Source organism: Lonchura striata, chromosome 3 (genome assembly GCF_050655825.1).
Source record: "Lonchura striata isolate lonStrDom1 chromosome 3, ASM5065582v1, whole genome shotgun sequence".
NCBI lineage: Eukaryota > Metazoa > Chordata > Aves > Passeriformes > Estrildidae > Lonchura > Lonchura striata.
The window spans coordinates 11,466,890-11,754,753 of record NC_140705.1 but is presented as its reverse complement, the minus strand read 5'-3'; the positions used below and the strand labels follow the sequence as shown (position 1 = coordinate 11,754,753).

Sequence of the window (287,864 nt, the reverse complement as noted above, 5' to 3'; positions counted from 1 at the left end):
ATTTTTGTAGAAGTAAAAAATTATACAAACTTGCTCATAGATTGAAGAGTTAAGTGATTTGAATCATCATATTTAAATACCGATAACTGCAATTTGAACACAGAATTTCCAGCAAGACAACAGATGGTTAGAGATTATTGAATTTTTTCAAAAATTGGTTTTAATATAAATTTTCCTGGACATTTTAATCCAGATGAAGTTGTAGAAAAAAGATCTCCAATGCAGACAGGTTCCTTTGTTTATTTTCATTTCATCTCAGTTCTAACAGACCTGTAAAATTGAGCTCACAGTAATTTGCTGCTGAAAAAACTGTATAAAACATCATACTTTTTTACCTTTAGAATGTTTCAAAGCAGTATGTCTTTCACTTTTCAGCTTCCTAAACAAATTTCAGGTTAATAGAGCTGCACTGTATTTTATGATATAAATAGGTCTGCCCTGTACTGTTACAGACTCAGGCAGCTCATTAGTCTGAATGGAATAAAAGATTTTTTTCTATTTATCCAATACCCATCATATCCAATAAGACCTCAGTCCTCAAATACAAGTAGATTGTTACCATGAACAAATGTTCTTTCCCTTTATTCAACAGGAAAGTTCTTTATTTACTGTAACTATAAGCATAATTAAGATGTAGAACAGATTATTGAGTCAAGTTATAGAATGTTATCATGAGTAAATTTTAAGTAGAGTTTTGATAAATATTCAGTGAAAATATCCTCAGTATTCCTCCACCATGAAGGCTGGACTGGAAGATCTCTTGAGGATCATTATATGCCCTAAAGGGTAGAGCACCCTTAGCTGTAAGTTGTTACTTTAAAAAAAAACAAACCAATAAAAACAAACAAAAAACCCTCACAATAATCATTCTCTGTTTTCATGTTTCTAATGTGCCATTCATAGAACTTCCTATATTCTCAAGGTCATTTATAACACTAAAAAACTTCTCGTGATGTGTGAAGTCTTTTAAACAAGAAAAAGGGAAAAATACGTAGGGATACTTCTAAAATAAGAAATTAATTTTAAAATGTAAAAACAAAAAATCTGTAAATTATTTTCAGGGACTAGAATTATGCTTGCTTGGTTTCACTGTTGGCAAATTCTTAAAGTCACTGTTGACTTCACTTTGAATTTCCTACTACAATGTTTCAAAATGAAAGACAAAATTTTCTAATTAATTATCTTGGGCTGATATTTGTCAGTCCCACTTGCAGATAATGTGGGATTGAAGTGGACTTAGAATGTGGGTTTGTATATCTGGAAAGATAACCCAAGGTTAATGATAATTTCCTATCTGAAAACAAATACTTTCTCAATAAGATCATCTCTATTCATACACTAAAGAAACACATTATTTTCAAAATCAGAACTTTCTAGAATTCTATTATATGCTAAAAGTTCCTGAAAATAAGGTACTTGTTCAAAGTCAAAAAGTGTTTGGTTTCTGGCTATTTTAAATGCCAATTTTACCTGAGGGATAGGAATTCAACCTTTAAATCTAGCTCTGGCAGAGTCTACCAAATGCTTCAAATATTTTATCATGCTCACATATTCTTATATTTTTCAGCCTTATCTTCCTCAATCTCATGTTCAGTACACGGTGCAAGAGAATTCAGCTTTCACTGAGAGAACAGAGCCATATTCTTGGTTTTATATGAAATATAGCATATGCACCTATGTAAAAGGTTAGTTACAATTTGGGACATTGGGGAAAGAGGTTTTATCCTAAATGTAGAAAGAAACAAAAAGAAAAATACAATAAAAATATTTTTAAATGTAAGAGAATAAGTCATATCATGAACATGATAGAAGAAGTGAATATGTTGTATAGCTAAAAATGTGAAGTTTTTATGACCATTTGGCAGGCAAAGCTAAAAAGCAGACTGGAATTTATTTCCTAAACATTAAAATACTCAACCATCTAAAAGATGAAAGTATTCTTTTTTCTTCTTGAATCATTATGAGATCTAAACTGGCATTAAGCTAATGCTGATATTTGCACATGTTCAGCATAATATTAGCTCCTAGTTGTATTTCACAGACAAAAATCTCTAGATATACTATCACAAAAAAAATCACTTTTTTAAATTTTCTGGATATTAAATTAATTTTCTTTTGTGATATTTTTCTTTTATTTAATCTTCTTGAAAAATACTTTCAATTTTCATATGTTCTTTCTCACATTTCCAGACTTTCCTCTGCTCTGACCTCTTGTTTTCAGACTCCTGACTCTGGAAATCAGCTTTTCTCACTCTGCATAGGAAGCTGAGCAGCAGCAGGTCTGCCTGGGGTGCTGTGCTGCATGTGTTAAACACTCAAATTGGCCACAGCCACTTGTGAGCTTTGATGCTTTCAACACTCCCATTTTGTTACCTTTGTGAGAAACAATCTCCAGCAGTGCCCTGTGGGATCGAGGTGCAGAAGGAAAAAACACTGCATGTGTTTTTAGTATCCATGGGTTTGGTGGTTTTGTGCAACATATTGAATTAATGTAAAAAATGTCAATATCATTACCTTTTCATGAGCTTGTCTTCATCCTTAAATGAATTGCCAGCTGACAAACCACTTTTCAACAAATATTGCAAGTGAGAGAAGGTCCAGTATATTATCAAAATGTAATTAGTGAATAAATCAGGACTTACTATCCCCCATCACTCATCATATGCCTGGCTCAAGTGTGCCCCAGACTTGCTTCTTTATTTTAGCATTTGATAGTCACTGCATTAATGCCTGTTGTGCTACCAAAGAGAATCAGTTGTGAGGAATCACTCCTCATTTTTGTTCCATTCCCAGACACCTTTAATCTTGCTATGTGGCAAGTTGTCCAGATGGCCAGGGACTAGGGTCCTTCCAAAAAGCAGGTGGTTTCAAACCCATGGTCTTGGCAGAGATTTATAGGTATAAATAAAATACACCCTAGATGATGATAAATATTCAAACCAACATATTACAAAGGTATCATGAAGTGTTTACCATGTACATGCAGACATGTGTCCTTAAAGTTACTTTTTAAGATGTGTGTTGGGAACAATTATCCGTGCCTAATGCTGAATAGATATCCCAGAAGTAGTGATTCTGCCTCACTATTATGGGAACAGAAAATAGAAGAAAGTAGCAAGTTTGCAATTCCACTGTATCACAAGGAACAACTGCCTAGCAGAGCTTTCTGGACTCGACAGGTAAAGTGTGGATGTGATTTCCTGGGGCTTTACTCTAATCCCAGCCCAACCTGTGACACAGCTGTGACCCTGATGATGCTGTGAAGTCAGGGTTCAGGTCACACAGCCAGGTGTCACTCTGATGCTCACAGATGCTTTCTCAGATGCAAGCTCTTCCAAAAAACTTTGTCCCAGAGTATGAATCAAGAAGGGAGTTCAATGTGCCATCTTTGGAAATATTTTTAGACAGCAGTAGAAACCTCAGAGGTCAGGAGATGAAGAAAACCCAAGGGCAAGGGTTTGATGTTTCTCTCTGCTGGTGATAGAACAGCAAGTACAGCTTAGAGCAAGGGACAGCTTTAAAGCCTTGGGCTTTCAAGCCAGGCATGGATGGGGATCAGACTCTCTGCTTATTTGAAAGTCAGGAAGGTGAGCCATTTAAAATCTATCTTTGGAGGTTACCTCTGGAGTCATCTGTATTATCACTAATGTTGAAGGACTTCATTAGATGCTCAGCAGAGAAGGGTAGCCCAGCAGGTTTCATTTTTAGTCTCCCTTGCACAGTATGAGAAATACAAAATGAATGCACTTTTAAAGGTCTCCTAAAGATTTGTTGCCAAAGAGAACTAGTCTGGTTTTCCAGTGTATTTGCTAGGCTTTAATTTCTGTCAGGCAGGAATGTTTGGTTGAGGTGGAGTACTTTAACCACTGATCTTCTCCTGGAGTTAGGCACCTGAGTTAAACCAGACCCTTCTTACGAAAGTAGGAAGACAAACACTCTAAAGCCAGGGCAGCAGCAGGAGCTTATATAATAAAATTCAAGTCCAAGCACAGAGATATAAAAATCATCTTTCCAAACTCAAAGCCTCATCCCTTAACCCTTCCACTTCCAGTATACACACACCCAAAAAATCTCCAGTCTTATGTCAACCTGTTTGGCTGGCTGACTTGCCAGCTGTGGGCTGAAGATCCCTATTACACAGAGCCCTAGAGGTGGAATCACAAAATACTCTGAGTTAGAAGGGACCCACAAGGATCACAAAGTCCAGTACTTGGTGATTGAACCCACAGGGATTGAGCCCACAACCCTGGCATTATTAGCACCCTGCTCTGACAGCTGAGCTATCTCAGGGACTGAGAGCAAATGGTCTGATCTGAGAAAGAGCTGAGGTTTTAGGTCAAATTCCAGGTGTTTTTTGACATTGACAAGAATAGGAAGAATGGTAACCCCACTGTAAATGTGTTTTAAAGACTACAGTAAGGTTTAAAAGTTCTGCACAGGTGTTTAAAGCAGAAGTTTGGGCTAAATAAGCAAAGGAACTTTTGTTCCATTGATCCCTTATTCCTTGTTTACAGCAAAGAATCCAAAAGCTGCAGATATTAAAGTTCAAAGACCATGGGTTTCCCATTTCCCTTTGAAAAAGTTTGTTTATTCATCTCTATGTGCTTGTATAATTTAGCCAGGCTGCATTAATGAAAAATTGGGATAAATAATGTATTACACTTATCTGTCAATTAATGACTAATTTCCGTTCAAAATAAAGAAATAAGTTATGTTTCACCAGTCTCAAACTAATGTTTCAATTTAATTATAAATAATTCAATACTTATGTAAATCACACCCTTTTTTTGGAAAGCTTCCAGCAAGAAAAGTCAGAAGGCAAAGCAACAGCATTTTCTGATTTCAAAAAGTCAAATATGTGCTTGCAGTGGACATGCCTGTAAACTCTATTCTGCTCCTTTGCTCCTCAGTTCAGTGACAGTACAGAGATTGATAGGGTTGAGACAAAGGCATCACCCACTGTCATATACACTTCATGTGCACATCAGTTGAGTGTAAAAAAAGCCAAGAAAATGAACAAGCTACACAAGCAGAGTGGATAATGTGAGCTTCCCCTTACAGCTGGAAAACTGAATCAGGGAGCAAAATTAAAAGATTGTGCAGAAACCTGATGACAGAACTAGAAACTGAATCCATGTTTCTTGAATCCTACAACAGGATATATAATCATCCAAAAGTGACAACTTTCTGTGCAACTGGGGGCAAACATACACAGTATTTTCTTTAAAATAGAAGTTTTAATAAATTATACACATACATATATACAAATACAAATAACAGTTTATTTATGCATGCTGGCATCCTTTATTATTTACATAAGGAATTAGAAAAAAAAGATAAATTGTAAAAATGGAAAATGGATCTATGCCAAGTATACATAATTATGATGCCTTACATTGGGCCATGAAAGCATTTTGGCAAACATGAGCAAACGGTTCTGTGCTTATGGCTGTGCTTATAATGTTCAAATTAGTATTCAATAATAGAATGAAATCAATTAAAAAGGCATCTTGGGAGGTAGAGTATGGTAGCCAAAACTGTACAAGAGCAACTCCAGCAACAGCTGAGTGGCTGCCAAGCCATATGCCAGTGTGAAGTACAACAGAAATGTGTGAACAACAGATTTAGAAAAAAGGTAGGGAAAAAAAGACACCTGTGATTATCATTCTAGCAAAAAGGTAACAGCTTATGATATATGAAAAGTCCTTGTTTGGCCTATTTCACTAAGTATAGAGCACAGTTTTAATGATACTCACAGACTGTATATAACTATGAAATATTTCCTCTCTGTTCAGAAAAAATATAGCAAGTTTTAGAACTGAGAAATAAACAGGTATACTTTTACTGTCAAGTTTGGCAGAAAATCCTCTCCCTTTCACAGTGAACCAGCACGGATCTCTTTATGTCCCCATTACAACTGGGACTAATAAAACACCTAACAGAAACCACTTGCGAAATAATATTTATTTAGAAATCAAGGGAGAAAGTACCATGGAGGGGGTTTGCTTTACCCATATCCTGTGGGTTCAGCAGACTCCTAGCATATATCCCAATTTTAGCAGCTGTTGACTACAAGAGGCTTGAATCCCTCCAGAATCAACTTGATTGGGAGATCTTACTCTATGAAGATCATATACTTTGAATGCTTAACAAATAATGATTCCTCCCTTAGAACTGTTACTGGCTAGCACCAAGTGGGAAATACATTTGAGTTCTTTCTCATGGGAGCAGTCTTGCTGTGGGTGGCATTAAGCCACAGACTGGCCTCAGGAGAGCATCAAGCAGTGTTAAAATCGATACTGGTGTTTTAAGAGAATCCCTCTTGAGGATTTCAGTGCCATCTGCCAAGGATGGGAACACAGAAACAACCCCACTTGCTTTTGGGACTGCAGAATATTTTCACAGTGCTGGTGATGGCTCAGGTACAGGCAGTAGCATAGCTCAGCATTTACCTGACTCACGGGATGGTATCTGAGGAGCTGGGCTGAAACAAGGTCCAGCACAGCTTCATGACAATGCACTAGCCACAGATACAAACAGCCAGCCTAGAACCTTCTGATGACACACCTGAAGGACAGGATGCCATCCAGGAGGACCTGAAAAGCTCAGGAATTGGACCCATGGGGGTCTCATGAGGCTTAACAAAGTCAAGCACAAGGTGCTGAACCTAATGTGGAGCAGCCTTCAGTACCAACACTGGCTGGGGAATGAACAGATCCAGAGCAGTGCTCCTGAGAAGGACTAAAGGGTTCTGGTGGGTAAGAGGCTGGACATGACCCAGCCATGTGCCCTTGCAGCCCAGAAAGCCAAATATATCCTGGGCTGCCTCCAAAGCACTGAGGGAAGGGATTCTGCTCCTCTGCTCTGCTCTGCTCTGGTGAGACCCCACCTGCAGTGCTGCACCCAGCCCTGGGGTTCCCAAAACAGGAAGGACAGGGACCTGTTGGAGCCAGGCCAAAGGAAGCCACCAAGATGATCAGAGGGATGGAGCACCTCTTCTGTGAGGAAAGGCTGGGAGAATTGCTCAGCCTGGAAGAGAAAAGGCTTAGGGGTGGCCTAAATGTGGCCCTCCAGCACCTGAAGGATGCCTACAAGAAACATGAAGAGGGACTTAATACAAGAACATGTAGTGATAGGATAAGAAGAAATGGTTTTAAATGGAAATAAGGCAAGTTTAGATTAGATATTAGGAAGAAATTTTTTATTCTGGAGGTGGTGAGACTGTTTACTCAGAGAAGTTGTGGATGCTTCATCCCTGCAAGTGTCCAAGACCAGGTCATGAGCAAGGAGGTCTAGTGAAAGGTGTCCCTCTCCATGGCATGGGGCTGGAACAGGATGATCTTTAAAATTCCTTCCAGCCCAAGACATTATATGATTTTATTGCAAGTGATAACAACCAGAAGCATTTGTCCAGCTCAACCCAAATGGTGTTTATTTACACTGACTGTGGGTAACATGTAGAAGGGATTTGGTTATGACCATGAAACAGTTGGAATTCTTTCCTGCTACTTGGTAGTACAGGCAATGGGAAACATCACAGAGCCAGCAATGAGGAAAATGACAAATGTGTATTAATGGCTCTTTAACTATTGAAAGACACAAAAACCATACCTAGGAACTGAAAAGGGGGAAGGCACCAGTACAGTGTATTACAGTTCTTCTGAAAAATGTTATTATTGTTTATAGAAATTTGAGTTTAATTAAATACTTAAGTGAATTTCTTTTTCATAATTTTACAGCTTCTTGCCCAGTTTCTCTTGGCTTAAACATAAGAGGTATCTAAGATCTCCAAATAAGTATGTGAAATGAAAACAGGGAAGAACTGAGGCAGTTGCTGGACTGCTTAAGGTTAAAAAATGTCTATGGAAAAGTTTATTGTCATGTAAATTCCACCCATTTTTCTCTAATAACAATCCCCCATTCAAAGCTCTGCAAAAGCCATGGAATTCTTTTGCAAACTTTGCATATTGCCTGTGTAATTAATACCTCACACTTCAATCAGATCTGTTCAGAAGACAAGTTTTGCCATTCTACTAAAAATTTTGCCCATATTGAATGAGTATGCTCTTATAGTCAGGAAATTGTTTTCCAGTATCTTGGTACTATTGATCTTCTTTCTGAATTAGCTGTTTAAATTATCCTTGATTTCTACTGAGTTTTGAGTACACACAGTCTTAGTTCTCTTTGATCCTTTACCCCAAGCACTTCATCTTCCATCTAGATCACATTAGCAGGTCCCACTATACTCCCACAGCTAAAACTCTCTGCTCTTTCTTCCAAATAGCTGTGAACTCAGATAACTTCCCACTGTGCTCTCTATGCATCCTCCCAGCCCTTCAGTGTAAAGGCCCAGATTCAACAGGACAGATAGTGAACATCCATATTTCATCTTAGCTTAGAGCCCTACAACTTGGACCATTTATAACACTGGTTTTGTTTTCTTGAATAAAAATACATGAGTTTGAGTCCTTTGAATGAAGACTTTAAACTCAGATTCTGTACTTTTTTTGGCTATTGCTTTAGCCCCTATGAACTGCAGGAGAGAAGAGCTTTCAGGAACACTTCTCCCTTTTTTTATTTACAGTTTGTAGGCTTAAATAACCTTGCACTGCAGTTCCTCACCCAGGGAAGCCAGATAAATCTAGTTTCCATACATGGATTTCAGGCATTTAACATGAATGTTTGCATTTCCTGTTTTCTTTCTATAACATTTGTTTAATCATGATGCTCCACTTAGCTGAACCTTTTCCAAGAGCAGATTCTAACTGTGGATATGTTTTGTAGTATATAATGTTGAGGGCATATGACAAATAAAATTTTCCTATGAAATTTTACAACAAGAACAATTGTTTTCCTTTTTGCATTTCAATGCAGCAGATCAAGAGTTGTTATGAGGAACAAACATCATAGTAATTGTGTCTCTGGATACTAGCTGTGAATGTAAAATTCAGTAATGGAGAACATTGATCTTTTAGAGATTTTAATTTTTTACAAATTCCCCATAAAAATTATCTTCAGGGGATATTTCATATACTTTTTATCCTGTCTTTAATGATCTGGTTCAGATCATAGATCCCAGTATCAGTAAATTAGCCATCCATACAAATATTTACCTTTGCTTCAAAGACAAAGGATTGGTGTCTAATGTGAATAAGCATAAGTAAAGGTAATTAATAGCAACAGAAGTGCCACTAATTCACAGCAGGTCTATAAAAGCAGAAGCAGGTAAAAACACCTGCTCTAATCTGCATCTTCCTCTAAAAGCTTCCTTCTGGTACAGTGTCAGAAATATGTATTCACTGTGACCCTGGGGAAACGCAGGAACCTCTGCTTTTGTGGTCCCAGCAGCTGTAAGGACATCTCAGCAGAATGAAGATGCAGCTGATGCAGGGGCTGTTTCTGCACACCCTGAAGCTGCACTGTGGCTGCTGCTGCCACACTATGGGTGTGCTGGGGATGCTGGAGTGCTGGGGTCACTGGGGGTGTGACCCATCTGCAGCTGTTGGTGAAATCCTCAAAAACTTGCAAAAAAGCAGGCATCTTGAGAAATATCCCATGGTTCAGAACCACTGGCATGTGGCTGAGAAAGAGGGCTACTGCACAGCATTGAACCCCCAAGCTGGACGGTTTGTATCAATGGATCTCTCTCTTTCCATACTAGGATGTATGATTTGTGCTCAGTATCATCCACTTCTACTAAATGCACCAATTTTGTAGCAAACAGAAAAGATAAAGGAGAAATACTATGTTTGAGCCTACACATAAAAAATGTGTTTAAGTTTCCCTTTAGAGTGAACAGAAATCTTTTCCACCTCTTTTTTAACAGTTTTTGGAAGATTCTGTGGTTAATGTTATAGATTTTTTTTTTTCCCAGTATTGTACAGCTCTGGTAACATTCAGTGTCCTGTAAATATAAAGTCATTTAAGCAGTCTTCTCTCAGCCCTTCTCTTTTCCTCTCTTCCTCTTTCCTCCAGCATCTTCATTTCCTTGCCTTGCTGCCCACAAGTTGCAAGCTCCCAGAGCCCATTTATTTCCATGTGTACTAAGGCCTGGCCCTTAGTTTCTTCCTTAAGTGTTTGCACTTATACCAAATTTATCATGTTTGACATCTCAAATCCTTGTTTTCAACAGCTGCCATGGACTGTAGGACTGGAGGAGAGTGAAGAGAGCCTGACAGAGGAATGGTTGAACGACAAGGGACATGATACTGTAAAGTTAATTTAAATAGGGAGGGCTACGTGACTGCTGCAAAGTTCGCATGGCCCTGAAGAATAGATGATGTGCAGAAAGCAGGATATTGAAATTGCTTAGTATGTAGAAGTAGATAGAGAAGAACAAAGGGGGTACTAAGCTGTTCTAACTATTCTTTATTTGTGGTGACAGAGCTTGGGCTGGCATACCTTCCAGAATAAAGGGAGGCCCTTGTTCGTTAGGAAGATTGTCATTGCTGACACCCAACACATCAATGATATTAGACATGGCTCGGCGTTATCATGGCAGCAGATTGCGACGCAGTGTACATAACTTTGCCAGTAACTGTCAAGATAATGTTAGATTTTGGTCCCCTGAGGCGATTATTGCTGCCTCTTTCCTAGCGCCTGGTGTTGCCTCAGCAGGAGCATTAGCTCAACTCAACAAGCTGGGGTGCTGGCTAGCTAAACAGACAAATGCTACATCGAAGGCCTTAAGTGACATGCTTTTGGATGTAGACTCAGTAAGACATGCCACACTGCAGAATAGGGCGGCTATAGATTTCCTATTGCTAGCCCAAGGTCATGGTTGTGAGGAATTTGAAGGAATGTGCTGTATGAACTTATCTGATCACTCTACATCCATCCATAAGCAAATACGAAAATTGACCGAGCTAACTCAACAGTTGAAGGTGGAGGACGGATTGGGCTTGGAAGGCTGGCTGAAAGGATTGGGGATTGGACCATGGTTGAGGGACATCATCAAATATGGCATAATAGTTCTAAGCATAATTGTGATACTTTTGCTTGTTTTGCCCTTTGTGTTTACTTGCTTGCAAGGCTTGATGCAGCAGCTTTTGCAGAAAATGTTGAATGCACACCTTCTTGTCCAAAAGGAAAACGGGGGAGATGAAGAGAGCCTGACAGAGGAATGGTTGAACGACAAGGGACATGATACTGTAAAGTTAATCCAAATAGGGAGGGCTACGTGACTGCTGCAAAGTTCGCATGGCCCTGAAGAATAGATGATGTGCAGAAAGCAGGATATTGAAATTGCTTAGTATGTAGAAGTAGATAGAGAAGAACAAAGGGGGTACTAAGCTGTTCTAACTGCAAGGCCAGCCGGACAGGCATGTATCGATCATAACGATACTTTTAAGATAATAGTACAAGTCACATAGCAACCAATCATGAGCTTGGCTTTTGCAATATGTATGAGCTAATTAACGAACATATATAAACTATGTAATCTGTTACAATAAACTGAGACTTGATGATCATGATATCATGAGTCTTGTCTCCCGCGGCATTTTCCTCTAACAACAGAGAGCAAGAAAGAATAGCAAGGGTTGGTCAAGTCCTTTAAAACACTAGTAGGAAGCCTCTGGTTGCTATAGGGCTGAAGGACAATAAAAGACCCCAAAACAAAGCACAGACACCTTTTCAGCAGGAGCAGCAGTGCTGTGAATTTCATTCTCCACGTTCAAGGCCAAGGAGCTCAGCCACAGGGTGCTCATTGATGGTGGTAGTGGGATGGCACACAAAAGTTTCTAAGAGAAGATTTGTGTTTTACTGAAACTACCTTAAATATTTTGAAGCTGGTTAAATCCTTGGGGTAAGCAGTACATATTAAAAAACTCTAATTCCATAATACAATCTTCAATACATTGTAATTTTAAAACAGTCCAGTATTAGCATATTTAAATTATGTACTTTTATGAACTCTAGTAGATAATATAAAATTTAATTAGGTTTTTTTCTATAATGAAAGAGAAAACAATTTTTAAAGTATGTAACTTTTTACTAATTTGTTTTCTTCATTCTGATTTCTCAGCTAAATAATGAACTATATTAGCAAAATACTTTATTACATATTTGCCCAAGAGACCTGATGGTTCAATAGGAACTGCTTGTTCTTTCTGAGAATAGCCAAGCCAAGCTAATTAAATTCCAGGTTAAACTAGCTCATTTAGTTCAACTCCATCTGAATCTCTTTTCTGAATTTCATTAATTATACTGATTCATCAATAATTTCCCATAAGTATAATTATTTAACAAAATGACATGAGGCTGTTCCTTAAAATGCTGTGAAGAACATGAGTGTAGGTCCATCTGAGAGGTCCCACTACTAGACCTGGTCTAACCCAATTGTGAGATTGTGAGAAAAATCCTAGATGGCATCTCATCAGTTGTCTCCATGATACAAGTGGGCAGAGCAGAGAAAAACCTCTGGGAGTCTGACAGGAAACAAGCAGTGAATCAAGGTCTCACCCTAGGTGAGAGCAACACCATTTAGCAAGAAATGCTCTTCCACTGCTTTTGATTCCCTCCTAGGAAATAATTATTATTTCAATTCCTCAATACCCAGTTCCCAAAATATAATATTTCAGAATTAAGTTAAAAAGACAAAATAAAATAGTCTAAGGAATTGTATACCAGCATGAAAGCAGCTCCAAAATTGCTATGCCTAAAATCTGAGATATTTCCAGTCATGCCTGTGCTGGGTAACTCCTGTTTTCCAGCTCCTGTAACATCCTTTCCTTTCTCCTTCTCACACCAGAGATATATCCAGAGATATAATTACTGTGATGTTTGTTCCTCATAACAACTCTTGATCTGCTGTACTGAAAAACAAAAAGGAAAGCAATTATCATTCTTGTTGTGAAATTTAATAAGAAAATTTTATTTGTTATATGTCGTCAACATTATATAGTAAAAAACATAGCCACAGTTAGCAGCAGCTCTTGGAAAAGGTTCAGCTAAGTGGAGCATCATGATTAAGAGCACTCACAGTGTTTGCCAGAGGGAGCTCATCCAGAAGGGATCCAGTTGGCTGAGAGGAAGTCTGGGACTCCCAATAATACCATAATACAACCTCTTAGAACAGTGTAGCCAATTGTGTTTAAGCCAATGTTTAAAGCTGTTCTGAACAAGGCGTCTTAAATTTCTTAAGATGTATTGCTAAAGGGCAAAATTATTCTCTGCCTTCAAACTAACTTACTAAAAGGCAAATTCACAAAAGCACAACTGGGCTGAGGTAATGAAGCATCCATTCCTGCAAGCTCTCACTTCATACAGCAATACTCAGAATGGCAATGAACTTTAAAAAGATAAAAATAGTAAACTTAATGATCAGGGTGGCATCAGAGGTTTTGAAGAATGAGTATTATGAAAGGAACTTCAAAAACACTGTCCCTTGCTTTATGACTTCTGATTTCTGAGCAATATAGTTGCATACTTCTGCATCATTAGTGTGATATAAATATCTCTTCAGTTGACCTGTGAGATTATCTGCTGTGAGGATATATGTTATTTTGCAAAGCAGCTGCAAGTGTGAATGTTTTGACCAGACTTAAGCAAAAAACAAAAAAGAAAAATCATCCTCAAAATGACACTTTGGATTTTGCCTTTACTATTTAAATTTGGGATCTGACACAATATTCTACATCAAGGACAAAGTCCCAATTATCTTCTATCATGAAACATCAAAGTGCTAAATTGTAGCAATTGTGTTAAGAATAGGGTAGAAATATCTCAATGTATTAAGGTATGGGTTATACAAGGCAAGACATTTCTCTAAGTCTGGGGCTGCAGACCTTATATCTTTTCAAAGTGTAAAATTCACAGTAACCAAGTTAAGCAATTTCTGGTTTAACCATTAATTTTGTAGATGATTCATTGTGCTCTGAAAAGACTTTCAAGAGACAAGTAGAGCAGGAAAACACTAAAGATCTGTGTATGAAGACCAAATTTTTAGACCATATTTTTTTTCACCTGTCTAATCTGACACTACTACATGGAGTCTTCATTAGCTAGTTTTTATAGATTTCACTAGATTTTTATCACTATTGTGTCCTGGTTTTTGTTGTCTCAAAGCAGAAAGCAAGCTGGACAGTTCTTGCTGTCTGACAAATGTTGCTTCTTAGATCATAATTACGTCATTATGGGAAGAGTGCTGACCATAATTACCATTTTCTAGTCTGAGTATCTAAATATTTCTAGAGAAAATCTTTGCGTATTCCTACAGTGTTTAGAATCAAGTTAATAACCCTCTTTTTTTGTAACTGAAGTGCGATGAGATGAGAATTAATCATTGATTTATATACAGGCAGAAGGGAGAAGTGAAACTGGATGAAGTTACAGTTCAAGATAAAACATTGCTTTCAAACTATTTGTTTTCCTAAAAGCTTTGTCCTCAGACGTCTACTAATGCATCCAGCTCTCAGAGAGTAAACAGATATTGGCACATGTGGTGGGTTGGCCCTGGCTGGATGGTACCAAAATCACTCTGTCACTGCACACTCATTTGGGCAGGGAAGAGAAAATACAACAAAAGGCTCACAGGTCAAGATAAGAGCAGGGAGAGATCACTCCCCAGTGACTGTCATGGCAAACTGGACTCAATGTCAGAAAATTAGTTTAATTTATAACCAATCAAATCAGAGTAAAGATAAATAAAACCCAAATTGTAAAACAGCTTCCCTCACCCCTCTCCTTTTCCCAGGTTCAGCCTCAGTCCAATTCCTCCTCTCCCCTCGTCCCCCTCAGCAGCACAGGGGGACAGCAGATGGGGCTGTGCTTTGTTCATTGTTTCTCTGCCACTCCTTCCTCCTCGGGTGAGGGCTCCTCACACTCCCCCACTGCCCTAATCTGATCCTCCCAAGGGATGCCGTCCCTCAGGACAGGCTGCTCCAGCATGGGTCCCCCATGGGGTCACAAGTGCTGCCAGCAAACCTCCTCCAGTGTGGGCTCCTCTCTCCATAGGCCACAGGTCCTGCCAGGAGCCTGTTCCAGGGTGGGCTTCCCACAGGGTCACAGCCTCCTTCGGGCACCTACACCTCTGCTCTGGGGTCCTCCACGGGCTGCAGGTGGATCTCTGCTCCCCCATGGTCCTTCATGGGCTCTGGGGGCACAGCTGCCTCACCGTGGGCTGCACCAGGGGCTGCAGGACAATCTCTGCTCCAGCGCCCCTGCCCCTCCTTCTGCAGGGTCTCTTCCTTTACAGCTGCACAGGAGCTTTTTCCCCCCTTCTTAACTCAGTTATCCCAGAGCTGTCACCACCATGGCTGATGGGCTTGGCCTTGGCCAGCAGCAGATCCATCTTGGAGCCATCTGGCACTGCCTTTATTGGACATGGGGAGCTTCTGACAGAGGTTACTGCCACCACTACCAAACCCTTGCCGTGCAAATCCAATTTAAAATAGAAGAAATATAATATATAAGAATATAATATGTAATATATATATATAATATATAATTATATAATATATAATTCTTATATAATATATAAACAAACAGTCTAGACAAGTTACTTGGCCAGTTAGAAAATTCTTTTCCCTCAGCCATGCAATCTTGATTGTAAACTGCTGGAAAACTTCAGTGGTGATAGGACTTTTAATTTCATAAATTACCAGATTCATTCTTAGCGAAACTTGCCATCAGTCTTCTGATTCACTTGTATTGGTAAGCATTCATTTAATGCATCCTCCTCCTGAGCACTGTTTTATTTTTGGCTTGTTCCAAGGTCCTGTGGATTTCTTGCTGAAGCTCTCACAGCAAAATTCAGCAACAAAGATAGCAGAGCCAGGATATCAGAATCCAGCCACAAAAAGAATAAAAGTAAAATTAGCAAAACTATGGATAAAAGCAACTACTCAGAAATTAAAATATTAGAGCTGTGGTCTCAGTCTGTAATGTCTCTACAGAGAGTTGTAAAAAATTCTTTCTACAACTTGGTAGCATGATATGTTATGTCATAGGATGTGTGTTCACCATGTTCCTTGAAGGTACTTTTTTTAGAATCTGGTGGCACATGCTGTACAAGGACCACCCTGAGCAGCAAGAAATAGCTGGCAGCAGGTGAGACTCGTGCTTGAAAAAGCCATCTGTTCCTATAACCTGCCTCAGCACTCCCCAAGCAGCATCCTCCCAGCTCTGCAGGCAAAGGTATGTGTGGTCTAATCCTTCACCACAACACCTCCCCATGGAGAAGTTGCAAATGTCCTACCACCCACCTGATTATGATATCAGATTGCTCTTCCAAGGTCACCAATGATTCGTTGTTCATTTAGTTCTATGAAGGAAGAAAATAGACTAAAATTGCTTTAGTTCAGTAAGGGAAAATCTGTTGGTAAAAACCCAGTTCAACTTCACTGAAATATATTCAAATATTAATAATTATAAATTCTTAAAAAACAACTTTTACTGAGGGTTCTTTTCAAAAAGAAAGGCACAGGATACAAATTAGGTGGTGAGAAAGAATAATGAACACTTGCACCATCTCTGACATCAGAATGATGCAAGAGATCATGCCTAGATGTCATACTTCGGAAAACGTAATCTGCTGAATGGATTTCATCTATTATTCACCAGTAACAAAGATTGTATATGACAGTCACAAGCAACTTAATTGAAACTAATTACTGAAACTCAGGAATGTTTGAAGAATCCATGTTAGTCAATTATCAAGATTGCTGAAGATAAAAGGACTCCTGTACATGATTAATTTTTTAAGAAGGTATTTTTAACTAAATTTTATTCATGGACTAATTAGCAAACATACTTATATAATCTCTAAAATTCTATTCTGTTCAAACAATTAGAGCTGTAATTTGGAGGATGCTACTAAATTGTTTTTGCTTTAAAAAAATCAGAGCAATCCTGTATACAGAGAAGTCACCATAATAGTAAACATCACAGACATTGTATAACGCTTGATCAGATGAATAGATGTGTGTTACCATCTGACAGCATTACAATTACTGGAACACTGCAAACTTGTCACTTCATATTGCTCGATCATTCTGAAGCCCTGGAGCTGGAGTTGTTTTATCCATTCTTTGTCCTTACGGTTCTTTTTCCTGAGGAAACCACATGAAACCCCTATGGATGCATTGTATTCCTGCTTCTGTGCTGTATTACAAATGCCAAGCAGGAAAATTGAAGTTTATTAAGGACACTAGTCAAAGCCAAGATGTAAAATTGGGTTGTCATACAGGCATGAACCACAGAAATCCATGTCACATTGCTTTAGGGAATGCAATATCCACAACTCAGAAAGAGAGATCTTAGAGCCATCAGTGTCAGGCCTCTGAATCTCAGCACATCTGAATCAGCAATAGCTGAAGTGGGACAACAGAGCAGTGAGCAGTGTGAGGATGGCTATTCAGATGGACACAGATATTGAATAAAATTTTGGGATGCCCAAAGTTTTTTTATTAGGATGTGACATTCTGATTATTTCCGTTTTTGTTTCCCCTCAAGAAAGACAAAGTGGAATTATAGAAACTACAGAGAAGGGCATATAAAATGTTTAAGCAGCTGCCTTAGAAAGAGAGACAAAATATTTTGAAACCTTAATTTGCCAATGGAAAGACTAGAGAATGATATGGCTGGGATTTCCAAAAAACATGAATAGTACAGTAAGTTAAAATGAACAATTAACTATATGGTGACCTCAGGAGTTCATCTTCTGACCTCAGAAAGTCATCTGGTCCTACTTTCTACTCAAAAAAGGACAACTTCAAATATGGAAGGTTCTGTAGATTTAGTATGGATCGGGTATTCACCAAGTCCAGCAATATAAGGAGCACTGAAACTGATTGGTAATAAGTTAAAACACATAAAAGAAAGCCCTATTTTCCATAGAGAGTAATGAGAATTTCTGTTATGGAAGGTTTTGTAGACTGATAATTTAACCATGTTCAAAAAGCAAGTTCATGGACAACAGAATCACAGGCGGATTACAAAGGTGTATGCAGGGATGGACCTGTAACATCCCTAATCTACTTTTGGGAAACAGCAAGGGCAGTGGCCTTTAGAGAGTAGGGTTGCTCATTCTCTCTTCCCAAAAAGCATCTCCAACAGTCACTCTTGGGATCAGGAGAGATGAAGCACTGAACATCATAGGTAATTCCTTATGGTCCTGTTCTGTCTTGAACAGCTGAACAGTTCTGTTGAAAAGCTTATGTGCAAAACAAACTGTTTTTTGGTTTTGTTGGTTTGGCTTGTTTTCTTTTTTTCCTGTCATGTCCTATATATGTCTGAATAAATATTTAGCCTGGAGCTTTAGGAACAGAACAGGCTTGCACGAGACTGTAGCATCACAGGTCCATGTCCTTTCCCTGCACTGTTCAGGGCACCAAAAGCCATGAGGCTGGGATGATGTAATGCTGTGTTCTCAGCTGCGGGATGTGCAATGTCTCCCTGTCTTATGTAACATAGAAAGGACAGTGGATTCATCCCAGCTTTGCAATTTCTATAAAATGCTTAAGTACCTGGCAGATTCTAATCCCAAATCAAAAGCAAATGGCTCTCCTGCAAAGATTGTCCTTTCCTGTTATTTTCAAAAGAATATCTTCAAAATTACTTTCCTGGAGGATTCGGTGACTGTTTCTATGGTATGAGATTTGTTTGTTTCAATTTACATACCTAAACCAGATCTGCTTCTTTTGGTACAGCCTAATCCAGACTTGGACTGTCTTTCAGATATGCATTGACTTGCATCTTGATCTATAAGATTAAAGTGCCTGTTTCTTACCTTCTTGCAGGAAAATGCTTTAAAAGCTGTGATAAATGTCCTGTGTTTCAGACTAAAAATGATACCTCTCCTACATGCAGATAAACAATTTCCTAGGCAACTCACAAAAAAAATTACATACAGAGATATTGCTGAAGACTTTTAATCTCTTTAAGATAGTCATACTTTATTTTAAGTAGTCAAAACTTATTTTAATTATATATGGGGTAAAGAACCAATTAAATGACAAATCTTGCAGAAATTCTCAATACTGCCATGCAATTTTTAATGTAGCTTTTTTTCCCAAATTGCTATGATGATGAGTTAAAGGTCATAGTATTTTGTGGGCATCAGAGAGTACTGCTTAATATCATATGAATAGAATAATTAAAATAATCATCTAATTACTAATAACTCTTTTAAGATGAGACGCTAAGCTCAGTTACTGACTTATGAAACACACTTTTATGCTGGCCAGGGGAATTTACAATGACTGTTTAGGGATCTCTTGATACATATCTTCAAAGGACATATATACTCCTCAGAACACAGAATATATGAGCATTCTCTGAACACTGGGATCTCTCACTTTTCTCTCCTATCCTTGTTCCAGAGGAGAGGAGCCCTCCAGTGCTTACAGGAGTTTGGGTTGCTGGTGACCTACTTGAAACAGATGGAGAGAGAACAGCCTATTCTTATCCTCATGGTTAGCGTGCTCCTCTCTGTAATAGGCACTTTGAATTCAAATCCTGCAAGTTCTCTGCCTCAGACAAACCTCAAAAGTGGCCTCACATTCCAGTAAGTGCTTTCAACAGCGGGCTGCACAACGCCCTGCTGGCTGTCACCACCTTACAGGTACCTGTGGAAGTTCAAGCTGTGAGTGCCCCCACTGCCAGGCTGCCAGCCATGTCCGAGCCCAGCAGCCAGCAGGGTCCCTGGCCACAGACCTCAGCAATGCCTGGCAGCTCCTTTAGCTTCAGCAGCTACCTCAGCAGTACAAATTCTGCTCCCAGAGCTTTTAGCTGTCAAGTCTGCAGACTTTGCTACAACAATGCCTACATCTCTGTTTGAATGTAGCCCATGGGCTTTGCTGGCTTAATTTTCCCTCTGGAACATCAGAATAACATCAGGTTCCTATCACTGAGATACAATAAAGACAGTGAGAAATGGAGCCATTCCAGTCCTGCCCTGCACAGTGGTGTACATCCTCAGGACAGCTAGGCTGCTGGTCCATTTGGGCTTTTTGTGCAAAAGCTAACCTACCAAAAAAGCCCTCAGCCCAGCTAAGTGAGGCATCATCAGGTGCCTCAGTGAAAGAATAAGGAGCCCATTTTCTGCAGGAAAGCTTGTCACAGATTCAGCAGGAGGACGTCCTTTCCTCAGTCAGAAGTCAGCCAGCTCCTGTAGGTTTGTAGCAAGCCCTGTGCTGCTGAAGGTGCCCTCTGCAATTATGTCACAAATTAATCATATTTCACATGTTGCTCAGTGTTCATTTTTTGGGTCAGTGTAGTGCTGTGGGGTTGGTGATTTTTTTCCCCTCTGTGATATCTGTATTTTGAGTCCTCTTATTCTTTTTGGCTCAGCCTTACAAAGCCACACTGTGCACTTTTATAGCTCTGCAGATGTTACATGATCCAATCTCCTCTTCTGCCTCCTACACTGCAGTGTCTACTCTGACCAACTGCTCTTGTTCAGTAATGTGTATCCTACAGCCCTATGAACAAAATCAAAGCAGGAACTCTCTGGGGTGTGGCTGTTCAATGAGTGATGCATCTGTGGTGCTGGTGTCCTGACCCTCTTTGCCATCTACCTAGGACTTGGGGAAGAATGATAAGATTTTTCATACCTTGATAAATCAGTGATCTGGGAACCAGTTGTTACTTTGCATTTTTAAGGTTCCGTTGGGAAAAGGTGACATACAGTGGCCAGTTCTGCTTCTGTTCCCCTTTGATTTTTGTTTTTTTTTTTTTTGTTCTCCTTGATCTCTGTCCCAAAACAAAAGGTCACTCATAAAATATCAGAACAAATGAAGCTTTTTCTTCTCTCAAGATAAGTAGAAATATATATATTTGGGGAGCCTGCGTTTTTTTACCATATCACAGATGGTTTTTCACCTAGAAGCTTTGTTTGGACACATGATATTTCTAGTCAGTAACTACTTATTTTGCAAAAATTTATTTGAATTAAGAGGAAACAATTCTGGAGTTTGGTACCATCTAATGAAAGGATAGAGAACACTGATCTCTGTTTTTAAGATGAGCATTCAGGGAAAGTCTTGAGATGGCTTCCTGGACTGCCTGAAAGGAGCCAAGGAAGCTTTGCAGCAGAACTATTACCTTTCTTAGGTTTAATTCCATTCATGTAACCAAAGAAGCACCAACCCAGCCCATGTAAACTCTTCTGTGCACCCCCAGGTACCTGCTCGTCCCACTGAGTAGGGAGGCAGAGAAGATGACAGACTAGAACCTGAAGGCCTTAGAGTCAAGAGAAGGGAAGCCCATGCCTTAAATTTCAGAAATATATTTTAAAATATTTCTCAAACTTAATTTGCAATTTCAGGCTCCATTTTTTTGCAAGTGTATGACTGAAATTTACTTGGTACTAATTCTACTTGAATGCCCAACATTTCATAACAGACCCAAGGAAAGGAAAATGCTTCCTTCAATATCTCTAGAAAAAAAATAATTAACATCTTTTCAGGAGTTTTATAGAAAAGTCTTGGAAATATTAATATTTTGAAGCATGCTTGTTGCATTAGCACAAAAAAGTAATATTAGAAATCATTCTCAAAAGTTAGCCACAGAAGAGAAAATGAAAAAAAAAACCAGGAGTAAAGAGCTAAGCAAGCCCAGTTGCTACTTGTATATTGGTTCCTTACAGCCCAGGCATTAATTAATTCAAGATATGAAACAGTCTCTGCAAAGATATTAATGCAGAATTTTAAAATTAATAATAGCTTCTGCATTGGGGCAGACTGCAAATTCTGCCCATGGAAACTCCAGCTGATTTTAAGGTCTTTCTGATTATTCTGGTGTCCTCTCGCATGAACAATACCATATGTTAAAGAGGTTGAAAACTGTCTATACTGGTCTTTGCCACACTGAGCTCCTGCTGACCTGGACAGGTGGATTGTCCTAAGGATGTCAATGCCCTCCAGCAGCACTTAAAACACACAGCAGCACTGAATTTCTGCAGGGCTCAAAGGGGGCATAGAAACACTTTCACTCAGAAAGACTCATTTTTCTGCAGGAGACAGAGACCCCGTGCTTCTGCCTGCTAAAAACTGAGGCAGGGGTAGGCAAGGAAAGAAAAAAAGGACAGGAAGGTGTTTCCTCAAACTGTCCCTTAGCTTTGCTGCAAAGGATTGCAAGAAAATTCATTGCTGTACAGCAACTGAATAACCAGAGTCTTATTCTTTGTTTAGTCGAGTGAAAATTAGGAGCCCAGAGGCAAATGAGAAAGATAGCATCTGTCTTCTTCAAAAGCTTCAATTTCTGTAACCAGGACAGAACTCTCCACACCTCTTACACAGGGAGCCAGGACATTCAAACCAGCCAGGGTTCTGAAAGGTTTTGTTGTTCTCTTCAACTGAACACGGAGAATACAAAGAGAATTATGAACTGCTAGTTCATGATTTATGACTTTCTAAAGAGAAAAAACAAAGTAGGAGAGAATAAAAGAAAATAAAAGTTTGAAAATAAACCTCTTCCGCTCTGCATCCTTGGAAGTTTCTTCTCCAGTATTGAGTACAGCAAACTTTGGAGGCTTCCTGACCTGCAAAGTATTTGACACAGCCCATTCAGTAGCCTTTGGAAAATCCCTGTGGTCTATCTATGGTCACCCCCAATCTTCTCAGAAATTCCCTGGTCTCTGTGTCTCAGTCTGTTTTGTCCTGTGGGCCATTCCTCCCTCCCACCACATGCTGAACATCAAAAAATTATTTGTTCTTTCTGCTGAACAGAGATCCAAACCTTTGTTCAGCTGGGACAAGCCTGACATTATAAAAGCTGGCAATCTGTTCCCAGTTTTAGTCAGGCTATGTCTCTTCACCTCATGCTTTACAAGCTTTTCCATGTAGATGTCTAGGTATGCTTCACCTCATCAAAACACACATGCAACAAAGAGATTTCTGAAGCACCAGATCTTATGTGGTGTGAAATGCCATCTTGAAGTGACTTTTCCTTTACATTGACTATAGAGGGAGACACAGAAAACCACACTTCTGGCCCAAGTAATACATTGCTTTGTCTAAAATTAGAGGAGATTAATTTGTGCCATATTACTTAAATATTTCATAAAGACACCTCAGCATGAAAATTAGCTACACTTTCTGCCATATCAGCTACCCATCCCTTAACCAGTCATTTTCAAATCTGGGGAGATCCTTCCAGATACATTTATTGTCTCAGAGGTTTCAGTACAAGCCTGGCATAACATATCCAGGAGGATTTTTTGCAGCATATGGCTTTGATTTGCACATCTTGCATATCCTTGAGAAATCCTGCCTAAGCTTGAACACTGAGGTGTGAGGAATGTGGTAATTTGAGGGTACATATACAAGCATAACAAACTTGTGGCACCTGTCAATTCTCCTTTTGACCCATGCTACAAGGGTTGGTCCTCAGAACATGCAGAATGTGGAATGAGGGTTCACTACACAGGTATGGCACCATCAGCAGCACAGGTACTTAATTTGGTCTGATGGTTCCTCCCAGGGATAGAAATTGCATCTAATTCCTCATCAAGTAAATTCACATTTTCTCAGGAGCAAGGTGTCTTTTAAACTTGAGTCTGATGTCATCAGAGTGTCAGATTATGCCCTTTTCTGAATGCTCTATGAATCTACAAATCCATTCCCCACACAGAAGATTGTCCAGACTTTTTAAAGTCAGTAGAATACACCTATAGAATAACCAGGATTAGTCTACAGAGGTTAAGTTCAACAGGAATTTTAGTTTCTGATATGGAAAAAAAGGTACTTCAAAATTTTCACCTCAGTGTAATCTTTCACTTGCAGCTTCCCCAAGTGTTGCTGCTGCCTATGTCTATGCTATAATCACAGACATAATTAATCCTCATTCTGGATTCTCCCTGTCTTCTTCTGCTGAGACACCAGTTCAATTGGATTAAACTCAAACTGAACTCCTCAGATTAAACTTGTTGCAAAAAGTCATGATGATTGATCTTCCAGGACCACAGCTGTGTCCATTTTACCCAGGGGATAGACCTCTTACCTGGCAGATAGGTTTTTATTCCTTTTCTTCCTGGGGGTTTCAAAACAGGGATTTGGCCACACACATCAAAACAGATATCTGATTTTCCAAATTTTTGTTTTTCTGTGAAAATTACCCTGCATCTTCCATTTTTACATTATTTCAGTTAATTTCTTTACTTGCTAAAAGATCCAGAGAGAAAAATTGATTTTTAGGTCTCTTAGTCCAAGTACTGTGAGATCTGAGAAAAAAAGAATAAAATTCAAGTTGCTGTTCCAGGGTTTAGTGAAAAGCAGAGCCATTTCCATAGAGTGAGTGAGTGCTGTGCATCTCTGTGCTTACAGCATTTCAGAAATCAGCTCTTTTTTCCAGCTCTTCAGAAAGTCTCTCCTTAATGTGCAGAGGTTTCTTCCCATCCCCCTTGAGCTCCCTCACCACTAGCTGTGCACAGATTCTGCTTGAGGGAAGATTTGGTTTTGTGTTTTCTGTTGTTTTTGTTTTCCCTGCTTTGAACACTGAGCTCCAGAAGAATCTTAAACAGCAGCATTAAACAATTCTGGCAAATTTTCACTCATTTTGTTGTTTTTATTTTGCCTAGATTTTTCTATGAGGTAGCAGGCATCAGAAGCTCATCAAGGTTTGCAGAGAGCAGAACTCTCAAGGGTTAAGCATTTCAGCACTGAGCTCTGTGGTACAAAAGATTTTGTAGATTTATCTTCAGGCAGAGTGAACTCGAGTTCCCTATAGCCTTTTCTAAAAGGCTATAAAGGACATGCAGTTTGCAAGATTCTGATAAACAAGAAAAGCTAAACTAAAACCTGAGCCATGAAGAAATATGAATGGAATGGGAATACAGTTAAAAAATAAATCTAAGACAAAATCAAACAGTTCTACAATGCTAAGATCATGTTCTTTCAACACAAAGAAAACTTGATTTTCAAAACTCTGGATATATTTTTTTCTTGGTCATGGCCTTCTTTAAGAAACACCTGAGGAATAAATACCCAAAAAATGAGGTAGTCTCTGATGAGCTAGAATACAGAGATATTTGGTCCCCAGTTCTAGACAGTCATGTTGTTAAATACACCTGCTCAAATAATTCTTTAGAAATAAAAGTACAAACAATTTCCAGCAAGCTGTGTGATCAGCCAGAACAGATGGGGCTACACAGAGACTTCAGCTGATGCACACAAAAGCACAGCTCCTGCTTCTCCTGAGCACTGAACCCAGGCTGCTGCACAGCTTTGCTGGTTTGGCTTCCAGGTGGAAGCAAAGCAATGTTTCTTCCTTAGAAGAAACCCCAGCCACCCTCATTTCAAAACAAAACACTCATTAGCAAGCAGCTGCAGAAAATATTTTTGCACTGTGTTTTGGTGACTTTCCAAAAGAAATTCCCAAAACTTTGATCATCGCTATTTTTTTGCCTACTCTGAACAAATAAACCATACATTTTATTTTCAGACAACACTGGACAGACAAAAAATGCACAGGTAAAAGACAAAATAACCTTTCAAAGCCCTTAGTTTCTGTGTTGCTACAGCTTGACATAGAGATCCCTCTGACCCCACTCAATTTTATCAGCTCATGGGAACACACAGAGAAGAGGTAAAAAGAGGGGTCATGTCCTGGATGCTTCCCTCTACCCTGCCTGTGTACCTCATTTATCCCTCTGCAGAACTTTATTCCATCAATAATTTCTTCTATAGAAGAGATGAATCAAACTAAAGTCCTTCCAACTTGCCTCCTTCCTTCCCTTTTTTGTATCCCAGATTTTTTACATTTTTAAAGGACATCAGGAACAATCTTTCATCCAAGCTATACTTCAATTTTTAATGCTTTAAAACCTATGCTTCAGGACTTGAAAGAAAATATTTTGAATTTAAATGGAGAACTCAAAGTGAGTATTCCGGTACTTGCTTCTCCTCCCATTTCTTTTGATGTGATCCAGGAATACCTCAAGGGGAATGGAGCTACATTTTATTAAAGTTAGCCTAAAAAAGGTCAGAGTCAGAAGGTCTGAAACAAATTTATTGGTGCCTAATGTATCTGGGAGAGACTGTCCAGTGGATTCAGGCTATTACATTAGAAAGTCTTGTGATGGCTGTAGATTGTTTGTAATAGAGAATCTCTCAGAATTCTGTGCCATGGTTTCAAAGTGTCAGTCTCCTCTTTAGCCTCTACTTGTGCTCCAGCTGCCTCTCCAATCACACAAGTGTCCTCCTCATCACAACACACTTGGTATCAAATAGATACCATTATGTACTACAAACTCTGGGGCAAACTCTGTGCCAGAAGTGGGATGTTTTTGTAATAACATTGGACATGAGAAAACCCAGCACAGCCAAAAGGCCAGAAGGGCCCTGTGGTTTCAAACCCTTCAGAACAAAACAAACCATTTCATTTCCCTGAGCTCTTAATTGGGGATTTATTTCCACACATCTCCATTTTTAAAGTTGATTATATATTTTCTATAACAAAAGCCTATTTCTTCAGATTTTTACTGTTGTGCATATGCGAGATCAAAGGCAGAAGCTGACCTTTAGATGTTGGTTGAGGTAATTGTAGGAATGGGCTGTGAAGAGATATTAATGAGCGTCTTCATTATTTCTTCTGCTACAAAGGGTAGGACAGGCATGCAGAAATTTTTCTACAAAATGTTGATTACTGGTGACACTGAGCAAGTTAATACACATCCAGGATGATTTTTGTATCCCAGGTGAATCTTTTATTCACAGCTAGTCTCAAGACAGAATGAATCTGAACTAAGAAGTGCCAGTTATCTATCCAGGATTGAATTCTTAATTACTTTTCACCTTGCTTGCAAGAAGTTTGAGATATCATACCTGCCTCGGGTCCCCTTATACAGACTGGGAGATTAAAGGCACCATAGAGTGAATATTAATCTAGTCTTTATTTTTTAATTAGTGCCTTCCTTCTTAGAGAAAAGACATATTTAAGACAACTCAGACACACTTTACTATGCCTGTCTCTCCAAATATGCTAATTTTCCCCTTTTCCTCCGAAGTTCCTAAATGCACTGTGAATACCTGCTGCTTTTTTCTTCCTATTTCATCCCACTGTCTCTCCACTCCATCTTATTCCAAGAACATTTAAATCAAATTATTGTTGTCAATAGAATCTACCTAAATATCTGTTTCTCGGGGGTGGTATGAGGTAGGTGTCTAAGTTCCCATTATACACAATGAATTAAATTGGTACAGTCAATGGAGCCTAGAGAGAAATTCAGCTGACAGGAAGCTTAATTCAGTAGACTAAAACATAGGTACTGAGTGCTATTTCAGGTGCCCTAAGGAACCTGAGACACATTGTCATTAGGCTGTCAGATATGACAAAGTACTTACAAGATACCCCTTTTATCCTTGAGCACAAGAGGGGAAGCAACCCACGTAGCCCTAGATTCCAACATCTAGGCAGCTGTATCCTACCCTCAGTGTCTGTTTCACAGAGGAATATGTTTTTAAGCCATGTGTACAATTGTGGTCCAGCTTTTCTCCTTTCTTTCAGGAAGAAAATATTTCAAGTATTCTAATTGAATTTCTATAATATAATTTGGTAAGGAGGAATCCCTTTATATTAGTGAACAATTGACTGAAGAAGGTGTGAAAAAAATGTTTTGCCAAGATAAAAACTAGAGAAATCTATCTCACATCATTTATTCAGAAGGAGAAAAGCTTAATGTTGGATCTTAAATGTAAACTCTGGGCATATTTATTCCAACACAGGACAGTGAGCAGAGAACCATTTACATCTCTTCTGAAAAACAAAGTTGTGTTCTGGTTCTTTAGCTTACTGGTCCAGCATGATCATCCCAATACAGTATCTTACCATTTATAGCAGGGTAATTCTCTCTAAAATATAGAGAGAATTGTTACTTTCCAAATGGTTCCTGAAACTGTGGAAAGTGCTGACTGTCAAATCAGTCAGACACCAAATGGTTTAAATGTGGTCAAGTTCCTGTGTTTAACTGACTAGTACTGACGTCCAAGGCATAAAAGGAACACTCGGAGATGACAAATCCGTTTCAAAGGATCCCATCATTTTTTGCCACAGAAAGAATTAGGTAGATCCCACCTGGGAAACACGGAGGATGGAGGGACTTAGCAGTGAATTTCTGTGAGATTGAAGGAACAGAGGAAGTGAATATGGTATTAGTAGACCAAATGAATTAAAATAATTCAGCAAAACCACAGAGAATTCATTAAAGTACTTTAAAAGATCTGAAGGATGGAACAGCTGAACTACTGAGATCTGTGTGTTAACTCTTACCTAGTACCTCCTTGAAAACTGAAAATGGAGGTGAGCAAACAAGTGGCCAATCTTTTGAACTTTTGGAGAAGGCTGGGAAAGCTATGGGCCTGTTAGATGAGAACTGAACAACACAGAACAGAAGTAATAATAATAATAATAAATAAATAACAACAGATATGAAAAACCTCTTGCTGTTCTTTGAATGAGTCAGCTGATCTGGCACATGGATAAAGATGAATTATCTGAATTTCTTCAGTCTTTTTGATAAAAGTCTCTCTATTGTAAATGCAGGTGAACCCAGTGGGATAAAATGATGATTTCTGACTCCAGAAGGCTGAATGATTTATTTATTATAACTATACTGCAATACATTAATATACTACTTAAAGGAGATACTAAAACTACATACCTACTTTTTCTAACTACCACGTCTAACTCACAACTCGTGACCTTTTCGCCAGAGTCCAGACACAGGTGGATTGGATTGGCCATCAGGCTCAAACAATCCTCACTAGAATCCAATCAAGCAACCACCCCAGGTAAACAATTCTCCAAATACATTCCACATGAGAAAAACAAGGAGCAGAAATAGAAATTGTTTTCTCTTTCTTTCCTCTGTGCTCCTCTATGAAAAATCCTGAGAGAGAGAAGAATGTGCCTGCCACATCTCTCATCCAAAGCTCTTAGAGAAATTAAGTAGTCACATCAGAAGTGAACAGTTGGTAGGGGAAGAAAAAATGTGCCAGCTATTTAGAATGGTTTAATTAAATGGTTAAATTAATCTGTTAAAATATAAGAAACAATTAAGGTTTCTCAACAGTAGAGAGAGGTCAACAGAAATAGAAGAATGTGCTGTCCACTTGTTTTATTTTTAAAAATGGAAAAGCAAGTGAGCAGAGCCATGAACAAGTTTTGTGAAGCTGCAAAGTTATTCATGCTTGGAAGAACAGGATCTAATTGTGAAGAATTACATAGGCCTTGAAAAATTTGCAAATGAAATTCAGTGTACACATGCATAAAACTCTCAACACAGAGAAATACAATCCTAGATTCTTAGAAAAAAAATAACAAGCTTTGAGCTGAGCATTACTGCTCAGGAGTGAGACCTTGGGATTAGAACAGATAGTTCCATTAAAATATCATCTCAGGACTTAGTGACAGTAAAAAAAAAAAAACAACCCAGAACAAAAAAAATCCCTCCCCCAACTGTTAAGATTTATTACTAGAACAATGAATAACAAGAGAACAAATAACTATACCACTTTATCCATTACTCACTCACTATGCGCATTTCTGTCGTGTTAGTCTGAGAAAGGACATATTGAAAATCGAAAATTTTCAGAAAAGTTTAAAAAAGATGATCAGCAGTATGAAAGAGCATTCATGTGTAGAATAACTGAGTAGTCTGGGGGTCTTCAAACCTGGAAAAGAGATTACCTAGAGGCATATGACACAGATGTACAAACCATACTTGTCATAGAAACAGGAGAGCTGAAATGGCTGTTTAATATCTCTTCATATAGGGATTAATCCCGAAAGGAACTCTATCTTTTGGAATGCAAAATTATACAGTTTAGATCAGCCAAAAGAGTTAATCATTGTAAAATGAGCCTAATATTCTTGATTTATTTCACCTTTTTAGTTCTCAATTTTGCAATACTAGAAGACGTCCATTTTATTTTTGTGGAGAGATAAAATTAATATAGAATCTTTTGCATATTTCTTTTATATAAAGTCAAATATTGAGCACTAGGGATCAAAAAATATGCTACATCAAGCTCATATTGTGCGACTTCCTTTTGTATGATGGAGCCCCACTGAATTATACAGGGAAATGGGAATTAGGAAGCATTATTGCTAAAAGATAATAATATTTCCTCAATTTTTCATATTTCTGAAATAATTCTAAGTGTAGAAATAAGTCACAAAGAAACTTTCTATTTGAGAAAGAAAAATACTGAAAAAATATGCAGTGTAAGAAATGAGGAGATAGTTGTTGGTGAGTGTGCACATCTGCCTGTGTGGGAAGCTACAGCTCTGGTGTAGCTGTGCTGGAGCTGAGCTGTGTCATAGAGGGGCTCTAGACAAGGGCATGCAGTGACAGCACAAGGGAAAACAGCTTTAAACAGAAAGAGGTGAGATTTAAATTAGCTTTTGGGGAGAGACTCTTTGCTGTGAGGGTGATGAGGCACTGGTATAAGTTGCCCAGAGAAGCTGTGGATGCCCCCTTCTTGGAAGTGCCCAAGGCCAGGCTGGATGGGACTTTGAGTAACCTCATCAGTGGAAGGTTGCAAGGGGTTGCAACCAGATTATCTTTAAGGTCCCTTCCAACCCAAACCATTCTCTGATTCTCTTGCTGTATCAGTGATGATCCAGAATAAAATAATTATAGAGAGACCTAATAGATTTTATTAGACCAGCAGTTATGCTCAGGAAAAGGCAGAAAATCTTTCAGGCACGCAAGACCTATGGGTATAAAAGAAGCAGACAGAAGTTGGCTTCCAATGCTTTAATAAGGCTTTGACTTCCTACAAGCTCTGCCTGCTAAAATCCAGACTGCAGCCAGACTTCTGGAGCTCAACAGATGTACAAAAATGCTCTAGGGGACAGATGCTCAGTGTGGTTATTTTCAAAGCCATGAGAAAATATGAAGGTAAAAAACAATGATAATTTCATGGAATGGAAGGAGAATCAGACAAAAACACTTCCTCAAGACCTACCATCCTAAATTCATGTCTTCATACTCTTTTTTTCCCAGCAGAAAGTATCTCTCATTTTGCCATTAATCTCTCCAAGACTGTCTTGAAGACTAGGGACACCCACTCTCTGCTCTTTAAAATATGACTGTGCTGGAGAGGACACAAGAAAGCTGAATGCTCTTTAAACAAATTGCAGGGTGCTGTGGTTTAACTCCAGCCAGCAGCCAAGTACCATGCAGCCACTTGCTCACTCTCCCGGAAGCAGGACTGAGGAAAGAAGCAAAAGAGTAAGAGCTGGAAAACTTGTGGAAAGAGGAAAAACCAGTTTAATAGGGAAAGCAAAAGCCACACATGCAAGTAAAGCAAAACAAGAATTCTTTCATCAATTCTCATGGTCAGGCAGACGTTCAGCCAGGACAGCAGGAACCCATCACACATAATGGTGATTTGGGAGGACAAACACCATTAACCCAAATGTCCCCTCCTTCCTTCTTTACCCCCTCTCCCCACCATTTTATATAGTGATCATAGTGATCATGCTGCCCCATGATCTGGACTATCCCTTTGGTCAGTTTGGGTCACCTGTCCCAGCTGTGTCTCCTCCCACCTTCCCATGCATCTCCAATTTCCTCCCCAGCATGGAAGCATGAAAAGCAGAAAAGGCCTTGGCTCTGTGTGAGCCCTGCTCAGCAATAACAAAAACATCTCTGTGTTATCAACCCTGTCTTCAGCACAAATCCAAAACACAGCCCCATACCAGCTACCATTAAGAAAATGAACTCTATTCCAACCAAAAACAACACACAAGGGATATAAAAAATACAGACAGGGAAAAAAGGAAAAAAAAAATCTATTTGTGCTCAAGAAGAGCTATACAACAGCTTGGGTTTTGTTACAAAAACAGTTGTAGATAAAGATTTTTAAATCACAAATAGTTCATTAAATCTTTTCAAAAACAAGCATCACTTGGTGATTTTAATGTTCAATTTTATATATTTCTGCCACAGAATTAACTTTTGTACTACTACAAGTAGTCATAATTTTCACATTTCTAAAGCTAATCCTTTGATTTAACATCAAATGTATGAATGCATAATGCATACAGGCATGGAACCTTACACAAAAAAATGTTTGTCAAATGCCCTGAGAAATAAACAAGAACATTGTCATTTTTATACTAATTTCCAGCACAATTCTTTCTCATAAGATTGTCAGGTGAGATGATGGTTATGTCACACTGATGGAAAGGGAAAAACATCACCCCTGATCTGAGGAACTCACTGTAGGCATCACATTTTCACTGCAGATAAGTTGTTTCACTTTTCATGGCATTAAACTGTTTAAATTAATCTTTGAAATTTCTTTGCACATATTTGTTCATAAACTGTTTAATCGACTAAAGCTCAATGCTACAATGAAAGGCAGAGCTATAAACACCATATTTACTGTCAGCATTTCCACTCCATCTAGTCCTGTAAGTTTTTGTTACCTTCCATTCATGGGAATAACAAAGATTTAGACCTTTCAGAATTACATTATTATGTTTAACAAAAGCCATGTAATAACACCCAGACAGCAACACTTATTGACTTTTGCTACTTTGATGCTTTCTTTTAAAGTACAAAATTTGCATCATTCCAGATCAAGAAATTCTGGTGCCAAAATGCAAGAAGCCTGAGCAAATCCATTCTTCGTGTTGTGTGCCAGCTTTCCTGACTCTGGCTCTCCAGCCAGATGGTGGAACAGGCTCCCCAGGAAAGTGATCACAGCACCAAGGCTGCCAGAGTTCAAAAATGCTTGGACAAGGCTCCCAGGCACATGGTGTGACTCCTGGGAGTCCTGCATGGGCCAGGAGCTGGACCTGATGATCCTTGTGGGCTTCTTCCAGCTCAGGATGTTCTGATCCTTGGACTCTGTGGCTTATGTAGATGGGACCTTTCCATGATTATCATGTGTAAAGTGCAAATGAAGATGGACTTCAAAAGGAAGTCTGGAAAAGTAAGACTCGGCACACCACATTTGATATAAGTTGAAGCTCAACAGCTTTAAATAACTTGTCTGAGGTCAGAATGAGCTGAATTTGGAAATAAGGCTAGTGAAATGTCAACCCTAATTAGGGGCTGTCATTAAAATAACAGCACCACAGATGAAAATTCATATTGAAGAGTTCAGTGATAAATGTTAACCCAGCAAAACATATATGGATACTGTGATATTTTTATGATACTATTTAGAGATAAATCTTGGAGAACAGATAGATGTCTTGAATATTAAGATTGCTTTATGTGAGTATCGCTAATGCCACAACAAAAGATAACACAGAAGATAAAGGAGCTTCTTGCTATGAGCAGCTTGCATACTCTGTACTAAAATTAATTTCTAAGTTTCCATTTTTTGATTATGAGTAAAACAAATGCAGAAATAGGGAGCAAGGGCACTTCCATATTTGTTTAAATGAATTTTATTTTAACTTGCTTTTTGGAGCAGGCTAAGAAATTAAATCAACAAAACATTTTTTCAAAATCTCAAGTCTCAAGTAGCATTTTGTATTGTTCTGTAAATATATGCTTTCATAGTTAATTTTGTTTTATGGGTATTTCAAAGAAGAATCATTGCTTAGATAATTGAATTACATGCTCTTGAATTCTATGACATGTTCTTATCCTGGTTTTGTAATTTCTGATTTCTGTATATAGCTCAGGAACACTTTTCTGAAAACTGAACCTGAAATATCTAATTTGGTGTCCTGGATTAGCTGATAACCAAACTGTTTCTTCAAGCATCACATCTTCCTGAAAGCTTGTCATGCACTGACAGGTTCTTCCATTCATTTCAACATTAATCTTCTTTCTCAAGATGATTAAAGAGACTGAGATGGTCTTGGCAGTCCTTTGAGTGCTGACAATCTTGCTCATTTCTTACAAGGACAGGTAAGCCCTTGCTCACCAATGTCAGTAATACAAACACATCAACTTAGAGGCTTCCCATGTAAAAAACATTTATTTATTTATTTATTTATTTATTTATTTATTTATTTATATGCATTATTGGATAATAAAGGTGTTAAGTATAAATAAATTTTGGCTCTGGAATGCATCAATATAATGTGTGAGAATAAATTCAGAACAGAGGCTGACAGTCCATCTGAAATTTCATAGGAAGTTCCCATGAAGTTTGAACCTTATATGAAAAAATCCATTCATCTGGTATTCAAGAATTTTATATTCAAGACTATCTCTTTCACCTCTAAATTAAATTAAAGGCATTCAAATAATAGTTAGATGATTTTTGATTGAATTTTCTTATCTCCATTTGAAAAGTGGAACTATACCTTTAGCTGTAGCTTATTTATTTGTTATTTACTTATTGAGGGGCACTTATGCCTATTAGTGTAAAAGCCAGTGCTTAATTTTCATAATGATTACAAAATTGTTCCTCTAGAAATAGGAATTGCATCATTTCAGCAGCCTAATCTTAGCTACATTTCTAAATTAGTAGTATTGAAGAGGGAAGGAGAAAGAGCAAGAGAACAAGAACTGGTATAAAGAGAAATGTCTGAATGAATATAGTATTATTTCTTTCATAACCAAACTGGAGCCAGGTGTGCACATCTTTCCAATTAGCTATAACAAACTAAATCTGGAAGAAATCTGGTTTTCATACTCAGTGAGAAAATTTGGTCACCCAGGCATCCTCAACCACATACTTCGAGACACAGCTACAAACTGTGGGGGCAGCTGGGTGTGAAAAGGCAGTCACATCTCATTGGAGCCTGGGTCACTTTGATATGTCACTCTCTAGCCCAGAGCTGGAGATTGGATTAGTGAGCACTGACAGTTGTTACTTAACAATGAGGATTTTATAATCTGGGGAGGGGCACCAACAAATCAGCCACATGTTGGTGTTAGATGATGTAAATTAAACTCTTTAACCTTCAGTTGCTGTAACATATTCCTCTTCCACTTAATGCAATGGCTTTGCTAAAATGCTTTTAAGGATAAAATTATATAATAGTACAGACATGGGCTATCCTGTGCTGTCCTCCATTGTTTAATTTCCTAATTAATAAATGACATAGCCACAAGAACTCTTTCTCTCACCCTCTCCTACATCTTGCTAGTTAGATGATTATTTTGCTTGAAATTTAATTGCCTCCCCCTCATTCAAAATCTCTTCTGAAATTGTCAAAATATATCTTACCTGTATAGAACAGTCTTAAGACCTGAACTTCTCACACTGTAGTGAGTTTTCTTAAAACAGCAAAACAAGTATGAACCAGAATGCAAGGAAATTAACTCAGTTGTTACTCTCATGAATGGTATTATCTGAGGCACTGAGCAAATTAATCATATTATGGGTAAACCTTATGTAGGACAAGATAAATCTGATAATAGGTTATATTCTTTGTATATTTAATTTGAATAAAATACACTATTACATCCATATGCACTGACATCATTAATAATAGATGTGCTATTAATAAGAGGTGAGATTTTCATTAACATATTAAGTAATCCCTACTACCTTTAATGATTTTTTTCTTATTTGTTGTTTTCTGGATTTAGAAAATACAGCATATGGATAAATCAGCTACAAAAATATTTCAATAGTCTGGAACTATTTAAAAGGCTGTACTAGGGAGTTTCATGGAATAAATATTTCAATGATTTCCAAAAGAGAAGAAGTAGAATTTAATTGATATAAACTCTATTATGCTGTTAAATTGTTTAGAAAAAGACTTATATTTCTGGTGAAAGATGATGTATTACTTAGCTGATGGTTCTAGCTGTGATTTACAGATATCTCTGTTAAAATGCATTTACTTTTCCAAATATAAATTTCTCCACCTAAAATCTCAGTGACAAGAGTTTGTTTTGCTTATTTTGTGTATATTCCACACAATAAGTTTAAAATATTTAAATAATTAGCAGAAAATATGATTATGCCTGTTTTGGTGCCTGAGGTATAAATCCAGATACTAAAAATCTAGCTGTGTCAATTCCTCTTGACACCAAAAAAAACTGCCTCTGCAACTGGGAGAGTTGAGCTGAACCTTTGTGACAAAAGAAAGAACTGTTTTCATATCTATAAGAACTCATAGAATTATGGACTGGTTTGGGTTTGAGTTGGAAGTGACCTTAAAGATCACTTTGTTCCAACATCCCAGCCATGGGCAGGGACACCTTCCACTGATCAGGCTGCTCAGACACATCCAACCTGGCCTCGAACACTTCCAGGCATGGGGAATCCACAATTTCCCTGGGCAACCCGTGCCAATACCTGACCACTATCCAAGCAAAGAACCCCTAATCTAAATCTCTCCTCTTGAAGTCTAAAACCATTCCCTCTTGTCCTATCCCCATCTACCCATGTAAAAATGCCCTGGCATGCAGTCTCTATTCAGTGGAGTAGCAGAAGTTCTCATTTTCTAGTGCCTGTCAAACTTCTGCAAACACAGATAATGCCTTTAAGGATAAAAACACTGAATTATTGAAATCTAAGAAACTGGTTACCAATTATGCACATTAACAGCTCATAGTAATAGTTTCACTTACATAAATTATATTTACAGTGGATATCTGGCAGCTGCCTCCCCCACTGCCAACATCTCCATTAACTCTTGGTGAAGTTTGTTCTGCAATTACTGATTTTCCAGCTGAGCCAGAAAGCAACAGCAAGCTCAACAGCTACTGTGCTATTTCTAAGGTATTCTCTTCTGTTAATAATATCAGAAAACAAGCCACAAGCCTAACAAGTTCTTATAGCCAACCTTGGGGTTTTGCACCATCTTTTACTACAAATTAACAAATTGAATTTTAGGATGTAAAGATTGGAATTAGGTCATTGCTATTGATTGCATTATTCGAAAAAATATATCATAGATAGGAAAAAAAATTTTGATAGCCAGGTACAAATTTTCTCTAGTTTTTTTTTTTTCCTAAAAGTTTGAAAAATTAAAAAATACTAGGTAAAGAGCTTTTCACAATGATCTATTTTAATTAAAAGTTTGCAAAAACTCATAGATTACTTCTGGCAATTTTAAGCACATATTTTCTTTAAAAGGGAAATCTGTAATTTCTCTTGCATTTCTATGTCACTCTTACTTGGTAACATTTTTTGCAATTTCCATGGAGAGAAAAAAAAAGAGGAAAAAATGATCAGGAAAAGCTGAGAGCTTCATAGCTTAGGGCAAACCAATTTCCAAGAAAAAATCAGAATTACAGATAAAGCTGATGGGTTAACCTAGTTCACCTTTTTCCTCTGCTACAGGGCAGGGTAAAGGAGAAGGGGCACGGGGAATGAGAGGGAATAGAAAGGAATGTTGCAAAAGCCAGGCAAAGGACTGTTTATGCTGAGCACCAGGATCTCAGACATGGATGCAAATAGAAAATGTTGTGGGCCTCTTCTCTTCCTGAGAACTAGTTAACAAAATCTTAAAAGCCAACCAAAAAAAGTTTTGACATTCCCAGTGCTTTCCCTGATGTTAAACTGGAAGAGTTCTATGAAGTGGTGCATTTGAGAGGCAGGACCAGAATCATCATCTTTTGGATTCACACCATGGATAAGGAATGAACACGTGGCTTTGTTTTCTGCTTTTTAATATGCAATTATCAACACATCATTTCTACTTTAGTACAAGTGCAAATACATGATGAGAACAAACTGAGGTTTCAGGGAGGAAACTGCTACTTAAAGCAAAACTGAAGTGAGGGCATCATGTAATTCAAAATCCTCAAATGATATCTCTACAGAAGTTAAAAATGGGTATAAAACACAACCTATATAAAATCTGCCTGAGTTCACATCTTTTCATTATGTTTAAGAAGCAGTAAATATTTACATATATCTTCACCAATCTGGATCCCAATATATAGATAACCAGAAAGTATCACCATAATGTATTTATCTGAATCAGTCTTTCTTCTCACATCACTCTTACCAGATCTCAAACCCCTGAGGTGAGGGGCTGTGGTTCCAGATCCTGATTTACTTCTGCAAGACTGTAAGATAAGACAGTCCACATAGACAATTCTACTACATTTCCCTTCAATTTTGTCTTTTCAGAGGACCACCAAGGTTTTCATTTTCACTTGTGCTGCTGTGCATTAGTCTTACTTCCCTGGAGTTTGCTGAGTTTGGGGTTGCAGTGGAGTTAGCCAAAAGCCAAGCCCATTAATTCCAATAAACTGTTTGAGGGAATCATTTCTCATACACTAAGACAGTTTCTTCCATTGTTTTAAGAAATTTTAAATGTCTCATGTAACATTTTTTTGGTTCAAAGTACAAATTTTTAGCAGATTTACAGGACCTAATAAAAACCTGTTCTAACTTAATTCACCAAAATCTCACTAAAAGTTACTTTTTATCTTCAAGTGCTAGAACAGTTCATTACATGAACTCACATAATGTAAAAAAATATGTATTAAATTATATAAGTTAATTACATGCTTATTCTTGCATTTTAACATACATTGAATCAAAAAAGCAGTTTTTAAGATTTTGGTCTTGTTTTCCAGAAAATATTGATTTATTGGAAATAAATTTATTGGATTTTTTTTCTTTTTTTTTTTTTTTTTTTTTTTTTTGCTAGGTTTTATTTAGCTCTTTCTTTGGAATAATTTTCACAAACAAAAAAATGCATTGCACAGCTCATAACATAAAAACCTATGCAACACTTAAATTTTTATTTTTTTGAACACATTTTGCAAATGTTAGAAAATCATAGATTTCCTTAAAGCAGCTGATGTTATATCTATGTGAAAGAGGATTTTGGCATGGTGTCTCTTTTTGCCTTTTAACACGGAATGAAAATAACCTTGATTTAATCACAGTGTGGAGCAGGGCTCTTTTTTGAAAGACCAACATATTGCCAGACTATTTTCCACTGAGACAAATAAACAACATAAAAGGTTTTAAAGAGTAAATTAATAGCACTACAAAAACACACCTATCAATGTGTGTAATATGTTTATTGGGGGAGGAAAAGTTTCTCATTCTCTTCAGCCATGTCATGTGTTTCTTGCCCATGGAGGATAGTAAGCTAACTGGGAACTCACCATTTTACTGACTAGAGATTTTTCCCTTTTAGTGAAAGTTTAAAATGTATCATGGGAACAAAAGCCTTAGAATTGGGAGTCTACATTTTACATAAATTCACAGTAAAATGGAGAGCACTGTATATTTTCAGTTGAGACAGGCAAATACCAATCAGGTTTTTCCTGTATCTTTGAGTTAGAAAACATTTCCACCTGTACAAGGAAGCTACTTGCACCAGGAATGTAACTTCAGAATTTCAGTACACATGACACTGGTATAAATGTTTGCAGAACTTCAACCAAGATTTTTTAATTTCCATTTTCAGGTTCATAAAATCCAAGCAATTACAGTACAGACAACTGAATAATTATTTGACCAACTTTTTGTGCACCTGTGCTGCTTCACTATAGAAATTAAATGTATAGCTAAATCAAATGGGAACATGTGGGTTTAGTTTAGGCTGTTTTCATCCTAACAACACCAGCATGTATCTTTTCTGTGTATTTTATTCACTGAACTGGGCAAAGAATTACCATGTAATGGTTGCTGGGTCTCACAGCCCCATATATACAGACCCACACACACTCTCCCAACACCAGACCCAGGTCACTGTTTGATTTGTCTGCACAGATGCAACTTCTGTGCCCCAGTCATTCTCAGGATCTCTGTTAGTGGTGGAAGTAAAACCCCAGTGGATGACAGCTCCATGCCAATGAATGTTCTTTAACAATCAGCACTGCTTTTGTTCAGAAAGATTCTACTCCAAAACTCTGTAGGGAAACGGGAGAGAAACCATTTTGAGCAGAAGCCAGGAGAGGGAGCAGACTTCTGCCACCTACGCACACATTAACCTTGTTACAACTCTCTCCTGACTCACTGATAATTGACCTGCCTCATCTTACACTCTAGGATTCCTCTATTACATGGAAATGCATGTCAAAGAAGTTCTTGGAAACAGAGGTTCAGCAGAAGTGCTGCTTTTATGGGTCTGTCCCTCTAGGACCTCTCTCGGTGCCCACCTGATTACATTACACAGCACATTAGCATGGCAGCTTCTTTCAGGTGAATTGGGATTTTTGCTGTTTACAAATTATTGCATAAAAACAAGTTGTGCTTAATCTCAAAAGGAAAAGAAAATCCTCTAGCTAGCTAGAATATTTATAACTACTTTGCTACCTCCTTAGAAATTTCCTGATTAAAACCCAGGTTATGATAGAAATGCCTTTCACTTTTTCATCAAAGTGATGTTCATTCATCCCTTCACAATCTTCCAGCAGTCCCAAGAGTAAAGTACTAGAAAATAAAGGATTGCAGCATGAATCACAGTGAATGTAATCTGAAAAAGACAGCAGAGCGTGCTTAGGAATCTTCCTTTTGTTTCAAGCACTCAAACTTCATTTCTCCAAAACATAAGATGATGGACTTGCTGCTTTCTTTCATGGTCTTTTCCAAGGACAAAGGTAAAAGTAAGGGCTTCTTCCTTAATAAAGGTGTTTGAAGTGATACCCCTACCTACTTCTGGTGACATTTTCAGGAAATTTAATATTTAATACTGCCCATCTATGCCTTGAATTCACTGCCTGGGCTTTCTACTTCTTCTTTGCACTCTTCTAGGAAGAGTGAGTTGACACATTACCATTTCTTTCATGATCAGTTGGATGCTTTTCCTTTTCAATTTTAAATTACCTTTCCAGAATATTATTTTAAAAATAAAAACAGGTTTGTGTGCCTGAAACAAGGGCAATCAGAGCTTAGAACTTACTAATTTCTCAGAAGGAAAAATTGTTATTTAAAAAATTATCTAGTCAAGCTTCTGGTTTTGAAGTAATTCTTTTAATACCCATGGTATTTTTTGGTACCAAATTCATGATAGAAATGTATGTTTAGATATCAAGGATATCATGCAAAACAAGAGGACTTAATTGTTGCAGCTTAGTGAAAGTGCATAATGTGAAAGCACAAATTTCATTATTAAAGAGTGAATAACTTTTCATCTCAGATATTTCCCATCCCTAAAAATAATCCTTTGACATATTTGCTGTAATGCTCATCTCTAACTTCATTTAGCATCCAGTTGTGTCCATTGCCTTTCTCTAGAGAAACTCTGGCTCTTTTCTCACAGGCTCTTTGCTTTCTATCTAATGAGAAGATAAATAGCAAATAAAAATGGTAGACTTTATTTTCTTGCTGCCTCTTCTGCCCCTTACTTCCACGCTGTGCTCTGTTCCTGGGAATAGTGATAAGTGGTAGTGAGACAGGCTCTCCATTCAAACCCTGACAATAAGGTTTAGTTTATAGCAACGCTTGCAAAACACTAACTCATATAAATACCACATCATCAATTACAAAGTTTTCAACTAAGCCCTATAGCTCTTCTCCAAGAGCTTTTCTCCTTCTTGATAAAAGCAATTAATTTATATGTGTGCTCATGGTGTTATGCAACTCACTGCCACTGTCTAAGAAACCAAGTAACTGATAGCATGGATAAGTTAAACATTATATCCATCTCAGCCAGCTGGAGGTGCTTGCAGGGGTTTAGTAAAAGTTTGGATGCTTTACATGTCTCCTGAAGTCAGCCAGGAAATCTAGGCATCACTGGAAGCAAATCAACTCTCCAGTTTGAACCGTCCTCTGGAAACACATTTCTGATTCAATGGCTAAATAAGGTAGGATGAATCTGGATTTGTGACATTGTTTGACATCTTAATTGGCAAGTTTATTGGGAAAATAAATAAACTAAAAACTAGAGTCCCTCTCTCTCAGCTCTTGAATCAAATCACTTTTCCTGAATTGGATGAGCAAACCCTCCATGTCCTTGAGACTCAGAGACTCAATGGAAACCTCTCTGACTAACTAAGCAAGAGACAAAATTTTTAAAAAAGCAAAGACAAGTTAGCTGCTAATACTTGTGACAATCTGAAAGGACAAAAAAAATCACTGAACTATTAATTTAAATTATAGAGATACATGATTTCCCTACTGGATTGATGATTTCAAATACAGAAATAGTTTTTATGCCTAGAAAATTAATTGGGGGAATAATATATTGAGCATATTTTTCATTCAAAATAAATTGTATCTAATTGGAATTTGTCACCTGAATTTTTCAACTGCATCTTATCCCAAACTAAACACAAAATAGACTAGATATCCTCATTTTGTTAGAGTTATTTGCAGTTTGCACATAACCAGAACCACAGAAGTCTAAGCAAGTCCTGTTTCCCACCCAGGGTTGATTCAGAATTAGATTTGGTTTTGCTCTGCTGTAGTGCAGCAGACATGACTATGTCTTGTTTAGAGCACATTTAACACATCTGCTCAATATTTAGGGTCTCAAAAATTAATGTATGGCCACTTGGCAAACAAAATCCAAAAAAAAATCTGGAGTCTGACATTTTTCATAAGTATTCCATTGTGTTTGGAGCACTCATGTAAGATAATCTCATTTGCCACCTTATCCTAGAAATCTGAACCTTCCATTCAACTCAGGCTTTGCTCATTTCTGGAATCAAGAATGTGGCACTATGCAGAATACCCTGGACCAAAAAAAGGGCTTGTAAGCATGCCAGCATTCAACACAGTGCGATTTGGCTCTGAGCCCAAATCAGGATACATTTCTCAAGTGAGCTCCTAATTTCTCAGCTGGGAGAACTTTTTCTTTGTTATTATTCCTTCTCTGTTAAAGTGCAACTAGTTTAATTTAAAGTCACAGTGGTTTCAGCAGACAAGCAGCAGCAGTACCTGTCATTCCCAACAGAGCTTGTTCTGAAAATATGTATTAGTTCTCGTGGTGAAAGTCAAATATGTTTCAGCTATAAAAAAGTGAAAAAGGAGAAACCCAGCTATAAAAAAGTGAAAAAGGAGAAACCCAGCTAGCAGGTCTCTCCTGAGAATCAGGAGGACTCTCAGGAAAGCAGACATCTCTGCTGCTGCTGCCATGCCAAAAGTACTGTGCGGCAGCAGGAACACTTTTCTTCCTCAGCTCTATTTCAAGTTAAACAGATTAATATAAACCAGTTATACAAATTATAATGACATAACACTCAAACACAACATTGACTTGATCTGTACCCAGTTATGGTTTCAATACCCCATCTACAAAGGGACACCATTTTACAAGCTTAGAATGCTATCAGTGCAAGGGTATGAAAAGTTTTATCATCCTAATTGGACCTGGGTAAATGTATGGTGTAAGTGTCCCTGGGGTCTGTTGGCTGACTGTAAAGAGCTAGAAGGTTGTGCTGTGTACTCAAAAAATATAAATATGGATTATATATTCATCAAGAGAAAGATAAATTGCCCTGATTCCACAAAACTCTGTGTTAATTCTATCCCAAGCACCACTGAGTGCTTATAAAATCCAATGAGAGTTATGACTGGATTCAATTCAGATTCAAGAGTTTAATGGATGAAGTTGTGGTTTGGAACTGAAAGTTCCTTTATGTCACAGAGCTGAGGACACGTGAGAGCAATTAACTCTTCTGAGCCACCTTTAATATCAGAATGAACACATACCTTGGTATTTACTATGCCAGCACCTAAGTGCATCCCTCGTGGTGAGATAGCATTTACAGGAATCATAAAATGAAGTTTAATCACTACCAACACTTCCAAGTTGATTGGATCAGCTAAAAATAAAAAATTGTTCTTGTATTTTTATGAGCCAAGTATAATAAAGTAGGGTAGAGGGAAGGAATTCAGGGTCTTTCCTTGTTCTCACACCAAGGAAAAGAATGACCAGCAGCTTCTTTGCTCTCCTCACATTTGTAACTTCCTGCAGAGAAGGAAGATATGTTGTTTGGGTGATGGGAAGCTGCTGCCTTTACCATGTTGTTGAATATGAAGTATTGTACTGCAGCCCACAGAACAACCCCAATTCAAAGATTCTCTGTTGGAACTGGTCTGGAGGAGGCCACAAAGTTGATTAAATGGCTGGAACACCTCTCCTGTAAAGACAGGTTGAGAGAGTTGGGTGGTTCAGCATAACAAGATGGCTGCAGGGAGATTTATTGCAGCCTTTTGCTTTACAAAGGAGCTTACAAGAAAGACGGAGAGAGACTTTACTTTTTACCAGAGCCTGTTGTGACAGGACAAGGGGCAATATTTTTAAACTGAAAGTTAGGTTTAGGTTGCACACAAGGAAGACATTTTATTATTATGATGTTGTTGAAGCACTGGAACAGGATGCCCAGCGTTGTGGATGCTCTATTCCCAGGGGCATTCAAGGCCAGATTGGATGGGGCCCTGAGCAATCCTCTCTAATAAAAGATGTCCCATGGCAAGGGTGTTGAACTGGATGATGTTTAAAGGTCCTTTTTTACCCAGTCAATTCTGTGACTCTGTGAAAGGTCATTGATGCTTGTGCAAGTTATACTTCTGGCTTTAGTTCTCCTGGAGCTGAGACTGTTTTTCCACTCTGCATGGCCTGGAAAACTGCCCTCCTGCAGGGACAGGGATGTGCAACACTTCCCCCACACACTGTCCTCTGTACCCCTCACAGGGAGAGCATCACAGCTAACAGGGGGAAGGTGCACTTGAGGGATGGAGCTTGTTCTCTGCTCCTCATGCTAAAACCACACCTTGGAGAGGAAAGATCATGAACAAAGGCAACAAACACTTCCATCAGATCCATGGGTATGGTGCTTCTCTTCTATCCTGGAGAAACTTCTTCTAAGGCTATGAGCAGCATCCATTGAAACATTTTTGATGTTTGCAAAGGGACAAAGCCACTGTTACATGCCAAACAAGACAGTGGTTTGGGGTCTGTGCTACGAGTGTCTTCACTCTTCTGTTCAATTTATTTCTCTAATAAATTCCCACCTATAGCTGCTCCAGCCTTTCTCTGATGACTTACACCTGGTTGGAATTTGACCTGTGCTAACAGCTTCTTTTTGAACCAGGCAGTGAAATATGGAGCTCTCTCAGCCGCTGAGAAGAGAACCCTGCATGTACAGCCTGGCCCCTAATTGGGGTGCAACGAGCCCCTCCCAGACCCAGCATCCCGCCACTAAGTGAGAAGTGCAACAAGAAAGTAAAAAGGACATCCTGTCTCCTTCAGAGGGCTTCTTTCACATTCACCTGGATAAATACTCAAAATACAGGAGCAGCAGTCACTGTCTATACCATTTTTTTTTTTTTTTCATTTACAAAGGTATTTTAGGTACTTTAACTACATTAAAAAGTTTTCCAGCAGTCAGCTGAGGAAAGTGAAGCACTCCTGCTCTGATTTACTTTTCAGACCAGTAAAAAAAAAAAGGAGTAATGTAATTCCACTTATCTTTTTGGCACCAGAAGAGTAGTGATACAATGGCTGAGCCCAATGAAATCAGAAGTGATCCTAGAAGCCATTTGGTCTATTGATTTTAAATGGGCTTAAAATATCATTTTAGAAAGGCCTTCTGGATCATTTACTAAGAAGAGCCAAATTGGAGAGGCCAGCCTCTGCTATTACTTGCAGCAGTCTTGAAGTCTAGTGCCAGGTATTTCAAGTCTAAAAGTTAAATAACATAATATGTGCCTGAAGTATGTCACTGAACTTTTACAGGATGCCAAATAATTTGTGATATTAAGCATTACCACATTACTACACTACTAGTTACTGCACTACTGTTTCTTTGCTACATGGTAGTACTTTCCATAAATGTATCTGAAACTCTGCAAAGTATTTAGCTCAATGAGAATAAAAATTGAAAAATCAATCTGAAGTGTTGCTGAGTAGAATTCCTGAATCTCTGAATTTATGGAAACAATTGCTTAGTAAAATAGGAATAGTTTCCTTTCTGACTTTCAACATTCAATTAATACCTGGGCAGAGGGATTTCTGTATACTTGTTGATGTTCATTAAATAGATTGGTCTGAAATGTCCTGTATTTCATAAAGGCATTTCATTTGTCCTTGACTTGGACTTGAAGTCAGAATCAAACTTCATCTAAATATCTTAACTCCTGGAAAGTTTTGAAATATTCAGTTAAACTTTTTGCACTAACAATTTTTGCTGGGACACATTGGTCTTTTTTTATTATTATCTTTGGGGCTGATCACAATCTGTAAGAATGGCAATAATTTAAGAGAACAAAGTCAAAATAATTCAAGTGCAATCCTATAATCTAAATAAATATGAGAGATTCCAGCGAATGTGCAGTGAAAACATACAGTGACCAGGAATCTGTGGCTGAAGTGTTTTGACATATAAAAAGATGTTTGCCTGGACTGAAGAGTGAGATTTCTGACTAGCTTTGAGGCAATGAAAAAAAAATTATATACTTTAGCCATACCAGAAATAAGGTTAGATTTCTGAAGAATTTTTCTGAATCTAAGTAGCTTCTAGCTTAATCTACAGTTCTCCACTTGTAAGTGCATAACAGAAATCCCCAAAATAAGAACATATAAACTTTTCTCTGAAGAGATAGGAGTGGTCACTCGCATCTCACAATTAAGTCCACAGTGGTGTGGGCCAAAACGTCAGACTGAGATATTTGATTTTTATTTATTTTTCTTAAAACTTGTCAGTAGTGGCATCATCTGAATCATGATAAATAAGATTGTTTTATCTGAGTTTTATCATCTATGGGCAACTCTACCACTCCAGTGCAGCCTAAGTCTGATTTTCTTACCATGGTGTTAACTGGAACATGCCTTGGACCATGGTTCCAGTTCCGTGACAGAATTCCTGGGTATTTAATTCTTGTGGGTTCCTAGGCATGAATTGGACACTTAATAAGGACATTAAAAAGTGCTATATGAAAAGTATCTTACTTCAGCCTCTCTTCTTTCATGTCAGGAATAAAATGTTATAGTAAATCTGCAGATTCCATAAAAAGCAACTTAAATACCATGCGTCGTAAATGTCATTTATGTTCTCCAAATATATTTAGGATGATTTAAGTAGTAACTACTTTGCAATCTTAAAATACTCAGTGGTTTCACTTTCAATTCTGAGATCAATAAAAATTAATGATGTTTGGTGCCACCCAGAAGATTTTGAGACATAATGATCTTTAAAGAAGGAAGTCAGAAGTTTACTTAAGGAAGTTTATTAAAACTGCCATATCTTACTAACATAATTTGCTTATCAGCTTCTCACCACACTTTTAATTTTCTGGAACAAACAAATATATCAATTGCACAATTAATTTCATTTTTGTCATTTTAAATGGTAAGAGTAAAACCCAGGCACAAAGAAAAATCATTTGCAACTTTAAGTACAGAGAGTGAATGCATCATTAGAGTGTCCTTTAGGCAAAAGAGTCTGCCTTATATCAGCATGATGTATGGCACTAAATTATTGGATTTCAGTTCACAGAAGGTATTCCTCACTGCCATGATGGGCCCTGAGACAAACAAGAGTTCAGTAGGTGTTTCATTTCTAATTCTCCCTAGTAAGAATGTGAAACAGATAAAATAAAACTCAATTATAACTGGTAGAGTGGGATCTTCCTTTTAAATTACCCCCTTACACATTAACTGGAGGAAAAACAAGATAACATGATGACTTCATTTAGAAGTACTTGTTGCTATCCAAAACTAGTCTAATAGCTGCTAAATGTTATGTCACTGCTGTTCCTGACACTTGGTCACTGCTATCTGCTACATGCTGAGAATGCCTAGGCTCTGAGGACAGTTTTGGCCTATGTGGGCTTTATGTTTGGGTTTTTTTTTCCTTTTGATATCTGTATCCAGGCATCAGTGTATAATTTTCTTTACCCCTGGCTGCTTTTAAATGCACATCCCCTGTATCCTCTGCATTGCAGATAATTGCTGTAGATCTTATTGATTTTAGCTGATGCTGGTGGATTTGTTTTCCTTAGTTTCCAGTAAAAATTAGAGAAATGTCACCCACGCCCTACAAAATATTTGTCATAGCATCTCTACACACATAAATGCAAGAACAACTTTTATATCAGCAGTAATACCAGAAAACATATTATTCATCTTTTTGTATTTTTGTTGTTGCATCAGTTTTTGTTATCCGTCTTAGCCAATTTCACATTAAACAGTTTCTTAATATGATAAGCCATGCCTAGCATTGAAGAAGTCTGCATTTCAATTAGTCTGCTGTTTAAAATGTTAGTGCTTTCAGCCTTTTGATCAGATCGGCTTTAGCAATTTTCTTGTGGGTCTGATGCAACTGCTCATATCTTCAATTAGGAAAACCACTGATAACAGCTATAGCAAAGTATCTTTAAAAACTCAGCCAAATTATTCTCAAGGTAGAGGTACTATATATATACTTGTACTGGACATCTGCCTTACCTTGAATTATACTCAAAAGAACAGTTTCATTTATTCACAGTCTTCATTTTAGATATTGTTTATCCTTGAAAGAATGAGCAATGTGAAAAGTATGATATCTCTCAGCATGTGAGACCAAATCAGACTGATCAGCCTATTTCATTCCATAAGAACAAACACATACATTTTAATTTTCTTTCCAAGCAGACCGTGCAAAATGCCACACTCAAGGTAACTACTACCTGACTCAAGTCAGATATATGGGGCAGAATGCACTTTTCAAAATCCACTTTAACCAGCTGGCTAAATCTAATAATCTAATCTCTTTTCTTATTTTTTTCTTTTTTTTTCCTTTCTTTTTTTTCTCTTTCTTTTTTTTTTTATTTTTAATTTCTCTCTAAGAGCTAAAAAAAGTACCTCTGTGCATGTCAAGCCACCCTGCTGTGACTAAGTGGATATCAGCTCAGGCCCAAGTCTCAGAATGAACAGAGATCTCTCTGAGGGGGCTCTGGGATTCTCAGACTGTATCGGATGCTGACAGAAGCAAACACCCTGCAGGACACATTTGTTGCAGTACTACCTACCTTCCACTCTGCCATTTCTGTTTCAAGTGGGATGAATTGTCTTTTCAGACTTAAAAGGTAAGTAAAGGTAAAAAAAGGTAAAAAAGGTAAATCTCCAACTTCCAACCACGACAGGTAGCTCCTGAAGGTAGAATGAGGATGGAGGATGATATACTAGTCTTCCCCACTGAAACAATCTCACTGTGAGAAACCCATTCAAATTTCTCTAGACAACATTGTTAATAACATTAAGTAAATTTATGTTTAGGGGATTCAGTTGAAAGATGACACTTGTGTCTTGGTTCATTACCTGGAAACTACATGTGTATTTTTAATTAAATATAAATAATTTCTAGGTAAAAAAAACTACACCCAAAACCATCAGTCCCTGTGAGTTGAGTGTATATTAGTCAAATTATTTTTAAAATAATAATAATGATTATAGACATTTTTGTTCTGGACAAGTGATGCCTGAAAGGTGATGCCTCTCCTTTATGTGTAGGAAACCGTCTTCCTACATGTAAAAAGGAGCTTCTCAAGGCTGGAAAACCCTCAATGCTATAGTATTTTCAAGTGTGGTGAGAAAAGCTGGTTTAAATCAGAGGCAAAAAAAACAAATGGGAATGTTCTCATTAACTGAGTTCTGTATTTATGGAGGTGTATATATACAGAGTTATGTGGCACCATGTTCCAACATGCACTTTTTGAGCTGGGAGGAAGGTAAGAGCTCTCTGAGATCCTGCCAATGTTCCATGACAGTGGCCATGAGCTGTACCTTTCCTTCTTCAGCCCTGTTTCCTATTTTGTGTAGATAAAATATTTTCTGCATGGTTGATTTCAGAAAAAAAAATTGTGACTACTTCTTCCCAGGTAAGGAACAAAATGACAAGGGTGGTTTGTAAACCCATGTGAGACATCTGAAACCAAAAAAGAGGACCAAGACCTAAGAGGTGCTCTTGTTTTCAGCTTTTTCTCACCAGCTCTAAGTGGTATTGGTTGGCATCTTAACAGTTTTGTGTTTGTTCTGATGTAACATTTCACAGGAAACTGGATTAATTCTCTTTTGGGAGGAATTTTAACATTTTATCAGGGTGTTTGGAAGCCCAGATAAAATAGTTTTGGCAGAAGAATGCAATGATTCTGTGTAACTGCTGAGTTGCAAAACCTTTTATCTACCTGTCTCAAATTTCTTTTATTATGAGAACTGGTTCAGTGGCACCCAGTGTCCCTGTGGCACAGTGACATTTCAGGAATCATTCTCGTTCAGCTGGAAGCTGCTGGCATTTGACAAGCTTGGTTAGCAATTCCACAGCAATTACAGAAAAAGGGTAAGTCTGAATAAGCTGATTTGTGAGCTTCAAGTCAGCCACCAAAGACCAAGAAGCTCTGAATCTCAGACACTGTTTGAGTTGAATGAAAATTACCACAACATCACTTTTTAGATGCAGGACACAAGTCTGCCCAGTGAAACTGACTAAAATAATAGCAAATTTTTCTCCTGATCTTTTTGTCTTTCCTATCCTTGTTTTCAGTGTATTTGGCATGAAAAAACCCTGTGCAGTCTTAGGAAAGTCTCCCTGCCAGCACCTTGAAGCCTGATCATGTGCCTGCTCTACTAAGGAACCTCCCATCTTCTCCTCCTGCGGCAGAATTGTTCCCAGTGTGGTCTCTGCTCCTTCCTCCCTCACCTTCAGAAGCTTTTCCCATCCATGATCCCTCACTATCTCCCCAGGAAAGAGCAATCTCACCTATCTACAGAGCTCCTCTTGAGGGTGAGAGCCACACAAAGCTGAGCTGGAGTCTCCCCTTGCTGACCAGACACTGCCAGAGCAGATTATAAATTATGCTTAGGACAAAACTCCAACAAAAAGTAAAATACTATCCATTGCTCTTGGGTTGAAATAGTGATGATACATAAGCTTGAGTTAGCAATCCTTAATTGTCCCCTAGGGTTCAACTTGAACTTTTGAGACGAGCTTAAAAGCAGCTAGTTGTTTACAATAAATAACAATTTACTCTTATTTTAAGGCAGAGTTAAAGCCACTCCTCATTATATAAATGCTGACATGCCCTTTATGTGCTGAAATGTGAAGTCTGTACAACTTTCTTCCCTAATGCTCTTCAATTCCTTAGCTCATCCTTTAATTCCTTAATGTTCAAGTGCTACTCCTTTAAAGGTAAGGGGTTTGCTGCAGTCTCTTGGCCAAGCACCAATTTGGCACTTGGAAAATTTTGCCCAACTCCACTGGAGTTTCTCAGTGACACAATGGGATTCCTTGCTGCCTCCAGCTGCTGCCTGGTGCTCCCCACTGCAGCTCACAGCGGGCTGCTCCCCAGGAGTGCTGGCAATTCCTCACAGCAATGTAATTTACAGCACTCTGGTGGGAACGTGTCTGCAGAAGATACAACTTCTAAAAGGTTGTCTTGAAGTAAGAGAGATCTGACAGAGACAGTAAATCCTACTGCAAATTAGTTTTGCAGAAGTTGAAGAAAAAAAAGGGGTTTAATATGTACAGAAAGTTCCAAGGAAAGGTATTCAGTCCTGCCACAATTACCTTTTGGCTGACCTTTGCTAGATTTTGGAGAATGAATATTAATGAGTCTCCAGCACAAAAGCAATTTAATGAGAAGAACTTACTTAACACAGTATTTTAGCAGCTGGAAAGCTACTTCCTAATTACCTAATAAATCTATTTGCTAAATTTTAGAGTAAGAGCACAAATGTATATTTAATGTTAACATTATAGTGGGGTCTTTGTTTCAGGTCATGGCTAATTGGGAGCTTCAAATTGAAATAGACTTAAGAGAGATTAAAAATATTTCATTCAAACCCCAATATGTATTTGCATTAGGCTTATTTACAAATATTATACCCTGTGAGCTTTATACTTTCTAGTATTAGTTTCATTTTCTCACTCAAAAAACAAAATCATAGTATCCCCAAATAATTTTCCTCTCAAGGTATAATTAGGTGATATTTCTGTTTCAGTAGGAATTAGCATTCATAATTTATATCATGTTTTCATTATATAGTTATGTTTTAATTGCAAGAAGAATTTATAGTTTAATCGCAGCAAATGCTGATTTCACTTTGTTACAAAATCAGTGACAGTGAAGGGCAAGATGTCTAGAAAAGAGGCATCAGTTATTCTGATTAAACGTCAGGACTGATCCAAAGCACACAGATTAAATTAGTTGTGTCCTACTGACTTCAAGAGGCCTTGAGAAGCCAATCAATAACATCAATCAGAATTGAAAAGGAATAGCCAAATCAGCTGCTGAATCAACAAATAGCATTTAAAACATGCTTAAATGGTTACAGAAAATTCAAACAATGCCAAATAATTTGGTAGATTAATATTTTGATGAGTTGTGTTCCTGTGCTAGCAAAACACCTTTCTGATAATTTAATTTTGCTGATTTTGGAAAAAAAAATATTTAAAATTGGAATTTGCCTACGCTACATGGAGAAAGTGTAGGATTAAAAAACCATTTTGCAAAGAAATGTGTTGGAACTACTGTGGGTTTTAAAACAGTGGATGCATTGTAGCACTGCAGACAAAATAACGATTTATACTGACTATACTGAAAACATCCTTTTTCATGGCATTTGCTTGTGTATCCTCATATCCTCTCAGAACAATTTCAGGTTCTCAACCTCCGTATTACTTTGCAGGATTCAAAACCAAATTCATTCTTATCAAGTAGATTGCATTAGAGTATTATAGCTGTAAACAAAAACAATGGTTTTAATCTACTGTAAAATAGCATGTAAGCCGCTCATGAATCTATATCAAATTGAAAAAAAAAGATATTTTAAGATAATACTTTATGACATGTCAGGTGAAAATTTTGGTAAAATAACCTGCTGGATCATACCAGCTACCTTCTTCTGCTCAATACTATTATTTTTTTTATTTTAAACATGTGGTTTCATGTGGCTGACATCTGCAGATTTCAGGTCTGTGAAGAGTGCAGATCTCTGAACAGATAAATAATTGCAGAATATCAGAATATTCCTCTTTTTTGCTGGGTTTCAGTGTTATGCAGAAAGTATTCCAAGCAGGGTAAGCAGCTTCACATCTGCTCTCAGTAGGGAAGCACAGCCTGACACTCAGGCAGCACAGCACACTGCTCTCTTTAGCCAAACAGTACACTCACAGAAGGCACATATTATTTTGAAGTTTGTGCTTAAGATGTTCGGTCTTACTCTGCAGGAAAGATTAATAAGAGCCTGGATTTTGAAATTGTATTTGTCCGATATTTATTTTGCCCCTCTTCTTTTTTTTTTTTAAGACTGCTTGTGTTAATCCCAGACATATATTGAATAATTTTATAATTTTGTTACTCATAATTTTCATACAATGTCATTATTGATGGCAGCAATCCTTTAACTGATATGAGGAAACAGATAAGAAATAATACAGCACCCTAAGAAATACAAGTGTGCATATTCTGAAAGTTTGTCTTGGTGTGAGTTCACAAGATAATGTTATGTAAATGTTATCACTATCATACTGTGTTGTGTTTATAGCCAAGGAAGGATGATTTGTATTCAGAACAGGGCCTTTGAGGGTGCCAGTACAGCTGGGGCAAAGTCCAGAATTATCCACCACAGCCTGCTTTAATGAGAGACTGAGGACATCAGTACACAGAACCCCTGTCTATGACTGGGAGATGGTTAAATGGGCAGCATGAATTCCTTGCCTTTATTGAAAAGAACACTTTCTACCAGAGTGTCTCAGATTCTTAGGTTCAGGAAATTAGCACAAACATATGCTCTACATGACAAATAAATGAGAGAGTGAATAAACCACTTCATCTCCCTCAGTTTCCAAGTAAGGGTCCAGACTATGAAAGTGCTTGTCAAGATGTTCCAGCATAGCTAGGAAGTGCTGCAGGAACTTCAATTGCTGCCCCTTTTACCTGAATAATTGCTGAACATTTTACCTGGCAAGTCTCTTAAAACTGCTATACTAAACTGAGAAAATTTTAAACAGAGACGTTTACAATGACCATAGCAATTTTGACAATCAGATCAATTTAATCCCTCTCCATAACAAGAAGAATAATCTGAGACATGCCATTCAAATAATAAACAAATTATAATTTCAGCAGTTTCCAAAAGAGTAGTTTAAATTCAGCACAGTTTTTAATTGTGGATACCAAAGCATTTGATACAGGCAAAAGAATAAAAAAAAAAAAAGTTTAAAAATGTTTCCGTAAAAGTGAAATGAAAAGATAACATCTTTCTGCACAAAAATGATAATGTGGAGTAAGAAATACAACAAAAGAAGTTGAAGCCAATTTTCTAAATTAATTAAATATTAAGGCAGTGTGAGAGAGAAAGCTTCTAATAGACTCAGTTAGTATGATTTCATAAAGGGATATAATCTCAAATGCTGCAGTTTATCACCTGACATTGCTGGACTAAATATAAAAAAGAGGAGCTTTACTCCTTTAGACAGCTCAGCTCATGGGAGGGGCAGCTCAAAGAAGAGTTGCGCTTCTGCTTCAAAATACTCATGACTAGAGGACTTACCTTTCAACATTAATTTTTTTTCCTCTCACTGAAAGGAAAAATAATGTTTCAAAATGGGATTTTTTCAACTTCATTACCTTAGTCTCACCATTTGAATGAGGTGGTGCTGGAACAAAGCTGTGGTTTGAGCAGAGAGAAAATGTTGCCTGTGAAAATAGGTCAGACCCAGATTTATCCCACAGCTTGGGTTTTCAAGAGAAGTAGTTTGGGAAAATAACCTTAAGCAGCAAATATCAGGGCATCATGACAGTGAACAGAAATAGCATGGTATGGAACATCCCCAGTTAAGTTATAGCTAAGCATAAGAGTTTTTATTCATTTTTTGATCAGACTGAAACAAGGAGAAAGTTTTGGAGACTCTCTTTAGTTAAGAACATATTGCAAGCTTTTCAAAATGTTATATACCATTATGACACCAAAATCATAATTTTTCTAAGCAGATATACTTGGATTTTACTTCTCTGTGGAGTGGATTCCAATGAAACGGAACTGAGTACTTAGTTTCAAATACTTTAACTTACAGTTATCTAAAAGCTGAAGTGATCAAACAATCAGTAAGGAGTCATTTTTTTATTCAGGAGCCACAACTCATTACTAATATCATCATCTCAGAAACTAATCCCACTTCAAGAACTGATGAGATCAAGATGGAGAACAAATTCTCTTGGTACATGCACAGCTCCTGCTCCAGGGGTCACTGTACTCTGCACAGTTTAGAACTCAGTGACACAGGAATATAAAAACTTATTAATTGCAAACAAAAACATTTGGAATTATGTTCAACAAAGTCACAAGGAGATAACAGCAGTTTCACAGTGTGCACTTAAGAATAGGGATCTCAGAAACAGTATCTCAAAAAACGGTATGAGACCACTGCAGTGGCTGTAATGCTTTCTCGAATAAGTGTTTCCAGTTTCTTCTTCTGAAGCTCTTTCATCTTGTGCAAATATCTTGGAGGAAAACTCATAAATTGAAAATTATGTAACAGGTTACACACACTTCTTGAGAAGGTAGAACAAGCAGCTGTCAGTTTCTATTAAAATAGTTACACAAAGTAGAATGTCTGCAATCGAAGGACTGAGTAAAGCTGCACCCACGCAATGTGACATCTAGAACATGCATCCGGCAGGCAGAAGGTGAAGAAGTGATGTTTCTTGAGGTAGGATTTAAATTCAAGCCCCCCACATTTTGTGAAAATGTCCTGACTACTCACTGAGGGAAATATTCCTGGCCAGTTTTGCAACTGGTGCTTAACTTTTAGTGCTGTAATTATATTGTTTACTTTTATTAGCACAACCTCCACTGGAAACAAAATGTTCCACAATGACTATTTTCCAGTCCTCCATTACTATGAGAAAAACTCTAAAAATAAATAAATCTACTACTAAAAGAAAAAATTTAAAAACCAACCAAACAAAAAACCAACAACAAAACCCTCTTCAATTCAGGCAATACTTCTCAATTTTGGCTCAGCCACCAATCAAAAAACAGCCTATTGCACAGCTTTAAGAGAGATCACTTTTTCTATAAGGAAACAGTATGACATAAATTGTCAGTAACTCACAGAAGCACTGTGACAGCTACAACAGTGCAACAGGGGGACAAGTGTGGGAGCAACAGAGCCAGCATCCTGCCATGGGTCCAAAGTCAGTGCCACAACAGACAGCCTGGCAGTGGCAACAGGCAGTGGCAGGCACAGCTTGACCAGCAGCAGCAATGAGCACAGCAAGAAGAGATGAGTGAGCAGGAAACAAAAGAAAATAATAGCTTAAACTTTTAAAAATCCACTGTTTTTTCCAAAGGAAAGCCAGAAGACAGTGAACTGCTTACTAACATGGCAATCAAGGGAAGTAATCTCCCTGAAATGCAGATGTCTTAGTGCCAGTGAAACGATATCTAGTGTTTTCAAATTGGGAAGAAGCCCAGAATCACATGGTTTGGTAGTTCAGAATAATTGATGATGATAGAAAACCTGACACCACAACTTTCCTGAAGAAGTTTTTAATATTTATGACAGATTTTTACACCTGTATTGTCCAAAACTGTCCATCAGCTGTTACAGACATTCCTGAGCTCTTTGGAAGAGATAGCCACAGGCAAAGCCACTGCTGGCTCTGTACAAATTCTAGTGCAAACATTGACAGGCTCCTACTGCTCCTGTTTGTGATTGCCCCAGGAGCATCACATACCTCCCTGACATATAGACAAGTATCTCCAGGAATCCATAAGGACCTAGGAATCTCTAAGGAATCTCCTAAGGATCTCTAGGAATCAGACTGATTTATATTTTCTCACAGTATTTTCTTTGCTTGAGAAAAGCAGCTTGATACAAAAAAATAGTACAAGATTTGGCCCTAAAATCTCTCAATAGACAAACAACCTCACATTTGACTCCACAATTTAAGAAATTATATCAAAGAGGGACTATTTTCTCTCTTCTTCCCCTGCTTTCCTCTCCCTCTTTCCTTGGAAGCTTCATAAAAATAGGAGCTTTAATAACATAAGTTGGACAGCATGAAATATTGCTGCACTTGGGATTACTTTGTGCCCTTAATAACATGCAGGTAAAGATTCATCCTAGAGATAAAAGCAATTAAAATACAATTCTATGTTCAATATTATTACTTCAGCATTTTAGTAAATGTTAAGATTCCCATAATGAGTCCTAACATTGAACTATTTTTATTCCCTCCATAATCTAATTTCATTAACTTATCTGGAAAATGCAGGAAATACATTATGCTGCTGTTATTGAATGTGAAAATACATTCAGCAATGTGCAGCTGGAAACTTGTTTGTATATATTTCTGGGGCAAAATGAAATGTAGGTGGAGAATGAATATAATGAAAGACCTAATAGAAGCTTGGGCTGCTGATTTCTTAAATGGAAATTTTTTAATAGAAGAGCACAAACATGTATTTTTAAAAGCTGGATGAACAAATAGGAATAGCTCTGGGCAGATCTAATCTGCATGGTTTGTGATTACAGTGTGCATTAAAGAATTCAAGATGACATTGACCTTGGTAGCACTTACAAAGGAAGAATTTTCACAAGGATGAACACGTCGTGAGCTGTGTCTTCAGTTTTGTGAACAGTCTTGAAATTTTTTTCAAATGTTCATTTCTCATGGCTCCAATCTTTGTACCCTGTGATTATTTTCAATCAATAGCATACTAAATCTATGGGATAAAAGAGAGCAGTGTAGTGTGGCACGCAAGCATAATTCAAGCTTTTATCATCTTTAAAAAAAAAAATCCTCTTCTGAAAAATGTCGATAGAGATCCTGTTCTGAAAATATGTCAAAACATATTTTTCTACAACTTTCCCTTTTCACAAAAGTTTTTTTTTTACATATATATTGATAATAACAAATATTTTTAAAACAAATAATAAGATATACATGTAAGACAGAAATATCTATACATAAAAGGAAATAAGCACAGAAATACTCACAAACCCTTTTTAGGAAGCAAAAGCTGAGTTATATTTAATTCTCACAGCACTGTCCTTATGATTTTGGCTCCAAAATCAATATCTTGTTCAAGTTCCCTTGGCCATCACACTCCACAGGTCCCTGGGAAATGAAGATTTCTAACACTGCTGTTTTTTAGAACCATTCCTGCTCACCATCTCAAAGTTGGGTGAGTCAGCACCCCCCATGATAGCACAGGCTTACAGAAATGTGGTGAGGGAAGAACAGTGAGACCATTCCCCACCCACACATGGCCAAAGAGCCCCTGTCACAATGAAAATATTGGACAAGACCAGTAGTTCATGGCAGCTGCTCAGTTTTAGTGCACGTCTGTGTCACAAGCAAGGTAAGTTCAAAACTTTGGCAAGCACAGGCAGGTAAGATTTGCCGGAACTAGGCTGAGTGTGGGACAGTCTGACTCTATTTGCTTTCAACAATAATGGCAGAACCTCAGAAAATTCCAGCATAAAAGAAGTTAAGGAGAGGGAAGAAAGTGAGGTATGAAGAAGAACAAGTTGATATGTAGGATAAGGCACACAAAAGCTGGCCCAAATGGCACATAAAACATTATTCACTTTCTCAAGGACATGTTTTCTCCAAAAAGTGTGAGAATGTTTGGAATGGATGAGAAGAATTAAACTCAAAGTCCATCTCCTGACTATAGGACTGCCTTTGCCAGGGACAGTTCCCTGTCTGTTGCATACATGTAATCCATCCCTTCACTCATGACACCATCATCATCCTCCTCCAAATAAGCAGAGATATTTTAAAATGGAAACATTTCTTTATCTACCATATAGAAATAAACCAAAGATTTCTCTCTTTATATTTTTTTTTCATTTTGCCTCCTTTAAATATCATAGGAACAAGCAATAACTAAAAGTAAATTTAGACTGAAAAAAATTACTTGCAAAACCTCTGGGACAAAAACCAAGTCATTGTTGCAATATTGTGCAGTAAACAGTGAGTTGTGAATCAAGATCCTGGATGCTGCTTGAATGCAGACCTAAGAATAACAGAATTTCAATGCTAGAGAGCACTTTAAACAGCTAATTCTTCCACCCTTTTGTCCAAGTAACAGATAAAAAAGATTTTTCAACTCTTGCACTATATTGAGAACCCTGACTGTGGCAAAACTTCCCCTAAGTCTCCCCACTGATCAATGGAGAAAGGCAGTTCTGTCCCAAAGGCAATTCAGGTCACCTTAGGGCCTATCTTACTTTATTGATTGGGGTTTCCCAAGTCAATTCAATCCACTTCTCATCTCTCCACTCGCAGCCATAACATCTGTTACAATTTCTGATATCTATCATTGCCATATGTTGAGTTACAGGCTCCAAAATGCTATTGGTAATAGGAATATATATTTTGATAATACTTTAAATATGGTAGGTTATGCACATATATATATATATATTTTTATATATAAATATATATATACACACATATGTATACATACATGCTGAAGCATTTCTTTTTCACATTTTTGTGAAGTTTTGCATATTTCTGCATATTTAAGTTTTGACAGAAAGTGCTTGAACAGCAGATTATTCTATGTGTCTTTCTTAGCGCATACATTGAATATAATTTATATTGAATATTCACTACAGTTCCTAGCTAAAAATATTTTCATAATTGAAGGGGCCTTGTAGTGAGAAAATTTCAAATAATGGAGGACACAATTCTATGGTAGCATTGAATCAGATCAAATACCACATGGTAGCATATATTTTATAAAACAAACATCTCTTTACTTTTATTACTTTATCAGATCATGATAGACTATTTTTTCTCATAAAATTAAACATAGCTTGTTAAATTGCTGTAGTTCATAAAGACAACTATCAACCATTCATCTACCATACTGACTGTAAATGTTGGAATGAGTGCCCTTATTTACATTTTCACCTGAACCATTATTGACAAAAATAATTTTGAACAAAATTAACTTTTCATTTTCCCTGATATTTCTAAAATGTACCTCCAATTTACTGACACTGTGTTTAGAAATGCTCTACCTCTGGCTCAGCTGGAACACAGCAGGTGAAGTGACCTCAGTGTCTTGGCTAGGGGAAAATAGCAGTACGTTCTCCAGTCGTGTATGGGAATAATGATGGGATGTCCATGCTGGGAGCAGAAAATTAAAATCCAAATTGAATGTGAATTTTAAGACCAAAAGTAGAACTCCTCCCTAACCACATGAAGCTTCTTGGTAAAGTGTATTCACAAAATGCCTTGGCACCATCTTCCTTAATGCACAACCTTTTGAATAGATACAGTTATTTGAACCCTTTCTGCAAAGTCTTCCTTGAAATTTATCATCTGTTTTGGTTTGGCAACTGTCTTCCAACAGTAGGAGGAGTCAGAGGACTTTATTGCCTGTTTCAATTCAATGCCTTGATAGAGAAAACAACCATACTTCTATATGCAGGTGTTGCTATTAAACTGAATTTTAATAATCTTGCTTAATTCACTTATGAATCACCCACATTTATCCAATATATACTGAGAAGAACAGTTTTATCTTTGCATCCAGTCATTCAAAAGGCAGACAAAAAAATACATTCAATTACTATTTATTAAAAAATCACATGTATTGGTAGATATAATGAAATTCAAGGTTTTCAGTAGGCTATAATTGAATCCTTTTGTATTAAACAAGCCCAAGCTACATCTATTGTTCTAGCACCTGATATAAAATTATTCAGAATTTATATTTAAGCTTTCCTGCATAATTATTAAAGTATAATGACACTTAACAACTGCATTTGTGTTACAGGCAGCATTAGCAAGCTTAGCTAACTCAAAAACATCACCAGATACAGTTTCTGCAACAGGAAAATTCAAAATCTATACATATTGCTTCAATCAGATATGCAAAGACATATGGTGGGATCTTGGCTCGGCATTTTCCCATGCAATTCCCAGTCCCTGGAATGGCGCCAGCTTCCACCGCTGCATAGCCGGGAGCTCGTGTGCTGCTCCCCAGCAGAACGAGGTACCTGAGCTATTCCCGCTGACGGTGGCTGGGGAAGCTGGAGCTGGCGGAAGGCCAGGCAGCATTCCCAGTGCCAACCCTTCCTCTGTTATTTAAGATGAGGGCATGTTGTTAGCAGCTCTCTCCAGCTGAATGAGCAGTCAGACATAAGGTTTACATAATATCTCAGCTGGACTATTCTACTTCTCTGCATGGTCCAATTTTTGTTGTTTTGTTTGACTTATTGTCTGGGTTTTTGTGTTAGGGTATTTTCCAGAATCATTTCCAGGATATTTGGAGGCATTCTTGCACAAGCTGCACCATCAACCACAAGGGAGTTTGCCACTGAGTATAAATTCAGTGAATTAAGACTTTATCTCTTGAAAAAGTAGCCTGTGTACCTCTGTCTTCTGCAGACAAGAGCATTGTAGTATTTTCTTATATGAGCATCAGACAAACAGACATATTTAAAAAAAAAAAACAGGTGAGTTCATTGATTTAATAATAGGCAAAAATGTTCTTCAGTGGAAAGATGATTAGCTGTATAAACAATGCTGAGGTAATTGCATAGAATCTTTCTATAATATTAATTGCTGCAGATTTTAGACTAATATGGGTTTCCAGGCATACCAAATTTTACTATAAGGCAGAAAAAATTGCCTAAATATTTCAAGGAACAGGTTATCCTTCAGTTTCAGAACTACCTATTTGAATGTTCATTACAAGTACACTTTAGTGGGGTCACATCATCTCCATACATGATTTTGTATTGAAGTTACTGATTTCAGAATTACAAAGGCCATTTTCTTGGGTTGTAAATGCAGAAGTATATCTCTGAAATCTTAAGAAATCCTCCTACTTTAAACATCAACTGTTAGAAATATGACCTAAAAGAGCTATTGATAAGACACTGTGCCTGGCAACCAGTTCATATCTAGCAGCACTCAAGAACTGTTTGCCCATGTGTGAAGACAAAACTCCAGGGGGACATTCCAATGCCTTTAGACCAGCTCCCCTTGCTCTGTGCCAGCACACAATAAACACCACTCAGCTAAAGATTTATGATCAGCTTCTTCTTGCTGGGATCCAGAGAAACTTAAGTTGATACTTCTTGCAAAGCACTGAGAAACCAGAATGCCTCTACCAACCCTCAGCTGATACTTAGAGTTTGCTACCCACCACAGGCCCTCAAACAGCTCCACAGTGTCACCCTGCCAAGTTACCCTCTCTGAGACAGAGATGTCTGCTGCTGATGGTGAAGGTGAAGTCATCCATCCATCCATCCATCCATCCATCCATCCATCCATCCATCCATTCCTGTCCAGTTGCTGCCTCATTTGCATACTCCCAAGGGAGTTGTCTAATGCCCCTGCCCTTCTAGGAGCTGCTTCTGAACATGTGTCCCATTTGTCCATTTGTTTAGCCCTTTTAAATTTCTCCATAAATTAGTTACACTGATGAAGGATAATGTATTGTCCTGAACTATGCTTTCAATCAGTATGTACAGTTTTACATTTGCATCACCAAATTTTTAGCTGGAAAGTTAGCAACTTTTGTTGTTTAAAATTACATTAAAATTTAAATAAAAATTTAAACCAGGTGCACACCATTTACTGTACATTTTGGACAATCTGTGGTCAACAGATCAGTTTAGAAACTCTTATTTTAGAACCAGCTGTTCCTAGAAACAAATTTTCATCTGAGATTCTTAATATTTCATACAAAAGGAACTATGAACCAAATTATAACTCTTTTTCTAGATTTTGTTGGTTCATTGATTTCTCTCAATATTGTGGACTGAACTTTTTTTCTTACTGAGATCCTTAGAACATAAACATACTGATATGCTTACTGTTACATATGATATAGTCTGAATGTTGCTGCTAAAGAAATTAAAATTTAAAGTTACTTAGTCTTTGCACTGGTGCTAGAGATTCTATTAAAATTCTATAAAAATTTTATCTGCAGATAAATTCCGTATCAATTCAGCTTGCTCAGTTTCCTTGTGTCAGCTGCAACCACATATTATTATTTTTGTTGGGGTTTATCATCATTCAATCACTGTTCTGTAACATTTTTTATCCTGGAATACTGTCTTATCCACTGCAGGGTGAAATATTCTCTGTCTAAAAAACTCTGTGCAATCACAGATGGCCTAAAGCTTTTTTCTGAATGCCTGTTATTAGATTACTCTTGTTCTGACACTTCAGGAATTTTTTTCAGACTTCACTCAGGTTTGTTTCTTTTTGTGCTTTTATTCAGTTAAAACTGCCTCTATTCTTTATAACAAAAATATCAATATAATAATAATTAGATGTCCCTAACCAAAATCTTCATGCTTCAGAGAATTCCAAGTGTCCCCATTTTTCAAGATACATAATCTCCAGAATTTATGCACTGTTATTTTGTCTCCATCACATATGCAATGGAATCAGTACCCTCAGAATGAGACAATATGTCTGTAGCATTTATAAATTTATTCCAATTCTTTGTCTAATAGGACAAGTACATGGAACTGGAAGTACCTTGGAGGAAACTGCCACTGAAGCCTAAAACATAATCTTCCTTTTAGCAATCTAAACTTAACTTCCTGAAATGCTCTTCTACATCACTCTAAACATTTGTAACAAATATCCTTAAAAATACTGAGTTTTTAAAACTACATAAACACACTGAGGATTCTAAGGCTGTGTGGATGTGACAGAAAATTTCAACTGTATATTTTAATAGATGAAAAATTCATGACAGATTTTATTAATATTACATAAACTTTAAAAGGAATTCACCCTTCCATTAAAACTTCTACTAGTAAACATTCATTATAAATCCCTTTGCTATCAAGTATTCACAGGAGTATTCCTAAATAAATTACTAGCAAATACTGAAATGTTAATATCTAAAACCCCCTTAAACTACAAAGATCAAAGTACCAAAAAAATTAACATTAAAACATTTCAACGGTTTTCAAGCAGAGTGATCCCAGATGTGAAGTTTGGTAAAAGAATCCAGGAAGTCACTTCAGATAAGGATGAAGCTTCTTTGGCCGAGCCTTTCTTGACAACCCAATTCTGATGGGGCCCTTGCATGTTTTAAGAGGCTGTACTCTTATGACATCTTGAGACAAAAAATATCCTATATTTAAAAGAAAGAATAAAAAATGAAAGCAGACTCAGAATTCTGTAGGATATAGACAAGAATGACGTCCTGACAATATATAAAATTAGACCAATATTAATTAAGCAATCTTTTACTTCATCTTATCCCACCCCCACTCTGCTGCAGAGCATCTAATGGATTCTTTTGGGCTGAGAAGGAAATGCTTGTGTCTGGGTCATGTGCAGATCCCTTCTGATTAGAATAATCCTCAGCCCAACATTACATAACTTTCCTAACAGACTGCAAAGGCTCACAATTTGATACAAATTAACATTTCAGGACAGAGTGGACAAGCTGATGTGGATACACTTTAATACTCACAATTAGTCTGATGTCTTGCCCTGTGCCTCTCATTTTACATAAAGCAGGATAGGAGGATGTCTATTTTCTGTTCCACATTCTATTAGGTAAGGTATGCACCATGAAGTGATCTCTAGCACTGATCAGTGTAGTATCAGTCATCCTTTAGAAGTTCAGTTTTGCATAAAATAATACTGGGGCAGAATAGAATACCCATGACCTTGTTAACTAGAGATTAGCACAATAATTAATCTGGAAAAAGATGGGGTCAAATTTCTCAAGATCTTTTCCAGTTCTGTTCTTCATCATTCTATAAAATGATAAAGTACTGAGCAGTTAGCTAGAACATCAAATTGTGTGTATAAGAGTTTTAGGTATTCAGCTGGTATCCTAGTAAAGGGAGAGAAAAATTTTCCTTAGCCTTTTACAAGAATTTTTAATGGTGGGATGAGAAAAAAATCCCAAAGTCCCATTCTTAAGTCAATGATGAGGCAGCAGTGCTGCTAAGTCTTTTCTAAGACTTTTAAGAGCCAGCTAGAAGAGGAAAGGCATGCACTGAAAGTTGATCAAGTGTTGTGGGTTTATAAGTAGCCAGGAAAGCATGGCTGATAGTCACAGTAAACTGTAAAGCTACTGGGGTATGAATCTTTTTGTCCCACCAAGTATCTCCTTTCCAAAGCAGTCACAGGTTCTGTGACAAGATGTGATGGCTCAGAATCCTACTGAAAAATAGAGGGAGACAGTCATACATCAGCACAGCTTCTGACATTAACTCCTATCAGTACAGTAAGTATAGTATTTCCCCTGACAAAACCTGATTTCAGAATAACCTCCAAGGCAACTTTCAGTGTAAATGGAAGAGAACCATCTGCCAATGTAATTCCACAAGGAAAGACGATACTCAACAGTTTCCTATTTGCCATCAACTGAGAAGGATGATGAGGGGAACATTCAATTTTTTCAGGTTCTTCTACTGGAAGAATTCAAGATTCCTGTTGATTCTGACAAAACACTGGGGAAAAAAAAGGTATAAAATGCCCTAGAAACATGCCACTGCCCTAACAACTTGCACAATTTGTCAGCAACCATGGATGAAAAAAGAAAATACTCATTGCTAAGGTCTCTTCCCAAACATTTCTGGGAAAGCTCAGATGGGAATTTAGAGAACACGATGAAGCAATATAAAGGAAATAGACATAACAGCAATGGAGAAAACATCCAATTTCCTTTGTCCTTGACCCTGCAGCACAAAACAGCAGGGAAAGGAGAAAAGGAAAAAACATCCAGGGAGGAACAATGTTTCACTTAGCAAGCCTCAATCTCATCTAAACAAGACTTCCAAGAAGATGTTCATATCAACCCCCTTGGTGTCTTACGTACAATACAGCATTCTGGAACCTGAATTTCCCTAAGCCATAACAATACCTATTGTGTAAGTCAGAAACTAGAATCCACATCACAAAAAATATAAAATCTTAGAGAATAGTGACAAAGAGGAAAGAAGTAAAGCAGAATTTTCTGTAACATTTTGCATCAGGTGTGTGAAATATTTTTGCAAGATGACATAACTTCAATAAAATATAGATGAAAAGAACACCAGAGTTCATCTGTAAATGTTTTTCAGTCTCTTTACTTCCCATAATGTCCTGAGTAAAGGAAAAAGGTTCTAAATTCTCAAACCAGAAAGTTGTTCAACAGTTTTAAGAGATGTAATGGGGAATAAAAGTCAAAATAGCAGTAGAAGATTTCACTAAGTAAAGCAGAAGTTTATTTATAGCCTTTCCTTGACAAAGTTTTAGAATTTCATTTCAGAATAAACCAAATGTTTCCATATGTTGGAAAACTGCCAAAACATGCTTTGTGAAATCCTAAAAGATCACTTTACAATATATCCTTCTGGATTTCCTTCCATGATGGGTACAAAACTGCAGATCTTCAAAAAAAATATAATGAATCATGTAGTATATCTTGGCTACATTACAATGATTGAAGGCCCAAAGATGTTTGTTCTAAATGGCTCCAAAATAAGCAGCAAAGGAAACCCCACATTGTTAAAATTCTTTTCTTCTCTCCAATGAACAAAAATACTCATCAGTATGGCTCGTTCTGTGAACCAAGCTGAACACAGGACACTTTTCTAGTAACCTACAACTAAACCAAATGTTATTTCTATAGAGATAGAAATAAAAAGGGAATAAAAAAATACAAATGTTTGAGAAGTAAGTCTATTAGCACTGGGATTTGTAATATAAATTGCAGAATAATGTAACTATTACCTCCTTCTTTCTGTAAAGTATAGCTTTGTTCCTTAAATAGTGTGGCAGGTAAAAAAGCTGGATTCCATGTGTATGGATTTCTATAGGCTGCACCTAAATAGTGTTAAAACAAAAAAATAAATACATTTAAGTTTTTTTTTATTTGATTACTAGAAACAAATTATGTCATTTGTTTCATATAGTAATTATTTTGTGGTTCTGTTGATTTGATTAAAACATGTATGAGGACACTATAGGTAATGTTATCGAAGCCACAAAGTCATTCTCAGAGGCTTGCAAAAAGTTGCTTTTACACCTCATGAAGTTCCACTTGGATCTTTTTATTCCAGGCTTAGGCAGAAAAGTGATCACTTGCTGAGCCATTTTCCCAGTATCTGTTAAGTTTTCATGCTCTGCAAGGCATTCAGGTGTAACTTGCAGCACATTATGTTGTTAAAGCTCTACTGAACAGAATTCCTTCTGGGGCTTTTCTGTGACACTTTAACAATTTCTTCCCAGACACTATTTACTTTCATAATCCCTCTGAAATGTTCACTTTTTAAATTTAGAGCCAAACCACTGAGAAATTTAGCTCTGATGACAATTTTGAGATAGTTGCACTTTCATCAGGTAATTTACCAAATATGACCAAAGCATAAACCTCAGAAACTTTGTTTGCACCTATGAGAACTCATCACTTCTTCAAACTGAATTTCAGGTCCAAAATCTGACATATATAAAGTTTGAAGAGTTGTTGTTTGTTTTTTTTAATAATTTACTTATCACTTTTCAGTTATTTATACAAGAAGATAGAGCATTCACCGGGTTTTCTTCCCAGTGTCCTGCCTCAACTCATTAAATACCTCTTGATTACCTAGCAAAAGGGGTAGGAGCCTTAGAGTCTTATGAATCTAAGAAATCTTATGAATCATATTTCCCCACATCCTATTTGTAACGGGGATTGAGCTTCTCTAGGGAAAAAAAATTGAAAGTGATAAAACTAGCAGCATCTAAATTTTGAACAAAGATAACTATGTTTATATAAGTTGTATGAGTTATATATTATATTCAAGATCAGGTTGGACAGGGCTCTGAGCTATCTGATCTACTTGCAGATGACCCTGTTTGTTGCAGGGGGCTGAACGTGATGACCTACAAGTATCTCTTCCAACCCAAACTATTCCATGAGTGAGTCCATGTTAGCAGTGAAACAGTTTTCTCCTTTGTAAACATTGTATCATGTTTTAGTTGAGATTTTTTCTCTCTTTGAGTGCGCATCTCAATGTGGTTTTGACTCTTTTAGGGAATTTAGGACTCATTGTGATGAAATCAGACAAAATGAATAATCTGAAACAGAATGTGCATTAATGGAGGTTTCAGCAAGCCTGGAGCTGACCGGCTGAATTCTGAGCTGCTCCTGTTACAGCACAGTGTGCAGTAGTGTGGGAGTTTTTGGTTTTGGCTATTCATAAGCAAGTACATTTGTCCACCAAACTCTGAATGCCATGAAAACATGAAATTATTTGAGTTGAGAAATATACCTTTAAAGCAAATCAAATATTGCCTAAAATTTAAATTTCCTTAATTACATAAAAAAGTAATTCCATGTGCTTACCTTCTGCAGGATAATGCAGCAATTCTTCGCTTGACATCCTTGAAATAGAATATTCCTTAGATACTTGCTGATCTTCATTTTCATTTAATATCCTTTCATGCAATGAACTTTCATTAATGTCAGTCATGTGTTTTTCTTTTGTGGTACCACAGATTGGAGAAGAAATATGTATTTTCCTTTGAGAATCCCTTGCCATGTTTTCATCTATTCCCTCATCATTATTTAATTTGCAGTAAGTGTTGGGCAAGTTTGTTTCCAAACTAGATAAAGTGTTTACATTTTCTTTGCTAATTTCATGAAACATACATAGCTCTTCTAGCACTAAATCAAATTTTCTCTTCAGTTCAAATTCGTGTGTGATTTTATTTTCTAGGGGTAAATACTTATCTTTCACATCTTCAAGACATCCATTGTTCATTAGGGATAAAGGCATTTTTAATTCCTCATCTGCAGCAATGAATGTTTTAGATTTATCTTCTGAATATGACATAATCAAGTAATTCATTACAGTCTCACATTGACTTTCATTAGTTCCATGCATTTGTTCATAAGTCCTCTCTTCCTGTTCTTTTACATATCCAAGATGTTGTTTCAAAGTTGCTGGCTCTGAACTGCCTGTCTTATTCATCCGTTCGTGGCCTTGTAAAGCAAACGGTGCCGTTTCTTTGGCCGCTAATTGCAAGTATGTATCTGTCACGGCAGGACTGCCCGTGGATAGATACTGTGCCATGGCAGGAATTGTTTCACTTGCCTTTTGTTTGTCTGCACTTGAGGAATTCCTGCAGGACCCATCTTCACTTATTTCTCTGTTGACAAATGAGTTGCTATCCAGTGGCAAAGTGACAGATTGATAAACATTTGAGGAACTAGGAAGGAAATTTTCAGAAAATAAATAAGTATTTTGGTCATCTACTTTTTTATTTGCTGGATGTGGGCTACAAGTACTTAAGTCTTTGCAATTTTCATGTTTGTTTATTTGTCTATCTAGCAACAGGAGATAAGTATATTCTTCTGTGGTTGCTTTTGGCTGCTCAGATAGAATTAAGACATTGTTTGATTCAACAGGTAAACACTGAATTTCTTTTGACCCAGTGACTGCAAGTTCTTCACAAAACTTTTTTTGCATAGAACTGTCTTGCTTTACAAGTGGGATCTGGTCAAAGTCTTCAGAATCAGTGGCTAGGGGAATTTTTTCATATGTGTCAAAAATAGAAAAAGATTTTTTATAAAGAAAATCGTGACAATTCATTTGCAACTCTTTTGGATTAACACATTCTTTTTCATCAGCATTTATATAACTAGAGTTACCCAAATATTTTTTCATGGTATATGCTATTTCATTAGTGACTTCATTTGTAGAAGTTATGACATTTCTATATCCAGTTGTTTTGTGTTTCTTATTTTCATATAAAACAAAAGGGATAGTTTTAAATAATTCTACATTAAAAAAACTATTAAGCTTTATGCTTGGTTTGTTCTTCTCCTGCTTTAAGGTATTTACTGATATTTCCTGATCTGTACTTTTCTTATGCAATTTTTCAAATTTTGGCTGTGAATGAGCAGGAAAGTAACTCTGGTATCTAAGATTGGCTCCTATCAGATACTGTACTTTTGTGATATTGCAGCAATAGATCCTGTGTAGTGAAGAACTATCAGAAGAGCTCTGCAGCAAGATAAGGTATTTAGCAGGTAAAATTTGCTTTTTCATACAGTTTTTGCGACTGACTGATCTCAAATCAGTGGTAAACCCTTCACTCTCTCTGGATAAGAGGTGATGTTTCCTGACATGTCTTCCCTTACATAATCTGCTTTTTTGGTTATGAAAGGAGGCACCTCTTTGAAGGAAAGTGTACTCTCCTTCACCTGAAGTTCTATAAAAGCATCTTCTCTGCCAACCATTATGCAACTCAAAATCAATGCTTTCCACAACCTTAGAACTGAAAAATCCTGGATAAGTTTCATTTTCATTAAGAAATCCCATAGATTGCCTCCAAGAATTACCTGTGCATGAGTTTAACTGATTTTGCTTTCTGCCACATAAGGACTGTTTCTCTCCTCGCATAGACTTCCCCTCAGTTGTCAATATAGTATTTGTGCTACTGACAAAGGAAGCAAGCATTTTCTTTAGTACGTCCACCTTCAGATGCTTTGAAACAACAGCCAGCAAACACATGAATATTTTATCATTGTGGTTCCTATTTATAGTGCTTTTTACTGACTCTTGAGCATCACACTGCTCTTTTAATGTGCCACAGCAATGAGACCAAGGTGTAACACTGTCATCCTGACACGTGGGCATATCTTCATGGAAAGACTCCATCCACATCCTGACCCATCCAAACATGTTTTGAAATGAAAACTTTAATTTGAGCATTTCCTTCCCCATCAATGCATTGCAACTTGCTCTCTTATCTGGAAAATCCTGCACAATAATGCAAGGACAATTACTTTTAAATGTAATAATTTTTGTTACATAACTTTGGAAATCAAGTATTTCCTTTGTGGACAGTTTTGATTCTGCTTTGTACAAGCAAATAGCCCTGTTGGAATCATGCACACCACAGTGTAAGTTTAACTTATTTTTCTCTAATGCTTCTGTTGTTACTGGAATACTCATTTGCATACGAAATATTCCTGCATTCTCATTAGTGCTCTTCCTCCTCCTTATCTGCAAAAGATCATTAGAGCTGACACTTTTCTCATGCTGAACATTTTTAGGACTAATGTAAATGTGAATCTTTGACTTCTGGTCATCATCACTCTCTGAATTCTCCATTCTTTTATCTTTGAAGTAATTTTCAGCAAATATTTTATTATATTCAGTGTCAGTGCTGTTGCATCTGAAATAAATTCCAGATACTTCTCCTTCTGCCAAAGTGCTGTGCTCCTGTTTGTTAATTGATGGGCAATTATTTTCTTTAAATTCAAAACCAACAGTTGAAGCTTTTATACTGATTTTATCATTTTGGATTTTTTCTTTCCTTATCTCTGATATTTTTTGCACACAGTCTGTCTGTTTAGAGTCCATTAAAGATGGTTCACCTTCAAAATTCTTCCAGTCTGTTTCCCTAAAGTTAGTCAATGATTGTTTGCAATTTCTTTTATTTGAAATCCTAGGAAATTGAAAATTAGGGATTTCCAGTGGTTGTATACTCTTAAGAGGTTTCAATGTTCGAATTACAGACATTGAATTATTTTTCTCTTTATTATCTTCTTCTGCAGTAGCTTCCTTATCACAATTGGAATAATTTTTATCTTCTGAAGAACATATATTTTTCAGAAATTTACTTTTTTTATTTTCTATGCATGAAAACAAAGAACTTGTTCCACTCAAAAATGGAATTTGAAAAAGCTGGTATTGCTGCCACTTTTTATTGGAGACAGACTTTTGACTTAACAATTCTGTCTGAAACATGTGTCTGTTTAATGATGTAACTGAAGAATTTTGTTTGAGCTCGTTATCCTCATTTCTTTTATTATTTTGTTCTAAACTGTTGTTCTGCTGCGCTTGGGGTGGGTTTAGTACCGGTAGATTTTGACATGTGTCAGCAGTGCTCAACACATTGAGCAGCTCTGTTTCAAAGGGCTGTCCACCTACATCCATGGAAATGTCATCTTCTATAGGACTTTGGTCTTCATTTTCAGGACTCCATTTATTGGTGAACACTTCATTTTCTGATACTTTACCTGCTGATTCATTACAACAAGCCTTAGAACTGAAAAACTCTCTCATACACATTTTTCTTGCTATATCACAGCTCTGTTTTTCTAATGCCCAGTTGTTTTGTCTTTCTGACAAATAGAGGAGTTCATGTGGTGATGTTTGGTCCTTGCTCCCACAATGTCTGCTTTGTTCTAGCTTTTGTTGATCCTCTTTCTCTCTGATTTCTTGATCACTTTCTGCTTTATTTCTCTTTGCATAAAGGTAACATTCAGTTTCATTTGGTGACGCAGATAAAGATCTTTTGGAATACATACTTTTCATGCTCACAGAAATAAGTACTATATTTGCAGAGACAGTCCTGAAAGCTAAAAATATTAAAGTTTTAGGCATAAATTGTATCTTAATGACTTGCATAGTCTGTAAGAAAAAAAAAAATCAGTAATTCTATAATCTATAGAATCTATTGCAACATTTATATTTGCTATATATACATTACAGACCTGAGATAAAGGCAGGATCACTGAATAACATTTAAAACCATGATCTAGAACTTTAAAAAAAAAATGGTTTACTAAAGTTGTGGATTTTTGCACAAATAAAATGGATATTTTGATATGATGACAAGCTAAGATGAATTGCCTTTTCTAATGCATTTGTTGCACAGTATTTTTGCCAAAAAAATCCTGGATACTAAAAACAAATACAAAGAAAGTAATAACCACTGATGAAATCCTCTAAATCTGAGAGTAGACCTTTTCAAACTCTTAAAATTTTAATTGCTAAAAGAAATTTCCCCTCTTGTCTTCAGTGTGTGCCAAGTTGTAAAGTGCAACTGTAGGAAAGTTTACCAAAAGCTCTTGGGTATTCCAAAACACTGTATCAGGTTTTATTCTCATATGTAAAGAGGCACTGCTGTTGCAGGCACAAGTCTGGGTTGTTAAATGTCCTGGTACTGGTCATGTTTAGCACGTGTTTCTTTAAGGTAAATGTACTCATCAACTTAATTTAAATAGCGACCTCCCTTGTGTGAAGACCATAATTTGAATTAAATTCTCTATAGTTATTGAGAGGATTTATCACACTTGTATCAGCCTGCCTCGTCAATGTCTCTGAAGAACCCAGTCACAGCGCAGAGCTGATACCTGAGGCGACAGGAACACGTTCAAAACCTTTCATTAACTACATCATTAAGATAACTAATTTTCTTAACCAGGACTGCAAGTTTCGGTAATCACGTACCCTTCCTAACTTGGTAGATAAACTTTTCTTAATGGCACAGGAAACTCCACTTTGGCAAGGAGCACGGTGACTGAGGGGTATAGTGTAAAATGAATCCTCGCGTTCGGGGCTTTTCCGCCTGCCTTCAGGCTGCTCTGACTCTCGCTGAGGGGCTCCTCGCTCCCTCCCTCCTGTCCTGTGCCGAGGTGGTTTCCCTCTTGGCAGCCACCCACCTCCTCCCTCCCCTGGCAATTACGTGTGAAGGCAGCCGTCTCGCTCTCGGTGTGTATAAGCGCTTGTAAGCTTCCCTTTACAGCCTTCGCAGCGCTTATCCGAGAGGCACTCGGCGGCAGAGCATCCCTCAGGGGCGAGGGGCTCCCCGCAGCCAAGCTGCCTCCCCCGCCTCCTGCCGGGGCTCGGAGTGCCCGGCTCCCCTGCCCTCAGAGCTCGGGGCCAGGGGCTGGAGGGACTGCCCGCCTGGAAAGCGGGAGGCGCGGGCCGGGCTCCTCCCGCCGCCCTCAGGGCGCTGCCGCCGCTGCCGCCGGCCGGGGCGGGAACAGCCTCAGAGGGGGCCAGCCCCGCCCGCCGCCCGCCGCCCGCCGTGAGGGCCGGCCCAGCCCCGAGCCCCGGCCCAGCCCCGAGCCCCGGCCCAGCCCCGAGCCCCGGCCCAGCCCCGAGCCCCGGCCCGGGGAAAGGCCGGCGGCTTCCCCGCCCCCGGGCGCCGGGCGGCCGCTTGGGGCTCATGCGCCAAACGCTGCGGGTCCAGGCGCCCGGCGGCGAGGGGCTGCGGCTGGGCTGGAAAGTCCTTTATTTGTTACCTAAGCAAGGCGTGCCACGGGGCAGAGCGGAGCATCCCGACGCCGATTATCCCCGCAAGCGAGATGTGTTTCGCCAAATTCCCTGATTCCAAAAGTATGAGGTCCTACGTGAGCAAAAGGTTATGTCCATGTTCCTTTCCAGAGCAGGCATCGCATCCCTGATCTTCTCGCCGTTTCGAGCACTGATCCACCAAGGACTTTATTCCCAAAATAAGCAGTATCCATATAGCTCCGGGCTTCTGAAACAGACATTTCCTCTCCAAACACTGGAATGTCCGAAGAGTTATTTTTCAAAGTTTGCACTAAACTAGCAGGTCACTGTAATACCATTACAGATGGGCAATAAAAATAGAAACATCCTGACGGCCTGTTGCTGCAAATATGTTTTCTTAAGGTTTGTCATCCAAACTACAGTGAACAAATCCACTGAAGCCAAACAGATCCATTGTTCCTGGTAGTGAATGTTAATCACAGGAATTATATAGAACTTAGCCTTAAAATAGCTTTCTCTTTAACAGTGCTGCTTTTATAAGCAAAGCCAGTCAAATATCTGCTTCTAATAGTTAAAAATATAATTAATTAATCAATCTTTATTTAACAAGATAGAGAAATCATATTAAATCAAGATTACATACAAATCTTAAAATACTTAAAATACCATATGGAATGAAGGTCATCATAGAAACTAGAAACAAGATTTTAAGGTGTGCAAGAGAGATTCACCATGCTGCTTATGTTTTCTACTCCTGTGTGTTGGAATAGCATCTATTTTCTGGAAGCAAAGTATTGTTTTTCTCTGAACAGGAATGCTGGAAGTTTCACCAGTCTTTCTAACATATTCTGAACAGAATATTACCCTCCTCTCCCACCTGCCTACAGCCCCTTATTGTGTTTGGTGAGTTGCAAGTAAATAGGAGCCAGTTTAAAATTATACAGGTGTTTGGCCAGTTAAACCAACCAGAATTACATGAAAAATAAAGAAAACTGCTTTTTTGTTTGGTGGGGTTTTTTTTGGGTTTTTATTGTTTTTTGGGTTTGTTTTGTTTTTTTTTTTTTTTCATCTACACAGCTATAAATCAAAATTGTTTATGAAACTCCATCCAGCTGTTCCACATCCATGGCTCACTTTGCTGCATATAACTTGGATAACCAGCATAAACTGACAGACTTACAGTAGAGCATATCTTGCATGCTCTGCACTTTATAATTGGCAACTCATAAAGAAGAATTTATTTATAATGCTTGTTTACTTCTAGTACAAATTTGGTATAGCATATTTTTTGTAATGGAGTAGAAAAAAAGACATAATTGCTTTCCCCATTACTTGGCTCAATAGCATTTTAGTAGGATGTAAACACCATGCTTTCATTGTAGAATTTTGCTATTTTCCAACTGTTACTTTCTTTCAACTCTTATACTGTGTTTGCAAGTTTCTAAAGTGGGTTGTAGAGCAGTCTCTTGACAAAGTTATCAAAGAAGTTTTGGGTACTGATGCAGCAGCCAACTCCTTCCCTTCAAACCATTATTTAAAACTCTTACGAAAGGTTTTGCAGCTCTCATTCTCTTTTATATTTTTTCTTTTTATTGAAAACTAGCAAAGAAATGCATTGCAAAAGATTTAAAAGAAAGGTCAGGAATAAATTTTTTTAAAATTAAGTTAAATATCCACAAAGACAGCGCCAAAGCCAATTATGCTGTTCAATGTGATCTGTAAGACACTAAATTCTGACAATCTTGATTCATCAAGTGAAACAGTGCAATTTGGCTCAAGTCCTTTGTCTCAATTTAGCTGTGCTGGCTTAATAGCTGCAGCCTTGTGCTTAGAAGTCATTGTGAGCAAACTGCCTTTTCAGAACCTGAAATTTCAAGGCTGAAGGATTGTTGTAATTCATCATGTTTGTATCATGCACTGTAATGCTAATATTTCCACCCTGAAAGCAGTTCACCTTGTAACACTGATTCATCAAAGGTCATAATTAATATTCCAAAGGGAATTTCTTGTTTGACTAGGAAAAGGTTCAATTTGATACTAGTTTTATGAAGAGGATATTGGTCATCAACTATATGAAGTTGCATTTTATAAATTAACTTTTTGGTCATCTTACTGACAGTTTACACAACTACCATTATTATTGTCCTAGGGTGACGTTATGGTGTTTGTATCTCCAATCATGTGTTCTGTTTATGTTTGATATTGTGTTCTGTGCTTTCAGAACTGACTCTGAAAGTGAAGGTTTGTTTTGCCTTGTTATCAGCCGGCTCACCTCCCCCCATGGTCTGCTGTCTAGAAAAGGCTGGTGCTTGCTTGGCTTGCTTGCTTTGCTTGCTTCTGCTTTTGCCTTTGCTTTCTAGTTAGTTTAGCTAAGCAGTCCAATTCTTTCCCTGGACTGTTTCCTTTTCCTTTTCCTTTTCCTTTTCCTTTTCCTTTTCCTTTTCCTTTTCCTTTTCCTTTTCCTTTTCCTTTTCCTTTTCCTTTTCCTTTTCCTTTTCCTTTTCTTCTTTTCCTGAATACCATCTAACCTGCTCCGGACTGGGACCTGGAAACACCAAGGAACACCAGGAGCCTGCATTTTGTGATCTGCAGCAGCCATCCCCAGTGCCCAGAGCAATCCCCAGCATCCAGACCCGGGCGACCACTCCCAGGAAAGACTTTCTGATTTGTTCATCTCTTCAGAGTGGTGAAAGAGTTTTGTTGTCATCTGGTGTTATTTCTTTGGTGCTGAGGAGTGCTTTGTTTGTTAAATAAACAGGTTCTTTTCCACTTCTCTCAGAGAAATTTGTTTTTCCCGAACCAGGTGGGTGGGGAGGGGCCATGAGGGTCTGTTTTCTGGGGGCTCCTTCCAGAGGGTTTTCCCCAAATTTGCCCTAAACTAAGACAATTATTAATTAATTATTAAAAATATTAATTAAAAAACTGGGGTGTGAAAATACTTCCAGCCTTTTCTGTCACAGCTGCTCTATCTGCACCCATGTATCCTATGTATCCATGTAATTTTGAAATAGGTTAAATAAAAATTTTAGTCCTTTCTTTTGTGCCAGAGTATTTCATATTGTCCCCAGTAACTAATACTGACACACTTTTTTATTGGTAATAAATCTTTTATTTGCTATAATAGAGGTAGAACCTCATCTTTACCCAAGGTACTTTAAATCATAAGGAAGCTAATACTTTTTTTCCTGTAGGCATTGCAGGTATTAATTCCATACTCCTAAGAGAGTATCCATATTGATTAAGAAAGAAAAATCATCACGTGGAAGATACTTGGTGTTATGATCAGCTTCCATGTGTATGCGAGAAACAGTCCTGCAGTGATTCAGTAATATGTTACGTCTTCCAAGCTGGGTCTGGAATAAAACTGCACTGAAAATCACAGACTCCCTGGAAAGTTATTTAGTACAAGTTTACTGGTACTAAAGTAAATAGCTCAGTAACATTTCTGGAGATGCTATTATTTTAATATTTCCTCCCATTTTCATTTTTTTGTCTTTATAAACCCTTTTATGACCAACACAAAAGTAGCTTTCATAAAAGAAGGAAGATGTTCCATAAATCTTTTTTTTTTTTGTAGCTCCATACAAAGCTAAATTAAAAGAAAAATATGCTGTCAAGCAAAGGCATTTTAAATTTTGTAAAATATGAGATTAAAGGTGAAGATAGGACTAGATTTTCCCCTATGTGGCATTTTACATTATTCCAGTTGATTTTCAACTCCCAGTTTATTGCCCCATCTCACAAGCTCTTTCTAAAATTATTCATATGTAGTCCTCATTTTTACTCCTCTAAGTCCATATCATCAGGAAACTTTTTTACTTTGCTAAGCATTCCCCTTTCCAAAGAATTTGTGGATGTGTATAATTCCTTTCTGAACTAGAACTGGGACATATAAGAAAAAGCGCTGTTCCAGAAGCTTGACACAACCTAAGTACAGTACTTTTGCTATATATAATTGGATTATGAAACAAAGGGTGTTACAAGACTCAGAAGGCATTGTGTCTAAAGCCAAGACTAACAGGGAATTACAAGACAAAGCCCCTCTTTAACTTTTGGGTAAAGGGCCCACACCACCTTCTCCCTGCACTGGCCTTCACTGTTGCCTGACTACCACAATGACCAGCTCTGATTTCCAGTGGGAATAGGCTTTAGTGTTGCTTTCAAAGGGAGTTCTTTTATATCTTGAGGGAAATGAAATGAACTCGCTAAAAGGTGTTTAGGAACTTGAACCAGTTCTATTGAACTGGAGGGTGAATCACACCCATCCATGACCTCTTTATTTTGTCCACTGCAATGAAGTTGCTGCTTGACTGCTTCATCCTACTCATTTGACAGCTGTCAAGTTGAATAAAAACTGCTGTTTATTTGACTTGATATTTTGGACACATTATCTTTCACCTGATACACTGCTTGATCATACTGCTCCATTGCTGTCACCATATCATTCTCTCTTATATGAGACCCTGCACATCTCAAAGATGTTTTCATTTTCCAGCTGAAATACCTTGTTTGTAGTTTAATTTCAAAACAGCAAAAAAAGGCCCTTTGTATACAGAACACTAAACACAGAGATACTAAAGTTCTGCATCAAATTTTATTTGTTACTATCCATCTTCTTCATAAAGGTCAGTGAAAATAGTTCTGCCTGCCAGACAGTTCAAAACCTGTTTGTTCGAAGTCTGCAGAGCTGCTGAATTCAGGTCACACACATCTAGAGGCACTGAGATGCAGTATTCTTTCTTTCATGCTAGTGGGACAATTAACTCAGTCTATGTGATCCCTAATCCTATTTTAATTTTGCTCTAGATACTGCATAGAATGTACAGGCTAGTTCACAGAACCACAGAAAATTTCATTTGGAAGGGATCTCTGGAGATCATCTGGACCACTCTGCTCAGAGCATAGCCAGCTTTCAAGTTGCATATAACTTCAGTCCTTTATCATCAGGCTGCTTGGGGCTTTTCTAGTCAAGATCTGACTATTGCTAGGGTTAGAGATTCCCTTGTGGCAAGCACATTTCTCTCCCTCTCAGGATTTTTCATAGAGGTGCAGAGAGTGAAATGAAAGAGAAAACAATTTCTATTTCTGCTCCTTGTTTTTCCTATGTGGAATGTGTTTGGAGAATTGTTTGCCTGGAGTGAGTGCTTGATTGGATTCTGGTGAGGATTGTTTGAGCCTGATGGCCAATCCGATCCACCTGTGTCTGGACTCTCATAAGAGGGTCACGAGTTGTGTTGGAGTTAGAGAAAGTAGTATGTAGTTTTAGTATCCTCCTTTTATATAGTATATTAATGTATTTTAGCATAGTTATAATAAAGAAATAATTCAGCCTTCTGAACTGAGTCAGACATCGTCATTTCTTCCCATTGGGTTTGCCTGCATTTACAATATTCCCTAATGCCTCTGGAGTGCTTGCTGCTAAAAGCTGGTTATAGTGCTAAATTTTAAGTAATCCATATTCTCTTTTCTACTGTAGTTCTCTTCTTTTCCTCTATGCTGATCACATACGGATTAACTAAACCATGTGTAATACATGAGAAATACACATAGTTCTCTCAGCCTTACAGGATTAAATATTTCTAATCAAAAGTTTTTTAAGGATAACAGATTACCTTTAAAAAGCAACTATTTTTCTTTAAACACATCATGAAGATGTAAAATATCTGGACTTCTTATTTTGCTCTTGAATAGTCTTAACAGCTAATAAGTTACGTTTCAGAATCAAATACTAATGTTTAGTATTAGCCATAACTGCTTGTCAGTAGTTCTCTATCCCTTTGGAAATGAGCCTGGTTAACAATAAACCTGGTGCCATTTCTGCCATTACTGGGAAGCTCTATTGTAGAAGTTGGAGGGCTTAGCTGCTCAAGCAGCTTCTCAGACAAGTAGAGCCATTCAAAAGGTGATAAAATAATGCAGAAACTCTTGGGAAGTACAATTTATGTTGGGAGGTCTGCAGTGTAAAAGTTAAGCTTGATCTGCACCCACAAAATGCTCCTCCAAGGTGTATAATCACAGTGCAAAATATCCATGGGGCAGTGGAAGAGTTTCACAAGGTACTTTCCCTACATCCATTGAACCTCAGTTCCTGTATAAAAAAATGGACAACTAACATAGATGCTCTACTGCCTTAAGGCAATAAAAACATTGCAGGTTAATGGCTTGGGTCCCTGAACTCTTCACACAAAGGTATTTGGCCAAAGTGTATTATGCATTGTTTCATAGTTTGGGACTGTATCAGAAAAAGGAAAATAAACTCTTCTAGTTCTCTTATCAGGGGAATTCTGAAGTCTTGTTCTGCCACTTCCCATCTAACTTCTTTAAATTATCCAGATTATAATATCTGCTTTGTTGGCAAGAGCAGATGAAAATTAAGTGTGCAAGATGAAAGTGCCTTTTGAAGGAGAATATAAAAAAAACTGAAGTGCACTCTTGAGGAGTGCATATTTAGTTTACCTTTGAGCATCAAACTTCATATGAAAACAAACTGATGAGCCTGACAAAGCTTTTATTTGTTCTCTTTTTATTTCTGAAAAATCTGTGCTGAGAACTATGCTGTTTGACATACTCATAAATTACTTACTATGTAAGAAAGATCACAGGTATTGGAGGTGCTCAAACATATAGGTGGTTGGAAAGAATCCCAGAATCATCCTCCAATACTAAAAACAGCAAAATAATAAGGTAGATCAATTGATAAATTGATAATTGATAAATTGATAAATGAGGGTTAATATATAAAAAAATACAATTCTGTATTTATGGGTACATTTAGTATGTATTTATTAGATACTTTCTACTCTGAAAAAAAGATATATGGCATTCTACAGAAAATTTCTGAAAACTGCAATTCAACATTCACAAGCAGTCAAAAAATAAAGAAGAGAAAAAGTAAGAAATTTTTGGGAAAATTATATTTCTGAAATCCACAAATCTTTAATAGTGAATTTCACTCCAGTCATCCCACCTTTAAAAAACCTAAGTGAATTGAATTGGAAAATGTAGTAAAAGTAAGTGATAATCAGTGTAAAAGAAGTTTCCTATGGAAAAAAAAATATATACTTTAACTGAATATATAACCTTTAACTGAAGAAGTGAGATCATTAGTAGGGATCCAAGATATGGGTCCATAAAATCTTTGATAGTATAAAACAGGGAACAAGAAAAGGAGTATTCATAGAGCTGAAGAGAGGCCCAGCATCCTGACAGCAACAAAAAAACTCAGGCTCATGTAGACAGGGTAAGATTGGGTTCAGCACATATATCTTCTAGGAGGTCTCAATCTGCAACCATTTCTAGTTTAGTTACTGTCTACATAATCAGGATTTCAATGGATTTCTTTTCTATATTCAAGAGAGAGATATAGAGAGTTGTGGTTATTCAGGCTGGAGGAAAGAAGGGTCTGGGCTGACCATATTGTGGCATTGCAGTACCTGAAGGGAGCCTAGAAGAGAGCTGGAGAGGACTTTCCACAAGGGCATGTGGTGATAGGAGAAGGGGCAATGGCTTTAAGCTGGAAGAGAGTAGGTTTGAGTTAGATATTAGGAAGAAAATTTTTACTATGAGGATGGTGAGGTACAGGAATAGGTTGCCCATATAAATTGTGGATGCCCCATTCCTGAAAGTGTTGAAGGTCCAGGATGGATGGAGCTTTGAGCAACCTGGTCTAGTGGAAGGTGTCCCTGCCTTTGGCAGGTTGGGTGGATTTAGATGATCTTTACTCCCTTCCAATCCAAACCATTCTAGGACTCTATGATTTCTTTCCAATTTCCCTTTAATTCCACATAAACCTTTAGCACCCACAACATTTAGGATCAAAGAATGATTTTTCCAGGTTAACCTCAACAATTTTATGAACAGTTCCTTTTCTGTTCATGTGGAACCAGTGCTCTGCTTTACCACCTTGCTGTCTTGCATTGGAAATACACAGTGAACACTCAGTCCCTACAAAACCCTGACATGCTATTCATGTTTCTTAGACCTCTATCACATCATGATGAGGAATCTCTTTATAGATTGAAGTAGAGCCTTATTTGGTTGATCCCACTACAAGAAAAATTACACACCTTTGATAATCCATGGTGCCCTTCTCTGAGCCCTTTAAAATTCTACCATATTGTCTGTAAGATGAGGGATCAGAAGTATAGATAATGATAAAATTGGAGGTGCTTCACGTATTTAAGCATCTGCATATTAACATTATTTCATTTTGAGGTTTATTCTTTTCCCAATAATTTTCAACTTTTAACTTGATTTCTTGACTGTTGATCACAGACATTTTAGCTGAACCATCCATCATAACTTGAAGAGTTGGTTCCTCTGAAGTAAGGGTCATTTCAGAGCCCATCATTTTAAATGTGAAGCTAAATTTTTTTCCTCTCTGCTGCATTTCACATTACTTTAAACAAAATTTCAACTCACAATTTCTTGCCCCACCTCACAAGGTTTTCTTCAGTTTTTCACTTGTGGGTCTCCTTTTTGCTATTCTAAACTGGTCAATATCATCAGCAAACTTGGTCAGCTTTTTATGCATTCCCCTTTCCAGATCATTTCTGGATGAATCAAATAAGGTATTCCTTGCAGGAAAAGAACTGGGATATATCACAAAAATTACTGCTTCAGAAGCTTAGTACAAACAAAATATACTTTTCATATATAATTAAATTGTGGAACCCATGGTAGCATGCAATTATGAGGATCAAAGATATGAAAGATTTAGAAAACAATTAAAATAAATTCAGGAAAGAGACCTTCATAATATATTAAGAACAATGACTTGACTGCAACTGAGATTAAAAAAAATTGCAAAATCATCAGAAGCTACAAGGTACTAAGTGAAGTATTACTGTATATTTGGATCATTTCTGTCACACTTCCTCTAAACACTGGCTACTGGTCAGTGTTGGAGGCAATATACTGTGCCATGTGTAACCAGAGCAAAAACAAACAACTGATCCACTACGGCCATTTTTACTTTTTCTTTTAATTGGATACATATTTCAGATTGTTATCTATGTTTAAAAATTGTACTGTATTTTTACATTTTCAGAAGATACTATATGATGAAATGTGCTAATGAAAGCTAATCAAGCCTAAATATTTATGAAATAATAAATGACATGACTTAAAAACTCAATGCCCATTATGCAGGTTGAATATCCATCCCTTTTTAAATCTGTTAAATAATTTTGAATGAGTTCTTCCTTTTTTTTTTTTTAATCATTCCTGTTTGAAATTTCCTGAAAAATGTACCTCTTTAGTGACAAAAAGAAGATATGTTGATCTTTCAGCAGACAGAACAGCATAATAGTACATTTTGTTCCCATGATAGACAGGTTTGACTTTGAGAACAATTGACTGGAATTTGAAGAGCACACTACTCCCCAGCAAATGTTTCAGAGAGAGATTTCACTACATATTAACATCCCATAAATTCTTAAAAATTAAAATCTCTTATTTGAACTTCAGAAACTGTTTCCTGTAATGGGATTACAATTGAATAAATCTATTTTTTACCAAAGTCTCTATTCCAAATTATTCACATGTGCAATCCATGGCTAAACACATGTTCCTCTGTTCCTATATATTAGCAATGATAAATATTTTCTGAATTCTTTAATTCAGTGCTTACACTGTAAGGGAACAGGCATATTTTAAACAATAGATGCATTATTTTTCTTTTTTATTCTCCCTCACCTTCCTGATCTAACACAGAGTATTAGTTGTGAGCTGAGCATAAAGTGTGAACATAAAACACATTCAATAATATACACCTTTTCATTAATTTAATAGGAAACCACTGGAAGGATATTGTGGCTTACTGTGAATAAAAAATCTTCTATATATAAAAATATGACTAAAAGATGAATGATGCAAATGAGACTGGCAAAGCTGAAACTCCCTTAACTTCCTTAAACAGGAACATTGTTGACAGTATTTGAGGAAAACATAAGTTATAATGATGAAATATTCTAAATGGCTTATAATTAAAATCTAAATATTTTTCCCTGTGAAAACACAATTCAAAATAATCTGTCAATAATAAGACTTTGACCTCTTGTGTAGTATTAGTAAGGTGAAACCAAATGAGTTTAAAATGTTTTGTCCAGATCAGTTCCAAGCATAGTGGATGTCTCTTAGAATCTTTTAAAGTTATCTTCATATTAATAAGATAGTCTAATTATAACAACAATTTCTAATTATAACAACAACAATTTTAGATCAAAATGGATATTTTAATTTCTTATTGTGAAAGACTAAAAAGTCTAAAAAAAAGTAATAACATGATACATTAAGGGATGGGAATGATGATAAAAATTGCTATGTGTCCATATAAGCAATCCTTCACCCATCAAAAACAAATACAAAATAAATCAAAAGAAATAAAATCTATATTCATTTTTAGGACATAAATAGTGTAAAATACTGGTTATACAACGTTTAAAAATTACATGATTTTGTGGTTTTAATTCTTTAAAGCAATCTTTTCAACAGCCAGACAATAGGTTATTATACATATATTAAAAAAAATCACAGCCTTTGTCTCATTATCTTGAAAAAATAGCAGCTCTTTGTTCATGTACTTTCATGTAGTAGATGATACTCTCTGATATATACCATGAAATCACAGTGTAGCTACAGTGTTAATTTAAACACATCTTTTATTTACAAAAATCTTCTCCACAGGCACAGAAAACCCCTGGAAGACAGGAAAAGTTGCTGAAGTAGACAAACACAGAGGTCAAACACTCATCATCACCACTCAGTTCCGCTCATCTCTCGAGTGGGCTGGATGGGAGGGCAGTTTGCAGTGGGAGCAGGTTTTCCTGTGATCCCAGGCATTCCTGGCACTGCTGTAAACTGCTGAGCGTTGTGCCTGTGCTCAGCAAGCCCCAGCAATCCGGCAGAGCACACAGCTAGGCTGCCTGCTCCTCTCCACTCTTTCACAGCAGGCACTGACTTGATACAGCTGAAGGTCAACACTAGAAATGAGACATCCTAGCAACTGGTAAATGGTTTCCACACTGACTGCCTGCTAAAACAACTCATAGACTACTTTGATTTAATAAGCAGTTCACTTTAAAATTCAGCAATTATTCTTTCTAATCTATTTTAGTCTATTCAGGTGCTGCTAGTTTGAAAGAGACACAGAATTTCATTAATACTCATGGTATGAATAGGGATCAGTTAATTATTTAAAACAGAATCACCCTTTCAAAGGTTTTACACATTTAGGTCTTAGGAAAAATATTGGTGAAAGAAACACAGAAAGAACTTAATGTCCATTTTTCAAGAATATGAATCAGAAATTTGTGTTGAATCAAAACCTTAGGGGTAAACTTCCTTAAGAACATGGAACCTTTTATTGGGGTTCATGCAGAACTACTGCAAAATAAGATAGATTTTGGCTCCTGCTTGGCTCACTCTTAAACATGGTCAACTACCAACAAGAGAAAGTCTGTAGGCATTTATTCGAAAGCATCTTGTAAAATGATCATCTGGTCTCACATAAAATATTGACTAATTATATGTATGCTGGCTTTATACCTGTATGAAATCATCATAGATATTTTTGTATATAACAGTTATGTAAACTCATTCAAATTTTTGTGAGGCATTCTTATGTGTAAACAGACATATACATTAAAAATTACACTCCATTAAGTCTTGACAAAACTCCTATGTTCAACCCCTGTTTCAGCTGTGGATAGAAATAGACTCAACAGGAGGAAAGAAATCTGATTAAATAGCTATGAAACAGCTCCTGTAAACATCTGATATTTTGTTAAACATCAACAAATTGGTAAAAGATCAATCCATAGAAAAGATAATTCCTATAGGAAGGCATGTTTCAAATAACTCAGCTGCCTAATGAACAACTAAGAGGGAGGTAAGCAATCAATTAAAAATTTCTAAACAAATCTTGTAAAGAAGATAATAAATCATTTAACACATGAAATTTGGCAGTAAATGATACAGCTTTAACTCTGTGTGTATGTGTGTGTGCGTGTGTGTGTGTGTGTGTATGTACTTGCATATACACACACAAAACATATATATACACTAATCACATTTAAACAGCCTGGCATATTTTGTGATTTGGAGATTCTCTGAACTCATGTGGACCATGAGATAAATTTCTCAAGAGAAGCAACAGAATCTCAGTTACACTACTGCTCATATTAAATTAATTGGGACAAAACACTTGAACTTTCAGTAGTTTGAGATGGCATCAGAGTTAAGGAAGATGAATGCATCTCTTTTGTAAAGACAAATAATCTAGAACACCATATGACATTAAAACCTAACCACTGCTTTCATATAACACTGCCTCTGAAAGGAATCATTCTGGTAAGAATGATCTAGATTAAAATTAAATTCATCCAACTCAATATTGCTTTCAATTCTTTGCTGTTCCTGCTGTGATAGTGTTGTGCTACAATGCACTGCCCAGTTAGCAGCAGCCTGCAGTCGTATAATAAAGAACTAGGGGCAATCTTATTTTCACAGTGAGTTGATTTTAAACTAATGCAGCTAACTCCATGATTTTTGGTTCACGTCCCAAATTGCAGACACTGATGGCTTCATTATTGAACTAAACAGCACCTGAGAATGACTTGAAATATGCTGACCAGAACGTTACACATCACATAAAAAATAATTATGGGGACAAAAATCATGATCATATGAAAATGGTCTGAAAATTGGAGGAAAATTATTAATACAGTACAGCGCTGTAAAACATGAAATAAACTACCAAATTAAAAAAAAAAAAAAAAAAAGTAAATAGCTAGGTTGAAAATTAAAAAAAAAATATGCACACAGAAAACTTTTATTATTTCTATATTATTCCTAAATTGGGTAAGCTGGCAAGTATGTGAATATTTTTCAATAGTCTCCAAAGACATAGATATCTCAGGCAGCCACAGACCAATAAATATAACTAGAGAAGTTTAGAATGCTTATTTGTGACAACAGTTTTGCAAAGTATCTGCTGCATTTGTTTTAAGTGTTCTGGCTTGCTACATATTTATTTGTTTATGACACCCACACCTGACTGTTCTCTCTTAAGTTTTGCTGACTTTTCCATCAATGTTGAAAAATTCACAAGAGCAAGTGAAAATATTAAAATTGTCCTTTTCTTGCATCTCAAGATACAGACATAAGATAATAAACTATATCTTAAATTTAAAATATAATAAATGCACAGTCACCCTTTCTCACTTTTTGATAGGACCATCCTCTGGGAGGAAGCAGCTGTTCTGGAAGAGGGAATGGAAAGTGGTTGCTCAGTGCAGCAGAGAGCACAGGATGTTCCAGGGATGAAGGAATAAACAGCTGATGCAGGATGGCCAGACAGGGACTTGAGGCAAAAGTCACAATGAATGGAAATTTATCAAACAGAGGTACCCACAGGGCTTCAAAATGGAGAGGAAGGTATTCAGGGAGGCCCAGGGAAGAAGAAACACTTCAAAACAGAGTCTGATGTTTGGCTAAACCACCTAGGATGGTTCTCACAGATAAATTATTTTCAAGTGGATAGTGTTTTAGGAGGTAGGTTCTGAGAATACCAACACTCCTCATCTTCCCACAGCAAACAAATAAATCAGTCCCCAGGAGCTCCTTGAGGCCTGACTGGGGAAAGGCTCATGAATTTTGTAGCAAGTACACATGGTGACAGGATATGCTACAGAACACTTGTTTTGAAGCTTATTTTTTTTTAATCAGATAAAAAAGAATCAATATAGTTAGTTCAGTATTAATATATTATTTTTATATTATGTATTTTAATAAATATTTATAAATTAGCATTTTCGGCATGACTTCAAATTAATATGCTGATATTGCGCAGCTGTTTTTCAGTGTGGCAGTACATTTTTCACCACTGAATGTGAAAAATGGGTTCTAGATTAATCGTAAGGGTAAATATCTTTTTCCACGTATCTAAAACTTAGTTAAATGTAAAACTCATTGCAACAGGAAGTTACAGAAATCACAGACATAAATTCCTTAATAATGACAAACTCATTACTAAGTAGTTTATAGTTACCTCTTAAGGTGTCTGATCTAAAAGTGTGTTCCTAAACTTGAAACTACTACAAAGAGAGGGGTTCTTGTAAAAGAAACCTTGTTTAACTGCTTTGCTTTTGATATGACTTTCTCAAGCTATCTCTCTGATATCAGGCACAAGACCAGATGCTGTGTGATGTATTTTGGGGAGAGAAGCAGTAGCAGGATTTTGACAAATAGGGATGTTGGCAATTAGAAACGTGTGGGCAGATGACTGCACTTACGTTAGGGGTTAGCAGATGAAGGAAAAGATGACTTAGCATTAGAAAATGAGAGATTTCATTGCAAATGGAATTATGAAATAAGTTTTCAATGTTTTGTTTAATATATCTTTTCTTTGATGTTTCTTTTCTGTTGCTTCTGATTTTATGTCCAGTGGCCCACTTTCTGAGATGCATCTCTGCTCTTAGCAGTACATCCTGCTCTAGTGATTATGGTCCAAGAGTGCTGATTCACTGCTGTTCTCTCAAACCAAATCATATTAAAAAGTATTACCTCTCAAATAAAGACTATTATATGAAGTCATCATGTTTCATAGTGCAGTTTAATTACACAAAGGTAACTACCTATATGTATCCACCAAGTTGTGAGTACATTTTGTCCAAAAGCAAGTAAACAGTCTTCTTATTCTCTATCTACCCCTCCCACCATTTTTAGTAGAATATACACTCATGTCACAGCATTGAAGTGTGTTATTAATCATACAAATCTGTATGACAAAAATTTATAATAAAAATAATGACAAAAATGAAAAGCTGAGTAAGATAATCTGGTGTCAAAAAAGGTTGTTTGCTTTGATGTGTGCTGGTTAAAGTAAGAATTCCATTAGTAATAAATCTTTTAAACTAGCTGCAATTTGTGGCCTTTTCCTCTATTTTTAATCTCATTATTTGCTATTACATCTACAGTTGAGTTCCAATTTTTCCATGTCATCATTATAATATTTTAGCTAAGAACAATCATAGATCAAATAAGCAAAGTCCTGTTGGAACATCTCAAGGCCATGTGACCAGCCTGACTTCACAGGAATTATTCTGTGTATGTAAAAGTTCTGCCTTGAGCTAAATGGCAGAGGAAAGCTATGTTTAGGACATTTGTAGAAAATGAAATGTGTCTCAGTTTTGTCATTCCTATCCTTCTAAACACCCATTATTTACTTGAAGCTTACACTTCTCAGGTCCAGAATGTCAACCTTTTCTTTCTGCTTGAGCAAATGCCTCACTTAAGAAGAACAACTGGAACAGCTTCTGTGGGAAGCAGCCTACTGGAGTGAAACCTGGGCTCACGCCATTTAGCGCTAGACATTTCATTTAGGTGCCTGAACTTAAATATTTCTTTTCTTGCCTCTTGCTAGCCAGGTTCCCAGCCTGAATCACCTTATTACAGTTTCTCTGTATTTTCATTGACATGAAAGAAAATGCAAGCAAATAGATAAGTATTTAGCCTATCAAATGTAGGCTCTAAAGTTAGGCATTGCACACACTCCCCAGTTGTGATTGTATTATACAACATCAGAGATTATATAACATAAATGGTATTTTCTTTGCATTTTATTCCATGAACCTAAGAAATTGAAGACTAATAACTGGTCTCATTAATAAAAAGACTGAATTATAATTTATTTCATTTGACACAAACAAAGGTGATCTGCACACAAGAAATCACTACATTTCATAAAGAAGAAAAATTGCATTTATTAGTAAAGTAAGTTCATTTTGTTTTATCTATATTCTTAGGGGCATTATAAATGTATTTTAAAATGAGAGATAAAAATGAAAGATAATACACAGATAAAAATGTCATTTTCATGTAATGATATATACAGCACATTAAAGAAGCAAGACAAATTATAGTCACTTTGAAAGTGATAAAAGCAGCCATGCTCATTGTTTGCTGCTGAGCATCAAGAATCTCACCCTTTTCCGACTGCAGTGTGTTGCAGCAGCTTCGCTTAATCACAGAGCCTTGCAGCAGCTCCCTTCTGCCAACCCTTGCAGCCGCATTGCTGCTTTCAGCTCCCCATCTAACAGACGAGTACATCTCAGCGTGCAAAAACTGCATCAAGGGAACACAGAAAGAAGAAAGAAAATCATCCCTTCAAACGGCCTGGCAGAACATAAAGCATACAGCTAGAGATGTAGATACAGACTCAAACTCCTTCTAATTATATTTTTTCTGCTGTTGATTCTCGTAAAATATATATGCAAATATATTCTTAGTAACTATTGAACATAAAAGAGAGAGGGGAAAATGCAAACCCCAAAATGGTAGTCTGCATTTAAATTGATATCTGCAAAATGGGAGATCATGCTAAATTAAAAAAAAAGTCTCATTACCAGTAAGCCACCTGCTGAGATAGTGAGTCCTCTCAGAGACTACTGTGACTTTTAATATTGAATTGTCTACTCTGGAGTGCAAAGGAGGGAGAGAAAATAAGGAGAGGAGGATCCTCGATCTCATTAGGTTTTGAGTTTCCCTCTGAAGGTGCATATCTATCTCCCTTGACAAGATCAGAGACTTAGGGCCTCACTTCGCTTCTTTCAAAGGTATAAGCAGCAAGTTCAGGAGATTGAAAGCCTAAAGAAGACCCATGTAAGGCATGGAAGACTGTAAAAGAGCAGGTACCCACATTGCTATGCTATTCCTTCATAAGCTAAGAACCCTTATATTTACACTGTTCATACTGAGGGTAAAATAAAAAATATACACTTTCAATAGAAAACTTTAGGTCAGACTGTGACTTCTTTTAAATTGCTGTAGCTCCATTATGAGCATCATGTTATTTAGGTTAAAAAAATCATCTAAAGTTGCAACAATGAGTTGGCAACAATAAGTAGCATTTGCAAGATCCAAAGAACTGTACAGCCAGAAAATAAAAAATTCTACAATTATCGATCTGGAGAAGCAAGTGTAGTGAATGTAATTCTCCACAGTCTAAAACACAATTTTGTTTGCACAAATAAAAAAATAACTGCTAAGTGGCTGAAAATGCCAATGATCTGAACTGGCAAACTTTTACAGACAACTTAGAAAAACCTTCAGGAGCTGCATGCAGTGTAGGACAGCACCATGTAAGAAGTGTCATAATAGCACACACTGGTAATGTCATTATTACCTTTCTAGTGATAACATCTTGAATAGAATAGAGGTAACTTATTAATAGAGGTAACTTGTTTTGTGTTGATCTACACTAAAATGAAGCTTTTCCATGAGAATTTTGGACTAAGCACTAATAATGCAAGTGGAAAGGTTTTATATGTATTTACACTTTTCAGTGCAGCATTGTTTTGTACTGCGTTGTTTCTGTGATGTAGTACATGTAAAAATAAGCCAGTTTTCTAGAATAATACTGTTGAGTACCTCTTTTTTTGGATGAGAATCTTGTTTTCAAATGCATTTGAAAATGCAGTCTAAGTAAACTGATTTTATATGGAATTACCTAAATTTAGACAGGGAAAGTTTTATATGAAAACACACTACATAGTATCTTCTGCTTAATCTACACCTTTTTTGTAGCTGAATTCTGCCATTGAATTAGATTTTGAAAATACTATGACGTAAAAAAAGTAATATTTAAATGTGGTTTATGCACTTTTTTTTTTAATTCAACCTATTATTTCTGCTTTTTGAGGGCAAGCAAATGTTCAGGCATTTGCAAAAGATGACCCCAACCGATGGAAAAATGGGCATCATCTCTAAGTCCCAGTCACACAACAGACAATCAAGCCTAAGGCAGCTTTCTACCAGCTGCCTGAAATACTGCTACCTTGGCAGTTGTGGAAGAACACAGCAAAACCCAGCTGAGACACCATGTAAATACCTGAGCTTAGAGTCACCCCAGAGCTCTGCACTTCCATAGCTACGCTGCTGCCACTAGAAAAGTTACGAAGATGAGACGAAGTCATGCAGTAACTGCAATATGGACAAAATCAAAATAGGTCACACAGAATAAATGTTGCACTGTGGTGGTACAAGACAAACTTATAAAGAACTGAGCAAGAGACAGAAAATACGAGGGAACGATGTGGTTAAAACTTAGAAGCAGATGTTACAGCACTCTAACATTCATTATGGTAGAGATGATTATTAATGATCTGCCAGGCCAAGAAAGCAATGAGGTAGCACAATATGAAGATGACAGAAAATAATTTAAATTAATCTGAACAAATAAAACATGAATTTCAGAGATACCCAGTCAAGTGTATAAAATCCTGTTTCTTTCTGCAAAGCCTGGAATGGAACTGAATTTTTAGCATTTTCAGGCGGTATTTTTACACATCTAGAAAATCAAAACATGAACTGAATTGAGTGGTGCACTGGGAAGTTACAAAAAAAAAAAAAAAAGAAAAGTATAAAATCATAAAATTGCTGCCTTCCACAAAAAAAGTAATTCTGAGAGCAAAAGAGGTGCCAACCACAAAAAGATAACTTATGAATTCAATTGTCTACATTCGCAAACTGAACATACTGTCACTTCCTGTACATTTGTACACATCAGCTTGTTACAATTTAATTCTTCAAGAATTTCAACAGTAACTAAAAAACTATTTCCTCCTTCACTTACTACACAGTCTTCATGCTCTTCTCTTTCTGAAATAATGAGCAGATAGTTAAAAACAGGCTTGGTGTAATTCACTCTTTTTTATATGTAATTATTTTGCCTCCCTTTCACCTCCTTGATGTATCCATCTGCTTTCTGCACTGTTGTGCTTAGGACATGCTAAATATGCTTAATTTATGTAAACAGTCAGTGACAGAGCTTGTCATGCATGAAAGTAAACACTGATGTATGTCTCTGCCTTAAAAAGGACCTGGAGTTAGTTACACGCTGTGCAGTGTCTTGTGAAGGAGCCCTGATCCTTTACTCCTGCCGCACAAGCAGCTGCTACAGTGACGGTGACAAAAGCGAGGGCAAGGCAGCCTCAGCTGGGTTTTATATTGAAGGGCAAGACCAGTTGAATTTCACATTTCAGGGGTTGAATGATGTTTTAAAGCTAAGCTGTATAACATCAACTTCCATGGTAGTGTAAGAAGCCTGTGAAGAGCCAAGGTGTAAGGGTGCAATGGAAGATGACGCCGCCGCACCTGTGGCAGCTCCAGGCGGCTCCGTGCGCGGTCGCCGCTGCCCTCACCGCGCACGTGAAAGGAGCCCGGTGGGGATCGGCCTCTTCTCCCAGGCAACTGGCTGTGTGAGGACACAGTGCTGAGCTGTGCCAGGGGATGTTTAGGTCGGACATCAGGAAGAAAATCTTCACAGAAAGCGTTATTACATAACAGAATGGCCTGCCCAAGGAGGTCACCACCCCTGGAGGTGTTAAAACACAGGACGTGCCACTCGGTGCCACGGCCTGGTTGACAAGATGATGTTTGGTCACAGGTTGCACTCGGTGATCTCAGAAGTCTTTTCCGACCTAATTGATTCTGTGGTTCCGCGATCACCCCGCGCCGCCCGCGCTGGCGGCGCTGTCCCCGCACGCCGGGCGCGGCACGGTTGCACGCGTGGAGCGAAGGAGCCGCCGAGCAAAGCGGGCAAGGCACGGACGACGCCGGGCACAGGGAGCCTGCGCTCGGCCGCGGGTGACGCCGAGGCCGCCCGGCCGGGCCCCGCCGGGCTGTGCCCCTCAGCCGCCGCCCGCCCCGGGGCTTCCCCCGCTGCCGCCCGCCCGCCGGCGCCGCGCGCATGCTCGGAGCGCGGGGCGGCGCGCGGGGCGGCGGTCCTGCAGTGCGGGGCGGCGGCGGGCGGCGCGCGGGGCGGAGCGGGGGCGCGCACAGGAGCTGCGGCGCGAGCGGCGGCGGGCGCGCACCGAGGCGGCGCCGCGTGTCCCTCCGGCCCCAGCACCGCGCGGGACCCCGGGCCCTGCGCCCTCCTCCGCACCGCGGACAGACCCCCGCCCGCAGTAAGTGCGGGGAGGCACCGCCGGGGGAAAGGGGGGGGATCCGGGCTCCGCACCCGCGAGGTGCGGGCGGGAAACCGGCTGCCGGGCTGCCCCGCGCGGGGCTTTTCCTCCCGGGAAGGCGGCGGGGCTGAGGCGGGGGATGCGGGGCCTCGGCGCTCAGCGGTCGGATCATCCTCGCCGGGAAAGTTGGTGTGCGCGGTCGGTGTGCGGGAGTTGTTCCGCTGGCGAGATGGAGGGAAATCGTACCCGCGGCGATTTGCCGTTAACTGTGGAGAGATGGGACCGAAACCCCCACCGATCCGGATGTGAGCACCGACAGCATCCAAAGAAGAGCTGAGCTGTCGCGTAACAATTTGCGCTTGGAAACGCTTTGGTGGAAGAGGGAGTCTGGCGTTCGTGTTCGTTTGAAAAGGGATAGCGAAAAGGCTGTGATTTTTTTTTTTCCAGTAGGGAAAGGGAAAAAAAAAAAAAAGAAGAAAGAAAGAAAAAAAAAAAAGACCGTACGAAACCAAGCACCAGAGCAGCCCTCACAAGGTCATCACACCACGAGGGAGGCAAAAGTGCTCCCGATCCATGCGATCGCTCTATCGCTTTTCATACTGCCTGTAAGGAATGTTTTTATCCTTAATTTATTTAACAGGCGACGTGCTTGCAGGTGGTAGCGGGGTAGGTGCGGGGCGGAGGTGCCGCGCTCCTGCTATTTACTAGGGCATCAATCGGAGTGAAGATGGAGGTGGGAGGAGATAACAAAAGCTGGTGTGCGATCCTGGGCATCTCCCACACGAAGGCGTGAGAAGGAGGAGGGAAAGGAGACGGCAGAAGAGAGAATTTCATTTCCAAAGATCAAAACAAAAGGTGGAGCAGGTTGAGGCGGATCGTGAGCAGCCGGGCGGAAAGCGAGGGAGGCGATTTCCGCGCCGACCCGAGCGGAGCGGAGTGCGGGGGCCGGGATGTGCGCGGCTGCGGAGGGAGGGAGCGCGGGCGGGGGTTGTCCGACCGGCGCAACTTTGCGCGCCAGCATCGCTTGGAAATAGGCGGCTCGCACCCGGAGGGACGTGCTGCATCTGTGGGGCGAGGGGAGGGACGCCTGCCGGTACTCCGAGGGCTTCTTCGCCCTCCTCTTCCATCCCCCGCCGGGAAGGACGGGGTCCTGGCCGCGGGGTGCGGGGGGAGCGCGGTGCTCAGCGCCGGGACACGGGGGCTCAGCGCTGTGCGGGCGCCGCCAGAAGGGACCCCAGCACTGCCGCCCTCGGCACAGCTCGGTCCCCGGGCACGGCGAGCTGCGCGGTCCGCGCCGCTCGCTGCCCTCCGCAGCGCTGCCCGTGCCGCCGGCTCCCCCGGTGCGAGGCTTTTCCCGCCTGCCCAGAGGTGTCCCCACCCCCCGGAGTCCCCCGCTCTCCCACTGCCCCCCCAAGGGAACGCCTCCCTCCTCCCACCCCAGCCAGGCGATCCCCTTCCTGCATGAAGCCACTTGCAAGGTTCCCCCCACCCCAACTTCGCATCCCGTCCCCAGTGCCAGGAGCCTTTCCTCGGCTGGGTGTTCCTCCTGGCTTGCCCCGTCCTGGGCTGGCTGCTCCGGCCTCTGGCGTGCGGAGAAACCGTCGGGGATTGGGAGGGAAAGGGGAAGGGGGGTTGATGTTACGCAATTGCAGACCCTCCGCTTCCCCGGCCCTGGAGGAGCCCGTTCGGGGGCTTTGGGGAGGTGGGACGGGGCTCTCCGCCTTCCTCGGACGAAGGGCAGCTGGAGCCGGAGCGGGCAGAGCTCCCGCTGCCGCGCAGGTACCGCGCTCCCGAATCCTGCGCGACCCGGAGCAGTGCAGCAAGGCGGGGAGGGGGTTCACCTGCACCGCCAGCCTTTTCGGCTGACAAGCAAACCTGCAGATTACAGGGTGGTGAAAACACCCGCCCTTTTCATTAAAATTGAAGGGTGATTGCTTGGGTATTAAACCCATAGCCAATTATCAAAAGGCTACGTACATTAATAAATTCCGTGTTCTTGTACAGAAGATGGTTAGTGTAACAGATGGGTTTAAGAGATACAGGTACTTCTCCCAACAATTCTCGTGGTGATATATTTTTAGCAATGTTTTGTTATTAGTGGATACACATTCTCTTCCTTCATGTATTGGAAAGTTCAGATCTCAGAGGTATTCTTTATGAAGAATAAAAAGATGGACATATTTTATAACCAGAATATGATATGCAACAGATTAATCACACAGAAAAATAAGTGTATGTGGAAGCTCCTGTGTAGACTGCATAATCACTGTCCCTTTCAGAACGTGTGCTTCCTTGTAGTTGTTTCTGTCACACATTTTCAGAGTCATTAGTTTTCACTACTACCCTATTACTTGAGAGAATGCCTTTCCTTTTTAAAGAACATAGTTCATTTAAGAACATCAGTTTGCTTGAAAGATCTTTTACAGTGTTCATACAGCACAATCCATTTCAGGTTTGTGGACTGCAATCAATTCTAATTAAAACTTTAATTATGTTTTTCTCCGTTCAAACAAAGCATGAAGTAGTCTGGGCTGATGTTGCTTTCAAGGAAAAGTAAGGAAACATGTTCTTCATCTTGGTTATGTGTTATCCCTGCCTTTTAATTAAGGACTTAATCTTTAATCTAGTTATTTATCCACAAACTTTTATGACATCAGGCTGCAATATTTAACCAGGTTTCTAGGTTGCCCTGTCTTCTTGACTGATACAAAAGTATACCTGCACACCACTGATTTTTCAACGTGCTGCTTGTTCTGGAACATCCAGCTATTGCCAACAGATCAGTTGTGTCATCAAGCGGCATCTACTCCGGAGTATCACAGCGTTATGTAACTCACAGCACAGAGCAAACGCCAGAGATGTCTCCACCGCTGTCGGTGTGGTTGTGCGGTTCCCTGTGTGCCTTCCCCTGCTGTATTGTACCTGAAGAGTCAGAGCTGATACCACCCCACAGCACCAGCCAGAAAGGAAACTCTGCTCTGGCCAGAATGATGAGGCCAAGCCTACCTGGGATGTGATGGGGCAGAGCAGAGCAGAGGAAATGAGGCTGGCTGTGCTGGATGGAAGCAGTGCAATGCCTCTGACTTTGGTGCTGTTTGGAAAAGGCTCCACGTGTGACATCCTGCTGACTGCAGCATGTCTGGGGGGATCCTGACGTTCCTTCCAGCAGGGTCCTCCTAGAGAGCTGCAGCACCATTGTGCTGCTGCAGGCCTCTTGACTTTGCTTTCTGTCTATACGTTCAGTATAGCTGCAGGAAGGATCTAAATCTAAGGCTACAGGTTCCCTTAACAAACACACGAACGTGGTGAACTTTGTTGTGGGTGATTCCATAATTGTTTACATTTCAAGATGTTATCCTGGTTCTGTTTTTCGGTTTTGGCATTGTAATGTTATGTCTGTGTGCACAATGGATTCCTAAGTTTTTTTGTATTTTATCTGTGCCTCATGCTCCCATTTTAGGTATTCAGTTCTGTCGACCTTTGCAGATTCCCATAGATTTCCAGAAATTTGTGTCACTTGGCCAAAAAGTGCTGGCTCATCCTGTAATTGTGAATCAAACAGCAATGTATACTAATTGAAGAAGGAGTTAAAAAATTTAAAGTATGGTAGACAGATTTGGTTTTAAAGACCTAGGAAGTGACACATGCAGCACTTACCCTGAGCAGCTCTGCTCCTCGTCATGATGTTAAACATTGTCAGCACCCATCTTCATCCTTTTGTTTTTAATAGATACTGTTTTAGCAGTATGCATTAGGGCTAAATACCCTTTGACTTTTGAGTGGTCTGTAAAGAAGCTTGTTTCCAGGTGGGTTTGATTGCCCACCTGGGCAATCAAATTGCTTTCTTTATCAATTGCTTTAATTTTGTCTTACATTAACAGAGAAAAGCACTGTGTGATCTTCCTGCATTATATCTCATGCCTAATTTTGATTCAGACTACTCTGTAATGAATTTTCTTTGCTGTTTATTTCTTTCTTGGGGAAGACCATGCTTTACCCCACGGCTTCTCCCCATAGCATTGCTGAAAGCTCTGTGTGGTACAGGAATACAGCACCTACAGGGAAGGTTGTGAGCCTTTGCTGTGCTGGAGGATGTAAGGATCCAGATGGGCTCCCATCACAGGGCGGCGCTTTCTTACCTCAGCTCCAACTACTTGTCTTTATTCACAGAGAGATTATTTTATATTTTGACTTTTATGCTATTGGTCTGAGAGTAATAGCTATAAACCTTTTCAAGGAAAATTAAACAGATGATAAGAAGGATATTTGCTCACAGAATGCAAAATCTTGGAGTAGTGCTACAAATTTTTATTGCTTCTTATGTTATAAAGTGCTAAAATATATATGTATTTTTTCTTTTTTTAACTATGTCAATGTTATCCACAGGGTCTCTGCTTTCAAGAGCTTTTCCACATTTTGGATGTGAATGTGACTGAAAGGACAATAATACACTTGTAGGAAATCAAGGCAGATTATTAGAGATGGTCTCATTGATGAAAGTTGAAAAAAGCAAGTAGTTTCAAGGAGAGAGCTGAGGAGAAAAAGATAAAAGCCACTTGATAGTCAAAATCACTGATTTGTTTATAAAAATATCAAGCTGTTTTTCTTTGTGATTATTCCCATGAGCAAAGTAAGGAATAGAATGTGTTTAGTAAAATAACTTGTAAAACCACAGCTAATTGAAATAAATTGTGCTCCTTGGGAGTGAAAGGACAACTGCTTCTTTTTTTGAACTAAGCTTGATGTGTTCTGAAATTATGATATCAAGGACAAAGGAATACACATTACAGATATTTTTTAAGATTTTCTCCCTGAAATAAACCCTAAAAAGTCATATATATAATCCCAGACTGTAAAAATTAGTGGAATGTATTATAACTTTCTCAGTTTCACTGTTTTGAAAAATCAGGAGTTTGCTACATTTTTGAGTTTGTCAGAACCTACAAGCTTTGAAATAATGAGAAATGATAATTTGAGATTCCCAAGTAGATATTTTAAGATAATTATAATAAAATAATTTCTTAATAGTAAGATAAAAAAATTTAAAATCACTTTACCATCACAAAGCCTTTTGTGGAAGATTATCTACACAGTCTGTATTAAAAGAGTCTGAATTGATGTGCAGGAAAAAAGATATAATGGTGATTCCTATAGTTTCTACACTAATATAAATATGAGATACTAAACTTTTTGGTTAAAATGACATTTAACCATTTTTGGCTTAAAGCAGATTTAATCTTAAGTAATTGATGATTTCAGAGAAGCATCATGCAGCACTATTAAATAACAGAAAATAGCAATTTTACTTATTTCTTGTTTACTAACTTAGACTTTCTCAAAGTTCCTTTATGAAAATATCTAAAAATGGAGAGCCATAATGATAAGACAAGTGGTATTGAAATTTTTTTTTGGTCCTGTCAAGGTATTTTCATACAGTAGTTAGGCATAAAAAAGTAGTATATTTTGTTTTAACTTCTAATGAGTTGAATCAACCAATACAAGATCAACCAATGGGATTACTATGGTCACTCAAGCTTCGTACAAGTCAAACTTTATACTCAAAAAGAAAACAAGTTGTGACAGTAATTTACAGAGTTTTTAGACTAATAAATATAAGGGCCCAAAACTTTTGATGAAAATTACTTTTATTAGTTTTAACTAATAGCTAAATAGAAAGTTGTATGTTAGAAAAGAAAGCTCTTAGGTTCATAAATGTTTGAATCTACAAGGGCGATTAATGAACATTTTAACCATGCCTAGCAGAGGCCATAGCATTTGACTCAGTGATGCCTTTACTCTCCTTTTACATGCAAATTTGGGGGAGGGGAAAAAATCAGTCTTGGTTTAAAGATCATAGAGAATGGAAAATGTACCTCTGTTCTCACTAAGCTTTTTTAGTAATTAATTATCCTAAGTGTTAAAATGTGATGATTCTGGACTTAATTGCGAGTTCTTGAATAATCAATCCCCAAAGCATTTTAAAAAAATCTTAAATAGATCAACTGTTGAGCCTGGTATGTGTAGAGTACCTATGACTTGATTTTAATATCTGAAAATAATTTCACAACGGTAATAAATTACTGAAACTTTATTTTTTTAAATGAAAGTTTAGTGTTCCACTTTTTGGAAAACATTTTTACACAGAAGTAGATATTAAATCATTCACTGTAAGATGGAATCAAATAGCAGTGAGGAGACATGAATATGATCTGTTTTGTGAACTGCATTTGAGAATATATTTGTGGTTTAATTAGACTTTAGTCAAAGGAGTAGTCTAAAATTAGAAACTATTTATAAAAGATCTTACAATACAGCATATTTCTCTGTACTCTTATCTGCTATATTTAGAAATACAAAGTAACCGAAGACGCTTAGAGAATGAAATATGAGATATTAGTTAGTAGTTAGAATTAAAATGTTTTTTTTTAGTAGAAGTTGTTTTATATAGAGGAAAAAGTTAAGATTTTCTAAAGATAGTGAAAGTGAACATTTTAAAAAGTTTTTAGCACTGAAAATAAAATCAGCTTATATAATGGAAATGCTGCAAAAAGTTATTTGTGCAGTTATTGTTAACATCCAGCACATATCCAGTCAATTTCATTACAATGATCTAACATTACACCAGAACATATACTATTTTTAAGCAGTAATTTTTCCTTTTAAATATACATTTTTAAAAGCATACAAATGAGTAACAATCTGTGAATATTCTTGAAATTTGTGTTTTAAATGGCATAAAAGGCTTTTAATTTGGAAAATTGATAGCCTGAAAAGTGGTTTTAGTTTGATGCATGAAACATTTGATGATACTGATGATTTTTGTCAACCAGACTGACTTGTACAGAAGGACTGCATCTTCAAATGTCTAACAACATTTCATCTGGTTTTTTTTTTGGTGTTGTTTTTTGTTGATTTTTTAAAAATATTGTTGTTTAGTTGGGGTATTTTTATTTGTTTGTTTTTTTAATCTGGCTTGGATATGTCACATCAACCACATTGTAAGGTTGAACAATGCTCAACAAAGAGCTCCAGTTGACTCGGAATCTGGTCCCTGCCATCTGTGCGATGAGAAAATTTAGAATAATAGTATGAAATCAGTATGTTACATGTTTAACCTTGTTAAAACTTTATATCATGTATCCTTAAATAAAGAGAGTCAAATAATCACAAACTGTTTTTTCCATATGCATAAATATTCTTGCCTCCTTCTGTCAGTGGTATCCTAACAATACACCACTGTTGCTGAATTGCCAAAGTGTTTAACAGAAGTAGTTTTTAAGACTCCTTTTCCTCCTCAGGTGTGGTGAGAAAACCACAAAGTAGTCTTGATCATTCCTCATAAATAGGTTTTGATTGCAAGAGTTGTCCTCCACACTGGGTGAGTTCTTAGCTATTTAGTTAAATGGCTATTGTTTATTCATTTTAATTCCTCTTTGGGAAAATAGGAGGGTTAGAAGGGGCTGTGATGTTTTTACATTTTTCTCACGTGTCTGCCACAAAGAGGTGCTACTGGAACACAGATCAGTAAGTAACACTTGTTTCTACATTGTTTAAGAGGAGAACATCACAGTCAGGCTTCCCACTCTGTTGTATGAGAATGTAATCATGAAGTGTCAACAGGTTCTAAACTGCCTCATGTCTTATCTTATCCTTAGCTTTTACTGATCCCTTTTTTCCTCCCTCTCTGGCTCTGCTTCCTGTCTTTGATTCTGCTCCAAAATCTCCTGTTGCCTAAGAGCCTCCCTCTCCTTGACAATACTGGCTGTGCTTGTTTAACCATGGCGGATGCCTCCTTTTTCTTGCATTTTAGCTATGGTTTTGTGTTTGTTTTTTAAACAATGGGCTTTATAAAACAAGGATCTGGCTGTTGCATATATTCTAGAAAGTGCAGCTGTATGTAGAGTGCTATAAGGGTAAATACTTGTATTAAAATTCTAACATAAAAGATGCACACTGTGCCTATGACCTGTGCAGAAAGATAGGGTGCACGTACAGAGATTGAATGGAGTGACTGAGCCAATCCATGCTTGGTAGCAGTGACTGGGTTTGCCTCCTGCAGAGCTAATTAGGTACAATCACACTTGTTCTGCTTCCCCCCATGGGGCTGGTCACAGTGGCAAAGCCAGAGTGGAAAGCTGGCTGAGGCACGCTCTGTTCTCCAGCTCTTGGGCTGCACTGTAGATATACCCTAGAATATGTCCTAAACAGCTGGGTTTGTATATAGATATCTCTAGATATGTACAAGGTATCTGGCACTTCCAAAGAGAAGTCTGTAAGAAGTCACAGTACAATGTAAACAGATGTTGAGTACATCTGTGTTCTTTCTGTGTGTCTCTGCTTTTTCTGTTGAGTTGCTCTTTTCAGTGCCTTAACTCTATCACAGTGCAAGACCCAAGCTGTTCTTGTAAATGCACAGCCTATGTACTTCTTTTTCTGTTTTGTTTTGTTTTTGTTTTTTTTTTCCTGGGATGTGGAATTTTGGGGTAAGAAGATTCAGTAGAGACTGAAAATCTTACAGTAATTTATCATAACATTCCCTGTGGATTTTATTCCTGCATAATGCTATAAATAGTTCTATTGTATATACCTATCATCTAACAGAGTTGTTGTCAATTTGCTTTCTTTAGATGAAAATGAGCTAGAGAACTGTTGGCTAGTTACTTCTATTGTTTGTGAGTTACATTATTTTAGATTATCACCTTCTTCAAATATTTGTAGCCAACTGTAGATTTTTTCATAATGTGCAACCAGTAAATAAATGAAAACAGTGTAAGATCTGAATTGTTGCTTGAGAAATCCATGGTATATACAAAATACAAGAGTAATTTTTATTTCAGTATCAAATGGTCCTATCATTACTTTGTTGCTTTTTTAATGTTGTGAATTAAAGCTAGTTAATTTAAAATAAAAAAAAAATAACACTGCAATTTCTGTGCTACAAAAACATGAAAAATAACTGTCTGACTATGACTTGAGTTTTAGTGGGTGTCTTGCATTGCACAGTCAGCTGAGGAAGAGACAGATATTTTTTAAATTGCACTTTCTTTCCATATAGATTGCAAGGTCTTGCAGTATGTGACTCATTTCAGCTGCTAGCATCTCTGTTGCCAACAGGAGTGTATTAGTGAAGACCAATAACAATATATCAATGTCAGTTCATCTCCAGATAAAAGAAAGAGTTCATGAAATGTTCAAGGTTGTTCTGGTGTTGTATGTAACAGAGATAGCTGGAGATGGTAGTTTTTGTATTGCCCAGTAAACCCATCCATTTACTGTTGACAGTATTGATATATTCAGAAGGTCTTCAACATCTGAAGCTGTGTGAGGCACCTAACACATTCCCTTGTTTTTCCGACTCTGCATTTTGTCACTTTAACTTGAGTTTCTCAAGTTTACGAAGACCTACACAGCAGCTTGCAGCCACTTCAGTCCTGTGCTTCTGTTTTCCTTTGAAAATACCTTCAAGAAGTTTGAAGAAATTAGCATTTTTGGTTTGTTCTGAATGGGCAAAGTTGTGGTATCACTCTGGGCACTTGACTAATGAGGTACTCTTGCATAAACATTGAGTCTGGGAGAAAGAAACAAACTAAAAAGGTAGCAAATTCACACAAGTTATAAAAGCAAAGTCACCTTCTCACAACTGTGCTATGCTACTTTGCCATGCTTTAAAAATTCAAATTACAGTAAAAGTGAGTTACATGTGGTTGTACAATGAAAAGAAATGTGTGCCATCAGTGGGCAGTGGCATTAGCAGCACTACTGGCAAATACTGACATAAGGAAATCCTTAGGAACACATGAAAAGACGGCTTGATGGTCATTATAAAAAATTACCATAGAGTTAAATGTGAAATGGAGATTTCTGGAATAATCTCTTCCTGAAGTAACTGGACCAAAGTCCAAGGCCATACTAATGTAAGGACTCATTCTCTGAGCTGATCTATCTGATCCCTACTGGAAAAAATTTGATCAAGGAATGGATTTGAATACTGCAGAGTACATGCTAAACCACCACAACATCTGTGAGTGACTAGATTTAAATACATGGGAGACTCTGTTGCTTTGAACACACAGAGCTGACTGGAAAGGTAGGTGTAAGTGTTCAGCAAGCTCTTAGTCTAGAGACGAGACTCAGGGAAAAGGAGAAGGTGTGATCATGAATCATGTCAGAGACGTAGGCAGGATCGGATCTGTGAGGATTTCAGTGCTAGGGAGATTCATTTTAAATGAATCAAAAAGGAAGAGGGGAGCAAGGAAAAGGAGCAGGAAAACATTTGAAGATAGCAGAAGGCAAAGGTATCAACATCTAGGAAACACTGAGTAGAGTCTCTCACAAAAAGGGTGATTAATATGAAAAGTACTAACAGATGCACTACTTTTTGTGATTTTTTAGGTGTTGTGAGAAATCTCCACAGGGAAAATTTGAATTTGCAGGAAATATTGAATTTGATGATAAATCCATCTGCTTCTGGCTGCTTTTCGCTGAACTGCTTCTGATGTAATGACAGACAAGCTGTGTCAGAACTCTGCTAGGGCAGAAGCACCTGAGTTAGGTGCTCAGAGGAAACTCCTACTGAAATGCCAGTGACTACCTGAGCTGTGACAACTTCTCTTATACTGTGCGTCAGATGAGTGATAGATGCAGCTGTTGGAGAAAAGGAAGGAGAATTGAGATGGTTTTAAGTCACATATAAGTCCTAAAAATGACCACAAGAAACACCCCCAGTGCAGGCTCTCTCTGGCAGTAAGCTGTGTGTGGGTGCAGGGGAATTTGCTCATCTAAAGGCATTTGGGACGTGAAACTAAGTGGGGAGAAGGATTGGAAAATAAAATGTGAAGTATTTGCATAAGACATTATATGTTTTCTCATATGATTCATTGATCTTATGACTGAACAGCTGCTCTTAAAAATTCTTCTTTTCTGAAGTAAAAACCTGTTTGGAGAGCTGATTTTGAAGAATTTATGTGATAAGTTGCTTATTGTTTTGCATTTGTATTGATGTGCCATGTAATTTTTGACTGATGTCAGTTTTGAATGGGATATGGCAACTACAGTATTGGCAAATTTGTAAAATTTAACATTATTTCATTCACTTAATATTACGTGATGATGATGTAGAAGGCAGAAACGCCTTGTCCAAGAACTTTTAGGGAATTGATGGCAAAGCAGAGGATGGGATCCCAAATGCTTATTCTCAGAAAACTGTAGAACCTGTTTCACACAGGTGCTTGACCACAGTGCTATAACTGAAATTCCTGTCATGGGAGGAGCTCAGCACTGATAAATTTCAAGAGACTGTACAAAACCTCAAACATTTTCTAGTTCTTAATAGTCAAGGTGGAAAAACATTTGGCAACTTGTGTAAATTTTTCACCTCTAAGTATATCAAAGGCATCCATCAGTCAAGGCCAGTCTCTGCCTCAAAAGCATTGTTGCCACAGTTCTGATGTCATTCCCGTATCCATGATTGTCTTCTAGCAGAGACAAGCAGTACAAGATTTGCAGGGGGAGTGATCACATCTGGGGTTTTCAAAGAAGGAAGGTGCAGGACTAGAAATTTGGATGAAAGCAGTGTCCTGTTGGACTGCTGGTGTGACACTGGTGTGCCCCAGGCTGTCTGGGCTGTGTCTGACTGCCGCAGCCCAGGCGGTCTGTTCTGGAACATGGCACCAGCTTGAGCTGAGCTCTCCTGCCAGCCCAACCCAGCCTTTCCTGGCAGGGCTTTATGGCCTATTTTTTTGTGGTTTATCTCACCCAAATGACCCATTTTTTTCCTTTTCTGTGTAAAAAATTGTGACCAGTTTTTTCTTACCTAGCTTGCACGTGACCACAGAAATCCTGGGATATACACAAGACATTGGGTAAGGAGTTCTTTCCAAAAGTGAATATGGTTCTTTGGAGAGTATAAACCCTTTTTGGCAGGAGAACTGGATTGTGTCAGATTGAAATTGTTGTGTAATCATCCCATGGTGCAATGGGAGCAATGCAGAGCTGAGATCTGCTTGTGACCTGTTCCTGGGCCTTGTCTTTCCTCTTGCCTCTCTGAGGTATTTGGTAGGAAGCTGAACATTACAGTTTAGTAATATCGGAAAACCTTATAAATTGTTACAGGAGCTTGTGTGTAGTTGATGAACTAAAGATTTAACAAAATTATTAAATAATAATAGTAAGTAACAAGTAATAAAAATAATAAATACTGTATACCTTACATTTCAATCATTAATATGAGCAGCAGTCTAATTTTGGAATGTTTATGAAGTGGAAACAAGGAGGTATTTACACGTCTCCCAGTTTCCTGTGCTTTTGCTGGTGAGATCTGTTGGGTGGTGTGATAATGATGATCCACTTGGACTAACTCTGATGAGGAGTGAACTGCAGAGCATAGACTGGGCTCTTTAAGTTGATAGTGAGGAGGTGCACCTCTGTTATCTCTGGGTTTCAATTACACTGGATTAATGACATCATTATATTGTATTTACATGCAATTCTTATGTCAGTTTTAATTATTAGTTAAGCCATAATACTTGACATATTTTTCCTTTTTAGGCTTTTGCATAAAATACAGGTGTCAACATGCTCACTGGATATACATGCAATGTTGTCAAAGTACTATGAAAAAATAAGGTCAGACCAGTTTCTCGTTTGCATTTGAAGTTATCCTTTAGAAAGAAGCATGAGACTGACCCCTGTGCTTTTTACCATACAGCTAAATTGTAAAGCTCTATAATATACAGACAAATTCCATTTTAGACAGGCTTTGTAGCTTTCCCCCTTGGACGTTAGCATTACCTGGAACTCAGTTTGACTGTGAATGAAGAGAAATGTGAGGATTTCTCAGAACAATGCAGAGAACAGGAATAACCAGTAACATTCTGCTAATCCACAGGTTGTGCCTGAGATTTGTCACTGCAGTAAACCTTGGCAGGAGTGGCTATTATCCACTCTTCCTTGTTTCAGAGGGGCATGGGTGTGACAATGTAAAGTCCAATACCTGGTAAAAATAGTGTTTTTAAAAGTACTACAGCAGAAGAACATGAAAAGTATGTATTTTATGTGGAATGGTTCATAAGTTGTGTTCTTTCTGGTTTTCCTTTAAAAAATCCCTTACTTCTTTGGCCAGCCATGGGTGATCATTACTTCCCATTTATTATTATGGCAAAGTATTTTTAAAAATGGAGTCATTTGAGCACCAGTCATCCTGGATATAAGCCAATTCAACTCCATCAGGCTCCATCAAGTTGTTATTAAGTGCTCTCCAAGTCCACATTATGGAAGATAAAAGATTTGCCATGTGTAAGAGTTGGTTATACATTTTTTTTTCAGCACATCCAGACTCAGGAGCTCAGACAACAAACTTTCCAGCTTAGGTGTGTATTCTGAAAGTAGAACTACACAGTCGGGTTGTTTTTTAACAAACAAACTTGCCAGCTTTACTCTGCTCCTGCAGTATATTATTGAATGGGACTTTTTATCACTCTGAAAAATTTAAATGTATGTTTCAGCTGTAGTGGGACTTTGCTAACAGCTCTGCATCCCATGGCTAGCTGAAAGGGCTCAGTCACTTGATAACTTCACTTATTTTTCTGCCAGAAGCACTTTGACAGCACATGCCCTAATGTGTCGCTGCAGTATAACTTGTTCCCAGGGGAATTGATGAACAAGCAGGGAGGAAATGATCATCCTGCCTCTCTTCCTGGGCAGCTTGCATCAATTAGGAGGCAAGGTTGCTCCCTGCACTCTGGCATTCCTGCAAGGACTTTCCATATCTGTCTTCCACTCAGCCAAAATCAAAACAAGCTGCTAGTAGTGGAAAAACAGAATAGGCTGGTGAGAAGTGGCAAGCAGCTCTTCCTGTGGTGAGCAGATGAAGTAGCTTTTAAAGATTATGATAGAAATGTAGTCACTAGCTTACTCAACCTGTCTCAATTTTTTCTCCTAAATTTATCAGATTATTTCTCTGAGTTTTGTGTCAGAAATAATCTCGCATCTGTATTGCATATATTACCTTATGTCTAGACTGCTTTTGACTGGAATACATATTTTCTTGGCTGGGAAGTAGGTGGTGTGGAGTGAAGCACAGAGGATGCTGCTGAGGTCCTGTTTCTGCATCTGGTGTGGGCACAGCCAGCCAGTACCAGGTGTCTGCCTTGGGCAGGCTGGGGAGAGCTGTGCTGGGGACAAGCCCAGGAGCTGGGGCAGTTCTGAAATCCAGTGCAGGTCACCTCTGTGCCTGTTAGTGACAGCTGGCACCTCCCATGAAGAGCCTCCAAGACAGTGCAAACCTGAAGACTGCACAGACAGATTGAATAATGACCTGTTCTTCCCTAAGATATAAACATCCCACATCAGTTATTCCCAGGTCACATGTTTAACATTGCATTTTCCTGAGGTCTGTGTGAACCTCGGAGAAAAAGCTTTGTGCTTGTCTGGGTCACACACAGACTCAGGATATTGTGCCATTAATTACCTCTGCTCTGTAAGTAGGCTCTGGGAGAGCCTAAATTACATTTACCTACACTATTCATGGAGGAATTTGCAAATCTACCATATGGTATAGTATAGAGTACATAAATTTATAAAATATTCAGCACCAGTCTGCATAGCTTGTGTAGGAACTTAAGGATCTGTGGGGATTCTTTTAAAGTAGATTTAATTTAATTTTATTTAAATATTTAAAAAAGGATTCTATAGCTCAGTGCAGAATCTTTAACTCTTTTGAATATTTTTATTTGGTAATTTTCCTCCCAGTGTGGAATGGTTTGGAGTGGAACAAACCTTTCCATTAGACCAGGTTGCTCAAAGCCCCATACAGCCTGGTCTTGAACAGCCTGGTCATCCACAACTTCTCTGAGCAACCTGTTTCAGTGCTGCACCACCCTCACCATAAAGAATCCTACTATTGATAATCCATTATAACAATTAATAAATAATATGAAATTTATTACTGTTGGAATCTAGGTCTGTGTATCTTATACCTTCTCTAAGGGAGGCTTTATAGCAGCCTTCTAGTACCAAAAGGGGTAAAGCTGCAGGAGTTTTTACAAGGGCATGGGGTCATAGGACAAGGGGTAATGGCTTTAAACTGAAAGAGGACAGGTTTAGATTAGATGTTAGCAAGAAATTTTCCACTAATTTTTCACACCTCATGCTGGCTGGCTGTGCCCACATCAGATTTTTCACTATGAGCATGGTGAGACAATGTAATAATTTGCCCAGAGAAGTTTTAGGTGCCACAGCCCAGGAAATGTTCAAGGCCAGACTGGATGGGGCTTTCAGCAGCTGGATCTAGTGAAAGTTGTCCCTGGCCATTGCAGGGGTGGTGGAACTGGATGATCTTTAAGGTCTCTTCCAAGCCAAATTATATGGTTCTATGAAAAATGAGAGCCCACATTTTTTTAGTAAAGTGAGTAGCAAAGAGAAGTTCTCCTGTTCCAGATGTTCTTTGGGAAATGCTATTCCAAGATGGTTCCATGTATAAGTACTCTTACTCTAGGGGACTATTATTCATTGAAAACATAACTGTATTAACAAGATGTTTTTCTGAAGAATAAGGAAGAAATGAGACTATTGTCACGTTGAATTTCTCAAAAATGCCTTGTGTATTTCATATCCACTACCAGTTTTAATTTGAACTATTGTTCAAGTATAGGCATGTTCATGATGATTGAATCATTATAAGTGTTTGAAGGAATTGCAGAAACTTGAAAAATGCCAGTTACCAAGGGAATAAAATTAGTTCTCTGTATGTGAGAATAGAAAGCTAAGCCTGAGACTAAAGCCACAGCTCCATAAATGGTCTTGCTGCACATCATGTTCCTACCCACAAAATCCAGGATGCAATTACCTGGCTTTATTAGGCACAAAAGAAGGGTTGTCCCAGGAAGAAATTACCTCATCTTGAGGTTGGACCTAAGACAAAACTCCCTGATCCTGAGAAAGGTGTATTTACCTTTCTCAGGGTTTCCTTGCTGCTCCTGAGGCAATTGGTGGTTAATTGGTGGCTAACATCTCCATTTTGTCTCAGTGCCACAGTCAGCCTCCGTTCTTTTTCCAAAAGCTCAGCTTCGTCTGAGATGCCACCATGTGACCCGTGGAGCTTGCTGCTGGTAAGCAAAGCTTGACAGACAGCCTACACTGTTTCCAGGGTGTAGGAAACATTGGGAAATACTGACAAGATCAGTGTGATGAAGTAAATAGTATTCTCCAGCTGCTCTTTGTCTTACTTTGAAAACATTACTTTTTATGGCCACAGATTTTCCAGTGGGAAACGCTGAATGCAGTTCAGGACCATCTTTATCTAGGCTTCCACTGGTCCTAACTCCATGAAACTATTTGGTGCCTTGTGCTGTAACAGTGTTAGAATTAATTCTGGTTTCTGACAGAAAATCACCCTGGAGTTAGTGCCTAAGGCTGCTAATGTTAGTGCTGCATTTTAGCATCAGCATTTTTGATGCATAAATAACTGTTGCATTATGTCTCTATCTAATATCCTTTCTCAAGTATAGCATTTGGGGCACATTTAATGGTATTTGGTTATCTAAAAAGTGCTCTGTCAGAGCATACCACAGGTATCTAGGTGGTGGATGTAGTGTTTCTATTTATATCATAGTGCTCTACAAATATTAATAACACTCTGCTTCAGAGTGAGCTATAGCCATAAACCTGTAAAACAACTCCCCACAGTTCATCTTGATAGTCTGTTGAAATTGGACTGCTCTGACTATACCCCCTTCAGGCTCACTGCCAGTCTCATATTTTATCCTGAAATTCCACAAGGAGACACTCAAAATAAACACTGCACTAGCAATTGCTTGAATTATACTTAAAGCAGTAGTGAGCATTGGTTTCACTTTAGCCTCTCTGTGGCTTTTTTGAAAATCCACAAAGTTTGACCTTCTGAATACACTTTGCTCTTATTTGTCTCCCCTGTTGACTGCAGTGGGAACTGAATGAGCACAGCTGAGAAGGGAATGGGTATATCATAGATGCTAACCTGTTATGACTAAATTATCCCTGTTAGTCCCACGTTGCCCAGCCCCAGGAACTTTATACAGTGCCTAGCTTGCTTTCAGCAAAAATACAGCTATTACATTTGCTTTTGAGTTTTCTTAGGAGGAAAAAAAAAAAACCAACAAAAAAAACTAGCAGTATTATTCCAGCCACCATTTCAGAAATGTTCAGCTTTTTGTTCTGCAAGTGCTTTTTCTTTGCTTCTTTTGAAAATAGCTGATATTGTAATTCACTATTAAGGTCTAAAGGTGATCAAAATAGCCCATCACCAAGGTCAGTATACCCTTGAATCAGACAGGTTTGCTAATTTTAAATTTCAGTGTTTTACAGAAAGTAGTGTGTTTAGCAAGAATAAAGATGTAGAATGTGGGATTGGGACAATATGAATGTTCACACATCGCTGCCAATGAAAGCAAAGCTTGCAGGTCTAATTTTAGGCTTTTCAGCCTTGGTATTGTTCCTTACAGCACAGTTATTTTCCATATGATACAAAGCACTCCTTTTCTTTTCAAGTTTTATAAACTGCTTTAGAGAACAAAAGCAAGGACAAAGTGAGTATATGTCATGGTTGAAAGCAAATCAAAGAAGCTTAAGTAAGGCTGAAGTTAGTGATGGTTGCATGCCTCTGTATTCAGAGGACAATTCTTTAAGAAAAACAAGAATCTTGAGAAACATGTCACAAAACTGGAAGTAGAGTTACATGGTGTCTGAACTGGCACCCTTGGCTGTGACTGGATGTACTTCAACACAGTTAATTTACACTGTGCTCAGATGCCTAGTAAGTTAGTCCTCTTAAAATGTCAAAATGACCTGTGCTGTTTGGAAAAGTAGGATTTTCAGGATACTTACCTAACTCATGGTGCTCCAAACTAAGCATTGTAAATGCAGTGAGGATGTCACAACTAATTCTTTATGTAACACCAGATAGATGCTGTTTTCTGAAGTTAACTTTTACTGATGCATTAATAAAAAATATTTTATAGAATAATAGAAACATAATACTGTAAAATTGTTATATTGTTTCCTGTAGATTAATTACCAAGGACTGGAACCAGTTGATACTAAGTCATGCCCCATGGAAGTGTCAGCAATGTTATTAATCTGTCAAAAACACCTTTAAAAATCATTAATGTAGTCCCCATTTGTCATCAAAGAGAAGCTTATTATCTGCAGGAATATATGACATGGTTCAGAAAAATCAGAGAACATTAATCTGTGTGATTTTTTTAGTACTTCTGCTGTTTGAAGCTTGTTAGTAACTGGCTGTATTGGCAGAAAGAGTTTCTTGGGAAGAGTCTGTGCAGGGGCTACTGTAGTGTTTGTGGTAAGCACATTTCATCCTCTCTCAGGATTCCTCATAGAGGTGCACAGAGAGAAAGAAAGAGAAAACTATTCCTATTTCTGCTCCTTGTTTTTCTCACGTGGAATGTGTTTGGAGAATTGTTTACCTGGGGTGATTGCTTGATTGGATTCTGGTGAGGATTGTTTGAGCCTGATGGCAAATTCAATCCACCTGTGTCTGGACTCTTGAGAACAGGGTCATGAGTTGTGAGTGAGTTAAATATGGTAGTTAGAAAAGTAGGTATGTAGTTTTAGTATTTTCCTTTGTATAGTATATTAATATATATTATATAATATATATATATTATATTATATATATATTATATATCATATATTAATATATATATTATTTATATATATTATATAGCATAGTTATAATAAAGAACTCAGTCAGCCTTCTGAACTGGAGTTGGACATCATCATTTCTTCCCACTGGGTTTGCCTGCATTTACAATCACGTTGAGCTGGTATTTTGTCCCACAGGCTCAGCAAAGGGTCACTGCCTTCACTGAGTTTCACCACGAGGCAGTGCCAAGTTTTGGGGCACAAGGTGTGAAGCAGTTTGGCTGAAGGCTCTGCAGTTGTCCCCACACTGGGAGAATTATCTCAGTCTGAACTCAGGGGGTAGAATATTTTTTCATGCCTTTCTAGCTGTCCTGGAGTTAAATGTTTAGTCTAAACTAATTGTGTAGACAAGAGTAAGTATTTCCAGAGAGCAATTAATGCCAGTCACCTTTTATATATACTTTCAGCATGGAATTAATTGCTTCTTGCTGAAATGGGTGCCTGTTTCTCTCCATTGCACACTGGAGCCTTGATGACTAGTTTAGATTAGATACCCAACTTCTAGTGGTTATCACCCAGGTAGAAATAACCTGGATTAATCAAGTTCTGTGCTACTGACTATAATAACTTCCCTGTTATTATTCTGTGTATGATTTATGTGTTATGAGACTCTACTCCTGTGTTAGAGGAGTAGAGTCTTCTCTTGTTTTTCAGTAATTTCAAATGGTTTGTCATTAATAGTACAGTTGCTCAATTCTCTGTTGTTCCTGGTCATATGAAAGTTTTAAAAATTGTATTATTTTTGTTATTGACTGTAATTATTGATAATATTTTAAAAAACACTAACTCATTTCATGATGGAACAGATTAAGTTAAAGGCTTGTTGTTGGATGGCTTTCTGGATTCTGGCCAGCTTCTTGGAGCATAAATCAGTGTGATTCTTTTCAAGTTAAAGAAAAAAAATGTTTCTAATAAAGTTTGGAGCACAGATACTGAAATAGGGTGGGAACATGACATTAGTGAAGAATAAGCCAACTGTTAAATGGCTTTATTTGGAGGCAGGCATTAAACTTCAATATAGTAATTATGTGGATATTCTGGAGATTGTAGCTCCTCAGGGCTTTCCCATGCATGTCAGAGCTAAGATTTTTCCCCCTTTTTTTTTTTTTGAAACCGACCTATATGACAAGCAGAGCAGAGGAGTAAATGGAATGCTCCTCTTAATCCTAAAAAAGATTTTTTTCTGAGGTGTTCTGAAATGTTTTTTTGTTTGTTTGTTTGTTTTGAGAAGTATAGTTAATTTTTAAAAGAGAAAGTACAAATGCTAGTGACATGACATCTATAGCCTCATTGCCTTTTCCATTTTCATTATATCCTTTGATCAGGGGCAGACTGGCATCAGCAATAGTCAGTTTTATTTCTGCATTGTTTTGGGGAAAACAACCACAACCAGTTTAAGCCTCTACTGAGAAATCTCAGCTCTCTTCTTCCGTGTCTTCTCCTCTGACCAGTCTGTGGTGTTTTAGGGTACTTGGAGATTGTTTGCCCAGATGTGAGGAAAACATTTGCTATCAGTCTCATCCTCCCAGCTTCATCTGCACCCCCATCCCCAACCTGTAAGCCATGGTGTTTCTTTTATGGCTGGCTTGGGTTTCTTAGGCTTTACACAACATAAATCACGAAGCTTTACAATCTATTTTTGAACATAAAATGCTCTCCAATATTTTAGAGTTTTCAGCATCATTTAAACATGCTGCATCCTGCTGCCATGCCTCCCATTCAGCCTCTGCCTCTCTGAATGATGCTGACAGCCCTGCTGGCAGCCTGGGCATGCATCATGCATCCCTCTCTGCTCTTTGGGGGTGGTTCTGTTATCTTTGTGCCTGAAGATGCCAAGACTCTTTAAATGTCAACAAAATGTTGCCCAGATGAATTTCACTGTAGCTTAAACAAGCATACCTGGGTTTTTGCCCTTGTGCATCCATATTGAATGCTATGAACATCACTGCTCTCACTGCTTTTGCTGATGGAAGGAAAAAATAAAGTACAGATAAAACACCAGGGGTGATGAGATTTGGCATTGGCTTGGGAGTAAGAACCAGATAGGAAGGAAGGAGGGAAGGAAAGTAGGAGAAAGAGTCAGAATGAGCTGGTACAGATTTAGTGGGATTGGCTTGGCAAATCAGGGAGCCAAAAGTACAGGGTAAAGATTGGACAAGGAAGAAGAAGAGGGACAACCTGGGCCTGAGTTTTACAATCAATTTGCTCTTACCATGTGTCTGTCTTACAGCAGAGCCATGGTAATGCTGTGCAGGCATCCTTAATGTTAAGCACATCTCTATAATAAAACCAGCTTAGCCTATATTTATTGTGTGTATACATCTCTAAATGTGCTGTTGTTTTTCAGCAACACTTATAGCCTGTCCTTTCACCAGGCTTCTCAGGCACGTGCTGTACAACACTCTGTTATTGTGCACTCACAGCTACCCAGGGCTAACACTGATATAATACAGGATTATTCACAGGCCTGGCAATTTTCATGAAGGATCAAATGCCAACCTGAATTTTCACAGCTTTGCAGTGGCAGTGTGTGAGAAACTGGAACCTTCAGAATGTTAAGTGGTACCAGGTGAGGTACCAAGGCATAGGTTCACAGCCTTGTGAAGTTCAGTGTCTGGCCTGCTTTGTATGCTGGTGTTGTATTCTTAGAAAGTAGAGGTGACAGAGAAGTTGCATTTTGAGCTGGGAATGCAGCAACTAAATACTTGAGATGAGATTTGCATAGCTATTTAGGTACCTGGTGAGATTTCTGAAGAGCACTCAAGCTGCTGGAGGGATGCTTGATAGATTTGTACTGAACACCACCTTGATTTACTTGAATAGAAATGAACCAATGCAATTAGGCAACAGTACCTACATTAGCCAGTAGTCCAGACCCACAGAAGCACTTACATGTTTTTTGTAAAGCTGGCCTTATATCACTTGTCTGGAAGTCTGCATTTTTCCTTTCCAAGATATGCACATTTCCCACAAAAAAAAAAAAAAGAAAAAAAAAAAAAAAAAAAAAACCAAAAACAGATTTTTATAAGCAAGAAAATATATTTTTGATGCAGATTTTTATAAGCAAGAAAAGAGATTTTTGATCCTTTTTCTTGAATCTATTTCAACACACACTCGCTCCCCTCTCTTCTTGCTTGGTCATAGTAACAGGGCTACTCTGATCAGGAAAGATAAAGGGATTGTTTTTCACTAGGAAAAAGAAGGTTTCCTGAATACCATTTGTTCTATACTCTCTTTTGTCTTGGAGATCAAAAAATCTCACTACCAGAAGCCCATAATTTGGAGCCTTGTTCATTTCCAGGGGCCATTCTGTAACAGGTTCTTTTTATACTGAATCTTTTGGGAATAGTTGAGGGAAATAAAAAAAAAATAAATAAATAAATAAAAAAGGAAAGAAAAGGAAAAAATCCCCAAACCCTGCTACAGGTATAACTAGCTCAAACAGTTCTGCTTCTGGCAGGGAACTCTTCTGATATTATGTCCTCTGATTTGATTTAGTACATGGTCCAAACTCCTGGAAAGTGCCACTATAGATTTTTATATTACTGTGTTTTGTGATGCTGGATTCTGAGTATTTCGGGATTTTTTTTTTTTGTTATTATTATATTCTATTCCACTGTTTATCTTATTGCTAAACTGCAGAACTGCAACCTTAATTTATTTTAACTTTTCTTCTGTGTTGTCGCACCAGAGAGAATTACCATTTCTACCAGCACAGCATTGAACGTAAGCAGGGCCTGATCCAGCTGCAGACCTGTAGATTATCTGTGGCTTTCAAACTTTGAATCAAGACCAGGTGTCTATCCAAAAACTGTATTCTTGTTCGATGACAAATATTGGAGATGAACCAGGAATTTGGGTGTGAAATCATACTTTTTCAGCCCTAAGTGATTGCAGCACTTTTTCCTAGGTTGTTAAAATACAGGACTCAATGAGATATTTTATCAAGTTTTTAGCCTTTAATGTAACAATATGTTTAAGGCATTTTCTATCTAGTTTTAGATTTTCCAAGTTTTATGTAGTATTTTTATACACATATTATGGTAAAAAGTAGTAGACATAAAAACTGTTATCACACATTTTTGCAATTAATGGAGAATGGGAGAAAAAATGAAAAGTATTCATAAATGACTTGTGGAATTGACTAGTGAAGTGAGAAATTTTGTGTATGATCTGAGATTACTCATAAAAATTGGATTTAAATCTGTCTATAAATTGCTGCAACATGATTATAAAATACTGAATATCAGGAATATAAAATGTCAGGTGGATTTATTGGTAATAAGAGGAAGACAATTCCAGTGGGGGGAAAAAAAAATTATTGGCGATACCAAGTACAAATTGGGAGAAGAAATGGAAATCAATGCAGATAGATTTCTGAAATTGCCAACTCATATCAAATAGCAGCTAAAATATCTAGGAACTAGTATTACATTAGAAATGTATTCTATTTTATAAGCAGGTGGAGCATTTAATCTGTAATTATAGTCACTTTTATGATAAAGAATTAGCAAATTTGTAAAAAGCCTAGAAAAAGGGAGTAAAGTTGTTTAGAAATGTGGCACATAGGCTGGACAGAGTCTGGCTATTTGATGTCTGAAGAGGAGCAGGTGAGTAAGAAATAGTCACTCTTTCTCACAGTGCCAGAAAGAGGGTCACCAATGAAATTATTGTATAACGTTTAATTAAATTACAAAACTGATTTCCACAGGATGTTGTGGAGACCAAGATATAAATGTGGCCAAAAAGGGATCAGACAAATTCAGGAAAGCTAATTTAATCAGTGATTATTAGACATGAATAGTCTGGAGAATCAATGGAGAGAGGACAGCACCTCCAATGTATGACTCATCCCATCCTAGGAGAACTTAGATCAACTTGCTGAGTCTCCACTGGAAATTACTGTGTCTCTGTTGGTCTAAATTACTAACTTAGTACAGACACCAAAATTTGAGAGCATTAAAGCAAGCTGATTTAAATCCCACCATAGATGTTATTTTCCTATACTAAAGATGTGGGACCTTTTTGCAGTTATAAAAGCTGTGGGTGCAATTCAGTGGTGAAGAGGGTGTTTTATTAGAAAGAAAGGATATTTTCCTATTTGTCAATCAAGATATGTTTTTTTTTTCTTTCTTGCAATCAGTTTAAATTGTATGCTTTATAGCAGAAGTATAATAAATATGAAAGAGATTATATCATCCCCAAAGAGATTATATCATTCCCAGCCTCTGGAATCATTACAGATAGCAACAACCATTTTTATATTAAACCTTTTTGCCTCCACATTCTCTAGTGATGAGTGAAGTAATCATGAGGTAATGCCAAGGAAGGCACTGTTTGATATTTCTAGCTTTCCAGATTCTACAGACTTAAATAGTCCAGGGTAGCTGCCAGTGCAGTTCCTGCTTAGCATCATGGTTGGGAATAAAAATATTTCACCCCCTTCTTTCTCCTGTCACCTGGGAGTAGCAGTTGCTGTGAAAGGCACAGCCATGCAAAGGCTCTCCAGGCTCTTTGTCCTTGCCTGTTACCTCCAACAATTGCCCCTCAATTTGGAGAGATCCTCCTTGATCAGCTTTGGCAAAAGCCTCGAGGTTGTCTCTGCAAATGCAGGTCTGCTAGAAAATAAAAATGTCTTTTTATGGTTACTTTTCCTTTTTTTATCCAGCACCTTTGTAGTTCTGTTCCACAGACCTCAACTATTCCCATGGAAAATTCAGTGACAGACAGCCCTAAATTGGGAAAAAACATCCTTCCCCTTAAGAATTAGAGTTATATATTGTGCTTTCCAGGATTCATAGCCTAAAATAATGTCTTTTTCTTGCTTGTTTTTCTAAAATAGTTTCCTCACTGGGTTCTTATCTACCAAAGGTGGACAGTGAATCAGAACAAAATTATATTTTCCTAGAAAAATTAATAGAACTGTAGGCTGCTATTTTAGATTTGAAATTTTGAGACCTTTGGAAAGATTTCTGAGTCAGCTTGTCTGTGCTTAGCAACCTCCATCAATTGCTTTATCCTGGTGGCTGTTAAGCTGAAGGAATTCAGACAACAGTTTTTGTGAATTTCATAATAATTTAAGTGTTTATATAGCTTTCGTTTGTTTTCCTCCATATTTTTATCTGCCTCACCATTGCTTTTTTTCTGTTTTGTTGAGTGTATTTCTATGGCCTGTCCCAGAGCTGTTCCTTTGTAGCAGCTTTCCACATACTTTGCTGAAGGAGTTCTGCATGCACTGGTATCTACCCCAATCAAAAATGTTGCTTACCTTTTGATGTCATCACCAAAAATATAATTCCTGAACTCTGTGTCCTAGAAAAACAAGCATTTTAAAAAGTGATCTGAAAAGTAGGCACCTCTTTAAACTAAAAAAGCCCAAAACACAACAAACTGGTTGTCCTTTGCAGGATGAGTCACAGAAGTTGGATGAAGATGGATGATGTGGTATTGCAAATGTGTATTGTATTGTATTGGTTTGTTCTGTCTTCTCCTCTTTCTTTGGTATAGATTTTATTATTCTTGCAGTGGTAAATGCTACTGGAATTTAGACTGTACCTCTCTCTGTTTTTTCTTTTTGTATACCTTTTCATATTTCACCCCCAAAAAAAAGCATGTTTGCACACACATGGATTCAGCTGAGCAATTTATCTTTTTTATTAGCACAGCAATAGTAGCCAGTTTTTATAAAAATTTATTCCAGTAGAGCTCTCATTGAAAAACAGTTGGAAGAAATAGTTCTAATTACTTTTAGTGTATGAAATGATGAAATTGTGCTGTCCTTTAGCACAAGAGGATTTCTCTCTCCCTCCCTGTCTCCCTCTGGCATCTTTTAACAGAGAGACCATATACTGTGCTTCATATTTGGGACCCATGGAATGTTGTATGTTTTACCATGTTGTCTTGCAGAACTATTGTACTGTATAAATTAAGTCAAAACTAGAAGAAATAGCTAACAGCTTTCAAATGCTTCATGGCTGAGATTTACTGGGTTGTATTTGTAATTAGTCTTTAGTTATGAAGGACGTACACGAGGCTCAGGGTCTTGCCATTAAGGTTATTAAATAATAATGAGGTTCCTGTACTGGGGACGAAGAGTCTCCTCTGAGACAGCCAGCATTCCTTTTCCTTTGTCCTTTTTGCTCATTTTGCATTTTCTATCAATATTAATGTCAGAATGAATACTTTTTTCCCCTCTCAATATTTATATATTGCTAGTAGCTCTATCATCTGTAAAAATACGTACATTTTTCCAGGAAGAAGAGTTTATTGAGGCTCATCTATATTATCTATGAGTGATTTCAAAGAGTTACTAACATGTGTTAATTAATGAGGAAACACCTACTAATAGTTATATGCATTATTGCTTTTCGATGCTGGGTTTTCTGATGTAATAGAGTCAGTCTGCATTAAAGCCATATTAAAATTTGAATCAGTTTTGTGCTTTATGGCAGAAATTGGCAACTCTGGAAAGAGAATGTCCTAGAGGAAGAAGCACAGTTGTCAGTGAATACTTCTAAATTCAGTCCTGGTGGGACTAGTTCAGTTTCACACATTCCCAGCTTTGACCTTTTTGCTCCAGTAAGGATAGTAGTCAAGGTTGAAAAATGAGATCAACAGTGATTTGGACCTCTTGTGCATTATTCTAGGAAGTAGCAGAGGGGATTTGGTGATGCTGGGTTAATGGTTGGACTCGATGTTCCTAAAGATCTTTTCCAACCTGAAGGATTCCATGGTTCTGTGGGTGGCTCTATGCAGGCACAGAGAGCAGGTGAGTTGGCAGCTCTGCTTTGGGCACTGCTGGCACAGCACTGGCTGCACATTCCCTCTTTGCTGGTTGGGTGTGTTCTTGCTGGAGTGGGCAGGAAGACTCGCAGCTTGATGCCCAGCACAGCACTGCACAGTGGAGTCAGTGTGTTAAGCAACATCAGAAACATCTTATTTTCCTCCCAGCTTTCAGATGCTGCCTGCATAGCAAAAATGGGGATTAAGGGAATGCAAACATTTTTCATGGACTCCAGAGGGAGAGCCTTTAGATATAATCTTGATTAATGAATTTCAGTGAGCAAGGTTTCTCTGCAATTACTTTTCTCTGCTATAGAAACAGAGCATTGCTCCATTAGGTTCAAGCGGGTGGTGGGGGGCGGTCTCTTTGCTCAGGTAACAAGTGACAGGGTGAGAGAAATGGCCTCAAGTTGCATTAGGAAAAGTTTAGATTGGATATGAAGAAAAATTTATTCACTCAGGGGTGGTCAGATATTGGAATAGGCTGCCCAGGGAAATAGGGGTGTCACCATTCCTTTTAGTGTTCTAGAGGCACACGGATGTGTCACTTGGGAATATGGTTTAGTGGTGAACAAAGTGCTGCTGGGGTAATGGTTGGAATTGATCTTAGATATTTTTTCCAAGCTAAAGAGTCTATGTCTCTAAGTTAGCTGCCTAAGTCTGGAGGGGAAGATCTCATTTGGCTGATTCATCTGTTTAAGCAGAGGTGTCTAGTGCCACCTGAAAGGACCTAAGGTGTCTGAGACATCCACGTGGGACACCCTGAGTCTCAGCAGCTGAGATGACTTAAGTCATCTGAGTGGCTTAAGTCATACCAGTGGGTACTTGTTAGGGTGTCTCATCCTTGTTAACAACCTGTCAGATTAGAGCTAGATTGAAGCAACTAAAATGTTATTTCAAATGAGCCATCATATAAGTAAACTTTTTACATTTATTCCAAACCATAATATCAGAAGTGATGAAAAAACCACGCCTGTCATAGTAGTGGAAAGAAAGAATATGAATTTTTATTTGAAAGTTCTACCTTAGGGAAAGCATTTTCAGTTTTTCTTCTGGCTTTCTGTCATAGTCAAGGCTACTTCTGATCGAATTTTAGATACCTTTTTGCTGTCCAAGCTGTGTACGTGATTCATCTGTTCACTCATTTGTATGAGTAACATTTTTGATCAACCCTGTGTCCAACTCAAAGGTGTAAAGCCATTGATTTCATTCTGCAGAATTATGATTCATCTCCTCAGTAATATATTTCCTCTGCATTTAATCAGGCTCCATCTGAAGCAGTCACAAGGGATAGTTCTGGCGATTCATTTATAATGAATTTGGGGTGAGTGTTGCGTCAATGGATCACTAGCCACAAGGATACAAACATTTTATTTTTAATTTGAAAGGTTTTTAGTAAAATAAAAAGCTGTAATCTGCTTTCCTGCTAACCACTCCTGTTAACATTGGCTGTAACACGGCCATGTGGCTTTTAGTAATGCAGTGTTCAAATGCATAGTTCAAAATGATCTGTTGAAATCAGCTCATGCACAGCAGTCACGGGTGTGCAAAAGCAGCCAGCAACAGGGTCTGGGGTACTCCTTTTCATGCAGAAATGGAATGGAAATAAAGGTTTGAAGTGTGTCTGTATGTGTTAGCTTATATTTGTTTCAGTTATCACAGCACTATTTATAGACCATGTGCTGATACCACTGCTCAGTTTTACTCCACCCTTTGCAAATCACAGTTGTCATCACAGGACACAGGAGCATGAACTAGATGAAAAAGAGATCTTCTCACTACTGTGTGAGTTGGGAACAGAGAGAAACCAGTCTGAGCACAGATCTGTTATTCCCAGCAGACTGGAGGAGGGTCACACAGTGCTCACCATGCCTCTTCTCCCTGAGAATCCAGAGCAGTGAGACAGGGCCTTGCACCACTGGACATGGCTGCTAAAGGAACTCTGTTGGGTAAAAAGAGAGGTGGACATTAGAGATAAGTTGGAGAAATTACTATAGCATTTAGATGGTCATAGTGACATTTTTTGCAAAAATTGTATTTAAAATAATAGAAAAGATTTTTCTTAGAGGCCAGTACTTTACTTGGTTAAGAACTGTATTGAGGAAAAAGCAGGAAATGACAAGGGCATAATTAAACAATCCTGAACAATTTGATCTCTGCAGTTCAGCTATTTAAAACTATTTTGGTTTGTGGGGGCCTGGAAAAGAGCGGAAGAGAGTTTTTCCCCTGCTATGATGGACGTAAATAGCATTGTGGGAAGGACTGCATTTGGTACACCAGCATGTTGCATTGTAATGACATTAATCACACCTGAGTAAGTGTTGTGATGCATAGAAATAACAATCGACTTTGGCAAATGTATGTTTTTCCTGGGGAGATCAGGAACAGCATTAGGTTATCCGCTGCCAATGAGCAAGGGGGGATTTTTCTTGCGTCACTTTAAGCATTTAGAAATCCAGTTTCAGATCCAAGAAGGTTTAGAGGGCTGTCTCTACAAGTGGCAGAAAGAGATGTTTGCTGAGTCATTCTGTCTTAAAATACACATGGATATATTCATCCTGCCTCTTTTCAGAAGTCTCTCTGTACGGGGTGAATCACTGAAATTTATGGCACTCTCCATTGACTGCAAAGGGACCAAAGACAACTAACATTTTAAACAGCAAAGATTTTATTACTCCACCTTTGCAGAAGGCAGGGCAGTTATTGTGATGAGGAATATGGATATAAGTGAAGACTGAAGTGTGTATTATTAAGTAAAGGCAATGACTTACGAGTCAGAGGTGCAGTCCTAAAAAGACACCTGATGGAGTCAAACTCAAAATGAGGCTGGGAGGTGAACAGTAAAAGTACTTTTTGATAAGCATATCACCGTAGGGAGTTTGGCTTTGCACATATCAAACAGAAGAGTAAAATGATAGCAAATAAGGCGTCCTGTAATTTAAGTGGAAAGAAAGCACATGTTAACTTTTTTATAGGATGATTTTACTTTTTTTATGGCATTGTGACAGAATAGATGAATATTTATTTACAAACAAATGAAAACTAAGAAAAAGAATTGTATATATATGTAAATTAAGGCAGTGGCTACAGTCTAAAAAACCTTATCCCCAAACATGAACCTTCAATAATCTTTATCTCAAAGAAAAGCAGCATTTTAATTAATGCTAGAATTGACACTAGTCTCTACAAATTGACAAAAAAAAAAAAAAAATCTGTGTCTCAGGCAGAGGAAATGTTGATTCACTTTGGCATAACAAAACAAAATAAGTGTTTAGAGTCTACACAAATGTAGACTGGTTCCAGAACACTGGAACATGCTCAGGGAAACTATAATGTTCAGTCATGCCCTGTCAATCTTCCCCCAAAAAAAGAGATGTTTACAGCAACTATCCCAGAAAATGTCCGGTACTGAATATTGGACAGATCTCTGATGTATCTAAAATTGTATAAACCACTCTCGAAATGCAAGGCTCAGAAAGTGACCTTTATGTAATGCTGCTGTGTAATTTTCTCCAGTGGCCTCTTTGAAGTTGTAATGTCCAGGAGGTCACAGATTTCTCATCTCATGAGGAAAAGACTATTGGAAACCATATTCTAGAATAAAACCTCAGAGAAAGGAATCAAAAACTCTTATATTTCATATCAGGTACAAAACAAATTTGTCACAGCAAGGCTCTGATGCTGGAGCACTGTGAATAATTAGGTGACTGCAATGCTGCATTTTCATCATATGAAGTATTAAAGGTAAATGTTCTGCAGGCATTTTAAGATTATTATTTACAAGGACGGAATTTACGGGACAACAATCCAGTGAAGAAAATGCTCATTCCATTGCTGAAAAGTCAGTCTTCCTCCTCAAATCACACATCTTTTTTAACTACTATCACCACTGTCTACAGACACTGGACCAATAGCAAAATGAAACTATGGCAACAGATTTACTCATGTATGTATCTGACACTCAGCATTAACAAAGCTCATTGTTCTCATCAGCAATTAATCACTAAATTCTGTAGAACATATAAATCACTGAATTTTATTGAAGTATTGGAGAAAAGAGGACTTGGAATAAAATAAACCACAAAAAAACAAGTCTGAGGTATGACGTATCAAAGCCAAATAATGGAAGTAAGGGGGAAGCAAAAATTTTCTTAAAGAGAACTGAGCATTCAGACCCTAAGCTTTCTCCAGAAATGTGGATGCTCCTCCACGTGGTCTAAAAGAGCCCAAGAGAAAGAACAAGTAAAATTATTTTGTTCCTGTCTTTCCAAATCTAAAATTAACTGGTAGAGCCTGGAAACTCTTCTGAACACTTGTGTCTTGTTAGACAACAGAAGTAATTTACACTTTGTCCTGTCATCTATGTCCACTTGTAAAGGAGGAAAGCCGGCTATGGCTTTTTGTAAGCAATTTCCCAATCCAAATGAGAAAGGGGGCAGAAATGAGACCCTGCCACGTTGTTCAGACCATGTGTCTGCAGGTTTGTTTCTACCCAAGCTGCTGGCTTCAGCCTCGGGCTTTGAATGGAGCCCTGCTGGGACTCACAGGGCTGCATCAGCAGTGGAGCTGCTGGTGGGTCTGGAATGGCCCTTGGTTCTCATGTTGAAAATGTAGAGAATGCCCTTTTGCTTTATTCCAGAATTAACAGAACACAAATACATACTTTTAATGAAATAAGTTCAATGTTAGCTTTCTAGTCACCTAGAGAGAAAAACCCTACATATCAGTCATTGTTATGGTAGAGTATCTCCCTGAACATGTTTTACCCTTTCAAATGCTTTCTTTATTGCTTGAATCTAATTGAATATCCATCTCATTTCAAATAAAATTTAAAAATATATCTCTCTTCTTTTGCTTAGACCTCTTTTCTGCATTTATTATTCAATTTGGTTGGATAATTGCATTCCTTAATGCCATTACTCTCTATTTTCCCCCATTTCTTTTACAGAGAGAGCTTACATGCCTGAATCTGATATTTGGTAAAGCCAGTAAAGTAATTTGAAATCCCTGGATTTATTCCAGTTTTTGCTGTAGTGCCACATGAATCAGAACTTAGCCTATTTTTTCATGCATAGTTTGAGGTTTATGTTATCAGCAGTAAATCATGACTGCTTCTAATTTCACTATGGTGTTACACAAACACAGAATTACAGAATGGGTCAAGTTGGAAGGGACTGCAGTGGATCATCTGCGCCTGCTCAAGCAGGGTCATCCCAGAGCTCATGGCACAGGATTGTGTCCAGATGGTTCTTGAATATCTCCAGTGAGGGAGACTCCACAACCTCTGGGCAGTCTGTTCCACTGCTTGGTCATCTGCACAATAAAGAATTTAATTCTCATACACATATGTCAATTATTATTTTTTGGTCATGGCAGTAAAATAGAGCCCTAAGTTTTGTATGAAGGAGAGAGCTGGTAGTTCAGGGTCAGTTTTGTTTCTGGGTAAAGGGGAAGATTTGGTCCTGAGGTCACTACGGGCAATATAAAAATATGAAAGTATATATATTTACCTATACCTGATAATCAGTTTTCTCCCACAACAGCTACTGAAAGGATGTCTGCAGTTCTGGAATCTTAGAACTGTGGAGGTTGGCAGGGACTTCTGAAGACTGTGTAGTGCTCAGCCCCACTGGAGCAGGGTCACTGTGCTTGGCATTGCCCAGCCCCGTTTGCTGTCCCTGTGGTGGGTACCTTCTGCTCCACTACCTCTGCCAGTGTCTGGCATGCTGCTCCTTGCCTGCCTTTTCTGTCCTGGCAGCAAACACCTGGAGCTGGATTGCTTTCCTCTTCCACTCCTACAGGTTGTTGCAGCTCTTCTTTCTCATGGGCAAAGTGCAGGTGTGGGGCTGCTCTGTGTTTGGATCCAGGGGTTCTGAGAAAAGAGTAGGAAGACAGGACTGAGCTGAGTGAGACAGGTCTTGTCCTGTAGGAGTTTGGAGAACTGCAGATGCCATGACATCATGAAGTAAAGGCCACTTCAAGAAGAGATAGTGAAAGGAGAAAGTCCCTTCTACACTGACTGACCCCTTGTTCAGAAGGTTTAACTATAGCATAGGACTTATGTCAGGATCTTAAGAGCTGGTATCGTGCCACAGTGCCAGAGCCTCCTCTAAAATATCTTCATCTTTTGCATGTGTTGGGAGAAAAAAAGGCTTTCCTGAGTGGTTCTACTATGCAGGGTATAGGACAGGGCTCAGCATCATCACTGTGACATGCAAGTTGACTTAAAAATTTTGTTGACGACTTATGTGAAGAGGTGCTTCACTAATTGCTTACGGAAAATATAATTGTATATTAATTTGGGATGGAAGACAACTTAAATATCATCTAGTTCCAGCCCCCCAGTCACGGACAAGGAACCTTCCCTAGAATAGGTTGCCTATAGCCCCATCCAACCTGGCTTTGAACACTTTCAGGGATGGGACATCCACAACTTCTCTGAACAACCTGTTCCAGTGCCTCACCACCCTTACTGTAAAATATGTCTTCCTTATATGCAGGGTAAATCTACCTTCTTTCAGCTGAAAACCAGTGTCCCTTGTCTAGTCATTACAGCTCCTAATAAAGAATTTCTCTCCATGGCAAAATTCCTCTTATTTTCCAAATATTGGATATTTATTTCCATGGGACTTTGCGTATGAGGCTGTTGTTTGTTTTGTGTGTGAAAGACAGAATTTAGCTCCAAATTTCTCCTGTGAAATAATAAATGTATTTGAAGGAATGAGGCATCTGTGTGGCTTGATAGCCTATCTATCCTTCATTCTGGCATTAGTAGAGAAAAGGCAGTATCTGACACAGCCTGAAGAGAAAGGGACAATGCTGGGAGTTGCTAGGAGTTATCAGCACAAGGCTGGAAATTTGATAAACAGTCTACTTAAAAATCATGTGAAAATTATTCTGCTACTGTAGGTTATAGACATAGGTCTTTACTTTCCCCAGCATTAATTGTTTGGGAGTTTGTTACCCCTCTATATGTGTGTATGTTGGAGTCTATACACTGATGTGCTGTTTATAGGTTTGCATGGGGTGAAAGACTGCAGAGACACCCACCACTTTTGCTTGCTCAGTGCCTGGATTTCACATGTCATGCCCAGGAGTCAGCACGTTCCTGTGGGAGCTTGTGGGCTGGGAGTGGGCAGAGGGGTGGGGATGAACCACAGTTTTCCTTCCAGCCTAATGAGTGCCTGCCAGCACAGCTGAGCTGGCAAAGTGAGCGTTGTCATTTGCCTCTGGCATAGTCCACACGACTCATTCCCATTTCCCAAAGCCAGGGAAGAGCAAGAAACACATGCACCATACAAGGGAATTCATTTAATGCACAGACCTCAGGAGCTGCAGAGGTATTGGTTGACTACCAGCTACTTCAGCTCCTGTGGGAGCTGGGAAAATGAGCCTGTGAACATGGGCAGGTGTCAAAGCAGCCAGAGTACATGGGAATAAGTTGGAATGTCCTAAATAACTTTGGTGATTTTGCCCAGGGTTATGAGGTGAATCTTTCTGCACTGCTGGAATCAGTGGAGGGGGGAAAAGTGGCTTGAGTGACCAGTACCTCTTCTCCAAAGGTTGCCTTGGAAGAGAACTTTTTCTCTCAGCTACCCATGTGGGAACTCAGTGAAATTGGGCAGCTACTGTGGATATCAAAAATAGGTGGTGTGACTGACCCATTTGTGTGTGAAACACATTTCCCTGTGTTTCACAGAATGACAGACTCACTAGGATTGGAGGGGGCTTCCAGAGATGCTCAAGTCCAAGCCACTGCTCAAGCATGGTCAACTATAGAGGATTGCTCAGAGTTGTGTTCAGCTGGATTTTAAATATCCTCAAGAACGGAGACTTCACAACCTTTCTGGATGTGTTGGATGACCTGCTCAGTAAAGAAATGTTCTCTTACATCAAGAGAGAATTTCCTGAATTTGAATTTGTGCCCATTGCCTCTTGTCTCACTGGGCACCTCTGAGAGGAGGCTGACTGCTGTCTTTGTTCCCCTCATTGGGTATTTAGACCCACACTGATAAGACCCCCTGAGCCTTCTCTCCTGCAGGCTGAACAGCCCCAGTCCTCTCAGACTTTATTTCTGTAACCAGTGCTCATCACCTTTGTGGCCTTTGCTGGGTTCCAGTAAGTCCATGTCTGTCCAGTGTAGGGAACCCAGCCAGCACTGGACACAGTGACCTGGGGAGTGGTGAGAGCTGTCCCATCAGAGCTGGGCAGAGGGGAAGAACCACCTCCTTCAAACTGCTGTCAACGCTTTTCCTAAAGCAACTTGGAAAGAGAATGGGTTTATGTAAATACGTCTAAGGAAAGCAAGCAAAACAACACAGAGCTGGGTTATAGGGACATTGTTGAACATTGTTGGTGCTGCCTTCTCAGTGGAATCTGGGTCCTTTTTCAGCACAAATAGGATATGTTTGGCAGCACTCAGTTTACTTTTCCTTAGGAACACAGAGAATTCAATTTGTTTGCTCTTGGTCCCTTTGAACACTGAGCACATGCCAAGGAGGCTGAGGGGAATGAGAGGAGGGGAAAGAAGCAACAGTTGAGGGGGTCTTTTGAGATCATTAAAGAGCAAAAAAAGATTATGTAAGTCATGTTTTGCTATTCATATTAAATTTTCTTATTTCTTAGGTGTGTATTTTAAATTTTGTTTTGTGAAACTACTCACACTGATGGTTTACTGCTGGCAAGCCAAATGGGAGAGGCAGACCTGAAAAACCTGTGCAGGACTTGCTGTGAAATATTCTAGGGAAAAAGCCTTGCCATTGGCCGGGAGGTTTGGATGATGATCAAGTGAAGAGCTTTTGAAACAACATGAGCATGTGTGGGATATGATAGCATTGCAGGTAATATATCAAACAAACAATATCAGACTTTAAAGCTGGAGGATCTGTCTGTGGGCCCCCTGAGGTCCAGCACTGCAAAGAGCAGGCAAATCCATCCCCAGAGTGCCCGACCTGCTGCTGGCACAGCCTGGGCTGCCGCCTTAAGTTGGGGATTGGCTGTTCAATAACATTCCATCTTTACAATCTGACTTTTCTATGGACCTGTAAAAGCAGCAATTAAGGTGTTAATGAAATACTGGAGTAGCTTACTAAGTATTTCTGAAAAGTAATTTTCTCTGGATGGTTGATGGCCTTTTCAAGTGTTTCAGAAAAGTGATATGTTTTTAAACTCAACCTTCATTGCTCTTGCTACTTGTTGCACAACAGTAGAATTTCAATATTTTTCTTGATCTCTAATTTTGATTGTGCTGCCCTTGCTAGTGTTAAGCATTCTCCTGCCAGAGCAATCTCACTGGGAACAGACCTGACATGGTATCGATGCTATGAGGCACCCACGTACCTGGCTCCTTGGTTATCAGAAATTTCCTCCACATTAAGCCTTGTCTTTTTTCCTTTAATGATTTTTTTGCCAGAAAATGCAACTGATTATGAATAGCAGTGCTTGGATTGTCACATTGCATGGTTGGAAATATGGCACTTAGAAACAAATTTATAGTTGAAAATGATAAAATTTACTAAACAAAAAAATGCTTGCAGAGTGATCTTTCCTCCTCTTGGAATCTTAGTGATTGTGCAGCTGTTCTCTCCTGTCTTTTCCTAAGGCATATTTTGTAGGTTTTCACAAGGAAAAACTTGTTTGGAAAATTGTGATTGTAAGTTAATTAAAAACAGTTTTCATTTTAGAAAACTAAATGTGTTGGCAGTAGCATACTCATTGCTAATGGGTGATTGTACTTTTTCAATAATAATAAGAGATTCAATGAAGCTCTAGAAGATGTTAGGATATGATTAACTAGATAATCTATGTATTTGAGTTTTATTCCCAAATAAGATGGATCTCACAGAGCCAGAAGTCTGAGTTTATATTTGATAATTATATGAGACTCTTGAGCTTTCTTGCAGATTGTAATTCAATTACTCTAAGAAAAGAGCTTTAAAACTTGAAGAAAGAATGAGTGCTTCTAATTCCAGGAAGCATTGTGACCAGCTTGGTCAGTTTGCTTACTCTGTCCCAAACAGAACCCAGCAGATTATGCACCATGCTGTGCTGGAGCAGCAAATAAGAGTACAGAGCCCAGAAATCATAAATTATACCTTTCTCAAATACTGGTTTGGTTCTGTGGAAAAAATATTTTTTGAGACTGTTTATTAAAATGTCAGCTGTGATTGCCTTTACTAGGAGATATTCCATAGTGAGGTACATCAGAAATGGCTGAAAGGTGTTTAGTACTTACTGAACAACCTGTGACAGACAGGCAGCTGCAGAAAACAAGGGACCTGGATCACAGAGGCAAAAAGCTGGTGACTTGTTTCTCTGACTCTGATGATAGGTTATGTGTGGATATGTTTACTCATGTGTTCTTCCACACATGCAGACCCACTCCATGCTCTGTGATGTTCTACAGTGGATTACGTTCCCACCACTGAGAACAGCAAAGGCAGCTTTGGCAGATGTGGCTGAGATTCACCACATCTGTTCTGTTCCACCTCTCTGGAGTGCCAGGTCCAAGGGCTGTAAAGCTTACATGGATGAAGATAAAAAAGCTGCTGTAACAGAAAAGTGGTCAGTCAAAACCACTTGATTTTTGCCCATTGAGGATGCTTTTTTTCATCTGTAAATAGTGTTAAGTTAAATAGTTCTGGGGATATGAATCCAGGTGAAGAGTCAAGCAAAAGCACAATTGGCTAAATTAAGAGAGAGAAAAAAAACGCTTTTTGAATCTACCTAGGATAGTTACTATAGCTACTGAATATCTTTAGGGGTTTTCTGGATCCTAAGCAAAGCACCTTATGACTTCAAAAGGTAACAGAGTGTAAATAAAAAAGAAAAAGAAAGTAAACATGCCCCATAAAGAATAAAACAAACTTTAGAAAGTCATTGTTTCTTGTAAAATCTGAGTGGGAGCTAGAGAAATAACTGTATTATTATTCTTTAGTCTCCATGGGATTTAAATTCAGAATGTGCCAAACTGGGTCACTGTCATACATGAGAATGTGGGGACTTCCAAAATAAGGCTGGGGCAGTTGCTCTAAGTACTGTAAATTGCCAACCCATCATTTAGTCAAAACAGCTGATTTCTGGACATCTGCATGTATAGTTTTACCTGTGGCAATTAACTGGAAGATTGAACTCCCACATATTTGTGCTAAGTTTGCCAAAACCTGTGAACAGAAGAACCTCCAAGTAAGTTTAGAGCATGGAGCAAGTTTAGACCAGGGAGGAGGACCATGGCCACAAGGGAGAGGGGCCATGAGGTCTTTCAGGAACAGAGTTGGTGCTGCTATGGCACCAGGGGATATGTTCAACACACACACAGACCAGGAAGAATTATTAACTTTGCACTTGTTCAAGGAATGTTCTCATAAAGGAAATTATATAAATATATTGATTTGTTGGAACAGAAAAATATATGTCCTTCTGAGGAGAAAGAAACTTCTGCTTTCAAATAGGGGAAGATGCCAAATTAAAATTGGGAATGGGTGGTGATATGGACTAGAAATCAATGTATTCAGTGTGGTGCAGTCATTAGACACAGATGCTGAACTGAAGATAAAAATGGAAATGCAAAGCTGGTCTCTGGAAAGAAATTTTTCATTGCTTTGCAGTTCTCTACAGGACAAGTTAAGTGCTGTCTGTCATCTGATTAAAAAGTAACAGAAAGATATCTGTAATGAAAAAAACTGTAGCAAAATAGGAAAATGCTAAAGATGAGATTTTCTCTAAAGTTCTCTCAAAGGACATCTTTGGTCAAATGTCAAAGCACCTGAAAGTGTCTCAAAGGGCCAACATGGGTAGTACTGAAATTACTGTATTTATCTATACACACGTGCAAATTTAGTATTTCTGTTTAATATTTTAAGTGTATACAAAATGTGTTTGACAAATGAAGTGAATATCTTCAGAGTTAATGGTGATGAAATGTAAACAGTGATGAAATGTAAACCATCCAATGTTTATTATTATGCATTAAATATTTAAATATACATCTATTTATACATATGTGTATGTACAAATGCATAAGAATTAAATTTATTTTTCCAGTTTGGTTTCATAATTTTTTGAGATGAAGTTTATGGACTCTTGCATTGCTTCCTCCCTGTGGAATACCTAATGCTGTATGTTACAAGCCTGTCTGTCCACAGCCTTGGACATGTGAGGAGTAGCTGCTAATGTAGTTGTCATATCAGAAGATATTTTCAAGTCAAAGATAAAGAGGAATTCTGTGGACATCCCTGAATCTGTGAATTTTTTTTTGTTACATTCAAAGATAAAAAAAAGTAATCTTTTTCAATCTTACTGTAAAGAAAAGCTGTAAATTGCCTAATTTTAAGGCAAAAGAGAGTAGTCTGTGTCCAGGCCTTAAGATTCCTAAATGAAAGAAGAATGTTGCATTTTTCACTATTTTCAGCCTCCAATAATCAAGCATAACATAGATTCATCAGCAAAATCATCATCATCATAGCAAATCAGTGAAGTTGTGTTTGACCGAAAGCAGCAGTGAATACAAAGCAATTGTTCAAGTTATGTGGCTAGTTCCAATTTAAAATATTCACATTTGACTAATTTTACTCATTTATTTCTTCCTAAGGCAAAATGGGGAAACAAAATAGTAAGCTGGCCCCTGAGGTGATGGAGGATCTGGTGAAGAGCACGGAGTTCAATGAACACGAGCTAAAACAGTGGTACAAAGGATTTCTAAAGGACTGTCCAAGTGGTAGACTGAACCTTGAGGAGTTTCAGCAGCTCTACGTAAAAGTAAGTTATTTACTAAGTTATTTGTTAACTTAAAAGTAAGTTATTTAACTGTAAAAAAATAAAGTAATGTAAAGCAAACACATGGTCCAGAGCTGCTGGTCATTTAGACTGAGGAATAACTTTTCTTGGAGAAGCAATGGTGAAATGAGGCAATGAGTGGGAAGTGTTACCCTCTTCACACCAGTGATTTGTGTAACTATAGTGACAAGAACCAAAAAATTTAGGAAAAAAGCTTTGATTTATTCACAAGAAATGTAATACATTCTCTGTGCTGTGAAATTCAGTACGTGAATTTCAAATTTTAAAGGCGATGTTGTTCATAAGGATTAAAGGATAGCCATGGTCCTGTTCAATATAAGCCATATGATTGCTGGACATATTTATATAAAAGTGGTGAAGTTTTATGACAGTAAGACCTGCAGATAAATTATGCACTGTGCACAAAGCATTCCATAAATTTTAGGTGTTGCCGTTATTTTTTCCCTGCTGTCACTTTCCTCATTTTATTGGGAAGGGAAAGCAGGCTGATCTGTTTATTTTCTTCTTATTTTTCATCACTTTGTCATGCTCAATGCAGTCTTTCCTTTTACATTTATTATGTAGTTATTCTGTAACAAGAAAAACATGGGGGTAGCATAAAAAGTGTATTCATGTTACAAAGATAATTATATTTTAATTCAGAATTGAGTGCCGACCTAAAGGTCAGACACTTCAAAGTAATGTTAATTAGGACAAATATTGAATGGCAGTGATGAACTGTAGGATCAGAAAAGCTCATAAATACAAAGTGAGGCTGAAAAAAAATAAAGCAACCTTTCAAATGTAGTTAATAAGTAGTTAAGATTGAGCACACTGGCAATTTTTGCAGACAAGCAGGACTGTTGTTTTCCTCAAATGCACGCTGCAGCTCTTTCCTAAATTTCTTCAGCATTGAACCAGATCCCTCTGAAAAGTATTACCTAGACCCTTTTTCTTTCTAATAAATGGTTCTAGCATAAACTTCTAATTCACCTTACACAAATAAGCTTCTGTCTTCATATTTTAATATTCATGGCTGAAGAAGATGTTGCCTCACAATCCTATTCTTAAGAATAGGAGTTTGTAATGAATGAGTTTGTAATGAATTATATTTTCAGATGAAAGAATCTGTACAGCCTCAGGTGTTGTGCTTATTATTGGCTGATAATTTGTAAGTTCCACTTTAAACAGTAATCACTGCACATCCAACAGGAGCAGACATCCAGTCATTTCGCATATCTGTTTCTGGGAAAAGTAAACAGTCTTTAAAAAATTCTTAATAAAGTATGTCTGCTCGTCAGATATTATTTTTTTCATTTTGGAAAATCACAGTAAAGGTGGTTTCTGGGGATTTGTTTTGTTTTGTTGTTGTTTGTTTGTTTGTGGCTTTTTTTGGCTTTGTTGTTGATGTGGGTTTGTTTTTGGGGTTTCTTTAGGTTTGTTTGTTTGTTTGTTTGTTTTTGGTGGGTTGGTGGTTTGGGGTTTTTTTTATGATTTTGTATGCTGTGAAGAAAAACATCTGTAAATAACTCAGGACTCCCAGGACTCCTTCAAACAGGTATTTGAAGCATTCATAGATATTTCACAAGATACTTTACTTGTGAAGACACATCAGAGAGCAAATTCAGTATCATGTTTGCAGAGATGGTAGTGCAAAAAATTACATGAAGAGCACAAGAAGTATTTTGCTCTTTAAATTTGAAGACAGCTTTGTAATCTTACTAAGCTGCAATATCCTGCTTTTAGTTTTATGGTCTCATGTATTTTTAGACATGGGCATCAAATGTGATTCTCTCCCTTGCTTTGGTAGTTGTGGGGTTTGATTTTTGGCTATGTAATGACACTGCCATATATCTAATCCAGTTTATTATTATCCTTTATTTAATGTCTATACAGGGCAAAATACTAATCTTGTGAGGAGAAATACGATTAGCTGTAGTAAATCCAGAGGTTTACTTCTCTCTGTGTCACAGAAATGCTTGTCAAATAATGTTCTGAGGAGCTTCTTCTGTGTAGGACACTCTGTATACCCCAGAATGTGTTATCTTCTGACTGCAGATAAACCCCTAGATGTCAAATTTGATCTTTCCAGGAGGAGCCACAAGCAGGAGACCTGAATCATTATGATTACATTTATAGCATCTGAAATCTCTTAAAATATATTCGGGGTGAAAACATGTGTATTGATTTGTAATTCCTCTGCATAAACTTCTGGTTGGGAGGGATGACATTTATCTGTTTGTCTGAACTGGATTTTATTGAGGAAGATTTCCATAGATCAATATATTTTGAAAAGAAATACAAGACTTTCCTCCCCTTCCAATTCATGCTGACTTAAGGTGACATTGTTTCTTCATTTGTGAGAGCTGTGGAGTGCATTTTCTTGTGTGTTGATAAAAAGATGTTGATCATCTAACTTAGGTGCAAAGCAAACTCCTTTTTTTTTTTACTCATACACAATAGAAAATATCCTCAGCTTAAACAGACAAAACATTTTATATTAGCAATACTTTGAAGTGAATTTCCTGATTGTCTGCACTTCTCTTCCATCGGAATTACAAAGTGGGGTGCACAATATTAGGGCATAGAAACTGTTTGGGTTTTTGTTTTTTTCATGAAACATAACTAGTTGTGTCCTGGAATCACAGCTAATGTGTTGCTGTATCTAATTGTTGCTAATAAGCTCGAGCTGGTCTGAAAGGGAACCTCCAGAACAGGTGTGATGTGGATGTCAGTTCCTCAACATGAACCCTTCAAACTCTACATATTTGCATCAATTGTTCTGTGCTGTTTACTGATGCAGATGAAGACTGTATTGACTAAAGGGGGAAATTACTCTAGTTTGGCTTGGGAACATTTGCTATTGAAGTTTCCATTATGAATACAAATCATCCAGTGCTTAAAATAAATAGCAGTTACATCAATGGACTCTGAAGAAAAATTATTTGCAGCATTTTTAATGTAAGTGTCTATAAAAATATTTAGTCAAGAATACCTCTTTTAAATAAGCAGCTAATAGGCAGAAATATACTTCATATTGTTGCATATTGAATATTTTCTACAATATAATAGGTTAATTGAAAAGATTAGTCCATTTTTGGGTAGATGGATTCTTCTTGGGATACAAAATCTGTGGCAAACTGTTAGGGCTCATGTTTCCCTCCATGGTGCTGAATGAAGTGAAGGCTTCTGCAGTTTTTTAAGTAGTTTATTGAAGAGTTGGTTATATACTGGAAGCCCAGAGCCACAAAGAATCCTAAATACTGAAACTCAGATATCTGTCCTGACAGTCTGCACAGAGCATGGGAGGAGGAGAAATCTGTGGATAGCATTCTGAGGAAACTAAAACTCAAGCCAACATTTTGTAAATAATCATGCAAAACCACAAGGCATTGCTCAGGACAGGAGCTGGTGCTAAATTCTAAGTTCCTCCAGGGTATGGGAGTTACATCTTCCTACTTCAGAGAACTGTCTAGAACAGGAGAAAAAGCAAAATCAACGGAATCCTTTTGCTTTCTCTCTTAAATGACAAAAATAATATAATCGCCTTACCTTTATCACAGTGGTTATGTACTACATATGCTGTAGAAAACTGAGTCAATTAGAGGAACAGCATTGCCAGCAGATCAAGGGAGGTCATCCTGCTCCTCTACTCAGCCCTGGTGAGATGCACTTGGAGAGCTGTGTCCATTTCTGGGCTCCTCAGAACAAGAGATGGAGATCCTGAAGCGAGTCCAGCAGAGGGTGACAAAAATAATGAAGGGACTGGAGCATCTCTGCTATGGAAAAAAGCTGAGGGAGCTGAGCCTATTCAAGAAGAAATAATCGAGAGGGGATCTCATCAATGTTTATTAGTATTTGAGGGGAAGGTGTCAAGAGGATGGACCAGGTTCGGCCCTGTAGTACCCAGAAATAGGTCAAGAGGCAGAAAGGGATGCACAGGGAAGTTTCTCCCAAATATGAGGAAGAAATTCCTTACTGTGCAGTGACCACACACTGGAAAAGGGTGCCCAGAGAGTCAGGGGAGTCTCCCTCACCAAAGATATTCCAGAACCCTCTGAATGCAGTCCTGTGCCATGTGCTCTGGGATAACTCTGCTTGAGTAGAGAGGTTGGACCAGATGATCTGCTGTGGTGTCTTCCAACTTTACTCATTTATCAGAGACAATTATCATGTCTCTGTTTCAATCTGCACTTCTTGACCTCTCATTTTTCTACCTGTGATGAGATGCGACCTTCTGGGCTGCTGGCAATATCACAATTAACCTCTTTTTCTGTAGGAAATAGCATCAGACAAGCTGAAACCTAAAATTTCCTTCTTCAAAGAAAATACCCTAACTGTTAAGCTTAATCCTTACTAGCTGCCTTGATTTTTCTTTTTCTCTCTTAAAAAGTCTTTAATTCTTTTATCTTGCAGAAAACTTCATTATCATTGCAGGCAGAGAGCTAAGAAATTAATATACAAAACTGTCATTAAAATAAAAGCTACCAATAAAAAACTCTTGAGTGTTCCTATCATTCTTTAGGGTTTCTTGCTGTCTAGAGGGCCAAATACATTTTCCTTCAGATCTTTTGAATTCACTGGGTTTAGATGAATATGCCCTAGAGTGTGTAAGTGTGCATAATCACTGCTAATATTCACAGGAATTATGCATGTTTATTAAGTGGAAAATAGGCTTCTATATTGTGATACTTCTTGGAACTGGGTCACTGAACATGAGAAGCATATCTCTGCTCTAAGAGAAACAAGCACAATGGTCCTTTAGTGGAAAGAGTAGAGTTAGGAATGTTCATGATATAATGCTAACACTAATAAAGTAATTTACTTTGTGAATTTAGTGCCCCTGTATTAGTTAGATATGTTTTGGAGTTTTATAGATAACTTTTAAATGAAGGGGGAAAAAAAGAAGAAAAGAATGCTATTTTGTTAATTGGAATCAAATAGTTTGTCATATTTTTGGCTTCTATCTCACATTTCCAGCCTTGAAGGGAATTGATTTTTAGTCCGTCATTTTAATATGCGTAGAACAAAAGAATCTCAAAAATGTATTGAGATTTAAGTGGGTGTATTTGCAGCCTCTTTCAAGACAGACTAACATCTTTCTAAAGATGGCACAGAGCTCCTCAAAATATCAGGTTAGAGCTGGATTTCAGGCTTTCAGTGGCTGTAAAAAAGTAGGATTCCAGAATGGCACAGCTGTGTTTACAGATGTCCCAAACATAGATGCAATTGTACTGGCAGAAACTGATGTTTCCTGGGATCATCTCTTAACTGGTAGAGCTGTGCTGGCTTTATGAATGTGCTTGGGCACTTAAGCTCTCCCTATAACAGGAATACCTTTAAGGTATATTATACTAATGTTAAGTATATTATACCAAATATAATTGATATATGTAGCATATTATACCAACCCTGTGTTGCTGTAGAACTGCAGCATGTCTTGAAATAATGTATATTATAAAAAATGTTGATTTATCTACCCACACAATGATTTTAGCCTTGTTGCTACCTTCCAGAAGATTACATCTAGTGTGCCAGCAGTATTCCTGGAGAGTATGACAGGATATTTGCTTGCATGAAGCACCTAAATTTAACTGCAACACAGAAAGCATCATATGTATTTATAAAGATTACTCAAAAAAACTCTTTAAACTTATTAATATTACTGCTGTGTTACTGAATTTTTCAAACTGATATGGAATAATAAAACTAATGCTGTTATTTTAGAAATCTGTGATGCAAACAAATAGAACAAGAAATAGCACTGGTTTGGGGACATCACAGTATGGCTCTATAAGGAGGAGTGCATATTTATATGGGCAGATAAAGTCTGGAAAGGCATGGCAGTAATATTATTTGCTTCAGTAGAAGCTTTGCTTGTGGGGGGGTAGTAAAACTGTTGATGAGGTAGAGATTCTTAATGCATTCCTTAAGCACTTAATACAAATCTGCACATCTGAGACAATTATTATAAATCATTAGGGAAAAAAAATCTCTTTTTCACCAGAGGTTCAGTGAAGTTGCTATGAAAAGAAAATTAATATAGCAGAATCTAAATGCAGTGTGCTGAAAAGCAACTGGGCTTGTGGCCCAGCACTATCACTGGGGAGTGCTTTTCAGGATGAGCAATCTTCTTGGTGCTCCAAAACTGTATTAAAACTGAGTTCTGATAACTTTAAAACCAAAAGTGATTGCAACTGCTTTTCAAACAGGACTTGGCCAAAAAAAAAGGCATGGTATTGTTGTTTGGATGTTCTCCATACTAAACTGCTTTTGCCATTGTTCTTTTTCTTCTCCTTATAGACATGAATAAGCAGGTCCTGTGCCAAAATGCAGGTCTACTTCTAAACCACATAAAAGGCTTATTTATATTTCAAGCAGAAGCTGAGATTGTGCTCCATGCATTTTAAAACAAAGGGCCGGAATGCGTCTCACTTATAAAACCGAAATCAAACAAAGCCTGAAGTCAGTGTTAACTTTGAAGCTGACTTTGAGCAATTCTGGGAAGGGGAGGACACTGGTAACGTGCCTTTCTGATGCATTTCTGTCTCTGTGCTTATCCCAGGAAAAATAATGTCTGGGCTTAATATCATTTTACGGAACAGATTTTAAAATCTATCTTTAGTAAAGAGAGCTTTAAAGATCAGCAACCCTGTTGAAAAACAAAACACAGTTAAAAACCACGGATTCTCTTTTAAGCTGCAAAGCAAATTGAAAACAGTAATTTGCAGAAGAGGACCAGCATGCTGGGTAGAAAACAGTTCTGAAAATATGACTGTAAATCTCAACACTGGATACTAAGAGCCTTTAACAATGTGGAATGGAGTCAGTTTAGATTGAAACACTAATCTCTGTGAAGCTAATAGGAATTTTCATTCCTGATCCTTACTTAAGCGCTTAGCACTGCACTGAGCTCCCAAAATTGTTTATCTTTGTGAGACCCAAGTGCTGTGAAGTCTGCTGCAAGCTCCATTAACCATTAGTGTCCAGTCCTGCAAGCTGGATGTAGAGTCTGGAGAGTTCCTCTCATCACATGTGAAGATGTGCACACTGGGAGCTGTCATTTAAAGGCAGCAACAGCTTAAAACCTAAATCTGGGAGGAAAGGGATGAAAGTAAGGGTCCTAAAGCTGGTAAAAAAGTTTCATAGGCAAAAAAGGACAAGTTCTTTTCTCCTTGCTTATGGCTAGTGGCTAATTTTAAAGGCTAAAATTCTTTTTTTTGTTTTTTAATTTTTATTTTTTGCTTCTGTTGCAGAGCATCTAATGGCTCATATCCTCTAGACAATCTCCTCTGGAGACTCTAAATCTGGGAAATGAGGAAGTCAGACAATTCTGAGATGAAATCTAAACAGCTAAATCTTAATTTCTTTGAACAGTAGCTTGTGGAGTATCCAGGCTAATGTAATGAATCTTCCTAATGCTTGAACAAATCAGTAACATATGCTGACACTGTCTGGAAGAGGCAGGAATCATGGTTGCATGAATCCAAAAAGCAGTCCAACTGTAAAAAGGCATCTTCAGGTCTTACAGAGTCAGCAGAAGTGTGGGAATGCAAAGATTTAGTCCAAACCTCTGATTATTACCAAGTATTTAATATATCTGTAATTCTGTGGCTATATGTGGTTCTTGGAGGCATTTAAAACTGCCTCCCAATGCATTGAAGAGAGTACATTGAGACAGGACAAGATGATCCAGCCTGGAATGCTTAAAAATATCACCATTTGCATGCATGCCCCAGTTTCCACCGTAGCCTGATAAAAGAATGTGGGCTGGGTAAATTTTCCAACAATAACATGCAAATTACTTTCACTTTGTCTTTTATTTTGAAGGAAGTTCACCAGTTCCCAAAACCGTCATGCATTTTTATAAGAGACCTTCTTCCTTTGCAGCTCACCTTTGATCTATGTTTTATTCCTCTGAGAAATCAAAACAATGAATTTGGGATACTGTGATTATTTCTGAAGCAAAATACTGAATTCATTAATAAGGCTATCTGAAGGGTAATAAAGGAGTCCTGCAGCTTGGACAGAAAGAGCCATTGCTTGCACTAAGAATGAGAGAGCTCAAAGAAAAAAACCCAGTGAACTGTCAGCATCATATCCCATAGCTGTTATCATGTTCAGATCTATTAGTTGCTGTAGCAATGCTTATTTTACCATTGTTGCATAGTCCTCACAACAGCTAACAAGACTGATCAGTGGTTCACAGCCTCGGCACAATCTGTTGCAAAAGTCAAGTGTTTCAGACTTTTGTCATCCTGAAACTTCTGTTTTCGACCTCCCTTCATCTCACCTCAGTGCTTTCCTTGTCATCACAAGGAAGAGTATTCACAAAACCAGTGAAAATCCTTGAGTGTGTGCAGGAGAGAGAAAGAGAGAGAGGTAATATTGATTCTACTTCTTCAGAGATCTTCCCTTCTCTTGCAATCAAATAAAATTGTCATAAATGAAGCACATAAATTCTCTTTATTACGTATGAACAGTTGAAATACTAAAATGTTAAATCATTTGCTTGATGTTTTTAGCAAAGTCAGGGTTGCAATTACTTCACAGGTCAAAGTATAAATATCCTTTACTTCATTTCTTTGGACTGAGGGTTTTTTTCCTACAGAATGGCTTAACAATGCCTTCCTGGATTTATACATGCACATAACAGTATGGCACTTCTGGCCAGATGTTAATCAAATATCTAGTTGAGATCTACACTGGTTTCTGGGCCTTGTAGTTAAAGTGTGACCATGTCTTAGTGGAAACCTGTATTTTAGGTCTTCAGTGACCTGGATTTTGAAATGCAGATCATCCTTTTAGGATGATTCTAGCCTTATTCTGAAGCCTAGTAAGCATGTCTTTTTGTTACTTGAGACAAAGTGAATAGGGTCTTTCAGTGACTTCTTCTTGTCACATTTCTTAAGCTGTTTGTTTAATATATATAAAAAAGCTGTTTAGTATTACAGGGTTCCTGAAGGAAGCATTAAACCAGGGTACTTCATTTCAGCACTGGAGTGAATTACTGTCATTTAAATTTTTTTACTTTTAAACATTAAAGTGCTTTCCTCTAGTATTAAAGTGTGCATTCAATATCTTGCTTGTGCACAAAGCCTGGAGCTGAAAACAACATTTTTATTTCAAAAGGTATGGACAGGAACTTGGTACTCTGAACCTCTCTGCATTGTCTCTGACTCCCTTCCTCACCTTCTCCTCCCTCTCTCGTCCCAGGAAACTCATCAGTCCTGCAGAAAGTTAATTTACCATACTAATACATACTTGATGGAGTGAGTCACTGTAGCTGGGTGTGAAAACCTCAAAACTTAAAGGGGGCTCGTTAGAGTGAACCCTGGCACTCAGAGCCAAGCATTGCCTGTGCCAGCCCGCTCCATCTGCCTGTGGTGTGCTGAGATGGAAAATCGCTGCTACCACTGCAACACCTGCTGCTGTGGGAAGCTACAGATATGCAGGTAATTAAACAAGGGCTTTTTCAGAGTACTGTGGAATGGAAAAGCATTTGGGAGCTTGGATAGTTATAAAGTCAAACACAGTTATTATTATCATGTAGACATTAGTTGACATTCCAGTCAGATTTCTACTACTCATAGTTTGAACACTTCTAGTACCATGGGATATCAACTTTTTATTCTTCAATGAGAGTAAATTTCCATCTTTTCATGTTTAATTAAGGCTCATAGGAATAGACTATTTGCACTGACAAAGCTAATGATTGCCAAATTGAGATGACTGACTGCTACCTGGCATGAGAATTAGGTAACTATCTTAATTTTATATTCAATCACAAACAAAACAAAATGCGAAAAACATACACTTTGGATGATAAAGTAATCAACAGAAGGAAAATTAGAAGGAGAATTTTCCATTTTACTAAAATAGATATGAAACATTCTCAGGGAAACGTGGTGTGAAATCCACTAGGTTAAGAAGATGTGAAGGCTGGCTCTCTAATTGCATGAATGGCTCAGAATTGAACATGCAGCTTTAAATAAAATCCTCCTCTAGTCCAGAGAAAGAGCAGTATATACAAAAGGGTAAATCAATACTGCAGTTCACCTCAAAGTGAATATCAATTGGGGATTATTTCTGTGTTAACAAAAAAAGGAATTAAAAATTCCTACATCATTAATTGAAATAAAATTGTATGTAGACCTTGTCAGCAGCTTTCAGAAGTATATTCAATTATGAAGTTATTTCTAGATGCCTCTAGAGGTTCTCTTTAATTTGGTAGAATATACCCTAGGATTTTAGGATATTAGGATATTACACACCTCTAAGCATACTTAGGACTCTACATCTTTCATTGACAGTTATCCTCAAATTTGCTCCTCCCTGTCAAACCCATCAGGGTAGGAGATGCATGAAGCCCTATTCCTAGACACATGAATTTTGGTAATGTGGTTCCTATCCCTGGTGCTAATACCAGATACACAGGGATTGATCCAGAGGAACAGTCCTTGAGTTTGCTTTTGTGTTCGCCGGCTCCAGCTTGTACTGCTAATTTCCATGTTGGCTGTACCTGTGTCCCTCTTCTAAATACCTTTTTGGTTCTGAAAAACTTTAATTCTGTTGGTGTTTATTAATATAGCAATTATTGTGTCCTGATTTTATGTTTTGGTGATATAATTGTAGCTTAAAACATTTAACTGAAATGATGGAGTTGTTTAAGAATGGATCAGCTAAACCAAGAAATTGTCTTGTGAAAGCCTCGCCGGACATCAGAGGCACACAGATGAATTTAGGTGATGTACTTCCTCCTAGCATGGATCTGTTTCCACCAGAATAAACTCCACGCAGCTGCTTTTCATCCAGCTGCTAAATGCTGGTCTCTGGAAGGTGATGCTCCTTGGATGCTGTCCTGGTGAAATGCAGATGTCCTTAGCTTCCTTCCTGAGCCTTTCTATCCTCACATATATGCCCCAGCCCCGGCAGGAAAGGACGGAGTTGTGAAATCACTGCTTCCCACCTACCTTCTGCTTCCCACTTACCCTCTCACCCACACCTTGGCTGGTCAGGTGTTGTCCCCTGTGCTCAATTAACAATGCTAATTTCATTTAGAAGGAAAATGCATCTTTCCTCAGGATCCAATTTCTATATTTCCATACAAAGCATCTTCAGCACATTGAGTCATATATCACATGTGCATTGGTACACTTAGTACAAACATTATAGACACACATTAAGCTTCTTGATTAGGACAAGTGATTTAGGTGGCAATCACTTCTGAGCTCACAGTTGCTTAATGATGACCCAATCCCACAGTTTTCTTGCAGGGAGACAGTTGTAGTACATCTAGAGCTGTAGAAGGATACAGCTGAACATCATTAGTTTTTATCTCATGCACAATTGTTTTTCATCTCATCTCTTCTGTTGCATATTTGTACAGAGCAAGGGATATCGTAAAACTCTATTTATTTCTCTTAGAAGTCAAACTTCACGATAATTTATATTTAAATATTTTAGATATTTATTTATTTTAAAATATAATTTCCATACATGATGTTTTTTTTGCTTCATTGTGTTTTTTTAAAACAAAGTAATACTTCAGATAACACCTAGGCTGAGAAAGATACACTTTCTGAGTTCTATATTGTGGTTTTTAAATGCTCAGCAAGAAAACTGTGGCTAAAGTCTAGAAAACAATGCTGAAAATTGTAGTTTATAATAGTAATAATCATGGTTATTATAAAGGTGCTATATGAGTCCTGGCTTGAATAAGCAGTTATTTATCTGTTGATTAGCTCTTGACACAATTAAACACACAGTGTATGACAAAGGAAACCCAAAAAATTAGTGACCTTGTGTTAAAATTGCTTGCTCAGTGCCACAAATTAGCCCCTGTGGTGTGTTAGTCTATCCACTCATTTATTTTTAAGATTCTTTTCCCCAGGAGCTTTTCTGTATAGCACAGAAATGATGTTTAATGGACCTGAGGTTATTTTCACAGAGACATAAGTTCTGTGGTTATTCTAATGTACAGGCAAGGACTGTAGGAATAAGGATATTTCTGCTTCCTGTATCTACTACCCTGGGGTATCTTTGAAACACGAAAAATCATGAGAAAGAGCACATGCTCTGGAACAACCTGAAAGGAAAGTATATTTTCATTCTCGGAAAATTTAGTTTCTCAAACAGAAAATCACCAGCAGGTCGACAGAAATAAAATTGAGTAAAAAAATACTGCTTACAAAAGGTATTTACCTTTTGCTGGTCTTTGTACCCAGCAGTTTCCTTTGAAGTGATGTACCTCTTTGTTACTTCTCTGTAAGAATAATGGCATTTTGCCAAAGAAACAAAATCTGTTTCCATAGAATGAATTGAACACATTCAGTATAAAAATTGCATTAACTTGTAGCCAAATTTATTAAAAATACAAGATTCAAAATTATTAGTTTGGCACACAAGCTTCTAATAATTCTATAGAAGTGGACTAGCTGTGGGAAATTAGCTCTTGAGCTCTATCCAGAAGGCAATTGTCAGTGGGAGAGAAAAAAACCCTGTATTCTTGCTGTCCAAGGCTGCAATTTTTTTCTGCACAGGCACAATAAATAGTTTTTGATAGAAATAAAGAGACTGCCAAATCAACCTATCTGAATAAAAAGTGCCTTGTGCTTTACACATGGGAAAAGTGCTCCAGAACAGTTAATCCCTACAAAAACATTATCCCTGGATTATCACCAGTAGTACTTGCCTTCAGGCAGTTTTCAGTTATTTGTTTCCATTTTCTATACACGTACCCAGTGTTTTTATTTGCACGTGACTGTTCATCTCAATCATTTTCTTTGCTCTCATCTATTCTGGGCTCGTGCGTGTGCATCTTACGTGCTGCCAGAATACTTTGGGCTGTATTTATGTTTCCAGATCCATAGAAATATCGTTCTACATATAACGCTGTGAAAGGCAGTACACAGTCCTAAAAGGACCACTGATTTCTGTGGGATGGCCCATGTCACTGCAAAGTACATCAGTGGGCCAGAGTACCTTGTACCTTTTCTCCTTCCCTCTTGTGCAGACACGATGTGAAGATCCCCTGCTAGTTCTGTGTCTGGGTGCTGTGAGCGAGTTCACGCAGCTCCCTGGCTGAAGAAGCCTCACAGGTTTTATTGCCAGCACGTTGGTGCAATTGCTGGGTCAAGGGACAGCTGAAGTTGTGTTGCTATGCAGACAGGATGTCTTGGAGCCCAAAGGAAAACAAAGGGAGAAAGAAACTCTCTACAAGAAATGCAGTCCCTAGCTACTGTCTAGATGACCTCCTGTATAACCAAAGGGAGTGGTAACAGTGCAACTCACATCTGCAATGGAGTGGGAGCATTATGGTGGAGGGTAAGAGTTTGCCCAAAGTGAGGATAGTTCCATTAATATAACCCATGATGGATTTAAAATGTGCTCTTTTAAATTGCCAGAACTCATTTATTGCATTAAGGCCTCAATTCTTGTTATCTTGCTATCCTAAATTGACAAAATGCAATATAATGAAAAAATAAATGTTTTCTTCCTAAAGAAACAAAGCACCCTCCTTCTTCTTGGAGTACACCAGAAGATGCAGCCTTGGCATCTACAAACGCCTGTACAATCCTGGCTGTCAGGCATGTGGAATCTTTAGATACATCCCCAGCTTCTTCTTAACTGTAATGTGCACTTCTTTTCTTCTCAGCTAGCTCATATCCTTCCTCCCTAGGGCAGTAGCTAGATGAGTGGTGAAGCCTGATGGGATGTCGGTTCCTCTTCCTTTTCTTCTCCAGCTTTTGAATTTTTACAAACTCAGCTTTGTCACTTCAGCACAAAGAGGTTGCTGTTAGTCGTGCTCATACAGCCTATGACTGGGGCTAGGTGATTTTATTTTCATTTGTCTCTCTCCTTACCTCAAGACAAGGGCAGTCCAATATCAGAAAGCCAGCACAGTCCTTTATGCAAAGAACCTTATATCTGGAAATTTCTCTGAAACAAAAGTCTACAAGCTCTGTCTGGCAAGATGCTGCATAGCAAAGTATAATGAATGGGCATAATTAAATGTTTGTTATTCATTGTTAACAGTGCAGAGAAACACTTGAGAAAAGCAACAATCCAGATTCTATTACCTGAACTAAAATGAAATGCATCCAGAAAGATTTTTGAAATGCCTTCCTTTTCGTCTTTAAACATATGCATTTCTAATTTATAAAACCAGAGATTGGGTGGGAGTCATTCTTTGTAATTTTAAAATTTTTTTATCTTATTTGGCAGTAATGAAAGTTATATACATGATGCTATCAAACAGTATAGGCTTGAAAAACGAAGGTAAATTTAAAAGAGAAGAAATTGAGATTGGAAGATTTAAAATTACATTTATTTTTATAAACCTAAGTGGTTTAAAAATTAAGACAGATGATGAAGGTTATGTTGACAGGGGGACATTATCTAGACAAGCCATTCCCTATTTATTGTTGTGCATCTATAATAAAACACATGGTAGTGAGAAGACTTGCACTTGCAGGCTTTAGATAAGGTTGTAAATAAACAGATGTAAATAAACAGAATCATAGCTAATGGTGATGTTCAAATCCATGGAAGATTTGACACCTTCTGAGGGACCAAGGTTTAGCTTGCATTTTTCCAGCTTCTTGTTTTATAACATATGAAACACTGCAAAAGAATGACAGATGGCCCTTTGGCTGATTTTTTTTTGTGATGAATATATGGTCACTTTTTGTCTCTTGTATGGAAATTCCTTCTCTCTTGGTAACTCCTACAAGCAAATATGCCATTGCCAAGCTGTTCCTGAAATTATAAATATCTGGGAGCACAGAGAAGATGCTGGATTGGGCACTCCTGGGAACTCCCAGTCAAGCCATTGTGGGTTTTTTTTCAGTTCATTGGCCAAACAAATCAGATTGCCACATCTGTTTAGCCAGATGGCCTTTCTAGTGTCATGAGGAAAGTGCAGTCAAAATACTATCTATAACTAGCACAAGGATTGTATTGGCAACTTGATGCAGAAAAGGACTTACATTACAGTAAACCCCTCTTAATGGTATTTGATGACAGTTTCCTTTTCTAACAGGCAAATGAGCTGAGCACCATCTCCAGCCATGGTTTGGGTAGGTGGAAGCCATCATGCTGAGTAGAGCTACAGCTGGTTTCTAGACTGCAGGATGGAAACACTAATTAATCTAATTAATACAATATTAATATATTAGAATCATAGAATCATAGTATTGGCTGGATTGGAAGGAATCTTAAAGATCATCCAGTTCCAACCTTCCTGCCATGGGCAGGGATGTCTTTCACTACATCAGCTTGCTCAAAGCCTCATCCAACCTAGCTTTGAACAGTTCCAGACATGAGACATCCACAGCTTCTCTGGGCAACGTGTGCCTGTGCCTCACCACCCTCATGGTAAAGAATTTCTTCCTAACATCTAATCTAAATCTGTCCTTTTTCAGTTTAAAACCATTGTCCCTGTCCTGTTACAATTCTTGCCCATATAAAAAGTCCTTCTGCCTCTTTTTTATAAGCTTCCTTTAAGGTGCTGAAAGGCTGCTACAAGGTCTCTCCAGCTCCTTCTCTTCTCCAGGCTGAACAACTCCAATTCTCTCTGTCTCCAATTCGCTCCAGCACCTTTGATGCTTCCAGCCCCTTGCACTTGACCTTAAGAAACTTCATGAGGTTCTTTTGGGCCCATTTCTCAAGTTTGTCCAGGTCCCTCTGGATGTTATCCCATTCTTCTGTCTTCTATTAGTCTCAGCCTGACCTGCTTGATATGAAATCAGATCTTGATTTTTTGGTTTTTTATTTTTTATTTTTCCAGCACTTGTCAACAAAAGAGTATTGTGTGTATTTTGGGTTCATTAGACTTCTTTTTCTTCTCTTCTGCTCAATCCACTCTACAGACATTAGTATTATTATTAGGTGTATCCTACATAATTTAAAAAAAGGAAGGAAATTATCTTTCCAACTGTACAGAAATTATTTGAGATCCTTTTCCAAATTATCATTTGGTTCATTATGGCCTTAAAAAGAAGATTATCCCAGAGGATAATCAAGCTGTGGTTGACTTCTAAGAATTTGCAGTGACTAGCTATTTGTGATGGAGCCAACTGAACATTTCAATATTGTATGACAATTTAATATAGCTAATAATGTGGATTTTGTCCTTATAGACCTTGAAAATTCCAGTATTATAGGAGAAATGCATGGGACTTAGCTACCAATGGAGAACAAAGGCATTTCAACGGGAAATTATCTCATTGCAGGATAGATGTATGAGGGACATGGCAGAAATCATTCTTGAAAAGAATCTAACTACCTGTATCTAAAGGATGCCAGTGAGCTGTTAGATGTCTAGAACTGGGAAGAGGAACCCAGACCTTTGTAAAAGGTATTTGAGAGAAAAGCAATTTTGCATAATAACAATAATAATTAAAATTTTTCCCAATTTGCAAACTATAATATAGATTTTATGATGTTGTTTAGAACATGCAAGCATGTTTTATATCAAGATCTCATAATACTTTCTTAGCAAATGGTAAAAATCCCAGAGATAGTCCTACTTCACACATTCTTTATATTTTTGTTGTTGTAAAATTCAAGTATCCACTGTGATCATTGGAAAGAATTTCTTCCCCTTTGGTGGAAACAAAATCAAATTCTGTGGACTCAGATGGAAAAAGGGAAAGCAAAAGCTGAGGTTCATGGAAAAAGTTGTGCTTTTAGGTATTTGTAAACTATTTATTTGCTTAGCTTAGAGCATATTCATGCTGGGCAAAAAAGATTGTTTCTGAGTTTTTATTAGTTTTGTGATAATTACAATAATTACTTTAAAAGTCAAAACCCAGGAAATTCTAAATGAGACAGTATAATTATAATATATAACCATAATAATGCTTCCTTCCATTCCTCACTTGGGTATTGTGAGGCTTAATTAGTTAATGTTTGTACAGCAGTAAAATGCAAAACACCGTAAAAGTATTAAGCATTTTTCCTGTTTCAGTTCTTCAGTATAACCAATTATATTTCATAAGGTTTTTAAAGGAGATAATTTAAAAAGATCTATGTAAACCAAACTGTATTTTATATCTGTCTTGCTGGGAGATGGAGTGGCAAATCAGTGTTTAATTGCATCAGTATTTCACATGAACCTGCTGACACTGTGACAATGGATTTGGCCTAGAAATATTTGTTGATTATCATATTTCTGGGCCATGCAACAAAATTAAAGTGTTCTCATGGGAGCCAGAGACACAGCTGATGAAAATAAATAGAAAAGGAGTGTCACAAGCTGACAAACCATCATATTTAGAAGGGGGAAAAAATAATGAATAAATAGCATTTTGTTGAAATAAATAAAATCTTTTGTCAAATATTTAGAGTAGGAAAATCTGTTATTTCATTCTTTCCCTGTACAGAGTTCAGTGAAGAAAAACAATATTGTGCCATATATAAATATGCAATGTATAAACAACAAATGGAGCTAGAACTCAGAGAATATGGCACTGTAGAGCAAAATATGAAGTTTTTATTATCTTTAGGCCTAAGAAGTCCTGATCAAGATCTGTGTTTCAAAAAAACTGCTTTGCACACTGTAAGAGTCAGTCTGAGTTGGAGGTGGAAATAGACATAAATGGATTTTCAGGCAATTTCTTTAACCTCTGGGAATGATATGCAGAGTCTGTCATCTAAAATCCAGGGCATTCTGCAGTAGATTATTGGTTATTTAGTCACCCTCATCTCTACTATTGAGCTTCAGCACAGAATCAAGGTTTGGGATGAATTTTGCCATCTGAAGGTTAGTTTGCTTTTTTTGAGCTGCACTAGAGTCAATGGACAGACAGAGGTAGTTCCATGGGATTGTTTGTTTTGTCTGCCTTATGCAGAACCATCTTTGTTTCTTTAATAGCTGCTGGACCAAAGGAGAGTTCTCAAAGGAATTAATCTGATCATAAACCTTTATTTTTGAAAGAAATTAATGATGGTATGGAAGCAGCATTCTCCTTTCACTATAGAGGGATTTTCATGTTTTGAATCTGTCTTTTAGACTTAGACAACATGGATGCAAATCAGATAAATTGCATGAGTGTGGACTCACCCCTAAACGTGTTACATGCCAGCAATGCAGAAAATACTGACATAGGGGTAGAAAGGGACAGTTCTCATCATTGATAGGGGTCATTCTCAAGTCAATTTGTTCTAGGTTGGAGACCATGTTAGGTTCCCTTCTGATTCTTAATTCTTCTGTAGAATTAAGAAGCTTAGGTTGTAATCTGCATGTTTCTGTGAGCACATGGATCTGTCAAATGCAGATTAAAACAGGTATTTTTTTAAGCAAAGAGGGAGTGCTAAGCAGTTGGCTTTGGATCCACATTAACATTTGGATCAATGCTTTTTAAAACAAGACTTAATGAAAACAGATTTAGAAAATAAGAAATCCCAGTTCTATAAAGGTGCTGAAAGTTTTGTGGTTGACGTTTGAGAATCTATTATTTCACCCATTAAATGAAATGAAGAGTGGCCTATTTTACTGGTAATCATATGATGGTTAAAATGCTGAAATAATCAATATGTAAAAGCAATCATAATTAAATATTGACTCTTAATTTTTTAGTTTTAGTCTCTATTACTTGTGTCAGGCCAGTTGGATATGTATTCAAAACTGTGCTTTGCTGGAAAGAAATGGTGCCACTTACTCCACTCCCAGACAATTTATAAACATCTGCTTTTAGCAGGCAAAGGCTTTCCACTTTTGAAACCATGAGAATTTCCATTATTGCATTTACATGTGCCTCAGCTGCTGCTAAGCAACAGGGCTGTTACCTGCCAAAGCCTGGAGTTAAATCCCAGATCTGTAAAGAGGATGGATAGAAACACAGATGTATAATATACTTAAAATAACAAGTGAGGAATGTGATTTTGGAAATATGTAGAAATATAGAGGCATAAGAAGAATACAATTCCATTCTAGAAACATGTGAATAAGGGTTATATAATGTGTTAGAGAAAGTTAAGAAAATCAATCAATTTATTGTATTTTGATGATTTGTTCTTGAAAACACTTTTTAGTCAGATTGGTTTCACTTTGCCAAACCTTACCAAGAAACGTTAGGTGTATATGCAGTGTTGGATAATGAGAAGTAAGGAATAGGGAGAACATCACCAAGAAAATTCAATTTAATTTAATTTAATACATATAGTATTTCTAAATCATAAAATCATATAATAGCCTGGGTTGAAAGGGATCTTAAAGATCATCTAGTTCCAACCAAGTTTGATTCATAGTATTTTGCATAGTGATTTTGCTTCTTTTAGAGACAAATGTATTTATATTTGGATAAGAAATTAGTCATTATCAAGCACTTTTCAAAGGCTTGATGGGCTTTCTTTTCCATCTGTCTTTTTGGTGTCAGCTTGGGCTCAGCTGGGTGGGGCTGTTTCTGAGAAATGGTTTGGATGTTAGAAATGCTGTTGCAGTTAATGGCATTAGCATCTCTGTCTAAGGGTGCATGATCAATAATGCTGTACCAGCCCAAGGCATAACGATGGTCTTTACCCTGCACTGGGGAAGAGGCAGTGCACAGAGGGGAAGGGACCATGAGAATAAATGTGAAGTGAAACAACACCAAGAGCTCCAGAAGTCACAACCCAAATGCCAGCTGCCTGATTGCCAAGCCCAGGGGAACAACAGACAGACTGCAAGGAGACCTCTGAAAAGGAGGAACCATCCTGCAGTGGAAATGCTGCTCACTACGGAGCTGTAATTTTAACAGGCAACATCCACTGCCTGAAGGGAGGACCCAGCCTGCATTTGTGCTTTGGCAGAGTGAAGAAAGAGATGCCATGAAGGCTGCAGCTCCACTGACAGGACAGCTAAAGAATCCTGCAGCACTGTTGGCATGGTGTTAACAGTGGGAAGACAAATTCTGTAGGACAGAGAAAATTTTCAGTGATCAAGTTCAGACTGTTTGGACAGCAAAAGTGACAGATTTTCATTATGTTCAACAGAAGCACAGGTTCTTTATTCTCCTCTAAAATTTGTTCATATGCTTCCCTAATTTTGAAGGCATTTTATAATTCCTTGAGGCATTCCCTCTAGAATAACACTATATGCCATTTAACTTTTTTAATTTTATTAATCTTTATTAAAGCATTTAAGGGAAGTTTCCTAAAAAATGCTTACACTTTCCTGCACTTCAAGACAGAGTCTGATGACAATATGACATCATAAAATGTCATTTTAACCAGGCAGTTTATGCAATAAATTCCTTACACTTTAATTCCCTTGGTTGTCTAGAAACCAACTTATATACATGCAATCCCTTAGGAATACTTGTTGTAAGAGACAAATAATTTTCACATATATTGTTAGTACTTTGGTGCACACTGCTTTACTAACAAAACTATTGAAATGAGGTGACAAAATTGCTGTGATATATGGGGCAAAATGTTTCAATGTGAAAAACATTGAAACAAAATTCTATGCAGAAATAAAAAAAGATACACATCTATAGCTGTGCACAATAAGAAGAGAACAACTGGATTTTTAACATAATTCCAAAAAAAATAAGATTATTTTATCTTTTTATAATAAAACCACATTGTATTTTTAGGGGAAAATGGCAAATGGCATGGAAAATTGCCATACAAAAATTAAGATTATATCAATAGTTCAGTCTGACTGAATAAATTTTTTTTCTTTAGCACTCAGGTAACTCTGTCCAATTTAGCTATCTACCCCTGTCTAGTATCACTAGTATGGTGTCTGAAATGTATCTATTGCTATTTCTGTTTTTACAGTGTGCTGGGAAAAAGTCAACACTGGGTATTCTCTCCTTACCTCTTAGAGGTGTCTGATGGAGCAGGTGAACAGCTATGTGAAGATAATCTGGTTAATATCATTTCCTTGATTTTCAAAAGAATCTCTCAAAGACTTTCACGAGACTGAAATTAGTGTCTCCTGGATGTCTTATAGAAAAGTTATTGAAAAGAGTTAAAAATTCTCCCTAGAATCACCAAGAAGAATATTTCTACTGAATGCACAGGAACTTTGAGAAACAAGTACACCTCAGATAACCTCACACTTTCAACTGCTCACTTTAACATCCATACGGGGTCTTTGACTGGATTTTCTGGGTTTCTGTACCTCACAATACTTTTTTTTTTTTTTTTTTTTTAACTGTGTTATGTTAATGCTGTTTTGAAAGGCAATGTATTCTTAGCCTTAACTTTTTTTTTTTTTCTCTAAGGATATGTTTAAAGCTTTAGGAGAGGCAATGGCTATCCCATTTGAAAATCTTACTGCTGTTCTCAGAGCAGTAATTGCTATCTCATAGAGCATGGCTACCTTTTTATTTTCTCATCTGTATTATGATTCATAGAGGAGGATCATATTACTTCTTGAATGCCAGCACCTGAGGGTGCCAACCTCAAGGGCTTGGAATAAAGAGATTGTGTCATCAGCACGAGTGGAGAAAAACCATGGGAAAAAAAAATAAACCTCTAAGTATTTTGATTATTCCTCATGCTAGCACTTCCAATGAATGCTCTCACCTGCACTCACATGTTTAAACTTAACTGAAGGAATCTGAGCTAATGTACCCAGGGAGAAGTCGAAATACAAGTTGAAATAGGATCATGGGCCATAAATAAAATACTTATAAGCAAATTAAATTTAAAATAAACCACCAAAACAAAAGAACCAAAAAAGGTCATGTAGACATGGTGCTTAGAGAAGTGACTTAGTCATGGTCTTGTGAAGTTTATAGTTGGACTTGACGATCTTAAAGGTTTCTCCCAACCTAAACGATTCTATGATTCCCTAAAAAACACATCTGGATGACATCAATCAAGGCAACAACTAATCATTCTTTCCAGGAGTACTGTTGGAATGGAGGAACTGTGTCCTTAGGTTACCTATCCAAGAGAATGAATCCATTGATCCCCCTGATTCTGGATGAGAGCAGAGCCTCTATTGCACCTGTTCTGACAGGGGGAAGTTGTGTTTGCCACTGGCTATGCTGGCCATCACCCCCATCTGGGACTCCTTGGGGCACAGGGGTTATGTTTTCTCTCTGAGCAGCTTTTGAAGCTGGGAATATAGGGCAGATCCAGAAAGGACAGGTAGCCTTTATTCCTATCCTCTTCAAGCTGATACACAAAAGTGTCCTTGCAAATTACTCTTCTTTGTTGAAGGAGTGATGAACAGTGCTGTGAATCTGGCAATGCTATTTCACCTACAGAGAAAACAGAAGCAGCCTCCTGCTAAAATAGTCCACTGGTAAAATGGGAGCCATCTACAGCTACAAGGAGAAGTCAGAGTTCTGGTAACAGACAGGTTTGGGGAAAGAGTCCAAAAGCTGAGGTGGTTTAAGCTGCCAAAACAGTCTTGAATTCCTCTGGAGAACCAACCATCACTAAATTAAGAAGAAATAAATAATTGTCTGGTCTTGTGAGACAGTTTTTTTAACTCTTAAAGGCTGTCCTCCTCTCATTGGCTTAGTCTTTAAGATACCTTCCTCTTGCATATAAGAGAATCTTTCTGGCAAGAAGGCTTACTGATGTCGGTGAGCTATGTGCAGCCAAGAACATGTACTTGTTATTTTCCCTTACACTGCTAGTGGTGGGCTCAACACATTGTGTGTAATCAATAAATTGTGTGAGCAGTGGTTATTTTGCATGGTAAGCCTTATTTTTTACAAATCAGAGTCCAGTTTGTTACAGCATCTGTGATTTGGTTTGATCTTTTTCTCTCTGTGCCAGCATGAGAGAAGATCATTCTTTGTCTGCCTTTGCCAAGATAAAGGGACCCAGGGTGGATGATAAGATAAGAAGGTCTATGAGTTAAGCATCCCTCTGTTATACTCAGAATTCAGAAGTGAAATCCAGGTGCTGACAGTCTGTCTCACAGTAATGAAGCACTTCCACAGCAAGAGCTGTGAATTGCTCTAGTGGGCTCATTTGGGAAAAGGGGCATAAACAGCCTGTATAGATGAAGAGCACTTTCAGGAAAAATTTGTGCAAACAGCATGTCCACAGGAGATCCTGGGTGTACCAGTACAATGGAGATGTTAAAGAAATAAAAACTGTACAATTAACCTAACTGGACAAATTCAAGGGGAAATATATTTTCATTTTTTCATCAAACAAGGTGTGTTTCTAGATGCCTACTCAATGAGAGGGGGTCAGCTTAGTCACCTGAGCCAAAATTTTCAGGAAGGAGCTGATTTTCCAATGAAAAATGTGCGGGGAGCAGGAGGGTTACATCTAAGAGCACTCCCAGGAATCATGGCATCCTATGACCTGTGCTGAAGATGGCTGTGCTTTCAGTTTTTGATTCTTAGGGTGGAGAGCTCTTCCTGGAGCAGGGCACCACAGCAAAATCAAACCCTTCCACAAAAGGGGTGTCTCTGTTGCCTCTAGAGCACATAAAGTAGTGCCTTGAAGCATCCTGGGGGCTGAGATGCAATCTTAGCACCACTGGAAAGTATTGCTTCAACGTGGTTTTCTACGCTCCATTAAGGTCCCCTTGACACTTGGTATTAGTGTGATTTTGGCCCTCGGCCTCTTCCCTGTTCTGCTGGGCAAAGGCAGCCGTGCTGGGCCGTGCTAGGTCAGAGCTGCTGGCCAAGGGCACTGGCTGGGCCTGGAGTTGGTCTGTCAAATCAGCCTGGGCCATATTTGCTGTCTCCTTTCTTAAGAAAATGAAGACGATGTGACTGAGCTGTGTGTGCATGCTTGCAACCTTCTGATGTATCAGATAATTCACATGGGCACTCAGTTGTGAGATGCAATGATGAGTTTCTCTGAGCCTGGTGCTCAAGAGGTTATCTTTCCCCTGTTAGCAAGCTTAATAACTTGTTCAATATCGTATTTAATAATGAAACTAAATTATTAACGATTTCAATAAAGAATTTGATATTAACCAATTAAGATTATGAATCTTATGGAAGCAATCAAGTACTTGTTTCTCTCCCATTCTATTAATAATTTAAAACAAGATAAAAAGTATTACATTATTTTTGTCTTATCATTATGATTTAAAATTTATTGCTTAAACCATAATAGGTTATGGTTAGTAGCCTTACATACAGATCTTGCTAAACCTTCATGTCTATTATAAGTTTGTAATTCAAGGCTTCAGGTATGCCCTGCAAACTATTTTCATGGCTTTTCAGTTGTATCCTGTAACTCTGCAGTGCTGTGATACAGTGATTATGTCTGAAAGAGGTCTTCATTAATAAAGGCAGTAGCTCTTTTAATATAACTGCTTTTGCTCAAATGTCTGCATGTTTTATAAGCATCCTTAGATTGACATTTACTTGGGATTCATGTCTGATATCTGAGGAATGACCAATTCAGTGCCTCAGACAGCATCATGCTTGTTCATTGCTTCCAGACATGAAGCAACAGATGAAGTCCAGTGACTTCTCTCCCCGTGTTCTCCATTGGTGATATCTTGAGCAGCATCACTCATCACTACTTGATGAACTGTATAGCTTGTATTAGAAAATAACTGCTTATAAAAGCCATACAATTAGGGCATAAATATTGGTCAGTAATATCAATAATCACTAGAAACCATGAGCTTGCTAAATGACTTTTGTTGTGTGACAGCTGAGTTTAATAGGTTCACTACAACCTCGGTTTTTATTAGCAGAGAATAATGTTTATTCTTTGCACTGACAGACCAGCTCTGTTAGTATCCATGTAAGTTCAAGTGGTTGAAAGATTGTGATGAAGGAGACTGGACTGTTTACTGCATCACTTGTCCATTACTGTCACATTATTTGTCCATTACATCACAAGTGTATTTGCCTCTTTGTCAAACTACCCAAATGATCTTTTCTCAGGTTAGATCACTGAAATAATCTTCTTTGTTTTTAATCTGGGATGAGAAGCTTTAAATGAGGTTTGGGGGGTTAGGGCTTTCCATTTGCCTTCTGTTACCAGCTACTGGCAATTGTATTGGAATTAAAAGTCTCTAGAGTTAAGCTGTTAATGCCATAAATTATTGATTTATTATCACTCTTTGGAAATGAGTTTATCATGGGAGGGAGCTGAAACCTCTCTGTTGTAGAGTGAAGGGGACAGGTTCTCAGTTAAAAAACAACAAAATAAAACCCAAAAGAAAACAACAAAAAAAACAACAACAAAAACAAACCAAAACAAAAACCCCAACCTAAAATAAAGTCTAGAGATGAAGGAGGAGCAATACCAAGTCTTGGTGCAGGCAGCAGATCAGCTCTGGGTTGGGAATGAGGGCTGCTGCTCAGAGCAGTGGCACAGGAGCAGAGGTCTCAACTGCTCCCTCTGGGAAGGTTTTCCTCCCTCCCTGTTCCCTCAGTATTCCTCTGGTTGCCTGTGCAGGACTGATTTTAATATTCCCATTAACATCTAAAATGTCATATTGCTGTTTCATATCAGGTTGGAGAGGGGATTTTTGAGGAAGATAAGTTGTTTTGAGAAAAAAAACCTCTTCACCATGGAGGAGCTCTTGGCAGCACAGCCTCCCTCCCTCTGCTCAGGGCCTGGATGCTGTGGGGACGTGGTTTGCAGGGTGAGCTCTGTAATAATCTGGGTCCATATCAGCAGCACAGGTCAGAACTGAGTGCCAGTTGTAGCACCTTTTAAAATGAAGAGCTTTTAAAATGCAAAATGCAAGAAATTTATGTACAGGAGACTCTAGATTAAAGTGTACTTGAAGAAGTAGCTCTACTTAATGCTGAAAAAGCCTTTGGGATACAGTCCCATTTCATCCAACCTGTTTGCAAATTAATTATGCTAAGTAGGCTTTTTAATTACATTGCTTGAAGGAAGAGCAGCAGAACATGTAAATTCCATAAGAGAGGAAGCAAAAAGGTTTCCACTGCCAATTATGGAGCTAAATTTGATGAAGCCAGCTGACCCATGATGGGGCAGAGTGTGATTATCTAAAATGAAATCTAGAGAAACTCCCAAATTCTCATTTTTGCTTTTGTCAATGTTCTGCAGTGTTTTGTTGTTTCACACTGGTATGACATTTTTCCAAAGTTTTTACTTTCCATTATGGAGCTTTTGACAGTGATACAACAGCCTGTAGCAAGTTAAAGCACTTGGTTCTTGCTTGGAGTGGGATCGAGGATAATGTTTGACTTACAGCACAGTGGAGGTTTCCACAGTGTGGCCAAGTTTTCTTGTGAGAAAGCCAACCAAGAAGTGCCAGGTGCCCTGTGTGTGGCATCCACCACCACCATCTAGTGGTGGTTACCTTCCAGCCTGATGGGTAGCAGTCTGGAGAGTACTGTGTAGAATTATCCTGGAAACTGGGAAAGTTCTCACCTGGGGCTATTCTACCTCAATACATTTCTACATAATTTATTTGTTTACTTGTGGTGGCACTTCAGTGGAACCACCAGCTGGGGAGCTGGCCCCTGGTCTGAGCTCAAGGCAGCAGAATTACCACAGCTCTCTTTGAACTGTTTTTTGCTCTCTTTATCTTCTGTTCACCCACAAATATTTATTAGCCTTGAGATATATCAGGTTGACACTAATCAGAAATGAAGCTTTTTGGTAAGGGGGTAGAGATCCTCTGTCAAAGCCCAATCAGTCCTTGACCTCCCTGCTTAGACTTTTTACAGCATTGCAGTTCTGTTGATATGTTATATTTTGCAGATACCACTAGCAATTAAACAAAGACCACCATCTCATTCCATGTGGCTGCCAGGCAGCAGTCAGATATTAATGACTGGAGCTTGCTATGAGCAGAGCTGGATTAAAACGGGTGACCTACATCTGAAAGACTTTGTATCTCATTTCCTCAAGCTATTCACCCCTAGACTTCTTTGAAATGTAATGCTGTTTCCTGGCTTGCTCTTATTAATCACATTTACTGGTGTCTGCCTGCTTTAGTCAGTGAAATGTCTGGGATCGATATTTCATGGTCCTGTTTCTTGGATCAGAGAGTTTCTATCCATCCTAATTTTTATTCATTCTGGTTGGCCTTAAGAGATCCAGAAACTGGATAATACAGCAGGAGTAAGAAGATCAAAGCTTTCTAGATCTAGGTCACTTCTAATAATCCAGTGGTGGTCATTAGAGCATATGCTTAGCAGCCGATGTAAATTCTTTCAATCCCTTTCCTTGTGGTCACAAAATAAAATGTGTCTTTGTTTGATTGGCACTTTTGTTGACTTCAGAGGGAGTTTGGCTAATTAAGAACAAATCTATGAGCAAGGCATCTATTCAGGATTTGACCCTAGTTTAGTACGCTGCTTGACTGCTATTGTTTCTGTGAGATGAGAACCAAATAAAGAATCCACTGTTGAAAAATTAAAATGCTGCAGGCTGTCAGTATAGTTTAGACCTGCCTTGCCATGTGCTTCCATTCAGGGGGAAGATTGCTGGTGTGGGGTCCTGCAGAAAGCCTGCAGCTGCTACGTTTCCAGAGAATGCTGAAGAAATAAAGGTTCTAGGCAGAGATCCAAGCAGGGATGTTGCCAGGGTTCAGCCTGCGTTTCAATCCTCTAGCACACACATTTTCCAGACAGACTGGTTGAGCAGTTGAGGTGGTTCCAGCTCTTGGACAAAGCGTGTGACACATGACACACACGCGTGTGGCACATGACACACATGCGTGTGACACAGGACACACACGTGTGTGACAGGCAGCCCTCTGTGCTGATAGCTGCTGCCAGACACCAGACGCCGTGAAGGAGCAGAGAAATGCTTTGAATTTTGTCATGCATGCTTTTGGAAGGAGAGTGATGTTATTAGCAGCAAGATTGTCTCCTGAAATGGAAATACATAATTCAGTTTGTGGTTCAGTTAGTTCTATTAAAACTTTGTCTTTATTTTTGCTGTCAAAATATATTTAGAACAAAACCTTCAAGTTGAAGGCAGGAAAGATTAAATTGCTTTTATCTTTTCAAGTTAAACTGAAAAGAGATGATGGTGGCAGGGGCTTTTGAAAGTACAGCAGTGCTGCAGCCTCCTTGCATCCGCCTTCAGGCGAGAAAGGACATGCTCACAGGATTTTGATGCAAGAAACATCATGGAAACAAACACCTTCCTTCCAGTGTCATTAATGTTTCCAGTGAAAATGGTCGCTATTTGCAGGGCCCCAGAGCTCTGCCAATTCCCTGAAGCTTCTTGGGATGCTGCCTAGCTTTTAGCAGCCCACAAGTGTTGAGCAGCATCACATGCTGAGACAGTATGGAATTGACTCCCAGTGTGGGAGCTCCTGGAAGGTCCTTCACACTTCGTACTCTCCCTCACCTTCAGACAGTCTTTAAGTAAGGCTGAAAACCTGGCATCAAACAGTGCAATGGAAAGCAATGAATGGCACCGTATTCAAATGTAAATGACTAAGTAAGTGGTTGAGACTTGTCCAGAAGCACAACACAGACATAAATGCCTCATCTTAGCTCATCAGTTGGCCTTGGCATTTGTTATGCCTAAAAGCAAAAACCAACCTTCCACTGAGAATTTGGAAGAAGATCAGATTCATGATCCAATGTATTTGAAAACCAAGACCTCACCTGCTTTACATGGAAACTGTAATTCCTGGGCTTTTTAGAGCAGCCAGAAATTTGCCTTCCCTCTCAGTAGAGTGCTATTTGCTTTTGTGGCTTGAGAGCTCTAGATGATTCAGATGTGATAATTGTTTCCAATATCCAGATTCAAAAAAATGCTGTTTCTTGTAGTTTTGTCTGGACTCCTCAGTAATCTTCCTGGGGAGAGTTACGTGCTTCCACAGCATGCAGTGTGAATGGCAGGTGGCTCCTCCCGATGTCTGGAAGTTGTGTAACTGATGTCTGAATGTTGTGTAACTGATTTGCACTGAAACCAGGAGCTTTGCACCTTCTGGCATCAGTCCTGGGCATATTGTTGATGTGCTGTTTGACTGCAGTGCTCGGGCAGCCTCCCTGGTGCTCCTGGTACATGTCACACAGGCTGTGCCTCACTGGGGACTCAGTCTGCAACTGCAGGATGAGCCTTTATCTGGGAATTTGAGTTTTCACAAAGCCTGCTTAAATTCCATGCTGTTTTCACCTGATAGTCCAAGCAGATGGATCCAAAAAATAGTAAAGTGACAGGTCAGGTATAAAAGCTGGTAGATGGCTTATTTATGTGTGATCCCATGAGCTCATTTGTTTTGTTGCTTGGCTTTGCAGGTTCTCTGGTGTCCACCCATGTGCATATGTAGTGGGATTAGATTGATGCCAGCAAAGCACTTTGGGATCACTCAGAGTTCTGTAGGTGTGAAAACAGTTCTTTTTTTAAATTGAAAACCTGTTATTAAGTACACATCTCACAAATTGGTATCGCTGGCTACATCTACAGATTGTTGTCTCTCTGGAGACAATGGGAATGTTGATATCTGTCAGGGGAAAAGCACAAACTGGTTTGCTGTGACTAGAAAATGTACATTGCCCTCTTGTGAAAATACAGCTCTGCTGCAAGAGAAACAGCCAAGGATACATTTCAGTTGAAAAGTCAACATATTCTGCCACTCTATAATTATAGCTCAGGTTAGTTGTTGCTTTAGATTGACATCTCGGTGTGCTCACAGGACAGCACAACCAGATCCTTCCTATTTATGTACACAGAGTAGGAAAAAAACAGCTTTTTTTCCCCCCTTGACTCTGCAGTCATCCTGGATTTTATTCCCTTCATGAGCATGCTGAGCTGTGCTGTCATTGTATCGCTGTGACAGCTTCACTTGTATTTCAGCTTCTTGACAGGTCTCAAATGCATGATGCTGTGGCCTCAAATTTGCATTGTACTCAAGCTTCAGCACCACACCATCCCTCTCTCTCCCTGCAATTTCAGATCAGCACATGAAATAGCTGGTTGTAGATTGCTGATATTTATGCATGTTACTGGATGTGCAACAGAACTGTCTTGTTCATTGGTAAATCTGGAAGAACTATAGGTACATCATCAGTTTAGGACAGAATGAGGAAACACCACTTTATATTTCAGTTGAGAATTAAAATCTTACTCTTCACTGAGATGTGTTAAGCCTATGGTCATGCAAATCTTCATAACCCTAAGAAATCACAAAGTTCTCACCTGGAATGGGATCTGGGTCATGCCTACGTTGGGGTTTATAACCCACCTTGGGATTTATCACCCCACTAAGAGGCAGCGTCTCTCTCCATTGAGCAATGAGCATTGAACTGGTGTTTGTTGGGCTAAATGGGCCAACAAACCACTTAAACACATCAGCTCACAAAAATATTTTTTTGGTGAGCAGTGCTACTGGAATAAAAGAGGGTATATTCCTAGATAAGATGTGTAGGTCCTGTGGCACTAGTTGGATACCAGGACTTTTCCACAGCTGAGAGGGTGTCCAAAATGTACTGAATGAGAAGCCAAATATAAACATTTTTTAGGGTAGGACTGGATAAAGTATTGATGCTGACTGCAGGTAGAAGTGATTAAATTTGAGACGTTCTCTCTCTGCCATCGGGGCTTTATTTAGATTGAATTTAGACAATTTTCTTCATGAATAATCTGGACAGCTGTAAGAAAGCTACCTTTTTCAGTGCTTGCTTTGAGTATATGCTCACTGTTTCCCAAATGATGAGAGCCAAAACCTTGACACAAGGATTTTCCAGCTGGCAGACTTCTGTGAAAATATTCAGCTCTGGGAGCTTCCAAAGAGCTGGCAGCGTGCTGACATTCTAACAGGAGAGACTGAGCTGTTGGAGGTGCTGCAGGCTCCTGTATGAAAGGAAGAGCAGAGCTACCTCAGAAAGCAGTCTCTGACATTCATAGATTTCATAGAATTAAAATACTGTTCCTAACTGCTAATGGTGTCTTCTTGGGTGAGTGCTTAAAATGTTGAATTTGAGAGCTCTGGAGCTGTGGTTTAGGATTTTGCCTTTTTTCTCATGCAGTGTCTGTTCCCAGGGTCATAGCAGATGATGCTGCTAAATCTGTCCTGCCAGATTTAGGTATTCTCTGGGCTCCATCCCAGGTGCAGCAAGAAATGACAGGGTTGTGATTTCTAGCTGGACCCTAGACCCCAGCCTGGCACATTAGTCTGTTTTTTGACAGCACTGAAAAGAATTGTCACCCATTATCTTGGTAGGCTATTGTTTTCTTTAGACGTGTCCTGTCCATATTTCAAATTTCTTCTCTCTTATTTTTTAACAGGAACTAGACTAAATTCTCCTATGTTTCTTGTTCAGACAGTATTTGTTACTTCCTCAGAGACTGGCTGCTTTGTAGAAGGTCATTTCCTGGGCATATTTCACCTTTAGGTGTTTGGATGTCACTGAGGAAAGATGCAAAGAATTTTGAGATTTCTTTTTGAGGAAATCTGATTGTAACTTTAGTTATAAAGATGTTGCCACCTCTTCATAAAGATCTCATGCTGTAAGAAGGAGGAGGTTGCCCAGGTTTTGTAAGAACATGAACTCTAGAGCAGTTCAAATGCCAGCTCTGTCATATATTTTTAAATAAGATGTCACATGGTGCCTCTGTGAAACTCATTGCAATCTAGAGACAGCTGCCATAAGAGAGTGGTTGTTCATTGAATGCCTCTTACAAATGGGTTATTAAATGTTTAGAGTCTTTGACCTCTAAAATCCTTTGATCATCAAGAAGATTCTAAGATAGGAATGTTTTGAGGAAATGCAATAGAGGAGGAAATTTTGTCCCTGCTGAACAAAAGGCCTACCTCTTACCTCTGTGAATTGTGAGAATGCTTTTTCACTTTATTCTCATCTTCTTGTGACTTTGGTTTTGATATTTTTCATTTGTTTGAGAATTTAACACCTTTCTAGAATAAACTCATTATATTTTATCCTTAATTACATCTGGTATGAAATGGGAGTCCGTAAGTGTAAAATATACATTGCTACTGTGCCTCTAGAAACAGCTTGTCTCTAGAGAGCTCCATATGCAGTCAGCTCTCAGAGGAGATATGAAAGAACTCGTGGATGTCAGGAGCTGGGCTGCATCCCCCAGCTGTGAACTTTGAAAGGATGCTTTGGGAACTGGCTTCACCAGGAACAGTGTTCCTGGGAGGCTCCCTCTGGCAAGCATAAACCAGAATCCTTTTGGAAAGCAGTTGGTAGCATAATAGGTTGGCCGTGATTACACTGTTTATTGTTCAACCATTAATGTCTATACAGCTTTTTAGTCATCTTCATTGACTCTGGGGTGTGAGAATATTAAGGATAATACAGTGTGCTGCCCTCACAAGATAGGAGAATGAACTCCTCTGAAGGCACATATGACTAATCAAACTTCCTTTGAGTTCTCACCCCCATACCAAACTCTTTTTTTGCCATTATTGTTGTTATTGTGCTCTTGTGTGCTTGCTAAGGACTGAGTAGCTGTTGTTGTGTATTCATGAAATGCTAAAATCTGATTTATTTAATATGTTTACCAGAATAGTTGGAGGGGGCGGAGGAGCACAAATCTATTACTCATATTCATTAATCAGCATGGAAAAGTAAAAGTTATTCCCCAGTGTGAGATAGTTACTATAATTATAGTGCTGGGCAGTTCAAATTCCATCATTCTACCTTTTTGAGCATTTTTGAGGTAATGTTTGTTAATGGGAAACATTGATTATGATACATCCTCTAGTTATGCTTTGCCATGTTTATAAATAGATTTTGTATTTTGCTACTTGCAATTTTATTTAGTTGGACTTCCAGGTTTTTAGATATTTTTTGTGAAAAGATGGGGAAAATTCATATAGATCTAATTTTGAAAAGAAATTTCATTCATCACTCCAGTGAAGATGCTGGTTTTACATTTGTTAGGCTTAGAATTTTATGCACAACTGAAGAGATGCAGAAACCTTCAGCTGGTCTGGTGCACAGACCGAAGCTTAATCCAGAGGAAAACTCGTAGCTACACTAAGCTTCTGTAATAAATAAAGCAGCAAAGAATCAACACTGGGGAAGTGTATTGCTTAAGTGCTTTTTGTTGTGTTTTCCTTACAGATGACTCCCAGTTATGGTATTGAAACTTTGGGCACTGTAATGATGTCAAATAGTGCATGCAATGAGATATCCTGGTGTTGGAAGAATAGATAGTAGCTTTCTTTTAAGCATGCATATTGATGCCTTTTTTGTGAGTATAGTCCTTCTCACTTTTTAGAAAAGGATAATTTTTATGGTCTTACTGCATTCTAGTGCTCATTTTTTGTAGACTAAGTGTATAAATAAGATCTTTAAGGAACCAAGTGGCAGGTAGCTGGTTGACTTTTCTATAATAGAGAAGGTTACTCTATTCATATTTTTTTTTGCATCAGTGTTAATTTAATAATGGGAAAAAGGAACTGAAATTCAAAGTTACCATGCACTGAAGGATTTAAGGTTACATCAGCAGGCAAATGCAGGAGAGGAGGCAATCTTGCCTCTCATTTGCCATGCTCTAAGTCAACAAGCATCTTGTTCTAGTTCATAGTAATAGGTTTATGGATATCCCCAAAAGAAGCCCCTGTGAACATGTCTGATACCTGGAAGAGTGCATAAACCCATAGAAACCCATTGGAAGCTGATAATGCAAAGTTACCCTGGTACAAAGTTATTGAGGAAACAGAATCTGTGGGTAATTTTCCCTCTCTGAAGATCCAGTTCATGGAATATCACAAAAATCTGCAACCCCCAAGAGCTGATTGGAGTTGATTGGGATGAAATCTGGGAGGAACTCTACTCTGTGGCATGACACTGTCTTCTTTAGCCAGACTGTTCCCTAAAAAAGAGACACTTTTGGGGATCATCTAGTACTGAGCATCACTGGTATCCATACCTACATGTTGTCTCCATTGGCTGAGCACAGCCAGGACCTGCACAGCAACAGCATGTTCAGGGAGGTGGCATCTCTATGTGAAAGCAGTTACCTGTATGGCCCACAGAGAGGTGTTCTACATCTCTTTCTACAGAAAGAAAAGAACACATATGATAGAAAAAATAAACTGTATATTATGAAGATTTTCCCTTCTTGCACCATTTTAGACAAGGAAAAAAGAATGTGATGCTCCTTTTTATGATTCCTGACATCCTTTGAAAGTCTTTGTTCAAAACATCTTCCCCTCAGGGCAGCTGGTCTGGGAGGCTAAAGCCAAGTGTACCTGAGAGCTGTCATGGCTTGAATACCTGTGGTTTATTCCAGGCCTGCCTGTGCAGCTTCTTAATTACCAGGAGGTTACACAATGGGCTGTACCATTCCTGTCTGCTTTCCCACCCTTGTGACAATCCTTTCAAGTCACAAATAAATAGCTTCCAGCCTCCTTGCACTGTATTTTCCTCTTTCTTGCATGTTGAGCTTTAGATGTTTTCCAAATGCTGCTCAACCAAGATTCCTAGATACTGTGACTGTCAATAACAGCAATAATAACAGTTATCCCTGTGGAACTGCACATGTGCACAGCACTTCATGTAAATAAAAGTGGGTTTTCTTAAACATCAGTGAATTCAACAGTATTGTCCAATTTCTAAACAAAAACTGATTTAGTCCATCTCCTTGATGTATGTTTCTATAGATATACACATATAGATTCTCTAGGTATATATATAGGTATAGATGCATGATTCCTTGTTCAAGGTTTTTATATCCTGTTGGGCTTATAAGTCTTGGCCTTGACCTTTGAAAGTGTTTATGCTATTTGAGAAGGATAGATATAGACAAAAATACATTATCTTGGAAAGTTGTCTTCTTAAAACTTCCCTGTGGTAAAAGAGTCTTTTTTTATTATTATTAGTCTTCATAAGAACAGAATTGGAAGGGTTACAGAAGGATGAATCTCATAGGTCATGTTGTACAGAATTTTTGCATGGCTACCTGAAAACCTATCTGCTCTCAACTTCGTTGCAGAAGAAAAGCTTTGAAACAGACCTTGCAGTAGTTAAAAATGCAGGCCTGATTTTAAATGATTCAAAACTTCATTTCAGTACAGCTCCTCTGTGAATTGCTGGATTGCTTTCAAACTCCATACTGAAAATAAAAGTCAATAAGATGTGCTTAGGCACAACAGGGAAAAAAATGATCACACCAAGTTGTTCCCCGCCTGTCTCTTCTGTATTATGTCAACTATTGCTGCTTTTGCTGCCATCCAACTCTCCCCTTTTGGGGTCCATTCCATTCCCTTACCTCTTCTCCCTTTTGGGAAGTATCAGTTCTCTGATAGGCCCAGCTACAGCCATTTTCCTTCTCTCTCTGCAGTTTCCTTTCTGCAACACAAGGCTATAACAACTCCATATGTAGAGGAATTTTAGGAGGACACATTACATAAGTATATGAGACAGTCAGATATTTCAGGCACACGTATTTTTTTCTGTAGTTCCATCTGTATATTCATGAGATGGTTGTCTCAGACTTCAGTGACTCGTGTTTCAAATCCCTTTTTGGCTGGAAGTGGCACTTACTTGTGCTTCTATAGCCCTGTTCTTTTGGGAAATTTGCACTAAGGACTTCACAACACAGCAGGCATAGCATTCAAGTTAATACTCTGAACCTTGGGAACTAAAATTCACTGGGGAAAAAAAGTCTCTTTCAGAAATGAAGTCAGATGATCTTTACTGGGGAAGAAATAAAAGGAGGGAAAAAAAGGCTATGTCTCAGTGTATCCTCCATTTGGTATGTTCCCAGATTCCTGGAGAGATAACATGGTGTCAAGAAAACTGAAGCTGTAATTAGGCCAGGAGAGAACCACAATACAGCAGGATCCTGATAACCCTGTTCTGTCTCTGACCTTGGGGTAGTGGAAGACTGTGCCAAACTTAAAATAAATAGTGTTTCAGTGCTGATGCTCAGTTAAGGAAGATCAAAGAGAAATAACATTTAATCAGTGGTAGTTGTGGTGTTAAGCACTAGCAATACTAATTGTTTTGATGAGAATTCTCCCTGAAGATTTTTTTTTATTAGCACTGAGTAATAGCTGAGCTGCTAGTGTATTGACCTATAGCACTACCACAGCTCAATTAAGTTCCTTATTGTCCAAATTTAATCAGAGAAATTTGGGATTGAAAATCGATTCATTTCCTGCTAGTTAATGACTAATTCCCCACAAATGTGAATATAAAGATTAACTTTTCGTGTTTAATGTTTTTATGGAGGTAGACCCTGCCAGATGAGTGTTTGTGAAGAAGAAGCATGGCTCCTCTTTTTCCATCCATCTTCCTCCAATCTCTTGCTATATTCCAGCTATTTAGAGTTTTATCTTAGCCTGTGGTTTGTGCTTATTCTCTGGTCTCTTAACTCATGTCTTACACAACTGAAAGGAACTGCTATTGGTAATTCATGGTCAGCTCCTAAATTCTCAAATATTTCTTTGTATTCTTCAAATGAGCATTTCTATGGTGTTTAAAAGACCTGCAAGACAGAGCAGCTTAGTCCTTAACCATAATGCAAGGGCTAGGCACAATCTTTGAGGTCTAGGTGAGACACAAACTCTTTGCTGATCCCACTTCAGCCGGTACAAGTTGGGAATTTTGCAGGTGAACCAACAGAAAAAGTTACATGTTTTGTCTCTAAATATTAAATACTAATACTATCTAATACTCATGCTAAGAAGTATCTAAATACTTCTTCCTTATGTAAAGAACTAAAAGCTGTTTACAAACCTCCCCATGTGTCTGCGTGTACACGTGCTCACAGCACTAAAGCTACTGAGCAGAGACAGGAGCAAACATCCATGAGGTTTGGCAGCTCTCCCCAGTTCTTGCCAGCTCTGTGACTTCCACTGCTGCAGCATCTGAAATCATCACAAATCTTTTTTTGTATTTATCCTCCCAGTGCACCTCTGAGGTGGGGACAGCTCACCGATTTACACATGGAGAACTGAGTCCTGGATCTAAAGAGACAGTTAAATTTAGATTTAGATTCTTTGGTGGTCCACAAGATTATCTTCTCCAGAGGCTCAGTGCCATGGTTTAGCTGCTGCTAGAACTACAGACCCACAGCTGTGGATGGTCCCTTCTCTTTGGGATCCTCTGGCAGGCTGAAGCCAGATGTATAGGATATTTCTGCCTTAGGTGGGATATTTCTACCTTACACTACAGATGTGCTGGAGAGTGCAGCAGTCAGATCTCTTCCAGAACAAGGACAGATGTGTGGCTGTGTCTTTTTGTGCTGGCCTAGTTCTGTCCTTGTTGCATCAGTTTTCATTTTAAAAAGAGGTGGTGGCGGGGACAGGCTGCAGCCCTGCAGGTCACCCTGATACCAGCGTGGCACAGCCTTCCCAACAGGTCCTGGATACCTCTTCCCCTTCAGGTGTCTTAACAGAAGTGCAAAAGTACAGTGCATTGTAGTAAATTTCAATTTATTTTTTTTCCCTAAAGGAGACAGCTAAGGCGAATTCTTTTTTCTTATCAACTCCCATGTTGTGCTGCTGGCAGAAATCCAGAACTTCATCTTCTTGGAAAATTAGTGAGGAGAAACCTGCTCCCCATCATGACAGGCATCCTCCCCAATGACCTCTGTTCTGAGGATCTGTCAGACCAGGCTAGACCAGCAGCTATCAGCATCTGGGTTCAACTTTAAGAGGTTTGCTATTAAAAAACACATATCTGAGCTTCCAAAAGCAGCCAAACTTTCTGATTCTCAAAGTGCTCATGTTCTTCACTTACAAAGTTAACGTGGATGCCTAGCAGACTTACAAAATAAAACACTAATAAAGTAGATAAGAAGGGTAGGTTTCTCCTTCCTACAGGATCCAATATTTAAGGTTTTTCCCATGAGAGCCAACAGCTTCACTTGTTTTTACATACTGGCCCTTGACAATGCTTGTTCTGCTCCTGGCACTGGCTGTGCCCCCTCATTCCCCTACTCTGCTTCAGCTCTCAGCAGAGCTGCTAGTGCTGAGCCCCAGATCTGCCCCATGATGAGCCCCATCTCCTCTGACAGGGGAATCAGCAGCTGCTTCTTCCATCCTCTCCAAGCCTGGGATACAGCAGCTCTGTGCCATGTCCTGCTTTCCCACCTCCTGTTCTGTGCTGCAGCTCCCACCAGCTCTGGAAGCTGTGACCTTACATCAGTGACAGAGCTGTCACCAGGGCATGTGTAGGCAGAGTGCCCTGCTTTCTGTACACTACTGTAATTCTAGTTTTCTCTATATTATAGCAGAATTTCCCTTTTAATAGAAATGCATCCCAATATCCCATGATAAAACATCATGTGGAAAAAGACAAAATACTACTCAGGCCAGTCTATAGATTCACTCTACTCTAGGATGGAGAGACCTTTTTTTCCTAACCCCTCCCTATAACTGTGAAATTTGGAGAAGTCGATTTTGTTGGTTTTTTTTTTTCTTTAGCCATGCTAAAATTTTTTTTCAGCCACATGCTAAAATTTTAGTCATATGCTTTAGCATATGCTTCATGCTTTTGCAATAATTCCCTCACAAAGATGGTCTGAATAATTGATCACTGGGTTACCTGTGAACAGCATCACTTCAAAGAGGCTAAAGCACTTGCAGCCAAGCAGATAAATATTTCCTGATATTTGATCAGTTTCCCCAAGAGTTATGTACAATTTGTAGGTGCTATTTGCTAGATATTCTGATTCCAGGACTGATTGAATGCCCCTACACACCAGAAAGGTATCTAGAAACACAGTGGGAGCTAAGAATCTGCAAGAACATCCTCAAAATTCCAAAGCAGATTAAGGGAATTTTTTAAATTTTCCTTTTACTTTTCTTAATTGGCAGTTGACTGTAGAGATAACACTTTGTTCACACCCCAGCATGTTGATCTAACTGGTTAAAAAGTACACAGATGAAGCAAGAGATGAATCCTGGAATGGTTTGGGTTGAAAGATCATCTAGTTCCAATCTCCTGGGATGGGCAGGAACATCTTTCTCTAGAGGAGGGAGGCGTTTCTCTAGATGAGTCTAGAGAAGTAGAAACAAAGGACTGAACAGTGTTGGGTCACCCATGGAACTGGGTGGTGGAGTTTGTCTTGATTTTTGGACAAAAAGGGTAAATCAGGAGACAATGCTGGTGCATGGAGTGCCCTTTGCAGTGGCAATTGCAGTAGAAGGGAACTCGTTGCTTTCATGTGGAGATTGATCAAGGCATTGCATGGAACACTGAGAGCTGAAGCTGTATCTGAAAATCCCAGTTGTGTTTCTTTACTTTTGTTCTGAAGTATTCACTGAGCTCATGTGAGAGGCAGACTAAACCGCCTTCCTCATATTCCCTCTGACAAAAATTTGGTGTTTGTCTTTCAGAGATCCTTGTCTCCTGCCACTTGGCTCAGGCTGCTCTGAGAGTAGTTAAAGCCTCTGCCTTTGTACTTTGCTAAAGGCCCCACTGTATTTTAATAGTAAAAAAAAAAATGTTTTACCAGAGCTGGCATCTTTTGCTCTGTAATTGTTTTAGTTTTCTTTACTTCATGTCTTATTTATGAATAGTTTCAAAACAGGCCAATGGAAATCTTCAAGTAGGTTTTTAAACAAGTTTTGACAATGTTTTTGGGTTGTTCTGAGCTAAAAATAATACAAACCAGCAGGTACAGACTGGAGAAAAGTGCCTTAAGTCCCTAAAGGACATTTTACTGCATTTACTCCCTACAGGAAGATAAATAGGAAAAGGAATTTTAAAAAAGTAACAGTTCCATATGATGCTGTAAAGGCCAAGACTTAGCTGAGCAGTGCCACTGTCTTCTTCACCTCAAAAAAGAAAAAAAGCATGGTCTTGTCCGTGATAAAAAATTAGAAGGATATTTTTCTATCTGCTACATGAGGCTAATGGTTTGACCAGCAAAGAGGTAGGCACAGCTTCCTGATTCTTCTCCAGTGGAGACTGAAAAATATGTTCCAGAACAACTTAAAAATGGTTTTCAGGATCTCCAGCCACTGACCCAACCTAATTCCCCTCTTTTTTCTTGGATCTTACATATTTTTGGGTGTCTGACAGTTCTTCACCTTTTGTGTAGGCATGCTTTTTCATTGTACTTTCGTTCTTTGGTCTCACCAGTATGTTTGCATCATTTCTGTATTTTGGTTTTCTGGGTAGTGACAAGAACAGTCTCAGTTCCCTCCATGTAGTTACCTTTCTTTTATTGAGACTGTAGAGTGACAGTCACAGGAACAGAGATTAGGCAGCATCCTCAGCAGCAGTCAGCTCAGAGCAAAAATACTTAGAAAGACTGTAAAATTTTGAAGTGTTTTGTTTGTTCTGTATATGTCACAGGATACTCATCAGCACAGATTTAAAAAGCAAAAGATTTGTCCTTTCAGCTTTGAACAGCCAGCAGACACTCAAAAAAAGATGGGGGACGTGGAATTCATGGTGGAACACAGGCCATGAGAGCCATTTCTTAACCTCTCAGCAGAGGACTGGAGAAGTGCACATTCTACGCATACACATAAAATTAAATGTCACCTATGTTAGCATCCAGAGCTGGAACAGGAATTGGAGGGGAACTGGGTCATGGATGAGAGGAAGCAGTGAGGAACCTGTTTTGGGTAACATTTGCAAATTTTGTTTTGACCCTGAATGCCAGGCTGTGAGCCCAAGGAGCCTTCCCATGGAGGGAGCACTCCTTGCTTTGACACAAGGTTGAGGTTGTCACTAGGAATGCAATTGAGCCAAGTCTGGTAACTGCAGCCACTGAAATCCTAAGTTGTATCAGAGAACCCAAATATCTTTGTATCTGTTGGTGAGCCCAATCTTGATAATTTTTAATGGCCAGAAAGCAGAAAGTACAGAAGGATCTGCAGCAGCACCTTGACCCCTCCATCAGTTTGATGATCAAAACAGAAATAGGGCTTGGGTTGAGTACAGGCAGTTTTTCAGGAGGGAAAACAGAAAGTTGAAAGGAAACTTTCAGGTTGGGACCCATGTGGCAACACAGCAGTGGCTCCTGACATGATCCACATGGCCACATAGTGCAAGCAGCTGGCTGAGCTCTGAGTTTTGGATTTTTAAGGCAAGACACAGCTCTGGATGGGGAAATGGAAAATTGTAAAATGCAATTCCACTTCAGCTGCCGCTGAAGACTTTCCTTCAAGCTTACATTATGAATGCAGTACTTAATAATAACTGGAATTTTAAAAAGAAGAAAATAAGATGACTCTCATATGGGGAGTAATGCATGTTTATATTTTAGGAGCAGGAACACCTCCTTGAAATTGTGCTGGGAATATAATAACAAGCATTGTTTTTGTATGGTCTGTGCACTGCAATAGGACTTCAGCATTGGTTTAAAACTCCCTTTCTTTAGTGGTGTGTTTTCTTGAGTTGGGCTCACAGAAAAAACAACTACCTGCTCAAATGTCTTAAACCAGACACTTCCTGAGGGGCAAATATATCAGCTGAAAGCCTACATGTTATGGTAATTTAAAATATTCTGTTAAGCTACAGTCAATTACAGTGTTCACTGAAGTATATTAGGATATTAAACATAAAAAGCATTGCACTGTATTGTTTGAATCTGTTTTCATCTTGTGTACTTGAATGCTGGTTTGCAGAAAGGAACATATGTTCATGTGGGTTTTTTATGTTACATGTGGATGAAGTTATATAACAACAATCCCACACATATACTTGGTTGCAACATGTCAAGGGCTGGTTAAAATTCTCTTAGAATGCACCCTGGCTTCTTTATTTCATAGTCAGAGAATACTACACAAATCTGCCAATTACACTCAACTTCATTTTAAGATTCATCTAGTTAATTTAGCTTTAAAGTAGCATTATATATATTTGTATTTAGCTTGTGGAAACCTGAGTGATTTTTGTCGATATAAGATTTTAATAATCATTCCAGTGTAACTGTTAGGGAACCTTACACTGCAGATCCTCAGTTTCCCACAAAGCTCACCAGCCTCTCTTCATAAATGCCTCACTTTGATGTTTTGCAGTCACGTATACAGCTCTCTCCTTTATGTTAACACAGGTCTATATATTATTTTATTTTGCAGTTCTTTCCATATGGAGATGCTTCTAAGTTTGCCCAGCATGCCTTCCGAACCTTTGATAAAAACGGAGATGGGACCATCGACTTCAGAGAGTTCATTTGTGCCCTGTCCATCACCTCAAGAGGCAGTTTTGAGCAAAAGCTGAACTGGGCCTTCAACATGTACGACTTGGATGGTGATGGTAAAATTACAAGAGTGGAAATGCTGGAAATTATAGAGGTGAGATCAATATGACACTCAAAAATGTCACAGCATTAATAAAATTTGACTCCCTGTTCACACAGACTTTAGATTTTAGGCTCGCCAGAGGCTGTATGGTACATTAAATGCTCATTACACACATTAATCCTGCACTGACTGGTGCCCAAGTAGTACAAGCACACCAACATGTTTGTTAATAGATGTAATCTTGGAAAATTACAGAGAGTACATATGTGCATATAAGCTTTTAAATATCCTGAGATTTTACTTCCCTCATGAATGGATTAATCACAAGAACAGCACAGGATTTACAAAGCTCATCTCAGTCACTTGACACCCATGAAATTACTGAACTGTAGCTCAAGTAGCTGAAGCCTGACTATAGATTAACTTCAGATGATTGCAAAAATTTACAGGGATAACAACACACTATTTTAAGTGAGCTCTCACAGATGGGCTCTAAGATGACCACAACTTTTAAGAGGAAGGATAAAGTTTACCACCTTCATCATCTGCTGGCAACTTGCCACAGCAGTTAATACCAGATTGTGCCCACAAGTACATACAAAAACCTATTTAAGGGTGTTGACTTCCAAAACTAATTATTCAGAATTTATGTGAAATATTTCAACTAAACAATTGGTCCAGAGAGTTAGTTACAAGAATTTTACATTGTGAAACAGGAACCTAAAGAAATTCATTCTGGGATGCAAAATGTAACCATCAAAATAAATCTACATCTAAAGAAAGTAAAATATATTCTACCCTGTTTTAAGTCTCTGGACTTTGGATACTAAGAAAGAAAAGCAAAAAAAAAAAAACAAAAACAATCTTTAGAGAAACTTGCAATCATTTTATTGTTAGAACATATTTCCAGAATTTGATTACATCAAAAAATTAGATTGAATTTCATGTTGAATTTTCCATTTGGTTTCTTTCCAAAGGCCATCTACAAAATGGTGGGCACTGTGATAATGATGAAAATGAATGAGGATGGTCTGACGCCTGAGCAACGGGTAGACAAGATCTTCAGTAAGATGGATAAGAACAAAGACGATCAGATCACACTGGATGAGTTCAAAGAAGCTGCAAAGAGTGATCCGTCCATTGTATTACTCCTGCAGTGTGACATTCAAAAATGAGCTTGTGTACGATGCGTCATAGACTGCACAGAAGTTTAATGTTCCATTCAGTTTGCAGCTATTTCCACACACACAAAAATTTGCTTGGACTACCTATAAATGGACTTGCTTCTTGTGTTTGAAACACTTGTGTGCATGAGAATGTCATTTGCTAAAGAATTTTAAAAGTATATATTATAAAAATAAACTGCCACAACGTGATGTGTGCAATGTCATTTCATAACAACCCTCTTCCTCTGAATCCTGTGCAGCAGGCCTGTGCTGCAGTGAATTATATTATTTATTGTTCATGTTTTACTGATGCTAGCTCTGTGTCTCCTAGACTGAGTAATGTTAGTGACACTGAATTCCCATGGTAATGTTAACTGTTTATTATAAATCATGTCACCATTCTGCTGTAAAGTAGTACTGGACAGACAGAAAGGAAGAGCATCTTGGCTCCCAAGTCTGATCCACACGTGCTTGTATTGTCAGTGGATATAAATGTACTTCATTTGCATGCCTTTTAGGTTTGCCTTAATTCTTACCTCATTTGCATCCCTTCAATCTGGAAAGAGCTATGTCAGAGGAATGCAGTATATTAAAAAAAAAAAAAAAGAAAATCCTGCTAAAATTAACCCTTTAATTAAGAATATATATAAATATATATATATAATGTTTAAAATATTGTTTTATGCAAGTTTAAAGGTTTTATTGGAAGTGTATTGATCTTTGCCAGAATTTTCAAAAGCTTCCACAGAGGTTGCAATATATATGTCCCAAAATAAATTTATAACATTTGACCTTTTCCCCTAATTCTTATTTAATGTCTTCAGCATGGTAATAAAAAAAGAAAAAAATCAATCTCTTTAATTATCTGTCACTGCACACTGGGAAATATGTATTTCATTACTGAAGCATGAAGAAAACTACTTTCCACTCACTTGCTAGAAGAGTCATATTATACAAAACCAAAAGTTGCAGTTCTTGTATTTAAGGCTGGAGCAGCTTTTGGTACTCTAAGATGCTACTGCTAATTTTACCAGCACAGATACTAAACCTGTGCTGATTTTTAAGATGTGTAAGTGAAATACAGTTTATTTGCTTGGCCTAAACCTGGTTCTTAATGTTTTTTCCCTCCTGAAGTAAGAGATTTCCCTCTTACCATCTGACACTAAACTATTCTGTGTTTAATGTAAACAGACATTATGTTAAAAATCACTACTGATAAATTAACTATGAAGTATGATGATAAAGGAGGGATAGTGAGGAGAACCAACTTCCTCTTCAATTCTATGTGCACAAATCAAGTTTTTCTCTATCCTGTTACAAATTCTGCACAGCCTTGGAAAGAATGAAGAACTATTAGACTGCAGAAACTGCAGATGAAAAACCTTCCTATGCCCCATTTCCCTGATGCTTTAAACAGTCAGTTGCTTGCTGGATTAAAAGGAAAAAAAAAGCAATCTGAACACCTTACAATTGCATGCTTGATATTTCTTCCTTACCTTATGAAAAAACAAGACCGTACTTTTAATAGCTAAAAATCAAACAATAAAACATGACATAAATCAAATAATTCTCTGTATTTTCAAATTTAAAAAGCAAAGCTCATCTTAAAATTAAAGGGAAAAAAAAATAAAACCAAGCAACAAAAAGCAGTTTTACACAGCTTGCTAAGATTTGTTGTGGAGGGGAATCACAGAATCCCTTGCTGCCAGAACCACAGCCATACTATCATTTTTTAGTTGCTTTCTATTCCAAACAGCAAAAGCAGAAATGTCAACCACATTTTCTACATCAGAATTTTAATTACACTACACATATAATAGCCTTAGCAAATGAGGGAGAAGTATGCTTCATGTGTTTGGCTGTAACTTAAAATGCACATTCTAGAAACTACATACTTCTGAGAATGATATACCCACATTGAATACTTCTCAGATTTTATGCCTCTGGTTTACATATATGAGAAGCAATTTCTCATTCTGTGTTTCCCTGCAGCTTGAATTTATGTAGCTAGACAGGTTGCATTTACTTTAATGCAGCATTATGCAATGCACTGCAGACCAAAATGGCCAGCAACTCAAGCAGTCAAACTCAAAAATGTAACATCAGCACTGCAATCTTCTCTACAGGTAGCCACTACAGTAAACTCTGTATTTAAAGAACAAAGAATATGATAGTTTTGAGACCTTAGTAGGATCACTGCAAAAATAAGTGCATCCATACAAGGGCTTCAGTAATTGTTTATTCAGAATTAATTCTCCACCATGCAAATATGCTTATAATAATTATACAGTCAGGAACACATCTTCATTGTACTTGATGAAGATAGATTAGGGGTAGATTAGAATAAATACTAAGTACTGATTTGAACGAAAGACCAGAATTGTTGCCATCTCCTCCAGTATTTCAAATGAGTCTATAAAAGCTTGGGAGAAAGCTGAAGTGTTAAACTCAGTAGGAAAGCATTAATTTTCCTTAATCTCTTTTCTCCACACAACTCATTATAGAAGACTAATGAAGATAAATGCTTTACTCTTTCCTGCCTCTGCACTCTTGCCACTTTTTTTTGTTTTGGATACTGAAGAGAATCAGGAGGAAATAATGCAATATCATTTTATGTCATACTGTAAAAAAAAAAAACCCTACTTCTAAAACCTACTTTGATTTCACCATAAAATAGAGTCAAGCTTGGCAGGTGGCTCATGATCATGTCCTAGGGAACCAAAGAATGGTTTGGGTTGAAAGGGACTTTAAAGATGATTCAGTTCCAACCCCCTGCAGGCATATCTTGCATTAAAACAGGATGCCCAGGGCCCCATCCAGCCTGATCTTGAGCACTTCCAAAGCACTTCTTTGGGCAACCTATTCCAGTGCATTATCACCCGCAAAATAAATAATTTATTCCTAATATCTAATCTAAATCTACTATTTGTCAGTTTAAAGCCACTGTCCCTTGTGCTGTCACTGCAGGCCCTTGTAAAAAGTCCCTCTCCAGTTCTCTTGTAGCCCCTTTAAGTACTGGACGGTGTCCCGAGGTCTTTCTGGAGCCTTCTCTGGACTCAACAGACGCAACTCTCAGTTTGTCTCCACAGCAGAGGCTCTCCAGCCCTCTGAGCATCTTTGTGGCCTCCTCTGATCCTGCTCCAACAGGTCCATGCTCTTCCGATGCTGAGGGCCACAGACCTGGGGGCAGTACTCCAGGCAGGATCTCACAGCAGAGTAGAGCAGTAGAATCACCTCCCTCGACTGCTGGCTCCAGACAAATTTTGCCAAGCATGAACTTTGTAAGGTGCCCCCCAGTATCTTCACATAATACTAAACATGTAAATACCTTGAATTATGGAATTATAGAACTGTTCAGATGGGTGAGGACCTTCATAGATCTCTTCCCCAGCTCCCTGCTTGATGGAGATGCAGGAGTAGGAGTCTATTCAGTAGATTCCAGAAACTTCCAAGGACAGATTTTACAGCCTTTTTGCATAACATGCTCAAATACCTCTTACCTTCATCATCAACAATCCTGGTTTACTCAGCCAGAACCTCCCCACTTCAATCAATGACCACTGTCTGTCTCGTGCAGCATGCACATTAACAAAAAGCCCAGTCCTCTTTGTCAGCAACCTCCTCACACGTGATGGGAGTCTGCCCATTACCCTGGGCTGTCCGAGGTCTGCCAGCAGAGGCAAGCAGCCTCCATGCCTGGTGAAGAAGAGCACAAAAAGATCCCTTCAGTCCCAGCTGTACCTGTGTACGAGTGGAAGCTTCCCCAGTCATGGAGGACACGGCGTGGAGCTCACTCCCCTGCAGCTGCTGCATCACTGCACCGGCTGTGCCAGAAGCCTCTGGACGGTGCTGAGGGCAGAGGCAGCTGTGCAGGTCACAGAGTGCCTGATGCCTCCCTGCAAGGCAGTGCTTTTGCAGGTGTGCTGTGGTTGAGGAGCTGTTGCCAGGTGAATGGGCTTCAGGAGGAAGTGAAGAGGCTATGTGGTATTGAAGTGAACAAGCACAAGAGAGGTTATTTACAGAGATGCCACAGTATCAAGACTCTCAGGAGTCTCACACCTCCATTGTAGTGTCAAGGGTCTTTTAGTCAAGGGTCTGCTCAAGATGAAGGCTGGAAGCAGGTCACTCCACATCCTGGGAGGAGGTTCCTCCTCCTTCTGAAAAAAAGTAAGACTGAACCTTCTACAACAGGTATGAGGTGCTGGAACAAGGTCAGACGATGAGGTGGGAGAAGGTCCTACTGGGACAGAGGGGCCTCCTAAAGCAACACCTCCTGTATCCTGCATGAAGACCTCCTCTGTTAACAGGAAAAGAAGGGTAGCAGTAATAGAAGACTCCCTCTAAGGGGAGGGAGATGAGGGAGGCCTTGATATGCAGACCAGATCCAACTCATGCGGCATTCTGCTGGCTCCCAGGGGCATGAATAAGAGAAATTACTGCTCAATCTAGTAAGGGCCTCTGATTACTATCCACTATTGGTTGTTCAAGCCAGCAGTGATGAAAAATCAAAGAGAATTCCAAGGACAATCAAAACAGACTGCCGGGCCTTGAGTTGAAGGCTGAAGGATCAGAAGCAGACAGTGATTTCCATAATCCTTTTGGTAACAAGGAGTAATATTGACAGGAATAGGCAGATCCACCAGGCCAACACATGGCTCCAAGGCTGGTATAAGCAAGAAAATTTCAGTTTTTTTACCATGAGATGATCTATTGAACACCTGCTCTATTGACACCTCATGAAATGCATCTATCTCAGAGGGGGAAAAGAGCTCTAGCACAGGAGCCAGCAGGGCTCATTGACAGAAATTTAAACTAGCTTGGAAGGAGGAAAGGGACAAAACCAGGCTTGCCAGTGAGGAGTGATGGCATGGTGTGCAAGGACTTGAGAAAATGAATGGGATCCCTCCATGTCTTTCAGGTTGGTTGGCTGCAAAGCACCATGGCTGAAATGTTTCTATAGTAAGGCACACAGCATGAGGAACAAGACTGTCACAAGCCTTTGGCCCAATCCCAGAGATTTGGTATCACTGGTGTAAGTGAAACTATGGGCTTAGTCCTGTGATTGGAGTGCCCTGCTGGATGGTTACAGGCTGTTCAGGAGGGATGGGCAGGGCAGAAATGGGCGAGGTGGCATTGTAAGTCATGGCAGGGGTGTAATGCATGGAGCCTACAGCTGGCAATGGCACAGTTGCAAGCCTCTAAGAATCAACATACAAATAATGCAATGTCATTTTGGCAATCTACTACAGACCTCCCGGCCAGGACGATGACACTGAGGAACTAAGGGACTCTTCCAGCTCAACTGCCCTTCTCCTTATGTGGGACTTCCACTTGCCAGTCAACTAGGAACATAACACAGCTGATGGGTCCTTTCCAACTCAGCATTTTTTATGGTCCCATGATTATATAAGGTGTATTTCCTTCAAGTCTTACCTAGCTTCCGTATTTTAAAGAAACCTACAAGTTTAACACTGTGCTGCAACTGAAAACAAATTACGCTACAAAGTCAAGTTAAAACTTACACTGTAGAAAGGTTTTATTGACGAACTGCTATTCAGTAAAAAAGTGCAGAAACTGCTGAATGTTGTTCTCCGAGCAGTCTCAATGGCTCTTGTAGCCACATAACATCAAACAACAACAAAACATCCCCTAAAACAACAGAAAAGAAATGCAGCTGAACTCTAAAAAGTGTTTTTTTTCTGAAGAGCTGCCAAAAATTTCAAGTTCCTGGAGAAAAAAAAGAACATAAGAAGAACAGAAGGTTAATTTAAGTGAGTTTAAAAAATCTGTTTCTTCTTTCTCCCTCCTATCCCCAGTAAATGCTTGCAATATTGAAACAAATCAAGTTCAAGTGCTCTAGTCCCACAGAAACATGGGAGGGGAGAGAGGGCAGGGAGACCAAATAAAACACATGTCTACAATGCTGTAGAAAAGTTAATATATTATTTCTCAAAGTTCTAATTCTACTTAATTCCTATATATTGTAAAGACTTGTGTCTCTTTAGGTTATGATAATAAAATTAATATTTAGAGACTTATTCTGTACCTGGAAACTCAAGAATGTGTAAGAACCAGTTCACCGGAATTAAGAATCTAGGTTTATAAAGACACAGCTTGCTAGGTTTTGTAAGCTCATGTCCAAAGACACTCAAACTCATTAGGAAAGGAAAGAAAGAACTATTTTCCTGCCAAGATAATATACTACATATAAATGTATCCCTTTTCTAATTATGAAAGTATAAGTTCTAATAGTTTCTCATGTTCAGCTACTGCGATTTCACTGGAAAACAAAAGAAACACATTTTACTGCATGTATTAATTACCACATATTTAAGAAATAAAGTATAGCTAGGAAGAAAACAGTATTTGTAACTTAATCCTAATTTCAAGTGTGTAGAGACACTAAAACATTACCACAAGTATCAGTTCAAACGGTTTATTAAAATATTATTTCATAGTTATACAAAATATATTTCAAATTTTTCAGAAGAAAAATCAGAACAACAGATAAAAAAATTCTAGAGTTGGTAGCTAAAAATATCAACAGAACATTCAAAATTTTCTCCTCATCCAAACTGTGCTTATTCTTCTGTGCACACACAGTAATCCTTTAAAAAATAATTAATAATAATACAGAAATATCTTCCTGAGAGTATCTAACAATTAATCATCTTTTTCAGTATCAGGAAGCAGTAATTTTACATATATTATTACACATTTGTCTTCAATATAATACCGTAGTCATACAGAGATGCTTATTGATCTTCATCTCCGTCATTCCTATTTTGGAAATTCAGTGTTCTTTGGTCTTTTGGAGGGTCTGGCATGCGGAGGATTCGAATATGGGGACTCGTAGGCAGAGAACTAAAAATAAAGGATGCATCATTTAAACAGTGTTTCTTCTCCAAGAATTTTAGTACTTCCATTTGATTCATTACATTATATATTTTCCTTTAAATAACTCCACCTTTTTTCTTTGACAGTTTTTAAAAAACAGTAGCATGAGGTGAAGTTTGGGCTTCACAGGCCTGATTTGAATAGAAGCTTGAAGTAAAGACAAGCACTCATTTCAATCATGTGATTTCTAACAATTAGACTGTCTTAACTACAGAAAAGGTTATTTTACGAAAACCTCCAAATGAACGAATGATGGAATACAAGTAAGGATTTGACTTACAGATACTGAAGTAGCACACACTATACACATATGTAATCAATCACAACATACTAAGAACGAGCAAAGTTATTGAACACAAATTTACACAGGCTTCTCCAATGATTATCTGAAATGGATTTTTCCTGAAGTTGCCCCCATATTTTTCTTAAATTTAATGTCTGCTGAAACATGGAACAATATAACACATGGAACAAATATAACAAATTCAATCTGAACTTGAAATACTAATTTTTTTAACACTAACCATACAAAAAAATCCTGTGTGTTTACTAGATTCAGAAAATCTCCACAAAAGCATTTCCACTGAAATAGCAAGAGATATCACTACTTTACTTTTTATATACTTTAGTGAGGGAAGTCAATTAGGAATAAATCAACTTCTTTTTGAAGACTGCTTGAATAACCCTCTCAGGCTTTACTAGTTACACTGGGTTAATAGAGAGGAGTTGGTTGCACAAGGTTAAAGACATGACTGTCCCCTTAAACTGGGCATGTCTCTACCAGAATTTTATCTAAAGGTTTTGAAATAATTTTGAACCACTAGATGAGAAATTTAAAACATGGTGTAAGCTATGAGTCTCTAGAGCAGCAACATTACAACCCGGAAAATAAAATCAAATGACAAACCCCTTGAGAGTAGTACAGAAAAAAATCGCATGTCTTTTGTTATTTTTGGGAGACAAGAGTGACATACAAAGCTAAGAAGAGCCTGCTTGACAAATGAAGTATTTCCAGAAATTGTTTTATTTCAGATAAACTTATTCAAGTCCAACTGAATTACCATTATGGAAGGAAAAGTAGAAAAAACTTACTAAAAAGCCCCTTTAAATTCACAGAAGTGCTTCATTTTTTATGTTCTATTGTGACACTCAACTTTTTCATCTTACACTTCTTACAAGAGAACTCCCTTGCAATTCTTGTCTTGAACTAAACCACAGCAGTATTACCTCATGCTCAGGGGGGTGAACAAAATGAACTGTCGATGCCGCTGAAAATCAGCCCTCTCCAGAATCATGTCAACGGCAATTCTTCTGTTAACCATATCCTAAAGACAAAATATTTGTCAGGAAGTGGTACTGACAGTAATAAATACATTAGAAAGCATGATTCTAGAAAGCCTATCAGAATTAACTGCTATACAGTCAAGGCTGGCTAAAGAAAATATCTAAATAAGACTAATAAAAACTATGAAAACCTGGAGAAACATTAGGGTAAAAATCTAAAGCTACAAATTATAGCCTGGGAAATTCTTAGACTGTACTTTTCAGCATACATGGGCAATGGAAAGCTTCTGTCAGAAAAATCACACATTAATCTACTTATAGTGTTTTTCTATCATCTTTGATGTGCATATAGTACTTTTTACTTCATTGGCATGCTGAGATGAACTGTACTTTAGCAGAATAATATTTCCTGTAAAATCCTTCCTGAAAGATCACCTGAAAGGATTTAAGGGCTCCATGAAACCTATGATATTACGGAGCTTGTTTTCATTATTATTATTATTGTTAATATTATTATTAATATTTGGAATGGAACCTTACACATTAGGCTCACTGAAAAAGATGTGCAATAGAAAGCTGTTACTAGGGGGGACCAACAAAGCTCTACTGCTGTGCACTGATCCTCAGGAAAGCAGAGATCTCCCACAAAAACACACCGTGGAGTCCTCATGTGGTGGGGCCCTGTGATTCACCAAGACTAACTACAGAACGTGTGGACAGTAAGGTGCATTACTGGCACGGCGGTGGAAAGACAGATTGTGTGGAATAATTTATGGAACAGATGACATGCAAGCTCTTTGCAAGGACTCCACTTCTGAGTAGCCATCTTTTTCCAGAAAGATGGATAAACTTCTGCACAAAGAGGATCTAAGATTTGAAAGGTAGCTGGAAAACAACTGCTTCACTACCTTAGATGCATACTGTTCTTCAAATTCTTTAATAGAAACTATATTATCTTTGTTCCCTCTAAGTGATTTCTAGTAAATAAATTATTGATGAGAAAGGGACACTGAGGCAAAATAAAATAAGCCAGCATCAAATCTTTATCTCACAGAACTAAATATTTTCTCAAACTCATACCACCCTGTATATTTAATAAGTAGGAAACAAATCTTAAAAAAAAAGAAAATAAATTTCAAATTGGCTTAGTGGCCTGTCCAGGGAATCTGTACACAAAAATATGATTTATCAGTTTTAGCTAACATTAGTATCTATTGTTCATTATTCTGCATTCCAACATCTTGGAAACATGTTCCTAGCTGAAGTATGAGTTTCTATAAAATGAGTAGCAACAGTGAACCCAATTGCTACATTTGCTCCGAAAGAAACCCACACTGATCCCAAAATTGGAATAAATCAAAGCACATGCCAAGTCCAGAATGTTCCAGCAATATGGAGAGTCAACCTCTGACAAATACAGAGCCAGCTGATTTATTATTTTTGTGCTGAAGAATGGTTTGAACACATAAATTAACAGAAAAGCTCATGTTACTGGACACCAACTTCAGAAACACATTAAGATTCAAAAGTCACCCAACAAAGTGAACAAGATCACTAACAAATTTTGCTTTGGAGGGATTTTGATTTTGGTTTGGGGCTTTTTATAATTTACAGTTAACCATAGTGGTTTTAAATCTAATCATATACAGTATACAATCTAATCAAATAAGTAACAACACAACTATTTCCCTATTTATACAAATCAGAATGGGAGATATAGTTTAAGTTTAAACTATACCATGTAGACATCAAATTCATCCATGCATCTGAAAGGAGATTCAGAAATGTTCCACAGAGAAAGAATGAAACAAACTGTGGAGAAGGAACGTTCACCTCCTGATAAGGATTTCAGATCACTACGTCCAGTTTTTTCGTCCTCTCGAGGCTGAACCTTGAAATAAAAATATTGGAGCAATTTTTAAATCTGAAATGAAGATATACTAATAGAATCATAATTTTAACAGCAAACACATTATACATGAACAGATCACTTGAAAACACTTCTCTGCATTTCACTGCAACTGCCATTCTGGAATGGGATGGCTCCTAACCATTCAGTAACACATTTCTAGGATCACTGCAATTTCTTCTCTCACAGTCATACACACTGAACAGACTGAATGACTCTGCTAGAGTTTTGTTATTCAAATGTCTATTTCTAGTAGCTGTTACACAGTGTTTAATAAATGTCAACATAAATGTTTACAAGACAGTAAAATCCCATGGTTACCAGCCACAATAGAAAAGCAGGTAATTGGTTTACAGAAGAATTTTAAATGAGGAAGGGATTCTTCACATGGAATACATGAAACATTGTGAACAGCCATTTGGTTACATTGATTATGACGACATCTTGTGGCACTCATTCTGTAAGATGAAACTCGGGCATTTCCTTGCCCTGCTAATTGCACTGCCTTTAATGAGTTAAGCAGGCAAGTAAAGATTATTTTGAAGTAAAATATTTTTTTTGCAGGGAATTGTTTTCTTTTTGCAACTTACATTCCTTGACTAAATAAGATCTCTTTTGTGAGATATGTGAGACATCAGCTATTAAAAATACATATTCTGATAAAGCCAAGTAATAACTTGATATTTTATGGACTGAGTTTTGTTCTTCAGATACACTTGCTTGACCTGTCTAATTAGGACTGTGACATGTATTTATGTTACTACTTACTGCACATTTTTCCCCTTAATTCCTAAAACTAAAGACTGCCACAGAAACAAAAGTAAATAAATCCATGATAAAACTTTTTAGGATGTATGTTAAAAGATACACAGAAAAAACCTACCAAAGCTTTCCTGTATTAAATTGTTTAAATAACAACTAGAGCCATTATAGAATCACACAAATACTGCTGAACTTCCTATCAATGATCCAGGAATAAGTTATTTTGAAAGACTGGATAACAAATTCACATTTACTCCTTGTAATCCAGCAACCATTTAAAATGGCAATGTTTTCTGTCCTTGCTTGTTTTCAACAACATCCTACTGTCACCAAATGGGACAAAAGAAACTTATCCAACACTCTGGATGAGTGTTGAATAAGTTTGAGGTGATTAAGCAGACATTTCTTCACTGAGGTTTTTGGAAACTCTTTCAATGTGTCCTGCTTAACAGACAAAATCTAGCCATTTTTACATACTTTTGCTGCTGAATCATTGTTACATAATTTCTTTTACATACTGTGCATACATAATACGCTCACTCTTAAATTTAACCTTTGCAATGACTGGTTTTGCTAGTTATAGAACTCTATCAGTATTCTTATCCTAAAACAATCACTGCTCATCTCTGCTGAGATCTACTGATTGGAATAGTTGATATTAAGACCAATAGTTGATATTAAAACCAAGCAGCATAACTGGTGGGCATGACAGTCTTCAGAGTTCCTTAACCAAAACACAGAAGTCCAGCAATTTCTTGGTGAGGTTCTCATGGCTGCGTATTTCAAGCATAACACTCCTACCATTTCTATACCTTATACTTCATAATTTTCTACTTGTAATCATAACTAACTCTTTTATATGATTAAATTGATTACCTGATCAGAATATTTATAACACTACAACTTAGTGTATCACATTTTGCAGAAGGAAAAACAATTTATTCTATTATTTGCAATGTATTTCTAGTATCTGAGACTAAAACAGATAATAATTCATTATGTATTATAGTAATTGAAGTAATATAAAACAACTTACTGTTATGGAAATTGTCTCATTCTTGTGGTCAAACATTATATGTCCAGAGTAACCTCGAAGACGTAATAACTGCTCAAAGTGGAGTTTGCAGTGCATAGAAAGTTTCCTTAAATCAAGCAAACAAACATTAGGGGAGCAAGCTTTTAAATACATGAAAAAGTGACAACAGATTTTCATCAACAGTTCCACATCATTAAGTGTTAAGCCCTCCCCCAATAACAACATTCCCCCAAAATCAACTGCACTCTCAAGTAGACAACATTAGACATACTGGAGAGAATCCTTTTGAATGAAGGCAACAACAAAATCTTCATGGATAGGTATAAGATATTAAGAGACTGAAGCAAGAAATTAGGGATGTACACAGTAATGGAGAAGAAGCTGTTAAATTATAGACTCTGAATCAGCACCTTAAAATTTTTCAGCACACAGCAGGGGAGAATTGTTTGGCCGAAAATGAAATTATAGGAGCTCAGGACCACTGATTATAATCAATAAAAATTAATGACAGCCCAGATTATTTCAAATCCTCATATGCTGCTGACATTTTACTGACCAACACCAGAATTCAAACAGAACTGCCTTGGATGAAGTCAACACAGTTGAGATCTTTGGGATGAACCAAAATACAGGCTCCACTACCTCACTGCTTTTCCAGCTGTCAATCCAGGCTGCCTCTAAACTCTCAGGAATCATAAGATTGAAACTGAGAGCAAGCTTAGGTTAAAAAGATTGTTGTGAACACTGTCTTAAGCTCACCTTAGGAATTGCCGATACACTTTGAGCCTCTCTGTCATTACTTCGTCCAGTACTGCAATAAATCTCCTTAAGTTCTTCACTTTATTGCTTGCATCCTCGTATCTTTCCTTTGCATAATGAAATTGCCTGTTTTAATTGACAGAAAGGTTAGGATTGCATTAAAACTTAGCTATTGCTGTAAATGCTGAAAATCATTTTGATAACCAAAATATTCAAATGAAAACTTTCTTGAAAGTGAAAGCTAAAAGCATTTGATAAGTAAGATTCTGTTCACAATGAAATGCAGACAAAAATTAAGACTTAATTCTATTTTTAATTCTTTTGAAAATAAACTCTTTCTCCAAGAAGAATAAATGACCAGTTTCTCCATGCTCAAGAATATCTGAGGGGAGTGCTTCCCTGAAATACACTCCAGGAGCTTCCAGCTTGTGCAATAGTTAGTCAAACTAGAATTATGCTTAATCCTCAATGCATCACAAAACAATGGTGAGTTAAATTTGCATTGTTGTAACTGGGATACTTCAAAACACTAAGAGCATATCTGATTTTTGGTAACATCATATATATAGCACAGATGCTGCTTAAAATCACTGGAAGGTATTTCAGGACTCTTAAGCCTGTTCAGTACTGGGAGAATAAGTACAAAACATTTCTACAGCTTTATAGATAGCTTAAGTAGTAAAAACACACATAAACACACAGTGAGGCAGTAAGAAAACTTCTTTCCCCTCTTTTCCACCCTACCTGAAGTGTTTTAGACAGTAAAGATGACTTACTGTATTATTTCTTCTCTGTTTCCACGGTGACTGCTTTCTAAATTTATCTTCTCTCTCAAACGATTCATTTCTGCATCAAGACTTTTAACAGTTCTGCTGACCTTGATGGGCTCTGGGAAGATTTGCCTTGCTTTTGCCATTTTTTCCTAAAGGAATGTTTGAAACTCAAATAATTGTCACATTTTTCAAAAATCTGTTTAGTCTTCACAACAAGTATTATGTGCTACAAACTCCAAGCAAGAACAATATTTTTCTGTTCTTTCTGTTTTCATTACAGCAAACCCAGTTAATTTTATCAACAACATTTATACATGGGTTGTTATTTCAGTGCCAAAAATTGTATCCAAGATTTTTAATGCAGTCATAGTTATTTAGTTAATGCAGATAAATAAGGATCCAAAATCACCATATTTAAATAGGGTAGAAGACCAGATATGGGGCCTGTACAAGGAAAGCCCTACCATCCAAGAAACCAAAACAATATTATTCAATTTAACTTAAGCCACAAATTTTAAGTAATTTTAATCTTCTCATTGCAAAAGACAGAAGAAATGGTCCTAGATGGATAAACCCTAATTTAGCTGTCAAAAGAGAACTGGTGTCCTATAGAAAAAAGAGGCCTCAATTCACTTACACAAAATTACTTTACTTGCATTACACAGTCAGTGTAGGACATAGCTGAGAGAATACTCAGTGCAGCTGAGTATGTGAATATGGTCTGTATATTATACAAGTGGAATGATTTATTATTAAATATTAGAAGAATCATGACCATCTGACTTCAATGGCTAAAAAAAACCCACCACACATACCTCTAATTCCTTTTCTTTGGAAACAAGTAAATCTTTGTGCTTATTTATGCAAGCCACGTGTTCTCTCTGTTTGTCTTCATAGTGCTGCAAATGGCGTTTACTGTTTTCCACTTCTGACTCAGCCTGGTTTAATTCAGCCTGTTTGGGACAAATCATGATGTGAGCTGTTTGGGGTAGATTCCTGTGAATCTCTCTAGTGTTTACCGACTTCTCACAGTTTGTTCTACCTTATTTTGCTTTCAGGAACACTACTTCTTATGAGCAGCTTATGAGGAAGTCTATGCTTAATTCCAAAAAGGAACACATACATGCAATGATTTTAGCAATTATATGTTGAGGTGATGTTTTAATCTTTAAGAAAAGCTATACTTTCTCCTAAAGCTCAAAAAACTGCATTTATTTTTTACACTACATTCTATCTGGAACTTCTAATGCCTCTGTGGTATCAGCCAGAACTGCATTTCTGTATGAAAATTCAGTGTCCTGCTATACCTGTAATATAAAATCATGGAATCATAGCATAGTGAAGGTTGGAATAAACCTTTAATAACATTAAGCACAACCATCAACCCAAAACCACCACCATACACACCACTAAACCACATCCTCCAGTACAACAGCCATACATTTTTGAATGCTTCCAGAGATAGTGATTCCACCACTTGCCTGGGCAGTTTGATTCAATGATTTACAACCCTTTCCATGAAAATTTTTATTCTCATATCTAAACTAAACCTCTCCTGGTACAATTTGAAGCCATTTCCTCTTCTTCTGTCACTTGTTACCCAGGGAAAGAAACTGAGCCCCACCCCACTACAGCCTCCTTTCAGGTGGTTTTAGAGACTGGTAAGGTCCCCCTCGAGCCTCCTTTTCTCCAGGCTAAACAGGCACAGCTCCCTCAGCTGCTCCTCACAGGAATTGTGCTCCAGACCCTTCCCCAGCAACCTCTATTCAGTTTTGATACTGTTGAAGTGGTATATCTTTCTAGAGAAGCAAAAGAGGTATAAAGAATTACATAAATTAGGGCTATTTTCTTCTTCATCCCAGTAAACTAGATGGCTTGTCTTAATAAAAATAAAAAAACACCAAACCAAACAGAAAAATACCAAGAAACAACTCAAAAACCCCAGAACAACAAACACAAAAACCAACCATCACCAACAGTAACATATGCTCTTACTTTTTTCCAATCCTATCTTAAAACCTCAACATGCTATATGTCAAGAGTTACTTAAACAACTGTAGGACACTTAACAACACATTCGATTTAAAACCTCTTCAGGAATTTCAGTGCTTCCTTCAACTGTGTTCAGTACTCTAAATAACAATAGCAATAATGTTTTCATATTCTGAATAAATCTCTTACCATACAGAGTGGTTCTTTTAAAACAGATCATGTTTTTAGAACTTCCATATTAGATACATTAGAACTAACACATTTATCTGTTGCTTTGCTGCCTTGTTTCCTTTCTCTTTTTGTTTGCTCTTTTAATTTGGGCTAACTATGCAGCAATTTACAGTTTAAGTGAGACGTGTAAGAGATCCCCATAGTGATCTTTTAAGTTTTCATTATTTCATCCTTCTACAAGTTTAAAGTACTACAAATGTCCTGAACTCTTATTTCTGTTTTCTATTTTCAAACCATAAGCTCTTCTTGCCAAAGTGAGATTGCCTTCTATTTGCCAATATCAAATTTTGCATGTCACCATTCTGGTATTTATCTTAAGTCTTGCTATTTCTTTGCCATTTCCAGGTGCCTTCTGTAGTCTTGAATAATTAAAACTATATGCTTGTACCTTCTGTGATTATGTAACTTCATAAAATAACAACCAATTCATCTAGAATTTCAAATGATATTTAGAGAAATGAACAGTTATGAACATTCTTAGCCAAGGTTTCTTAGAAACAAACAAGTAAAAACAACAAATGTGATGCATGAGAAAGGAAAGTCAAGGAAACCGTTTTTTCTGCCTTTTCACTTCATGACTAAAGATACCTCAAAATGAACTCTCTTTAAACATAAAACACTACAGTGAGTACTTGTAACAATCAACATCACCTTCAAAATATTGCCAAGCATATTTTCCAACATGTTCTGGATGGAATGCTCCATTTCCATTCTCTAGATAGACATTAAGTATATCAGGCAACAAGAAGTTCTCTTCTCCTGCCTCACCTCTTCTTAACCTCATTCACCTTGACACACAAATGGAACAAATCAAAAATACAATATAAAATTACTGTTACCTTAATTGGGCCAGCAATTTCTTCTACTTGATGAATTTTTTCTTTCACTTCTTCTAATTTTTTTTCAGCTGCTTGGAGAGTATTTTTCAGTTCTTCCACTTTTCTGCTTTGTAGCTGCATGTCTTGTTTTACAGATTCCATTCTAGCCTTATTTTCTTCAGCTTCTTCTTGCTGTCAAAACGTATTAAAGTTAAGAACAATAAAAGGAGATACATTTGTAAACTACTACAGATTTTTTTACTATCAGTATTAGGGTACAGTATTACATGAAGTACTCTATAACTCTAGTATAGGAGCAGTTCAATGTAATTGTCACTAAAGTCCAAAGGAATAGAATGATGGCTCTTGTAGGAGACCACTAAATCAAACTGCAAAGTAAAAGTGGAACTTCATACTTATGTGACTGAAAATTAAGAGGATTTTATTTTGGAGTTGTGATGAAAGACTGAAAAGAACAAGGCAACTTCCCTCTGGATCTGTGGCCAATATACATCCAATATACAATGCAATGCAGGAAGAGTAAGTGGATTGTTGTTGTCTCCTAGAAAATAACATCATTCCTAATGAATTATCATCATAAATACTTTCTGATTCAAAAAGACAAATATTGCAAAACCTGGGAAAAAAATTTAAATCATCAAAAATAAATAAAATCACTCAATTTACAGAAGTGTTTAGAATTATGGCACATGTTCAAATCTTCACTATCCATCTTAGCTTGTTTCAAAACATTGCCATCATTAAAATATATTATCCATACACAGGTTAGACATAATTGCATTATTCTTACTAATATATGGATGTCTGCTGACTGGTGCTCTTCCATATTTTCAAGATCTGCTATCTCCGCATTTGCTGTTCTTACTTTTACCTGGGAAGAAAAAGAAAATACATGTTCTGAAGCTTACCTAAGGAGAAAAGTTCACATTTGTTCATTTAAGTAATCACAGGAAAGAAGATACTTGTATTTTTCAGCTTCGTTAGTGACTAACAAGAGACACAACTCTTCACACCCACCCGTGGAATTAATTTTCATGAGATATAACTTGTTCTAAAAGTCGTGTGCTTTAATTCATTAAGTTATCCTATTTCCATTCAATATGACAATTTAACAAAATACACTTTATTTTTTCTCCAAGTATTTATCTTCACCATTTCAGACTACATGCTAGGGGTTTTTTTTCTGCTTCTTACTTATTATTTACTGAATATAACCTTATACAGTATCGTAAGAGACAGTCAAAGTATCCCTCATCTGCCTCACAATCGTCACAAGGACAGAGACTAAGACCCTGAAGACCCTGACTGGAGTTCTGGCCTGGTTGAGGTGAACACTTGCCAAGTGATTGTTTGCAGATGTGCTTGCTGTGCTGCCACACTACACTGCTTTGAGTAGGGACTGGCAATTAGCAGCTTGCTCTGTACACTTCCACCTGCATCACGATCCTTGCTCATCACAATACCCCATGAATTTCCCCACCTCTTGGCCAGATGATCCTCCACGGAAGATCCCTCATCTGCCTCATGACTACCATCAAGGATGGAGTCTAAAGCCCCTCACCAAGGACTGAGACTGAGACCCTTAAAATTCTAACACAGGGGCACTTGCCTGACTGAAACGGGATGTCTGCCAAGTGTTGCCTGCAGGTGTTTTTGCTGGACCAAGAAACAATGGGTCCTGCTCACTGCTGGGACTGGTTTGTCCTTTTTGGAACTGGACTGTCTGTCCACTGTCCTGTACCTGCTCTCTCTCTGGAACCATCCTATCCTGTTCCCTCCCCCACCTCAAGACTATAAAGACCTCAGAGTCAACCAAAGACTTCGAGACTCTCCCTGACGTGACAAGATGGATCTATTGACCGGACCATGAGGATTTCATCTCTCTGTTGCTAGCTATTTCCCTTCCCCTCTTTCTCTTTCTCTCTCTATCCCTTATCTCCTTTCTAATCCTTCTATCACATTTGCTGTGTACACTCAGTAAAAGGTGCATTTGCTTTGATTAATATTAAAAATCCCTTCTGTGTTGTTTTTGCACTCAGAGATCAGTAAAACGAACCATCACGACTCCCGCTTGCACTAGCGGATCGTGACAAGTATGTACTAGCTTACACTGCCTACCTAGAGCACCACTGGCCACCACAAATATATATCCTACCCAGAAGTACCAGAGACCACAGAAAGGAAGCTAACAGCTGTAAAATGGTTTATAAACAAATTAAAATTAAGAGAACTTAAAGAAGAAATATTCAGTGTATCAAGATCAGTTAAAAAGCAGTAGAAATTTGTAAGATTTAGCACACGGTGGGGAAAGATACCAAACAGAAATAACAGCATATGTAAGGATTGATTTGGCCTCTATAATTCCGTCCTTAATTATAAGAGCCCACTACAAAAAACAAACAAACAAACAAACAATCATAAAAGCAAACAACAAAAGTAAGGATAAAACTTAAAAACTATCAGGCACTCCAGATAGATTGCAGAAGTCAAAATGAAATAGGGAAAGACTGAGCAGTTCCTAAAAACTAACACTGTACCTATTTTTACCTGTAGTTGTTTTTGGTGTCGCTGATGACCATAGAGATGATCTTCATTCTGCCTAATCTCATTTTCAATGGAACGTAAGCGCTGTTGAGAGGCTGTCAACTGTGCCCTTTTGTTTTCAATTTCACTATCCAAGTGACTTTATAAACAAAGGGATATTGAGATGTTACATACTACACATATATTATTTGTGACAAACACATGCAGAAATACACAAAAAAAAATTACATGCATGACAAGACAAAGGGTAAAAATGCACTCCTTTTTAACTAGCCTACATCATTCCCCCATAGCAAAATTGGTAATGGAATGCCTGTAACACTTCGAAAGTTAAGATACTCTTTGAGTGAAATTTATTATATACTGACATGAACAAACTACAATTAACTGACACATTTAAAACTTTTGAGTTTCTAGAAATAAATTTTAACATTCAATTCAGTTTATACTATCAACTATTAATACTAAAATTGCCTAATATGTCTCTAATACAATCTGAGCCTCAAAATGGAAGTATTCTATTGTCACAAATTTCCTTGGTGACAGCTCAAGTTTGTAATCTTTGAAGTACATTTTGCTTTTTCAACTACCATTTTGAAAGCAATGAGAGAAAAAAAAACCCTAAAAACATAAAAAGTGATGGAATTCTCAAAGCCACCCACCATGAATGAAGTCAAAAGCCTGAGGAAACACAGATGCAAAGTTTGAAACCAACAGGAGGATGTGTGCTAACAACTTTGGCTGAACATCGCTGTTCAAGTATTATATTTTTAAAGAAACAGCCTTGACCCCATACACTTTTTGACCAAGCATAAAAAAGAAGGTAGCTAGATTTCCTGGAGTATTGAGCACAGAAAATCCCTGTTTGGTGGGTAAGATCTACATGCCACAAGCTGAAAGATAACTAAATACAACACAAGTTTTTTTCCTATCACAAAAAGGCACTGAAATTAAAAGGTTTTCTAGAATTCTCAGAAAGGAAGTGTAAATCTCAGAAAGAAAATGAAGAGGCTAGAGAGTAGTGTATGTGCAAATAGACAAATATATTCCACTATTCATGCCAACAAGCACACTTTTTACAAACACGTTACAAGATGCTAACCTGATTTCTGCTTCAACATCTTGACTTAGGAGCTGGGGTCTGGCAGAATTGGAAGAGTAATAGCGTCGTTCAAATACTTGATCACCTTCAGCAGTGAAAGCTTCTCTACAGTTTCTTGGGGGCCGATTGTGCTGCATTACCTCACGAGCCCTCCGGTTATTCTGAAAAACAAAATGGCCTTATAATACCAGCAGAAATGCAACCCTAATTTAAGATAAGAATTTAAAAGCTGTCTAGATGTTTTCACCCAGAAATAATTACAATTCCTAATGAAAAGATGAATGTGAAAATTACCTGTAATGTCAAGAATCTACTTTTCTTAGCTGAGTAGGACATTTATGTTCTCAAGAACCCACTAAGTTTAACTGGTCATTCTGTAGTCTAATCAGTCCCTTAGAATTTGCCTTGGGGAAAAAAAAATCACTAACCAGAAGGTCACTATGCACAGATATATTCAACTGTCAAAAGCAAAATAAACATAGAGGAAACAAGCTTCCAAAGCGAAGTATGAAAGATATCAAACAATATTAAACTAAAGTTCAGGGAAACATGTTGGCAAAAAAACCCAACATTGACAGTGCCAGACTAAGTGGTCACAAGTGCCATTGTCCAAGGCAATTGTATTATCTATTCCAATGTATCCATTTTTCCACAGAATACTTCTTTGAGATTTAGTTGAAATTGTTCAGTTAGGGCTCAAAGATAATAATGTTATGAAAATCACTGGTTAGTTCAGGCAGAAGGAGAAGAACAATCCCAACATTCCTGCCATGAGAAAAGCCTACAAAGTTCAGCTGTCAAGTAACCCACTCAGTGACAGCCATGCTTGATAAACAGTCAGCTCTGCTTTAGATAAAACACAAACTGCCTCTTTCAAGTAAGAATGTCAGAGGATAAACTGGGACAAGAGATTTTGGAGAAAAGTAAAATTCACAAAAAGTAAGGATCATTAGTTCTGCTTATTTAGAGAACACCTTGCCTTCTCTAAATAAAAATATATACAATATTTTGCCTGTAATCTTATCTGCAGGAGTTGGTATCTTCAGTATTAACAGAAAATCAAAAATCAATTAAGAGCAGAAATCAGATAGTGTCAGAAAACTTAGCTACCAGCTGCTAGGTACAACTAGTAGGAGTAGTTGGAAATTTTGGTAACTTCTGGACTACCTAAAAGCAGCACATCCTGAACCCACCAATTAACAGAGACATGAGACAGAGCCAGCAGTTAGGAGGCTCTGTCTCCTAACATGGACTATTTAGACTGGGAAACTACACCACTTAGAGGTCCAGAAAGGTAGTGGCAACCCAGAAACAAACAGGGAAGGTCCTGAAACACATCAGGCAGAAAGGAGAGCAAAACTTCCTCTACCTCTTTTATCCATTACAGACACTACTAGTGAAGATATCATAAATGCTCTACACATTACTTAGATAATAGGAAGCATAAAGCCTTACTTTAATTAGCAGGACTCTTTCTATACCCCTCATATCAATCAAACAATTGGCAACCACTGGATTGTCTATTTCCAATGCTGTCAGAACTGATGGGAATTCTGGATGATAAACACCTCTGAAAAAAAGAAAAAACTAACCATTCATAAAACTCACATGAGATTCTTAAAAAAAAAATTACAAATAGTTCTTTTAAACCATCAAGGCTAAGCAACAAAATTGAAAACATACTTACCTCTGACTAGTATCATAAACTCTATTCTGAAATTTATTTACAATTATTTGAGGTCTATGTCCACGTTTATAATATTTTGACATCAGTAACTGGAGAGTTCTTTCATCGCTATGATTATCACAGCAAAATGCCTGAAGGAGGCCTTTTAAACAGGATTCTATAGCCAAGATCAGTTCAGGATCTTTTGGATGAATCAAAGCACCTAAATAAACATAAGAAGCAAGGCTTTAGGTGCTGTGTTCCACGACAAAACATTCAGTAGAGCATTTTTACCACTCAAGGTTCTTGTTTCATTGTATTGCAGGCTTTTTTAAGAGTCTAAAAGAAATCCTTCTTATAGGTAGAAAAAAAAAATTAAGAGGTTGACTAAAAGTTAAAAGACTCTACAACAGACCTGAGAACACAAACATATAATTTCTCTGCCTAGAGACACCTACACATAGTTGCAGGTCTATATTTTCTTCCATTAGGGTACCAATTTTATGGTAGCTTAGCAGAAATGTATCAAGGCAAAGATAGCTTGTCAACAATTTAATGCTTTAAGGATGAAGGCTTTGGAACAACTATACTGCAAATTAAACAAACATGAAGATTTCCATTATATCAACTGTCTTCCGTAGCACATATTTTTACCCTGCGGTATATGCCATGTACTTTACATCCAGAATATGCTGAAACCTTTCCTCCCATTCACAAACTGAAAATAACAACCATTATCAGAGCTGGACAGAAGACAACTAGCAGCCAGATTCCCAAGAAAATCTCAGTTGGGTCTGTCTGACCAGTTCCATGCAAAACATCTCAAGTTTGAAAAACCCACAAGTCAGCCACTGGGCATTTTGAACAAAATCTGTCTAAGACCTGGACAGTGCTAACCACTGAGGAACAAGCAGTCAAAGCACAGTTCTCTGATGCCTTGAGGATGTGGGGAAGTTGGAGGGATGCACCAAAAGTTTACCATTGTAAAATACCTAAACAAAAACAACTGGAAAATGAGGAAAGCCAGTAGCTGTTAGTGAGTGCATAACTGAAGCAAAAGATAACCTACCCAGGTAAAACCTTTAGTCCAGGAAGTACAGCAGAAAAAGATATATCTGAAGTTCCTCAAAGAACAAAGTTTTCTAAAAGACCACTATTTACATTAGCAGTACAAAAATATCCCATGAAAAAATATGTTTCAGAAATTATTCTTACCTAAAGGTCCAAGAGGCTTCTTTCTAAATTGTCCTCGTTTATGGGCTACTTCAACTGCTTCAAGAAATGCTGGTACATGTGGTCCAAATCTTTTCAAAGCATTTGTTTTACTATCTTTCAGGTCTCTCAGCTGTTTCTGCTGGGCATCCAGTGCTTGTTGCACTTCACTGCTTTCTCTCCTAAGATAACAGATTTTTTTTTTCCGTATTTACAGAGCCTAAAGTGCACTAAAATAATTATAAAGCCTTGTTTTGCAATTACTAATAGCATTGTGTATCAAGATATCAGTAGTTCAATGTAAAGTTAGGTGCACACATGCAATAATTATTTTATAGTTTGAAGAAACATGAGAAAAAAAAAGCAAGAGAGAAAATTACTACTTTGCAACAGTTCTACAAGACATTTTTCTTTCTAACAAATTATAATAAATTTATTTTATTTCTAATTATATGTTTCAATTTCACTGTCTTCAAAGATCTTCAACAAAACACACAGTATACACTGGTTACAATAATTGATAAGAGGTATTTAGATTAATACACCAGGTGCAATAAGGAACAATTCTCAAATCCTTTAATACAACAACTGACATTGCCATAATCCCCTTTACTAATCATTGTTCAAGTTCAGGTTTCCAAATCAAAGCCAGAGTGCTTTGTTTTCCCTATCTTAGGTATGGCCTAAATTAGTATTTGAACCACTTTGCCTCAAAACCTCTGTGAATCTGCTGCCTTAACTATACAAGCAGTAATTACTCCTAAGTGTATCTATTCTCTTATAATGTGAAAAATAAACTGGAGCCTAACACCTCAGGGATCACAAGTACATTAGAAGGGATACTGAAAAGAAAGGATTCTCTCTAACTTGAAACAGAGCTAAACAATTACAAAAAAGCATAACTTACCTGAGTCTAGAATGTTCTTCCCTACACTTAGATATAGCCTGCTGAAATTGATCCAACTGCTGACCAATCATTATTTCTTCATTGTGGAATGCCTTTAACTGTTCCCTTAAGTGTGCAATTCTCCTTTGTCTTTCCAATTTCTCAGGCTCTGAATCCTGATTAGCACTAGAAAAAGAACATACATCCATATCTTAAAAAACATAATGATTATTTACATGACATCAATTTCATTACTTGTAGCATACAGAAGATTTACTCATTCAGTTACATTTAAGATTCTGTTAAGTTGCAAGATTTACATAGCAATAATGAATTTTTTTTTTAATTTTCTAATCATATGTAACTCCTCCCAGTTATATTCCTATTGCATTTAGTTTAAGACATATTTGTTTTGCACTATCATGGAAGCTAGAGAATATCTATTATCACAAAAAACAAAATAAAACAAAACAACCCAAAAACAAACAAAAAACCCCCATTTTTGTTACACAATGGCCTATTCTTTTGACATTCTAGTCAAAATCTTAGTATGAAAAGAAGCAGGATCAGAAATACTGAGGTATTTAACTGGACCCTGCTAAAGATTAAATAATATTTTTTATCACTGCAGGTTTTCTCATTAATCAGAAAAGCTCACTTCTTTTCCACCTAGATCTTAATAAACATACACCATAATCACTGTATCTGTATTTACCAGCTTTTCAGTTCTTCAATTCGTTTATGTAGCTGTTCACTGTCTTTTCCCAGACGTTTTAACTCCGTTTTGGAACGATTATAAACGATCTATTGAGGCAGTAGGATACAGAAGTTTAAGAAACAGAAGAAATAATTTCCTAAAGAACTACAGTTTTGAGTAAATACTGAACTGCATCAAACCAGACAAACATAACTTGATTTTCAAAAATTACATCTATTTATTTATTTTGACCTAAGCTTAACACTCTTTAGTAACTATGTAAAGGCATAAACACCAGGGCTCCTGAACAGACACTACTTGCCAGTCAGGCAGGAAATTGAACCTTTTCTGAACTCACCATGGACTCAAGAACAACATAGGTGTAGAATTACAGATGGGTAGAGCACGGACACATTTATAGCTTTAAATTGGTATGAATTTTGAAAGGGTTTTTTTTGCCTACCTCCGTTTCATTGACTGTTTTTCTTTTCGCCTGCACTTCAGCCTTCAAAGAAATACACTGAGGATGAAGGGCTTGTGCTTCTTCACTTACTGTTATCAATTTATCTTGTATTGCTTTGTACTTTTTTTCTGCTTCATTCACTTTTACCTTTGGTGAAAAAAAACAACAAAACAAGTAGTAATGGAACAAAATTTTCTTCAAAACCTCTTAATGTTACAAGACAAATATCTCTCAAAGGAATTCATCAGACACATTACAATTTTTAACAATTGAATGTGTTCTGTTGGGTTTAAAAAAAAAGAGCAAGATATTGTCACTATGGATATACTAAGATGAAAACTCATAAATGTTCATTCTTGGGAAATCAACAGAGTACCAAATCTGTGATGTAGACAGCAACCTTTTTTTCTATCTCAAGGTTTATTCAAACACAGGATTTTTAATACTATAAGGTAAAGAATCATGACATCCAAAGAAACGAAATCAGCATCTAGACAATTTTCCCTCATCGCTACATAGACATGCTGACCATAAAGAAAAAAATGCCTCAATTATGAAACAAATACTTTTCAAAAGAAAGAAAAAAACCCATAAAAACATTTTTAAAAAAGGAAAATAAGGGCTAACAAAGAAAGTTTGGAGGAGTTTTAATAGACTGAAAAACTTTGGGGCTGTTCAGCCTGAAGACCTCATAGCAGCCTTTGGGTAGCTGAAGGGGGGCGAAGGAAGCTGGAGAGGGGACTCTTCATTATCTGTATTGATATGACAAGGAATAATGAGTTTAAACTGAAAGAGGGGAAATTTAGGTTAGATATAGGGAATGAATTATTTACTGTGGGGGTGGTGAGGCAATGGCACAGGCTGCTGACTTGGGAGGTGACTACAGCTAGAGTAATATATGGTTTAGACAATATACATACCTGACATTCTTCTACCTTCTGAAGGAGTTCTGTATTTTCTTCTTCAGCTTTGATACCTTCTTTGAGCAGCTCTATTTCTTTTTCCATCTCACTCACCTAAAGAAGCCTGTATTAGCATATGCACAGCAGACTGGGAATGAAGCATGTTTCATATGAACAAACATATTTTAGGAAGACATTTACCACTGCCCACGCCATTTGATGTTTCAGATCTTTGAGACGATTTTGCATGTCATTCACAAATGCGATGCTTTTGAAAATTTCCTTCTTCTCCAAATAAAGCTGCTTAAGTTCTTCAAGACGCTTGAAAAAGAAAACAGGGGTTCAAAAAAGGGTTCAAAAACAGGGGTTCAAAAAACAGGGGTTCAAAAACAGGGGTTGCAAAAAGCTGTGATATTGTATAAAATTTTGGAAAGATTTGGGGTTTGTGAAATTTAATGTCACTGAGATCTAATAAAACCAAAACTATGCACTTTTACTCCTGTACTTCCTTCACTGCTCAGATCTGTCCTAATAATTTCTTTAACTTTTACATACCTCTTCCCCTTGTTCTATCTGAACACGGGTATTTGTTTTTGTTTTCCCAATAAATGAATAATCTTCTTTCATTTGTTCCAGCTGAGTTACCTTCAAAAAAAACTAGAAAGGAATAAACAGAAGTAGATGTGAGATCAGCACCTTACTTAAGTGGACCTTCAATAATTATGACAGAATGACCATTCATCCCAACATCCTTAATGTTGAATGATATCCAAAGTGAAAAAACTTGTCAGGTTGTGGTAGTACAACTTCCACTCCCTCCTCGGGCCACAGTGTGATATCTGAAATGTTTGGTAGCCCCAGCTTTGATGAACAGAAGCTGGGTTCAGCTCCTCTTCAGTTTATCAGAAACACTCTACTCCCAGGAACTTACACTGTCTGACAAACTCCTCTTTCTAAATGAAGAGCCTTTGAAATTTCTTTTTGTTGCCTGACTAACAACCCAAATGGAACATCATTTTTGTTACTGAATTTTCAAAGAAAGTTACTGGCTCAAATTGTGGTCAAAACTAAAGCCCACCCTCTGTGACCTATGAACACTGGTCCCAAGTGAGACCCACTGAGTTCTCCTGGACCACAGTGGGCTGTGACAGCATCCCCCTCTGAGCGAGACACCACTGTGAGGCAGAGAACTCTCAAGTTTACTTGGAGGACTGCTGCCAGGAGCTGACAGAGCCTGGGCTGACACCCCCAACTCCTCAGGGCTTCACCCTTCACCCACTGAGAAGATTCAAAGGCATTTGACATGAGTACTTCTCTGAGCTGCAGGGAAATTTTTACAGTACACAACTTGTACATATCTTAAGGTCTTCTTACATACAAGTGTGTACATAGTATAGCAACTGTAGTATGAATGTTTCTTAAGATTCTTAGGTACTTAGATTAGTAAGAAAATTAGGCCTACAAGTGAGTTACCATTGTGCTATTGTAAACTCTCTAAGAATCATCAGTCAAATTGTTGAAAGCAGGCTACTAATTAAGTACTGTTAAATTAATGCACTGTCAAAACCTTCAGGCCTAAACTGTGGTCAAGTCCACAGCTCAGTTTGGCAAGTAGGTCCATTAATGGGACTTAATGAGAAGCTCTCCCTTACTCCTTTTCATCCTTACATTTTTCTCATTCTAATACACACATAGATCATTTTAGGCTGATTTTGGTTTTAGATTAATTTCAGGTTTTAGTCCAGTTTTCCTCTTGTGCATCTGCATAAGTAGGAGAGTGAACCTTGCCAACCAACTTAGCCACAATTTCACTTTAGTATTAAACCTGCTTTAGCTGATAGCAGTGCCAGTGGTTTCTTGGGCAAATTAAAGCACTCATTTCCGATAGGGGTATTTCTGAATAATGAACTAACTCAGCAGAGCCCTAAAATTAAAATTTATCCATCTCTTTGGAGAGAAGAATCTTCAAAAATATTGTTTGTGCAAGTGGATGATTGGTGCAATCAGATAGTGCACTGGCTCTGGTTGGGATGGAGTTAAATTTCTTTACAGCAACTGTTACAGTTTTTTATTTTAGATGTGTGATCAAAAAAATACTGACTATACACTCCTATTTTAGCTGTTGCACTGAGGCCTCCTGTTTCTCACTCTGTGTCCTCTCAGTGAATAGACCAGCTGGGTGTACAAAAAGCTGGGGAGGTATACAACCAAGCAGATGATCCCAAGCAGCCAAAGAGATACGCCACCTCAGAAAATGTCATTGTGATGGTTTAGCCCCAGCCACTTACTCACTTTCCCCTGGGGTGTGATAGGGAAGAGAATCAGAAAAGTAAAGGCAAGAAAATACAGGAGTTGAAATAAAAATAGTATAATACAGCAGAAGTGCACACGCAAGCCAAGCAAAACAAGGAATTAATTCATCATTTCCCAGGGCAGGCAGGTGTTCAGCCATCCCCAGGAAAGCAGGGCTCCATCATGCCTAACAGTGACTTGGGAAGACAAATGCATCATTCAAAACGTCCCCCAATTCCATCTTCTTCCCCCAGCTCTGAGCATGATGCCATATGGTCTGGGATATCCCTTTTGTCAGCTGGGGTCATCTGTCCTGGATGTGACACCTCCCAAAGCCTTGTGCACCCCCAGCTTCCTTGCTGGTGGGGTGGAAAAAGAAGAAAAAGCCTTGACTCTGTGTAAGCTCTACTCAGCAATTACAAAAACAGCAATAAGGAAAACATCTCCTCATTATCAATACTGTTTTCAGCACAAATCCACAAATTAGCCCTATACAAACTGCCATGAAGAAAATTAACTCTAACCCAGCCCAAACCAGCAAAGTCAAGCTCAGCAATAAAAAGAAGTAAGAGAGGGTTTAGGGGGATTAGCCATCTTTTGCTTGGGCACTGGTTGGGCCTCAGACTACCAGTAGGAGGCGGTGAGTGATTCTCTTTGCATCTCTTTCACTTTATTTCTCTCTCCTTCCAGCTTTCAGTTATTACACAAATTATATCTCATCTCTCTAATTTTTTTTTTTACTTTTACTCTCCATTTCCCATTCCCCCATCCCAAGCTTGGGGGCAGCACAGAATGGAACTGAGCAAGTGGTTGTGTGGTATTTAGCTACTTACCTGAGATAGCCCAAAAAAGAGAATTAAAATTAAGGGATTTGATTTTTTTTCCCAAATGCTCTAAAAATTTGCAATCAGTATTTTAAAGTTTTATGACTATGCTATATTATTTTCCTTACCTTGTACTTGTCCCCTTCATTTTTAGTCTGTAAAAACTGTTTACTCATCTCTTGGGTTAAAACAGACACAGGATTATCTACCTGCAAAAATAAACAATTTTTTTTAATTTTAATTGCAAGTAACTGCAAATCCATGAAAGTGAGCACCCTGTTTCAATCTTGCAACTTATTACTGAGCTAATGTTGTGAAATGAAGCTTGCGAATCTTCTCACATCTTCAAAAAAACAAAAACATAACAAACAAAACCAATAACAAAGAGAAAATTTAAAAATTCAGCTATTATCAAATACAAAATAGAACTGTAGCAAGGACAACCAAGGAACTGCTTCCAAGAGGATACGTGACTTCTATAAAAACAATACCTGTAAGTTCCATTTATTTAACAAAATCAGCAATAGAAATTCTTGTTGTGTCAATGTAGTGCAATAAATGCAATTAATTGACTCATATACTCTTACAGACGTTGGCACAAAATAAAATCAATACATACTAACTGAAATTTCTATTATTTGAAATTCTAAGTAAGTTGAGTATTTTAAAATTCATAAGCACTACCTCATCTTTTATTAATCAATTAGCAGAAAAATCATATTCAAATTTCTGAAACAGCAAGAACTGAAATAATCAGCAGAAAAAAACTCTCCAGATACAAAAGAAACCTACATATGTCCAGACTTTCATCAATAGGACACATGACTCAACAGCTCAAAGATGACAACAAATACTTATCTGTCTGGGACAGAATCCTATTCTGCATTGCATGAGTTATATATTTCAATTTTCTTTTTGCTGATGAATTTGATCTTTAAATGATATGGAAGAGGTACAACTCTCTCCTTTAAGGAATGGTACATTTCTTTTTAATGGAAGAATTATAATATCATATACCAATGTCTTCTTAAATTGCACAGAATTTAAACACTACAACAACTACCTGTATATTAAAATGATCCAGCATTCCTATGAGTTCTTCTTTCTTTGAAGAAATTATGGTCCCTAGTGATTAAAAAAACAAAGGAAAAATATCAACAGGTACAATGTCCCAGAGTATTTTCTTCATTGCAGAAAATGTAAAAAATGAAATCCATATTTTTGTAACACAGACTTAGACCTAAACTAGAAACATTGGTTAGGGGGTTGTTTTAATTATATTTTTTTCAATATATTTTAATTTGCACAGAAAGACTTCAACTAATTGAAGTCCTTCTTTGCCTCATAAACCCTCTGTGCAGAATTTAGATAAATCAGCAAATTCAATGAAACCTCAAAAAAGACTAAAAACTATGTTCAGCCTCATCATGCAAGAAGACTTTTGTAAAAACAAATACCTGACATACTAAATAATACATATCAAAAAATACATAATTGCTTTTGACATACTTTGTTTGGGATAAAAACAAAAAACCAGACATTTTCATCATCCTTAAGTGATTATATGAAAAGAGAAACTTCATCTTTCACTAACATCAAGGCATTCAAAGCCATGAACAAGTTTAGAGAACTTCTAAGACTGAGAACAAAGCAAACTACCACCGACCAGATTTGCTTTTCAGTTTGCAAGTTCTGCTTCCATCCTGATTAATGCGCTGATTCACAGTAATAGAGGTACCATACAATTCTGGTTTAAATGCATCTCTTCCTTGGTTTCGCAAAGTTATTGAAATATCTGCAGAACTAAAAAAATATAAAATACAATAAATAAAAAATCCCCTGAAATTAATTTCAAATCTAAAAATAACAACAAAAAAATCAGAACATTTCAATTTTCTGTATAAATTGTCTTGTGTCCTACAAGTCACAGCTGCAAGTCACAGTAGGAATCAGAAAAACATGTATTCATTTGGTTTGAGCCATAACAGGATTAGATGCATCGCTGGTTTAAAACCCAGCAGGAAAAGTAAACCCACTCAAGCTGTCCCCTTTCCTCCACCTCCTTCCCACAGTGGAGGAAACAACAGTAGAGATTACAAAACGGAATCACAATTTACTGCAAAATCTCAAAACCACAATATTAGTAGGAGTGTACAAAACAGAGTGTTTTACCCACAGAAGGGTATTCACCACTAAACAAAAACACTTCCCCAAGACAGCCTCTGGCATGGTTTCTCAGACAAAGGCAAAATGCAACTGGCCTCGTGCTGGGCCATGTAAGTGCGTGAGAAACCAAAGGCACCGTGTCAGGGATGCTCGTGGCTTAACTCTCCTCTTCCCCAGCCCGAAAACAGCGGAAAACCAGCGACAAGACAGAGCCTGGAGGGACCTGACAGGGCCCTGAGCCAGGTCAGGGACCCTTTTCCTGGGCCTGACTGCACACGAGGGGACGGGAGCGCTCGCAGCTCTGGCAGCGGCGGTGCTGCACGGCTGCTGCAGCTGCGGTACTGCACGGCTGCTGCCGCGGCGGTGCTGCACGGCTGCTGCCGCGGCGGTGCTGCACGGCTGCTGCCGCGGCGGTGCTGCACGGCTGCTGCCGCGGCGGTGCTGCACGGCTGCTGCAGCTGCGGTGCTGCACGGCGGCTGCCGCGGCGGTGCTGCACGGCTGCTGCAGCTGCGGTGCTGCACGGCTGCTGCCGCGGCGGTGCTGCACGGCTGCTGCAGCGGCGGTGCTGCACGGCTGCTGCCGCGGCGGTGCTGCACGGCTGCTGCCGCGGCCGCGGCGCGGGTGGCGGGGCTCCGCACGGCTTGGCTGGCTCCGCTCCGGCCGCTGCTGCTCCCTCCCTTTTCTTCTCTCAGCGGCACCTTGCGCTCGCCGGAGCTGTCTTTCAGCACCAAGCCGAAAAGCCGTGGCTCGGAGGAAGGGGAAAGGGGCCGTGTCTTGGGGCGAGATCATGATGATGCTCTATTGCTGATTGTCTGCTTTATGGCCAAAAATGGCTGCTGTGGCTTTAAGGTGGGTCCAGAGGAGGGTGCGAGCCTTTGGGTCCCCTGTGTGCACTTGGTGTTCAAGGCTCACTCCCCAGCATGCCGGATGCTGTGGAGAGCAGCAGTTGCTTTGCTGCTTAGCTAATGCGATTCTTAGTAGCTTAAGCAAGAAGTCCTTTTTCCCCTCCACCACACCTTTCTACTGGACAGCAGCAGCAATCCTTCTGCAGGTTTTTTGTTTTTTTTTTTTTTTTGTTTTGTTTTGTTTTGTTTTATTTTGTTTTGTTTTGTTTTGTTGAATTGTTTCAGCTTGGTTTTGGTCCAAGATCAGATAACCACTCAGAGTGGCAGTGGTGGTCACTCCAGCCAGCCCAAAACCTTGGGCAAAGATGAATCAACAAGAAAAAGGACACCAAAATCCACCAGCTTCATCTGCAGTGAGGAGAGGACCAACACCAGCAGGTTCCCATCTGTTTTGCCCAAGCCACTGCATTAATTTTTTCCTCTTCCCTGAGACAAAAGCCAGCCACCATTCTGTCCTGCCACTGTCATGCAGCCAGCCTGTTTATTTCTCCCCCTAGAATTCCGAGGTCTTTTGTTGCAGTGTGGGTGTGGGGGGCGGGGGTAAGGTTCTGAAAGTTCAATATCTAGCATTTATTCAATTTTTTTCATGCCATGCAGGCACTTAGTTAGTTAATAAACAGGGTTTTTTTTAGTTTCACCCGCTGGTATTCATTTTCTTATTGGCAAAAGGGATTACTGAAGCCATTCCCTTCAGAGAAGACACTCATTCCAGAGTGTTTTCTCCTAAATCTGTCTCTAAACCAGGATAGACTCCCAGTGGCAGAGACAGGCGAAGTCTGTTGGGCTGACCCTGAAACCTACACACCCCTCCCCTTGAACCTGGGAAAAGCAAAAACTGATTTTGGCCCCATCTTCCTCATGCTGACACCACAGCCCTGCCATGATGTGGGTGGTATGGAATCAAATACTGTCAGAAACTCCAGCCCTCGTCTCCATAACTATGACAGACACACTGCTGCCATACACTGACTGCTTGCACCTCCTATGCTTCACCTAAATAATGAGCCAAAATCAAATATTTGTGAGAGATTTCATCCATCTTCCCTTCTCATATGAGTGCCCTCATTCTACATCACAGAATCAAGCTGCTTTTTGGTAGTTCTTTTTTCAAATTGGCTTCTGTATAAAACAGTTGCCTGGCTTCTACAGCTTAACCAAAGTATTCAATAGCAGAATACTTAAGCCATTCTTCTAGAAAAGATGAGATGCGATTTCAGCTCCAAATTCCTATTTCTTGTTTCTCCAGTGAGTGCTGAAACATTAACTTCATATTCATAAGGCAAGTACTATAACAATTTTACTCTTATGCATCTCTGAAATTAAAAGAATGGGACTCTGAATAACAGCTTCATGTAAATATAAACTCACAAACCTCCTATCTTTTTATTGGTTTCCCTAAACATGTTATCTCCACCCTCAGAGCAGACATGAATCCACATCTTGAATGTTCAAATATCCAGGTGTAAGTCAAGGTCTTTATATTCATTCACATCACCAGAAAGATTGAAAAATAATTAACCTCACTGCTTGTAAAACAATGATAACTAGTCAGCTATGAATTCTTCTAGTGGACTTCATTTTTCTGTAGGATATTCAACTGCAGAGTGGAAGTAATACACAAGAGCAGGGAATATAGAGAACCTACGACTATGTGAACTAGTTCAGTGTCTAAGTTTCAGGTAGGGCAGAGCTTATCTTCTTGCCATTACTGTGAGGGGCAGAACCCAGAGCCATTTGAGTGCTGTTACTCTGTGCCCCACACATCATCCATGGGGCCACAGCTTCAGCTAGAAGAGAAGGAGAGCATGAAGTGGAACTGCCACCATTTTGTTCCTTTATTCCAGGGAATGTGGATGGCAAGTGAAGCAGTGGGATGGCTCCAGTCCTATGCTGGGGTTGGTGTGTCATTATTTTTCTCGTCTTGGGCTTGGGGAGGGAATGTGGGTGCAGATGATTTGTGCACCAATGTTCCCTTTTTTTCACCACAGGGGCACGAACACTTCCATTTGCCATTTTCTTTGTCTCAGAAGAAGTCTGACTCGGGCTGTGGTACAGTTGTCTTGAGTCAGACTCAGTGAGCATTTCTACTTGCAAACACCCTCTTTTATACACTTTTGTTATTAGTATTGTTGCTGTTAGCATTTGTTTTCCTTATCTCATTGATGGCTTTTTTCAGCACATTTTTATTTCAATGCATAATCTCTACCTTTATCTCTCTCTCACTGAAGGGGACAGAGACCAGCTGTTTGGAGCTTAATTTCCAGTTGGTTTCAAAATACAACATTCAGAAATAATGATATACTAGTGTTAAAACTTCTGAAGTTTTTTGTTTTCAGGGTTTGCGGGTTTTTTGCAAGGGGAGAGTGTTGTTTAAATATGGTCTCTTCAGCATTATGCTTTTCATTCAAGGCTGGTGGATCTTATAAGAAGATGCAGAAAATTAGTGTAAACAGAAAATCATAAGCTAATGTCAATGACAACCACCACAACTACAAATGCAACTTTTAGATTAAAGTTTAACTTACGTCTCTCCTTTCTGAATAAACATTTTTAACGAGGAACCTCTGTTAGTTGCAGTGGCTTTTCCACCAAGTCCAACAATTAGTGCTGTTAATACAGAACTTTTTCCACCTGTAATTGAAGCATTGAACTTGTTTTAAAAAGAAGATATTGTAATTTCTACTCCACCCATATTATAGTTTTTGACTTGCTATATAATTCATGCATTAGAAGTCCAAATTCCGCCCTTATTGAACAAATAAAATAACAATAATGCTAGTAAAGTATCTGCCATTTTCAAGGTTCTCCCTAAAAAAAAAACAACATGCTGAGCCAACTTCTTACTTCTATTTAGCAAAAAATGTCATAGGTCAGAAGGAAGGAATCTCCCCTTTCTTAAAAGCATACTGAAAACATGCATACAACAAAAGAAATCAAACACACATTATCATTTATCTAACTATCTGAAAGGCTTTGAGCTCTCTTTCAAAATTTATGTTTATTTTTTAAATTCTTTCTCCAGAAGAAACAAGATGGTATAAATAGGTATCACTTCCTTTTCCTATACTAGTTTCTATGTCCTGGTTTAGCTGGGATAGAGGTCCTTTTCTACCTAGTAGCTTGTGCTGTGTTTTGGGTTCAGCATGACAATAATGCTGATAACATGCTCATGCTTTGGTTGTTGCTAAGCAGTAAAGTTGAGGACTCTTCAGTGTCTCATACTCTGCCACTGAGAGGTGCACAAGAGGCAGGAGGGAGTCTTTCCCGGAGAACTGACCCAAATTGGCCAAAGGGGTATTCCATACAATAGAACGCCATGCCCAGCGCATAAACTGGGGGATGCTGTGCAGGAGACATTGATTGCTGCTCACAGATGGGCTGGTTGTGAGCAACTTAATTATGTATAACTTGTTTCTCTTGCATTTTATTCCTCTCTTTCTTTCTGTTTTTCATTACAGTAATTATTATATTTCATTTTATTTCAATTATAAGGCTGTTCTTACTCCAAACCACAGGTTTTACCTTTTTCAAATTATCCTTCCTATCCCACTGTGGGACACGGGGAAGTGAGTGAGTGGCTGTATGATATTTATTTGCCTAAAGGGATTAAATGACAACAGCCCTTTCAAGCACCCAATGTGGGGCTCAACAGGTTGATATAACTGACCAGAGTATGTTAAAACAAATTTGCTCTAAGCATTCATGATATTAGCTTAATAGTTGCTGATCACAGTGCTGATTTATTTTCTCTCAGAGCTGTCGTGCCGTTTCTCAGAGCTGAATTATGTAACACCTTCCTCATAGCATTCACTCCCTACTTTGGTGTTTATCACCTCTGGGGCCTGGGCTAAGGCTGTAATTTTGAAGTACTCTGCAATGCTGGCTGATAAGATATGATACAATAAATGACATGATATGACATGACGGATCCGCTGGCCGTGAAACTCTGCTGGCCCGCGGCACCACCCTCATCCCTGGGCTGCGGGAGCCATCTAGCAGCAATTGTTCACAATTACACCTTTCACCCTTCCCAGACCAACCAAGAGAGGACACACCTTCCCCTCCTTCTCCAGGATAACTACAACAGCTTCTCAAAATTTTGGATGTCCTCGGGAAGCTCAAACCATCAGGAAGCAGACTGTTGCTGAATGTGCTTCAGATCTAGTTTAGCATTATGCAACTATCAGCAATACTTCAACCCCCCACTAAAACGACTGTAGTTTCTCCAAACTCAGTGATGGGCACTGCAGGCACTTAGACAATTATAGTGCATTTAATAATAAACATATAAGTACATTCAATTCAAATAAAAATTTATGCATTATTTAGCAATTAAAATATTTATATTCACATTATCTTTTGCAAAAATCTCCAATTTTAAGACCTAGCTCAGCCTTGAAGTACTGGGATAGACCAGTGTAGTACCTTATTTCAAATGTGAACCCTTGTCCACACCTAAAAGATGGCCAGCAATTCTTTTTCAAATAAAAAAACTACATCTTCTACGTTATTAACAGAAGCGTTCTTTGACAAAGATGCTATGGAATTAATACTTACTTCCATTAGTTCCAATAACAAAATTGAGATTTGATCCAAACTGAAAAGGCCCCAGATTTGAATGGCACATGAAGTTCTTCAGCTGGATACTTTCAATTATCCCAACCTCACCATCAGGCTGAAGAATGAACAATTAAACTCAAGTTATATATGCATTTGAATTAGATTAAGTTTATGTATTTTAAACATAATAAGAAGTGCATGATATAAAACCTTGGTTGTTGCAAGCCACAAGGAAACAGAAGGGTTTCACAGCACTGCGTAAAGTCGCTTGCTATAGAACAGTTATTTAGTAAAATAAAAAGTTACCAAAGCTGATCCCTTACACACAGCAACTTTCAGTTCTCCCTATTAGTAACTTCCTATCAATACAATGTGAAATATTAAGACAATAGATCCACACAGTCGGCTGACCAAGTTAAAGCATGTTATTAAGGGCATTGTCCAAATGTCTTGTAAATACTGACAGGCTTGGGGTACCAATCACCTCTCTAGGAAGCTGTACTGGCTTTGGGTTGTGGTAGCAGGGGCAGGAAACTACAGGGGTGGCTCCTGTGAGAACCTGCCAGAACCTTTCCCATGTCTGACACAGCCATTTCCATTCCCCAGGCACCCCCTAGACAGACCCACTGCCAGCCAAGGCTGAGCCCATCAGCAACAGCAGTAGTGTCTCCAGGCTAAGAGCCAGGAAAGGGAAATTGCAATTGCAGCAACTGCAGCCAGAGAAGAGAGGAGTGAGAGTATGTGAGAGAAGCAGCTCTGCAGACACCAAGGAGGGGCAGGAGGTCCTCCAGGCATCAGAGCAGAGATACACCTGCAGCCCATGGAGAGCTCTCTGCTGGAGCAGGTGGATTCCCAAAGGAGGCTGTGACTCTATTGAAAGTCTACACTGGAGCAGTTTGCTGGGAGGACTTGTGAGCCCATGGGGGACCCACACTGGAACAGGCTGTTCCTGAGGGACTGCATCCTGTGGAAGGTATCCACACTGGAGCACAGAACGAATGTGCCTCCTCCCTCTGAAGGGGAATGAGTGGCAGAGACAACATATAGTGAACTGACTGAAGCCCCTATTCCCCTTGCTGCTGGGTTGCGGAGAGAAGAAAATTGGGAGTGAAGAGGAGCCAAGGACAGGTGGAGGGAAGGTGTTTTAAGATTTGGGTTCTCATTATCTTTCAAATATTGATTTGATTATAAATAAATTCAGCTAATTTCCCCGGGCTGAGTCTGTTTTGCCCATAGTAGTCACTGGGGAGTGATCTCTCCCTGCCCTTATCTCAACCACAAGCATTTTGTTGTATTTTCTCTCCCCTGTCTAGGAAAGGAGGGCAGTGACAGAGTGGTTTTGGTGTACACCTGGCACCCAGAGAGGTTCAACCCCTTAGAGAAGCCTGGTCTAATGTCTTACCACTGGTAAAGAAATGTTTCCTAATGTCCAGTCTAAATACACAGGACAGTATTTGCAATCTCAAAAATAATTTTTAAGGTCTTCTATCAAACTAAAATTCAACTACTAAAAGAAAAGCAGAAAAAATAATATTCCTGTTTGCAAGTTTCTTTTCCATCAAAATTTGCATTTCAAACACTAGATTTTTTTCAGATATCTGAAAGTGTCAGCAATGCAAAATAAACAAGTATTTGGCACTTCTTTTGGTAAATAAAATAGTTTTCCAAATATTTTGTCTGCCTTTACTACAACCATAAATTAAACATACCACAGTTCTATCAAAATCCATTTCCTTCATTTACTTTGCATCTTCAGTAGTATTCCTTCTATTAAATCAGAATATTGTCATTTATGATTGGTTGTCATCTATTATAACTATAAACGACCCAAAAGAAAAATAATAACCTCATGCAGAAGTCCTTACCACAGACAGTATCCCTAGTTTCTTTTACTATCTTCTACTGATGCCTACATCCAAGACATTTATTTCAATAGGCACAAAACTTTTCTTATATCTTCATCTCTATGACTTTTTATACTTACCAGCTGTGAAGGGGCACTACTATTAGGTGAGAATTGTAATGTTTCTTCTTCATTAGACTCATCATTATGTACATCTGTGTTTTCTTTTCTCTGCCTTTTCTGGGACCCAGGAGTTAAAACACTTTCTTCCTTTCTCTTACCCATGAGTACTGAAAAATGAAAATAATGAAATATTATAGGTTTCAGTTATCTAGGTGACACACATCCACAGGTGATAGCACAGAAATACCAAATTATTTACTTTGGTAAAACAAATATTAAACTCATAGCAAACATTGCAACAAATACTTTCCCAGAACTGAAATCTTAGTAACTTAAGGCTACGGTTGCTATGAAGGAGTTGTATCAAAACAAAGGAAACACAGCTTCATTATTCTAATCAAGCTGAATAACTAAAATCAACCTTGATTCTATTTTCCATGGTACATTAGACTTTGGAATACTTGCTAGAATTGTTTTTTGGTTAGAAATTGAGTCGAAGATTAGTGGTAAGAAGTACATAACTAACATAGTATAATCAGCAGCATCAATACAGGTTTGATTAAAGTCAGCTGTATGGCCAAAACCGAAGCGCATTAAATATTTGTGGTTGACAAAAGCTGAGAAAATTAATATGTGGAACATATAAAAGTAGAATAAAGGGAAATTTAGATTCATAGCTCTGTTCCTGAGCTGTTTCTTACATTACAAATTAGTAAAAAATTATCACTGTAAACAAAATGCTCCTAATAAAGGATAACTATTCTCTTTATATAGAGGACACATGTATAAATTTTCTCTACAAATCAATAAATAAAGCACAGTCTTCCAGCACTAATAGGACTGGTCTGAAATGAATCTTGCAAACATAACAAGCTTTACTAAAAAATACAAAAATCTTGTATTTTCTGTAATCATAAGCTTATGGTATGGTTTTTAATTTGCTCAAAAGTACATATTACATATTATTCATATCTACAGACCCAAAGACCTACACAAAATACAGAAGTTGGCATGCTTGCCCTCAGTAGAAGCAAGGTGCTATTTACACAAATGCCATACACAATCCTTTTATTTGTCAGCAGTTAAGGCAGCTACTGCTAAATATCTAAAACAGGCTAAAACTAGTATCAGTTGCATAGTTTTCTGATATCAAAACTTTTCTGAAATGGATTATGTTTGCCTACTCAGCTTCATTTGCTGGAATTTCATCTACAGCTCCCCTGTAAGAAAGATGACAACCAACTTTAATGTACAGCACCAGTTCAAGGAAAATTCAGAGGCAATAAACGTACTTTAACATTCACTCCTATAGAAAGACCACTGAATGACACATGGCCTAAGAATAGGCTGCTTATTTATTTAAAAAAAATAAAAAATGTGTAGGGTGCAGGAAAGAATGACCAACATTAAAGACATAGCATGCCCAAAGTTTGTAACACGTGTCTAAACACAGTGGGGGCTTGGAGGCCAGAAGACTCCTAGTCATGGATACAGGTGATGACAACAAGCAAACACTTCCTTGTCCCTTGGGACAGATGGGATAATGCAGGAGAGAAGTCATACAGGTCAGCCTAACAGCTCCTAACATGATCTCCTGAAGGGAGGTGACACGTTCTGTGAGAAAGCCAGGCAGGTCAGCACAGCGGGTCCAGCTGTGCAGTGCACAGCCTCAGGACCCCAGGGGCTCCCTTGGCAAAGCCCTCCCAGAGCTTCTCAGTGGGTCTTGCTCCACATTCTCTCTGTTTTAACATTAGTTACTTTGAGAATCTACAGAGAACTCAATGAAATAAAGACTGCTGAAGCACAACTTTAGTCACAAGACCTTGTGCTGCAATGGAGAGGAGCAGACTTTTTTTCCCTCTTCTCATTCTGTCTCATCCCTCTGACTGCAAGCAGCTTTTTACACAACAAAATAATAAATCACCTCAAGTCTTTGATTCTGTGAAAAAGTAATGCAGGAAAGAACTTCTTTCTTTTAACATCAGTTAGGTGAGCTCCTAAACACTTCATGATGCAGATCGGTATGCATGGGTCACTGTGGAGAAAGAGATGATTCTCTGAGCAGTTTCCTTTTGTCAGCCTAATGCTCTGGTCAAACTATTGCCTGAATTCAACTGACAAGAGGCCAGACAGCTTAAACTACCAACTCTCACAGAGAACAGCATTTATTATAAGAGACACACAAGACATCAAAATTTCCTACCTCATTACAAAGAATATCTAATTTCTAGTCTATATATTTGTTGACTGCTTTATAAAATTGTCCTGGTTTGTAAGATAAACTTGTATTCTATTTGCCATCTGTTGGAGATTGGGCAGGTTTGTTATATCTTCCAAGAACAATGGTTTGCTCCAAAGAGGTAATGGTTTGTTAATGGGCCATTGACTGACTCACTGCAGGGCTGGTAACATAACACCATCCCATTGTGAGATGCCCCACCCAGAGGGGGAAGCCAAGCACTCTTTTATTGTATAAAGGGGTACCTTTTGGGGGACAGAGCAGCTCTCTCTTTGCGGGATTTCCCAGAGAAGCAGCTCCTTCAGCGGGACTCCCAAGAGAAGCGGCCGGAGCGCGTTGAGGCGGCGACGGCGGAGCTCGGAGGCAGCCCCGGCGCAGACAAAGACCTGCCCAACTGCCACCAGATCTTCAGAGAAAACTATACCCTTCTAAAGATCACCACTTCAGCTGCAATTCATCATCCACTGCAAGAGGAGCAGCTATCATTTCAACCGGACTGCTACCAACACCCCGAATCCTCAGGTTGTGGACTTTATCACTAGTTTTGTTTGTACCAATTGCATTTGCCTTTTTAAATTGTTATCTAGTTTTCTCCTAGTAAAGAATTGTTACTCCCATTCCCATATCTTTGCCTGAGAGCCTTTTAATTTAAAAATCCTGGTAATTTGGAGGGAGTGGGTTTACCTTCTCCATTGCACAGGAGGCTTTTGCCCTCCTTCACAGACTCCTGTATTGTCAAACCAAGACAGATTTTGGCGCATCAACATGGGGCTCGAGGGCATTGAGAGGGAAAAAGGATTAATAGTTCTTAAGTAATTTGGTTTTCTGTTGTGTGTAGAAACATCTTAAGCATCACCATGTGGTCTAGTTTACCTTGGTTTGGGTGGCATGTGATCGTAGCTATACTTTTCCCATTAGCAGACCCTTATCTAAAAATGGGTCCTATAACTAAGGCTACTGTGTCTGTTATCAAGTTTGGCTTCTGGGTTAATTGGGTGAGGAATTCATGGATCTTTAATTTCCTCTGGAAGGCAGGTACATGGATTCATAGCTATCACACACTAACTGTATGTTTTTGGGGTTACTTTAATAATGGTACCTACTGCGAGGAAATAGCACCTGGGGAAACTTTCTCCCAACCTTTTAACCATCTTTTTGGGTCTGCTCCACCAGCTCTCAAAGGGTTAAGATCCTCTCTAAGTGCTAATGATATCATACAATGGGTGGTGTTGCTGATAGGCCTGTTATATTTAGCACTCAGAGATAAGGGAAGATTAACCTGCATAACTAGCCTGACACCTACACCAGAGGCTAGGCATGCTCCTGCAGAACCTGACACTGCCCCAGAGACTCAAGATGCTGCTGCTCCAGAGCCTGACCCTGCCCCACAGCCCACCTCAGAAATGAACCGCCCAGATTGGGTGAGGGTTCTGGTTAAGGAGATACGAGAGATGCTGAAGGAGTGCATTTCCCCAGCTGGTGAGAAACCGGCCCTTTGCCTTGAGGAGGGACAGTCTAATAGTACAGCTGTGGAACCCACAGATGTTACAACTGTCCAGGTTCCAGCTGAACCACAAAGGCAGTCACAGCCAGCAGCAGTTGCCCCAGAAGAAACAAGGAAGTCTAAGGTGAAAGCAGAGCACCCTGCAGATAGGGACAGGAATGGAGGAACCTCACAACCCACAGGGGAGCCAGAGATTGCTATCATCACCGAGTCCCTGACATACGAAAGTCTTCGCAATCTGCATAAAGACATTGTGCGACGAGGGCGTGAGGCTTATGCTACCTGGCTACTCCGGGTTTGGGATCTTATGGGTACAGGCATGCAGCTGGACGGTGGTGAGGCAAGGAACTTGGGACCCTTGACCCAGGACTCGGGTATAAATCAGATTTTTGTAAGGGAACCAGGGTCCCTTTTCTCTCTGGGAGTGGCTCTTAATGAGTGTCAGGGAGTGGTTTGTCCACAGGGAGAGAATGCAGGAGCACCATCATAGAATGCGCTGGAAGACCCTCGAGGAAGGGATCCAACAGCTGAGAGAAGTGGCAGTATTGGAGGTACTCTTTGGGAGGGATGGACGACACAATAATGACCCTGACAAGGTCAGGTGTACAGGACAAATGCTGTGGAGTCTGGCAAATCTTGGGCCATCTCAATACACCACTTTCATTGCAACAATCAATGCTGACGCTCACCGAGAGACAGTGGGCTCTGTTGCCAACAAACTTAGGAATTATGAGAGTATGATTAATGGCCCAATGCAGGCTCATATCTCAGCTGTGATTAAGGAGTTTAAAGAGGAGATGAGGGAGGAGATAAGGAAGGTTAATACAGCACCCGTGAGAGTCACAGGCCCCAGAATCAGCGCCCAACAATCCCCAGCTAGAGAGAGAGGATACACCCCAAGGGCTAATCTGTGGTTCTTCCTGCGTGACCATGGGGAAGACATGGGGAGGTGGGATGGGAAACCCACTTCTGTCCTGGCAGCACGGGTCCGTCAACTTAAGGAGGGAAACTCTAACCGGGGGAGTTCCACCAAAGTGAAGGTAGCCTCAATCTCCCGTGACCAAGCTTGTGGGTACGATCTGTCAGACCCCCTTGAAGGGACCTCTAGTATGTATGCCCAGGAAAGGAATGATAACCAGTGTTAGAGGGGCCCTGTCTCTAGCCAGGGAGAGGCACGGGAAAACCGGATCTTCTGGACAGTGTGGATCCGATGGCCTGGCACATCAGAGCCACAAAAATATGATGCTTTAGTTGATACTGGTGCACAGTGTACTCTGATATCATCGGGACATGTGGGGGCAGAGCCTGTTTCCATTGCTGGTGTGACAGGGGGATCACAACAATTGACTCTGGTGGAAGCCAAGGTGAGCTTGACTGGGAAGGAGTGGAAGAAACATCCTATAGTGACTGGCCCAGATGCTCCGTGTATCCTAGGCATAGACTTCCTCTGGAACGGATATTACAAAGACCCAAAGGGACTCAGGTGGGCTTTTGGAATAGCCGCTGTAGAGGCAGAGGACGTTAAGCAATTGAGCACCTTGCCTGGACTGTCAGAAAACCCCTCTGCAGTAGGACTCCTAAGGGTGGAAGAGCAACGAGTGCCAATTGCGACCTCGACAGTGCACCGCCGGCAGTATCGGACGGATCGAGATGCCGTGATCCCCATCCACAAAATGATTCGGGAGCTGGAGAGCCAAGGGGTGGTCAGCAAAACCCACTCACCCTTCAACAGCCCCATCTGGCCTGTGCGCAAATCTGACAAAGAATGGAGATTGACTGTGGACTATTGTGGCTTAAATGAAGTGACTCCACCGCTGAGCGCTGCTGTGCCGGACATGCTGGAACTCCAGTACGAGCTGGAGTCCAAGGCAGCAAAGTGGTATGCCACCATTGATATTGCTAATGCATTTTTCTCCATTCCTCTGGCAGCAGAATGCAGGCCTCAGTTCGCTTTCACCTGGAGGGGCGTGCAGTACACCTGGAACCGACTGCCCCAGGGGTGGAAACACAGCCCCACCATCTGCCATGGACTGATCCAGGCTGCACTAGAAAAGGGTGAGGCTCCAGAACACCTGCAATACATTGATAACATCATTGTGTGGGGGAGCACAGCGGCAGAATTGTTTGAGAAAGGTGAGAAGATCATCCAGATACTGCTAGAAGCTTCGCCATCAAGAAGAGCAAAGTCAAAGGACCTGCCCAAGAGATCCAGTTCCTGGGAGTGAAATGGCAAGACGGACGGCACCAGATTCCCACTGAGATCATCAACAAGATCACAGCTATGTCCCCACCAACCAGCAAAAAGGAAACACAAGCTTTCCTAGGTGCCATAGGTTTCTGGAGAATGCACATTCCCGAGTATAGCCAGATTGTGAGCCCTCTTTATCTGGTTACCCGAAAGAAGAATGATTTCCACTGGGGCCCTGAGCAGCAACAAGCCTTCACCCAGATCAAGCAGGAGATCGCTCATGCTGTAGCCCTTGGACCGGTCAGGACGGGACCAGAGGTCAAGAATGTGCTCTACTCTGCAGCCGGGAACCATGGGTTGTCTTGGAGCCTTTGGCAGAAAGTGCCTGAGGAGACTCGAGGCCGACCACTGGGATTCTGGAGCCGAAGTTACAGAGGGTCTGAAGCCAACTACACTCCCACAGAGAAGGAAATCTTGGCTGCCTTTGAAGGAGTTCAAGCCGCCTCGGAGGTAATTGGCACAGAAACACAACTCCTCCTGGCACCCCGACTACCGGTGCTGGGGTGGATGTTTAAAGGAAAGGTTCCTACTACCCACCATGCCACTGACGCCACATGGAGCAAATGGATCGCCCTCATCACTCAGCGCGCCTGTATTGGAAACCTGAATAGCCCTGGGATTTTGGAGATAATTACGAACTGGCCAGAAGGTGAAAACTTTGGTCTCACTGATGATGAGGAGCAGGTACAAGTGACAAGGGCTGAAGAGGCTCCACCATACAACCAACTACCAGCAGAGGAGACCTGCTACGCTCTTTTCACTGACGGTTCCTGTCGCATCGTAGGGATGAACCGGAAGTGGAAAGCAGCCGTATGGAGCCCCACATGCCAAGTTGCACAAGCTACCGAAGGAGAAGGTGGATCAAGCCAACCCGCTGAACTCAAGGCCGTTCAGCTGGCTCTGGACATTGCTGAAAGGGAGAAGTGGCCAAAGCTCTACCTTTATACTGATTCATGGATGGTAGCCAATGCTCTGTGGGGCTGGCTGGGAAGGTGGAGGAAGGCCAACTGGCAACGTAGAGGAAAGCCAATCTGGGCTGCTGATATATGGAAGGACATTGCCTCTCGGGTGGAAAAGCTAACGGTGACAGTCCGTCATGTAGATGCCCATGTCCCCAAAGGTCGGGCTAATGAGGAGCACCGAAACAACGAGCAGGTAGATCAGGCAGCAAAAATAGAGGTGTCAAAGATAGACTTAGATTGGCACCATAAGGGGGAGTTGTTCCTGGCTCGATGGGCTCATGATGCCTCAGGTCATCAGGGCAGAGATGCCACCTACAAGTGGGCACGAGACCGAGGGGTGGATCTAACCATGGACAGTGTTTCCCAGGTTATCCATGACTGTGAGACGTGTGCTGCCATCAAACAGGCCAAGAGAGTGAAGCCCCTATGGTATGGTGGGCGGTGGTCCAAATACAAGTATGGGGAGGCCTGGCAGATTGACTACATCACTCTGCCCCAGACACGCCAAGGCAAGCGCTACGTGCTGACCATGGTGGAAGCCACCACTGGATGGCTGGAGACTTTCCCTGTACCTCATGCCACTGCCCGGAACACCATCTTAGGCTTGGAAAAGCAAGTCCTGTGGAGACACGGCACACCTGAGAGAATTGAGTCTGACAACGGCACCCATTTCAAGAACGGCCTTATCAACACCTGGGCCAGAGAACATGGTATCGAATGGATATATCATATTCCCTATCATGCTCCAGCTGCCGGCAAAGTTGAACGGTGCAACGGACTCCTTAAGACTACCCTAAAGGCACTTGGTGGGGGAACATTTAGAAACTGGGAAATTAACCTGGCAAAGGCAACCTGGATGGTCAACACCTGAGGGTCTGTCAATCGAGCTGGCCCTGCCCAGTCAGAACCCTTACACACAGTAGATGGAGATAAGGTCCCTGTAGTACATATGAAAGGTATTTTAGGAAAAACTGTTTGGATTAATCCCACCTCAGGCAAAGACCAACCCATTCATGGGATTGTCTTTGCTCAAGGACCTGGTTACACTTGGTGGGTAATGCAGAAAGATGGGGAGACCCGCTGTGTACCACAGGGAAACTTAAGTGAGAACTGGGTGTAAGATTTCATGGTGTGCAGATGGAAATAGAATAAGGGGTGGATAATGTCCTGGTTTGTAAAATAAGCTTGTATTCTATTTGCCATCTGTTGGAGGTTGGGCAGGTTTATTATCTCTTCCAAGAACAATGGTTTGCTCCAAAGAGGTAATGGTTTGTTAATGGGCCATTGACTGACTCACTGCAGGGCTGGTAACATAACACCATCCCATTGTGAGATGCCCCACCCAGAGGGGGAAGCCAAGCACTCTTTTTTTTTGTATAAAGGGGTACCTTTTGGGGGACAGAGCAGCTCTCGCTCTCTTTGCGGGATTCCCAGAGAAGCAGCTCCTTCGGCGGGATTTCCCAGAGAAGCGGCCGGAGCGCGGTGAGGCGGCGGTGGCGGAGCTCAGAGGCGGCCCCGGCGCAGAGAAAGACCGGCCCAACTGCCACCAGATCTTCAGAGAAAACTATACCCTTCTAAAGATCACCACTGCAGCTGCAACTCATCAGCCACTGCAAGAGGAGCAGCTATCATTTCAACCGGACTGCTACCAACACCCCGAATCCTCAGGTTGTGGACTTTATCACTAGTTTTGTTTGTACCAATTGCATTTGCCTTTTTAAATTGTTATCTAGTTTTCTCCTAGTAAAGAATTGTTACTTCCCATATCTTTGCCTGAGAGCCTTTTAATTTAAAAATCCTGGTAATTCGGAGGGAGGGGAGGGGTTTACCTTCTCCATTGCACAGGAGGCTTTTGCCCTCCTTCACAGACTCCTGTCTTGTCAAACCAAAACAAAAATACAGTGTCTTATAATCCCCTTATTAATTTTCAATGGCATAACATCTAAAAGATAAAGAAAAAACAGTATTAATCCCTTTCCATCATGTGGAATGTACAAAATTCAAAGAAAATGCAGAAATGCAATAAACTTCCCAGCTGACACTCCAGCAACAACTTTGTATGGTAGGGATTTCTTTATCAAATATTACAGAAGGAAAAGAAGAAGGATGATTATGCTTATTACTGATCATTTTTATTACTATTATTATTATAATGATGATTCCTATTAAGTATTTACAGCAAAACTACCATATCCACTTTATGTTATGTACTTTAATACAACACACAAGGAACTCAAGGAGCAAATACACTTCATGATTTGGCTTACATATCTTTTGCTATGCTACTCTGGGTTTACTACAAAAACATGGCTTCATTCTCAAATTACTCAGACCAGGAAACAGTCACTTGCAAGCTCTTTGCATCCATCATCCAAATATGAAGACAAGTATTCATGGAATCTGCTGTTCTATTAAAATCTTCCTCTAAAAAGAAGGGGAAACATAAGCTTTAAATGTTGTAATTAATAAGATCCAAACTAAAGATGAGGGCTATGAGTTCCATTGTTATACAATCTGAACATTTAAGGAAAAGAGAGTGTAAGAGAGTCTAACAGAACAAAATATTCTCATGTAATCTAACTATGAGGAAGGCAAAACCCAGAACTGTCAGCACCTCAAAACTGTTGAAGAGCTAGTCCTGAAAACAAAATTTAACTGGAACTACAAGCAAACTCAGCATCAAAAATTATGACAACTATCAGTGGATGCAGAACCTTCCCTGAGTACAAAAAACCCAAAAGGAGCAAGAAACCAACCACAACCACAAGGAACGCATTACTGAGATTTTACAAGAAACAAGGTTTTAAAAGGCACAGGAAGAAATAACCAACATTTTAAAAAATAAATACACAGAAGATGACATGTTTGAATTTTATCTCCATGTCATCTTGATATTTTTGACAGGAAAAGATTTTTTTTTACATTAATTGCTCCCAAAACTCTTGCACCAAAGCACCCCTAATTTTATACATTAAGTTTTTAATTGAAAAAACTATTGGTTTCAGTCTCAGCACTACTTACCCTAACTTTAACAACAGTTTGGGAATTACTATTCAAGGCAAAGGAAAAGCAGCTGATCCAAGCTATCTGAAGTTTATTAAAGTATGCAATACTATACTGGAAACAATTAAACTGGCAAAAAAATACATCAGTACATTTAAAAATATATAACAGACTACTGAGAAGCCAACAAAGGACATTATTGATAAATGTTAACAAAAGGATTTTTTAATGGATCAGGTATCGTTCCTAAAATCTGAAGTATAAAATATACTTTAGTATATTACAACATAAAGTAAGATTATGTTAATGGAAACTTGTGATGACAAAGTCAAGTTAATAATTTAAACAAGAATCCAACAGTCATTCAGGAAGAGAAATCAAGAATAGTGATTTAATAAAACTTAAACTTCACTATCATGGAACTTTAAGAGTATACAGTTAGGAATAAAAACTGGATCTATAATTGGGAGCAGGCAAGACAGATTCAATTATAAAAACAATCAACAGATCACTACAAATTACAGCAAGCAATTGCTATGCATATAATGAGAGCATAAAAGAAAAATGCAAGTCACAAATGTCCTGTATAAAACAATATGTTAGGAAAGTACTTACCCTGCATGCATCAAAGGATAGGAAGGCAGAGGCTGCATCCATTGATAATCACCCATGTTCCAACTCAATCAATGGCCTGTCTTTCCACAGTATACACTGCTATGGAGTTCCACAACTGTTTCCCTTTTCCCTGCCTGGCTGGTCACAGCTTGGCTCATACAGGGCTGACACAACCAACCCGCTGTCACCAAGGCCACATCATGGGCTTTCTAGCAGCCTCCACTGGCCTGGTATCCACATAAGGTAGGAAGGTGTCCCATCTGTCTTGTGGGACATCCACTTTAAACACTCTGGACGCAGCTCAGCTATAACCCTGCCTTTCACCCAGCTGGTAAAACAGAGATAAAGCAAAGACATCTGAGCAGACCTAAGGCAGGATGAACACAAGATATGGTAAGGAGAGGAAGAAAATACTTGAGGTCTTTAGCTGATGTATAGCGCACTACATTTAACAGTCACAAAAACAGCAATAAAATTCCAAATTAACACTAACAGTTAATAATAATGAAGAAGTACAACACTACCTGTTGTACTTAAAAGGAGGTATTATTTCAGAGGGCTGAAGTCAGAAGTCCAGTCTTCAAGACACAGCAGTGGAGTGCTTTACATTTTTGGGACTATCTGAGGCAGATGTTCCATGTTAGACTGTATGTCTGATGTTGACAACTCCTCTCCTAATACATTTGCAGCCAGTGCATAAGAAGCCTATACCATCCCATCAAATGCTAAGGAAGCACTGCCTGACTCACAGAATCACAGAATGGGTAAGGTTGAAGGGACATAATGGGTCATCTGGTCCAACCTCCCTGCTTAAGCAGGGTCATCCTGGAGCACATAGCACAGGATTGTGTCCAGACAGTTTCTGAGTATCTCCAGTAAGGGAGACTCCACAGACTCTCTGAGCGATCAGTTCGTGTTCACCTGCACAGTAAAGATATTCCTTCTCGTGTTCGAGTGGCACGTCCTGCACATCAGTTTCTGCCTGTTGCCACCAGTTTTATTGTTCGGTACCCCCAAGGAGCGCCTGGTCCTTCCTCTTGACACCCTCCCTTTAGACATTTATACAGATTGAGGTCCCCTCTCAGCAATCTTTTCTCGAAGTTGAACAGGCCCAACTCTGTCAGCCTTCTCCTCATAAGAGAGATGCTTCCGTCCATTAATCATCTTTTACAGCCCTCCACTGGACCTCCATCTCTCTTGTACTGAGAAGCCCAGAAGTGCACTGCGGCACCGAGGGCAGCTCTGCCTCTTCTACAGACAGCGAAAAGGAAAGCGGGGCAGAAATCCCCTCAAGTCCACCACTACCTGTTGCTCTTCCCAACACCGAACGGCCCGGAAGGCTCGTTCACCGTGGCAAAGAGCCACGGGTCCCTTGGCGGCTGGAACGCCCGTGCGGCCGCCGTGCGAGACGGGCGCCCGAGGGAGCGCTCACACCACGGGGCAGCGGGTGACAAACGCCAGCTCCGGCCGCTAACTGGCCTCGCTGAGCCACCTGCGACAGAACCGCGGCGCCAGGCCGGGGCACGGGGCACGGGAGGAGCCGGGGGCACGGGGGCAGCGGGAGGAGCGGGGGGAGCGGGGGCACGGGGGCACCGGGAGGAGCGGGAGCACGGGAGGAGCGGGGAGCATGGGAGGAGCGGGGGCAGCCGTTGTCCCGCCCTGCGGCCGCCAGGCCGCCCTGCCTTCCCTCCCTCCCTCCCTCCCAGCTGTCCAGAGAGCGCGACGCGCCCGGACAGCGCCCGCCAGGATCTTAGCCCGGCACGGGTCGCCCGTCCCTTGTCTCCGCTCCCTTCGCCCCTCGCCGCTCCGCGCCCCGTTACCTGGGACAGCTCCCGATCCCGGCGCGGCGCGGCGGACGGGGCGGGACGGGCCGGAGCGGGCGGAAGAGCGGCCGCCGCGAGTGCGGCGCCTGCGCGCTCCGCGTCCCGCGGGGCCCGTTTCCGTGCGCGCGCCATTTTCGGGTGTGGGGGCGGGGCGCTCGCCGCGCGGGGGCCGCGCGGAGCGCGCGCGGCGGGGCCCTCACGGGGCCGGGCGGGGCCCTCACGGGGCCGGGCGGGGCTCCCGCGGGGCCCTCACGGGGCCGGGCGCTCCCGCTGCTCCCCGCGGGGGCGGGCCCGGCCCGCGCCCAGGCGGAGCGGCCCAGGCAGCTCGGGCACGCCCGTTCCTGTGGGCGCGGTGCGCGGGGAGCGCCGGCGCAGCGAGGCGGGAGATTCAAACGCTGCGCGCGCGGAGCGCTCGGGCGGCTCGGGCTGCGCGCATCCCGCGGGAGGAGCCGTGGGCGCTTGAGGGGGGATCTGCAGATGCTGGAGCGCCGCTGCTGGCCTTCGGGTGCGCAGGTTTATGGGCAAAGCTGTGCTCGGGTTCAGAGAGGGGTGAGTTGTTAAAAACGTCAGGGCTTTCGTGTTTCCTCTGCCGTCTTTTTCCTCCTTTTTAAAGGCCCCTGGGTGAGACATAAAATAATGCTTAGCTGTCTTTGCAAGTTACCTTGGTCATATGTGAAACTATCTCTGTATGAATTTAATTTCAGCGTTAAATGCTTTCCGTGGATATTTTTAAGTAACTGGCATATTTAGCGGTGTAAAAAAAACTTAGTAGAGTAGAATGTAGTCTTAAAGACTAAATAAGACATGAAAGCTTTATAGGTTTAGCACATTCTGGCCTAAAGAGACATTAAGAAGATTTTGTTGGGGATGGTTATGTTTACTGTTAACGATCTTTAGTGATTTCTAAGTATATGAAAATATATCAAGTTTAGTCTTGCTTCTTTGGAAGTTGCTATCTCTTTAGGGTTGGAGGCTTGTGATGAACGAAGCTGTTAAATAAAATCCGAGTAGACAGATAATTCATTTTAAGAGTAGTTGAGCTATTTGTACACTGAATTCAAATTTAAATATTTTATGAAATACACTCAAAGAAACCAAATACTCGTACTAGTCTTGCAGGCTTTCATAACTCACCATTAGATATATCTTCAATGTGATGTGAAAAACTTAAATCCTCAAATAGCTATACTTTATTAAAGTGGAAAAGTCGACCTTTTTTTTTTTACATTTCAATTTTTATGCTTTTTTGTTACTACTTGTAATCTAACCAGTTATAGGGTGTTTGTAGTGTATTTGTATTTCCCATTAATTACTATGCGACACTCCATAACAATGTTTAGAAACTGACTGACAGTTGTTTTTTTAAGAAATTATATTGATGCAGGCTAGCAGAAACCAAATTATAACACCAGAAAGACATCTCCCTTCTTTGTTAGGTGCTCTCTCACTGAAGATGAATTATTATGTTTGTCTTTTGGGAAGGTTTGGATGTTGCCCCTGTGCAACATCCAAAAGAAAGAAACTGATTATCCTGGACTTGAAGAAACTGTACTATGTAGTTGTATGCTTGATGTGTATTTTTAACTAATTTTTATGTGCTTGACACTGTCAATACTCTGTCTGCATACACCTAAAATGAGGTTGACTCATTGTAGTAGTTAAAGAAATGGATTAGAAACCTAATTTCTGTGGAAAGTTAATCTTAACATGAGAAGTTGGTTTGAAAACCTGGAATTTAAAAGCCTTGCTTTAAAAACGGAATTAGAGTATAAAAGAATGCATCCTCCAAAGGCAGGCTTGGTGTTCTGACAGACTCTGGTGTTAAATGTGAGACCACACAGTGGCTTAGCTCCTCACAAGTCTTAAGCAGATATCTGAGCACTGGTAGGTCATCTAGTCTGATTTATTGTTGAGCTTATGAAAAATACAATTGTTCTGTTCAAAGAAGGTATTTGGTTTATTTTATTATAAACCATCTGTGAACTAGAGTCACTATGCTTAGAAGAGTTGGTTGTAAGTGTTCTTGCCTCATAAAAGTAGAACTTACAGTGACAAATATATTTATCTTCTGAACCTCACAGTCATAATGCTTCACTTAATGTCACATGCTGAAACTGTTTTATTTTGTTTGTTCTTCACAGTTAAAATCTACCTTCTGATAACAAGGAAGTGAAAACAATGGGAGTGACTTACCTGTGGCAAATCCTTGAACCTGTGAGACAACCTGTCAACATGAGTAGTCTCAGAGGGAAAACACTTGCTGTTGATTTAAGTTTGTGGGTTTGTGAAGCACAGACTGTTAAAAAGATGGTTGGAGTAGTTACCAAGCCACATCTCAGGTATCCATATCAATTATTCGAGGCAAACGTCTTGGAGCTGTATAATTTAAATATGTTACTTATTCAATAGACTTCTAAGAGTATCTCTGAAATTCATATGACTGGTGTTTTGATTCAGTTATCACTTATGCTACATTTGTAAAGGGTTTGAAGTTAGTTCTAAGTAGACCCCCCTGTTGCATTAATTATGTTTAAATCATTCTTCAGGTATTTGAACAAACTTGAGGAATATGTATATATTTTTAATTTAAATGACTTGTCTAAGGAATGAGAATTTCTAAGCATCTATCATTTCAAAGCACTGTTCTCTGCAAACAGTGCTAACAGTAACGAAAACATATACAAATTATCATCAGTGATTGTTGTTACCAACAATTGTTGATTTTTTTTTACATAATTTGTGAAAATAGAACTAACCTCCAAAGACCAGCTTACTGTTTTTTGCTAGTAATAACTGTACAAAATTAAATCTAATGTAATGGTCTCTCCATGTCTGTCAAAGAGGTATAAGTGTTTGATCTACTCCTTTTGAAAGATTGATACTGGAATTACTGGTAAAGGCATATGCTGTTTGATATGACTGCTGCTAATTTTACTGTAGTAGTCCAAATATTTATTACTGCAGCCTTGTAAAACTCCACCCCTCAGTGGTGCTGGTTTGCATATGAAATAAATTGGCATAGTAATGGTATCTAGAAGTCTGTCCAATACTACAGCATTCAGTCACCTGATATATACCTATATTGATAGATTTTAGGTTAATATTTGATATAAAAGAATCAATGTAATTATGTGTTTGGAGGTAGATTTTGGATATTGAATATATTTTTATTAAGCCTTTTAAGTTCACCTACATCTTTACACCCAAAAAAGATATTTTCTGTCCTTATGTGGTATTTTCATGGGAATTTTGTAAAGCTGCTACAATTTCATAATATGACAGTTTCAGCCAAAGACAGGAATATAGATCAGAGGTTGGTTTAGCCTGAGGGTGAGAGATTCACTAGAGGTAAAGACAATGCTACGATCTTTCCAGTGGTATGGTCAGGAAAATGTAAGGGATATACGGAAAAGGTCTGAAGAAATCAGTCTTACAAATAGTTCAGCTTATGAAACACTTTGCTTTATTGCAGAAACCTGTTTTTTCGGTTCTCTTTCTTTACATCAATGGGAATTAAACTAGTGTTTGTCATGGAGGGAGAGGCCCCCAGGCTGAAAGCAGACACCATGAGCAAGAGGAATGAGATGCGCTATGGGCCGTCAAAGAAAGCTGGAGCTGTAAGAACAGGGAGATCTTTATTTAAAGCCATGTTAAAAGAGGTGAGTAACTGAGTATTAAAGTATTTTTAATGTGATAGAAAGAAATCTTAAATACAGGAATTTGAAATAATTCATAGCTTTTGCTGCAACCCACTCCTGAAGGCCAAGTAACAGGTTCTTTTTAAGAGATTCCTTTGGGGCACATTAGGGTGGAATGACACTGAATGACTCGTTTGTGCATCTTTTACACTTGAGCCAGTTCTGTAAAGGAGGAAATTGGCAAGATAAAAAAAAGCATTATCCCACCTCACAGGATCTGATTATTGTTAGCCTCACCCAACTCAGAAAACAGCTTGTTGCTAAACAAAGGCTAAGGAGATGGATACTGAGGCACCTGGGTCCTCTGACCTCTGGGCACGCCACAGAGTCCGGTCCACAAGAGCGGGATAGCCTAATAATGGCTTCCTCTCAGCAGGTGGGATGACTCTCAGGCAGCTTGATTTCCAAGAGGGTTTCTTATAGGAAAAGGCAGGTTGGGGAGCGAAAGGGAGACAACCACTCTGGATGGGAGCTCACACTGAGAGCCCCGAACTGAGGGTGGGGTAAGGATTATAACAGTGACATAGGAGGAGGGTCTGGGTAGGAAACATCCAATGAGGGAAGGGTTCAGAGGTGGGGTCAAGGTCAGGTGATAGGGCTACAGCCAATGAGGGTAAAGGGAAGGAGTGGTTTCAGGGAAGGAACCAATGGGGATACAGGGAATGAAGAACTTTCCAGAACTGGGGAATGGCTCACATAATGATGGACAAGAAAGGGGGGAAGGTATAACAAAAGACTGACAACAGGGGAGGCGGGAAACTACACACTTGTCACCTCCCAAGGTAGTTCAGGGGGACTGTCTCCTAAGTCCCCTCCTACAAGATACCCATGGTGGGTTGCTAAAGGAGACAGATACCCATGGTGGGTATCTATCTCCTGTGTCATACTGGATCAAGGTTTCACCAACAGACACCTCCTCCTCTTTGGCTGGGAGTGCAGACCTGGCCTCAGCAAAGCACCTGCTGCTTTTTCAAGTGGCCAGTTGAGTCATTAACCTCTAACACTTCAGTGTCTCAAAGCTTTATGCACAACAAATGTAAGCAATTTTATGAGGTTTGAAGGAATGTGCACCTTCAAAGTCAGGCCTTACAGCATCTGTTAAGTGTTTATAGAAGAGAAACAATGTCAGAAAAATTTTCTTATTGATATGTTCCTGTGCATGTTGTGCTGTTTTGATTGACAAACGTAACTGAGCATTAATTGCAAAATTTAACTTTGCCGTTCTTTTATGGTGTTAGTATCTATACGTCTTCATATCCTCCCAGCCCCATTAGCCGTTTTTGTCTATTCAAAATTTTATGAAGTAAAATTTATGGGTACTCAGGGCTTCACTAGACTTTACATACCAATTCATCCTTTGCCACTCTGCTAATCTGAAGCCCCCTGCTTCCCCTGCCCGGCAGAGGTACAGTCAGCTGCGGGGGTCACTCCCCTGGATCTCGAGGGGACTCGGGGAGCGGCAGAAAGTCACACTGCCTGCCTTGTTTGGGGGAGAGGCGGCGTCCAAGGAGGTAATGAGGGAGCTGACTCAAGGCTGGGAAACAGTTTCAGTTTTAATCCAGGCTCCAGAGTGCTGCGTCCTCACCCCAAATCCTTGTCCCAAATTCCTCAGCCCCGGCTAGCTCTCTGATGGGGCGAGTAGGGCAGCAGGAAGCACCCCCTGCCCCTGCTGGACCCAGATGGGCTTTAGGGAGTGCCTCTGTGGGTTCTGTGAGTGCTGCAGATCCTGATGGTGAAGTAAAGGAGAGACTCTTGCTGGGGGCTAAACTCCAAAGCTTTATTGTGACCCAGAGGGGCCCAACAGCAAGTGAATACAGCCAACCAGCAAGAGCACCAGAGAGGCGCCTGCACCAGTTTATATACTGGGAGGGAGGGGAACCGACTCTCCAATAGGAAGATATTAAGGAGTGGCTCTTGCCGGGACCGACATACGAGAGATCCAATGAGGGAGGAGCAGGGGAGGGACCCCAGGTCCTCATCCAATCACCTGGCGCCCTGGATGGAAGCTTCCAGATGTAAGGGACGGGACACCCGAGTGATGGACAAGGCACCTGGGAGGGGACAGGGGAACGACTAAGCAGTTTTATGGGTGACTGACACAGGAGGGAAGGCAGGAAAACTCGGGGAGAAACCGAATAGAATGCAGGGGTACATAAGAACAAACCATTACAGAATGCAAATATAATAAAATCTAAAAATGCAACTCCACACCAAAGAGCTCTGAATTACAGTGTCCAGCAGCCAAAAGTGGCCTTAAGGCTTTTGCAACGTCTTAAATACTGGGGTGGTAACAAGGAGAAGGGAACACCCATTGACCAATGGGGGGATTTGGGGCAGTGGAAGGTGAAAAGATAGATAGATACAAAAACCAATGGGGAAAACCTAAGGGTGGGACCCTGGGCCCTCATTCAATCCCTTGACACCCAAGGTAAAAGATTCTGGAAGAATGGGATGGGGAGCTGAGTGATGGACAAGGTACCAGGGAGGGGAGAGGAGAGTGACTAAGCATTGACAGAGACATTGACATTGAGGGAACTGCAGGAAAACTCGGGGTAGAACCATTGGGTGGAGGGGCAAACCATTACAGAGCTGTTACATAAATATAAAAACGCAATACAACAATCCTTTATTCTAAAATTCTAAAATAAAGTATTTTCTCTGAAATTTTTAAGTATATATTGGTGTGTCTTGTACAGTGGTCCAGTCTTGGTAGGATGACAGCATTGTACTTTTCTGCTTGATACTCTTGGAGTTTGGCACCTGTTGGAGGATGTCTGTTCTGGCTCAGCATTACTGCTTGAGTAGACAGCATTACTTCTCAAAGATAAATACTCCTTTGTTACTACTCTTCTGAACACATCCTAAATATCTATTTAAAGTATAAAGATTTTTGTGAAGGAGTTTAGCCATTAATCATGCTGTGTTTAAGTCCTGTAATTAATACTTAGCTTTTCGTGGATATCTACTTTTCACTGTTACAGGAAATTATTTTTTGCTTAAGTAGTGCTTTCATTGATGAGGTGTTATATAGACAGAACAAGAGTAGCAGTTTTTAAATGCATTTGTGTCTGAGAAAATGCATGCTAATAAGTGAATTTAATAGCCCAGCATTCAACCTCTTCCCTTTTGTGTTCCTTCTTCTAGTGTCTTGAACTGCTGGAGTGCTTAGGTGTCCCTTGGGTTCAAGCGGCTGGAGAAGCAGAGGCAATGTGTGCCTACCTAAATGCAAAAGGAATTGTTGATGGCTGCATTACCAATGATGGAGATGTTTTCTTATATGGAGCTCAAACAGTTTATAGGAACTTTGCTATGAATGCTAAGGTAATGTACCTCACCCTGTTCCCACTCTTTCTATAGGCTCTTTACAGAAATGTAAATAGAAAGAAGGGACCTGAAAAAATACTTACATGTTATTAAACTTACCTTGTAGTTAGATTTGTTTGAAATAGTATGTTTAAGACAGGAACATTCTATTTGATTCACTGGTAATTCTTGTGTTGGCTGTGAGAGGAAAACTACTGAGAACAGGTTAATATTGCCTGTGTTTGTAGTACCCTGTGGTGCCTCATATAAAGCTAAATAGTAATTTTTTTTCCCATTTCCTCCTTTATTGTGGAGAAGTTGAATGAAGTAATTGCTTCCTATAAATTTTCCCCTTAGGTCATACGAGAGTGATCAGCCTTCTGGGGCTAATAAGTGTTCACATACTTACGTTCACATACTTACAGGTTCATTTTATTATGAATATACTTGCAATTAATGCTGTTCTTCCCAATTGAATATGAATAGTGTAGGGATTGTCCATCTTTATCACAATCAGTTTTTGTGATCATTCAGAAAACCAAATCATTTATGGCCTTAAACTGAAGTGTTCATTTGTTAAGAATACAATTTTCCAGAAATGGTGAAAGGCTACCCCAAATTTCTGTAATTTATACTGTCCATCTGAAAGTCTTGTTGAAAAAATACATTGGAGATAAGAAAAAAATCAATAGAACAAAAGAAGTGCACTACAAATAATTAACTCTAAAAAAGAATTAGGATTGATGGACGGTTATTTGCTTTGGTGACATCATGTTTGAGTTCTTCCTTGGCCTGCTTCTTTCATTCAGCTTCCTTGTTGTTTATCACCAACAGTGAAGGCAAGCTCAATCTTTCAGGTGTACTTAGATACATACATAGGTCAGCATAAAAAATAATTTGTCAGTGTGCAGAGGGCACTCTGTCAGGGGCAGCTGTTCTAGGGGGGGATTTTTTTTGTCATGATTGAGGAAGAAGGCAGTGGCCTATATTTTAATTCATGTTAATCTTGATTCCATTTTGTATTTGAGTCCCTTTACCTTTCAAATATTTCTTTATCTTATGCCTAATATGTTAGATAACAATTTTATTCTTTTTCATTTTACTTAGGTAGTGCATTGAAATGTTTACATGCATTTTAAAAACTTCACTTCCTGAAATTACTTGGCACAGCCACTAGGATTTGATAATGTTCGTTTTGCCACACTTTTTTCTACAGGTAGTAAACAATAAAAACAACTAAAGTCATAGAATATACTGACTTGGAAGTGACCCATCAGGATCATTGAGTCCAACTCCTGGCCCTGCACAGGACATCCCCAGAGTCACTATGTACCTGAGAGCTTTGTCCAAACACTTTTTGAAGTCTGTCGGGTGTGTCTTCGTGCTGTGACCACTTCCCTGAGGAGCCTGTTCCAGTAACCAACCACCTTTTGGGTGAAACACATTTTCCTGATATTCAACCCAAACCCCCCCCAACACAGTTTCATGCTGCTTCCTCAAGTCCTGTCACTGGTCACCAGAGTGAAAAGATCAGAGATCAGTGTCTGCCCCTCATGTTCCCCTTGTGGGGATATTGAAAGCTGCAGTGAGGTCTCTCCTCAGTCTCCTCCAGGCTGAAGAGACCAAAAGACTTCAGCCAATCCTCGTACAGCTTCCCCTCAAGGCCTTTCACCATCTTTGTTACTTCCTTTGGATGCTCTCTAATGGCTTAATGAATTTTTAATATTGTAGCACCCCAAAATTGCCCCAGCACTGGAGGTGAGGTTGCCCCAGTGCAGAGCAGAGCAGGACAATCCCTCCTTTGCCCGGCTGGCGATGCTGTCCCTGATGTCCCCAGGACAGGGATGGCCCTCCTGGTTGCCAGGGCACTGCTGGCCCATGTTCAGCTTTGTATCAGCCAGGACCCCCAGGTCCCTTCCCATGGCGCTGCTCTCCAGCCTCATTGCCCAGTCTGTGCACACAGCCAGGGCTGCCCCGGGCCAGGTGCAGAATCCAGCACTTCCCCTTGCGAAACATCATGTGGTTGGTGTCATCTCTCTAGTTTCTCTCGCTGCCCTTCAGGGAGCCAACAACTCCTCCCAATTTAGTGTTGTTGGTAAACTTACTTAGTGTTCCTTCCAGTCCTGACATTGAATTTGACGTCAAGTTTGGGATAATAATGAAGATGTTGAGCAGTGGGCTGAGGATAGGAGACCTGTGGAACTCCTCTTGTGAGAGGCTGCCAGCTTGATTTAACCCTATCCACTGTGACTCTTTGTGCCTGACCTGTGAGCCAGTTGCTCACCTGCTGTGTAACATGGTTATCCAGCTGTGTGCTGGACCTCTTGGCTTATTTTAGTTTCTTTCAACAGTTGATGCCCATACTTGAAGTTCCAGAACTGTAGTTGTTCATGTGGTGTCCATGCATTACATTATAAATTTTAATGGCAATTTTTTTTTTCTATTAGACCCCTCTTATGGGGTAGACCATTTTCCTGTGGGTGTGGGTGAATAGAGGTGAGTAACCAATCCAAATTGAACATGATTCAGGGCAGTTCCTTCCCTGTAACAGAAATAATATGTAATAAATTTCTCTTGCAGGATCCACATCTTGACAGTTACACAATATCCTCTATTAAAGAGAAACTTGGTTGTGACAGAGAGTCTTTGATTGGACTAGCAGTTCTTCTGGGCTGTGATTATCTTCCAAAGGTAAGCAATATAATTATTTTTATTTGGCGCTTACACTGTCTTGAAAAACAACAAAGTCTATCGAGGGAGAATGTGCATGCTGGGAAAGCTTATGCAATGCATGATTACTGAGATCTAGTAGAAGATGTGTAGGAAGTCACTGTAAATTCTGTTTGTAAAAGGTTAAAGATATTCAGAATGGTTCATGTACATCAGTCTTTCTAAGACTCTTTTGTGTTGTTCCAAACCTTTTCTATAATGGAGGTGAAGGTAAAAGTTTAGATGCTGATTGCATTGAGCCAAGGTGTGAGAACTCGATTGTTTATGAGGATGCTTTGTAACAAGTCGCATACAAGTGCATCCCTGGCAGAGGAGCTGTGCAAAACGGGAAAAAATGGCTTTGTCTGTGCTTTTTGGAAGACTTAGTAGTGGTGGTTTTGAGCTGTAGTTATTAGTAAAGGCAGTTCTGGATGCAGTTTGGATGTATTGCTGTTCCATTGCTTGTAAATATATAATTTATGAAGAATTAGAAGTGATCAATTTGGAAGTTCACCTAATTAATTCTGAGGAATCTCAGTCATTTCTACTTCACTTCTGTATTTTTTTTCTTTCCTGTAAACTCTTGATTTCTTTTTTGAGACTTTGAACAGAAGCTGTTGTAATGGCTATTTGAAAGGGAAAAGAAAAGGGATGAAACTTGATTTCCATGCAGTTCATGTAGGTTATGATAGCTCTCATTCAGGCTTGAAGCAGATATCTAGTTATTCTTAAATAATTATGTGTCAGATAAAACTGTCCTTTAAACAACTGATACTGCAAACCTTTCATTATTTTTGGGGGGGATTTGTTTTTTGTTTTTTGAGGTTTTTTTTAATTTTGCTTCTGTTATAGGAATCTGTAAATAGTTTGTTACCACTGTAAAGAGAGGGAGTAAAAAAAACAGTGGATAATCAGTGGTTATTGTACCACAATAACTCCTGGAATGCCAAGTTCTTACACAGTGTTAAAATGTCACAATTATGTGATGACAAATAATCTACTTTGCTGAGCTGCAATAACTCAAAGGATCTAAGACAGAAACTTGTAAAGAGAGCTGAATTTGGGAGTCCATTGGGAATGGAGATTGGCAGAACAGATAAATGAGAATACCACACTATAATTGCACTTGTTTTGTTGAAAACACATCAAAATAATGCTTTCCTTGCAGAAGCTAAATATCTGACTTTACTTGAATGTCTGACTCTAGTCCAATGAAAACTTGGTCTGAAATGTAGATTTATTTTATATGGTTGTATGTATTCAATTGTGCCATTACAACTGAATATATATAGATTTATTTGTTATGATGCTGTAGAAAGTGCAATCAATACAATCTTCTTAGTCAGGTGTATTGATTCTTGGCAAAATAGGGTGAAGATGTAAAGAACTGGAAAGCAATATGTGTGTGTTCTAAATCGTAGTCTGATACAGTAGTTTGGATCAGAAGGAACCTCTGAAGTTCACTTTGTCCAACCCCCCTGGAGTGAGGGACATCTTCAATTAAACCAGGTCACTCAGAGCCCCATTCCAACCTTACCTTGAATATTTCCAGAATGGAGCATCTATCACCTGCCTGGGCAACCTGTGCCAGTGTTTTGTACTTCATTGTAACTTCTCTATTCTGAATCGAACTTTTGAGTTTATTATTGCTTCCTGCTTCCTTTTTTGCTTTTGTTTTATCTCAGGTGCTGTTTAGCATAAGAACAACTTGTGTGTTACACTGGCACTGCAGCTGTAATCTATCACCTTCTCTTGGCCCTTAAACTTGGTCAAAAATATTTTTCGCAGTTTATTCTCAACATCTGGAATAACTTTTTATCATTACTCTATGCTATATAATAAAGATGTTTTTGTGAGAATATGAATATTTTGTTTGTAATTAAATAATATTTCTTATTTTTATACAGGGGGTTCCAGGAGTTGGGAAGGAACAAGCTTTAAAGTTAATTGAGACTCTGCAAGGTGAAAACTTATTGCAAAGGTAAAATGGAATTTATTGCTTTTTTATTCAAAGACTTAATAGTATGTACTTCAACTCCAAGACAATGTTTGTAATTGTTTTAAGTTAGGGAGGATATTACCACATTCCTTACCTTGTGTTTGCTAAAGGAATTGGGTGTTTTGCTAGTCAAGTCTCTTACTTGTTTTAAACATTAGCTGGCTCCTAACTCTTGAGCTAGTAGGTATCAAGTGTTACATTGGAGTGAAAGTTGTAGGCACTGATGAGACTTGCTCGTTTTTAGATAGGAGTTGCAATACCAAGTGCTTTCTATGTTTGTTATCATCATGTGTGTGAATTCTAGAAATCTGACATGATGTGTACTGTAAAAGAACCCCGTTTCATAAGTTGGAACACTGTTTATTGGATAAATGCTTGACAAGTATAAAGAAATTATTTTTCAGTGGTTTAAGTGTGAAAGCCAAAAATATTTCTTGATCCTTTTAACATCATCCTTTTAGGTTTGAGCAGTGGAAGGAACAATTTCACTATGATGATAATCCACTTTTGGTTGTTAAAAGGGTAATTCACTGTTCAGAGTGCCATCATCCAGGTCAGTGTGAAAAGTGCTGAGCCGTACTTTTAGCCTAATCGTTTACTTTTTATTATGGGGTGATGAGTTTTGTTTTATTGGATTATGGGTTTTTTTCTACTAGAGTTATAACGCTTTTCAGCTTCCATCTTCATGTTTTCAATATTGTGTATATGTACCCTTATATAAACACTTCTAAGGCTTGGGACTGATTTTCTTCAAGTGTGTAACCTAGTTGACAGCAGATGGAATGTTATCATAATGCTCTTGTGGGATCCCAGATATTTGCCTTTTTAACATGATCAATAAAGACAGCATGTTATACTTTATACTGCCTGGTAACTATTTATTTAGTTGCTTGAACTGGTCCTGCATCAAGAGGGCTGAATCTCATTATTGATGAGGTATGTAGCAGTGTTTTTGCAAGAAGAAATTAATCCCAAGTATGATGCCTGATTTTGGTATCATCTTTGATTAGTGAACTCATTCTAATACATCATTTGGTGAAGGAAAAGCCTGATTCAAATATATTACTTATATGTGCTTTTCCAGGTTATCACACATTTCTTCTGTAGTTTTCTGATAAAAAGCTTCCAGCTTATGATCTGAAACTGTTGAGGGAAAAGTCTTCAGAAAAATGAAAGCCTGCATGTCTTTTTCAGTTTTTACTATAGATTCATAAATGCAACTAATGCACTCAGATCTGCTTACAGCTGCCATTCACATCACATTCATACATGTTCTGAGCTTTATATTTGCAATATTGCCTTTATAGGTTTGGAGATTTTGGAAACCTCTTTTCTCCTCACTTTGTGTGTCTGTTGCTATAGGTTCTTACAAGGACCACGAGCATAATGGATGTAAATTCTGTGAAAGTGTGAGATGCTGCAAACCCCATGACTCCAAACACTGCTGCCCATGTGAATGGCATCGGTGGGAGCGACTGAAACAAGCAAATGCAGTGGAGGACAGTATCAGAAAGTAGGAATGGCCTGAGAATTTAACTGCTTTTCCTTGCATTCATATGCAGGGTAAACATTTAGGTGCTGCATTTTTCTCATTTGTCCTCAGTTCCTAACGCATTTGCTTTTACCTCCAGAAAAGCCATGAGTTGTGAGGGCTTTCCATTTTCTGAGGTAACAAACAAGCCTACTTAATATCAATTGTTTTAATCAATTAGTTTAAATTTCAGCTTTTTATCCTCTCTTAAACTGCTTCATTTTTGTTTTATCTCGAGGTTATCCAAGAGTTTCTTGTAAACAAGAATAAATTGACCAACATAAAAGAATGTCAAAGGCCAAATTTATTGTCCTTTCAGGTATGTAACAAAATTATGAATATTCAGCTTTGTAGTCTTTTATTTATTACTAAGGAAGGCATCTGTGATAATGATGATCTTTGTTGGTAATTTTGTTTGAAATAAGAACTAAAGAATCTTGCTACAACATCTTAATATACCTCACTATTTTGAAAGCCTAAAATTGAAGACTTTGGAAAAAAATCAGTTGTTGTAAATAGGTAGATAGAAAAGTGAAAGAAAGAGATCACTTGTCATTGTTTTGTTTTTCATTGTCCAATATTGCTAGATGAGGGTGAGAGTGTTAATATATGCTCATTAGCATTGGTTTCTAGGAAGGCTTTTTACTTGTTTTTTTTATTGGCAAAATCAGATCTCTTACAATGTTTCATTTTTTGGGTTTGATGATAGTGTAAGAATTACAGATGGTAGAATAGAGCACAGTCAAACAATGTGGCTTTAATGAAAATCCATGTTCATTGTCTCACATGTGAAATCTGTAACTTTGACAGCTCCTGGTAGAGCTGATGTGAACCTGACAAGATGTTTAACAACTGCCTTATCTCTGCTACTGCCACCACAACTGCTCCCTAGTCATCACTGACAGCTGAGGAATGTGTCCTGCTAGGGATGGCCATTCCCTCCCTTGGCAGTGAGGTGTTTTTGGGCATTACACTAATGTATAAATGCACTCTAGAGATTTTAAGTATTTAGCCCAGTGTCCCAACTACATAACTATCTAACAGAAGAAATAATGTTTTAAAGTATGGGATTTTCTTTTATACAAACAGCTGTTTGCTTCAGAGAAGATGGAATGGGCCAAACATTATGCTTGTAAGAAGCTGTTTGCACTTTTGACACGTTATGATATGATCCAGAGAAAATCTGGATACATTGACTCAAAACAACTGCAGGCAATACGGTAATGTAGCTTGATCCTTGCACTTAATATGTTTACTTCTGCTGGCAAATAAAAACCACAAGGTTTTTTGGAAAAAAAGGAAATATGGTTTTCTTCTATCTTTGTTTCAAGTTTTGTGCTTGTTTTGAATAGAGGTAAAAATTCAGATCAGTGCACTAATTGTACTACTGCTGCACAAAGTAATACATAGAGCAGTTTCATTCTAAATGGCAGTGCTTGGGTTCTCCTATGGTTGCTTTTTGTTCCTTTTCCTTGGACCTGCCTTGGTCCTATGCTCAGGTTCTTAGCAGATATTTAATTGAATTCTGTGTCTCAAAGTAAGAGTTCAGGCTTAGAAATTAGCAACTGCAAATTCAGTCATAATCTCGGATTGCTTATCAGACCTACCAGCTGTCATTGTGTCAACACTACTTTTCAATCAGGAGTGCTAATGTAAAAATGGCCAAGTATACTGTCATTAAAACGGACATTCAGGAAAGGAAAAGCAAGATAAGCATGTAATTACTTTTTCCCAGAATAATTTCCCACCATCCAGATTTCTGTTACTTAGGAATTTACTGAGTCAGAATTAGCATTTTCTTATTCTGTCAGCCTTCAATGTAATTTTTTTAATGATCTAATATTTTTGTAAACTTAAGTCAATTTCCAGAATCTACAGTGTCTGTTGGCAAATCTGAACTTCATTTTGTGAAGGGAATTGTGACTTATTTTATCTGATGATTTTGTTTCCCAAATGAAACCCAAATTCTCCCTGCCTCTCTAATTCTTTTATTGGAATAAGGTTAGTAATTTTTCCATGCTAGCCAAGGTTTTTAGACATTAAGTTTGGGGCACAGCAGCACAGTCAAGAGCAGTGTGATAGTATCACTTCTGGGTCGATGTGTCATATCTTGAATTAGTATCATATATGTGTCATGATAGATGTGTCATATCTTGATCTATTCAGTGTTATCTTTCAAAAGATTAGGGAGACTGGTTGGAGAATGCTTTTTAAATAGATTGGCAAGATAAATCACCAGCATTTACCTTGATGAATGAATTAATTTACATTCTCTGTTTATAGCACTTTATGATATTTCAGGAGTTTAAGAGAGATGGTGCATGCTCTGGAAGATTTCTTTTGTTAACAAGTGTTTAGAAATACAGTAATGGTCAGCAGGATCAGCATGATCCTACTCTTCACACATAGGATGCTACTAAACTGGGTTGTAGATAGTCTTTTTAGAAAAATCTCAGTGACTGACTGGCCCTGCTCAGTTCAAGTTGTGTCTCTCCTCATGGTCTCATGCAAAAGATAAAAATGACCCTATCTGGTCATTCAGAAAATTACTGTCCAGGGCAACAGTCTTCTCTGGCATTGGTATCTTAAAATCATAGAATCATTTAGTTTGGAGAAGTCCAGCCATTAACCTGACACTGACAAGTCCACCACTAAACCATGTCCCTCAGTTCCACATCTACACATCTTTTAAATTAAATATCTCCAGAGATGGTGGCTCAACCACTTCTCTGGCAGTTTGTTCCAATGCTTGACAACCCTTTCCATGAAGAAATTGTTTCTAATGTCCAATCTTGTCCTCCCCTGGTACAGCTTGAGGCATTTCCTTTTCTTTCTTATCACTTGTTACTTGGGAGAAGAGACCGAGCCCCACCTGGCTGGAGCCTCCTTTCAGGCCGTTGCAGGGGGCCATGAGGTCCGCCCTGGGCTGAACACCCCCAGCTTCCTCAACTGCTCCTTTCACACTTGTGCTCCAGCTCCTTCATCAGCTGCACTACCCTTGTCTGGACATGCTTCAGCACATCCAGTACCACCCCTTGTGGTAAAGCGGCCCAGAAATAGACACAGGATTTGAGGTGTGGCTTCACCAGTGCTGAGTGCAGGTGGACAATCACTACCCCGGTCCTGCTGGCCACTCTGTTGCTGATCCAGGCCAGGATGACACTGGCCTTCTTGACCACCTGGGCACACTCTGACTCATGTTCAGCTGCTGTTGACCAACACCTCCAGAGCCTTTTGCTCTTGGCCACTTCCCAGCTACTCCTCCCCTGCCTGTAGTGCTGCAGGGGTTGTGTTGTGACCCAAGGGCAGAACTTGGCCTTGATGAACCTCATACAATTGGCCTCAGCATCAGTACACCCTGTCCAGACCCCTCTGCAGAGCCTTCCTGCCCTCCAGTAGGTCAACACTCCTGCCCAACTTGGTGTTGTCTGTGAACTGACTGAACTGCTTTTGATCCTCTCCTGTAGGTCACTGATAAATACATTAAACAAGAGTGGCCACAGTAGTGAGCCCTGGGGAGCCACATCAGTGACTGACCTCCTGCCAGATTTAACTTCACTCACCACTCCCTCTGGGCTTGACCATACAAACCATTTTTTACCCAGTGCACCTATCCCAGACATGAGCAGCCAGTTTCCCCAGGAGAAAGCTGTGGGAGATGGCATCAAAGGTTTTACTGAAGTCTAAGGCAGACAATATCCACAGCTTTCCCCTGTCACCCGGTCAAAGAAGGAGATTAGGTTGGTCAAGCAGGACCTGCCTTTCAGACAGGTCAGCTGAAGATACCAAACTGATGTTTGTAGGAGATTGCATTATATTTGTCTCTTACAGAAGGGCTTTTTTATTTTGTGTGAATGCTCTTCTGAGTGTCAAATAAAAATGTTTCAGTGGTCAAATCTATACTCCAAATTTTACTGTAGATAGAGTAGTGTATTTTTTAAAACATGTAGTAATTTCAATTTTATGAGAAGTTCTGGTTGTTTTTTTTCTCTTAATCATTCCAAATTAGAATATTAAAATATTTTTAGATTTAATCTAGATTTAAGTCATTTAATGGACTTCCTCTTCTTACAGGATTGTTAAGACACGTGTTAAAAATGGAATTCCTTGTTTTGAAATTGAATGGCAAAAACCAGGTGGGTCTGGTTTCTATGTACATTATGAAACAAAACAGTCATAGAAAAAGATAAAATCAAGCTTTAAAGAGGACAAGAGTTTGGCAACACTCTAAGACAATGGAATTTGGGCGAGATTGGAGACTGTTCTGTGGAAATTACAGGAAATGTGCATCAAATTTCACATACCTTGAAAGAAAAAGCAATGCTTTAAAGAAAACAAATTTACCTAGGGACTCAGTCTTCAGCTACTTTTTCTGGTACTTGTAAATAAGACCTGAACTGTGTATTTCATACCTTATTTCACTATGTACCTGAAGCTGTCACTGTTTACTAGCTAGAAAATTTCCTGTGCTGCCAGACTCCTCCCTGTAGTGTGTCCGTTTATGCCAGGAGACTGGCAGCAAAAAAAAGACTTCACTTGCAGATAAATCTCAAATATCATACTCTTGAATTTTTATGTACCTTCTTTGTATTCAGGTCTTTGCTGTTTGGTTTTCCATTCCATACTTTGACATTCATATCAAAAGTGCATTCGTTATTTTTTCAGAACATTATGTTGATCCAGAAGATGAGCCTGTGGAGTTGTTTGTAGTCACAGTAGAAGAAGAGACTTTGTTTCAGGCTGCTTATCCTGATGTTGTTGCCCTCTATGAAGTGGAAAAATCAAACATTCTTCAGAAGAAACAGAAAAGTGAGTCCAGAAGCTTATTTCTTATGAATTTATGTGTCTTGCCAGAATGCAAAAAAGAAAAAAAAAACATTTCTCCCTCTTTTGAACAATATAATGCCAAAGCAAGATGACATCATGATACCTCACAGGGATTGTGCTTTAATCTTACAATTCTGTAGTTTTGCACTAAAAAATATGAGCTGTGATTTATATATCATTCAAAGTGCACTTTTTATTATTTTTCTTTTCAGAAAAGAAAGACAGATCAGAAGAAAAGGAGTTACCAAATTCTTGTGATGAAATTACCGGTCTTCTGTCTCAAATTAATTTAAAGCCTACACAGAGAATTCTTCCTGTGCAACACTCCATGTCAGATACAAAAGCTCCCCCAGAAGGTCAGACTCAGCAGAGAAGTACTGAATCAAAAGATGTAGCATTACCTTCATCATCCTGTATAACAACAGTTCATGTGTCAGCATCAGCAGCTGCTCTTGCTGATTCATCTGTGCCCTCACAATGCAATAAGTATTCAGGGATATCATCCTCTTCCTTTGTACCAGCTGGTCTGCAACTGAGCAGTACTGATGGAAAAGAAATCTCCTACAGCACTTCATCAGCCCATAGAGGTGATGACTATGATCCAGCAGCTGACTTAACCACATGCATAAAATACTCACATCCACTAAATCATAAAACAGTAAGAAATAGCTCAGAGTATTCTGATGTTACGCAGTCTGATACGCATTCTGATAGTGAAGATGATTTGTTCTCAAATGATGCTGTGGGACAACTTCAGGAGTGGTCTTTAAGGGAGCGAATACTTAAGAAGGCTCCCGTTTCATCACAGCCTTTGTCTGAAAATGCAGTGCAACTGGAGTCTTTGAATTGTTTTAAACAAACAAAAGAAACATTGAATCCTGATAGAAATCATGTCTCTTCCTCATGTCAGTTAAATAACATTGTGCAGAAAAATAAAAATGTTCTATCAGAAAACTCTGTGAGTGAAGGCGGTGTACATATCTATCAGGCTGCATACAAAAAAGTTGACATCCTGGCTGAAATGGTGCAAAAACACCCTTATAGAAATGTTTCAGCATCTCTAGCTTTCGGTGGGCAAACAACAGAGACACTTCATCCTGGCTGTAAAATGCTTCCAGAGTCTCAAAAGCCAGCAGATGCAACTGGCTGTCATATTAAAGAAGATTGTGTTGAAACTACTTGGAAGGCTTCTTTTAAAAAGAGTGTCTGTCAGAACAGATACTCTTCTAGCGAAGACAGTGATGATGGGCACATGGATAAAATCCTTGTTTATGAGCAGCAGAAAAGGCAACTGAACCCTGGCCAATTTAAAAAATGTTTTACAAAGAAAAAGAGTAGCACTGTTTCTAGCAAAAGGACAAAGAGTGACTCAGCCCTTACAATTGAAGGGAAGAAGAAAATGACCAACTTGAAGAAAGCTGTTAACAGTTTCTCAGTGCAAGTAGCTCCAAAATCATCCTCTCTAGAAGTTAATTGTTCCCAAAGTCCAGAGCAACCAATTGAAAGATTGGGTTCTGATCCCACACAGGAAGAGAAGAGTGCTGTTCTGACTTATGCGTGGGCAGACAGTCCCCTTCCCCTGACTGAAAGACTGAAAAGAAGAATCAAAATCAATTAGGCTCTCCATAAAATAGATTATGATAGCAATTAATTATCAGTTAACTTGCGTTCATGAAGAGTTCTTTCTCAAAGTTTCTGCAGTATGCTATATTAATCTTAAATGGACACAGTTTTAATGAATAGGAAGTTCTGGCACTGGAGCTGAAGTTTGAAACTAAAATGATAATAAAAGTACTAAACAGTTAATTGTAGGCAAGTACCAGTCATTCTGCATATGTTTACATTCTGAACATAATACATAAGCATCAGGATACAATGTGCAAGGATGAGGGAGATTTATTTAAGAAAAAGGGATTTTTCCCAATCAGTTGTGCAGATTTTGTGTACAGCTATTAGTCTTGCTTACAAAAACACTTACTAGAACAGCACCTAGACAACATGATGCAGCATTTTTAAACTGAAATTCTCCATTCTCCTCCACTAATTTAATTTTGCAAGTTTTGAAATCTTGTGTTTCTGGTTGTGTTGACTATCTCTGAAGGACCAGATAGACACACAGCTGATGTACCTCGTAGGGTAGCTAAATTTATATCTGCCATACCCCATAATAAGCTGTTCTTTGGGGGTGTGCCTCTTCCAAAGAGTGCAATAAGCCATGTAAAATACTCTGGTGTTGTAGCTGTCATATCTAATATTTAATGAAATTTGATCACTAACTTAATTAAATTTAATTAGGGCATTTTTGTTAAAGAAAGTTGAAATCCCATCTAAAATTCAATTCATAATAGAGTGAAAGTTAAATTACAGAAAATCTAATTATCATATTGTGAGTTTTTTGAATAATATAATGTTTGGGCTTTTTAAAAAAGGGAAACTTGAGTACAATTACAGTTTGCTTTGAAGTGCTCATCCTACCTCTTTATTGCAGAAGCAATCTCTGTTCATTCACCAAAAAAGTTGTCCTCAACAGTTGCCTATTGAAGGAATGCCTCCTTGTCTGTATTAAGTGTTTGTAACATTTTCTGTGCACCAGGTAGAAGGAAGACAAATCTTGCCAAGACATATTGTTAACAAGAGAAATGTAGAGTATCTGTGCCATAGTGAAAATGTCAGTTCTTCATCATGGTCAAGGACCAAGTTTGGAAGCTGAATTCCAGATGTGTTTAAGGAAGACATAGGTAGCCTGTAGCTAATACAGTCTGTAATTAGACAAAATGGTAATTTCTTAGTTTACTCTAATAAACTAAGTGGGATGATGGAAGCATTTTATTTGTAATTCATTTTCCAAATGAGAGATGTAGTCTGGAAATGAAAAAAAAAAATATTGGGAACTTATTAACTTATTTTCAGTTTTGAAGATGATCTTTGTCTTCTGGAGCCTCTTAAGCACCCAGTTGATGTGAGAAGGTAGCTGGAAGAAGAGTGTTGTAAAGGAGAATAAGAGTCACCTGGGAATTTTAAAGGGAGAGATTCATAGCCTGACAGAGGGGACCTTAGAAGCATCTAGTTCCAACCCCTGTGTGCTATGGGCAGGGAACCATTCCTTATGCAGTGGTCAGTAATGGATGTGAGTGGGCTTTTTTTTGTGGAAAAACTTTGGTTTTGGTTATGTATGATTTTTTTCCCTTGCTGATGATTTTGAATACTGAAAGTTCAAATCAAGTGTTTAAATTTTCATTAATAAAAATGGCAACATCATGTGAACACACTTGCTTTTGTTCCCTCCCAGAGTGGGAATGTGCTCTTTTGTTGGATGGGTCATTCCGTTTCACCCACACTATGTGGATGTCTGTGATTTAGAGCTTTCTTTAGAATTGGGGGGGCTGGAGTGGATTTTGGAGGGAGTTTTCTTGGTTTTCCAAATCTGTTTGAGATGGCTACTATAATGGATGAGTAGATGAAAATACTGTCAGGATTTTGTTAATGATGAAAAGTCAGAAATTAGATTAAGAACTGCAGAGGAAAAAATATTATGTTGCTGATTTTTCCTGCTAATTAATTTGGTTTCACAAGTACAGTTCAAGCATGAAAAGCAGAAAATTCTCAATTTTTTTCATATATAATGCATCTAAATGTTGTGCCAATTTTCTGCCACTACTTTAGAAGCAGCAATAGAGGGGGGGGGGAGGGGAACCCAACTGTGTAGAATGCTCCCTCCTATTTAGGCTGTAGCTGCTCATTGCAGTAAATAAAAACATTTATCATTGAGGGTGACTGCTTGAATTAAACTTGTGATTCCTTACAGAAGGGTAATTACAGTTTTTAAATTGTTTTGGTTTCTCGTCTTTATGTAATTTACTCAGTCTAAAGATTAGGGATGGTTTTTCTTTGGAGCTTTTTACTGTGCTGACTGCTTTGCAACCTCTCACACCTGTGAGAATGATGTTTAAGTAAATTGAGGGGGTGTAACATAACTTTCTTCTGCAGAGAATGTTTCTCCACGATTATGTTAAACTGCCTGTAAGAATAAATCAGTTGATGCATCAGCCTCATGAGCTTGAATAGATTTTCATTTATCATCTGTCCTCATCTGTCTGAATAGGCCCTACCAGGGTGCTTCATACAAAGTAATAAAAATGTAGCTACGTCGGAGGTGGGGCAGGTAAGGGGCACATGGTTTTTCAAGTAATTTTCTGAAAGGTTTTCTGCACAACTGCTGTCCCAACCCGAGTACTTCACCTGATCTGTCACTCTTGCTGGCATCCCTCTATCTTGAATGATGCTCACAGAGATATAAAGCAGAGTCATAGGTTCTGTCTTAGAAGGGTAAATATTATTTCCACTTATAAACAGTATTAAACATTAAATACAGCTCATTTTTCAGCATAGCTTGATAAAGGGAAACATTTACTTGGCATTCCTTAGGATTGTAACTCACTATTTCAGGTCCACAAACAACAAGAAAGGAAAATAAATGCTGTTCACATGGAATGTATACATAGAGCGCTAGAAAAAAATACAATTTAAAACATCACCTTTCAATGTCTCTGTATCCCATTGTCATCTTTCTATTGGTAGAGATTACTGAAATACTCATGCATGTGTGAACCTGCCTAACAAACACAAAAATTTGATGAACATAATAAATCCATTGTTAGTTAGCCAAGAAATTTCCTAATATGAGAAGGGATTTATTTAACTTGAAACCTGCACAGCCTTTGCTCTGTGCTGTTTTGTCAAGGGAGATGCTTGGAAATGGAGTGGCAAAAGAGACTAATGGCAGCTGTTACTTGAGACAAGATAGTCTTTTCATGTCTAAAAAGGTGTCAGGCCCTGCCATATTATAAGAGCAGATAAAAGGAAACTGCAGTTAGAATATTACTGGGAGTTGTTGTAAACCCAAGTGCTACTGACGAAACCGTAAACTCGGCGCTAGATTTAGCGCTTTTTCCTTCAGGAAACAAAACACTTTAACTGTTTCAAGAAAACAAAATTACAAGGGGTGACAGAACCACTCTGCACAGTTCTCCTGCTCATGTATCCTGCATTATAGCTACCATCAGTAATGAATTTAATCTAAGCACACAGGAAACTTTAAAAGTTCTTTAAGCCCAAGCTTTGTCTCCACCCCTGCCCCAATTTCCCTTGACCAAGTTGTAGAGGTTTTGCTGTGTCAGAGACTGAACACAACTGGAGAAAGGGCTATACCTTTCAAATTCTTGTTCATAAAAAACAGCTAGCCCTACTAAAATTCCTGATGGATATTTAATTTTCATTAGCTGCCTGAATAAAAAACAATTAAGGAAAATAAGTTAATCAGGAGTATTTTAACTACCAATATAGTGTAGAAGTAGCTCTATATTAGTATTTGTTATTTTAATATTTTAAAATGCAATTTGCTTTGCTAGAGCACCTCTGCAGCCAAACTTGAAGCCCAGCTAGTTGCCTCACCAAATATTTTTCACAAATGTTGTATCTGTGGTAATTTTTGGATATTCTTTGGCACATGGTAGAAGGAACTGTGAATGTCATCTGTTTTGGATAATTTCAGGGGCAAATAGATGAGCCCTTGCATGCTGTCTTAGTCCTCCATCCCAAAATCCCAGTGTTGCCCTGGCAGTGACAACATAACAACAGACAAGATATGGCCAACCCTCGAAAAGGTCCAAGTTTTAACTGCCTCAAAACCGTGAAATTTGTGGTCCCCTTTGAGGTTGAATTCAGACTGTCTTTCAGTCCAACATGAATGCAACATCCCAGAGAACACTTAGGCTTTAAGCATCCCTGTCTCTCAGCCCACTGCAGTGTGTTGTGAACATTTTCTTTGAACCTTTTGCACTGGAGAGTTAAATTCATTGCATCATCTACAGCTGGGTGGGAAAGAGCCCTGAACTTGGTCTCAGAATCCCCAAAACCTGGAGTTTAATGGAACAAAGGGCTTAAAGAGTGACAGCCACATGCATACCTAATGTACAGGGGCTTCATAGGACTTTCATCTCCAGACTAATGTGTTGCTATTTTTTCTAATTATTGAATGACTTTTTTACCAAATCAGACCTGCCAGTTAGAAATGTGGAATAGAGTCTAATTTCTGCTATTTAGGGCCAGCCATGCCTTCCAGATGGAAAGAAATCAGCAGTGGTTTGCTGACAGTCTGCTGGGCAGCCAGCTCACATGTGCTGCCCCAAGCTGCCCTAAGCTGTGATGTGGTCTGTCTCTGTCGGTCAGTCACATCAAAGAATACCAGGGTGCAGGAGTGGTACATGAGGATGTAAAGGCTTGGCCTTGAGGAGTTACCAAAAAACTCAGAAAGGTGATGCTGATATTACAGAGCAGTTCAGGAAATAGAACAGAATAGCAGGAAATAGTACAGTGGGGTGGCATAGGGCATATATGAATCCTGAATACCCAAGCACTTGTGTTGGCAGATTTGGTATAGCCTCCTGGGAAAGCCCAAGGCATGCAGATCAGCAACTCTGCCTTGGTACAAACCCAGCCAAACTCTTGTCCTCCCTGTCTATGGCTCCTACAATGATTTTTAGTGAGTCATGCACAGCCTAACATCTACTCCTGCTTTTCTATTACCTTTTAACCTGAAAAATACAAGATTTACAGCATGGTTTCAGATAGTGATTTGTGTTCGCTGTGTTTATTATTTATCATGAGATGTGTAGGATTTGTAGATGTTCTTCCTATCAGTCACGTCCAAGGGAAGGTGATGAGTTTGTGCTCATGCATCTCCAAGCAGAAATACACAATTTTTCTGGCATCTACTGAAATGACATCATCAAAGAACATGTCACCTTTTTTTCCCCTTCTAAAAATCCCTTTTCTTCTTGCAGATTTCTTAAAATTTGCAGGAAAGATATTTGTGAAAAGTTGTAGCCTCATGATTTTTGTTTGTGATTTCTAAAGAAATACTGTTTTCAGTTGATGGCATTTTGTTGTTTTTCTGACTATTGCAGTCAAGTGCTGACTGCTATGGTGTTTAGTATGTTAATGGTAAAAACTTATAGAATATGTTATTCTGCTGTTCTGGTTTAAGAATATTTCTTTTAGCAATACCAGAAGAAAATGCTAAAATAAGCATATTGATAAGGGGTTCTGAGATGTAATAATGAAAGCAAGGAGGATGAACAGTGATATTTTCTATTTGGGGTTAGGGTGGCTTTATCTGCTTCAAAGGCCAGGTTTCTATTCACCAAACAAACCTTTATCCAGAACCTTCTAATCCAGCACCTTCCACATTGTAATCTCTGGCGCTAGTGGTTTGGAAAGCAGGCTGAAAAATATCCTGTCATCATCTATTGATTTCTGCATAACAACTTAACATATTTAATAAAAAAATATTTAAAAGGCCAGTAATTCTTTGTTTGTTCTGTTCTAAGCAGCTCTCCAATGAGGTGTAACAGAATATTTCTCTCTCCACACTGATAAGCTGAACAATAACTGTGTAAAATGGATATGTGGCTCTGGCATTGAAAATGTTTGAATTTTTACAGAGAACTGAACAAATCCACCAAGATTATATTCCTTCCAATAATAGTGGTGTTATCTTGCAAAAACTTATTTGTGATAGTATATTTACCTTGTAAGATATCAGTAATTTAAGTGTGAGGTTTTTTTTCCTTTTCTACTACAAAACCAAACTGTGCCAGGAAGCCAATAAGCTACAGATTCAGAAAAAATCACTATCAACAATCATTGTGACTTCCAGTAGCCAGGGCACTCTCACCACAAAAGCCAAAGACTTGGAGCTACTCTGACATGACAGTGAGCAGGGAGATTTTGAAACTGTGGGGTCCTCATCCATGTGGGTATCCACATGACCTGGTATGACTCTCCTGTATGGAAATCTTACAACCTTGCTACTCGTGTCTGGGGAAAAGACCCGAGTTTGAATATTGTGATTAACTGGTGATATAACTTGGAATACAACCCAAGAAAGTGACTGTGGCAGGATGAATGTTTCAGAGAGGGAATATATTAAAAATCTGACCAACAGAAGAGCCACTGACGTACAAAGTGTCCATGGTGGAGACAGAAGTTACCAGCAAAGATATCCTGGGAAGTCCCACCAGATCCAGCCAAGGACACCTCGTGAAGGTCAGGGTCCCCAGCCAACTCCTCCCAGACTTTGTCTTGTCCAGCTCAACCAAGAGCTTTCTTACTGTAGTCCATCCTCTTTCAAGTTCCAAATAAAGTTCACTTAACAAAACCTCTCTGCAGTTTTTCATTTAACAAAACACACTGCTAGGATTTCCCCTTATAAATAAAGTACAGTGCAATTGTGGGGGTTATAACTCTTGCTCTTCTAGTCAATTAAATTGATCAAATATTCTATTACACCACTAAAACTATTAATAAAAAACTCCAACACATAGTGCCTCTTAGAAAAGTAACTATGTCTGAAGAATGACAGCCAGTAGTAAAGATGGGTACAGCATCTTTCTGGAGAACACACAATATAGGAAGTGCACATTAAAAAATTGCTCTAAATGTGATTCAAGCTAAGAAGCCAGTTTATGATTGCTATTATATCAATCACAATAGCTCATAGTTTGGCAATGAAAAGGAGTGGCTTATTTTAAGTGCTCTTTTATTAATTTATTGTCACAGATCTCACTTTAATAGTAACGTTATGTGATCACATATTTTATTTATGGATTATTTGAAGAATTGGTTATGCAGATATTCGGATTAGTGGGCTATCAAACCATTAGCCAAATAAATCTAAAGGTAATAAAACTCACAGGAAGATAGATGGCTTTCTTTTTCTTGTTCTTTTCAGCTAATTCAGGCTAATTTAAGCCTTTCACAGAATGGTGATAATGAAGGATTTGTTCTCAGCAGCGTTATGGCAGGTGATTTGCATTTGAAAGTTTGACACATTTATAGGCCTTTGATCTTTTCCCCTCAGTGCTTGTGCCCCTGGCCAGACACATACCTGCATGTTTTACCAGGTGGAAGATCTAGGAGCAAAAGCAGCTCTGAGAGTCACCCTAAAGATGTACACTAGAAAAAAAATAATTAAACTATTTGTGTCCAGAAAATATTTTATTGTAGAATTTGAGTGGCCTTTATATAACACAAGAAATAAAATACATTGAGACTTCTATTATTAGAGTTTATTTTAAATTAGAGAAGGTCCTTATGGAAAATTTTAAAGAATACAGTCTGATGGTCCACTAGCCATAAAGATTGGTTTCTTCTATAAGTCTGAACTTATTATTGAAAAGAACTTCTTGCTTCAGAACACTTGAAGCATTTTGACACCAAGTAAGAAAAGGCTGTGGTAGCCATGGAGTCACTTCTTAAATATTATTTAAATTTTTGCTTTGCTAAAAAAAAGAAAACAAAAAAATGAATTCCAGGTATGTGAGCCAGTGCCCCATTTCATTCTCATCTCAGATTTGATTCCTAATGTACTCTTTTCACTAATTAAAAAATTCCCTGGATGAAATTCCTTCCTGTTCCATTAGCAAATGGTATTTTTACAAATTGAGCTTTTCCTCTGAAATACAAGGCTTGGTAGGTTCCTTGGAAGAGGATAGCCAGTCTGGTCTCAGGAAAGCTCCAGGGATGGAGGTGTGTGGCCAAATAGCCTCAGGCTCTATGCTTTATTTGGGAGGATGCAGGTCACCACCCCAGAATACTCGGTCTTTTTAAAGCTGTGTAATGAGTACTGATTAACCATTGTCTGGAATACACTGAAGGTAACAGGGACTATGTAAATGTTAGCTTACTTTGGATGCACATCAAGAGGGAAACTTCCCAATAGCCCTTCTGAGTTCCTGGTTGTCTGGTTGGTTTTGTTTTGGTTTGGTTTGGTTTGGTTTGTTTTTTTTTTCCAGCCTCTCCTTTAAAAGATGCTCCTTCAAGCTAAGAGTTAACTTCACGTTGAAATGTACTTGAAAATTCAGTTCTGGGTACACTTTGTTCTTCAAAAGGGAGCGCCATCCATCTGTGTTACTTTGCTTTCAACTGATCACAGAATGTCAGATACCAGATAAGAGCGAGACACTGATGAATGCGCATCCCAGCCTGACAGGGCAGGTCAATGTCAGGGAAATCAACGTTTTCCTCTTTTTTTTTTTTTTGGGTTTTTTTTTTGTTTTTTTTTTTTTTCCTTTGTTTTTATTTTTACTACAACCCATTTGCCAATATTTACTGCAGAAAATCACTTCTCTGGAAGCTCAAGTGGCTAAAAGCAGTATCAACCGGAGAATTTAGATGTAATTGATTTCTATTTCCGTCTCCATTTTAGACAGTCTTTTAAGCTGTGGTGGGCACTACAGAGATCCCTGCAGAGAGGTAATGCCTCCCCTGGCACAGCCTCTGCCCAAGGAAGGGAGAGATTTGGGGAGCAAGAGCAGAAAACGGGGCCTTTTTGTGATCATGCGGGTCAGTGGCAGGGCGGAGAAGGGGACACTGGTGACCTGAGTTCCCGTCCCGACTGTGACCCGACTGTGCCACCTCTACAGACCCGGCCTCACTGATTTTTCTGGACTGCAGCACAGTGGATGCCAAGGGAGTGCAGTGGGATCCAGGACCAGCTGCCTCCCGGATTTGCATACCTGTTGTTGTGAGACCTACCTGCTTATTCATGCATGCACCATTTTACACATCCCAATTACCATGAACTAAGCAGGAACTCAGGCAGGGTGCAAAGCAGATGTCTGTGTCTCTTCAGAGTGATGGGACAGCAGCACACAGCTAAATGGGCTCGCAGAATGAAGGCAAGCTGAGGGTTTGACTGGTAATCCTTTTTTCCCTCTAGTTCTGCATTTTACCTTCTCGTTGTTTGACCTGATGATAGATTCATAAGTTTGACTTATTGGTCTATACTTAAGTATTCTTGGTTGGAGTTTAGGTTTTTTTCTCTCTTCTGTGTTTAAAAACAGAAATGAAAAAATAGTTTTCTAAACAGCAGAGACCTAAAGTAATTTTTTTTTCAACTTTACAACCTTAACTGAGTCCCTATCTGTAACTATATACTAAAACAATATAACTATTTGATAGGTTGTGCTTAGGACTGCCTAAAAAACTTGTTTCAAGTGGATAATTAAATGTGTCCTGCTTCTAAGTTAACTTTATCCATGCAACTGAGTAAAGAGAGATGTATGATTATATGAGCAGATGTCAAGAAAAGGCATAATTTTCTACTGTCAGTATCAAGAAGCACCAAAAAGAGTGAGACACAGAAAATCATGTAGATGAAGCCTTAAAGAAAGAGAAAAATTAAATTAATTAAATTACAAAGAAAAGAGGAAAAAGAACAATCTGTAGTGATAGATGGAGCAAACTATAAGTAGAAAAATTGAGAAGGGGTGGAAAATAAAAGTTGGTTATGAGGTAAAGAAAATGAGCAGGGTCTCCAGTGGTAGAGAACACTCTGCCTGTGGTCTTGTAACCAAAACACAACAGCTCAAAAATATAATCAGGTAGGAAAAATATCTGTATCTTCTATCACAAACAGGAAACCTATAATACATCACTGAAAGGTCAAGGGCTTTTAAGACTCGGAAATTGTGTTTGTTGCCTCTTTCCTGCAGTTTGCAAGGAGCTTGGCTGCTCTCCTTGTCACCTCGCACCAGGTCGCTGCAATTGCGGCGAGGTAAGGTCTGCCCGGAGCGCCCGGCCCTCTGCCACATGCAGCATTCCTGATCCCGCAGCATTCCTGATCCCGCAGCATTCCTGATCCCGCAGCATTCCTGCTCCCCTGCTCCCCGCAGCATTCCCACTCCCCGCAGCATTCCTGATCCCGCAGCATTCCTGATCCCGCAGCATTCCTGCTCCCGCAGCATTCCTGATCCCGCAGCATTCCTGCTCCCCTGCTCCCGCAGCATTCCTGATCCCGCAGCATTCCTGCTCCCGCAGCATTCCTGATCCCGCAGCATTCCTGATCCCGCAGCATTCCTGCTCCCCTGCTCCCCGCAGCATTCCCACTCCCCGCAGCATTCCCACTCCCCGCAGCATTCCTGCTCCCCGCAGCATTCCTAATCCCGCAGCATTCCCGCTCCCCGCAGCATTCCTGCTCCCCACAGCATTCCTGATCCCGCAGCATTCCCACTCCCCGCAGCATTCCCACTCCCTGCAGCATTCCTGCTCCCCACAGCATTCCTGATCCCGCAGCATTCCTGCTCCCGCAGCATTCCTGATCCCCACAGCAATCCTGCTCCCCGCAGCATTCCCGCTCCCCGCAGCATTCCCGCTCCCCACAGCATTCCTGATCCCGCAGCATTCCTGCTCCCCGCAGCATTCCCGCTCCCCGGCAGCTCGCTCACCTTGCTCCGGACTTGCTCCAGTGGTTCACCCACCGGGCTGTCCAGGTCCTCCAGGAAGGTGCCTCCTGGCTTGTCTCCATGAGCCTGTGCTGCTGCATGGGATTTCGTGCTGCAAATCCCAGCACAGGGATTTGCCTTTTCTTTGCACATCCCAAGGCTGCTCCCAGGTAATTTTCTCCAGTCCCTCTCCAAGACATTAAACACTACCCACACTTCAATTCCATTTGGAAACTTCTGCATATGCAGCATTGCCTACAAAAAATGTGAACAATTTTACTCAAATGTATTAATGGGACTCTTCTGAGACTGAGTTTAATTTGGTAGGCAAAATTCATGGAAGCATCTGAGTAAATGCAAAAAAAAAAAAAAAAAAAAAAAATCCCCAAATTAACATCCCATTCAGATTCATCAATAGCCTGAATGACAGACTTGGGGGTTTTTTGGTGGGATTGAATGTGACTAAAATTAAGATTTAGCAACTTGCCAAGAAATCTATGATTGCAGTTTGAAATCAATGGTCCTTACCCAAGGCTAACCACATGTCCTGAAAGGTGCTCAGACACACAGCATTTTACTTCAGAATGTGAAATATGTAAATGCTAAATAAAATCTGTAATCTGACACTTGTGTGTTGTCTCTTATCCAGACTATTGATCCATTTTATAATTATTTAACTGCTCTGAGACTTTGCCCAGAGCATAACTTCATTTAGCATGGAGATGAAACATGGTTTCTGTTAGCAGCACACAGCAATTCTGCACATCACTGCTAAGATGTGGGGAAGGAAGAAATGAGCAGATACTGATGAGGAGGTTCAGTGGACAAAAAGAAACAGCCTGAGCTGAAATGTAATCACAGAAATTGAAAAATAGCTCCCTTCATAAACACACAGCTTCAGCTCTGCACTCAACGACAATCACAACTGAGCTTCCAAAGCAATTTTCCTGGCTATTGGAATTTTTTGTAATATTTACCTTCTTTTGGAAAATTCATTACGTTGCAAAATGAATGCATGAAAGCCCATTTTAATAGCAGGAAAGCAGGAGTACAAACCCTTAGGTGCTCTTCCAGCACCTATATTTTTATTAAGGTCTGTGAAACCACTGTTACACATGGCAAAGGCAATCATCCCACTGTTCATGGGACAGTAGAAGAATCACTTGGGGACAAAATATATTGTACTTCACAATTTATTAAATATTAATGTATGATTTTGGGTAGGAAAAGAGGTATAGCTGATCTTGAAATACTTGCAACAGGTCACCCTCCACCTCTCCCATGAAAAACAGAGATATATCCACTCCATCACAGCAGACAACAGTTTTTAAAACTAAATGTGAAAGCTGACATAATTAGCTGCACTAAGTGCTAACAGAGTTTTCCTGCAGAAACAGCTTCTGTTATTTTGATAATAGCTGTTACTTCTCATTTCTGATCAAAATTAATCTTATTAGTCTCTCCTTCCTCCCCCAGCTTGTGGCTGAAGTAGCCAGTGGACATTAAAGACCAACCACATAGTCGAACCTCCTTTCAACTTCTGTTAACAGGGGTATTAAAAAGACATTCCTAAATATCAGCTGAAAACCACTAGGTAATAAACTCTCTACTTAAAAGGTGGGTAGGTGTAAATTCCACACGTAGGGCTTTTCATCTGGGAAGCCAGTTGCTTGGAGATCAGATGTTTTAAATGAATTGCGGAGCTGATGTCACTTGTCAGTCGATGGGGACTGACACTATTTGGAGGATCAAATACTTACATTTGAGGATGTAAAGCAAATAGATAAGTCCTGATCCTGCCAGCCCTGGAGAAATCAGTGATACTCATTTGACTGTTTCTTCTCCATGAGCAGGGTTCAGTTTGGGTATTTTGGAGTTGCACCCTTGAGAACATTAAAAATTCTACATGTTTATGGCAGGATTTTTTAAACATCATTAGAACTAGACTATTTCCAATCTTACTACAAATTAATAACAACAGTTTATTTTGTGCTAGCCATAGATTTGCTTGACCAAAGGTGGTTTAGTTGTCTAATAACAATTAGACATCTAATTTACACATTATTTTCATTGACTATAATAAAGGTTTTGACCTCCCTCTTATAGGCCTGGACTAAGAATTGGTCCTTGTTCTCTTACTGCCTTTTTTCTCTCTAGAAACTGTAAGTGACTATGCATCTGCATTCTTCAGCATACTGACCTCAAAAAACCCCCAAATATATGGATTTGTTGACCAGCTTGCTTATTCAGAAGCCTTATTTGTTTCAGTTGAGGTTGGACCCAGATTAAACCTTCTTCTACAAGTAGGAAGGAAGCTTCAAGGTCTAAAAGTTCTAAAAAAAAAAAAGAATTCTATCCAAAATGAGGCAAAGCCTTAAAAAGGAGAGAAGCGTTGTCTGGTGGCTAATATGAGTCTGGAAAACAAATGTGGTGGATCCTTTCCTTCCTTTATTGCCAGCTTGGATGTAAACAGAGGTGTTCAACACTGTTTTTCAGAAGTGTTGAACACCTGCTGCGTCTGCTGAAGTTAGTGAGACCTGCAGCTGCTTGCCCCACATTTTATATGTGGTGATTGACTCCCTGTGCAGGAAGGCCACAGACACATCCACAGCGAGCGGGCGGCCTTGCAGCCAATACTTGGGGAACTGTTTGTAAAAGAGGAGGTGAAGTAACTTTAAAAGCTTTTGGGAGATGTATTTTTTTTTTTACCTCACAAACTGCAAGATAAGACTGTATCATCTAAGTGCTCTACAATGACGTTAGTATGATCTGCTTCTTGTGAAAAATAAGCCTAGACTTCTGTCCTGACTGTGATGAGATTAGTGTTATTTAAACACATTTATCCATGTTTACTCAGTTTCAGCCTGCTTTCTTCCTAGCCACTATACCAGTGCGTTGGTACCAGTGAGTTTTTTACTCACTGTCTGTTTCTCCTACCAAAATTACAGCATGGTGGAAATGCACTCTAATACAGAAAAAAAAAAAAAAAAAAAAATCAGTTGTAAATTGCTGTACACAAAAATTCTTTTTTTTTTTATACCATACATAATCATGCCATATTATCTGGACTTCTTAATTTAAATGTAAAACCTGAAGCTCTAGAAATTTTCTATACTGTGGGTGGTTTGGGTTTTTTAAATAGAAAATTTTTTTGCCTCTTCCATGCACCCATGTTCCTGTGATGAATTAAAAAATATGAGCAAGGAACATTTCATTTTAAAGGAGATGAAGTTTGAGACATTAGCCTTTGTACTGCAGAACAGATTATTGAAATGAAAACTACCAGTCAAGAAGAAAATGCCTTATCATTTTTTGTCAATTCACATTTCATTGGTGTTGTCAGCCTAGTATCTCACTTTCCTTCAATGTTTTGACATTAATGGACAAAAAGGAAATTCTTAAAATTTGGAGGAGGCAGAACAAAATAAAGATTGCAAAACTTTTCCTTTTTCTGTGTATTTACTGTCTAGGAAGGGGCCACCTGAAATACTAGACTTTCTTAGTACTTCAATGAGACCATCCAGTTGCCATAGGGTTTAGAAAAATAAATCAGGTATCCAGCCTGTAGACTTACCTTCCTCTGTATGATACTTTTTAAAGCGTTATTTATAACACTGAGAACTGTTCTACCATTCCTATTGATTTTTGCACGTTATAATTTTCTTAAATATTTTGCAAGATAATCTCCTAAGTGAGAATTCTCATTCTTGTGGGTGCAAATGTAGCACTGTCCAAAACGAATTAATCCAAGAGCAGCTACATGCCACGAGACTCTGCTGACTTGCGCAGGCTGTGGGTCACACCAGGATCACGGAGAGGTTTACAACGCTTCCCAATTCAGCCAAAACTGAGGCACGCTTCATTTGAGTCTTTTTCGGGAAGCTGGGGGCTGTGGCCAGATATGGGTGGCTAGTTTTCCAAACAGAACCTCTGTCTGCATCTCCACCAGCAGGGCAAACAGGGCACAGCCGCTTCTTTGGCTCTGAAGACGTGCTGAGGCAACACTTGCTTTAGGCTGGGGAAACCCTTTGCTCACCCCTGTGCCCTCGGTGGCCTCTGCTGGACCACAGCCAGGCAGCCTTTGGGACATAAATAGGCATGCCCAAGATAAAAGTGTCAGGGAGCACCATGGCCATAAAAAAGGATGCACTACAACTGCAAGGCATTAGCCTCATAATATCTATTAATATAGAAAAGCCTGTACATTCTTCTTGCTTGTGTTAACAGTTCACAAAAGCATAAGCTTACAAGATCCAGTGATTTTCATGCAACCACATGCAACATCTCCACACTCTCATAAGCCTGCCTTGGTTGCTCTAGACATTTACTCATAAAATATAAGAAAATAAATAGCTATTGCTATACTTTGAATTCCTCTTCCCTGCCTAATCTCTTCTGAATCCCAATATAATAAGAACACAGAGATTAAATCAGAATGTGTTAATCTCTCATTCACAGCAAAAATCTGTACAAAATCTTGTATGTTCACAAATCCTTTCCCCCCCTTGGTGTCTGAGCGACACTTTCTGTGATTTACCCATAAATTAATACAATATTTATAGTCAGCAAACAAGTGACTTAGTTGAAGTTTTTGCTTCTAAATTTGACTGCATTAAATTGCTATTTGGTTCCAAAATGAAACTGCTGTACAGAACAGCCTATATATATACTATGTGTATTTTTAATATATTTATATATTCCATATGTATATATTATGTACATGTAGACATGTATACATACATATATTAGGAAGCTTCTTTTCCTTTTTACATCCTGACAAAAGTACCTCCTTTTTCACCTCCCCCTCCTTATATTTCTGTATTTGCAGTCTTTTAATTGCTGTGTTTAGAGGAAAAAAAAAGACATTAAAAAAGAGCAGGGGCCCTATCAAGCGGAAAAGACACTATAAACACAAACACAGGGAGGAAAAAGAGAGGGATAGAACAAGTTCCCTAATTATGCAGAATTAGACTTTGTGTCTAACTTGTGACATTGTGGCCGTTGTCTGGGTACTTAATGAAACCATTCAGATCACTGAAGTCACAAAAAATACGTCATCTTGTCTTAATTTTAGTTTTTAGCAGTTTTAGCACCTCTGTGCTTCTTAGGACTGTTTAATCTGATTTTCCTTAAAGAAGGACCAGAGAACAGCTCAGAATATGGTAAGGTAACCATAAAACACAAAGCAATCCTGTCTGTGGGAGCAGTGCCCTGAGCTCTTGTATGGGGTAGATGTCATGATAGTCAAACTTTCGCAGCTTTGGTTGAAATGCAAAAGTCTTTCACTTTTTGGTACTTTCTTATTCATCTCAGGATAAACCCAGTAAGTCTTAAACCATAAAATGCCTCCTAATGTTTTGATACCCAAGTCACAAAAACTCACAAAAGCCTTCTGAGTGACTATGCTGAGTATTGGCTTGGGTTTTTTCTGTGTGGTTGTAGTGAGGATTTCACAGAAAGAAGTGGCATGTTCCAGAAAACCTCAGCATCCTTTGGCTGTGTGCAATTCTGAGGCATTCCCTGCCTTTGTTTGGAGTGGATTATGGAGCACACAGAGATCATCACAGAAGGAAACTAAAATAAATCCTACTTTTATTTTTCCTCCAGGTTGATGCTATTTCTCCCCTTCTTTTCATTATATCTTACATTTTGCTTCCATTATGTGCCAACACAAAGTCATGGCTGGCAGCCAAACTGCTCAACAGCTGCAGAGCTCAGGAGTTTTCCTGGTTCTCTTAATGCTTTGCTGTGTGATTTAGGGAAAGTTCCTCCTTGCCTCCACTTAGCCATTTCCCCAGAGTAATAGAGAACATTAATCATCACTGTAAGCATTACTGAAGCCTAGAGATGAAAAGTGCTTGTTATTAATGATATTAATTTATAAGTTATACATTTTCACTTGAACTTTGTAACATATAACCACTGTTGCATTGAACTGGGGCTGGAAAAGGGCTTTTTTTTTGCCAGAAAAACAGATTCCTAGAGGTAGAAAATTTTACAGAAGTAGCTTCTGCTCTCCTCTAGGACATATATAACCTGTATATTACTTTGAATTAAATTTCCATAGAAAATATTTGTCTGGACCCAACGTTTATACACTGTATATTTTGCTTCTTAGACCTTTCTTTTTAATTACATTTTTCTATTTTTTAATGGGATTTTGGCCTTGTTTAGAATTACAGATTTCCTTTTTGATTTCCCAGTCATGTATTAAAATAGCACATAAAGCTACAAACTGCAGGGGAATGTATTGAAGTTCTTTCCTCCTTTCTCATATTGAAAACCGAAGTGATTGGTTTCTCGTGAGTTGCAATCTCATGAGAGGAAAAATCCAGAGAGCCGTAACACACAAAAATCCAAACAAACCATCTTTGACTTTCACAATTAACATGCAGAAAAGAGACTAGCCCAGCAGCAGCCAGCATGGGCCACATCTTCAGTGCTGTAGTGCCATCAGCTTCAGTTACCCATAAACCAGGGCTCGATGGCTTAAATATAGGGTCTGTGTTAGCAACCAATAAATTCTAGATCTGTAAATTGTTTTGTAAGATGGTTAATTTTCTTTTTCCTCTCCCGGCACTTTTCCCCCTAGCACAATGCTCAGGATGATGCGCAGCCTTAATCGGTTTAGTTGCGAGAAGATAATCTTTTTTTCTCTCTTTCTTGCTGTTGCCTGTTAGCTTAAAGGCTTTTTAGCTGAAGGTTGATAATTATCACTGAGAAGAAACTAGCACATCAGGAGTTCATTTTCCATCTTAGCACTTCTGGCGCTCCTTTGAACTCCTCGCACCGGGCCCGTGTTCCCACTCCGTCACTTTCCTCCCTCCATCATAAAAAGGCCTCGGCAGCCGGCGGCTCCAGCCTTTGCTGCTGGCCCGAGGGCACCGCTCCTCCCGAGCGCTCCTCCGGCATGGACAAGCTGCACGAGGCGCTGATGCACATGGAAGACGCTCTGGCTTCGGAGCACGCCGCCTGCTTGGCGCCCTGGGACTGGAAGGGCTCCGCCGGGCCTCTCGAGCTGCGCCCGCTGTCGCCGGCGCTGGAGCCGTGCTGCTCGCCGCCCTGCCCGGCGGCCGAGGCGCCGCTCGGCGCGCTGGCGCTGGCCGAGCTGCCGGCCGGCCGCGGGCCCGGCCCGGCCCGCGGGCCCAAGGCGCGGATGTCGGCGCAGCGCCGCAGGAAGGCCAGCGAGCGGGAGAAGCTGCGCATGAGGACGCTGGCGGACGCGCTGCACACGCTGCGCAACTACCTGCCCCCCGTCTACAGCCAGCGCGGCCAGCCCCTCACCAAAATACAGACCCTCAAGTACACCATCAAGTACATCGGCGAGCTGACCGAGCTCCTCGACAGCGGCAAGCGCGCCTAGGGCCCGGCAGCGCCCGCCCCGGCCCTCGGCGTCTGCGCAAACAACACAGCCAAGTTTCTGCCCCGCCGGGAACCGCCGCTCCACCGGGAAGGCAGTGCTGGAAGGTGATGTAGGACTGCCTGAAAACCTGAGCTGCAGCCTGCTGAGACTGAAGTCTTGCTATTTACCTTTTTTTATTATTATTATTTGTTTTGTTTTAATAAGCTTTTGAGAAATATTAAATCTAGGCTGATACAAAAGTAAAACAAAAAAAAGCCAGCTGATCTTCCTAGGATTTACATACTGAGCTTGTTTTTTTTAGGACAATAGTAAATCCATAGGTGTTAAACTGAATTTTTAAAAATGACAACAGCTTCATAAGAATACTAAGTGTATTATTGATTTGTAGGCACTTTAATTATAGGATGAGGAAGAACATGTATTTAGTTCATGTATTGTCCATTTATCCACCTGTCCACTGTACCTAAAAATCAAGTAACTAAATAATAGTGAGAACATCTTTGCATGTAAGCAAATCAATCTGCCATAGTCTGTATCCTGTATTATAAATCTGGGTGATAGATAAGTAAAATCCAGTGATGACTGCTAAATATTGAAAATGAAATATAAGCAAACTGACATTTTGTATAGATAAACTGCTAAGTCCTCACTTCTTTATTAATATATACAGAAGTATATATTTTTTCTGTATTTAATGTGTAAAAAATCCCTTATTCAATGCCAATAAAAGATGGAAGACTTTTACATCAAATTCCTTAAACAAATAAGATTAGATTGAGATATCTTACTCTGACATGAAATAAACTGTTTCCAGTGTCACAAAGATGTGAAGTTCTAGTCTCAAGGTGTACTGAGAGCTAGGAGGACTCTGGTAATCATGTCATTTTATTAAAAGCTGATAAAAGATCAGCTGTTTTCTACAGCCACAGTCCTGTAACACATACACACAAAAGAGGAAAAATAAAACAAAAACAAACTGGGGATGTAGTTTTAATCTTTAATAACTTTGACTTTCAACTGATGGGCACCACAGCCCTGAAAGTATGTGCTGCTCTGTAAATCTCCTTGCCTGACTGAGTTATAAGACTTGGCCTATGAAACAAGCCAGAGAGGGGCAAACCCCAGTTGTAGGGAGCTAATGAAGTCATATTAATTTTTTCTGCTGGGGGAGATGTAAAGCATAGAGAGCAGAGCAGCTGGAAGGTAACAGGTTTGTCTCTCCACAGATCAGCATGTCTCTGTGGGGCAGATGGTTTAGATTTGTGACTAAATCCAGTAGCAGAGAACCAGAAAGCTAAAATTAATTCCATTTTTTTTCTTTCCCTCTGTTTGTTTAGAAGGAATTACAATTATCTTTGTACATTTTTCCTCCAAGGATCAGCCTAAGCTGATTCAGTGCTCTTCTCAAGTAGCATGCAGTACTATCACAAAAAAAGCAACTACCCTCAAATTTATGCAGGTACTACTGCCACTCAGATATCCCATATGCTTCAGTTTGTAACTAAACCATGTTAGATTTGTTACAGGCTTTAATGTTTCAGCAAGAGTATAAGTAATTTTTTTAAAGCCCTATAAAATTGTCAAATTAGAAATATGAGGTGGCAACACTGATGTCAGGAGAGCATTCCTCAGTATAAATCTGTGCAGCTTATCCAGATTTCAACAGATTTGCCACATAGGGAAAGTCAGTCTGAATATTTTGCAAAGGATTGAAACTGCATTATACCAGTGGGACCTTGCACAGAGCCATAACTGAAAGCCTGATCCCACATTCTTTCTCAAAGGCCTATTTGTGGGAAGACTTCTAACCTCATCCTTTAAATGTTCTACAACTGAAACTACAGGTAGAGACTACGTTCTCCACCTATTGAAGCCTATAGGGTCACAGTTAAAGCAGAGAAAAGAGGACTTAAAAGGGTCTGCTTTAATTGTTATTTTATTCATGACCTTGGCTGCTCATCTAGCATTGCTGCCTCAGTTCACCCATTTGCAAACAAAGACTAACTAATGGCCTCAGAAAGCTGCTGCTCACAAAGCTGGGTGATGCTGTATGGAGGAAGGCCCAGGAGGAGGTACCCTGCACTTTGGAGAAGTGGCTCAGTCAGCATTTCCCACCAGCCCAGTGAAATGGGGAGGTAAATGCCTGAAGTAGCTGAACTGCAACTTTTTATATGCCCAAGGAGTTCCTCTCCTTGCAAGTCCAAGGTGGAACAACAGCTCTAGGTAACCCATGAGGCAAGGCTGTGAGTCTCAGAAGAACGTGGTACTGCCTTTGTATCAGTGAGCCAGACCTTGGCTGTGTGTACTCCCAGTGCCCCAGGCTCCAGCAGGACAGGGCTGCATAAGCTGACCCTGGGGAAGGAGCTGCCCTAAATCACACCCTGTGCCACTGTGGGGCCAAAGCCCACAGCCACAATGCAGATGGTTTATTGGAATAGGTTCTGTTCATGCACAATTTAATTTGTTTGACCCCTCTCAGGGGATCTCTCCTTTCACCTGTGGGGATGGTGGGACCAACTTAGGTGTGGAATAGAAGGAAGAAGTAGGTGTAGTGTCTGCCCACGGCTGAGGTTTCCCAGGATATGTCAAATTTGTTCCTCCCCTTCAGAAAGAAATAAATTCTTGCTCTGCCTAACATGAAACATCTCTATAAGCCCCATCTTTTGTAATTCTTCCCCTTGACACACAAATTTCACTGATCCAGAGAAAACAATCACAGTACAATATGGCATGAGGCCTGCAGCTGTTAAATGTTGGATTTTACTCAATAAAATTTAGTCTCAATAAAATTGAATACAGTTCAGGTTCATCTTTTTCCTTTAGGCCCAGGAGTTTAGGATATCCAAGTGACATGAAAGAGATCAAGAGATTCCCCACTTATGGTTATAACTTTCAGAAGTGTAAGGCCCATAAAACTGTTTAATTCTAACACAACACCACAATAATCTGTAGAAAGGAAAAAATTTGAACCTCAGCCTGAAAAAGTTGCACAAGTCACAGAAGTAGAGAATGTCTCACACATACAAGCACCTTCTCTCAACACACTATGTTAAAAAATATACATGGAAGTAAAGCTAAAATAGCTGAAAGGCCATGACTGAAGAAGTTAATTATACTCTGATAGATTTAAGCATGCTGAAAACATACAGGAGAGGGAACTGGGGTTAGTCCTATACAATTAACTCTTCTGTCCCCAAGAGCTCACCCTTTTGCAGGGTAGCAGGTCGTTGAAATTCCTTACTAATTTGGAGAGCAGAATGTGGATCCTAAAGAAGAAACCATCACCACTAAAATATAATTTTTTACTGTATTCAATCTTCTCAGGTACATGAAATCATACTTCTTAAGTGATCTTAGCCATAAAAAATGAAAGGACAGTAGAACAGTCCTCAAATGCTAAAGAGAAAACAGGTAAAGTACATTAGAAGATCATCTACAGAAATTAATTAGTTGAAATTGATTTTAGAACCTCAGGAGAAGCCTTGAGATACAGAAGGCCTTGCAATTTGATTTAACTATCAGTTGTTCACTCTCAGTTTACTGATGAGGGGATTACCATCAAATTATCACAGATTACCACATAAATACATTTTTCTGCATTTTAAACAAGTATTTCCATACTTTAAAAGACACACTTTTCACTGAGCCAGAGGCAAACAGTGCAGAAGCAGGCTGAGGACAAGAAAAATGAGCAAGAGGCACCAAATCAGGTGAGACTACTGGAGCCCACCAGCTGTGTCCTGAGCTGTTCTTCATGCTGGGAGTTGTGCCCCTGCCTCCTCTCTGGGAATTGCTGAGGGGGGGACCAGGTATAACCACAGAGTGCTAAAAGTTTCAGAAGCCAGGGAAAAGAGCCTCACATCCATCCCAAACCTTTTATCAGGCAAGAAAAAGTCAGGGCAGAACAGGCAGCTACATAGAATGGATTTTATACCAGTTAACTCCTTTGGTGCTGCTGGAGGGAGCAGTTGCTGGTACCAGCAATATGACAAAATACTCTGGGTTCATTTTCTACCTCAGGGACCCTTCTGGGGCACCTGGAAGGATAACATAACTGCTCTATTTAGCAGGAGGCACAGCAATGCAAAGCAGGAGGCCTTGCAGGCAGGGCATTAGCCCAGGATTCAGGAGGCTTGTACAGCCTCACTCAGCAGGGCAGGCTTTCCACCTGAATCCAGGAGCTTCTCCACCTACTCGGTACCAGGGATGCAGCAGTGTTGTCTGCCAGCAGCAGCAATACCTAGACATAGACCCTGAGCGGGGCAAGGAGGTCAAATCACGTCTTGAGGACAAGAAAAAGTACCTTGGAGAGAATATTCCCCAGTGGTTACAGACTCACATGTGGAAGAAGCTCCCTAGGCAAACCCCAGCTCTGTAATCCACAGAGCTCACCCCCCACCCCCCAAAGCAGAGGCAAGCCTGGGGCCGCCCGCACACACACAGGGCTTTGAAATTCTATGCTGAGGAGCACCATGTAGGTGCCAAGAGGTTTTATGGTGACACATTTGGGCTGCACATAGGTGTGCTTGGGACAAAGAAAACCTCCTGCAAATGGGCTTCAGCCAGTTCCTCGGGAGAGCTGCTTCTCTGGGAACTGCCATATCCCCTCCAACTAGGGAAGCCAGGAGCTACCCTTCTAGCTCTGCCTAGCAGTAGCTAAAAAATACTCCACAGAAACATAAATACACCCCTAGCTTCTAAGGGCCCAGTGACTCACTTTTGTTCCCAACTTATCTGGCATGCAACTACAAATCATCTTACTGCCTTGAACAGGCAGGAAACATGAAAGATAATTCACAGATCCCAATAAAGCTGTTTCTGATGAGCTATAGAATCTGGATTCTTCTGAGCCCCTTCCCTGACTTTTTGGTTCTTTATACACCAACACCAGCCTAGGCTTACACTCTTACAGTACTTGATGTCACGATGAGGAGAAAGACTCACCTTATTTATGCTTTAAAGCATTTGTCTCCAAGAACATGCTCTTCCAGCATTCTAGTTAATACTGTGTTTAGGTGTTTCTAGGCTCACAGGCACAAATAAAAGAAGAAATTATATAGAAGTGGCTAAAATCTCAAATAGATTTGTGGCAGAAGCCAAGACTTAGACTTTCTTAAGCTTTCCAAATCATTAGAGCATTGTCAGAACATGTTTTCCTCTGGACAGAGGTGCATAGCATTTACTGAAGAGTTTGGCATGTAAAAAAAAAAGCAAAGGAATATGCCAGGGAGAGAAAATTAATTGTGCCAAAAAGTAGATGTCAGTTTTCTTAGTTTTTCAATATTAATAAGTTTTTGCTACTTTCAGTCACCAAAACAGTACAGTTCTAAAATACAGGCTGTCATTGTATACAGATTATAGAAAATGAGATTTCTGCCTAACATTGGCCAGATATGAGGTTACTTATTAGCAGTGATTTATCAACATTTACTTGAAATGGAAATAGCTATCTGCAATACATTTCTGTTATTGTTCCTATTTTCCTATAAAAACAAATCACACCAGACTTCTCTTTTCCCTTACACTTTTGTCATTCACCTGTTGAAATTGCAGAAGACGTTAAGCATAAACAAAGAAGATTGATCTGCTTTCAACTTGTGTTAACAGGGATATAAAAATAACACCCCAAATACCAGGGGAAAAGCATGTGGTCATAAAATATCCACTTAAAAGGCAAAGAGGTGTTGATAAAACACTTGAAGATTTTTTTTTTTCTTTTTTATATATATAATCAGGAAGGCAGCTCCTGAATTTTAGTATAAACAGACACCTCTGAGGTAGAGAGTACTAGTGTCATGTCTTTAAATGATCTTACTGATATTCAAATGGATTTTGTATATCTCACAGGCTGTTGGAACATCTGACAAGAAGCTTTATATAAATCCTTGTTCAGCCATGGAGGGAAATGTCCTTGAATTTTCCCACATATCAGAAAGGTTAATAGAGAAGATGATTCTTTACATCACTCATCCTTCAAAATGGCACTAAACAATGCTTTTAGAAGAGCTGAAGAGTAGCACCACAGTGTACCTGGGCATAAGCCTGCTTTCCTACAACTCTTAAAAGCTCATCAACAGATAAAGCATATCAAGGTGTTGGCTAAGCTTATGGAAATAAATGAATGTGTCTTATACAAGATTGTAATTACTAGATTTCTATGCCTGATGATGTCCTTGAGTCTTGGTTTGAAGAACAAAACCTGAAAACCCAGGAAGCCATAACCAAGACAGAGTTAACAGTACTGAAATGGGCTGCCCAACTGCAGGCTTCGTTCTCTTCTCTGTCTCTAAATGTTGCACTCTTCCCCCACACAAATATAAGAAAGAAGGTGGCTCAGGCTCCTCAAGGCAGCCTGTGCTGTGCTGGTGAAGGCAGATGAAGATTGTCACTCACTCAGCTGGAGAAAATACTGCTTAACAGTCTCATGTCTTGGGGAGACCATCAGCACCATATAAGACACAGGGGAAGTCACCACACCACATAAAGCTCCTGTGGCTGTGTTCTCTTAGGTGCAAAACCCTGGCAGCACAGTAGAGGTGTCTCCCTTGATTTCTTAATGGATTTTGCCTGCAGATTGAGCATTACTCACTCCCCAGACCAGTGGGCTAACACAGGGAAAAAGCACTGGGCACCAAGTCACTGACTCATCAAATCTGCTGTCAGGCTTATCTGTTCTGCATTTTCCTGCTATTCCCATGTTGATATTCCTCCATATCACAGCCCCATGGCTTTAGTATTCACCTACAACAAGGGTAGCAAAATGAATCCATCACAATAGCTTTCTCTACTGGAAAACAATCTTGATATATTTCTCATCACAAAGCCCACACAGATTTTTCCAGGAATGACAGTAAGATATCTACTACAGATGTGCTTAGCAGGCAAGTAGAAAACAAACAAAACTTACATGAGCTGCAATTACAGCACAAACTGTTTAGTGGGGTCTCTGTACGGGTAGCAACAGAGATTTGTTTTCTACTCCATGCTGTCCTACAAAGTGCTAATAGAGTCAGAAAACATGTTCTTTCTCAAGTTAGCTTTCCCAGAAATTTCTATTGTATAATTCTCTTTAATCTAAAGTTAAAAAGCAGACATCCATTATTGTGTATTTACCCCTAAGGGGTCAAGATCCATGCTAAGCAGTAGCTTTCATTGGAACAGGAAAATGCAATATTGAATCCAAACTCTTCACACCACTGTTCAGATGCAAAGAAGAAACCAAGAAATTTTTTACTCATTAAAAAAACCAAAACAAAACACACAAAGGAAAATCTGACAGGAGCCCCTAAGCATCACATTCTCTAGTACGGAAAAATCCTTAACACTTTCCAGATAGAGTCAATGGACTGTCATTATTACTATCACAAGTCTTTGCTAATTTTTTTTTTCCTCAGCTAATCCTTAGTGAGGATACTCAGCTAAGCAGTCACTGATGTTACCTGTGAGTGATTTGACCCAGCTAGGGAAGGCAACTTGACATTGCAGAGCCACAACCTCCTGCAAGAATCACAGTTTACAGCCTTCCTGACAACAGCCACTACACGATCAAGGATGTTCATCCCATCTTACTCCAAAAAAACCCACATTCTTTCACTGACATTCAGCTCTCTGCGTTCTTTGTTCATAGAGAAGTTTAAAAAAAGCTTGAAGTGATTTACAATTAAGTTCATACTTGTTGCCATCTTCCTCCCCTACTCCAAAACAGATGCTTCCAACTGCAAAGCAACACAAGTTTCAGACACGTTAGCTGAGCAGACTAGGTCAGATGAACGCACAAAAACTATGAGTTTAATGCTGTAGAGGAACATAGACTCTGATAATCGATTTTCCCAGCAGATACCACAGAAACAATTTTACTTGTGAATCTGGACAGCAGGCTGTGCTGTCCACCTAACTGCAACTTCATAAAATGTAGTTCTTGTTTAGTCTGTCAGAATTTGGTGCACTCACCTGCAGAGAGAAGAGACATACACACAAATCTGTTACCTTGCAGCAGCACACTTGGTGTTCCAGTAGTGTAATTTAAGACTGACACCAACCTCTACTTATTGTTTTTCTTCCTAACAAGCACTGGTCCAGATGACACTTGCCCATGTGGATGTGCACTGTCGGCTGCAAGACATTTCAGCTTTTAATTCCCTGTACAGCATAATCTAGGACTAGAAGTCTGCAACCTGGCATGATTAGTGAGAGCACATACCAAATTGCTGAGCAAAAACACAGGAGAGACTTGAGCCATGCCTGTTTTCTTACCAAATCTGTGTTTCTCAGGATTGCATCTCCTTGGACAAAAGGCATCTAAAGGGTGTTGCTTAGTGTTGCAGATCACCACACTGCAGTGGAAATACAACTATAAGACAAGAACATTTAGATTATTTAGGGAAGTCTTATTTGGAATCCAATATATACCAATCCCAAAGGATAGGAAGGTGTCAAGTTGCGGGGTGGCCTCCTCTCCCAGGCAGCTAGTGACAGGACAAGGGGAAAATGGCCTCAAATTACACTAGGAGCAGTTCAGGTTGGGTATTAAGTAAGATTTTTTCACTGAAAAAGTGACAAAGCATTGTAACAGCCTCCCAAGGAAAGTGATGGAGTCACTATACCTGGAAGTGCTCAAAAAATGAGTAGATGTGGCACTTCACAGTATTATTTAGTGGGCATGACGGTCATCAAAGACTGAACTTGAGAATCTTGGGGGTCTGTTCCAACCTGAATAAGACTAATTTTGTTCTGTGAACTGAAGAAAAGTGGATGGCCTTTATTCACTCCTCCCAGGGCATTATGCCTTCAAGGAGGTGTCCAGTAGCCCCAGGCAGCACTGGCCAGCTGAGCCCTTACACAGCATTGGCTGCATGCCCACCCTGGTGCATCCTGGGCTCACCTGTTGGCACTGCCAACAGCTCATGACAGAACAGAGACGTCTGACCTGCTCTTGGAACAGAGATGTGCCCTGGACAAAGGTGAACATCCTCACTTCAAATCTCTTGAGGTGCTGAGGAAATTTTACTCTGAGGCTGTAATTAACTTTGTGGAAAACAGTTCTGTAGGAATCTTTGTTGTTTTCACACCTGTTTGGGAAAGTGAGAGAAAATATATTTGATTTAAACTTTCAACCAGATCTTCAAACACAGCAAAGAGATGAAATACAGCCAAGCTTCCCTTTGTTTTCCTTGGGCCATGGGGGAATGAATAGTATCTCCCCATTCATGATCTCTGCTTTTGGCCACATTCAGGGTCACTTCTTGCTCTTTCTTTCCAGACAGAACTGTGGGCTAGAAGCACTTCTGGCCACTCACATGGCCTGCTGCCCCCAGAAGGCACAGCCACTCTGCTGACACCAACATATGCCCCACAAATTAGCAGCAATTGCCTCCAAGATGATCTCTGCCACTTCACCTCTGCCTCTTTTCCAAAGCTCGCTTTGTGCTGAGCAGTTATCAAACAGAGGAGGGAAGCCTTCCTCACCCGTGTACAAGGATGTGCCACTGGGGAAGGCTGTCATGGCTTTGGGAGTTGGTAGCCCAACAGTCACCCAAATTTAGGTGCAGTCTTGCATCTTTAGGCTGGAGCAGTTCAACTTCAAAATACAGAGCCTCCCTCAAATGCTTTACCACAGGATATTCTGATTCCTGGTAGGGCTCTGAATAGGATTTCTCTGCAAGAGAGTATTGATATTAGGAGCTTCTTTTTTATGGATTAAGTATTCACAAACTTTCTGCTTCACTCTTTTTTCTACTCTTTTACCTTTTTCTCTGGAGCAATAATACTAAAACTTGGGACAGCATACAAATGCCAAGAATTGATAGACTGGCAAGAAAGCAAGATCAGCAATGAAAGCAAAAATCTCAAATATATTCCCTGGCTCCGAGGATCCAGAAATTAAACACTCCTTCTGTAACAAGCCATTAAGATTTTTATTCAAAATTGTCTCAAAAGGTAGGGAGAAGGGAAAATCAATTAAAAAAAAATCATAATAGTCATTCCAGTCATTGTGAATGTTTGGTTCAGACTTCATTTAACCCTTTCTGCTGGCATAGGTACCACTTTAAAGCAGTATTGCATCTTTGACACAGGTTACAACCATTGCAGTGAGTTGCTGAACCTGTTTAGCAACAATTCATGAGTTCACAGGAGAGAAAAGCTGGCATCACATTTGTTATACAAAGCTTGCATCGTGCCCAGATAAAGAAGGAAAACCATACATGTGTCAGCAACCCTAAGTCTGTTCCACTACAGATATTTGACAGTTTATGTTGCATTTTGGAAGAGAAAACTCCTGTTAGAGGCCTTGTTGGGGAACATTTTCTAAACTGCCCTGCTTGAGCAGAGTGGATGAGTAAGATTAATATAAGGTCCCTTGTGGCCTCAGCCATTCAGTGATTTTATAGAGTCTAATCCTAGATGTTACCTTTGAAAAGCTTCAATGAGAGAGCGAGACAGCCAGACCCTGGCTGAATACTGGGCGGTGGGTTCTTCTTAGATTCATATCGAACATCAGCAGTCTGTTCGACTGCATAAAAGCAGAGAAATTTCAGTCTGAGAGAAAAGGTTTAGAATTAGATTTTTTTTACAGCCAAAATAACACATACAACCTTTCATTAGGGAATGACACTTACTGGTATATGGGTATATCATTGCCAGGTCTGAGATAGAGTACCTCGTTCTCATATGCCACAGTTGTGCTGTTGAACTGAAAGATGCACATCATTACAAACAGGACAGTCACATTAGAGTCTGATTTGTGTCTGGCACAGTATCTGCACCCCTCTGCTTGACTGCCAGATTGCATTGAGCAGAGTATATTCAGAAATAGGCAGAAATTACCAGCCAACAGCTCAATGCACACTGAACTAAAGCTGACCATAGGTGACAGCTATGCTATAGTGAAGAAGAAAGCTTATTAGCTTGAATATGACAGAACACCCTAGAAAGGAAGTGCATGGTCCCAAGAACAGCTGTACTTATTTACTGAATCAGTGGTAGAATGAAATGCAAGAATGCAGAAACAAGCTGCATTTATGATGGTCTGAATTTAGGCATGTTCTGATTATTTGTTATTTTGTTTGTTTTCTATTTGTACAGTATTTGGTGGTAGGAATAGCAGCCACTCTAGTCTTTGGCCATGTAGTCATTAGCAATACCCAAAGAGCTTCTGCAAGGTGTACAAGTATATCTGACCAGCATAAACTCCCATTCAAGCCCACCATGAAACAATTCAGAGGTATTAAACTGAAGTCAAATTTCAGAAGGTACCTCTGACCTTGAAAAAGCACTTTTACTCAATAAGAAATTCTGCTCAACTGAATTAAGTAAGCTTAGAAAGAGTATAGATGTACTACTGTACTGGTTTCAGCTGTGATGTCCACGCAGCTTGAGATCACTGCTGAACTTTTGCCAGGTCTGGCAATAAATAACCCTACCCCAATGCAGAGTAAACTTGATGTGACTGAGTCCTTACCTTCCTACTTGTTCCACAAGTGTTCACATTGAACTTGAAGGTTGCAGTCGTCTCTGTCACTAGACTGGGTTTGCACTGTCTGTCCCTCAAGACAAGCAGAGAAATGTCCAGGTCTTCACCACCTACCAGTTTGATTGCAGTAATAATCATGGTGCCATTGGGCAGGCACTCTGAAAGAGAAATATACATTTTCACACAAATCAGGATTCAACCTCCTTTTGTAGCCTAACAAAGATATTCTGAATGGATTTGCTGGCAAGTTCTTTTAGCAGCTCACAAGGAGCTCTCACACACTTCAAAAGGATTTTTCTAGCCAAGATATTCAATACATTTAATACTGATGAGTTGTTAAAACTCTTAGTAGCTAGGGTTCTAGCACCTTTAGAATGACTATTTTATATGCTGATTGTCCCCACATTCCACCAAAATGCACCACCTCATTCAACTCTCAAAACAACCACAAAAACCCTTTAAAAAAAGCTTATTGATTTTGGAGGTGTCTGGGGAAGTGGACTTTCCCACTTCTGTCCCCTGTTCCTGTACTAGGCAGGATAGCCATTCCAATGTTTAATTTGACTTGCCTTGTGGCATATTAACTGGTAGGAAATCTGACAAGCAAACAGTTCCACACAACTCTAAAACCTAGAAACATTTCAGACTGCATGGCTTAGTTTTGCAACTCAAATAGCATTAACAGGTAATCCCCAACATGCTATTACGTATTAGCTCTGAAGGTGAAAATATGCAGGAAACTGAGAAATCTCTCCTCCGAGCCAAGGTGATGTCATCCTTCAAGGTTAAGTAGAATGTAGCCTTTATTTCAGAGGTATGAAAGCCCTAGAGATGACAATCACAGATTAAACAAGAGAATAAAGATACACTGTTCAACTAAAGCATTTAAAAACTAAGGGGACAGGTTATCACAAGCCAAAGATAATGGTACTTGAGCAAAGTCAAATCCACAGGATGTGCTTAAACAGGATGTTTTTAATCCAGAAACTCATACAGTAAGCTTTTTCAGTTGTTTTTCAAAATAATGCAATACAAATTCCATTGCATATATAGTTATCCTTAAAGATGCTCAGCCATAAAGTAAATGCAGAATGTGTTTCTTTTTTTCTCCTTGCCTATTTCTGCCAACATTAACTAAGAATTAAAGTTCTCTTACAAGGGCATAAAATAATCCTCCATTACACCTTTGAAGACTGTCTCAAATAGAAGTTCTATTTTGCATTCAAGAATATACAGCATCTCATAGCTAGAACGTCTTTCAGTTGCTACATGTTGGCAGCCTTACCTCATAGCTCACATGGGGAGAAAGGAAAGGGACAGAGATTGTCAGGTGAGTGCCATTGTCCCTCAGAATGTAGTTGTACTTCTGTGCAGCCTCTTGGGTCAGGTGCCAGTCTGAGATGAAAGGTAGCCAGTTTTGGTCCACATTCCCACGAGTGATAACGAGATGAAGGTTCCTCCCATCACAAACCCCTCTTGCACTGGGCAGTACTGCAAAACAGCCAAGAGTCAGCCAGCTGCCATCAGTTTAGTGCAGCTCCCTGGGACTGGCAGTATCCCTGGCTGAACAGCTCCCTGGGATTACTGGGAGGATCCCTGCTGAAATCAGCCCAGCTCACAGCCAGGTTGGTGCCCTTTCACTCAGGTTCCACAAAGTTTACCTGCATCTTTCACAGCCAACAGTGCAGTTACTGGGACAACAAAGGTCTCACTTGATGGATAGGTGATGAATGTGAGTGTGACATTCAGGGTGTATGCTCTCATGTCCTCTCTCATGTACTAGAAAAGTCACATTTAGACATGAAAAATCACCAAGTGATATCAATTTCTATACCATGGGATGCTGCAGTTTAGTACACACCTCTTTTTTAACACTTGTTGCATCAAGTGGAACTTGAATTACATATGCTTTGCTTTCATTAGCATATCTGGTCCTGTGTATTAAGTAGCCATGCTGAACAGCTTCGGGTACAGCCACAACAACCCCTTCAATGGTTAAGTTCACAAGCTCAGCATCTGGGAGGAATGTTCCCACTGTAACATTCATTAGCCCTGCACTCAGATGTAAATCTGAAAAGGAAAAAAATATCATTAAGCTCTTAACAGTACCAAAACCTTTGGTAAATTAAATACTCAGCTACTTACTACTGGTTATAGCAACTTCCACTTGTTCAAATGGTGTTTCTATTTCCTTGATGATAGTATGTTTGGTTAGTCCCCATTTGTTGTCTTCCCACTGGTGTTCCAAGAACAGGTTGATGATGTATTTTACCCCAGGCTGTCCATTGCTCACAGAAGTCTAGAATTCAAATCAGTACCCTTTAGTTTGGCTTGATTTTGCATTAAAGTTATGTTGGAGCATCTCAAGGTCAGCTAAACCTACAGCCCAACCAATTGCCTTTTTTGTTCAGGAATCCTGGACTCTTGAATCCCTGTTTAGATTATCTCAGAATATTCAGAAGACTTCCTTTGGAAAGTGACCTCCCACTAGCCAAGATTCAAAGCATCAGGGGACTGTTTCACAGTGAATAGGGTTGCTTATGCAACCTCACCAGAAGTTCAGTTGCTACATTTTTCCAGGACTCAGTTCACCCCAAGCAGTTAGATTTAGATGTGTAGTCCCAACATCCCAAGAGCACATGGTCTGCTGGACTAATAGGTTATTCCCATTCTCTTAAGTGGTCTGTGTAAAATACAACAGAACCCATGCATGCTTTACAATCCAGTTAGAACCATCTCTGAGGAGTATAACATAAGGACTAATAGGTGAAAGCTCTGTGTTAACCCGAGTAAATAATGAACCAATAGTTCTGTGTAGGATTCTGTCTACCTGCGCTTTCAAGAAAAGAAATTCTTCATAAAGTGGCGATTACAAATGCTATCTTCGGTCAGGGCTTCTGGAGGTTTTAACAAATACTTTGTTCTCCCTCACTCCCACACTCCCATCTTTCATTTAAAAGGCACAAGATTAAGAACTATTCCTCATCAGAAAACAAACATCCCAGAATATTGCTTGCATGGCACCTAACAGAAGTCACCAACCTTGTAATAACCACCTTCTGCACCTATTGGAATCTTCATTGTAATTGCTTTTAACTCATTCAATAACACATATTTCCTGGAAGCCATTTTCTTGGCAGAGAGTTTTTGTAGATCCACACCAGCTTCTACAAGCACATCCTTAAAGCCAGTCATTCCAGCAGAGAGTGGTGGAATATACTTTGGAACAGTCCAGGTGATTGTTTTGTTTGTGTAGTCCAGACCATCTTGGGGACAAGAGATGAAAGCTGTCAGCTCACTAGTTGTGAGTCTGTCCCTGTACATTTTGGCATTAGATCATGGTACCACACTCCTTACCTACAGGACATGCCACAGCAGTATCCACCATCAGGATCACCCATTGGTATTTGTAAAAGATACTTGATCTCAGCACAGAAAAGGTAATCCCCTGATCCTGTAAGGAAGGCATCTGGTTAGACCAGCACAGCCTGGCAGCTTGTTGGGCCAGAAGGAGCACACCAACCTCAACCAGCTGAACTTGGGCAGCAGTGTATGGCACTCGCAGCAGAACCCTGGAGCCTGTGGTGTTGAGTCCATAGCCTGCACTCCAAGCATTGCTCACAAGCAGAGCCCTTTTTTCTTCTGGCTGATGAAATGCTATTTGCCATATTGAGGCTTCTTCTGCCTTTGCCTACCCAGAGAAATTCACCAATAGTTAAACATTATGTTCAAAGTAACAGGCTTATTGCATTGAATGATTTACTGTGTTGAGTTGCCCAGCAGTTTTGTTGTCTTACTTTAAATTTTACTAGTGGGAAATCCCTCCAGCTTCCTACACCTCATACATAGAGAAAACTTTCCATATTAAGGGCAATAGATAATAACTAATGGCACTAACTGCACTGTTGCAGACTCTGCACATACAAAGTCCAAGAAAAAAAGCCTCCTCACAGCTTTTTTCTGGGCCTTGGGGTTTTAGAGAATTTTTTTTTGTTTACTTGTCTCCCCCTCTTGCCCGGGGGAGACTTGATTTCTTCCTTGGAGACACAGCCTACAGTTGTCTGTACGTCTAATCTATAAAAATATGCTAAAAACCCTTGATACAGAAGTTCTGTTATTGCTGCTTAAGTACTTTATGAAAGTATTGCATGGTTAAAGAAAAGAAGGATGGTCGTGCCAGAGGTAGCACTAGCTTTTGCTAGAAAGAAAACCTGTAGTTTTACTTCTGGAAATGCAAGACTCCAGTCTCGAGGTTCATCTTGAAGAAGGTCTTTTATAGTCTGTGGAACCTCCCTCCTGACAGAAACCTGAGGGGACAAGCCATCTGTAAGAGGTTTGCTGATAGCACTTATGTCCTTATCTTCAACACCCCACAAGCCTTTTGCAAGGGAACCCAGCATTTCCTAGATGGAGATGCCACCATGCCTGGCGATTCACCTATAGTCTGCTTGATTTCAGTTTCTTTTTATTTTCCACCTATCCTCCACTTTCTATTTCCACTTAAGGTGAGAGATTGTTAATGACTCCAACATTCTCTTCCAAGAGGAGTCCATTTCCCCTTCTGCATTCTTCCCCAGCAGGGAAACTTCCTTCAGGCGGTATACATTCCCTGTTGTCTCAAATAAGATTTATTGGGGCAACATCCAGTGAGTTCAAGCTACAAGCTTAGCCTTTTAAATATGATTTCACAGCTTTATGAGCTATTACTGCTAACATAAGCTATACAATCAATACAAATGTATCACTTAAGATGCATACTGCACACTCACTAACAAGCTGCTCATGATGGGGCAGTCTGAAGTGGACAAAATTCTAGGAATATTAATTGGAAACACAATCTAAGAGAGCATCTTGCAGTACCTAACATTTTACTTCTAGCACTTTCCATAAGTACTTACCTCCATGTAGTTATTTTCACATATTATCTCTCTGGGACTCCATGGACCATAGTGGCAACTTGCACTTTCCAGATGAGTTGTAGCATTGCTCATATCAGGAGCATGAGATGCTTTGATTTGTATAGTTATTGTGAACACATCTTTCTGCATGGGCAAATGGAGTATTTGCCTGTTAGACTGCTTTTCCCTAGCTGGGCACCACCTAGCCTTGTGACCTTAAATTAAATTACAAAATACACCCACTAGACTCTGCACAGAAGAGCAACTCCATACTGAAGTATTATCACTTTCAAATTCATTAACTGCACAAGATATATGCACATAGGTGTATAGCTACACAACAACATAAATACTTTGGGTAGCAGGTTTGTTCCTTTTACATAGCCCCAGAATTGGAGTAAGAAAGCAAACAAACCTAAGAGATAGCTGATTTTGTGGTTTTTTTTTGACATAGTAGCAGTGAGCCAGCAACCAAAGTTTTAGTTTTTACTTTGATGTGTTTCAAGGCACTTAATATTGTTAGGGCAGAGTGCAACACAGCTGCCAGATGCAAGTCCCTATTGTAATCCACAAGAAAATAGTTGTCCTTTAAGGGCACATGTTGTACATTTCATGTGTTCATCTGTAGGCCCTCCAAATGGCAGTACCAGGGAATATTCACAGACCTCTGGATACATTTGAAGAAAATTATTATTCTCTGCTAACAGATACTCAACACATTATGACACCTTAGTTAATGTCCATTAATAACTCAGTAATTTCTCACATAAAATCAGTGTACAAGAGCACTGTAGTCAAAGTGCCTGTAACAGACTTACCTCTAAGTGAGAGTGGCAGCTCAGTGCAGAAGCACGGAGCTGAATGCTCCTCCAGGAGGTGTAAGTTACCATATACCCACACTGTGCTGCCATGGCCTCCTCCAGCTCCCAGGCTGTGCCAGACTGATCTGCAGGCAAATGGATAGCAAAGAACTCTACTAACAAGTACAACTCCTGCTCTGCTAGCTCCTCGAGAAACCTGCTCTGGCATAAGAGTGTTTGAGTGATGATCTTTGAGCAAAGAACACATTGTAAGTGGGTTTTGACACAAAACCACTCCTAGAAAAATGGATGGCATGGAGAACTTTTTCAAGGACAAATTTACATTTATACATATAATCTTAAAGCAGGTGTTTATATGCCAAAAGTATTATCACTGCGCCCTTCCAGGACATTCTGTGATGCTTTTCACAGAAATGTACCACTTGTTGACTACTGAGTCCATAGCTAGAAGGCCCAGCTATTTTTTCTTAAACTTCATTAAGTATATGCCTCCACCAAGCTGAAGCCACTAGTGCAAAAATAATGTTGTGCCATCTTCAGCTAGTGAATTTTCAGAACAGTATGTACTATTACTAAAAAACATTCTTATCACAAAGAGAATCCACCAGCTTTAACACGCCTAGAAACTACCATGTGCATTTCAATTTCAGCCCAAAGATAACAAAATCAAGTCTGGTGAAGTTTGCTAAGTCATGGCTAAGTTATCAAAAAACAAGTCGTGGTTACACAGAAATCAAGGTAACAGTTCACTTACAATGAGATCCAACTTACTAAGCACTATAATAGTAGAATAATTCAGGCAATTCTAGCATAGAAGCATCTCAGATAATTTTAAACATTTCACCATGTGTAATTCTCTCATTGAGTTCTTCTACATCAACTTACCAACAACAAAAAAAGATAAGTATTTGTCTTCAAAGTAGTCTGTATTCAGTGTTATCCTCAGGAGGTTCCCCAAGCACTTTGAACTCATGGGTCCTGTATTGAAAAGCTGGTAAGATGGGGATTCAAAATACGATAGCAACAAATCTGCTATTTCCCAGATTGCTTTATAAAGTCAGTGTTGTGACAGTCATACATCTGTGGTGACGAGAGGTGAGAGGTTGTGCTTATACTGGCAGTAATTCCAGGAGAAAAGCTAGCTCCAAAATTAGTATCCTATTAGTAATGGCGTCTGATGATTTGGCAATGCTACCTGCAACAGCTGGTCATGGAAATAGGATTTTGGAACACGATCAAAAAGGTACTACATTGGCTGCCCTAATCTGAACACCTTAGATGAAATAAAATAGAATGTCAAGGTCCCAAACACTCCTGGAAAGAGAAAAAAACCCAACCTCTAAACCAAAAAAAAACCCCCAACCAACAAAACCCTAAAAAACCAACCACAAAATAACCATAAACTTCCATCTGTACCCCTTTATTCACAAGGGCCAAAAGCAGGTCTGGATGGAGAGCAGCCACATAAGCTGTCCATCAACCTACCCGGGTTACTTGCCCAAGTACCAGTACCAGAAGCCAGCTGGCTCATACTGGGAGAGGACCACACAGGAACAGAGAAAATGGCTTGAGAAGCCACAGGCCCAAGCTACCACCACAGCATAAACCAGACCATGGCTCCCAAACCTCTTACAGGCAGGAGGCAGGTACACACTGTCCTAAGTATAGGACTAGAGACCACAGAAGGTTTCTCATTTGACACGCACATCTAATAAATGGGGATTTGTTGCTTCAAACAGGAGTTTCTATGGCATCATGAGCTAACACCAGCTATACCTTTTACAATAATGGTGCATTATAAGAGCTGAGAGGATTCTTTTTCCTATAGGGTTCAGCACTGTAGGCTGAAGTTTGCTGGTGATGCAATTCCCATGTCAGAGATGGTCATACTAAGGAGCAGCAGACAGATGCTGGTGAACATGACCCTATTCCACCCACACTCCAAGCTACCAATTGGATTCAGTGTAGATAGATAATTGCTCCAAGCTGGATCAAACCTTCTCCAGTACATATTTACTTTGATCTTTGGGGATAGCCAATGTGTTGTATACAGGACCCACAGTGAGTAGGGAAGACAGTCCTAGAAACAGTTCTCTGCATCTGCTGCTCCAGGACCAGCTCTGTTTTGTAAGAAAAGACTTTGACTAAGAAAACTGTTTCCTCTGAGACTAATCACTGCTCTCTTTATAATATTTTGTCCTGATTTTGGCCAGGATAGAGTTATTTTTCTTCATAGTAGCTGGTACAGAGCTGTACTTTGGATTTAGTGCAAGAATTATGCTGATAACACACTGAAGTTTTGGTTGCTGCTGAGCAGTGCTTAGCACCAAGCCAAAGATTGTTAAGTGGCTCATGCTGTGTCAGGGAGGAGCTGCACAAGAAGCCAGGAGTTAGCATTGTCAGGACAACTGTCCTGAACTGGCCAAATGTTTATTCTATACAATAGACTGTCATGACCTATGTATAAACTGGGGGGAGTTGGCTGGAAGCACCAATCACTGCTTGGGGACAGATTGGGCACCAGTTGTAATGGGCACTTATTGTGCATCACAAATCTTTCATAGGTTTTATAACATTAAAAATTAAAATTACGATTATAATTAGCATTGTCATCTTTTACTTGGTTCAAATTATTAAAATATTGTTCTCAATCCTTGGGGCTTTTCCTGAGTCTCCTCCCCATTCTGCTGGGATGGGAGGGCATAAAGAATGAGCAAACAGCTGTCTGGTACTTAGCTAGGTTAAACTATGATAAAAGACCTTACATGTTGTATGGTGACAGGTGACTAACAACAACTACACTCAAGAGAATAAATGCCCTATTAATTAATCAGTTCTTGTTACCAGAGTGAGGAAAGCTAGAAACATTTGCTTAATCTAGTAACACATGAAACTAAAGAATGTAGTTCCCAGAAAATCCTTGTATGTTTAAAATTTCACAGAAAAACGTGCAAGTAAGGCTGCCACAAGAGCTTCAGACTCTTCTGAGACACACATAAGCCCAGATAACACCAACAGAGAAGCCTGCAAACTGATGTGAAATCAGTTTATAGCAGCATTACCTGGTGTCTCTTGAGTCCATACCCCAGAGAAAAATATCACTATTAGTGACAACCTGTAAGAGAAGACAGGAATTAGCAGCAGCTTCAGCTGTAACAAACTGATAACAAATTTCTTGCTCAGAAATTTCTCCTCAGAATAAAAAATTAGCCTTAAGTTTAGGCCAACAGTTCTAGACTAGGCAATTGGAAAAACGAATTTTCCTAAGTCATCACTAGAAAATTAGGGAAGATAAACTAGAAAAGTAAATACATTTAATGCCTTAAGTAAGATCATTTATCTTTAGTAGCCATAGAGCTCTCACCTCTGTACCAGGCACAGCTCCATTGTTCATTTGCTCAGCCTCTATGTGTGGTGCTTTTTCCTTTAAAGCACCACACACACCCCCAAAAAAAATAATTCAAAAAAGCCTCCTTTCTCAGTTTTGCATAGAAAGGTAAGCCTTTTTGGGTTTTTAGTCATGGGCTAAATGGAGAGACTGCCATATTTATATTGATGAGACCCTTTTTTTCAGCTGTTTATCCTCCTAATTATGAACCTGTAATTCACATCACCTGTTTATTTGCTTTACAGATTAAATCTGCTCCTACTTGGTTCCTAGGGCTCTCTATTTTTATGTTTGTCAGCTCCTAACTATCAGGTTCTCAGGACTAATTTGGTTAGAGCAGGTTGCTAATAATGCCAGAGTTATGGGTTTTATTCCCCCTATAGGCCATTTGCCTAAGAGCTGGGCTTGATGATCCCTGTGGTGCCCTTCCTACTCAGAGTATTCTGTGATTCTGTGAAGTTGGTGCTGTTCTGACAAAGCATGAGGTCATCCATGGTTTTGCAGCTCCTGTGCTCTTGTGTGGTGGGTGACCCTGGCTGGATGCCAAGTGCCCTCCTCAGCTAGACAGGGGAGAGAAAATGTAAGGAAAGGCTCGTGGGCTGAGATAAGGACAGGGAGAGATCAGTCATCAGTGACCATCGTTGGAAAGAACCTCAATTTGGGGAAATTAGTCTAATTCGCTGTCAATCAAATCAATGTAGGATAATGAAAAATAAAAACTAGATCTTAAAAGTACTTTCCCCCTATCCATTCCTTCTTTCTGCACTCCACTTCCAATTTTTCTCCCTCCTCTCCACCAGCAGCACAGGACAACAGAGAATGGTGGCTTCATGGTGACTCCTTGCTCTTCAGAGGAAGACTCAGAATCACCAGGTTGGAAGAGACTTTCAAGATCATCAAATCCAACCCATGCCCTAACACCTCAACTAAACCATGGCACAGGGTGCCATATCCAATCTTTTTTTAAACACATCCAGACATGGTGATTTCACCACCTCCCTGGGCAAACCATTCCAGTACTTTATCCCCCTTTCTGTAAAAACTTTTTCCTAATATCCAACCTATATTTCCCTTGGCACAGCCTGAGTCTCTGTCCTCTGGTTCATTCAGTCACTTCCTTGTGAAAGAGACCACCCCCCCACCTCCCCCCCCCAACCACAGCCACCTTTCAGGAGGGTGTAGAGAGTGATAAGGTCACCCCTAAGTCTCCTTTTCTCCAGGTTACACACCCCCAGCTCCCTCAGCCATTCCTCACAGGGTTTGTGTTCCCAGCCCCTCTCCAGCCTTGTTGCCCTCCTCTGGACATGCTCAAGCATCTCAAGGTCCTTCCTAAACTGGACTCTTCACAATCTTCCCCTGCTCCAGTGTCCCTCCCACAGAAAACTGTCCTACTTCAACTTTTCCAAGGTGAGTCCTTCCCACAGGCTGCAGTTCTTTGCAAACAGCTCCAATGTGATCCCTCCCATGGGATGCAGTCCTTCAGGAAGAGACTGTCCTTCACAGTGACACAAGTGATGCCAGCAAACCTGCTCCAGCATGGGCTCCTCTCTCCATAGGCCACAGGTCTTGCCAGGATCCTGCTCCAGCAGGGGCTTCCCACAGGGTCACAGCCTCCTTCAGCCACCCACAGCTCTGGTGGGATCCTCCTGCAGGTGGATCTCTGTGATCCCAAGGACTTCTGGGGTCACAGCTGCCTCACCATGGGCTGCACCAGGGGCTGCAGGGGAATCTCTGCTCCAGCACCTGGAGCACCTCCTGCCCCTCCAGCACTGACCCTGGGTCTGCAGGGCTGTTGCTCACTCCTCTTTCCTGGCTGCAGTAGCATAGGGCTTTCTTTCCCCTTCCTAACTCTGTTATTCTGGAGATGCTGTCATCATCCCTGATAGGCTCAGCCTTGGTCAGCAACACATCTTTCCCGGGGCTGGCTGGAATTGGATGTTGGACATGAGGAAGCTTCTAGCATCTTCTCACAATTTTAGCCACCCCTGTAGTCCCCCTGCTGTGAAAATGTTACTATCCAAAGCTAATTCATCCTGTCTCCTCTGTGGAGGATTTTGCATAGCTTTCCCTGGACAGCTGAAGTCTGCCAGAAGCAAATGTATAAAATGCAGTTTAAAGGCAATTGTGTTAACAAAATAGGAAGAAACTGTTGATCTTTAATATAAGAGGTCAAAACCAACAGTAAAAGGGAACATAGATAGAGACTGATGGGTGTCACAAACTAAATGAAGAAACTGTCATACTGGGGGATATGTAGAACACCTGGAGCAGAATTATCCTCAAATTTGGAGAAATTTAACCCAACAGAGAAGTGAATCTGAGCAGAAACAGATCTGAGAAAAGGACCCTGCCTTTGCTGCATGCTGAAAGCAGAGAAGTTACAC

The 287,864-nt window shown here is 39.1% G+C and overlaps 5 protein-coding genes and 1 pseudogene across 18 annotated transcripts; 3 read left to right on the top strand and 3 right to left on the bottom strand.

Annotated features, from left to right (window-relative positions):
• Positions 1-89,569: 89,569 nt before the first annotated feature.
• Positions 89,570-94,136, bottom strand: LOC146767791 (uncharacterized; annotated as a pseudogene).
• Positions 93,569-176,337, top strand: VSNL1 (visinin like 1). Of its 3 annotated transcripts, none has more exons than XM_021525370.4 (4): positions 93,569-93,699; positions 132,767-132,933; positions 174,797-175,012; positions 175,939-176,337. In XM_021525370.4, exons 2-4 carry the CDS (start codon positions 132,772-132,774, stop codon positions 176,134-176,136), a joined length of 576 nt encoding a protein of 191 aa, XP_021381045.1. In that variant the 5' UTR covers positions 93,569-93,699; positions 132,767-132,771; the 3' UTR covers positions 176,137-176,337. The 3 variants fall into 3 exon arrangements, with proteins under 3 accessions (XP_021381045.1, XP_021381047.1, XP_021381046.1); XM_021525372.4 differs by lacking the exon at positions 93,569-93,699 and adding an exon at positions 94,152-94,304; XM_021525371.4 differs by lacking the exon at positions 93,569-93,699 and adding an exon at positions 94,415-94,554.
• Positions 176,338-181,640: 5,303 nt separating this feature from the next.
• Positions 181,641-227,333, bottom strand: SMC6 (structural maintenance of chromosomes 6). Of its 6 annotated transcripts, none has more exons than XM_085574519.1 (28): positions 225,367-225,480; positions 214,814-214,962; positions 212,827-212,944; positions 210,795-210,900; positions 206,864-207,000; positions 206,261-206,322; positions 205,326-205,406; positions 202,637-202,738; positions 202,283-202,402; positions 202,100-202,195; positions 201,180-201,326; positions 200,735-200,823; positions 200,041-200,205; positions 199,137-199,315; positions 197,943-198,144; positions 197,711-197,825; positions 196,256-196,416; positions 195,157-195,292; positions 193,400-193,480; positions 192,610-192,780; positions 190,363-190,500; positions 189,551-189,696; positions 188,775-188,900; positions 188,016-188,121; positions 186,047-186,199; positions 184,252-184,349; positions 182,864-182,991; positions 181,641-181,854 (listed from the first exon to the last, which is right to left on the bottom strand). In XM_085574519.1, exons 1-27 carry the CDS (start codon positions 225,371-225,373, stop codon positions 182,883-182,885), a joined length of 3,300 nt encoding a protein of 1,099 aa, XP_085430645.1. In that variant the 5' UTR covers positions 225,374-225,480; the 3' UTR covers positions 181,641-181,854; positions 182,864-182,882. The 6 variants fall into 6 exon arrangements, with proteins under 6 accessions (XP_085430645.1, XP_077638567.1, XP_021381043.2 ...); XM_077782441.2 differs by lacking the exons at positions 181,641-181,854; positions 225,367-225,480 and adding exons at positions 223,578-223,690; positions 227,187-227,313 and having other exon boundaries at positions 182,550-182,991; XM_021525368.3 differs by lacking the exons at positions 181,641-181,854; positions 225,367-225,480 and adding an exon at positions 227,187-227,333 and having other exon boundaries at positions 182,550-182,991.
• Positions 227,334-227,520: 187 nt separating this feature from the next.
• On the top strand, positions 227,521-249,308 carry GEN1 (GEN1 structure-specific endonuclease). Of its 2 annotated transcripts, none has more exons than XM_021525367.3 (14): positions 227,521-227,738; positions 229,331-229,528; positions 230,662-230,848; positions 234,032-234,208; positions 236,771-236,881; positions 238,807-238,880; positions 239,360-239,451; positions 240,261-240,411; positions 240,530-240,566; positions 240,668-240,748; positions 241,519-241,649; positions 244,504-244,565; positions 245,095-245,238; positions 245,469-249,308. In XM_021525367.3, the coding sequence occupies exons 2-14, from the start codon at positions 229,368-229,370 to the stop codon at positions 246,872-246,874; spliced, it is 2,814 nt and encodes a 937-aa protein (XP_021381042.2). In that variant the 5' UTR covers positions 227,521-227,738; positions 229,331-229,367; the 3' UTR covers positions 246,875-249,308. The 2 variants fall into 2 exon arrangements, with proteins under 2 accessions (XP_021381042.2, XP_021381041.2); XM_021525366.3 differs by having other exon boundaries at positions 227,548-227,694.
• Positions 249,309-261,705: 12,397 nt separating this feature from the next.
• On the bottom strand, positions 261,706-285,611 carry LOC110467988 (zona pellucida sperm-binding protein 2). 6 transcript variants are annotated; one of them, XM_085574512.1, is made up of 22 exons: positions 285,457-285,611; positions 285,155-285,207; positions 282,978-283,070; positions 282,090-282,217; positions 281,272-281,415; positions 280,585-280,680; positions 279,897-280,064; positions 279,731-279,827; positions 279,416-279,639; positions 278,519-278,672; positions 278,235-278,443; positions 278,035-278,152; positions 277,659-277,864; positions 277,081-277,198; positions 276,362-276,531; positions 275,520-275,593; positions 275,312-275,439; positions 274,369-274,558; positions 273,830-273,971; positions 273,157-273,253; positions 272,943-273,015; positions 261,706-272,853 (listed from the first exon to the last, which is right to left on the bottom strand). In XM_085574512.1, the coding sequence occupies exons 1-21, from the start codon at positions 285,477-285,479 to the stop codon at positions 272,945-272,947; spliced, it is 2,703 nt and encodes a 900-aa protein (XP_085430638.1). In that variant the 5' UTR covers positions 285,480-285,611; the 3' UTR covers positions 261,706-272,853; positions 272,943-272,944. The 6 variants fall into 6 exon arrangements, with proteins under 6 accessions (XP_085430638.1, XP_085430639.1, XP_085430640.1 ...); XM_085574513.1 differs by having other exon boundaries at positions 261,706-272,618; XM_085574514.1 differs by having other exon boundaries at positions 280,597-280,680.
• On the top strand, positions 264,451-264,990 carry MSGN1 (mesogenin 1). The gene has a single exon (XM_021525453.4). It carries the CDS (start codon positions 264,451-264,453, stop codon positions 264,901-264,903), a length of 453 nt encoding a protein of 150 aa, XP_021381128.1. The 3' UTR covers positions 264,904-264,990.
• Positions 285,612-287,864: the final 2,253 nt, after the last annotated feature.

Coding starts and splice junctions, on each gene's coding strand:
- VSNL1 (XM_021525370.4), top strand. CDS start 132,772: ATGGGGAAACAAAATAGTAAGCTGGCCCCTGAGGTGATGGAGGATCTG. Junction 132,934..174,796: donor TTCAGCAGCTCTACGTAAAA/GTAAGTTATTTA, acceptor TTTATTTTGCAG/TTCTTTCCATATGGAGATGC. Junction 175,013..175,938: donor AAATGCTGGAAATTATAGAG/GTGAGATCAATA, acceptor TTCTTTCCAAAG/GCCATCTACAAAATGGTGGG.
- SMC6 (XM_085574519.1), bottom strand. Junction 207,001..210,794: donor TTTATTCAGAAAGGAGAGAC/GTAAGTTAAACT, acceptor ATATTTTTTTAG/TTCTGCAGATATTTCAATAA. Junction 182,992..184,251: donor TTCACCCCCCTGAGCATGAG/GTAATACTGCTG, acceptor CTTTATTTTTAG/TTCTCTGCCTACGAGTCCCC.
- GEN1 (XM_021525367.3), top strand. CDS start 229,368: ATGGGAGTGACTTACCTGTGGCAAATCCTTGAACCTGTGAGACAACCT. Junction 229,529..230,661: donor GTTACCAAGCCACATCTCAG/GTATCCATATCA, acceptor GCTTTATTGCAG/AAACCTGTTTTTTCGGTTCT. Junction 241,650..244,503: donor AAACAACTGCAGGCAATACG/GTAATGTAGCTT, acceptor CTCTTCTTACAG/GATTGTTAAGACACGTGTTA.
- MSGN1 (XM_021525453.4), top strand. CDS start 264,451: ATGGACAAGCTGCACGAGGCGCTGATGCACATGGAAGACGCTCTGGCT.
- LOC110467988 (XM_085574512.1), bottom strand. CDS start 285,479: ATGGAGCTGTGCCTGGTACAGAG. Junction 279,828..279,896: donor CCCAAGTTCAGCTGGTTGAG/GTTGGTGTGCTC, acceptor CCTTCCTTACAG/GATCAGGGGATTACCTTTTC. Junction 277,199..277,658: donor CTCCCCATGTGAGCTATGAG/GTAAGGCTGCCA, acceptor TGTCATCTCTAG/GGCTTTCATACCTCTGAAAT.